The sequence below is a fragment of the Myxine glutinosa genome, chromosome 1 (genome assembly GCF_964187855.1).
Source record: "Myxine glutinosa chromosome 1, kmMyxGlut1.1, whole genome shotgun sequence".
NCBI lineage: Eukaryota > Metazoa > Chordata > Myxini > Myxiniformes > Myxinidae > Myxine > Myxine glutinosa.
The window spans coordinates 397,803,378-398,005,281 of NC_136261.1; the positions used below are offsets into that span (position 1 = coordinate 397,803,378).

General features: G+C 46.1%; 1 protein-coding gene across 1 annotated transcript; it reads left to right on the plus strand.

Moving 5' to 3' along the window:
* The first annotated feature begins 19,330 nt into the window (after positions 1-19,330).
* LOC137419668 (uncharacterized) lies at positions 19,331-180,119 on the plus strand. Its single transcript, XM_078785316.1, is given in 5 exon segments — positions 19,331-19,691; positions 37,555-38,733; positions 70,354-71,448; positions 100,792-101,391; positions 179,563-180,119. Coding segments are annotated over 5 exon segments (3,792 nt in total).
* Positions 180,120-201,904: the final 21,785 nt, after the last annotated feature.

A 201,904-nucleotide genomic window follows, 5' to 3' on the forward strand; every position in this document is an offset into this window, starting at 1 on the left:
GGGTGAATTAGTGGGGGTAGAAAAGATCAAGGTTTTGGATGGGGGAAGATAAGAGATGGTGGTGAACAGCTGTTTTAAAGACCTGGAGGGAGGAGAGGGATTGAAGGGAGTGTGGGAGTTTGTTCCAGAGGCGGGAGAAAAGAGGAATGAAAGAGTGAAGGTGAGCAGAGAGCCGAGATTTCGGCAGTTTAACCATCAGAGGGTTGCTGGCAGATCTTGTGCGACCTGTAGGAATATTTGGGGGACAGAGCACAGAGAGAGCTGGGGGAGCAAGGCCGGAGAGGAGTCGGTAGAAGACAGAAAGACCACCTACCTGCCTGCGGTGAGTGAGTGAAAGGCCCTCAGAGATAGCTTCATCGCGGGAGATTCCAATGATTTTGAAAGCTTTGGATTCAACAGCGTGAAGCCGAGCCAGGTGTGAGGCAGGAGCACCAGCCCATAGGGGAAAACAGTATTCCATTGAGCTGCGGATGAAAGCCTTGTATGTGGTGAGGAGCTCAGGTGTGCCGAGGAAGGACTTCGCACGACGGCGGATGCCCAGTCGGCGACTGGCTTTGGAGGCCAGCTTGGAAATGTGGTTTTCCCAAGAAAGATCATGGCAGATAGTGAGACCCAAAAGCTTGAGCGACAGAACTTCTTGGAGAGGATTGTTGAGAAAGTAGATGGGAGGGTTGTCCAGTCGATCTTTTCGGAGAGACATACTAGTAAGAGTGAGATTTGTCAGGATTGAAAGACATGTTCCACTTGTTTGACCAGTCTGTGATTTTGTCCAGGTCTTCAGAGAGTGAGGAGGCTGCAGACTGCCGATCTGAGGGAAGAGGAATGGAGCGGCAGAGAGTGGAGTCATCAGCAAAGAGCTAGAGAGGATTTTCCAGAGAGTCGGAGAGATCATTGATAAAGACCAGAAAAAGCACAGGGCCCAGCACACTTCCTTGGGGAACTCCAGCCTGAACAGGAAGGGGAGATGAGAGAAATCCATTCAGGGCCACACGTTGACTACGACCAGAGAGGAAGTCCGCAAACCATGCATGGAGATTTCCATGGATACCATAGGAGGAGAGTTTGGTGAGCAGAGCTGGGTGCCAGACCGTATCAAAGGCCCGTGATATGTCAAGGGAGACAGCTCTGATTTCCTGTTTGGCATTGAGGACCTCCATCCATTGTTGAGACAGCAGAAGCAGCATGTCCAGAGTAGAGTGACCTGGTCTGAAACCAAATTGATGATCAGAGATCAAGCCATTGGAGAAGAGGAAAGATTTCATATCCGAAGCAATGATGGATTCCATGACTTTGCTGATAATTGGGAGCAGGCTGATTGGTCTGGAGTTGCAAGGATCTGTTTTTGCATCTTTTTTGTGTAAAGCGGTAATGTTAGCTGATTTCCAGGATGCTGGCAGATGAACTTGAGCAAAAGATAGGGTGAAAAGAACAGAGAGAGGGTGAGATAGAGCGGCAGAGCAGGATTTTAGGACCCGTGGGCTGATGCCGTCTGGTCCAGTTGCAGAATCAGAGTCGAGGTTTGAGAAAAACTCCTCCACCTTGTCAGGAGAGAAGGACACAGAGTCCAGGAGCAGTTGGGTTCGACTGGGAAAGGTGGGAACAGAGAGAGATGGGTTTGGGACTAAGGATTTTGAGGCGAACACAGAGTTGAGGCATTCGGCTTTGTCACGTGCGATGTCAACTGTGTGGCCATTTGAGGTAAGGGAGGGGATGGAGGGGGAACAAACACCAGAAACGGATTTGACCAGACGCCACCAGGATTTGGAGGAAGGAGACAGGTTTGAGAGTTCATTCTTGAGTGAGGAGAGATAGTGCTTCCTGGCACTCCTGAGGGTAGACACACACTTGTTCCGAGCTTGGTGGAAGGAACTGAGATTGCCTTCAGTTGGATTAGCCTTCCAAGAGGCAAAGGCAAGTTGTTTCAGGGCACCTGCCTCACCACAAGATTCAGTGTACCATGGACGGGAGGAAGGGTAAGACAACTGAAGGCGAGATGGGATAAATCTGTGCATGAGAGAGATCAGTTTGCTTTGGAAGAATTCCCAGGAAGAATTGATGTCAGAGGCAGTGAAGATGGGAGACCAATCCAGACGATTGATGGCTGCTTGAAGACTGTCCCAGTCGGCCTGAGTGAAATGCCAGACTCGTCGACGCTGAGGAGGCTCTCTGAGAATGGCCAGAGAGATGTCCACTTTGACAAGCACATGATCAGAAGAACCGATTGGAGCAGAAGAAGAGCAGCAGACATTAGCAGGGATGTTTGTCATAATCAAGTCTAGAAGAGAAGATACTCCATTGGCTGAGATCCGGGTCGGGAAATTGACAGATTGTGTCAATCCTCCCATCCTGGACAACCCTCCCATCTACTTTCTCAACAATCCTCTCCAAGAAGTTCTGTCACTCAAGCTTTTGGGTCTCACTATCTGCCATGATCTTTCTTGGGAAAACCACATTTCCAAGCTGGCCTCCAAAGCCAGTCGCCGACTGGGCATCCTCCGTCGTGCGAAGTCCTTCCTCGGCACACCTGAGCTCCTCACCACATACAAGGCTTTCATCCGCAGCTCTATGGAATACTGTTCTCCCCTATGGGCTGGTGCTCCTGCCTCACACCTGGCTCGGCTTCACGCTGTTGAATCCAAAGCTTTCAAAATCATTGGAATCTCCCGCGATGAAGCTATCTCTGAGGGCCTTTCACTCACTCACCGCAGGCAGGTAGGTGGTCTTTCTGTCTTCTACCGACTCCTCTCCGGCCTTGCTCCCCCAGCTCTCTCTGTGCTCTGTCCCCCAAATATTCCTACAGGTCGCACAAGATCTGCCAGCAACCCTCTGATGGTTAAACTGCCGAAATCTCGGCTCTCTGCTCACCTTCACTCTTTCATTCCTCTTTTCTCCCGCCTGTGGAACAAACTCCCACACTCCCTTCAATCCCTCTCCTCCCTCCAGGTCTTTAAAACAGCTGTTCACCACCATCTCTTATCTTCCCCCATCCATAACCTTGATCTTTTCTACCCCCACTAATTCACCCCAGATCCACCTTGTTTGAAATTCCAACTTATTTCCTGGAAATCCTGGCAGTGTCCATATGTTTATACCTCTCCCACCCCCCCCCCCCCTTCACATGCCTCCCCCCCTTCACATGCCTCCCCCCCAAAGCCCTCTCCCTCCCACAGATCTCTCGATGTCTCCATGTCTCTCGGTCCCTGCTCTCAAATGTTGTGTTTGTGTCCTTCCCCCTCTCTCCCCATCTTGTCTACCGCTCCCGATGTTATTTGTTTTATGTGTCTGTTTGTCTTTCTGTGTGATTAATGTTCGCTCTTTCACGAGCCTCGATCTTGTATACAAAAAAAAAAAAAAAAAAAAAAAAAAAAAAAAAAATCCCAGTGAGTCACAGAAGTCCTTTGCTGAGGTGCCATGACTGGTGAGAGAGGAACCCACACCCAACCAGGTGGCATGATGACAGTTGAAGTCACCACATATGAGGAAGAGAGAGTTGGGATGAGTGGATAGAAGTTGGTCCATGTTGTCAGACAGTGAAATGTAGATGGAGTCATCACTGTTTGGGGGACGGTACAGAACACATATGAACAAAAGGTGGGAGCGGAGAGGAAGCCGTAACCAGAGGTACTCCTGCGGGTGAGGAGGAAAGAGGGCAGTGCAAGGAGAGTGAGGAAGAGAGTTTTTGACAAAGATAGCCACCCCACCACCAGGCCGAGGCTCAGGTCTATCATACCGGAGGAGGGAGTAACCAGGAAGAGATATTAAGGAATCAGAGACATCTTGAAGGAGGAAAGTCTCTGTTAAGCAGATCAAGTCTGGATTGTCAGAAGCAACCTGTATGGAGAGATCAGTCAGGTTTGAGTGAAGGCCCCGGATGTTTGAGGTCCATACCGTCAATGAAGAGAGAGGGGGAGCATCGGGTACAGGACAGGGGAGGGGAGGAGTAGGGTAAGATGAAGGATGAGAGGGGGAGGTAGGGAGAGCAGTTGATAGTGTGTCAGATGTTGCAGAAGAGTTCCAAGAAAGGGAAGGAAGAGGAGGATGAAAGGTTTGATGGTGAAGGGATGAGGCACAGTGAGGGGTTGTTTGAGGGGGGGCAGAGGAAAGTAGAAGGTTTGGGGGGGTGGAGGTATGAGATAGAAGGGAGACGAAGTGGGGAGGAGGCAGCTTGGAGGAGGAGGAGGGAGAATTGGAGAGGAATGGTATGGGGGGAGAATTGAATGGGAGGGATTGGGGGGGAGTTTTGAAGGGGAGGAGTGAGGGGGGAGTTTAGGAGGGGAGGGGCAAGGGGGGAGTTTTGGAGGGAAGGGGCAAGGGGGAAGTTTAGAAATGGAGGGGCAAGGGGGGAGTTTAGGAGTGTAGGGGCAAGGGGGGGGATATGGAGGGGAGGGGGAAGGAGGGAGTTTAGGAGGCGAAGGGCAAGGGGGGAGATCAGGAGTGGAGGGGCAAGGGGGGGGATTTGGAGGGGAGGGGCAAGGGGGGAGTTTACGAGGGGAAGGGCAAGGGGGGAGTGTAGGTGCAAGGGGGGGGATTTGGATGGGAGGGGCAAGAGGGGAGTTTAGAAAGTGGATGATTAATGAAAGACGAACATTGATAACAAATTGGGTTTGTTGTGATTTTCAAGTTAGCAATCCGATTCAGAACGATGGAGGAGGGATGGAATGAATGTGAATTTAGACCATGTAGTGAGGGAGACGTATAAGATATTGAATTTCTTTTTTTTGAAGTGGAATGAGTTGGAGAGGAAATTGAGAAAAACCTTTTAAATAGGAAGAAAAACAGCGTGTTGTAATATACCACTGAATAAAACGCAGAAGGGGAAAGGTTAAACATATTTAAATAATATTTAAACAAACGTGAACAATCTTATATGCACAAAAATACCAACGGGGGGAGAGCCGAGAGGGACCACCACGAGTCACGTGAACAGGGCAAACGGTGGATGGCAAGGAGATAATGGGGGCGGGGTGAACAGCACACCTGGACAGAAAATACAGGATGAGACAACAGTACACGTGGAGAAAAGAAAATAAATGTTTTTGTTTTTTTGGGGGGGTGTGGAGGGGGGTGGGGATTTAGAACGTTAGACAGAGTATTATGTTCGGGGTAGAAGGGAAAAAACCAATTGTGTTGACAATTAATTTTGTTGATAAATTTACTGATTTAAAAGAACAAGGTGAAGAGTGCCGACCAACTGAAGAAAATGCTGCTGTTCACACAAGTGGCCAAAAACTTATTTTAAATTATTCTGCAAAGTCTTTCCCAACTTTTTTGCTTTGGTTTTATACGTTTTCTTTTTTTTAAACATGAGTAGCATGTTGGTGTTGTCCCTGGTGTTGGGCTAGCGGCTAGGGTGCCAGCTTAGGATCCTAGGATCCTGGCTTCGAATCCCGGTCGATCGCTGAATTAACGCCAGGGGGGTTGACTCAGCCTGTCATCCTTCCGAGGTCGGCTAATTGAGTACCAGTTCACTGGTAATTCCCTGCTTGTCGTAAAAGGTGACAAACAGGGTTGGCGGCAGGAAGGGCATCCGGCCGTAAAACATTGCTTCAAAAAGGGGACCAAAAAAAAAAAAAAAACAACGACCACGGTCCCCGAAAAAGGCCAACCCCCGCTTTGCGGGGAAAAATGGCCTCCAAAGGTGGGGGGGGGGTAGCAGACTAACTGGAAAGAAATGCTGCTATAAACAAGTGCAATGTACTTTTCTGTTTTTGAGTGAATAAAATGTGTTAAATAAATTTGTTAATTTACGTTAAACAATTTTGTGCATTTCTAAAAAAAAAAATTTTAAATTCTTTAATCAGATGGACATATCAGCATTTTATCGGTCATCGACTCCCATGCTCTTTCAATATTGGCATCGGCCCTTGAAAAACCCATGTAGGTCAATTGCTAATTCAGATCTTCACCATAATCAAGTTAGTTCGTCCTTGTCAAACAGCCAACTTGTCCAACAAATTTCGTCTGAATCCGTCCACAAGTCTTTGCGATATCCTGTTCACAGACAAACACACGGGGGTGAAAACACAACCTCGCCCACCTTCGGTGCTTGAGGTAATGATGTAATCAAAACCCAAAAGCGATAATTGTAAACAAGGATGAAATACTCATGCACTCCCTTGGTCTATCCCATCAAGCATGAATATAGAAGACAAATCATTGTGACCAGATATAGTTCCCCAGATACAAGGACGAGAACGGCCAAACCTACCTCCACCAAGCTGAACAGTTTACCTTTTGTGTCCCACTGATAGGCCTGATCTGGATTCGGAGCTGAACCAAAATCTAATCAGTTTGTTGTCACTGAACCAACTCAATCACCAAATGTTATCATCATGTCGGGGTCTCTCCTCGAAGGAAGGATGACAAGACCTTTATAATCACTGGATTGTTTCTTTCAGTCGTACGTACGGAGAGAAAATGCAATTGGGAGAAAAATCACTCAATGCAGCACTGAATTTATCCACGAAATGTTCATCATGCAGGACAGTGGGGGAAAAGAGGCTGAAAAGAATGCAATATCCCTCCACACATTGCACCATGGCAGGCCACATCACTCGATGATAGTGTCTAGGCTGCAATTCAGGGAAAAACATGTTTACCATTAAAGTTCAGTCAAAGACATTACTCCTCTGGCCCAGCTAAACGACATCACAGGATACATTACCCAGCAAGCACTTGGCTTCACCTCAATGGTGAGGAATCCTTTAAAAAAAATTATCTGGTCCAGATCCAAATTAGAATCTCACAAAAATTGAGTCAATTCATCCTTGTCACGTAACAAACCTGTCCACCAAGTTTTTTTTTTTTTTTTGTTTTTTTTTGTCCGAATCCTTCAATAACCTTTTGAGATATTGTGCTGCATATCGTTTTTGGCTGTATTTCTCAATGGCAAATAATCACTTGAAAAATCAGTATCCGGATCCTGATCTTCATCAAAATCTGATCATTTGATGCTTGTCACGCACACAAGCTCTCCACCAAATGTTGTCTGAATCAGTCCACAACTTTGAGATGTCCTGTTCACAAACAGACAGACAGGGGTGAACATGCAACGTCCGCCTCCCTTCGGTGGTGGATGTAAAAATACGGCATAGATAATTGAGGTGTGAGTATGCGGCCACTTTGTAAATAACGCCGAAATAAGGAAAAAGACTAATAACAGGATCTGAAAATTGAAGTCAAGAGAACCTGGAAGCTGAAGATCACCGACATTGTGCTGGTGATAATTGGAGCAACAAGAGTGATGAAGAAGAACCTCACTGAGGTCTTTAAAATAATGTCTCGTGCAATATTACCACAAATGACCTAAAATTGGAGGGTGTCCGGGATTAATTATTCAGTGAAGATCCTGTAAATAACCCTCAGACCACCGTTACCAAAACGGAGATGTTCAATTGCTCATGCATCATCACACACACTTCATCACAGCCCCTCGTCACACACATACCTCATCATATTATCGTGTTCCTGGCGATTAAAATCTTTTCCAGGAAACAGATGAGCCGAGCAAGCTTTACCTCCAAAGGCGTTCAGTTCAAATATGGCAGACTTCATGCACACGGGGAGGGGGGAGGGGTAAGGAGGGGGAGGATGAGGATGCTGAAATTCACTTACCTCACGGATCCCGATGGCAGCCTTCAATCCTGCAGAAATTAACTGAAGCGGGAACGGATTTAGAATATACAGGGTAAATAATATAAGGATTTATTTACAATGGAATGCTGGGACAAAGGAAATGCTGTCAATAATAAGGTTCCTATATGGAGCACTCCCACACCAGACGTATCACACGGACGAAGGGAAAATAAATGGAAAGGAATGGGTGTGTGATTTATTGCACGAAGCTCAACTGGCTGCAGTATCTGTCAGGAATGGCATCGGCCCTGTTGTAGCTATTTTCGCTACTCAATAAGATGACTGACACAGAGAATACCACGTTCTCAAGGGCAATTTATTTAATACTTGATTAAAGAGATTGCAGTCACATACACTTCATTAACAACAATACACTGGACGCCCACAAAAGTTCTCTCTTCACTCCGAGAGTTCTGTCGACTATATAGTTGTGTGGGTTCTTTGAGCTCTTTGAGAAATATCAGACACGTCTTAAAAAGTCATCATGATTCATTGTATCCCAGACAAGTAGACGCCACCGTCCAGACATTTCACAAGTTGTAGACTGGAAGAATGTGCAGTCTAAGATAAGAGACTTTAGCCAGCAAACTGTTTGTAGCAGGTCAAAAGGTCACTGCAAGCTTCTCTCCCAAGCCAACCAGAGCAGTTAACACGAGCTCCACTTTCCATATTGCTCAAAGAATACCTATGTTCCATAATTTCAAATACAGTTTCTTTGGCATCCATATTTAAAGATTTTGTGATATTGTTATGTCCAATTAATCCTACAAACCAATATCCATATTTAAAGATTTGCTGCCATGTCTAAAGTTCAGAACAGAGCAATCCAGCTGAGTTATCAATATCCATTCTGAAATCCAAACGGAATTTTACACCCCCAAACTCTCCGCCCGGACGCAGCTCCGTCCTTAGTGGGAAAACCGCTTGACGTTGGCGCGTTAAAACAGGCCTCACTGCACGGTCCGTCTCACACCACAGCACTTGTACTCGTACTCACGTCAGCATGCACTCGCACGCAGGCACCAGAAGCAAGAGGTGGGCGAGAGGAGCAAGAGGTCGAGGGCAAAGGTATCCAAGAGGAGCAAGAGGTCGAAGGCAAAGGAATCCAAGAGGCAGCAGATAGAAGAGGTCCGGGTACGAAGGAATCCAAAACGAGAAGGAAAAATGCTGGCCAGCCAGTTCTTTTATTGGCCGTCTTGTGACGTCAGTTGTCCTCTCCACCAATCAGCGTGCCGCTTCTTACTTGCCCCTGACATCATCGGTGGTACCTGGCCAATCGGCGCTCTGCTTCTCCCTTGGCCTTCCTTCCACCAATCAGGGGCCAGCTTCTTGCCCCTGCCTTGACCAATCACAAGTCCCTCCTTACCCTGACCTTCTCGTTGGTTGACACCTGGCCCAATGGTGTGATCTCCCCATCAACCCCTCGACCAATCCATTGCGAGGTGGGCATGGCCTCAGAACCCTGAAAAATGTTTTATCACCATGTTGGCGCAATGCGTGGGCGCTTCCTGCCTGCACTTCCGGTGAGTTGTATTGTGGAGGGGAATTTAATTGGTATGCGTGTGGTGTTGGGCATCATTAGTGTCCATGGTGTTGTGCCATACGGGACAATGGATAAATCACCAGGTCTCACGAACAGGGGAATTAACATAATCCCTACTCTTGTTAGCACAAGGCCATCCTCATATGGCCACAAATATACAAACTTAATCCGACATCCGGGCTGAATAGGTCCTCCACTTATGTACATCGAAATAGTTCTTCTTCTTCACAACAGTCGGAGCATGACACCCACACAGATCTACCTGATCTCTATATCACTCAACCCCAAAATTCATAATAATATACACACACCTCGGAATATCCCAGAGGCCACATGGGAGGTCGCTTGGATCTAGATAATTACCACTTTCGAGGATGGGCACAGATAAGGAGAGGCATGGTCCATGAGTTGTGGTTCCTTGATGGGGTGAAGATGGATGCTTCAGGACCAGGGAAGATTCAGTTCAGTCTGAGACTCGCAAATCGTTATGACGACCGGTGGTGGCGGCATGAACACACACACACACACACACACACACACATGAAGGTGGTTACTTTGGGATTTGGGAGGGCTCTGTTCCACATTCTGAAACCTTCAGATGGAGGTAACAACCAATAACACACACACACACACATGCCAGACACAGACAAAGGGCTCTCTTCTGGTATAAAGGATGGCCATCCCTGAAACTGTGCATTCGTGGCAGCATTGGTAGTTTGGGCTTTTACTTTTTTTCATGGAATGTTGAAAAACGTTTCGCTGCCGAAATAAAATATTTTACACATGAAGTTGTGTATCCAATCTTGAAGCTGGGTTGAGATCTTAAGGTATTTATATTGAGCCCCTGTCGTGCCGTTAAAATAACACCAGGTGAGTTGACTGGCCTGTCACCCTTCTGAGGTCGGAAACATGAGTAAGACCTTACTTGTAATGGGGGCACTGCATCAGCCGAAGAGCTATGCTTCCAGAAATTATGCAACCAGCAGACATAGGCTGCATATAAAACAACACCCAATCTTAAACCAGTGGACTGTGCGACAACTTAAAACTAGAAGGACACTCTTCGACGTCACGACGTCCACCGATATCCCTCCGCCCACATTATTACATTATTATAATACTTGTACCAAGTTTGTTTTAAATCCATTCAGCTGTTCTCAAATTATCACCTATTAACCTGTCATTACCTCTCACCTTTGACCTCTTGACCCCAAAATATAATCGGTTCATCCTTACATCATTATACATACCTGTACCAAGTTTGAATTAGATCCCTTCAGCCGTTCTCAAGTTATCGCGGCAACGAAAACCGATCACGGACGGACGGACAGCCGGACGGACAACCTGAAAACATAATGGCACCGGCGACTTCAACAACGGAAGCATAAAAATACGATGAGATCATTATGAACTCTCTACGACTTTGAGTAATGCACACTTTGAAAAAGCTTCCCCAACCCCCACCCCCCCCCCCCGGCCCCTCAGCCCTCTCCTTCCACAGATCTCCCGATGTCCCTGTTCTCAAATGTTGTGCATGTGTGCTCCCCTCTCTCCCAATCTTGTCTCTCACCCTCTTTGTTGTGTGTTTTATGTGTCCGTTTGCAAATTTTGTGTTTAATGTGTGAGCTCTTGCACGAGCCTCGACTTTGTATGCAAAAAACAAACGAAAAAAACCAAGTACAGATTCATTAAAAGTTAGCCGCTGTGCAGCACATCGAGACTGTATTGGGAGGGAGAGGTGTACAATAATTGATTGATTAATTGCATAATTCAAATCAATAAAAAATAATCAGAAAACAATTTCTTCATCAATTGGCAAATACCATACCTCAACCACCAGTTTCATCCGAAGCTGTAACTTTTTGAAAATTAAATGTCATTAATCGAAAATATTAATAATTAATTGATTAATCAAAAAATAATAAATTAACAAGAACTGCCACTTTAAAACTGCCTGCAGTGATGACCGGTTTACTCGCACCCACTTTTAATACAACCCCACTTTCATTTGACATGCTTTGACACAACCCCCTTGGATACAATCAGGACACACACACACACACACACACACACCCACATCCCCCCTACCCCCACCCCCAACCCTCCCCCCAAATGCACACCCCTCCAAACACACACACACCAACCCCCCCCCCCACCTACACACACACATCCCTCCCCCCCACACACACACACACACATCCACCCCTACACACACACACACACACACACACACACACACACCCCACCCCCAACACACACATCTCGTTTTGTCATTTCTGTTCCTCACAATTCTATCCACTCTTTCATACGCACGCACGCATGCACACACACACACACACAAACACACATCCAACCGCCCCTCCTCCACACGCACACCCCCCCCCCCCCACATACACACATATCCACCCCCCACACACCTACATGCAAACAACCCCACACCCCTCCCCCCACATGCACACCGCTCCACACATACACACACACACACCCCCACCTCCACACATACACACACACACACCCGCCCCCCTCCATATGCACACCCCCCCCCCACACGCATCCCCTCTGCCCCCCCCCCCCACACACACACACAGACATCCACACACACGCACATCCACACATCCACACACACACACACACACACACACACATTCCCCCTCCCCCCACATGCACACCCCTCCACACACACACACACACACACACCCCTCCACACATACACACACACACACACACACATCCAACCCCCCCTCCTCCACACACAGACCCCAACCCCCCACCCCCACATACACACATAACCACCCCCCACCCCACACACACCCACACACACGCACATCCACACACACGCACATCCACACACACGAACACATCCCCACATGCATACACACACAAACACACACACACACACACACACACACTTACACACATCCCCAGACCCCCCCCCCCACACACACCCTCCCCCCAGCACACACACACACCCCACCTCCACACATGCACACACACACATCTGCCCCCCCCCTCCATATGCACCCCCCCCGCACACACACACACACACATATCCACCCCCCCCCCACACACACACACACACACACACACACACACATTCCCCCTCCCCCCACATGCACACCCCTCCACACACACACACACACACACCCCTCCACACATACACACACACACACACATCCAACCCCCCCCCTCCTCCACACACAGACCCCAACCCCCCACCCCCACATACACACATAACCACCCCCCACCCCACACACACGCACATCCACACACACGCACATCCACACACACGAACACATCCCCACATGCATACACACACAAACACACACACACACACTTACACACATTCCCAGACCCCCCCCCCCCACACACACACACACACACCCTCCCCCCAGCACACACACACACACACACCCCACCTCCACACATACACACACACACACATCTGCCCCCCCTCCATATGCACCCCCCCCGCACACACACACACACACACATATCCACCCCCCCCCCCACCCACACACACACACATATCCACCCCCCCACCCCTACACCCACACACACACACACACACAGACATCCACACACACGCACATCCGCACATCCATGCACACACACACCCCTCCATACATACACACACACGCACACACACCCCCCCCTCCACACATACACACACACACATCCAACCCCCCCTCATCCACACCCACACCCCAACCCCCCCCCAATATACACCCATATCCACCACCCCCCCACACACCCACACACACGCACATCCCCACATCCACACACACACACACAAACACATCCCCACATGCATACACACACGAACACACAGACACATACACACATTCCCAGACCCCCCCCCCCCCCCACACACACACACACACACACACACCCTCCCCCCCCACCACACACACACCCACCCACACACACACGCGCACACATACCCCCACCCCTAACACACACGCACACACCAAACCCCTCCCCCCCACACCCACACACACAACCACACATGTCAATCCATGCACTGATTGCAGAAAAATATTTTAAAAAGAAAATTAACCTGATATTGCAGAGACAGAATTATTTATTTTATCTGAGAAGCTAAACGATTCTTCTTCTTCTTTAGTTGCTCACAACTTTACGTCGAATGCGATCATGTTTTAAAAAAGTCAGAAATTGAACAAATCTGTTTCATTCGTTTGTTAATATGCCTCACCTATTGACAAATCCTCAATTGGAATTTTATTTGAGGTTCAAATGACCGCGGGAGATCGCGTTATCGTGACCATGTTCTGGCAGGACAAAAATGCTGCGTTTCTTCTTCTTTCAACAATAAAGACTTATAGCTTCGAGACCGTACATCCAATCATTTTGAAATTTTGCAGACTCTTCCGATTGATGGAAGCTACATTGCATTAAAAATTCAAGTCGATCCATGCAGTGGTTCAAGAGTTACAAGCTTTTTAAAATTTAACTTCCATTATTTATTGCAGCCAAACCATGTGACTTATCAAAACGTCTCAAGTAACATTGAAACATCCCCCCATGCGGAACATTTCTCTAAAGTTTCCACTCGATATCTTCACAAATTATGGAGGTGATACCATTTCTAGTCTGAGCTTTAAAACGTCATAACTCTGCAACCATGTGTCGGATGATGTCGTGCTCACTGACTTTTTTGTTCGTCATGTGTATGCGAATATGCATGCCAGGATTGGGCTCGATCCGTTCAGCCGTTGCGGAGAAAAATGGGTTTTTGTGTTTTTTCACGAAAAACAAGATGGCGGCCGAACCATGTGACGTATGACTTCGAAATTTCTTGCAATCTGAGTTTTTTTTAACTAAGCATCTGGAAAAAAAATCCCATTTTCAGGGGAGAAAATTTGTTTGACGAATTCTAACCCCTTAACGTTAACATTTCTAATAAACTCGATACACATGTCTTTTATTCCCATTGAAGAGTTCTTTAGAATGAGGCATTCCTCAAATTTTTCCATTGAGCGGTTTCGGAGATACAGAGGGGCAAAGTTGAATGTGTTTTACAAGATGGCGCCCATACCACGTGACCTATGACGTCATAATTAGCATTAAAAAATTATAGGAGCCGCGTCGATCATTTGATGAAAACGTCCTGTCAATCCGACATGCAGTTGCTGAGAACATTAATTATGAAGTTTTCGGTGGTGCAAAATAGGGCGGAAGAATAATAAGAAAAACTCTAGCAGTAATAATAGGTTAATATACCCTTTAAATTAAACCTAATAAATCAAAAATACCCTCCACAGCCAAATCACTTGGTCATTATCGTGTCCAAATATCAGCTTCCTAGCTCAAAAGGTGCCTGAAATATCGATCAGATGAGAAAGGAAATAAAAAAGTATTTAATAAATCGATAATAATTAAGTAATTGATCAATCAATTGATTAATCGAAACACAAAAAATAATTTGCAAAAAGAACGTGCTCACTATTGTGCCAAAATTTCAGCTTCAAGCTCAAAGGATGGTTGAGATATCACCCGGACAAACAAGAAAACAAATAAAAAACAAAACAAACAAGAAAGAAAGCAAGAAACCTTAGTGAAAACTGCGTACTCAGTATCAGCGCACGTCATCGCAGGGCCCCCTTTGGTGCCCGGAAATGACGTCATGCAGTACCTGGAGATGGAATAGGAAAGGAGCAGTGTACAACATCCCTCATGTGGTTAAGTCTAACAAAGTATGTAACAAGTACAAATACATTCAAAGTACACCGCCCCCATGCCAAATAATTAAATATGCTGCAGCGCGGCATTGCCGGGGCCGCATTTAAAAATATCCTTGATAGCCACATCACTTGGTCACTCATGTCCAAATATTAGCTTCCGAGCTCAAAAGGTGCCTGAGATATTGGCCAAATGAGAAAGAAAATAAATAAATGAGTAATAATGAAAATAAATAAATAATAATCATAAAAAAATTAAATTATTAACCAATTCGGTCAGAGAACACATAAATCACCACCATTTCATCAGAATCTGTAACTTTAAAAAAAAAAAATTCGTCATTAATCGAATAATTAAATAATTAATCGATTAATTGATTAATTGTTTAATTAATAAATCAAAAATAGCCTTTGCACCCAAATCACCTGGTCATTGACATGTCCTAATATCAGCTTTCTAAATCAAAAGGTGCCTGAGTTAATGGACAGAAGAGAAAGGAAATTTGATTAATTAAATACGTACTTAATTAATCGCTAATAATTAAATAACTCCTCCATTAATTGATTATTCAAAAAACAAAAAATAACGTTTTTGATAAAGGACTTGCTGACTACTGTGCCGAAATTTCAGCTTCCTAGCTCAAAGGATGGCTGAGATATCGCCCGGACAAACAAACAAACAAGAAAGAAAGCAAGAAAACAAACAAACAAACAACCAGAGTGAAAACTGAGTACTCTCTTTCAGCGTGCGTCACTGCCGAGCCCCCTTCGGTGCCCGGCAATGACGATTTGCAATGCCTGGAGATGGCATAGGAAAGGAGCGGTGTACAACATATTGTTACCGCAGGGTGACACAGATGACGAAACGAGCTTTAACTCCGAGGCGTTCAATTCAATGGCGGAACTTCGGTAAACGTGTGGGGATGGAGGCCGAAGAGCTTACCTTCACGAGTCCACCCGACATCCTCGACCCTGCAAAAAATCAACTCAAACCAACACCGAATTAAAATGTACAAAAATGCCGTGTTTATTTCAAGAAAATGCCGGTCACAAAATAATGCACGATAAACTATGATTCCTAAGTGGAGCGCTCCCATACAGACCCGAATACAGACAACGGGAAATATAACTGACAAATAAATGTGTAGTTTGTGGCACTTAGCTGAAATCGGCTCTTGAATCTCGTCAGGAATCGTCAAAACCCCCTCGTGTCCCAGGCAGTAAAATGCGCTCGTTGGTGTGAACTCGGTCTCGCTGCACGTCCGCTCACTCATGGCTTTGCCGAGAGTGCTCTATCTCATCCACTCTCTGTTCTTTTCACACTTTCTTTTGCTCCAGGTCATCTGCCATCATCTTGGAAATCAGCAAACATTACCGCTTTACACAAAAAAGGTGTAAAAACAGATCCTTGCAACTGCAGACCAATCAGCCTGCTCCCAAGTATCATCAAAGTCATGGAATTCATCATTGCTTCGGATAACAATCCTTCCTCTTCTCCAATGGATTGATCTCTGATCATCAATTTGGATTCAGAAAGGTCATTCTACTCTGGACATGTTGCTTCTGCTGCTCAACAATGGATGGATGTCCTCAATGCCAAACAGGACATCAGAGCTGTCTCCCTTGACATATCACGTGCCTTCGATATGGTCTGGCACCCAGCTCTGCTCACCAAACTCTCCTCCTATGGTATCCATGGAAATCTCCACGCTTGGCTTGCGAACTTCCTCTCTGGTCGGAGTCAACGTGTGGCCCTGAATGGATTTCTCTCATCACCCCTTCCTGATCTGGCTGGAGTTCCCCAAGGTAGTGTTCTGGGCCCTGTGCTTTTTCTGGTCTTCATCAATGATCTCTCCGACTCTCTGGAAAATCATCTCTATCTCTTTGCTGATGACTCCACTCTCTGCCGCTCCATTCCTCATCCCTCAGAACGGCAGTCTGCAGCCTCCACACTCTCTGCAGACCTGGACAAAATCACAGAATGGTCAAACAAGTGGAACATGTCTTTCAATCCTGACAAATCTCACACTCTTACAATGTCTCTCTGAAAAGACCGACTGGAAAACCCTCCCATCTACTTTCTCAACAATCCTCTCCAAGAAGTTATGTCACTCAATCTTTTGGGTCTCACTATCTGCCATGATCTTTATTGGGATAACCACATTTCCAAGCTGGCCTCCAAAGCCAGTCGCTGACTGGGCATCCTCCGTCATGCGAAGTCCTTCCTTGGCACACCTGAGCTCCTCACGACATACAAGGCTTTCATCTGCAGCTCAATGGAATAATGTTCCCCCCTCTGGGCTGGTGCTCCTGCCTCACACTTTGCTCGGCTTCACGCTGTTGAAGCCAAAGCTTTCAGAATCATTGCAATCTCCTGCGATGAAGCTAACTCCGAGGGCCTTTCACTCACTCACCGCAGGCAGGTTGGTGGTCTTTCTGTCTTCTACCGACTCCTCTCCGGCCTTGCTCCCCCAGCTCTCTCTGTGCTCTGTCCCCCAAAATTCCTGCAGGTCGCACAAGATCTGCCAGCAACCCTCTTATGGTTAAACTGCTAAAATCTAGACTCTCTGCTCACCTTCACTCTTTCATTCCCCTTTTCTCCTGCCTCTGGAACAAACTCCCTCACACTCTTCCATCCCACTCCTCCCTCCATGTCTTTAAAACAGCTGTTCACCACCCTCTTATCATCCCCCATCCAAAACCTTGATCTTTTCTACCCCGCTAATTCACACCAGATACACTTTTTCGAAATTCCAACTTCTCTCCTGGAAGTCCTTGCAGTGTCCATATGTTTTATGCCTCTCCCACCTCCCCCTAACCCCCCTCCCTCCAACAGTTCTCTCGATGTCCCTGCTCTCAAATGTGTTTGTGTCTTTCCCCCTCTCTCCGCCATCTTGTCTCCCGCTCCCCTTATTTTGTATTTTATGTGTCGGTTTGAATTTTTGTGTGATTAATGTTAGCTCTTTCATGAGCCTCGATCTTGTATACAAAAAAAAAAAAAAAAGTGCAGAGAGCAGGCCGCACCCGTCCACTCGTCGTTCTTGCTTGGGGAAACCGTAGTTCTCGGTCCACAGTTCCTCCTCCTCACGATCACAATGAACATGTCGGAAAATGACTATTCGTGATGTGTCTTCCTTGCGCAAGAGCAACAGCGACCGTTCGTTATGGGATTCAGAACGAGAAGGAAAAATGCCGCCGTTCTAATTAATTTTTACTTGAGGCTCTGATGTCATCCCACAACGTCTCCGTGTCCACTCCTATCAGCGAGTCCCATCTTACCAGTCTTTTTGCCAATCAATTCCCTGACCAATCACTGCTCTTGGAGGTGTGGCTCCATGGCCCTACCTGATTGAGGCGGTGATGTCGGGGCTGTGTGATTAATTACCGATCATCCCGAGATAATTAACAAACCCCACTGCTATCATGGGGACGAAAATACAAGTTCTTCCACAACATCCGGGCTGCACAAATTTCCTACTTAATTCATTGGGTTTCTTCTTCTTCACGATAGTCGGAACACACTCACCTGCACACTCCACCTGGCTCTAAGGTCATCATTGTCCACCCCTAACAAACATAACAATATGAAATGCATTTTGTGACATTCTAAGACAATAAATCTATTTCTTAACCTTGTACACAAACATATTTCCGGGGAGCTTCTGCAATGATGTGTCGTCAGTCCATAAACACTTGCAACTTCTTCTCCGGAACCGCTGATGGGATTGTGACCAAACTTGGCACAAATTATATTTGGTATGTTGCAACTCAAGTTTGTTCATGGCATTAAAAAAAAATGGGCCCGGAGGGGCCTACTAGGGGATTGGCCCCCCAAAATAGGTATTTGCTTTCTTTTCAGAAAGTACACATACAATTCCGAAGAAATTTGACCACAACATTTCATTCATCACCCGTGATGTACGAACGTTTGTTCCCGGCATTAAAAAAAATCGGAGGCAAAGTAGGTGTATGGAAGGGAGGGTGGAGGGGGGGGGGAGGAAGGTTACCCCCCAAATAGAGATTTTCCATTTTCTCAGAAACTACACACACAATTTCAATGAAACTTGACCTCAACCTTCATCACACGTGATATACCAAAGTTTGGTACATCACAGGCGATGATGCACCTTTGATCAACCAAAATACGGTCAATGGCGAAACTAAAATTTCAAATCTGCGAATGTCACAGATGGAAACCCTCTCGCCATTTCCTAATTTTCCTTTGAACTCAATCGGTCCATATTTCCATTCTAAACAGCATCATTCCAATCAGAAATTAATAAAACTTTTATCTTGAGGTAAATTTTGCGAACACTCGTGAGGCCCCCGGTTGAGAATATCCAGCTTTCGTGTGTATCATCCACCTCGAGCGAAGACTAAAAAAAAAAACAACAACAACAACAACACGTGATTTCTTTATTTTGAATTTCTCGGCGCGTGTTCTTGGACGATAATGGATTCTTCGAGCGCTCGGTGCGGCCTCGGTCTTGTCCCGACCTGGCTGAAGATCCAGGGTCTATCGGAGGAGTCTCTCAGACCCGCCATCACTGGTCTGGGGATCGAGATCTTCGGAGCTCTCTGTGCCCGAGCCGAGCTCGCTCCGGTGAGGGATCGACTCTGTTCTTTAGCCGCACGGAAGTTCACCTTCACCATGTACGTCGGGTTATGTCGGTACATGGAGACGTGCCGTGCGGGGCGAGGATCGGGACAAACCGTCGTGCTCGGATGTGGTGAGGAGACCGGAGGACCTGATGGAGTCCTGCAGATCAAGATGGAGGATTCGGCTGAAAACGAGGAAAACAACCTGGGGAATGGTGAGTCGTGGGAACTGCGGAACTTCATGATAAATATTAAATCTCTGCCGATGATGTCGCTGAAGCCATTTTGTATTCGGGTTGTCCGTCTGTCCGTCCGTCCGTGAAAGGTTTTCGTTGCCGCGATAACTTGAGAACGGCTGATGGGACACAAGTAAAACATGGTGCAGCTGCAGGTGTGCATAATAAGGTAAAGATTGACTGATTACATTTTGGGGTCAAAGTTCAGAGGTCATGTCAGGTAACAAGAGAAAAATGACCACAGTGTGGTCACCAGCTGCGACGTGTAGAATCATGAGGATATCCGTTGCAATATGTGCTACCAAATTCGACCAGTCATTAAATTATACGCATGCACAAGCGTCTTTTTGTCTTTCAGTTCTGGTCTTGTCCTTTGTTTTGCAACGCAACATGCTTCATCAACTGATTACATATAATATATGGACGTGAATGTTATTTCTGTTCTCTTTTGGTCTGAGGTAAATGTCCATGCAACCGTATTTCACCGGTTAAGTGTGACCATATTCCAAGTCTCACACTGGTCGCTTCTTTGGTATTTCTCAATCCGCTGTATGTCTATTTGTATTGTGTACCTGCATATGCTGGGATTCTGCTGGTGGACTAAGCATCCCCGAGGCTCGGCCCCTGTGCAAATTGTGTGTGTGTATGTATGTATGTATATATATATATATATTGTTACAGATCGTGGTTTAGATGTTACGATGGGCCGAGCGGATGGTCCAACCGCGACCTAACAGGATCCCCAATTGGCCCGACTCCCCCAACGTTGACCAGATCGCCCCACAGATATTCAATCGGGAAACCTCTAAAGCGACCGAAAGAGAAGGAAAAGAGAAGAAGACAGAGTACGGAGGAAGAACAGATTTATTATACACACACAAGCAAAAAGAAAGAGCGACCAAAATTATTTACAGCAATGGATGGAAGAAGCAGTCACACAGTGCATCGTTAGCTTAAACTATTCGATTTACTTAACCCCAGGACAACGATTAGGACAGACGACGTTCACACTTACACTCGTCCTTGAGCCAGACCAAAAGTAATGCTCCGGCGGGGGGAGTAATTCTCATTATGATTTTCCATTAGACCAATGTCTCAAGTGTCAGAAAAGGTGTGATGGACATCTGAGAACGGTAGCTTAGTGCCCGGATGGACGCCATCTTTGAAACCACCCAGCTCGAAAATGCCCATTTGGTGGGGTACATTGTTGCACGTGTATCTGGACTTCTATACTAGCTATCGATGTGCGGTTGACGACTAAATATACGTCCGATGTGTACCGTCTAAATAAAAAATAATATGAAGCATTTTGTTTTAGATTAATTATTATAAAAATCAATTATCGAAAAAAAATCATATATTTTTCAATATTTTATTATTAGACTTGTACTTTTTTTAGTGAAACAACACTGGTATGATTTTCCAAATTATGCATTGTGCTACACCGTTTATCTGTCTATAAAAATAACTCAAAAACTAAAACATATCATCCACCACGAGTTTACAACAAATAAATGTAAAGAGGCATAAAATGACTTCGGCAGCCGCTGGCATTATCTACTCTGAAGATAACGCAAGTTAGGAATGTCGTACGGAGAGGATTTTAACACCATACGATATCTAATAAGCAGGCGGAAATTGTTACATAGGAAATCTGCACTTTGGTGGCCATCTTGGATTTCAAAATGGCCGCCAATTATATTAATTATTCATTACTAGAGTTTGGAAAGACGTATGGAGCTGATTTTAACACCATACGATGTATATTCCTAATAAGCAAGCGGAGGTATCATTGAACATGTCATGTTTTAGTCAAATAACACCGGTATGATCTTCCAAATTATACATTTTGCTAAACCGTTTATCTGTCTATAAAGATTTTCAGGCAATTTGGCCTGCATTATAATAGAGAACAACATATGCTATACAATATACAGTGCACACAAAGTTAATCATCAGAGTCGCCATCAGAGTCATTGGCATCCTGAGCCACGATAGCATCATCCTGCACCATGTTGGAGCATCCCTGCAGCTTACACACAACAGTGCACTTCAACCCATTCAGTATGCAGGAGCAATCTGACGGTCGACACGTCTTTCTGCATGTGCATGAGATGAGATTCAAGACGACATCTGGAGCTGGTAGACCCGCCATCCATCGGATTGTGAGCGAACCGCCATCATCGAGTTCCCAACCATGTCCTGCTGATGGTGTTGGGACGTCTGGTAGGTTTTCAAGGCTGCGTCGCCAGATAGCCGCCTGATAGTTGGCCCTAAGCGTATGCTGCATCAAGGAGTCTTCACAAGGCGGCAATTGTCCAGATTCGATCTGGCCCTTCTTTGCACAGAACATGTGATAACGGAGCGAATTAACACCGACGATCTTCGTGTTCTTGGCGTACAGCTGACACGTGAAGGCCTGAATGCTATTGAAGACGTCTGTTGGTACATTCCACGAAGATCCCAGATCTGTGAATGCTTGAAGATACAGCTCATTCGCTTGCACAAGCTTCAAAGCCTTTATCTTTCCTTGGCTAGCCAGAGCACTCACAGTGTCACACCCGCTCCATGCATGAAGCCCTGGCAATGCACTGCAAACTCCAGACCCCAATACCGCAGCCAACTTTCCAACGTCGATCATTCTGACTCGAACCTTTGTTCCTCGTCTGATGAAGAGCTGACTATCGATGGTTCTGCTGAGATGAAGACTGATGATCAGAACGTCGGTGTCATCTGCCACTAAGATGATCGTCTTGTAGTGGGTAGCGGCGTGCTTTGCGTGGAGAAACATACGCGTGTCTGCTTCCTCGTGGCTACATTCGAGTGCTTGCACCAACTTCCACCTATCGCGGGTCAGTACCAGACATTTTTCGCCACAGGTGACATACAGTGTTCTGTTGCCTAGCTTTTCGCGATTTGTTTCATGTTTCCACGACTCCGCCAGAAACACAACCAGTTTCTCCTTTGTCTGGCTGCAAGCAAGGAGACGCCGCCAGTTCATGATTTTGTGTGCGGGTCTGATCTCGCTGAAACTGATGCTTTCATTTGAACCGCGGTTCACACGCTCAGCTGCTTTGATGGATTCTTCTGTGTATGTGTCAAAGACAACATCGATGCGCTCACTGCCTTGCCCAGCATGAAGCGCTGCAGCAAGGATGCGGTCAGATAGTTCTTCGAACGTGTCGTTCTCGCCATGCATCTTTTGTATGAGAGCCATCGCATCAATTATTGTTGCACTTCGCTTGTCAACGTTCTCGGCTGGTTCCACAAGACCTTCCATGTGTTTCGCAAGTGCAGCTTTGTTCGTTTTTTTCATTGACCCATCAACGTTTGCCAAAGACCATGGTAACGGCCCTAGTGGGTGACAAAGGACAAGTTGCATGTCGAGGTTCCTTGTCTTGGCGATGAGTATCATGGTGGCAAACAGTTGTCTGTCAGCTCTCAGGACGATCTCCTTGTTTGTGCCCTTCACAACTTTCTGCTTGATCTTACCAAAGGTCTTCAAGTTTAGCTTGTTCAATGTGTCATGAAAGCCTGTTCCCTCTTCAAGACGTTTCTGGAAGCTTTGATACGCCGCTTCCCCCTTTTGCAGGGTGTTGAGTAGGTCATTAGAAACGTCCTCCCTCGCAGCCGCTCCGGTAGATATACTGAGAAGACATGACGGATCATCGGCGAATGGATTGGTCCAGTCATTTTCCAGTAGATCACAGATAGCTGTGACGCCAGACTCATCACGTTTGATGCGAGAAGTAGACAAGTCAGGGTGCTTGGCGTGAGATGTGTCGCTGCCATTCACAAGGATAGTTTCTCGTAGTTGCCTCAGTGCAGTAGCCCGATTTTCTGCAGTTAGATAGTATCGTGACACAGCCCCTTGTCGAAGACTAAAACCTCGTGTTCCTCCAGCTGTTTGCGTATCTTTGTTTACTGTTTCTTCTGTTGTCTGATCAACAGCGATTCTGGCAAATGGATTTCCTGGTCTAAGCTGTACGGAGAAGTAGCCTTGATTGAAATGCCTGTACAACTCGGGGCATGTTTCGTGGAGTTGCGTCATCTGTGCATAGTACACTGGTAGATATCTAGCATAGTTCACCTTGTTCATTGCGAAACACCAAGGGATCACTCTTCTGACACAAGCCAAGTGAAGCATCCAGTCGCCTTCTCTATCCGCACGAATCAACCCCAGCAGGGTCTCTACCATATCAATATACATCATCCAGAAGCGAGCCAGGTCTCCATGTTTGGTTCGCAGAAAATGTAGGTATTTCGCGAACATGTCAAAGCTCTGTACACATGAATCATCATCGAGAGCAGCAGCGAGAGTCTCGTGGCAAACATCCTCCTTGATGCTGCGAATTTTGAGGTCAGTGCTTCGAATCTGGGGTTCCTTGTCAGGATGATTGCTTTCTATCCACACCTGGAAGCCCTTCCAAATGATGCACATTAGTGCCTCGTACATCAACTTGTGGAGTCGCACAGCACAGTTGTATTGCTTGCCTTCCAGAACCCTGTTGATGGAACCTTCAGCGATTACTCCTGACTCAACAGCTACATCCCGAAGGCCTGCATCTCCAAACATTTTCCCAATGCTCGACATGAAGTTACAGATGGTATGGAAGTTCCCCATCATGAGCACGATTCTTCCATATCGATCGACATCTTTCCATGCTATTTCGGTCGCCTTAGCAAATAGTGCCTGGTCTAGCACCACCGGTATACGCTCAAGCTGAAGTGATGACATGATGTTCAGAGCTTCTCTGAGGATTTCTTGCACTGTTGCCATATCTGTGGCAGGCGCGTTTATAGTCGGCAGGTAGCCAACTACATCTTCCGTCACCTGAACACGATCTCTAGTCATGATGTTGAAACCAGTCCACGAACTGATTGTCTGGTCGCATGGTTCCAGCATGCGAGTCATAATCCATACGTGATTTCGGCGCTGCGCAAGGGATGTTGCGCCTGCAAGAGTGTCAGAAAGATCTGCAGGCTTGATTGCAGGTGGGCCCTCTCGTTTCCCACCGCTGTATATTGGAACTAAATCGCTGGATGACGGGATAGATCGCTTCTTATCTGCGTTGGATACTGCCGATGGAGGTTGGGGCGGCAAACACGACTGCGACTTCGGTTGGACGATGATACCGTTGACGCGATGCGATGTTCCGCCACCACTCAGCGATTCCTATAGCCTGTCGATGTTATCGAATGCTAATACAGTCGGGACCGAAGGGTGCACATGTGACGGAAGTGGTACTGTATCTTTCTCCACACTTGCTAATTTGTCTATGCATAGCGCTGTCTCGATTTCTTCCAGAACTGTGTACGAACATCCGTGCCCGAGTCGATTCAATATTCTGATGACCTCTGTATTACCGGTGAGCGTTTTCATGACCCACGGAAGTAGGACATGCTTCGATGTTCTGATGGTACCCCCGGTGTACAGCATTGATGATATCTTGAGCCATCGACCATACCAGTGTGTCGGCACGCGCAGAGCTACCCCCACTCCCGCAAATCAAAGTATGCAGAAATACACGAAGAGAATCTGGTATCTTCACGTAATCTGAAGTGAGTTCTGCTGGCTGAGGCGGCCAACGTTCATTGTAATGAGCATCTTTGATCTGGTGTCGCAGTGAAGTAGCTGCACGCACAATGTTACTTTCAACGTCCGTTCGTTCAAATGCTTTCACTTCTGCTTTCAGGTTTACGCACTCTGCAGCAATCTCTCGCTTTGTCAGATTATCGGCATCAAGTATACACGGTGTTTCACATTGAAGAAGATGAGCGATTCTCCAAACTCTCTTTGTAATGTGCGCTGCAGATTCTTCTTGATGGAGTCACGAACATCAACTGAAATGTATCTGAAGACAGGATATCTGTTGCAACATCAACTATTGGAACAATCCTCGGGTTCAAGAACAAGTCAGTGCGAATGAATTGAATATACATCGTATCATTTCTTTTTTCTCGATATTATCTTCAATGTCAGTTTCTACTTGAGGGTTTTTGGGGCCGTGTGTAGTTTCTATAGCAGGAGAAGTGGTAGTGAGCCTCAGCTGCAACCATATCTCGTGTAGACAATGCCAAAACTCTCTCATCATTGCGAGCTGTCGCAGCATCTCTTATTGTCTTATCTGCTCGAAGTTCAACAGCCAAGACAACTGTTTCACGGGTACGACTGCCTTTTATGAATTTTGAAGCACGCTGGCAAAAAATGCATTTATCATCGTAGACCGTTGAAGTTGATCCTGTCTCTTCCGTGATGATCGCCGTCGCACCGCATCGCCAGTATCAACTGAAGAACTTCTAGCTGCATTGGTCAAAGTAGCTAGGTGGTTTTTGTGAGTGAAGTCTGATCTACAAGCCCTATGGTATAATATTGGAATATTAGGAAGTTCAACTGCGCCTTCTTGGACTAGCTTTAGAATTGGATAAAAGTTTCTAACTGCGGCTGCGTCACACAATGTCTTCCAAGAACTGTTGCCCGCTGCCTTGCTTAGTTCAGAGAGTGGCGACTTCTTGCTGCACAGGATGCACGTTCCGGACTCAGGTTCAATCTTCGCCCGTTTCGCCTCGACACCGGCCATCTCAGCTGAAATAACAAAAAGACTGACGTTAGATTACTCCGATATCCGAAAAGCTCGCCAGCTTACATAGACATACTCATCCATGTTAGATGGCGCCACAATACAACTCTATAATAGAGTTGTATGTGGCGCCATCTAACATGTTCACTTTTAGTTCTTAAGCCACCCACCCCCCCCCCCCCCCCCCTCAGAAATTAATCAGGTCACCGCAACAAATCTCAGACTGAGATATAGAATATAGAATATAGATATAGAATAGACTGACGTCACTTTCGGCACTGGGTTCTGTGGGTTGATTATCGGCGGGAAATTCCAACTGACATAGTTTCGGTTTGTGGAAAGTGCATGCCTTTTCATATATTTTTTGTGTACACTCGTGGTGGATGATATGTTTTAGTTTTTGAGTTATTTTTATAGACAGATAAACGGTGTAGCACAATGCATAATTTGGAAAATCATACCAGTGTTGTTTCACTAAAAAAAGTACAAGTCTAATAATAAAATATTGAAAAATATATGATTTTTTTTCGATAATTGATTTTTATAATAATTAATCTAAAACAAAATGCTTCATATTATTTTTTATTTAGACGGTACACATCGGACGTATATTTAGTCGTCAACCGCACATCGATAGCTAGTATAGAAGTCCAGATACACGTGCAACAATGTACCCCACCAAATGGGCATTTTCGAGCTGGGTGGTTTCAAAGATGGCGTCCATCCGGGCACTAAGCTACCATTCTCAGATGTCCATCACACCTTTTCTGACACTTGAGACATTGGTCTAATGGAAAATCATAATGAGAATTCCCCCCCCCCCCCCCCCCCCCCCCGGAGCATTCACTTCAAAAAATGGCCGGTTGGCTCAAGGACTACACGGGGGATATTGCAGGCAGGTATGGCTTGAGGTGGATTGCTGGAGAGGGAGGCAGGGTCGGAGGCAGCAGCTCTCAATTCCTCGCGTTTTTGGCGGGAAAACCCTCCGTCGCGTATCCGCTGCCGATGCTGTAGATGTCACGCGCTGGCTCGGTCACACCTGCTCCTCTCCTTCTGGTGGAGCCGTCTCCCTCCTCTCAGCGCGTCTCTCCAAAGCTGGTTTCCTCTCCGAGTACCTCTCCTCTTTGGCTTGGAGCGTCTCGCATCTCACCGCTCACAGCTCAGCTCACAGCTCCTCTCGTATGTCACCTCTTCGCTCATCTGCTGAAGCAGTCCCTTCCAGTCGCTTTTATCTCTCGGGGCGGAATCAAGCCGCCAGCTGCGAGGGCACGCCTACCGGGTCGCTAACCGCGGTGCTGGTTGGCTGTTAGGGCTGTCCGATTTCCTCCTTCGATCATGACGACGTGCCACGCCTGTGAGTTGGCGGCTCCTACCCCCCCTCTTCTCCGAGATGAGCACATGGGCAATGGCGGCTTGCGGGATTGAACACCACTCGCACCGCTTTTGAAAGGAACTTTGGAGAGCGGAGATGATTGGGGAAATTGAAAGGGCCTACGCTTATTTCGTTTGATACAATGCAGAGTCAATCTAGTGGGAAACACATATTTAGCCTACATGGAATAAGGAAATACACTATTTAAAAAGATATATCGTGGCCTGTGTGTAAGTTTCATGGAATTAACTAGGAGGACGGCTGCGACCATTATTTACATTACGAGGGTGTTACACGCAACAAAACCATACTTTTCACATTCGTTACACTTCCTCCAAAATTGTTACACTTCTCAAAAACCGTTACACTTCTCAAATTCGTTACACTTCTCAAAACCGTTACAATATATATATATATATATATATATATATATATATATATATATATATATATATATATATATATATATATATATATATATATATATATATATATATATATATATATATATATATATATATATATATATATATACAGTATATTAATTACACCTAATTTGTGTCAAGTTCTGTGAAACGAGATTGACATGAAAACTTTCATGTTGTCTTTGTTGCTAAATTTATTCTGGTTTCTTCAAACAAATCGCGATTTTAGTCCGCAAGGTTCTTCCCTCATACCAACGCACGTCTGAGTGTATGCGCATGCGTTGTTTAAAAAGGCACCCCAACAACAAGAACAACAATGCGGTCCTCTCATAGAGCTGCTCGTCGCAGCTATGCTAAAAATGTGGTTCTTGAGAACAGCTGAAGAGATTCAAATCAAACGGTATGTATAATGATGTAATAATGTATCGGTCGATGTCACAATATCGAAGTGTACTGTTCTCGTTTACTCTCTTGTGATGTAATCGAGTTGATGAGAAGGACACGTGGTGGATCACAAACCTCCACCAGGATGAACAGTTTAAGTTTTGTCTCCATTGATGGGCCGGATCTGGATTCGGACCTGAACCTAAATATACTGAAACGCAAAAGAAACTTACCACCTTTGAAACCTTTAAATATCAACAATAACACTGCGTGTAGTAAATGTGTGAACTTATTTGCGGACAATAGTGTCCTCACTGTCAGACAAAACGGTCACGGATGGTCACTTGAACCTTCAATGGTCATTTCATAGCACAGCTGTTGAACAGCCGTTTTGACTGTCAGTGATTAGCCAAGGGGTACGGGATGATTTTAATGAGCTGCACGTGATGTCTTGATATTGGCTTTAAAAAGGCCAGTGCAAAATGGGCATTTTGACCGAAAAATTTGACCATTTTGACCAACTTCAAAAAGACCGAAAACGCAAAAGAAACGAATAATTTATAGGTCGCCTGGTTTGGTAACAATGTTGGATTGAACGAAAATCTTTTCAAAATTCTATCTCTTGAATCGCTTCATTGATCAATGTGAAACTTCAAAGTAAAGTCGTAGTCGTCAAGCAGAAAAGAGTTGAAAATTTCAACATGATTGGTTGTACGGTTTGGCAGCCAAAGTTGTTTTTGTTTGAAGAAGAAGAAACTCCACATTATCTTCTCCAGCCATGTGACTTTTCAGTGGATCTTTAATCTTGTACTGTTTGAAGTCAGTGGCATCCTGTCTATTAATTTGAAGTCTATTCATTATATTAATAGACTTCAAATCAATCATTTGATGTCTATTATGTACTGTCAGACACTACCTTTGACACTTAACCTTTTGATACCTTTTGACACTTTGGACTGCAGAGATTCATTCGACCTTTAAAGAACCTTTAAGACCCAAAAGACCCTTAACACCACCAACATGCCAAAATACCCTGAAGACCCTTTAATACCATGAAGAACCAGAGGACCCCGATGACCCAAAAGACCCCGAGGACCCATAGACCCTGAGGACCCCTCATTAAAAAAAGAAAAAAGAAAAATAAAGTACTGAATTCTGTGTTAAAAAGAGGACGTTGAAGGAGCTGGGGCTCCCACGTCGATCGGAAGAATGGACGCGACAAAAAGCTGGAATTCATCCGAGTTGCTTTAATCAAACCAAACACTCAGGCACTCTGAAAAGCCCGTTTATCGGGCAGCAATATATATACATATTATCCCGGAGCGTTTGCCCAGGAAAGGCGAGAGGGGGCGTGGCCCAGCGTCCTGGCTGCGGCCTGGCAAGTTGAGCGCGGGCCTGCCCGGGCGTCCTGGACGAGCCCGGCATGGTGATCGCTCCACGTCCTTGATAGGTGCAAGGCGATTGTGAAAACCCAGCGGTAGCCGCTACACACGTCCCCCCAGAATCGACTTGCACCGGCAGGGTCAATTTGAGGGGGGTCCTGATGACCTGGCCGAAGCGACCCCTGGCGGGTCGTGGGAGGGGGTCCGGTGTGGTGGTGGGCGGTCGAGTGGGGGGCACCGTGGACGGGGGGGCGGCCTCGCCGTGGCGGAAGGGCCACCCGTGTTGGGTGGTCGACGTCCACGTGCACCGCCTTGAGGCGGTCCACCGCAATCCGGTCCGACCTGCCGCCGATGTCGATGACGAACGACTTGTCGTCCCGTCGCAGCACCCGGAAGGGCCCGTCGTACGGCGGCCAGAGTGGCCCCCGATGTGCGTCGTGACGCACAAAAACATACTCCGCTGTGCGAAGTGCTGGGGGGACGTAGGACTGGGGGTCACCGTGGTGGGATGTTGGCACGGGGGCAAACCGTCGGGCGGCCTCCTGGAGGTCCGAGCGCTGGTGAGCTGCGGACCAGGGACTGGTAGCGTCGGGCATGAATTCGCCCGGGACGCGTAGCACCTGGCCATAGACCAGCTCGGCGGTGGATGCCTGGAGGTCCTCCTTGTGGGCCGTGCGGAGGCCCAAAAGGACCCACGGCAGCCGGTCGGCCCAACCGCCGTCTTGAAGGCCGGCCATGAGCGCGGCCTTCATGGAGCGGTGGAATCGCTCACACAACCCGTTTGCTTGGGGGTGGTAGGCCGTAGTACGGTGGAGCTTGACCCCCAGGTTGCGGGCGACTGCGCCCCACAGCTCGGAGGTGAACTGTGGTCCGCGGTCTGATGAGATGTCCGCCGGTGCGCCGAAGCGGGCGACCCAGGTGGCGATGAAAGCCTGCGCCACGTCGGCGGTGGTGGTGGAGACGAGGGGAACGGCCTCCGGCCACCTGGTGGTCCTGTCCACCATGGTGAACAGGTGTGTGAACCCCCGTGACGGGGGGAGGGGGCCCACCAGATCCACGTTGACGTGCTCGAAACGTCGTTCGGGCACGGTGAAAGGTGCCAGCGGGGCCTGGGTGTGTCGGTGGACCTTGGCCCGTTGGCAGGCCGTGCAGGTGCTGGTCCAATTGCGGACGTCCCGACGAAGGCCGTGCCAGACGAATCGCGCCGACACCAGCTTCTGGGAAGCTTTCCGGCCCGGGTGGGAAAGGCCGTGGAGGGAGGCGAAGATGCGGCGTTGCCAGGTGACGGGCACGATGGGGCGAGGCTGGCCTTGGGAGACGTCGCAGAGCAGGACAGTGTCCGCGAAGGGGATGTCGGCCAGGCAGAGGCCCGTGTCCGCCGCCCGGAGGGCTTGCACCGCGGTGTCGGTGGTTTGGTCCGCCGCCATAAGCGCAAAGTCCACGCCCAGGTGGACCGCGTTCGCGCTGGCCCGGGAAAGACTATCGGCCACGGCGTTGTTTTTGCCGGCGACGTGCCGGATGTCCGTGGTAAACTCCGACACGGCGGAGAGGTGGCGCTGTTGGCGGGCCGACCACGGCTCCATGACCTTGGCCATGGCGTAAACCAACGGCTTGTGGTCGACGAACGCCGTGAAAGGTCGGCCCTCCAGGAGGTGGCGGAAATGGCGGACGGCCAGGTGTAGACCGAGGAGCTCCCGGTCAAACGTGCTGTATTTGAGCTCGTTCGGCCGGAGCTGCCGGCTGAAAAAAGCGAGTGGCTGCCAAACCCCGTTCACCCATTGCTCATGTACGGCGCCCACCGCGTAGTCGGAGGCATCCGTGGTGAGGGCGATGGGAGCGTTGAGCACCGGGTGAGCGAGCAGTGTTGCGTCGGCGAGGGCCCGCTTTGAGCTTTGGAAGGCCGCATCCATTGCTGCGGACCAGGCGATGTCGTGCTTGGCCGGCTTGCCCCGGAGGGCTTCGTAGAGGGGCCGCATGAGTTGAGCAGCGCGGGGCACGAAACGGTGATAAAAATTCACCATTCCCAGGAATTCCTGCAGGGCCTTTATGGTGCGGGGACGCGGGAATGTGGTGATGGCCTCGACCTTGGTTGGCAGTGGCACGGCCCCGTTCTTGGTGATGTGGTGGCCCAAAAAATCAACGGCCGTCGTGCCGAAGTGGCATTTGGCCGGGTTGACGATGAGGCCGTGCTCGCTGAGGTGCCCGAGCAGTGTTCGGAGGTGGAGGAGGTGCTCGGCCCGGGACGTGCTGGCGACGAGGATGTCGTCCAGGTAAACGAAAAGGAACGGCAGGTCACGCAGCACGCCGTCCATCAAGCGCTGGAATGCCTGAGCCGCGTTCTTGAGACCAAACGGCATCCGCAAGAATTCGAATAAGCCGAACGGCATGATGACTGCCGTTTTAGGGACATCGGCCGCCCTGACAGGTACCTGGTGATATCCACGTATGAGATCAATTTTCGAAAAAATGACCCGTGCCGCCAGACGGGCGGAGAAGTCTTGGATATGCGGGATCGGGTACCTGTCGGGGGTGGTAGCGTCATTGAGACGGCGGTAGTCGCCACGCGGGCGCCATCCACCCCCCGGCTTTGGCACGATGTGCAGTGGCGAGGCCCACGCGCTATCGGAGCGCCGCACAATGCCGAGGTGCTCCAACGCGTCAAATTCGGCCTTCGCCACGGCGAGCTTGGCTGGGTCGAGGCGGCGGGCCCAGGCGTAGACCGGCGGGCCCGTGGTTGGTATGAGGTGCTCGATCCCATGCCGTACTGCGACGGCCGAAAACGTCGGCCGCGTGAGGGCCGGGAACTCCGTGAGCAGGCGAGCAAACTCGTTCGCCGCCTGGACGGCGCATGCCAGCTCGGTCGGCGCGGAGCTGCTCAATGTGCATACCAGGGAGCTGAAGGTTTCGGCGTTGATTAAACGATGCCGTTGGACGTCCACCTGCAGTCCGTGTGCGCAGAGGAAGTCGGCGCCTAGCAGAGCCATGGGCACGTTTGCGGTTACAAACGTCCAAGCAAAGCGTTGGCCGCCGAAGCAGAGGGTGACGTTGCGCAGGCCGAAGGTGCGGATGGTCGATCCGTTGGCCGCAACCAAGGAGGGGCCGCAAACCGCGGACTGCCTGTCCTGGTCAGAGGCGGGTATGACGCTCAGTTGGGCACTGGTGTCGCACAGGAAGCACCGTCCGGACGCTTTATCCGTGATGAACAGTAAGTTGCCCGTGTGGCCGGCGCTCATGGCTGGTAATGAACGCCGGCCCGGCCGTTTCCCGGCCTGCCGAAGGTGCACGGGGGTCGGCATGTCCGGGCCTTCTGTCCGAACCTGGCATGATAGTAACACCACGCTTGGTCAGGTGGAGGCCCCGGTCGTCGTGCTGGAGGTGGTCGGCTCGGTGTAGCGGCCGCCAATTGCGTCGGCAGTTCGGTCGTCGACGGTGCCGGGTGCTCGGGCGCCATGGGTGTTGCGTCGGACGGCGGTGGGTCCCATGTCACCGCTGCGATGCGCTGACCTGCGGCGGAGATCTTGTCGGCTTCTCTGGCAAGGGCCCGGGGATCTGTGATCGTCGTGCTTTCCAGGGCGAGGCGTACCGGGTTAGGCAGCTGACGGAGGAACAGCTCCCGGAACAGGAATGCCGGAGAGTGCTCGCCGAGCAGTGAAAGCATGTAGTCCATTCGCTTGGAAGGGCGCGTGTCGCCGAGCTCGGGCAGGTCGAGCAGGCGCCGTGCGCGTTCCGCTGATGGGAGGGCGAAAGCGTCGAGGAGAAGCTTCTTAATCGCGCCGTATTTGTCAGCGGCTGGCGGGCTCTCGAGGAGGCTCAGGGCGCGGGCCGCGGTGGCCGAACCGAGCGCTGCGTGAGCCTCCCAGAAGGTAGGCAGTTTAAGGGCAACTGCCGTGTCCATGTCGGTAGGTCACCAATGAAGGAGCTGGGGCTCCCACGTCGATCAGAAGAATGGACGCGACAAAAAGCTGGAATTCATCCGAGTTGCTTTAATCAAACCAAACACTCAGGCACTCTGAAAAGCCCGTTTATCGGGCAGCAATATATATACATATTATCCCGGAGCGTTTGCCCAGGAAAGGCGAGAGGGGGCGTGGCCCAGCGTCCTGGCTGCGGCCTGGCAAGTTGAGGGCGAGCCTGCCCGGGCGTCCTGGACGAGCCCGGCATGGTGATCGCTCCGCATCCTTGATAGGTGCAAGGCGATTGTGAAAACCCAGCGGTAGCCGCTACAACGTCATATGCCACGCATGTCTGATGAAAGTGATGTTTTAACAAAGCGGGGTCATATCAAAGCGGGATGGCGTGTGGTACCCAATCACTGCCAGCAGTTATAAAGTGGCAGTTCCAGTTATTTTTTGTGGGGGGGGGGGGGGCAAAGCACTTTTCCACACGGACTGAGCAATGGGGTCGGGGGTCATTTAATATCACCTTTCGCATCTGCACAAAGGCTTCAGCACTATAGAACGTTTTTAAATAAATAAATGAATCCTTTTTAAAAATAAATAAATAATTAAAAAATTTCGATAGGTTTTTGCCTAAAACACCCCAGCACTCAATGATGAACCTTTGAAGGTGTGAAGAAGATCCGTTCAGCCATCTGAGAAAATGGCGACATGCACACACAACACACCAAAATGCGCACAAGATGGCGATGAGAGGGATATCGTGCTGCCTCCCTCTCGCCTGGGATGGAAAGTACTGAGGGCAGTGTAAAATTCATCTGTTTTGAAGGCAGTGAAGACAGAACTAAAATGGCAGTTTTGATTGGACGAGATGCGCATGAGGCTCTCGCTATCACGCCATTCGGCATGCATTTGTGACGTGGCCTGGCCCTGCAGTTTGGAGGGGATTGTGGCCCCCGTACTCCAAGGAGAGAAGGCGTGAGCATTTCCGAACTCCCTTTTGCAAAGTTATGCCTGTTGAGCTTGAGAGAGACTGAGTTTTGTAGTGATTGAGATCCTCACCTCGGCTGTTGATTCAACAACATGACTGAACGAATCGAGATCTAACCCGGTTATTGGATCTTGGACCGAATACAATGGCTTTGATGTGAGTGAGAACCAAACCGGGGAAGCAGCTTTGATGTGGAAAAGGGAACCAAACCGGGGAGGCAGCTTTGATATGGAAAAGAGAACCAAACCGGGGAGGCAGCTTTGATATGGAAAAGAGAACCAAACTGGGGAGGCAGCTTTGATATGGAAAAGAGAACCAAACTGGGGAGGCAGCTTTGATGTGGCAAAGGGAACCAAACCGGGGAGGCAGCTTTGATATGGAAAAGGGAAACAAACCGGGGAGGCAGCTTTGATATGGAAAAGGGAACCAAACCGGGGAGGCAGCTTTGATATGGAAAAGGGAACCAAACCGGGGAGGCAGCTTTGATATGGAAAAGGGAACCAAACCGGGGAGGCAGCTTTGATATGGAAAAGGGAACCAAACCGGGGAGGCAGCTTTGATGTGAGTGAGAACCAAACCGGGGAGGCAGCTTTGATATGGAAAAGAGAACCAAACTGGGGAGGCAGCTTTGATGTGGCAAAGGGAACCAAACCGGGGAGGCAGCTTTGATGTGGCAAAGGGAACCAAACCGGGGAGGCAGCTTTGATGTGGAAAAGGGAACCAAACCAGGGAGGCAGCTTTGATATGGAAAAGGGAACCAAACCGGGGAGGCAGCTTTGATATGGAAAAGGGAACCAAACCGGGGAGGCAGCTTTGATATGGAAAAGGGAACCAAACCGGGGAGGCAGCTTTGATATGGAAAAGGGAACCAAACCGGGGAGGCAGCTTTGATGTGGCAAAGGGAACCAAACCAGGGAGGCAGCTTTGATGTGGCAAAGGGAACCAAACCAGGGAGGCAGCTTTGATATGGAAAAGAGAACCAAACTGGGGAGGCAGCTTTGATGTGGCAAAGGGAACCAAACCGGGGAGGCAGCTTTGATGTGGCAAAGGGAACCAAACCGGGGAGGCAGCTTTGATATGGAAAAGAGAACCAAACCGGGGAGGCAGCTTTGATGTGAGTGAGAACCAAACCGGGGAGGCAGCTTTGATATGGAAAAGAGAACCAAACTGGGGAGGCAGCTTTGATATGGAAAAGAGAACCAAACTGGGGAGGCAGCTTTGATATGGAAAAGAGAACCAAACTGGGGAGGCAGCTTTGATATGGAAAAGAGAACCAAACCAGGGAGGCAGCTTTGATATGGAAAAGAGAACCAAACCGGGGAGGCAGCTTTGATATGGAAAAGAGAACCAAACTGGGGAGGCAGCTTTGATATGGAAAAGGGAAACAAACTGGGGAGGCAGCTTTGATGTTGCAAAGAGAACCAAACCGGGGAGGTAGCTTTGATGTGGCAAAGGGAACCAAACTGGGGAGGCAGCTTTGATATGGAAAAGGGAAACAAACCGGGGAGGCAGCTTTGATGTGGCAACGGGAACCAAACCGGGGAGGCAGCTTTGATGTCGCAAAGGGAACCAAACCGGGGAGGCAGCTTTGATGTGGCAAAGAGAACCAAATCGGGGAGGCAGCTTTGATGTGGCATCGGAAACCAAACCGGGGAGGCAGCTTTGATGTGGCAAAGGGATCCAAACCGGGGAGGCAGCTTTGATGTGGCAAAGGGAACCAAACCGGGGAGGCAGCTTTGATGTGGCAAAGGGAACCAAACCGGGGAGGCAGCTTTGATGTGGCAAAGGGAACCAAACTGGGGAGGCAGCTTTGATGTGGCAAAGGGAACCAAACCGGGGAGGCAGCTTTGATGTGGCAACGGGAACCAAACCGGGGAGGCAGCTTTGATGTGGCAAAGGGAACCAAACAGGGGAGGCAGCTTTGATGTGGCAAAGGGAACCAAACCGGGGAGGCAGCTTTGATGTGGCAAAGGGAACCAAACCGGGGAGGCAGCTTTGATGTGGCAAAGGGAACCAAACCAGGGAGGCAGCTTTGATGTCGCAAAGGGAACCAAACCGGGGAGGCAGCTTTGATGTGGCAAAGGAAACCAAACCAGGGAGGTAGCTTTTATGTGGAAAAGGGAACAAACCAGGGAGGCAGCTTTGATGTGGCAAAGGGCTGCGCTCATGGCGCCCAGAGTTGAGCCAATCGATATGCACATGGGACATACTTATTTATTTTCTTTCTCATCTTGGCAATATCTCGGGCACCTTTTGAGCTTGGAATCTGATATTTGGAAACAATAATGAACAAGTGATTTGGCAAGAAAAGCCTTTTTCGTTTATTGATTTATAAATTAATCAATTAATTATTTAATTTTTCTATTTATTACTTAATTTTGAAAAAGTTTACAGATTCGTATTATACGGTGGTGGTTTAGGTATATTTAATATCCGATTGATAAAGAAATTAATTATTTTATTATTATCCATTTTAATTTTACAATTGATCAATCCATTATTGTACACTGCTTCGTTCCAATTCCGTCTCCATTTGCCGGGCCCCAAAGGTGGTCCAGAAATGTCACGTGCTGAAGGATATGTTATTTATTTATTTTGCGTGAGAGTGATGTACTTTGAATATAGCTCCACTTGTGCTGTGTATTATATCCACACATATTATACGTGACACATGCGAAACATATTACACACACACACACACACACACACACACACACACATACATGCATCATGTTCTATTAACTCGTTTTTTATGTTTCTGTTTCATTGCGAAAGTAAATTATTGACTCTGTTGGTAAATTGTTTTTCCAGATAAACATTTGGGAAAGTTTCCCCCGTTGGTCGACACAGAAGTTTCTTTCAGTCATCACATGACATGGACGTTTTGGCAGGATGTTGATAAATTTAACAGTGAGTCTAAAAACAACAACAACAACAACAACAACAACGGTGACAGGTGCATAACGATTCTGCAACATCAGATCCAAAGAAGTGAGAAGCCACGCAGGTTTTCTCTTTCCAACAAAGACTTCACCTCTTCATCATGCTTGAAAGAATGTGTGGAAATACACACAGGTGAGAAGCCCTACAGGTGCACTGTGTGTCATAAGGGGTTTACTTACTCTTCATATTTATCTCAACATCAAATGATACACACGGGAGAGAAGCCCTACAAGTGTTCACAATGCACCATGGCATTTATTCGATCTTCAAATTTACTTCGACATCGAAGAATACACGACAAAGAATACACATCAAAGAATAGGGAGAAACCCTACAAGTGTTCCGTGTGCTCCAAGATGTTCAAGCAGTCGTCACATTTACATGAACATCAAAGATTGCATACGGGAGAGAAGCCCTACAATTGCTTGCTGTGTAACAAAGCGTTTAGACATTCATCACATTTGTCTCAACATCAAAGATTGCATACGGGAGAGAAGCCCCACAAGTGCTTGGTGTGTAACAAAGCATTTCGTCATTCATCAAATTTATCGCAACATCAAACAATTCACACCGGAGAGAAACCCTATAATTGCTTCGTGTGCAACAAGGCGTTTAGTCATTCATCAAATTTATCTCAACATCAAACAATTCACATGGGCGAGAAACCCTACAAGTGTTTTGTGTGCCCAAAGATGTTCAAGCAGTCATCACATTTACATGAACATAAAAGATTGCATACGGGAGAGAAGCCCCACAAGTGCTTGTTGTGTAACAAAGCATTTCGTCATTCATCCAATTTATCGCAACATCAAACAATTCACACGGGAGAGAAACCCTATAATTGCTTCGTGTGCAACATGGCATTTAGTCATTCATCAAATTTATCTCAACATCAAACAATTCACACGGGTGAGAAACTCCACAAGTGTTCTGTGTGCCCAAAGATGTTCAAGCAGTCATCGCATTTACATGAACATAAAAGAATGCACACCGGGGAGAAGCCCGATAAGTGTGCTGTGTGTAACAAGGCGTTTAATCATTCATCAGGTTATCTCAACATCAAAGAATACATAACTGAACTTGTAAAAAATATTTCCAAAAACATGTGTGAATCGAAGATGCTCCTCATGAAAAGGAAACATCAGTGAATACAGCCCTCATGATTCCAAACAAACAAAATAAATGTGAACAAATTCACACAGACAAATGGGAGAACAACAAAATAACAGGACAATGGAAAAGATGTGGACAGATTCCATATACACAAAGGAGGCTCATTGGATTGGCTAAGAGATCAACTTAACCGTGATGGAGAATGAGTCAACATATATGTCCATGACCATGAACATGACACCAATGGTTTTTCAGAAGATGGTGGGACTGAGTCAGTCAGTCAGTCAGTCAGTCAGACAGACAGATGTAGATTTTGCAAGGAAGAAACAGAAAGTGTGAACCAACTTCTATCCGCATGGAAAACACTCCTCTCAGAACACAAGTCCACATGAAGACACAACAATGCATATGCGCGCATATCTGCAAAAACTGAAATATCACATTCTCATTTTAAAAAACCTACAGTGGCACTTGGTAGAGCACATATCTCCACCAGTCTGAACAGTTTGTTTTGTATCCCATGGAGAGGACGGTTCTGGATCCAGACCTGAACCAAAATCGAATTGCTTGTTCTTGTCATCTTAACATCCCATCTTCCAAGTTTTGTCATTTAAGTCATCCACAATTTTTTGAAATATCATGATATCTGGATCCGTATTCAGATTCGTGATAGACGGATGTATCGGCCGGCCGATATCTGGCATTTTGAGGTTATCGGCATCGGCTGATGATGGCGTCGATATGGCTGATATTTTTAACACAGGAAAAAAAAAAAAAAGAAGCTTTCCTTCTCATGGTGCGAGGAAGCTCGAGCTTTCCCTTGTGTCAATGTGACTACTGGGGAACGTTCGTGAGAGCTTACTGGGAGCGCTGGAAATGCCAAGGAGGAATTTAGTATGGAAGAAAAGATGTCTGAGAAATTCATATTCAGAGCCAAATCTTCATTCAAACCGCAACCATCTGACCCACTCGTTCTTGTAGGAAGTATACACGCAGGGTAGAGGACGGGTGAAAATGAAATATAATTTACCTGAAGACCCGCCCAGTGCAGCTGGTGAGTGGGTCCAGACATCGAAGGGCATCACAGACATGTTATTGCTCCATCTCGCACGTCTGCAGTCACTCTTCCCTCTGAGAAGTGGCGCCAGTGCTTAATGGCAAGGACGCAAGGTTTACAGCAAGTAATTCCCGATTGAAGCATAAATCAACACCTGGAACATTACTACTGGGGTTGACACGGTTCAAACCCACCCTCCTCCATTACAAGCGAGAAAGTTTTCAGTGAGGTTTGAGCCCTTTGTGAGAAGAAGAGGAACAGGCTGACTGGAGAAAGTGCACAGAAACTTTGTTTTCTGCATTTCAACTTGCAGCTCTTAAACTGGGATTACTGAACAAAACTAAACAGAAATGATGCTGTTAACAAGTGCACTAAAACCTTTACCTTACTGAGGTTTTTAAGAGTTTTAATTATTTCTTTTTGTGGACAAAAGATTGTCATGGAGAAGATTGTCATGGGGACCGCAAGGCTAACCCCCACTCTAGCAGGGAAAATGGCCTTAAAATGCATGTTGTTGTTGTTGTTGTTGTAATTATTTCTTTTTGTGTGGACAATTTCTTTTGTTGATGCTAAATTTACTGATTTAAAAGAACAAGATGTGGAGTGCAGACCTGCAATTTACTTTTCTGTTTTTGAGTGAATAATATATTGTTAAATAAATGTTTCTTTAAGTTCAACAATTTTGTGTAATTATAATGTTTTATTATTAAATTATTTAATTGGATGCATATATCGGCATTTTATCGGTCATCGGTCCCCATGCTCTCTAAATTTTGGCATCAGCCCTTGAAAAACCCATATCACTAAAACCCAAAAACCCATAACCCTGCGCATCGGAAGAGCGTGACCAAGGGTTGGCGTCAGGAAGGGCATCCGGCCATAAAAACATTGCCTCAAACAGGGAACCATGATTGTCATGGGGCCCGCAAGGCTAACCCCCGCTCTAGCGGGGAAAATGGCCTTAAAACGATCATTCACTCAATCTCTAATTCAGATCTTCATAATCGAATTAGTTCGAACTTGTCAAACAGCCAACTTGTCCAACAAATTTCATCTGAATCCATCCACAAGATTTTGAGATATCCTGTTCACAGACAGACAAACATACAGGGGAGAAAACACAACCTCCCCCACGTCCGGTGCCTGAGGTAATTGTGCAATCAAAACCCCAAAACGATAATTGAAAACAAGGATTTAATTCTCATGTACTCGCTGTCTATCCCATCAAGCGTGAGGAGAGAAGTCAAATCATTGCGACCAGATATAGTTCCCCAGATACAAGGAAGAGAACGGCCAAACCTACCTCCACCAAGCTGAACAGTTTACCTTTTGTATCCCACTGATAGGCCGGATCTGGATTCGGACCTGAACCAAAATCTAATCAGTTTGGTATTGTCACTGAACCAACTCATTCACCAAATGTTGTCATCATGTCGGGGTCTCTCCTCTGAGGAAGGATGACAAGACCTTTATAATCACTGGATTGTCTTTTTCAGAGTCGAACGTTCGGAGGGAAAACGCAATTGCAAAGCTGCAAGCAAAATCTCTGAATCTCACTCAATACAGCACTGAATTTATACACGAAATGTTCATCATGCAGGGCAGTGGGGAAAAAAAGGCTGAAAAGAATGCAATATCCCCCCACAATTTGCACCATGTCAGGCCACCACTCAATGATAGTGTCCAGATTCAAATTATAATCTCACAAAAATTGAGTCAATTCTCCCATGTCACATAACCAACCTGTCCACCAAGTCTTTTTGTCCGAATCTTCAATAACCTTTTGAGATATTGTGCTACATATCGTTTTTGGCTGTATTTCTCAATGGCAAATTATCACTTGAAAAATCAGTATGCGGGTCCTGATCTTCATCAAAATCTGATCATTTGGTGCTTGTCAACACACACAAACTCTCCACCAAATGTTGTCCGAATCAGTCCACAACTTTGAGATTTCCTGTTCACAAACAAACAGACAGACAGGGGTGAACATGCAACGTCTGCCTGCCTTCAGTGGTGGATGTAAAAATATGGCATGGATAATAATTGAGGTGTGAGCACTCGGCCACTTATAAAAACGCCGAAATCAGGAAAAAGACCAAATAACAGGATCTGAAAATTGAAGTCAACAGAACCTGGAAGCTGAAGTTCACCGACATTGTGCTCGTGATAATTGGAGCAACAAGAGTGATGAAGAAGAACCTCACTGAGGTGTTGAAAATAATGTCTCGTGCAATATTACTACAAATGAACTAAAATTGGAGGGTGTCCGGGATTATTTATTCAGTGAAGATCCTGTAAATAACCCTCAGAACACCGTTCCCAAAACGGAGATGGATACTTGCTCATGCATCATGGTACACACCATCACAGCCCCTCGTCACACACATACCTCATCATATTGTCGTGTTCCTCGCGATTAAAATCTTTCCCAGGAAACAGATTGGCCGAGCAAGCTTTAACTCCGAAGGCGGTCAGTTCAAATATGGCAACGCACGCGGGGAGGGAGTGGGGCAATGAGGTGGAGGATGCTGAAATTCACTTACCTCATGGATCCCGATGACAGCCTTCAATCTTGTGGAAATTTACTCAAGCGGGAACAAATTTAGAAATACAGGGAAAATAATAAAAGGATTTATTTACAACGGAATGCTGGGACAAAGGAAACGCGGTCAATAATAAGGTTCCAAAATGGAGCACTCCCACACCATACGTATCACACGGACAAAGGGAAAATAAATGGAAAGGAATGGGTGTGTGATTTATCGCACTTAGCTCAACTGGCTGCAGTATCCTGTTAGGAATGGCGTCAGCCCCAATCTCGCCGTCTGGACACGGCTCCGTGCTTGGGGGGGAAAACCGCCTGACGTTGGTGCGAAAACAGGCCTCGCTGCACGGCCCGTCTCATGCCACATCATTCATTCTCTCGTCAGCACGCACTCGCATGCAGGCACCAGAAGCAAGAGTCGAGGGCAGAGGTGGGTGAGAGGAGCAAGAGGTCGAGGGCAAAGGTATCCAAGAGGAGCAACAATCAGCGTGAGAGAGGAACCCACACCCAGCCAGCTGGCATGATGACAGTTGAAATCGCCACATATGAGGAAGAGAGAGTTTGGATGAATTGATAGAAGTTGGTCCATGTTGTCAGAGAGCGAAATGTAAATGGAGTCATCACTGTTTGGAGGACAGTACAGAACACATACAGTCATGTGAAAAAGTAAGTACACCCCAAGTAAAGTTTTGACTTTTTCAACATATTTCAACATACAGCTATTTGATCTTCATTTCAACAATATTGATAGATAAAGGTGATATAATATAACAAATATCATGAAACATTTACATTTTATAGTCCATTGTATAATTTAAATAAACATAAATGCAAATTTCGCATGTGGAAAAAGTAAGTACACCCCTACCTTTATCACTACTTCAAATACCTAAAATTAGAATCAGGTGCACCAGCTCAGGTGCAAATGATTAGAACATCGTTAGAGAGGATCTTGGAGGAACCTGTCTTATTTAAACCTCAGACATTTAGTTTGGTTTGCACTTTGTTGTTGAAGTGTGTGGCGTCACCATGCCTAGATCAAAAGAGCTCTCTGAGGCCTTCGGAAAGAAGGTTATAGATGCCTACGAGTCTGGGAAGGGATTTAAAAAGATCTCCAAACAATTTGAAATCAAACATTCGACTGTCCGGAAGATCATCTACAAGTAGAGAAGACTCCAAACAACTGCCAACTTGTTCAGGCCAGGCCGCCCCAGCAAGTTCAGCCTGAGGCTCTTTCACGAGCCTCGATATTGTATACAAAAAAAAAAAAAAAAAAAAAAAAAAAAAAGATGCTGAAAGAAGTCTCTAAGAACCCCAGAATGTCATCACGGGACATACAGGTAGCTCTTGCCACTGTTGATGTCAAAGTGCACGAGTCTACCATTAGAAGGAGGCTGCACAAATTTGATCGACATGGGAGGTGTGCCAGGAGGAAACCATTGCTGTCCAGAAAGAACATTAGGGCAAGACTAAAGTTTGCCAATGAACACCGAGGCAAAGACCAGCACTTCTGGAACAATGTGCTCTGGACAGATGAGTCAAAGGTAGAGCTATTTGGCCACAATACCAGAAGACATGTTTGGCAAAAACCAAAGACAGCATTTGACCACAAGAACCTGATACCAACTGTAAAGCATGGTGGTGGAAACATTATGGTTTGGGGCAGCGTTGCTGCATCAGGGCCTGGGCAGCTCACCATCATAGAATCCACTATGAATTCTTCATTGTACCAGAGGGTGCTTGAGGATAATGTGAGGCAATCTGTCGGAAAGTTGAAGCTCAACCGAAGGTGGACCATGCAACATGACAATTACCCTGAACATACCAGTAAATCCACCAAGGAATGGCTGAAAAGAAAGAAATGGAGGGTTCTGGAATGGCCAAGTCAAAGCCCGGATCTAAATCCCATCGAGATGTTGTGGGGGGATTTGAAACGAGCTGTGCATGCAATCGAGCCTGCTGTGCAACAATTTTTTGTTGAATAAATTTTTGCAAAGTCAATTTCTCATTGTTTTTTGTTCAATTAGATCACCTTTATCTATAGATACTGTTTAAATGAAGATCAAATATTGATATGTCAACTTATGTTAAAAAGATAAAAATTCATTTCATGGGGTGTACTTACTTTTTCCACATGCGAAATTTGCATTTATGTTTATTTAAATTATACAATGGACTACAAAATGTAAATGTTTCATGACATTTGTTATATTATATCACCTTTATCTATAAATATTGTTGAAATGAAGATCAAATAGCTGTATGTTGAAATATGTTGAAAAAATCAAAACTTTACATGGGGTGTACTTACTTTTTCACATGACTGTATGAACAAAAGGTGGGAGCGGAGAGGAAGCTGTAACCGGAGGTACTCCTGGGGGTGGGGTGGAGAGAGAGCAGTGCAAGGAGAGTGAGGAAGAGAGTTTTTGATAAAGATAGCAACCCCACTACCAGGACGAGGCTCAGGTCTATCATACCAGAAGAGGGAGTAACCAGGAAGAGATAATAAGGAATCAGAGACATCTTGAAGGAGGAAAGTTTCTGTTAAGCAGATCAAGTCTGGATTGTCAGAAGCTACCTGAATGGAGCGATCAATCAGGTTTGAGCGAAGGCCCCGGATGTTTGAGGTCCATACCATTAATGAGGAGAGAGGGGGAGCATTGGGTGCAGGACAGGGGAGGGGAGGACTATGGTCAGATGAAGGATGAGAGGGGGAGGTAGCGAGCAGTTGATAGTGTGTCAGAGATTACAGAAGAGTTACAAGAAAGGTAAGGATGAGGAGGACGAAAGGTTTGATGGTGATGGAATGAGGCACAGTGAGGGGTGGTTTGAGGGGGGGGGGGCAGAGGGAAGTAGAAGGTTGGCGGAGGTGGAGGTATGAGATAGAAGGGAGACGAAATTGGGAGGAGGCAGCTTTGAGCAGGATGGGGGAGGGGAGAATTGGAGAGGTATGGTAGAGGAGGGGGGGGATGGGATTTGAATAGGAGGGGTTGGGGGGGAATTTTGAAAGAGAGGGGGGAGTTTAGGAGGGGAGGGGCATGGGGGAGTTTAGGAGGGGAGGGGCAAGGGGGGAGATTTGGAGGGGAGGGGCAAGGGGGGAGTTTAGAAAGTGGATGATTCATGAAAGACGAACATTTATAACAAATTGGGTTTATTGTGATTTTCAAGTTTGCAATCCGTTTAAGAACGATGGAGGAGGGGTGGAATGAATGTGAATTTAGAGCATGTCGTGAGAAAGAATTGTAAGAGATTGAATATTTTTTGAAGTGGAATGAATTGAAGAGGAAATTGAAAAAAGCCTTTTAAATAGGAAGAAAAACAGTGAGTTGTGATATACCACTGAATAAAACACTGCAGGGGAAAGTTAAAACATATTTAAACAGAACCGTGAAGAACAGTCTTATATTCAGAAAAATACCAATGGGGAGGGGGCCTAGAGGGACAACCACGAGTCATGTGAACAGGGCAAAAGGTGAAAGGCAAGGGGATAATGGGGGCAGGGCGATACAGCGCACGTGGACAGAGGCACACGATGGGACAACAGCACATGTGGAGAAAGGGAAGTAAATGTTGTTGTTTTTTTGTTTTGTTTTTATTGTTTTTTTTGGGGGGGGGGGAGCAAAAACAGCGAAGGAAGGAACAAACTTCGACAGGGGAAGCCTCGGGCTACAAGGCCGCACACGCGGGGCAAACAGAAACGATTAATTTATGAAAGATTAACACCGATAAACTTCCTCGGGACACACTACAGGTACACACACCGAAAGATAAAAACAGTTTCTACAAAAATACAATTGTGAACAATTATTACTTAACTTCGAAAACGTGGAGAATGTGTTCAGCTTCGAAAATCCGTGCCGTCACCGCCAAGATCTTGCGAGATGAAGGGGTTTCGACAGGGGTTTCGGTATTTGGTTAGGCCAATGTCATGTGTCTAGCCTCATGGAGCTTGATTTTTCATTTTCGCCCCAAAGTCAAGGTCACAAGGTCACACAATTTAGAAAAGTCGATTTTTGATGGTTTTGTTACATTGTTCGCATCCTGATAGGGTGAAATGTCGTACATGATCTTATATTATCAAATACATCATGAAATGTTTTCCAACAAATTTCAGAATCTTTGACCTTTGACCTTTGACCTTTGAAGGTCACAAAAGTCAAATTTTCAAAGTTGTCGGAATCGAACTGAATTTTCGGGAGTGTGTAGCGAACTAACCTCATAACATTGCTCATTGAGCATTGTCATTGAATACTGCTCGCTCGTGAACCATCGTCTCCTGACTTGTGTTCTTTCTTTATTTAATTAGTTTGTTCTCTTTGGGTTTTCGTTTATTTAATGTGGGCATTCCTTTGTTCACTACGGGCATCCGTTTTATCAATTGTCCCATCTATTACGTTTCCCAATCGTTCAAAATGGGCATCCATTTTGTTATTCATTCGTTCACTCTGAGCAATCATTTCATTCCTTTGGGCATCCATTTTGTTTCCCAGCCCCTTCATATCTCCCCTCCTTTTGTTACTCATTCGCTCCTCCATTCGTTCACTCTGAGCCTTTGATAAATTTACCATGGCCTGGAAAGTTATCGAACCCGTCTCTTGGCCCGATTGCTCCGCAGCCGGGAAGGTTCCACCACTATTCTCAACCCCCCCTCTATCTTCGGCCCACTTCCAAAGCCCCAACCTGTTTGGCCATCTCACTCGCTTCTGCCATCCGTGGTGAGAAAGTCGTTCCCTGCGCGTATATTTTTCCTCAGAAAAACTATCTATTTTAAATTTTTTGAAAATGCGATGTTGCACTTTGTACACTCCAATAAACTACAAAATTTGACACCCCGGCACTATGACTACCTCCCCCTCTTCGAGTTAAAGACAATCCTCAAAAATTTTGAATTTGCCCTCAGCGCAATTTGCCCTCAGCTGGTGTCGAACTCCCAACCTTCGGACACCGGGTGTCCGCTCGGCTCAAATCCCAACTGCCTGACGCCAAATGTCGTGTTCCTGGCGATTCAAATCTTTACCAGGAAACAGATGGGCCGAGCAAGCTTTGACTCCGAAGGCGGTCAGTTCAAATATGGCAGAGTTCATGCACCCGGGGAGGGAAGGGGGTAAGGAGGGGGAGGATGAGGATGCTGAGATTCCCTTACCTCATGGATCCCGACGGCAGCCTTCAATCCTGTGGAAATTAACTCAAGCGGGAACGGGTAGAGTGACTGGAAGCACTCGTACTCTCATCAGCACGCACTCGCACGGAGGCACCAGAAGCAAGATTTGAGGGCAGAGGTGGGCGAGAGGAGCAAGAGGTCGAGGGCAAAGGAATCCAAGAGGTAGCAGTGGGAAGATGTCTGGGCACAAAGGGATCCAAAACTAGAAGGGAAAATGCTGGCCAGTCAGTTCTTTTATTGGCCGTCTCGTGACATCAGCTGTCCTCTCCACCAATTAGCGTGCCGCTTCTTACTTGCCTCTGACGTCATCAGTGATAACTGGCCAAACGGCACTCTGCTTCCCCCTTGTCCTTCCTTCCACCGATCAGTGGCCAGCTTCTTGCCCCTGCCTTGACCCATCACGAATCCCTCCTTACCCTGGCCTTCCTGTTGGTCGACGCCTGGCCCAATGGTGTGACCTCCCCATAAACCCATTGACAAATCCATCGCGAGGTGGGCATAGCCTCAGCCGGCCTGAACAATGTTTTATCGCCATGTTGGCGCAATGCATGGGCGCTTTCTGCCTGCACTTCCTGTGAGTTTTATTGTTGGGGGGAATTTAATTAGCATGTGTGTGCTGATGGGCCTGACTCGTGTCTATGGTGTCATGCCATAAGGGACAATGGATAAATCACCAGGTCTCACGAACAGGGGAATTAACGTGATCCCTCCTCAAGTTAGCACGAGGCCAGCCTCGTATGACCACAAATATACAAACTTAATCTGACATCTGGGATGAACAGGTCCTCTTCTTATACACATCCAAATGGTTCATCTTCTTCATGACAGTTGGAGCATGATACCCACACAGATCTACCTGATCTATATTGATGCAGGAGCTAACAGAGATTTGTATTACATCTCGAGTACAAAAGGTTTGAGAGCTAAACTCATCAGATGTTGGGATGGGGACCTCCGAATGACCATTCTTAAGTTTCCCAATTGGTGCATTAAGCAGGGGGTGCTGCTTGAAGTACCCCCCCAAAGTCAGTTTAAATTATATTTTTGAGTACATCGATCAAACTGGTGCCAACAGTTTCATTTTGGCACTGTGATTACAAATGTGCCATTCTTAAGTGACGAATTTGGTGCAAAACGTATTTAATAACGGCCTAAATGGGGCGCTACTTTCACATTTAAATCACATTTTGAGTACATTAATGAAACTTTGTGGAAATTTTCTTTAGACCTTCCTGATGAAAGATCAGTAGTTCTTAAGTGTCGAATTTGGTGCAAACCCCATTTAAGAAGCAGTCAAATATCAACTATGACCAAATTCCTGTTAAGGAGGAAGTAGGATTGGCCTACCAAGGCACCAACATTAGCTACAGGTAACTATTAGATAACAGAAGATGATAAATCACTGGTTGACCTAGATGACTCATTATAATATAGATATACACTGCTGGCTTAGAATGCAAGGATGGGCTAATGCAGTGTGTTATGCACGTACACTAGCTGTGCAGTATAGTTGGTGCTGTGATTCCCATTTCATCATTCCGAATTTTCTTCAAAATACTACATGTAGTAGTAACAAATATCATGCAACTGAGAGGTGAGTTTTATCTAGAGTTACAGTAGCTATCATATTCAGATAACATATATTAGGGGCCCTAAGCCAATAACTTATTGTGGCCTGTGGTTAAATCAATGAATTGTCCATGATGAGTGGTTTTGTATATCCCATAGTTTGGGCCTACAATTCGTAAATCCCTGGCCCACTCTTGCCTGCATCGCCATGCACTGAAGTACCAGTTGTTTAAGATGACTGTGTTCACTTTCTTTATATTCACTCATGTAATGTAAATCTTTCGTACCGGTAATCCAAGAAGTGATGTCAGCGAACAGCACTAGTTATTGAGGATATATTTATGTCAATCATCATATGTGTGCGTTATCCTTGGGCGTCTCTCATCCCATTTTCTGTAATTTCACAATTAACACCAGTATCGATAAATACTGGTAATACTGGTATGTAATCCCAATTTTTATGGATCTTATAAGATGTTTTAGGAAGTGCATTTTTGCCCCTATAGAACTTTCCCATGCTTATCGAGTCTTGCGAGAATGATCCAAACAAGTTTGAAAGCCCAATAAAGAAGGAAAAGCTGAAAACCTTTGAAGATGGATGTGCAACCAATCGTCGGACCAAGAACACGAAAATTGCTGCCCTTAAAGGATCACATGATCTGATGGGCCGTCTCCTTGTGCTGACCACCAAGAAGAGACTTGACATGCAGCATATTCTCCAGTACCCATTGACCCCAGTACCTCTGTCCATGGCCAGCCCTGACGAAGTAATGGCAAAGACCGATAAGAGTGCTCTCTTTGATATATTGGAAAATAAAGTGAAAGATATTGTAGAGAGGCCAGAGAAAGTCAGTGCTTACATCATAGATGGACAGTTCCTTTTGCATAGCTTACCACCAAATTTGCCTCCCACATACGGAGGGTTAGCCAGAAGTATTCTTAACCAGAGTTTAACAGCGTCAGCCAAACGCATACACATCGTCTTTGATGATTATCCGCAGCCTTCAATTAAGGACACGGAGAGGGACAGGCGGGGATCCGACAACAGAACTTTCGTCATCACAGGGCCAGAGCAGAGACGAGTGCCAAGACATCTAAATGATGCCCTGAAGTCCAGGTCCTTCAAAAATCAGTTACCTCAGTTTCTTGCCAATGAATGGCAGAACTCTTCATATGCAAACATTTTTGGGGATCGTGAAGTCTTCCTAGATGTCCCGGGGGAGTGCTATCACTTCCAGGTGAAAGAGGGTGTCATACAGCGAGACACGGTGGATGGATTAAGGAACAACCATGAAGAGGCAGACACAAAGATTTGTCTGCATTCCTTATCAGCTGATTGTGAAAACGGAAACATAGTGGTCAGGGCTTCCGACACAGATATTTCAGTGATATTACTGTACCATTGCCATAGATTTCAGTCAACATTGTGGATGGATATTGCAACAGTTTTAAAGAACAACCGTCGTTACGTCAGTGTGACTGCAATATGCAAGGAGCTAGGACCAGATCTTTGTGCTGCGTTGCCAGCTTTCCATGCCTTCACGGGATCGGACTATACGTCAGCATTTGTCAGAAAAGGGAAGGTCAGGCCTTTCAAAACTCTGGAAAAACAACCTGACTTCCAGAATTATTTCAGATTAATGGCAACAAACACAATTTCTAACATGATGAAAGCAGCTCTTCAGAGGTTCACAGCCACAATGTATGGAGCTAAGGATAGTGCAAACACCAGCCTAAATGAGTGTAGGTACGAGAAGTTAATGAAGACATACGGACCAAAGGGAAATGGAAAAAAACCTACTAGCCAATTTGAGGGGCATGGATGCAAGTGGACTACCACCTTGCGAAGATGAGCTCAATACTCACATTAAGCGTGCTTCCTTTGTTGCCAACATGTGGGCAAGAGCAGATCAAAATCATATAGAGCAGCAGCCCACTCAAGGAAATGGCTGGCAGTTAGTTGATGACAATTACAAACCAGTTTGGTTCGAAGGGAAGCAACTCCCCGAAAGCCTTCTCCCAGAGATAGAGGAATTGGAAGCAATGGACAAGGAAGAGGAGGACGACATGGAAATTGCATCTTCAGATGAAGATGATAGTTCTGACAAGGATGACTAGAATCTTGTAACAGACAGGCAGGCTGAAACCATAATTATACCAATACTAATAAATACTAGTGAACTCATGATTATCACAGTATAGGAATAGAACTTTTGCCTAACAGTATGAGACTCATCAGCAGTTTTGATGTTTTGTCTTGTAAGTTTTAGCGATAGATTGATATCATTTTAAAATTTAGCATGATATGGATATGGATATCAAAAGGTAGTCATAGTTGACACATGACAAAAGTTTGGTTTCCAAAGAGCATAACCACTTCAACAAAGGCATGTTAGTGTCCTGTTGCAACATATAATTAAATACAAATGTTTTACCACAATAGCTACTCAGTAGATTCCCTCTTGCCAAAAGCGTGAAACGGTAGACTAGGAAACTGTTAATTTTTTCATGATTCATGATGCTTGTTCCATATGCACTGAATGTGTAGGAAAAATGCCAGGTCCAATTACTTTTACTGATCACTGATGCTCCTTTTATGTATCGATGCCAGATCTGCATGTCACACTTGATTTTATCATTGAAATATACGTAGTTGATAGAAAAGTTAAATTGATAGTTTCTTTGTTCTTCTATTCTATCAGAGTCAAATTGTAAGGCATTCTGCGCATTGAGAACTGGCAAAATGCATTACAGATTTGCATCCTTCATGGTCCATTGCGGGCCACGCCTGCGTTGATCTTTACCTATTGAAATAGGCCTAACGGATAAACACCTTCGGCCCCTAACTTGGGCGATACGAAAAACCAACCACCATCCCACCATGGAGAAAAAGAGTAAATATTCGATATCAAATGATCTTTGTTTCACCATGACCTGCTCTCTATTGATCTTAATTTCCCGGAAACAGGTATTTGCCTATGACCCCTTCTTAAATGGGTTTTGCACCAAAAGGGTCACTTAAGAACTACTGATCCTTCATTAGGAAGGTCAAAAGAATATTTCCACAAAGCTTCATTGATGTACTTGAGATGTGTTTTAAATGTACTAAAAATAGCGCCCTCTTTAGGCCGTTCTTAAATGCGTTTTGCACCAAAGTCGTCACTTAAGAATGGCACATCTGTAATCACAGTGCCAAAATGAAACTGTTGGCACCAGTTTCATCGATGTACTCAAAAATGTAATTTAAACTGACTTTGGGGGGTACTTCAAGCAGCACCCCCTGCTTAATGCACCAATTGGAAAATTTAAGAATGGTCATTCGGAGGTCCCCATCCCACCATATGATGAGTTTAGCTCTCAAACCTTTTGTACTCGAGATGTAATACAAATCTCTGTTAGTTCCCAGACTATATATCACTCTACCCCAAAATTCATAACAATATACACACTCGTCGGAATATCCAAGAGGCCACATGGGAGGTCGCTTGGATCTATATTGTCACCACTTTCTGGGACGGGGCACGGATAAGGAGTGGGCATGGTCCATGAGTCGTGGTTCCTTGATGGGGCGAAAATGGATGCTTCAGGACCTGGGAAGACTCCGTTCAGTCTTCGAGATGCGCGAATCATGATGACGACCGGTGGTGGCAGCGTGTACACACACACACACACACACACACACACACACACCGTGTGTTAAGTTCAGTCTTAAAACAGCTGTTCACCACCGTGTGTTATCTTCCCCCATCCAAAACATTGATCTCTTCTATCCCCGTTAATTCGCCCCAGATCCACTTTTTTTGAAATACTGACCTCTTTCTTTCCTGGAAGTTCTTGCAGTGTCCATGTGTTTTATACCTCTCCCATCCCCCCCATGCCCCACTCCCGCCTTCCCATGCCTCCTCCCCCCAAGCCCTCTCCCTCCCACAGATCTTCCGATGCCCCTGTTCTCTGCTGTTGTACTTCTGTGCTTCCCTCTCGCCCCCCATCTTGTCTCCCGCTCCCTTTATTGTATGTTTTATATGTCCGTTTTCTGATTAAATCCATTTTTTGCAATGTGTGTTGGGGTTGAGTGGAGGAAGGTTCCTTTCGAAAATGGGCACACTGCGATTTTCACTATGGCTGCCACGGCAGCCATCCGGGCATCCGTCAACTTTTGGTTTCCGTCAACTTTGAGCAGAACGGCTTGTCCGATTAAATCCATTTTTGCAGTTTGTGTTGGGGTTGAGTAGAGGAATGTTCCTTTCGAAAATGGGCACACTGCGATTTTCAATATGGCCGACACGGCAGCCATCTTGAAATTGGTTTCTGTCAATTTCAAGCAGAATGGCTTGTTCGATTAAATCCATTTTTGCAGTGTGTGTTGGGGTTGAGTGGAGGAAGGTTCCTTTCGAAAATGTGCATACTGCGATTTTCAATATGGCCGCCACGGCAGCCATCTTGAAATTGGTTTCCAGCATGCATGGGCTGAGGGGTTTCGCCCGCTTTGCGGTGCTATTTATTTTTATTGTGATTAATGTTAGCTCTTACATGAGCCTCGATCTTGTATACCAAAAAAAAAAATGCTGCTGTTTGTAATTGCAATGTACTTTTCTGTTTTTGAGTGAATAATATATTGTGTTAAATAAATTTGTCAATTTAAGTTCAACAATTTTGTGCAATTATCATTTTTTTTTGTAATTAAATTATTCAATCAGATGCTTATATCGGCATTATATCGGTCATCGGCCCCAATGCTCATCATATTGGATGGCATCGGTCAATATTTGCATTGGTCAATCTCCAATCCAGATCTACACCATAATCGAATTGATTCGTCCTTGTCAAACAGGCAACTTGTCCAACAAATTTCGTCCGTATCCGTCCACAAATGTTTGAGATATCCTGTTCACAGCCACAACACAACCTCGCCAGACAACACAACACAACAACACACAACACACAGAGGTGAAAACACAACCTCGCCCACCTTCGGTGCATGAGATAATCGCTTAATCACAACCGAAAAGCGATAATTGAAAACAAGGATGTGATTCTCATGTACTCCCTCCGTCTGTCCCATCAAGCGTGAATATAGAAGACAAATCATTGTGACCAGATATAGTTCCACAGATACAAGGACTAGAACGGCCAAACCTACCTCCACCAAGCTGAACGGTTTACGTTTTGTATCCCACTGATAGGCCTGATGTGGATTTGGGCATGAACCAAAAGCTAATGAGTTTGTTTTTGTCACTGATCAAACTCATTCACCAAGTTTTATCATCACTTGGCTCCAACTTTTTGAGATATCCCGTGCTTTGTATCGTTTTTTTTTTGCCCGATCTCTCAATGGTGAGGAATCATTTAAAATATATATCTGATCCAGATCCAGATTCGAATCTTACAAAAAAAATTCTTCCACCCACCCTGTCCACCAGGTTTTTTTTGTTTTTTTTGTCGGAATCCTTCAAGAACCTTTTGAGATATCGTGATACGTATAGTTTTTGGCCATATTTGTCAATGGTAAAGAATCACTTAAATTGAGGTGTTAGTACTCAGCGTCTTTGTAAATAATGCCGAAATCAGGAAAAAGACCAAATAACAGGATCTGAAAAATGAAGTCTAGAGAAACTGGAAGCTGAAGATCGCTGACATTGGGCAAGCGACAGTTGGCGCAATAAGTGATGAAGAAGAACCTCACTGAGGTCTTAAAAATCATGTCGTGTGCAATATTACTACAAATGACTAAAATTGGAGGGTCTCTTGGATTAATTTATTCAGGGAAGATCCTGTAAATAACTCTCGGAACACCGTTACTAAAACGGAGATGGATACTTACTCATACATCATCACATAGGCTACACACTCCTCGGAATACCCCAGGGGCCACATAGGGGGCCGCGCGGATCTATATCGTCACCACTTCGGGGATGGGGCATGGATAAAGAGAGGCATGGTCCATGAGTCGTGTTTCCTTGATAGGGTGAAGATGGATGCTTCAGGACCAGGGAAGTCTTCGTTCAGTCTTAGAGACTCGCGAATTGCGATGACGACCGGTGGTGGCGGCGTGTACACACACACACACACACACACACACACACACACACACACACACACACACACACACACACACACACACACACACACACACACACACACATGAAGGTGGCTACTTTTGGTCTTGGGAGGGCTCTGTTCCACATTCTGAAACCTTCAAATGGAGATAACAACGAATAACACACACACACTAGACACAGACAAATGGCTCTCTTCTCATATAAAGGATGGCCATCCCTGAAGCAGTGCATTCGTGGCAGCATTGGTCGTTTTGGCATTTACTTTTTTTCATGAAATGTTGAAAAATGTTTTTCTGCCAAAATAAAATATTTTACACACAAAGTTGTGCATCCAATCTTGAAGCTGGTTTGAGATCTTAAGGTATTTAGATTGAGCCCCTGTAGTGCCTTTAAAATAACACCAGGTGGGTTGACTGGCCTGTCACCCTTCTGAGGTCGGAAGCATGAGTACGAGCTTACTTGTAATGGGGCAATGCATCAGCTGAAGAGCTATGCTTCCACAAATGTGTACCAAGTTTGTTTTAAATCCATTAGGCTGTTCTCAAGTTATCACATTTTTACCTGACATTACCTCTGACCTTTGACCTCTTGACCCAAAAATAGAAACAGTTCATCTTTACATCATTATACATACGTGTACCAAGTTTGAATTAGAGCCTGTTAGCCGTTCTCAAGTTATCGCGGCAACGAAAACCTATCACAGACGGATGGACAGCCAGACGGACAACCTGAAAACATAATGCCTCCGGCGACTTCATCAACAGACGCATAAAAATACGATGAAATCATTTTTATCTCTCAACGACATTGAGTAATGCACACTTTGAAAAAGCTTCCCAACCTCATTCCCCTCCCCCACCCCCCTCAGCCCTCTTCCTTCCACAGATCTCCCGATATCCCTTTTCTCGACTGTTGTGTTTGTGTGCTCCCCTCTCTCCCCCTCTTGTCTCCCCAGCCCCCTTTGTTTTGTGTTTTATGTGTCCGTTTGCATTTTTGTGTTGAATGTGTTCACTCTTGCACGAGCCTCGACATTGTATGCAAAAAAAGAAAAAAATAAAAGTACAGATGCATTAAAAGTACACCGTTGTGCAGCACATCAAGAGGGTATGGGGAGGGAGAGGTGTACAATAATTGATTGATTAATTGCATAATTAAAATCAATAAATAATAATCCGTAAACAATTTCTTCATCAATTGGCAAATAACATACCTCAACCACCAGTTTCATCGGAAGCTGTAACCTTTTGAAAATTAGATGTCATTGTTTGAAAATATTAACAATTAATTGATTAATCAATAAATAATAAATTAATTAATCAATAAATCAAAAATACCCTTTACAGCCAAATCACTTGGTCATTATAGTGTCCAAATATCAGCTTCCAGACTCAAAAGGTGCCTGAGATATCAATCAGATGAGAAAGGAAAAAAAAAGTATTTAATAAATCGATAATAATTAAGTAATATTGATTAATTAATTGATTAATCGAAACACAAAAAATAATTTGCAAAAGAACGTGCTCATTATTGTGCCAAAATTTCAGCTTCCTCACTCAAAGGATGGTTGAGATATCGCCCGGACAAACAAGAAAACAAACTTTAAACAAAACAAACAAGAAAGAAACCGCAGTGAAAACTGCATAATCAGTTTCAGCGCATGTCATCGCCGGGCCCCCTTTGGTGCCCGGAAATGACATCATGCAGTACCTGGAGATGGAATAGGAAAGGAGCAGTGTACAACATCCCTTATGTGTTCAAGTCTACCAAAAGTATGTAAACATCGCAGGGTGACACAGATGACCAAACGAGCTTGAACGCCGAGGCGTTCAACTCAATGGCGGACCTTCGTCAAACACGCGGAAATGGAGGCAGAAGAGCTTACCTTCACGAGTCCACCAAACGTCCTCAACCCTGCAATAAATCAACCCAAACCAACACGGCTTTAAAATGTACAAAAATACCTGATTTATTAAAGAAAATGCCGGTCACAAAATAATGCACGATAAACTATGATTCCTAAGTGCAACGCTCCCATACAGACCCGAATACAGACAAAGGGAAATATAACTGAAAAATAAATGTGGAGTTGTGGCACTTAGCTCAAATCGGCTCTTGAATGTCATCAGGAATCGTCAAAACCCCCTCACGTCCCAGGTGGTAAAATGCGCTTGTTGGTGTGAACTAGGCCTCGCCGCACGTCCGCTCACTCCTGGCTTTGCCGAGAGTGCAGCGTGCCGGCCGCACTCGTCCACTCGTCGTTCTTTCTTGGGGAAACCGTAGTTCTCGTTCCACAGTTCCTCCTCCTCACGATCACGATGAACATGTCGGAACACGACTGTTCATGATGAATCTTCCTTGCGCAAGAGCAACAGCGACCGTTCGCAATGGGACACAGAACGAGAAGAAAATTCCGCTGTTCTAATTAATTTTTACTTGAGGTTCTGACGTCATCCCATAACGTCTCCATGTCCACTCCTATCAGCGAGTCCCATCTTACCAGTCGTTTTGCCAATCGATTCCGTGACAAATCACTGCTCTTGGAGGTGTGGTTCTGCAGCCCTGCCTGACTGAGGTGGTGATGTAGCGGCTGTGTGATTAATTACCCATCATCCCCAGAGAATTAACAAACCCCACCGCTCTCATGGGGACGAAGATACAAGCTCTTCCACAACATACGGTCCACACAAATTTTCGACTTAACTCATGTGGTTCTTCTTCTTCGCGACAGTCGTAGCACACTCACCGACACACTCCACCTGGCTCGAAGGTCATCATTGTCCACCCCTCACAACCATAACAATATGAAATGCATTTTGTGACATTTTGAGATAATAAATCTATTTCTTAACCTTGTACACAAACATATTTCCGGGGAGCTTCTACGATGATGTGTTGTCAGTCCATAAACACTTGCAACTTCTTCTCCGAAACCGCTGATGGGATTGTGACCAAACTTGGCACAAATTATATTTGGTATGTTGCAACTCAAGTTTGTTCATGGCATTAAAAAGCAAAATGGGCCCGGAGGGGTCCATTGGGGGGTTGGCCGAGTTGTTAGAAACTACACATACAATTCCGATGAAACTTGACCACAACATTCCATTCATCACCCGTGATGTACGAACGTTTGTTCCCAGCATTTAGAAAATCGGAGGCAAAGGAGGTGTATGGGAGGGGGGGGTGGGGGGGGGGGGGAGGAAGGTTAGCCCCCAAATAGAGATTTTCCTTTTTCTCAGAAACTACACACACAATTTCGATGAAACTTGACCTCAACCTTCATCACACGTGATATACTAAAGTTTTGGACATCACAGGATGCACCTTTGATCAATCAAAATACGGTCAATGGCGAAACTAAAATTCCAAATCCGCGAATGCCACAGGTGGAAACCCACTCTTCATTTCCTAATTTTCCTTTGAACACAATCGGTCCATATTTCCATTCTAAACAGCATCATTCCAATCAGAAATTAATACAACTTTTTTCTTCAGGTAAATTTTACGAACACTCGTGGAGGCCCCGGTTGAGAATAGCCAGCGTTCGCGTTTATCATCCACCTCGAGCGAAGCACCAAAAAACAACAACAACACGTTATTTATTTATTTTTAATCTCGGCGCGTGTTCTTGGACGATAATGGATTCTACGAGCGCTCGGAGCGGTCTCGGTCTTGTCCCGACCTGGCTAAAGATCCAGGGTCTATCGGAGGAGTCTCTCAGAGCTGCCATCACTGGTCTGGGGATCGAGATCTTCGGAGCTCTCTGTGCCCGAGCCGAGCCCGCTCCGGTGAGGCATCGACTGTGTTCTTTAGCCGCACGGAAGTTCACCTTCACCATGTACGTCGGGCTATGTCGGCACATGGAGTCATGCCGTGCAGGGCGACGATCGGAACGGACCTTCGTTCTCGGATGTGGTGACGAGACCGGAGGACTTGATGGAGTCCTGCAGATCAAGATGGAGGATTCGGCTGAAAACGAGGCAAACAACCCGGGGAATGGTGAGTCATGGGAACTGCGGAAGTTCATGATAAATATTATATCTCCACCGATGATGTCGCTGAAGCCATTTTGTATTCGTGTTGTCCGTCTGTCCGTCCGTGATCGGTTTTCGTTTCCGCGATAACCTGAGAACGACTGAAGGGATTCAAATCAAACTTGGTAATGGTATGTATAATGATGTAATAACGTATCGGTCGACGTCACGATATCGAAGTGCACTGTTCTAGTTTACTCTTTTGTGATGTAATTGAGTTGATGAGAAGGACACGTCGAAGAGCACAAACTTCCGCCAGGATGAACAGTTTAAGTTTTGTCTCCATTGATTGGCCGGATCTGGATTCGGACCTGAACCTAAATATAACCGGCTTGTTCTTGTCACCTACCCAACTGTAAGATCTACTGCTTTATTCGTTAGGCCACAGCTGTGAAATGCTCTCGCGACATCTTAATATTGTTGCTGATCTCGGGTTCATCGACATACTAAGGGGGGGGGTTAAGCCCTGCTCCCCCTCGAACTCCGAGTCCACGAGGCCGCCAACCACACTACACTCGTGGTGGACGGATTGCTAAGCAATTCCAGCCGCTGAGCCCACAGCTACGCGCGGAAGGGTTAACAGTCACGACCTGAGTACCTTCGACACACGCCTGAGTACCTGAGTACCTACCTGAGTACCTTTTTTAAAAAAGAATAAACGTTTAAAAAGCCACTTCCATGCAGTGGCTGAACAGAGTGAACGGAAACTTCACACATATGTTCCCCATGCCTTGGGGATACCATAGTGTTCTTGAATAATTTATAGGTTGCCTGGTTTGGTAGCCATATTGGATTGAACGAAAATCTTTTCAAAATTATATCTCTTGATTCTATCTCGCTTCATTGATCGCTTCATTGAAGCATCATTGAAATTCTATCTCGCTTCATTGATCAATGTGAAACTTCAAAGTAAAGGCGTAGTCGTCAAGCAGAATATGCGTTTAAAATTTCAACATGATTGGTTGTACGGTTTGGCAGCCAAAGTTGTTTTTTTTTTTTTTTTTTTTTTTTTTTTTTTTTTTTTTTTTTTTTTTTTTTTTTTTTTGGTATACTGAATCGAGGCTCGTGAAAGAGCTAACATTTACTTCACAAACAAATCAACCAGACAAATAAAATATATAAAAAGAGGGAGCGGAAGACAAGATGGGGAGAGAAGGGGAAGCACACAAACACAACATTTGAGAGCAGGGAGATGTGTGGAAGGGAGAGGGCTTGGGGGGAGGACGTGTGGGATTGGGGGTGGGGGGTGGGAGAAGTATAAAACACAAAGACGCCAAGGACTTCCAGGACAGAAGTTGGTATTTCAAAAAAGTGGAATTGGGGTGAAATTAGCAGGGGTAGAAAAGATCAAGGTTTTGGATGGGGGAAGATAAGAGATGGTGGTGAACAGCTGTTTTAAAGACCTGGAGGGTGGAGTGGGATTGAAGAGAGTGAGGGAGTTTGTTCCAGAGGCGGGAGAAAAGAAGAATGAAGGAGTGAAGGTGAGCAGAGAGTCTTGATTTTGGCAGTTTAACAATGAGAGGGATGCAGGCAGATCTTGTGCGACCTGTAGGAATATTTGCGGGACAGAGCACAGAGAGAGCTGGGGGGGGGGGGGGGCAGGGCAAGAGAGGAGTCGGTAGAAGACGGAAAGACCACCAACCTGCCTGCGGTGAGTGAGTGAGAGGCCCTTGGAGTTAGCTTCATCGCGGGAGATTCCAATGATTCTGAATGCTTTGGTTTCAACAGCGTGAAGACGAGCTAGGTGTGAGGCAGGAGCACCAGCCCAGAGGGGAGAGCAGTATTCCATTGAGCTGTGGATGAAAGCTTTGTATGTGGTGAGGAGCTCACGTGTGCCAAGGAAGGACTTCGCACGACGGAGGATGCCCAGTCGGCGACTGGCTTTGGAGGCCAGATTTGAAATGTGGTTTTCCCAGGAAAGATCATGGCAGATAGTGAGACCCAAAAGCTTGAGTGACAGAACTTCTTGGAGAGGATTATTCAGAAAGTGGATGGGAGGGTTGTCCAGTCGGTCTTTTCGGAGAGACATCGTAAGAGTGTGAGATTTGTCAGGATTGAAAGACATGTTCCACTTGTTTATCCAGTCTGTGATTTTGTCCAGGTCTGCAGAGAGTGAGGAGGCTGCAGACTGCCGATCTGAGGGATGAAGAATTGAGCGACAGAGAGTAGAGTCATCAGCAAAGAGATACAGAGGATTTTCAAGAGAGTCAGAGAGATCATTGATGAAGACCAGTAAAAGCACAGGGCCCAGAACACTGCCTTGTGGAACTCCAGCCTGAACAGGAAGAATAGATGAGAGAAACCAATTCAGGGCCACACGTTGACTATGACTAGAGAGGAAGTCCACCAGCCATGCGTGGAGATTTCCATGGATACCAAAAGAGGAGTGTTTGGTGAGCAGAGCGGGGTGCCAGACCGTATCGAAGGCACGTGATATGTCAAGGGAGACTGCTCTAATTTCCTGTTTGGCATTGAGGACCTCCATCCATTGTTGAGAAAGCAGAAGCAGCAAGTACAGAGTAGAGTGTCCAAGTCTGAAACCAAATTGATGATCAGAGATCAAGCCATTGGAGAAGAGGAAAGATTTCATATCTGAAGCAATGATGGATTCCATGACTTTGCTGATAATTGGGAGAAGGCTGATTGGTCTGTATTTGCTGGGATCTGTTTTTGCACCTTTTTGTGCAAAGTGGTGATGTTGGCAGATTTCCAAGCAGATGGAAGATGACCTTGAGCAGAAGAGAGGGTGAAGAGAACAGAGAGAGGGAGTGAAAGAGCGGAAGAACAGGATTTTAGGACCCGTGGGCTGATGCAGTCAGGTCCAGTTGCAGAATCCGAGTCGAGGGTTGACAGAAACTTTTCCACCTTGTCAGGAGGAAAGGACACAGAGTCCAGGAGCAGCTGGGTACGGTGGGTACAGAGAGGGATGGGTTTGGGACACAAGATTTAGAGGCAAACACAGAGTTGAGGCATTCAGCTTTTTCACGTGCGGAGTCAGCCGTGTGGCCATTTGAGGTGAGGGAGGGGATGGAGGGGGAACAAACACCAGAAACAGATTTGACCAGACGCCACCAGGATTTGGAAGAGGGAGACAGATAAGAGAGTTCGGTCCTGAGAACGGAGAGATATTGTTTCCTGGCTCTCCTAAGGGTGGACACACACTTGTTTCAGGCTTTGTGAAAGGAAAAGAGATTTCCTTCCGTTGGATTTGCTTTCCAGGAGACGAAAGCAAGTTGTTTCTGGGCAATAGCCTCACCACAAGATTCCGTGTACCATGGACGGGAGGAAGGGTATGACAACTGAAGACAAAATGGGATAAATCTGTGCATGAGAGAGAGCAATTTACTTTGGAAGAATTCCCAGGATGAGTTGATGTCAGAGGCGGTAGAGATGCGAGACCAGTCCAGATGATTGATGGCTGCTTGAAGACCGTGCCAGTTGGCCTGAGTGAAATGCCAGACCAGAAATGCCAGGTTGAAGAAGAAGAAACCACATTATCTTTCCAGCCATGTGACTTTTCAATGTATCTTTAATTTTGTACTGTTTGAAGTCAGTGGCATCCTGTCTATTAATTTGAAGTCTATTAATTATATTCATAGACTTCAAATTATTAATTTGAAGTCTATTAATTATGTACTATCAGACACTACCTTTGACACTTTGGACTGCAGAGTCCAAAGACCCTTAACACCACCAACATCCCAAAATACTCTGCTGAAGACACTTTAATACCGTGAAGAACCAGAGGACCCTGATGACCCAAAAGACCTCGAGGACTCAAAATACCCAGAGGACCCAAAGACCCTGAGGACCCCTCATAAAAAAAATAAAAAATATATGAAAATACAATACTGAATTAGGTGTTAAAAAGAGGACGTCATATGCTATGCATGTCCGATGAAAATGACGTTTTAACAAAGTTGGGTTACATCAAAGCGGGATGGCGTGTGGGACCCAATCACTGCCAGCAGTTATAAAGTGGCAGTTCCAGTTATTTTTTGTGGGAGGGGGGGGGGGGGGGGTATAAAACACTTCTCTACACAGACGAAGCAATGGGGTCGGCGGTCATTTAATATCAGCTTTCACATCTGTACAAAGGCTTCAGCACCATAGAATGTTTAAAAGTAAATAATTGAATCCTTTTTTTTTTTTAAAGGAAAAAATTCTGATAGGTTTTTGCCTAAAACACTCCCCAGCACTCAATGTTGAACCTTTGAAGGTTTGAAGAAGATCTGTTCAGCCATCTGAGAAAATGGCGACACGCACACACAACACACCAAAACGCACACAAGATCGCGGCGAGGGGGATATCGTGCTGCCTCCCTCTCACCTGGGATGGAAAGTACTGAGGGCAGTGTAAAATTCATCTGTTTTGAAGGCAGTGAAGACCGAACTAAAACGGCAGTTTCAATGGGACAAGATGCGCACGAGGCTCCCGCTATCACGCCATTCAGCATGCATTTGTGACGTGGCCTGGCCCTGCAGTTTGGAGGGGATTGTGGGCCCCGTGCTCCCAGGAGAGAAGGCGTGAGCATTTGCGAACTCACTTTTGCAATGTTATGCCTTTTGAGCTTGAGAGAGACTGAGTTTTGTCGTGATTGAGATCCCCAACTCAGCTGTTTATTCAACAACATGACTGAATGAATCGAGATCTAACCCGGTTATTGGATCTCGGACCGAATGCAATGGCTTTGATGTGAGTGAGAACCAAACCGGGGAGGCAGCTTTGATGTGAGTGAGAACCAAACCGTGGAGGCAGCTTTGATGTGGCAAAGGGAACCACACCAGGGAGGCAGCTTTGATGTGAGTGAGAACCAAACCGGGGAGGCAGCTTTGATGTGAGTGAGAACCAAACCGGGGAGGCAGCTTTGATGTGGAAAAGGGAACCAAACCGGGGAGGCAGCTTTGATGTGAGTGAGAACCAAACCGTGGAGGCAGCTTTGATGTGGCAAAGGGAACCAAACTGGGGAGGCAGCTTTGATGTGGCAAAGGGAACCAAACCGGGGAGGCAGCTTTGATGTGGAAAAGAGAACCAAACCGGGGAGGCAGCTTTGATGTGGAAAAGAGAACCAAACCGGGGAGGCAGCTTTGATGTGTGAGAAACAAACCGGGGAGGCAGCTTTGATGTGGAAAAGGGAACCAAACCGGGGAGGCAGCTTTGATGTGAGTGAGAACCAAACCGGGGAGGCAGCTTTGATTTGGAAAAGGGAACCAAATCGGGGAGGCAGCTTTGATGTGGAAAAGGGAACCAAACCGGGGAGGCAGCTTTGATGTGGAAAAGAGAACCAAACCGGGGAGGCAGCTTTGATGTGGCAAAGGGAACCAAACCGGGGAGGCAGCTTTGATGTGGAAAAGAGAACCAAACCGGGGAGGCAGCTTTGATGTGTGAGAAACAAACCGGGGAGGCAGCTTTGATGTGGAAAAGGGAACCAAACCGGGGAGGCAGCTTTGATGTGGCAAAGGGAACCAAACTGGGGAGGCAGCTTTGATGTGTGAGAACCAAACCGGGGAGGCAGCTTGGATATGGCAAAGGGAACAAAACCAGCGAGGCAGCTTTGATGTGGCAAAGGAAACAAGGAGGCAGCTTTGATGTGGCAAAGGGAACAAAACCGGGGAGGCAGCTTTGATGTGAGTGAGAACCAAACCAGGGAGGCAGCTTTGACGTGGCAAAGGAAACAAGGAGGCAGCTTTGATGTGGCAAAGGAAACAAGGAGGCAGCTTTGATGTGGCAAAGGGAACAAAACCGGGGAGGCAGCTTTGATGTGAGTGAGAACCAAACCAGGGAGGCAGCTTTGACGTGGCAAAGGGAACCAAACCGGGGAGGCAGCTTTGATGTGAGTGAGAACCAAACCAGGGAGGCAGCTTTGACGTGGCAAAGGGAACCAAACCGGGGAGGCAGCTTTGATGTGGCAAAGGGAACCAAACTGGGGAGGCAGCTTTGATGTGAGTGAGAACCAAACCAGGGAGGCGGCTTTGATGTGGCAAAGGGAACAAAACCGGGGAGGCAGCTTTGATGTGAGTGAGAACCAAACCAGGGAGGCAGCTTTCACGTGGCAAAGGGAACCAAACCGGGGAGGCAGCTTTGATGTGGAAAAGGGAACCAAACCGGGGAGGCAGCTTTGATGTGGCAAAGGGAACCAAACTGGGGAGGCAGCTTTGATGTGAGTGAGAACCAAACCAGGGAGGCAGCTTTGATGTGGCAAAGGGAACAAAACCGGGGAGGCAGCTTTGATGTGGCAAAGGGAACCAAACCGGGGAGGCAGCTTTGATGTGAGTGAGAACCAAACCAGGGAGGCAGCTTTGACGTGGCAAAGGGAACCAAACCGGGGAGGCAGCTTTGATGTGGAAAAGGGAACCAAACCGGGGAGGCAGCTTTGATGTGAGTGAGAACCAAACCAGGGAGGCAGCTTTGATGTGGCAAAGGGAACAAAACCAGGGAGGCAGCTTTGATGTGGCAAAGGGAACAAACCCAGGGAGGCAGCTTTGATGTGGCAAAGGGAACCAAACTGGGGAGGCAGCTTTAACGTGGCAAAGGGAACCAAACCAAGGAGGCAGCTTTGATGTGGCAAAGGGAACCAAACCAAGGAGGCAGCTTTGATGTGGCAAAGGGAACCAAACTGGGGAGGCAGCTTTAACGTGGCAAAGGGAACCAAACCAAGGATGCAGCTTTGACGTGGAAAAGGGAATCAAACCGGGGAGGCAGCTTTGATGTGAGTGAGAACCAAACCGGGGAGGCAGCTTTGATGTGGCAAAGGGAACAAAACCAGGGAGGCAGCTTTGATGTGGCAAAGGGAACAAACCCAGGGAGGCAGCTTTGATGTGGCAAAGGGAACAAAACCGGGGAGGCAGCTTTGATGTGAGTGAGAACCAAACCAGGGAGGCAGCTTTGACGTGGCAAAGGGAACCAAACCGGGGAGGCAGCTTTGATGTGGCAAAGGGAACCAAACCAGGGAGGCAGCTTTGATGTGGCAAAGGGAACAAAACCGGGGAGGCAGCTTTGATGTGGCAAAGGGAACCAAACCGGGGAGGCAGCTTTGATGTGAGTGAGAACCAAACCGGGGAGGCAGCTTTAACGTGGCAAAGGGAACCAAACCAAGGAGGCAGCTTTGATGTGGCAAAGGGAACCAAACCAAGGAGGCAGCTTTGATGTGGTAAAGGGAACCAAACCAAGGATGCAGCTTTGACGTGGAAAAGGGAACCAAACCGGGGAGGCAGCTTTGATGTGAGTGAGAACCAAACCGGGGAGGCAGCTTTGATGTGAGTGAGAACCAAACCGGGGAGGCAGCTTTGATGTGAGTGAGAACCAAACCGTGGAGGCAGCTTTGATGTGGCAAAGGGAACCAAACCAAGGAGGCAGCTTTGATGTGGCAAAGGGCTGCTCTCATTGCGCCTGGAGTTGAGCCAGTCGATATGCACATGGGACATACTTATTTATTTTCTTTCTCATCTTGGCAATATCTCAGGCACCTTTTGAGCTTGGAATCTGATATTTGGAAACAATAATGACCCAGTGATTTGGCTATGAAAGCCTTTTTGATTTATTGATTTATAAATTCATCGATGAATTATTTAATTTTTCTATTAATTACTTAACTTTGAAAAAGTTTACAGATTCGTATTAAACAGTGGTGGTTTAGGTATATTTATTAGCCAATTGATAAAGAAATTAATCATTTTATTATTATCCATTTTAATTATACAATTGATAAATCCATTATTGTACACCGCTCCGTCCCAATTCGGTCTCCATTTGCCGGGCGCCAAAGGTGCCCCAGAAATGTCGTGTGCTGGAGGATATGTTGTTGTTTTTATTTGACATGGGGGCGGTGTGCTTTGAATGTTGGTCTACTTGTTTGTGTTTTCTTTCTGTTTGTTTTGACTAATTGACGTATCATAAAAAACAAAGGATTCCGAAGAAGAAAAAAAAGTGAGGCTGTCAATGTTATTTGACTATGTTTGTCAATTAATCATGTTGGTCTGTCTCGTTTGTTGGTGGGTACGTTTGTTTGTATGTATGTATGCTTGTTTGTTTGTCTGTGAATGCGACAATTCATCAATGCTTTCAGCTATCTTCATAACACTTCACCAGAAGATGCCGAAGGAAAAAATTGAGGCTGTCATTATTTGACTATATATATTGTTACGGAACCCAATGTCGGCCTATGGTTCCCCTTTGAGGGGGGATTAGTCCCCTCGATTATTGCTGACCGACGTGGTCCCTGAAGCTGTGAAAAGGCCGGTGAGCAGCTTCGTTCATGACTACGGATTGGGATGTTGATTTGCCAAGCGGATGGCAGCCGCGGCCCGAACCGTTAACAAGACTAACCCGATCCTGAAACGTTGGCCAAATCATGCCACAGATATTCAATGAGGGAAAAGACAAAGACGACACGGATGTGAAGAAGAGGAAGACGAAGGCAAAAAGGTTTGAAATACGAATATGATTTATTACTATTTACAGGACCAAAAGAAACCAGGGAAGAAGGAAGGATAATAAAATAATGCAGAAAGAGGGACGGACCAGAAGGACACAGTGAAAATTCTAGCTTATCTATTAGTCTTAATTAATACCCAGGACAGAACAAACAAAAGGCAGACTCACACGAATGGGGAAATGAAGGCAGGAACGGATCGCTGGAGGTGGATGGCTTGGCGGGAGAGGAAGGTTCAGTGGGGATCGGTCGGGCTGGAAGCGGACAGCCGCCGTCAATATTCGAGCTGCGATCGCCAAACCGCCACGGTTCCAAACTGCGCGGCGAAGCTCCTCCTGTGCACTGTGTGCTCTCCAAAGCTGCTCCTTAGAACTCAGAACTTTGACACAACCACCTTTGACTCTGGTGGACTCTTCTGCTTAACTGGCGCAACTCTCCGTGGGGATCCCTTCCTCTCTCTCCGTCTCTGGCGCAACTCTTTCTTGGAACCTCTTAGTGCTCAGAACCCAGAACTCATAACTCATCATTATGGCTTCCACGCACGCTTATATAACGCGCTTTTAGATCTGCGCCACGCCCGTGATGGTATTTCCCCAGCCCTGGTTGGCTGGTCAGGGCTCGCTGGCTCCACCCTTTTGATGACGATGGGCGGGCCACACCCTGGATTCGGCGGCTCCTCCCCCTTCTTCTCCGAGCCCACCTCGTGGCTAATGGAGCGGTGAAAACCGCCCAGCAGCTGCGGCGAATGCAGTTGGCAATCGAGGCTTTGGGAATGGGGCTTTGGGAATAAAAGTGGATCTATCTATTTGAATTCGGTGCAATGGAGTGTCAATTAATGGAAGACAAAGCCTTAGCCTAATACACAGAATAAGGAAATAACTACCAACAAGCAGGGAATCTATGATTGGCTAAACGTGATTGTATATGACCTAACTACGGGACGCACTTTGACCTTTATACACAACTGGAGGACGGAGGGTGATATTTTACAATGTACTTATACCATAAAAAAAACACAATCCTCATATCCACAACAATATATATGTCAATAAATTGATTGATTACTTAATGGTTATCGATGTTTTAATTGATGTATGATTTAGCAACGGATCGTGCAGCCTGGAAAGCAGCCATGAGGTGAATCACGGATTACACATGAAAGCATGGAAACGGCCGTAAAATGATTATGATGATGATGATGATGATGATGATGATGATTATGATGATGTATTTAGTACTTATTTATTTTCTTTCTCATCTGGGCAATATCTCAGTTACATTTTGAGCTTGGAAGCTGATATTTGGACACGGCAGTGAATACGTAATTTGGCTGCAAAGGGTATTTTTAGCTGTGACGAGCAGCTCTATGAGAGGACCGCATTGTTGTTCTTGTTGTTGGGGTGCCTTTTTGAATAGCGCATGTGCATACACTCGTACTTCCCCTACCGACTACGCCCGTTTCAAAAAAAATCCCACGGCCACCCAGAATTAACATCAATAAATAACATTAATGAATTAACATTAACATTAACAGAAATAACATTCACGTCTATACATTATATGTAATCAGTTGATGAAGCATGTTGCGTCGCAAAACAAAGGACAAGACCAGAACTGAAAGACAAAAAGACGCTGGTGCAATGTGCAGGCATATAATTTATTGACTGGTCGAATTTGGTAGTGCATATTGCAATGGATATCCTCATGATTCTACAGGTCGCAGCTGGTGACCACACTGTGGTCATTTTTCTCTTGTTAATTTATTGATTCATCAATCAATCGATTGTTAAACTTTTCAATTAATTACTTTTCTAAATATTTCCAGATTCGGATGAAACAGTGGTGGTTTAGGTATGCTCTTAGCTGGTTGATTAAGAAATTAATTATTTTACGGTTGTTGTTTATTTATTTTAATGACGCAATTAATCAATCACTGTCCACTGCTCCCTCCATGTGCTGCACGGTGGCATCGCCAGGCGCCCAATGCACCCCCGCAATGTCGCACGCTGCAGGATATGTTATTTATTTGGAGTGGGAGTGATGTACTGTGAATATTGCTCTACTTGTGCTGTATATTATATCCACACATATTATACGTGACACATGCGAAACATTACACACACACACACACACACACACACACACACACACACACACACACACACACACACACACACACACACACACACAGTCACACACACACACACACACACACACACACAATGTTCCATGAACTCGTTTTTTGTGTTTGTTTCATTGCAAAAGTAAATTATTGACACTGTTGGTAAATTGTTTTTCCAGATAAACATTTGGGAAAATTTCCCCCGTTGGTCGACACAGAAGTTTCTCTCAGTCATCGCATGACATGGACTTTTTGGCAGGATGTTGATAAATTTAACAGGGAGTCTAAAAGCAGCAGCAACAACAACAATGGTGACAGGTGTATAACGGTCCTGCAACATCAGATCCAAAGAAGTGAGAAGCCACGCAGGTTTTCTCTTTCCAACAAAGACTTCACCTCTTCATCATGTTTGAAAGAATGTGTACAAATGCACACAGGTGAGAAGCCACACAGGTGCACTGTGTGTCAAAAGGGATTTACTTACTCTTCATATTTATCTCAACATAAAATGATACACACGAGAGAGAAGCCCGACAAGTGTTCACAACGCACCACGGCCTTTTCTCATTCATCAGGTTTACTTCGACATCCAACAATACACACGGGAGAGAAACCCCACAAGTGTTCACAATGCACCAAGGCATTTAGTCAATCATCAAATTTACTTCGACATCAAAGAATACACGACAAAGAATACACATCAAAGAATAGGGAGAAACCCTACAAGTGTTCTGTGTGCGGCAAGGTGTTTTATCGTACATCACATTTACATGAACATCAAAGATTGCATACGGGAGAGAAGCCCTACAAGTGCTCACAATGCACCATGGCCTTTTCTCATTCATCAGGTTTACTTCGACATCAAAGAATACACACGGGAGAGAAGCCCTACAAGTGTTCACAATGCACCATGGCATTTAGTCAATCATCAAATTTACTTCGACATCAAAGAATACACGACAAAGAATACACATCAAAGAATAGGGAGAAACCCTACAAGTGTTCTGTGTGCGGCAAGGTGTTTTATCGTACATCACATTTACATGAACATCAAAGATTGCATACGGGAGAGAAGCCCTTCAAGTGCTTGGTGTGCAACAAAGCATTTAGACATTCATCACATTTACATGAACATCAAAGATTGCATACGGGAGAGAAGCCCTACAAGTGCTCACAATGCACCATGGCCTTTTCTCATTCATCAGGTTTACTTGGACATCAAAGAATACACACGGGAGAGAAGCCCTACAAGTGTTCACAATGCACTATGGCATTTAGTCAATCATCAAATTTACTTCGACATCAAAGAATACACGACAAAGAATACACATCAAAGAATAGGGTGAAACCCTACAAGTGTTCTGTGTGCGGCAAGGTGTTTTATCGTACATCACATTTACATGAACATCAAAGATTGCATACGGGAGAGAAGCCCTACAAGTGCTTGGTGTGTAACAAAGCATTTAGACATTCATCACATTTGTCTCAACATCAAAGATTGCATACGGGAGAGAAGCCTTACAAGTGCTTGGTGTGTAACAAAGCATTTCGACATTCATCACATTTACATGAACATCAAAGATTGCATACAGGAGAGAAGCCCTACACATGTGCTGTGTGCAGCAAGGCGTTTAGTCGTTCCTCAAATTTATCTCAACATCAAAGAATACATAACTGAACTTGTAAAAATATTTCCAAGGGCATGTGCAAATAGAAGATGCTCCTCATGAAATGGTAACTTCAGTGAATACAGCCCTCATGATTTCAAACAAACAAAATAAATATGAACAAATTCACACAGACAAATGGGAGAACGACAAAATAACAGGAGAATGGAAAAGACATGGACAGATTCTATAAACACAAAGGAGGCTCATTGGATTGGCTGAGAGATCAGCTGAACCGTGATGGAGAATGAGTTAAAATAAACGTCCATTACCATGAGCATGATACCGATGACTTCAAGAAGAAGGTAGGACTGAGTCAGTCAGACAGATGTAGATTCTGCAAGGAAGAAACAAAGTGTGAACCACCTTCTATGGCTATGTAAAACACTCCTCTCAGAACACCTGTACACATGAAGACACAACAATGCATACACGGGCATATCGACAAAAACGTCAATATCCCATTCTCATCAAAAAAACCTACAATGGCACTCGGTAGAGCACTTACCTCTACCAGGCTGAACAGCTTGTTTTGTATCCCATTGAGAGGACGGATCTGGATCCAGACCTGAACCGAAATCTAATTGCTTGTTCTTGTTATCTTAACATCTCATCTTCCCAGTTTTGTCATTTCAGTCATCCACAATTTTTTGAAATATTATGCTATATATCGTTTTCGCCTCCATCTCTCATTGGTGAAGAATCACTTTAAAATTCTCATATCTGGATCCATATTCAGATTCGTGGAAGACGGATGTATCGGCCGGCCAATATTTGGCATTTTGAGGTTATCGGCATCGGCTGATGATGGCGTCGATATGGTTGATATTTTTAAAACACACAAAAAAAAAAAGCTTTCCTTCTCGTGGTGCGAGGAAGCTGGAGCTTCCCCTCGTGTCAATGTGGCTACTGGGGAATGTTCGTGAGAGCTTGCTGGGAGCGCTGGAAATGCCAAATAGGAATTTAGTATGGAAGAAAAGATGTCTGAGACATTCATATTCAGAGCCAAATCTTTCTTCAAACAGCAACCATCTGACCCACTAGTTGTTTTAGGAAGTTTACACGCAGGGTGGAGGACGGGTGAAAATAAAATGAAGTTGACACCAAGACCGGTCCAGTGTAGCTGGTGAGTGGGTCCAGACATCGAAGGGCATCACAAACGTGTTATTGCTCCATCTCGCACGTCTGCAGTCGCTTGTCCCTCTGAGAAATGGCGCCAGTGCTTAATGGCAAGGACGCAAGTTGTACAGCAAGTAATTCCCGATCAAAGCGTAAATCAACACCTGGAACATTACTACTGAGTTAACACGGTTCAAACTTACCCTCCTCCATTCGAAGCGAGAGAGTTTTTAGTGAGGTTTGAGCCATTTGTGAGAAGAGAGCTGACTGGAGAAAGTGCACAGAAACTTTGTTTTCTGCATTTCAACTTGCAGCTCTTAAACTGGGATTACTGAACAAAACTAAACAGAAATGCTGTTGTTAACAAGTGCACTAAAACTTTTACCTTATTGAGGTTTTTAAGAGTTTTAATTATTTGTTTTTGTGTGGACAATTTATATTGTTGATGATAAATTTACTGATTTAAAAGAACAAGATGCCGAGTGCAGACCTACTGAAGAAAATGCTGCTGTTCACACGAGTGCCCAAAAACTTTATTTTCAATTATTCTGCAAAGTCTTTCCCAACTCTTTTGCTTTGGTTTTATACGTTTCTTTTTTTTAAACATGAGTAGCAGACTAACTGGAAAGAAATGCTGCTGTTAACAAGTGCAATGTACTTTTCTGTTTTTGAGTGAATAATACATTGTTAAATACATTTATTTCTCTTAGTTCAACAATTTTGTGTAATTATTTTTTATTATTAAATTATTTAATTGGATGCACAAATCGGCATTTTATCGGTCATGCTCTCTAAAGTCTATCGGTCTATCGGTCATCCCCATGCTCTCTAAAGTTTGGCATCGGCCCTTGAAAAACCCATATAGGTCAATCGCTAATTCAGATCTTCACCATAATCAAGTTAATTCGTCCTTGTCAAACAGCCAAGTTGTCCAACAAATTTCGTCTGAATCCGTCCACAAGTTTTTGAGATATCCTGTTCACAGACGGACAAACACACAGGGGAGAAAACACAACCTCCCCCACGTCCGGTGCCTGAGGTAATTGTGCAATCAAAACCCAAAACGATAATTGAAAACAAGGATGTAATTATCATGTACTCCTTGTCTATCCCATCAAGCGTGAGTGTAGAAGACAAATCATTGCGACCAGATATAGTCAGGTTCACTATGTTTTTTCGTTCAAAATTTTGGTAGATTAGCAAAACTATACATTTTTGGAATATTCAGAGCATGAGGAATCCAAAAATTAATGTTTACATTTGCATAGACACCTTTGCGAAAATGACACTCAGGACAGTGATGAAGATCGGTAAAAGCATATTCCTGAACGGTATAGACCTCGTAGATCCTGTGTATAGGACTTGTAGTTCAATCTGATACTACCTATAACTTCCTATAACAACCTATAACTTCAAAGGACTTGCAATATCATGTATTATGTAATACAGTTATATCACAAACATAAAGACAATGGTTTTCAATTACCTTTGTTTGTTGCTTTTCTATAATCCTGAGCACCATTTTGAGGCCTTTAGTGGATTCCTTGACCCAGAAAATATAGGATTAGCATATTTAATTAAGTCTCTAGGTTGACTAGAAGCCGAGATCGCGCAAAATATGTATTTTATGGCGGCCATTTTCAAAATCCAAAATGGCGGCCATGCAGGTGTCTGTGCAAATGCCAACATTGATTTTCAGATTCTCCATGCTCTGAAGATTCCAAAAATGTACAGGTTTGCTAATCCCAAATTTTTGAAAGAAATTATATTTGTTAACATAGTGAACCTGACTATCTTCATCACTGTCCTGAGTGTCATTTTCGCAAAGGTGTCTACGCAAATGTAAACATTAATTTTTGGATTCCTCATGCTCTGAATATTCCAAAAATGTATAGTTTTGCTCATCTACCAAAATTTTGAACGAAATTATATTTGTTAACATAGTGAACCTGACTAATATAGTTATTCTGATACAAGAAGGACCAGAACGGCCAAACCTACCTTTGCCAAGCTGAACAGTTTACCTTTTGTGGATTAGGACCTGGACTAAAATCTAATCAGTTTGTTATTGTCGTTGAACCAACTCATTCACCAAATGTTATCATGTCGTGGTCTCTCCTCGAAGGAAGGATGACAAGACCTTCATAATTACTGGATTGTTTCTTTCAGAGTCGTACGTTCAGAGAGAAAATGCAATTGGGAGAGAAATCACTCAATGCAGCACTGAATTACCCACGAAATGTTCATCATGCATGGCAGTGGGGGGAAAAAGGCTGAAAAGAATGCAATATCGCCCCACACTTTGCACCATGTCAGGCCACATCACTCGATGATGGAGTCCAGGCTGCAATTCAGGGAAAAATATGTTTACCATTAAAATTCAGTCAAAGACATTACTCCGCTGGCCCAGCTAAACGACATCACAGGATACATTACCCAGCAAGCTTCATTGAGGCTTCACCTCAATGGTGAGGATTTGTTTTTTTTTAATTATCTGGTCCAGATCCAAATTAGAATCTCACAAAAATTGTCAATTTTTACTCGTCACATGAACCAACCTGTCCACCAAGTTTTTTTTTTTTTGTTTTTTTTTTTGTTTTTTTTTGTCCTAATCCTTCTATAACCTTTTGAGATATTGTGCTGCATATCGTTTTTGGCTATATTTCTCAATGGCAAATCATCACTTGAAAAATCAGTATCCGGATCCTGATCTTCATCAAAATCTGATCATTTGGTGCTTGTCACATACACAAGCTCTCCACCAAATGTTGTCCAAATCAGTCCACAACTTTGAGATATCCTGTTCACAAACAGACAGACAGGGGTGAACATACAATGTCCGCCTGCCTTCGGTGGTGGATGTAAAAATACGGCATAGATAATTGAGGTGTTAGTACTCGGCCACTTTGTAATAATGCCAAAATCAGGAAAAAGACCAAATAACAGGATCTGAAAATTGAAGTCAAGAGAACCTGGAAGCTGAAGATCACCGACACTGTGCTCGTGATAATTGGAGCAACACTTGTGATGAAGAACAACTTCACTGAGGTCTTAAAAATAAAAAATAATATTACGACAAATGAACTAAAATTGGAGGGTGTCCGGGATTAATTATTCAGTGAAGATCCTGTAAATAACCCTCAGAACACCGTTACCAAAACGGAGATGGATGCTTGCTCATGCATCATCACACACACTTCATCACAGCCCCTCGTCACACACATACCTCATCATATTGTCGTGTTCCTGGCGATTAAAATCTTTTCCAGGAAACAGATTAGCCGAGCAAGCTTTTCCTCCGAAGGCGTTCAGTTCAAATATGGCAGAGTTCATGCACGCGGGGAGGGGGGAGGGGTAAGGAGGTGGAGGATGAGGCTGCTGAAATTCACTTTCCTCACGGATCCCGACGGCAGCCTTCAATCCTGTAGAAATTAACTCGAGTGGGAACGGATTTGAAATATACAGGGAAAATAATATAAGGATTTATTTGCAATGGAATGCTGGGACAAAGGAAATGCAGTAAATAATGAGGTTCCTATATGGAGCACTCCCACACCAGACGTATCACACGGACAAAGGGAAAATAAATGGAAAGGAATGGGTGTGTGATTTATTGCACTTAGCTCAACTGGCTGCAGTATCTGTCAGGAATGGTGTCGGCCCTGTTGCTATTTTCTATCCTCAATAAGATGACTAAGACAGAGAATACCACGTTCTTAAGGGCAATTTATTTAATACTTGCTAAAACAGATTGCAGTCACATACAGTCACGTGAAAAAGTAAGTACACCCCATGTAAAGTTTAACTTTTTCAACATATTTCAACATACAGCTATTTGATCTTAATTTCAACAATATTGATAGATAAAGGTGATATAATATAGCAAATATCATGAAACATTTACATTTTGTAGTCCATTGTATAATTTAAATAAACATAAATGCAAATTTCACATGTGGAAAAAGTAAGTACACCCATGGCTCTTATAGGTGGTGTTGCCCCCTTTGGCAGAAACAACTGTTACGGGGTCCTCAACGATCTCCTGGTCTCGGTAAACCTCCGAACTCCGAGAGGAGCCCCGGCAGAAAAATACGTTATTCTGTGTTGGAAATCGAAAGTGAAACCACACCAATGATTATAAATGAACAGAGATTGTATTAAAAATCACACACAAGAATAACGGTACAATAAATGGCAATTAAGAGTGCACTCTATATACCTTATAGCTTAGGATGGTACCATCACTAAAGTCAAATAACTCACTGCGCTCCCAGCGAGTGAAAAGGACACTCCTCAATGTCTCTATAACCCTTTTCCAAGGTGAAGGTGACTCGCTCCAGCGGTCGCTAGAACGATATCCAGTCAAAGCCCGAATCTCGCTCTCCAGTCGAGACCCGAATCGCATACAGTTGGCAATGGCGGTCGCCCCGCCGAAACTGTACAAAGGCGCCCTCCAGAGGAGCACCTTCACCGCTCACTCAGCAAACCGCAACATAATTGGAGACGAAGCGGTCACACACACACATCCCGGACAAACGGTAGGATGTTGGGGTAAAGCTGACACGAAGCAAAGCCTTTGTAGGTGTCCGAAGCGCGAGGCTCGAAATGGCCAACCGCTCTTACTTGAGTCGATGCAACGAGGCGAGGATTCGTCGAAATCTCAGCGCCCAAACCTGGCTATGAAGATTTCTCAATTCCAGCGATAATTCCTTTTGCCGGATGTCCTTTCAAGGAACTCAAAATTCAAGGAACTCAAAATTCCCTCGCGACTGTCGGTAGACCACGCTCGCTATGGAGCCTCGACGTCACGCGTCTTCTCCGACTTTGCTCGACATGCCTCTTCCTCTTCTCTCCCCTCGTCTCCCGGTTCGGTTTCCGGTATCATTTAAAGTTAGCCTTTTTAACTTTAGATAACTGTTCATGAATAATAAACCATTTGAGAATAATAATATCACATAATATCAGAAATATGTCAAGTGGGCGAAAGCCACAACAACGGAAGTTACGAATCCGTAACACTTCCCCCCCTCAAGAAAGAAAGTTTGAACACAGCGAAAACTTTCTTTGCAGGCAAACTCTTCAAACAAACAAAAATAAACTCACAACCCAAATCATCAATTCCCGTGAACAATAATAATCAATATTCTCCAAAAATAAAGCAACAAACTTTCACACAACCCACAGAGCTTTCCAAAGTTAATTCACTCTGGACACAGCGTCAGCAACGACATTGTCCCTGCCCTTTACATGTTCAATTTCCCAGTTAGACTCGTGCAAAGCCAAACTCCATCTCATCACCCTCTGATTCGTCCTTTTAGTTTCTTTTGAATGAAGGTTAAGGGGTAGTAATCAAAATCCAAAGTCCAGCAAATCGACAGCACTTTTCCCTGGAGGCCAAGCTGAAAGCCAGGTTCCATGGTGGTTGGGGTGGTGAGGCCTGGAAGTATTCACTACATGGACGCCTTTGGGAACGTGGAGTTCACGGTTAGTCCGTGCAGGAATGTTCACGACGTGGACGCCTTTAGGAACGTGGAGTTCACAGTTAATCCATGTAGGAAAGTTCACTACATGGATGCCTTTAGGAACGTGGAGTTCACGGTTAATCTGTGTAGGAATTTTTGCTTGGCTGCTCCACAGCATTCAGTGCTTCTACTCTTTCTAACTTTTGTAATAATCACGGGTGGACCGCTTGTCACCGTAGCCACTTGAATAGCGGTCTCCTTCTCGGCCACTACCCTGATAATCCTCCCCTCGGGAGCTGCCGTAACTCTGGGAGCCTCCGCAGTAATATCGATTGCGGCCACCACCAAAACTACCACCACGTTTCCCTCTTCTGTAGCTCCCTCGACGCCTACGGCCTGCTTTCTCTACGCCTATGGTCCGACCCTCCAAATCCTTACCATTCAAATCCTTCTCTGCCTCTTTGGCATCCCTTGTGTTTTCAAACGTGACAAAGCCAAACCCTCTTGACTTTTGTGTTTCCCTGTATTTTACCAGCCGCACTTCCAAAAGCGGTCCATATTTGCTGAAGACAGAGGTCAGAACTTCTTCCTTTGTTTTGAAGTTCAGTCCACCTACAAATAACTTGCCAAATTGGCTGCCATCCCTAACTGGTGTGAGGTTATTTTCCTTACTGGGCTTTTTAACATCCATCGGGTTACCAAAAACTTGACCACCGGCCAAATCATTCCCGATAACAAAATATACTCCCTCTACAGGAAGAGTGGCTTGTAAACCTACGGAGACCGGTCCTGACACCAAATCAGACTCTTAATGGATGACATGAAGTGGAGCTCTAACACAGCCACCAATCCCCTGTAAACGAACACTATCACCAGTTGCCGTCTCCTCTGACAATGGCAAAATGTCTTCAAGCATTAAAGATTGATGTACTCCTGTGTCCCTCAATACCCTAACAGGTCTCTGGTTAGTCGAGTCTCCATCCAGTGACACAAACCCCTCTGAAATAAATGGTTGGTAACCCTTTTGAGGGCGATTTCTCACATTTGCCATTGCATTCGGAGTTGTACTAGTCGAACTCCGCTCCTGATATTCCTTTTCCAGAGCATAACAGTGGGACATCAAGTGTCCAGGTTTATGGCAAAAAGCGCAAGTAGGCCCGGAGGAGAACCTCGTGGTTTGTCTCGAGCCTCCCGGAGGATAAGTCTGCCTTGGAACTGTTGTCTTCTGATTTCTAGAAGTCGTGGTATCAGAGTGGTCCTCATAATCATCTCGAGGCTGCCCCCATGGATTTTTATTCTCCGCCCCTGATGTACCATAGCTCCCCTGGCTGGGTTTGGGCAAGAAGTTCAGTTTGTGGAACCCCATCCTGTGTGTTAAGGCATAGTCATCTGCCATGGTTGCTGCCTCATACAACTTTGGTACTTTCCTTTCCTCCAGATGTACTTTAATGTCCTCGTGGACACACTGTTGGAATTCCTCCACCAGGATCAATTGTCGCAATAGTTCGAAGTCTTTCCCGACCCCTTTTGAATCACACCACCGATCAAACATTGTTTCTTTCATTCTGGCAAACTCCACATGGGTCTCACTCTCCCTCTTCCTGGCATTCCGGAATTTTTGCCAGTAAGCTTCAGGGACCAATTCATAGGCTTTGAGAATGGTTTTCTTCACTATCTCATAATCTGCACATTGGTCAATCGGTAAAGCCGAATAAATATCTTGAGCTTTACCCACCAGAACACTTTGCACGAACATTGGTCCAGGACTCCTCCGGCCATTTTAGCATTCGAGCCACTTTCTCAAAGTGTAAAAAAAACTTGGCTACCTCCTTTTCATTGAAGAGTGGAACCAGCCTAACATGTCTGCCAACATCCCAGGTGTTCTGACAAGGTGTCGAACCAGTCGGCATGGATGGTACCTCTCCCCGTTCTTTCATTAAATCCAGCTCCTTTAGTTTAATTTCCTGCTGAAGCGCCATTTCACGTTCCCTTAACTCCCTTTCGGCTTTTCTCTCCTCTGCTTCGAGTTCCCTTGCAGCTCTCCTTTCCTCTGCTTGTTCCTTTTCTCTTCTCTCTTCGAGTTCCCTTGCAGCTCTCCTTTCCTCTGCTTGTTCCTTTTCTCTTCTCTCTTCGAGTTCTCATTCCTGTGCTGCTCTGCTTTCCTCGAGTTCTCTTTCCTGTGCTGCTCTTCTTTCCTGGCTCTGCAATTGCATCTCCAGTTTCCGGAGCTCAACATTTTCTTGTTCCTCGGGTAACCAATCCATGGCTCCCTCTTCCCATGTTCCTTGTCCCACCAGAGATTCTATCACCAATCTCTGCATCTCTGCTTTCCTCATATTCGCTCGGACCTCCAAGATAAAATGTCTGGCCAATACCAAGAGGACCGATTTCTTTAATGCCTGGAACTGTGCCTCACTAGGGGATGCTGCAAACTTTTTGGTGTCAAACACCATGGTGACTATCAGTGAACACCTGTTAACCTTCACACAAGAAATTTTAAAAAAAACAAATAATTTGGGTTTTTGGAAAAATTTGGGAATGTTGGAAAAAGTTCCAAATTTGGGAATTCTGAGAATGTTAGGGAATTCTTTCCCGGACGAAATTTAGGGATTTTTATTTATTTATTTTTTTATATCCCGGACAAAGACCCAATTTCGAGCCCACGAGTCAATTGGACGAGCCCCCAATTTCTGTTACGGGGTCCTCACCGATCTCCTGGTCTCGGTAAACCTCCGAACCCCGAGAGGAGCCCCGGCAGAAAAATATGTTATTCTGTGTTAGAAATCAATAGTGAAACCACACCAATGATTATAAATGAACAGAGATTGTATTAAAAATCACACACAAGAATAACGGTACAACAAATGGCAATTAAGAGTGCACTCTATATACCTTATAGCTTAGGATGGTACCATCACTAAAGTCAAATAACTCACTGCGCTCCCAGCGAGTGAAAAGGCCACTCCTCAATGTCTCTATAACCCTTTTCCAAGGCGAAGGTGACTCGCTCCAGCGGTCGCTAGAACGATATCCAGTCAAAGCCCGAATCTCGCTCTCCAGTCGAGACCCGAATCGCGTACAGTGGCAATGGCGGTCGCCCCGCCGAAACTGTACAAAGGCGCCCTCCAGAGGAGCACCTTCACCGCTCACTCAGCAAACCGCAACATAATTGGAGATGAAGCGGTCGCACACACACATCCCCGACAAACGGTAGGATGTTGGGGTAAAGCTGACACGAAGCAAAGCCTTTGTAGGTGTCTGAAGCGCGAGGCTCGAAATGGCCGACCGCTCTTACTTGAGTCGATGCAACTAGGCGAGGATTCATCGAAATCTCATCGCCCAAACCTGGCTATGAAGATTTCTCAATTCCAGCGATAATTCCTATTGCCGGATGTCCTTTCAAGGAACTCAAAATTCCCTCGTGACTGTCGGTAGACCACGCTCGCTACGGAGCCTCGACGTCACGCGTCTTCTCCGACTTTGCTCGCCACGCCTCTTCCTCTTCTCTCCCCTCGTCTCCCGGTTCGGTTTCCGGTATCATTTAAAGTTAGCCTTTTTAACTTTAGATAACTGTTCATGAATAATAAACCTTTTGAGATTAATAATAGTACATAATATCAGAAATATGTCAAGTGGGCGAAAACCACAACAACGGAAGTTACGAATCCGTAACACAACCTCAAGTAGGCGTTTCTTATAACTGTCTACCAGTCTCGCACATCGACTGGTAGAAATTTTATGCCCACTGCTCCATGCAGAATTATTTCAGCTGTGCGATGTTTGAGGGGTTTCTTGCATGCACAGCTCATTTCAAATCCCCCCACAACATCTCAATAGGATTTAGATCTGGGCTTTGACTTGGCCATTCCAGAACCCTCCATTTCTTTCTTTTCAGCCATTCCTTGGTGGATTTACTGGTATGTTTGGGGTCATGTTGCAAGGTTCACCTTCGGTTGAGCTTCAACTTTCCGACAGATGGCCTCACATTATCCTCAAGCAATCTCTGGTACAATGAAGAATTAATCGTGGATTATATAATGGTGAGCTGCCCAGGCCCTGATGCAGCAAAGCTGCCCCAAACCATAATATTTCCACCACCATGCTTTACAGTTGGTATCAGGTTCTTGTGGTCAAATGCTGTGTTTGGTTTTCGCCAAACATGTCTTCTGGTACTGTGGCCAAATAGCTCTACCTTTGACTCATCTGTCCAGAGCACATTGTTCCAGAAGTGCTGGTCTTTGCCTCGGTGTTCATTGGCAAACTTTCATCTTGCCCTGATGTTCTTTCTGGACAGCAAAGGTTTCCTCCTGGTACACCTCCCATGTCAATCAAATTTGTGCAGCCTCTTTCTGATGGGAGACGTGCACTTTGACATCAACAGTGGCAAGAGCTACCTGTAGGTCCTGTGATAACATTCTGGGGTTCGTAGAGACTTCTTTCAGCATCTTGCGTTCTGCTCTTGGGCTGAACTTACTGGGGTGGCCTGGCCTGAACAAGTGGGCAGTTGTTTGGAATCTTCTCCACTTGTAGATGATCTTCTGGACAGTCGAATGATTGATTTCAAATTGTTTGGAGATCTTTTTAAATACCTTCCCAGACTCGTAGGCATCTATAACCTTCTTTCTGAAGGCCTCAGAGAGCTCTTTTGATCTGGGCATGGTGACGCCGCACACTTCAACAACAAAGAGCAAACCAAACTAAATGTCTGAGGTTGAAATAAGACAGGTTCCTCCAAGATCCTCTCTGGCGATGTTCTAATCATTTGCACCTGAGCTGGTGCACCTGATTCTAATTTTAGGTATTTGAAGTAGTGATAAATATAGGGGTGTACTTACTTTTTCCACATGCGAAATTTGAATTTATGTTTATTTAAATTATACAATGGACTACAAAATGTAAATGTTTCATGATATTTGTTATATTATATCACCTTTATCTATCAATATTGTTGAAATGAAGATCAAATAGCTGTATGTTGAAATATGTTGAAAAAGACAAAACTTTACTTGGGGTGTACTTACTTTTTCACGTGACTGTACACTTCTTTAACAACAATACACTGTGGACGTCCACACAGGTTCTCTCTTCACTCCGAGAGTTCTGTCGACTATATAGTTGTGTGGGTTCTTTGAGCTCTTTGAGAAAGAGCAGATACGTCTCAAAGTCATCATAATTCATTGTATCCCAGACAAGTAGATGCCGCCGTCCAGGCATTTCACAAGTTGTCGACTGGAAGAATGTGCAGTCGAAGATAAGAGAACTTTAGCCAGCAAACTGTTTGTGGCAGGTCAAAAGGTCACTGCAAGCTTCTCTCCCAAGCCAACCAGAGCAGTTAACACGAGCTCTACTTTCCATATTGCTCAAAGAATATCCATGTTCCATAATTTCAAATACAGTTTCTTTGGCATCCATATTTAAAGATTTTGTAATATTGTTATGTCTAATTAATCCCACAAACCAATATCCATATTTAAAGATTTGCTGCCATGTCAAAAGTTCAGAACAGAGCAATCCAGCTGAGTTATCAATTTCCATTCTGAAATCCAAACTGATTTTTACAGCCCCAAACTGCCCGCCGGACGCGGCTCCGTGCTTGGCGGGAAAACTGCCCGATGGCGCGAAAACAGGCCTCACTGCACTGTCCGTCTCGCACCACAGCACTCATACTATCGTCAGCATGTACTCGCACGCAGGCACCAGAAGCAAGAGTCGAGGGAAGAGGTAGGCGACGGGAGCAAGAGGTCGAGGGCAAAGGTATCCAAGAGGCAGCAGAGGGAAGAGGTCTGGGTACGAAGGGATCCAAAACAAGAAGGGAAAATTCTGGCCAGCCAGTTCTTTTATTGGCCGTCTTGTGACGTCAGCTGTCCTCTCCACCAATCAGCGTGCCGCTTCTTACTTGCCCCTGACATCATCGGTGGTACCTGGACAATCGGCGCTCTGCTTCCCCCTTGGCCTTCCTTCCACCAATCAGGGGCCAGCTTTTCTTGCCCCTGCCTTGACCAATCACAAGTCGCTCCTTACCCTGGCCTTCCCGTTGGTTGACACCTGGCTCAATGGTGTGATCTCCCCGTCAACCCCTCGACCAATCCATCACGAGGTGGGCATGGCCTCAGCACCCTGAACAATGTTTTAACACCATGTTGGCGCAATGCGTGGGTGCTTCCTGCCTGCACTTCCGGTGAGTTTTATTGTGGGGGGGAATTTAATTGGTATGCATGTGGTGTTGGGCATCATTAGTGTCGATGGTGTCGTGCCATACGGGACAATGGATAAATCACAAGGTCTCACAAACAGGGGAATTAACATAATCCCTACTCTTGTTAGCACAAGGCCATCCTCGTATGGCCACAAATATACAAACTTAATCCAACATCCGGGCTGAACAGGTCCTCCACTTATGTACATCAAAATGGTTCTTCTTCTTCACGGCAGTCTGAGCATGATACCTACACAGATCTACCTGATCTATAAATCACTCAATCCCAAAATTCATAATACTATACACACTCGGAATATCCTCGAGGCCACATGGGAGGTCGCTTGGATCTATATCGTCACCACTTTCGGGGACGGGGCACAGATAAGGAGAGGCATGGTCCATGAGTTGTGGTTCCTTGATGGATGAAGATGGATGCTTCAGGACCAGGGAAGGCTCCGTCCAGTCTTCAACTCGTGAATCGTGATGACGACCGGTGGTGGCGGCGTGTACACACACACACACACACACACACACACACACACACACACACACACACACACGAAGCTGGCTACTTTGGGTCTTGGGAGGGCTCTGTTCCACGTTCTGAAACCTTCATATGGAGGGAACAACCAATAACACACACACACATACCAGACACAGACAAATGGCTCTCCTCTAGTATAAAGGATGGCCATCCATGAAGCAGTGCATTAGTGGCAGCATTGGTCGTTTGGGCTTTTACTTTTTTTCATGGAATGTTGAAAAATGTTTTTCTGCCGAAATAAAATATTTTACACACAAAGTTGTGCATCCAATCTTGAAGCTGGTTTGAGATCTTAAGGTATTTAGATTGAGCCCCTGTCGTGCCGTTAAAATAACACCAGGTGGGTTGACTGGCCTGTCACCCTTCTGAGGTCGGAAACATGAGTGCGAGCTTACTTGTAATGGGGGCACTGCATCAGCCAAAGAGCTGTGATTCCAGAAATGATGCAGCCAGCAGACATAGGCTGCATATAAAACAACACCCAATCTTAAACCAGTGGACTGTGCGACAACCTAAAACTAGAAGGACACTCTTCGATGTCACGACTTCGACCGATATCCCTCTGCCCACATTATTACGTCATTGTAACACTTCTCCCAAGTTTGTTTTAAATCCATTCAGCTGTTCTCAAATTATCACATATTAACCTGTCATTACCTTTCACCTTTCACCCCAAAATATAATCTGTTCATCTTTACATCATTATACATACCTGTACCAAGTTTGAATTAGATCCCTTTAGCCGTTCTCAAGTTATCGCGGCAACGAAAATCTATCACTGACGGACGGACAGCCGGACGGACAACCTGAAAACATAATGCCACCGGCGACTTCATCAACAGAAGCATAAAAATACGATGAGATCATTTTAAACTCTCTCCGACTTTGAGTAATGCACACTTTGAAAAAGCTTCCCCAAACCTCCCCCCCACCCCTCAACCCTCTCCTTCCACAGATCTCCCGATGTCCCTGTTCTCAACTGTTGTGCTTGGGTGCTCCCCTCTCTCCCCCTCTTGTCTCCCGCCCTCTTTGTCTGTGTTTCATGTGTCCGTTTGCATTTTTGTGTTTAATGTGTCATCTCTTGCACGAGCCTCGACTTTGTATGCAAAAAACAAACTAATAAAAAACCAAGTACAGATGCATTAAAAGTTCGCCGCTGTGCAGCACATCGAGACGGTATTGGGAGGGAGAATATAGAAATAGAGTGATCGTTTTAAGGCCATTTACCCCGCTATAGCGGGGGTTAGCCTTGCGGGCCCCATGAAAATCATGGTTCCCTGTTTGAGGCAATGTTTTTATGGCCGGATGCCTTCCTGACGCCGACCCTTCGTCGCCTCTTACGATGCACAGGGATACGGTGTACCTATTCTAAACCGGGTACATGCCGGGAGGGAGAAGTGTTCAATAATTGATTGATTAATTGCATAATTAAAATCAATAAAAAATAATCCGAAAACAATTTCTTCATCAATTGGCAAATAACATACCTCAACCACCAGTTTCATCCGAAGCTGTAACTTTTTGAAAATTAAATGTCATTAATCGAAACTATTAATAATTAATTGATTAATCAAAAAATAATAAATTAATTAATCAGTAAATCAAAAATACTGTTATGTCGATGTGGTAGAGTGATATGTAGAGCAGTTAGATCTGAGTAGGTAACATGCTTCGTTTGTCACGGTAAGGAAAACTACCCTGTAATTTCATGTGTAGGCGTTTTGTCGGTTAAGATATATAATTGTGAATCTACCAGGAGGTTCGAGTGATAAGTAGTGTTGGGATTAAGGAGTAGCGCCATTGTATGTCTCACCTGGTTAGCCAAACCTTTGTCCCGTATGGCAATGCACAACTGTAGACACTTAGGATATCCTTAGTGCAACATGAAATGACTCCCTTCCTTGACAGTGACTTGAAAGAGACCAGGCCAGGACACCGCCGATAATGGCCACCGCCACCTACACCTCTGGACAGGCCTATCCACCTTGAGTACCATGCCCAGGAGGGCTGTGCTCGTTTGGCGCGAATGGACGCGGGAGGTGTGAAGCGGGTCGACAGAGGGCGGGAAGTTACGAGGCTCTGATTGGTTGGCAGCGCGCCAAGGCCGACGTGACCGGCCGGAGATATAAACGAGCGCCGGACGCCATTTTGGATAGTTGAGTCGAGTTGGATCCCAAGTTGAGTTGCTTGGAGAGACAGAGACGTGAGACGCACTTTGGTTCGAGTGCAAGAGTCGTTCAGAGATCCCGAGTGAGTTACACACAAGTTGAGCAGTGGCGCACTAGTGAGATTCCTGGCCCTGGCAGTTCGTGAGATCCCTGGTTGCATTGGCTCGCAGAATCTGGCAGATTCCTGGAACATTCACGGCCTGAGTTGGCCGTCCCGGTGAGATTGGCTTGTCGACCATGTACAAGGGTCGACCTCGTGGTGATCGGTGCGTGGTGCTCGGTGCTCGGTGCTTTGGAACTTGGAGTGAGGCATGCCGCGGGACGAAAGGAGCCGCGTGTTGGACGGCGGCCAAAGCCAACGACAAAGACCAGGTAAGACCGAGTAGCGTGCTTACCAGTACATGGCGTGTTCTTTTCCTTAATTCAGATTCCCATGTTTGTATTTGATATCTGGTGTGCGGGATCCCGATTTAGGAATTAGATTTACCGGCGCATGCTTTTCCTGTCCTTGCTTTTCATTTAACTAGGGCATGCCCGTACTATATCTATATCTAAAATTATATCCCCCCCCTCTATTTACATGAAATGGTTTGGTCCAAAGCGAACGGCTTGCGAGTGGTGACAATCCCCCCCCTCTATTTACATGCAATGGTTTGGTCCAAAGCGAACGGCTTCCGGAGTTTGGTAAAGAAATCGCCATCGCGTGCACAAACGCGCAGGAAAGCGAATGAATCGCAAATTCGTTTTTATTAGTTGTAAAACATAGTTTAACGCCAACATAGTTTGCAAACGTGAAATAAATGAATACGCTCTCAAATGTGCCATCCGAGGCAGAGTGTGCCCGCCACGTTCGGCACACGCGATCGTTCGCTGCTCTCTGATTGGTTGAATCGTTTTTTGGACATAGCTCGGTAAGTAATTGTCCGATTAATATGAAACCTTGAAAAGGCACATCCTCGGGTCCCCAGCAATATACCTGGCAAGTTAAAAGTATATCGGACCCGTGGTTGTCGAGAAACAGCGGTCACAGACAAACGTACAGACAGACAGACAGAGATTACTGGAATTATAGATAGATAAACCCTTCTATTATTTGCTGTACATACTTGAACGCAGTTTTCCGGGTGATTGATTTAACAGGTAACCCTGAAGGGGCTCTCGCCGCTTCCCTCCATCCCGCGCTCTTGGGTAGCTTTGGTTCCGGAATCTGCCATTGAGTTTCCACCTCAGGGATTAAGGCCTTCGCGATCGACATTCGCGATCGCCTGATATTAATTTAGGTGGTTGCATGACAATACCCTTCACAGCCAAATCACTTGGTCATTATCGTGTCCAAATATCAGCTTCCTAGCTCAAAAGGTGCCTGAGATATCGATCAGATGAGAAAGGAAATAAAAAAGTATGAAAATAAATCGATAATAATTAAGGAATTGATTAATTAATTGATTAATCGAAACAAAAAAAGTAATTTGCAAAAGAACGTGCTCACTATTGTGCCAAAATTTCAGCTTCCTAGGTCAAAGGATGGTTGAGATATCGCCGGAACAAACAAAAAACAAAACAAACAAGAAAGAAAGCAAGAAACCGCAGTGAAAACTGCATACTCAGTTTCAGCGCACGTCATCGCCGGGCCCCCTTTGGTGCCCGGAAATGACGTCATGCAGTACCTGGAGATGGAATAGGAAAGGAGCAGTGTACACCATCCCTTATGTGTTCAAGTCTTCCAAAAGTATGTGAACATATTGCCGCGTGATTACCCTGTGGTGAATACCGCAGGGTGACACAGATGACCAAACGAGCTTTAACTCCGACGGATTCAATTCAATGGCGGACCTTCGTTAAGCGTGCAGGGATGCAGGCCGAAGAGCTTACCTTCACGAGTCCACCCTAAGTCCTCGACCCTGCAAAAAATCAACTCAAACCAACACGGATTTAAAATGTACAAAAATACCGGATTATTTCAAGAAAATGCCGGTCACAAAATAATGCATGATAAACTATGATTCCTAAGTGGAGCGCTCCCATACAGACCCAAATACAGACAAAGGGAAATATAACTGAAAAATAAATGTGTAGTTTGTGGCACTTAACTGAAATCGGCTCTTGAATCTTGTCAGGAATCGTCAAAACCCCCTCGCGTCCCAGGCAGTAAAATGCGCTCGTTGGTGTGAACTAGGCCTCGCCGCACGTCCGCTCACTCCTGGCTTTGCCGAGAGTGCTCTATCTCACCCTCTCTCTGTTCTTTTCACCCTTTCTTTTCCTCAAGGTCATCTGCCAGCATCTTGGAAATCGGCAAACATTACTGCATTACACAAAAAGGTGCAAAAACAGATCCTTGCAACTGCAGACCAATCAGCCTGCTCCCAATTATCAGCAAAGTCATGGAATCCATCACTGCTTCAGATAACAAATCCTTCCTCTTCTCCAATGGCTTGATCTCTGATCATCAATTTGGATTCAGACCAGGTCATTCTACTCTGGACATGTTGCTTCTGCTGTCTCAATAATGGATGGAGGTCCTCAATGCCAAACAGGAAATCAGAGCTGTCTCCCTTGACATATCACGTGCCTTTGATATGGTCTGGCACCCAGCTCTGCTCACCAAACTCTCCTCCTAGGGTATCCATGGAAAGCTCCACGCTTGGCTTGCGGACTTCCTCTGTGGTCGCACTCAACATGTGGCCCTGAATGGGTTTCTCTCATCTCCTCTTCCTGTTCAGGCTGGAGTTCCCCAAGGCAGTGTTCTGGGCCCTGTGCTTTTTCTGGTCTTCATCAATGATCTCTCTGACTCTCTTGGAAATCCTCTCTATCTCTTTGCTGATGACTCCACTCTCTGCCGCTCCATTCCTCATCCCTCAGATCGGCAGCCTGCAGCCTCCTCACTCTCTACCGACCTGGAAAAAATCAGACTTGTCAAACAAGTGGAACATGTCTTTCAATCCTGACAAATCTCACACTCTTACTATGTCTCTCTGAAAAGACTGACTGGAACACCCTCCCATCTATTTTCTCAACAATCCCCTCCAATAAGTTATGTCGCTCAATCTTTTGGGTGTCACTATCTGCCATGATCTTTATTGGGATAACCACATTTCCAAGCTGGCCTCCAAAGCGATTCGCCGACTGGGCATCCTCCATCATGCGAAGTCCTTCCTTGGCACACCTGAGCTCCTCACCACATACAAGGCTTTCATCCGCAGCTCAATGGAATAATGATCCCCCCTCTGGGCTGGTGCTCCTGCCTCACACCGAGCTCGGCTTCACGCTGTTGAAGCCAAAGCTTTCAGAATCATTGGAATCTCCTGCGATGAAGTTAACTCCGAGGGCCTTTCACTCACTCACTGCAGGCAGGTTGTTGGTCTTTCTGTCTTCTACCGACTCCTCTCCGGCCTTGCTCCCCCAGCTCTCTCTGTGCTCTGTCCCCCAAATATTCCTACTGGTCGCACAACATCTGCCAGCAACCCTCTTATGGTTAAACTGCCAAAATCTAGACTCTCTGCTCACCTTCACTCTTTCATTCCCCTTTTCTCCTGCCTCTGGAACAAACTCCCTCACTCTCTTCAATCCCACTCCTCCCTCCAGGTCTTTAAAAGAGCTGTTCACCACCATCTCTTGTCATCCCCCATCCAAAACCTTGATCTTTTCTACCCCCACTAATTCACCCCAGATACACTTTTTCGAAATTCCAACTTCTTTGCTGGAAGTCCTTGCAGTGTCCATATGTTTTATACCACTCCCCCCTCCCCCCAAGCCCTCTCCCTCCCACTTTTCTTTCGACGTCCCTGCTCTCAAATGTTGTGTTTGTGTCCTTACCCATCTCTCCCCATCTTGTCTACCGCTCCCCTTATTTTGTGTTTTCTGTGTCGGTTTGACTTTTTGTGTGATTAATGTTCGCTCTCTCACGAGCCTCCATCTTGTATACAAAATAAAATAAAATAAAGTGCAGCGAGCAGGCCGCACCCGTCCATTCGTTGTTCTTGCTTGGGGAAACCGTAGTTCTTGGTCCACAGTTCCTCCTCCTCACGATCACGATGAACATGTCGGAACACGACTGTTCGTGATGAGTCTTCCTTGCGCAAGAGCAACAGCGACCGTTCGTTATGGGATACAGAACGAGAAGAAAAATGCCGCCGTTCTAATTATTTTGTAACAATCACTTACAAAATCGCACAACATCTGCCAATCTGTAACAATCACTTTTGACCAATCACTGCTCATGGAGGTGTGGCTCCACGGCCCTGCCTGATTGAGGCGGTGATGTCGGGGCTGTGTGATTAATTACCGATCATCCCGAGATAATTAACAAACCCTACCGCTCTCATGGGGATGAAGATACAAGTTCTTCCACAACATACGGTCTACACAAATTTCCGAATTAATTCATGGGGTTTCTTCTTCACGACAGTCAGAGCACACTCACCTCCACACTCCACCTGGCTCTCAGGTCATCATTGTCCACCCCTTACAAACATAACAATATGAAATGCATTTTGTGACATTCTAAGATAATAAAACTATTTCTTAACCTTGTACACAAACATATTTCCGGGGAGCTTCTACGATGATGTGTTGTCAGTCCGTAAACACTTGCAACTTCTTCTCCAAAACCGCTGATGGGATTGTGACCAAACTTGGCCCAAATGATATTTGGTATGTTGCAACTCAAGTTTGTTCATGGAATTAAAAAACAAAATGGGCCCGGAGGAGTCCATTGGGGGGTTGGACCCCCAAAATAGGTATTTTCTTTCTTTTCAGAAACTACACATACAATCCCGATGAAACTTGACCACAACATTCCATTCATCACCCGTGATGAACGAACGTTTGTTTCCGGCATTAAAAAAATGGGGGGCAGAGGAGGTGTATGGGTGGAGGAGAGGGGGGAAGGTTACCCCCCAAATAGAGATTTCCCTTTTTCTCAGAAACTACACACACAATTTCGATGAAACTTGACCTCAACCTTCATCACACGTGATATACCAAAGTTTGGTACATCACAGGTGATGATGCACCTTTGATCAACCAAAATCCGGTCAATGGCGAAACTAAAATTCCAAATCCACGAATGCCACAGGTGGAAACCCTCTCGTCATTTCCTAATTTTGCTTTAGACTCAATCTGTCTATTTCCATTCCAAACAGCATCATTCCAATCAGAATTTAATACAACTTTTTTCTTAAGGTAAATTTTACGAACACTCGTGAGGTCACGACCCCCCTGGTTGAGAATCTCCAGCTTTCGTGTTTATCATCCACCTCGAGTGAAGGACCAAAAAACAACAACAACAACAACACGTGATTTAATTATTTTGAATTTCTCGGCGCGTGTGCTTGGACGATAATGGATTCTTCGAGCGCTCGGTGCGGCCTCGGTCTTGTCCCGACCTGGCTGAAGATCCAGGGTCTATCGGAGGAGTCTCTCAGAGCCGCAATTACTGGTCTGGGGATCGAGATCTTCGGGGCTCTCTGTGCCCGAGCCGAGCCCGCTCCGGTGAGGGATCGACTCTGTTCTTTCGCCGCACGGAAGTTCACCTTCACCATGTACGTCGAGCTATGTCGGTACATGGAGTCCTGCCGTGCGGGGCGAAGATCAGAACGGAGCTTCGTGCTCGGATGTGGTGAAGCGACCGGAGGACCTGGTGGAGTCCTGCAGATCAAGATGGAGGATTCAGCTGAAAACGAGGAAAACAACCCGGGGAATGGTGAGTCGTGGGAACTGCGGAGGTTTATGACAAATTTTATATCTCCACCGATGATGTCGCTGAAGCCATTTTGTATTCGGGTTGTCTGTCCGTCCATCCGTGAAAGGTTTTCGTTTCCGCGATAACTTCAGAACGTCTGAAGGGATACAAGTCAAACATGGTGCAGGTGTGTATAATGAGGTAAATATGGACTCATTACATTTTGGGGTCAAAGGTCAGAGGTCTTGTCAGGTAAAAATGTGTATCTTGAGAACAGCTGAAGAAATTCAAATCGAACTTGGTAACGGTATGTATAATGATGTAGTAACGAATCGGTCGACGTCACGATATCGAAGTGTACTTTCTGGTTTACTCTCTTGTGATGTAATCGAGTTGACGAGGAGGACACGTGGTAGAGCACAAACCTTCGCCAGCATGAACAGTTTACATTTTGTCTCCACTGATGGGCCGGATCTGGATTCGGACCTGAACCTAAATATAACCGGCTTGTTCTTGTCACCTACCCAACTGTAAGATCCGCTGCTTTATTCGTTAGGCCACAGCTGTGAAATGCTCTCGCGACATCTCACAGGGTCCCACTCAAAATCGTATTTTCCCAAAACATGGAACCAAACATGTGCAGCAGGAACACCATTACATGACACCAACTCATCCACCTACTTTTGTCATATGGTGTTCCCAACGTTTTGAGATGTGCTGTACTGTGTATCTCGTACTCTCACCTCGTCTCTCCGAAAAGACCATCTGGAAAACCACCTGTCACTCAATCTCTTTGGTCTCACATTCTGCCATGATCTTTCCTGGGAAAAACCACATTTCCAAGCTGGCCTCCAAAGCCAGTCGCCGTCTGGGCATCTTCCATCGTGCAAAGTCCTTTCTGGGCACTTCTGAGCTCCTCACCACATACAAAGCTTTCATTCGCAGTTCAATGGAATATAGCTCTCCCCTCTGGGCCGGTGCTCCTGCCTCACACCGAGCTCGGCTTCACGCGGTTGAAACCAAAGCATTCGGAATCATTGGAATCTCCCGCGATGAAGCTAACTCCGAGGGCATTTCACTCACTCACCGCAGGCAGGTTGGTGGTCTTTCCGTCTTCTACTGACTCCTCTCTGGCCTTGCACCCCCAGCTCTCTCTGGGCTCTGTCTCACAAATATTCCTACAGGTCGCACAAGATCTGCCTGCAACCCTCTTATGGTTAAACGGCCAAAATAAAGACTCTCTGCTCACCTTCGCTCCTTCATTCCTCTTTTCTCCCGCCTCTGGAACAAACTCCCTCACTCTCTTCAATCCCACTCCGCTCTCCAGGTCTTTAAAACAGCTGTTCACCACCATCTCTTATCGTCCCCCATCCAAAACCTTGATCTTTTCTACCCCCGCTAATTTCACCCCAATTCCACTTTTTTGAAATATCAACTTCTGTCCTGGAAGTCCTTGGTGTCCTTGTGTTTTATACTTCTCCCTCCCCCCCACCCCCTTCCCACACCTCTCCCCCCAAGCCATCTCCCTTCCACACACCTCCCTGCTCTCAAATGTTGTGTTTGTGTGCTTCTCTTCTCTCCTCATCTTGTCTTCCGCTCCCTCTTTTTGTACACCGCTCCTTTCCTATGCCATCTCCAGGCATTGCAAATCGTCATTGCCGGGCACCAAAGGGGGCTCGGCAGTGACGCACGCTGAAAGAGAGTACTCAGTTTTCACTCTGGTTTCTTTCTTGTTTTCTTTCTTTCTTGCTTTCTTGCTTTCTTGTTTGTTTGTCCGGACGATATCTCAGCCATCCTTTGAGCTAGGAAGCTGAAATTTCGGCACAATAGTGAGCAAGTCCTTTGTCAAAAACGCTATTTTTTGTTTTTTGATTAATCAATTAATTGATGAGTTATTTAATTATTAGCGATTAATTAAGCCCTTATTTAATTAATTAAATTTCATTTCTCTTCTGACCATTAACTCAGGCACCTTTTGAGTTAGGAAGCTGATATTTGGACATGCCAATGACCAGGTGATATGGCTGCAAAGGCTATTTTTGATTTATTAATTAATCAATTAATCAATTAATCGATTAATTATTTGATTAATGACAATTTTTTTATTTTTAAAGTTACAGATTCTGATGAAATGGTGGTGGTTTATGTGTTCTCTGACCGAATTGATTAATAATTTAATTTTTAAATGATTATTATTTATTTATTAATTTATTAATTATTTAATTATTTGATTAATGAGAAAAAAAAAATTTTTTTAAGTTACAGATTCTGATGAAATGGTGGTGGTTTATTTGTTCTCTGACCGAATTGATTAATAATTTAATTTTTTTATGATTATTATTTATTTATTTTCATTATTAATCATTTATTTATCTTCCTTCTCATTTGGCCAATATCTCAGGCACCTTTTGAGCTGGGAAGCTAATATTTGGACATGAGTGACCAAGTGATGTGGCTATAAAGGATATTTTTGATTAATTGATTAATCATTTCAGCGATTCATTATTTATTGATTAATCGATGAATTACTTATTGATTAATCAATTAATTATTTAGTTTTTTATTAATGACTTATTTGATTAAATTTCTAAAAGATACATCTTCGGATGAAGCACAAGTGGTTTTGTTATGGTATTAGCCAATTGATTAAGAAAATATTTTGTGATAATCTTTTATTGATTTTAATTATACAATTAATCAATCAATTAGATGTACATCTCTCCCTCCCAAAGCAGCCTCTATGAGCTCCACTGCGGTATTGCCGGGCGCCAGAGGCGCCCCGGCAATGCCGCGCTGTAGGATATTTAATTATTTGGCATGGGGGCGGTGTACTTTGAATGCATGTGTACTTGTTATATATATTGTTTGTCTGGTTGATTTGTTTGTGAAGTAAATGTTAGCTCTTTCACGAGCCTCGATTCAGTATACAAAAAAAACCAAAAAAAAAAAAAAGACCCCCAAGACCCTTTACACCACCAAGATCCCAAAATACCCTGAAGACCATTTAATACCATGAAGAACCAGAGGACTCAAAATACCCCGAGGACCCCTCATTTAAAAAATTTTTTTTTTTTTTTTTTAAATACAATTCTGAATTCTGTGTTAACAAGCGTTACGCCTAGGTCCCCCGTCGGGGAAGTGATGTGAGTTGACAAAGTGGAAGACGCAGAAAACATGCTATGATATGATATTTCGCTCACAAGGTTCAGACGTACATGGAGGCGGCCATCTTGGATTTTGACGTGGCGACCCAATTTTCAATAGCGTTCTTCCTTATGCCTAGATACACCCACATACCAGATTAGAAGTTGGTACTTCGCTTATATTTCAAGATATTCCTCTCACAAGGTTCAGATATATATATGGTGGCGGCCATCTTGGATTTTGACGTGGCGACCCAATTTTCAATAGCGTTCTTCCTTATGCCGAGATACCACCACACACCAAATTAGAAGTTGGTACTTCGCTTATTTTTCGAGAAATTTCGTTCACAATATTCAGATATATATATGGTGGCGGCCATCTTGGATTTTGACGTGGCGACCCAATGTTCAATAGCGTTCTTCCTTATGCCGAGGTACACCCACACACCAAATTAGACGTTGGTATTTCGCTTATTTTTCAAGATATTCATCTCACAAGGTTCAGACATACATGGCGGCGGCCATCTTGGATTTTGACGTGGCGACCCAATTTTCAATAGCAGTCGTCCTGATGCCGAGATACACCCACGCACCAAATTAGAAGTTGGTACTTCGCTTATTTTTCAAGATATTCATCTCACAAGGTTCAGACATACATGGCGGCGGCCATCTTTGATTTTGACGTGGCGACCCAATTTTAAAAGGCGTTCTTGCTTGTTCCGAGATACACCCACACACAAGATTAGAAGTTGGTACTTCGCTTCTTTTTCGAGATATTTCGCTCACAAGTTTCAGACATACATGGCGGCCACCATCTTGGATTTTGACGTGGCGACCCAATTTTAAACAGCGTTCTTCCTTGTGCCAAGATACACCCGCACAACAGATTAGAAGTTGGTACTTCGCTTCTTTTTCGAGATATTTCGCTCAAGTTTCAGACATATATATATATATATATGGTGGCGGCCATCTTGGATTTTGACGTGGCGACCCAATGTTCAATAGCGTTCTTCCTTATGCCGAGGTACACCCACACACCAAATTAGATGTTGGTACTTCGCTTATTTTTCAAGATATTCATCTCACAAGGTTCAGACATACATGGCGGCGGCCATCTTGGATTTTGACGTGGCGACCCAATTTTCAATAGCGGTCGTCCGGATGCCGAGATACACCCACACACCAAATTAGAAGTTGGTACTTCGCTTATTTTTCAAGATATTCATCTCACAATGTTCAGACATACATGGCGGCGGCCATCTTGGATTTTGATGTGGCGACCCAATTTTAAACAGCGTTCTTGCTTGTGCCGAGATACACGCACACACCAGATTAGAAGTTGGTACTTCGCTTCTTTTTCGCGATATTTCGCTCACAAGTTTCAGACATACATGGCGGCCGCCATCTTGGATTTTGACGTGGCGACCCAATTTTAAACAGCTTTCTTCCTTGTGCCAAGATACACCCACACAACAGATTAGAAGTTGGTACTTCGCTTCTTTTTCGAGATATTTCGCTCAAGTTTCAGACATATATATATATATGGTGGCGGCCATCTTGGATTTTGACGTGGCGACCCAATGTTCAATAGCGTTCTTCCTTATGCCGAGGTACACCCACACACCAGATTAGAAGTTGGTACTTCGCTTATGTTTCAAGATATTCATCTCACAAGGTTCAGACATACATGGCATCAGACATACATGGCGGCGGCCATCTTGGATTTTGACGAGGGTTGCACCCACACACCAAATTCGAATGCGGTCCTTCGCTTACGCACGCACGCAGGCCCGCACGCACACACGCCCGCACGCACACACGCACGCACGCACACACGGACGGAGGGGAAAGCCATAGTCCCCCTTTCGCTACGCTGTGCGACGGGGGACAAAAAGAGGACGTAATATGCCACGCATGTCCGATGAAAGTGATGTTTTAACAAAGCGGGGTCATATCAAAGCGGGGTGGCGTGTGGCACTCGATCACTGTCAGCAGTTATAATAAAGTGGCCGTTCCAGTTATTTTTTGTGAAGGGGTCCAAAACGCTTCTCGACACGGACTAATCAATGGGGTCAGCGGTCATTTAATATTACCTTTCACATCTGTACAAAGGCTTTAGCACTACAGAACGTTTTTAAATGAATAAATCAATCCTTTTTAAAAATAAATAAATTTTAAAATGCCGATAGGTTTTTGCCTAAAACACTCCCCGGCACTTAATGTTGAACCTTTGAAGGTTTGAAAAGATCCATTCAGCCATCTGAGAAAATGGCGACATGCACACACAACACACCAAAACGAACACAAGATGGCAGCGAGAGGGATATTGTGCCGCCTCCCTCTCACCTGGGATGGAACGTACTGAGGGTAGTGTAAAATTCATCAGTTTTGAAGGCAGTGAAGACTGAACTAAAACGGCAGTTTTGATGGGACAAGATGCGCACGAGGCTCCCACTAGCATGCCATTCGGCATGCATTTGTGATTCGGCCTTGCCCTGCAGTTTGGTGGGGCTCGTGGCCCCCATGCTCCCAAGAGAGAAGGCCCAAGCATTTGCGAACTCCCTTTTGCAAAGTTATGCCTGTTGAGCTTGAGAGAGACTGAGTTTTGTAGTGATTGAGATCCTCAACTCGGCTGTTGATCCATCAGCATGACTGAATGGAACACGAGCCCGGTTTTTGGATCTCGGACCGAATACAATGGCTTAGATGTGAGTGAGAACCAAACCAAGGAGGCAGCTTTGATGTGGAAAAGGGCTGCGCACATGGCGCCCAGAGTTGAGCCAATCGATATGCACATGGGACATACTGTTATGAATTCGGGGTAGAGGAATATCTAGGTCCATGTAGATCTGCATAGGTTGGTGCTCGACTGTCGTGATAGGGAATCTACCTGTAACAAGTTCTGTGTTTAGCCGTATGTCGGGATAAGTGCGTATCTGTGTGCCTGCCGCGTGGGGGCGGGGCATGCTATTTAGTACAGGGATTATGGGTAAAATTCCTTTATTTGTCATTCCCTCTGTGAGCAACCCAGTGTCCCTTATGGCAATGCATCCCATAGACATTAGATAGGCCCTTAGTGCACACACTAATTAATTTCCCCACCGCCACAATTACTTTGGAAGAACCAACAAGCGATAGCCACGCCCAGGAGAACGTGCGATTGGTTGGGGGTAAGAGGCTGGCCACTGATTGGTGGAATGAGCGGCACACTGGTTGGCCACCGACCGTTGACACCTCGGCCAATCAGTGCGGAAGGCGTGAACATTCGGCCAATCAGTGCGGAAGGCGCAAAACGACTACTTAGTAGCAGGTCGCTGATTGGAGGAAAAAGCACCGGTGACATGCGAAAGACCACAGAGAAATGAGGCACTGGTTGGGGGAGGGAAAGGGCTTACATCACACTGCGAGTGACAAAACGTCTCGCTCGTCAGCATTTTCTCTCTTCGCTCTCTCTCTCTCTCTGTTGGCTGTCTCTTCGCTGGCTGGCTCTTCGGTCTCTCTTCCTTGTGGTCTCTTCCCTCGCTTCTCTTCCCTTTGCCTCTTGCCTTCCCTTGACTGTCCCTTCGTGTTGGACTCATTCCGCTGTGTGGACGTTCGAAGGACTGTGGAGAGACCAGCGCTGACGATCATCCTCCCCTGTGTCGTGCTCCTGATGCCTGTGTGCTGTGCTGTGTAGCGTGGGACGGACCGTGCAGAGTGGGGGTGTTCGCACCAACGCCCGAGCAGTTCGCGCCAACGCCCGAGCAGTTCGCGCCAACGCCCGAGCGGTTCGCGCCAACGCCCAAACCATTTTCACGCCAACCGGAGCCGTGCCGAGATTCCACGCTTGGGTCCCGAACATCGGAGCCTGGACGATTCATGACGGATACATCCAGCCAGACTGAGATAAGCTCACATCCACAAACACAACATTTTATTTTATTTAATTCTTTCCCCTGTGCTGTTGTTGAAGTGAGGCGTGCGGGATCCCGATTTGAGACATTTAGTTTCTTCGTCCATTGTTCTTGGGTACCGCATAATTTCCTACAGGATCCGAGCTGCCGGTGATATCGCTACAGGTAAGAGCTTTCGCTTCTTCTTCTTCTTCCTTCTGCCCATGCTGCCGAGGCAAATCCGCAATTGATCGTCGCCTCAGAGTTAAAGCCTGTTTGGCCATCCGCGATCATCCGCGATTAACCGAGCGTATTTGTGCGACAATACTTATTTATTTTCTTTCTCATCTTGGCAATATCCCAGGCACCTTTTGAGCTTGGAATCTGATATTTGGAAACGATAGTGACCAAGTGATTTGGCTATAAAAGCCTTTTTGATTTATTGATTTATAAATTAATCGATTAATTATTTAATTTTTCTATTAATTACTTAATTTTGAAAATGTTTACAGATTCGTATTAAACAGTGGTGGTTTCAGTATATTTATGAGCCAATTGATTAAGAAATTAATTATTTTATCATAATCCATTTTAATTATACAATCAATCCATCCATTATTGTACACTGCTCCATCCCATTTCCATCTCCATTTGCCGGGCGCCAAAGGTGCCCCACAAATGTCGTGCGCTGGAGGATATGTTGTTTATTTATTTTGCGTGGGAGTGATGTACTTTGAATATAGCTCTACTTGTACTGTATATTATATCCACACATATCACACGTGACACATGCGAAGCATATTATACACACACACACATACACACGTCATGTTCTATGAACTAGGTTTTATGTTTTGTTTCATTGCAAAAGTTAATTATTGACACTGTTGGTGAATTGTTTTTCCAGATAAACATTTGGGAAAGTTTCCCCCGTTAGTCGACACAGAAGTTTCTCTCAGTCATCACATGAGATGGACTTTTTGGCAGGATGTTGATAAATTTAACGGCGAATCTAAAAGCAGCAGCAACAGCAACAATGGTGACAGGTGTATAACGGTCCTGCAACATCAGGTCCAAAGAAGTGAGAAGCCACGCACGTTTTCTCTTTCCAACAAAGACTTCACCTCTTCATCATGTTTGAAAGAATGTGTAAAAATACACACAGGTGAGAAGCCACACAGGTGCACTGTGTGTCATAAGGGATTTACTTATTCTGCATATTTATCTCAACATCAAAGGATACACACTGGTGAGAAACCCTACAAGTGTTCACAATGCACCAAGGCCTTTTCTCATTCATCAAGTTTACTTCGACATCAAAGAATACACACCGGTGAGAAACCCTTCAAGTGTTCTGTATGCCCAAAGATGTTTAAGCAGTCATCACATTTGCATCAACATCAAAGATTGCACACGGGAGAGAAGCCCTATAATTGCTTGGTGTGTTATAAGGCGTTTAATCATTCATCAACTTTTTCTCAACATCAAAAGATACACACGGGAGAGAAGCCCTACACGTGTTCTGTGTGCAGCAAGGTGTTTAATCGTGCATCAAATTTGTCTCAACATCAAAGAATTCACATGAGCGGGAAGTCCTACAAGTGCTTGTTGTGTAAAAAAGCCTTAGGTCATTCGTCACATTTGTCTCGACCTCAAAGATTGCATACGGGAGAGAAACTCTACACGTGTTCTGTGTGTAACAAAGTGTTTAGTCGTTCATCAAATTTATCTCGACATCAAAGAATACAAAACTGCACTTGTAAAAATATTTCCAAGAACATGTGCAAATAGAAGGTGATCCACATGAAATGGAAACATCAGCGAATACAGCCCTCAAGATTCCAAAAAAATAAACATGAACAAATTCACACAGCCAAACAGGAGAACAAAATAACGGGAGAATGGAAAATACATGGACAGATTCTATATACACAAAGGAGGCTCATTGGATTGGCTAAGAGATCAGCTTAACCGTGAGGTAGAATGAGTCAAAATATACGTCCATTACCAACCATGAACACGATACCGATGACCTTAAGAAGATGGTGGGACTGAGTCAGTCTGTCAGACAGATGTAGATTCAGCAAGGAAGAAACAGAAAGTATGAACCACCTCCTATCCATATGTAAAACACTCCTCTCAGAACACATGTACACATTAAGACACAACAATGCATGCAATGGCATATCTGCAAAAATTTAAATATCCCATTCTCATAAATAAATAAAAACCTACAATAGCACTCGGTGGAGCACTTACCTCTACCAGGCTGAACAGCTTGTTTTGTATCCTATTGAGAGGACGGATCTGGATCCAGACCTGAACCGAAATGGAATTACCTGTTCTTGTCATTTCAACAACTCCTCTTCCTAGTTTTGTCATTTATGTCATCCACATTTTTTGACATACGCTATATATCGTTTTTGCATTCATCTCTCAATGGTGAAGAATCGCTTTAAAATTCTCATATCTGGATCCATAGGCAGATTTGTGGTAGATGGATGTATCAGCCGGCTGATATCTGGCATTTTGAGTTTATCGGCATCAGCATCGGCTGATGATGGCATCGATATGGCTGATATTTTAAAAACGGGAAAAAAGCTTTCGTTCTCGTGTTGTGAGGAAGCTCGAGCTTCCCCTTGTGTCAATGTGGCTACTGGGGAACGTTCGTGAGAGCTTACTGGGAGCACTGGAAATGCCAAGGAGAAATTTAGTATGGAAGAAAAGATGTCCGATAAATTCAAATTCAGAGCCAAATCTTTCTTCAAACCGCAACCATCTGACCCACTCGTTGAACGAAGTTTACACGCAGGGTAGAGGACGGGTGAAAATGAAATGAAATTCACACGAAGACCCGTCCAGTGTTGCTGGTGTGTGGATCCAGACATCGAAGGGCATCCCAGACCTGTTATTGCTCCCTCTCGCACGTCTGCAGTTGCTCGTCCCTCTGAGAAGTGGCGCAAGTGCTTTCTGGCAAGGACTCGAGGTGTACACCAAGTAATTCCTGATCGAAGTGTACAGTCACGTGAATAAGTAAGTACACCCCATGTAAAGTTTAGACTTTTTCACCATATTTCAACATACAGCTATTTGATCTTCATTTCAACAATATTGATAGATAAAGGTGATATAATATAACAAATATCATGAAACATTTACATTTTGTAGTCCATTGTATAACTTAAATAAACATAAATCCAAATTTCGCATGTGGAAAAAGTAAGTACACCCTTGGCTCTAATAGGTGGTATTGCCCCCTTTGGCAGAAACAACCTCAAGTAGGCATTTCTTATAACTGTCTCCCAGTCTCTGACATCGACTGGGAGAAATTTTTTCCCACTCCTCCATGCAGAATTATTTCAGCTGTGCGATGTTTGAGGGGTTTCTTGCATGCAGTGTCGTGGAAATCAATCAGGTCCACAACTTTGTCCCATAGGTAGGTTTAATCACAATTAGATCTTTGGCATCATCCTGTAAAAATACAATCATGCAATAGACATCAGGATCTTGGTATCATATAGAAAGGACCGATAATAATAGTCAAAGCAAGCAAGTCTAGCATATATGTGCGGGTACGTACCATTCAAGACTACAGGACTACATGTCATAGTAAATGTCACAGGAGTGGCTCAGCGTCGCGGATGTCCCAGGTCTTATAGATGCCCCTCAGTGGTTTAAGCGAGCATCACTCCTGGGTTCAACTTTGGTATATTTTCACTACATTCTCCCCGCCGTTAGAACTATACTGCCACTAGGCAGGTCTCAAGCATGCGTCAGCATTAATTGATTGGGGTACGTCATTCCATGTCAGTCGGTCCACCTGTAGCGGTCAGGGTGGCGAATTACCCTGCCAGCTCGTGTCCGGAAACTACCGGGTACGGCGTCCCCAAGCCCAGAGTCCCCTGCTTCGGAGTAGCTGCTGGAGGCAGGTGTCGGAGGGGGCACCTCAGAGCCTTCAGGCAGGCGTGTAGGTGACGGCGGAAGTGACGGCAGAAGTTCCATAGAGGAAGCTTTGGTAGAGTCCATAGACTCGTAGATCGGTTCGTCGATATCCTTATAAGGGTCGATGACCCCACATGGGGCGAGATGGCATACGGAGACAGTGGACTCGCGTCCATCTGCCGTCATCACACGAGCATGCTCGGGATTAGCCTGGAGTACCTGCACCTTATCTACAAAGGGGTCGTACTTGCTTGTGCGAACCGCTCGTTTGAGATAGGCCGGCCCCAGCTCAGCGAGCCAGCTGGGTAAAGATCGGATACTACCCGAGCTTCTAGGGTGGTGGAACAGTCTTTCGTGAGGAGTCTGGTTGGGGGCCGTACATAGGAGAGCCCTGATCGAGTTCAGAGCCGCAGGTAGCGACCAAGCCCATTTATCGAGGCCCCGGCCGAAGATCCTGACGCTTAGCATGACGACCCTCCATATAATCCCATTGAAGCGTTCGATCTGCCCATTCGCCTGGGGGTCTGTACGGTGTGGTGTAACTCAAAGCGACATTATTTTGGAGCAAATAACCTCTCACCTCCTGAGACAGGAACACCGCACCCCGATCGGTATGCACGTAGGCCGGATACCCAAACATAGCAAACAAATTCTGCAGGCACCGTATGACCGTGGCAGCCGTCATATCCCCGCACGTGTAAGCAAAAGGGAATCGTGAGTACTCATCAATGATAGTGAGCAGATAACGAGAGTTACTCGACACCGGCAGCGGTCCTTTGAAATCCATCGCCAATCTCTCCCACAGTCTAGTAGCCCTAACCAGCGTCCCCATGGGAGGGTTGTAAAAACGCGGTTTGAGTTCCGCGCATATAGCGCAGTCACGGCAGATCCGGCGGATGTCCTCAATCGAGTATGGCAGATTACCACTATGCACAAAATGAGCGAAACTCGCCACCCCTGGATGACGCATAGTGTCGTGCAAAGCGTGCAGTCCCTCCAAAGTTACGATTCCCGCGCACGTCGCCGGCCTCGATAAGGCGTCGGCGACCAGGTTATCCTTCCCCGGGCGGTATTTGATGGTGTAGCAGAAGTCGGCGAGTTCGATATGCCAGCGAGTGATTTTCTCATTCTTAATACGTTGAGCATGTAAGGTGTCGTACATGAACGCAACGCTTTGTTGGTCCGTGATGATTTGGAAGCATCGCCCGAATAAGTACGGTCGCCATCGCCGAATCAACTCGACGATCGCGTACACTTCCTTTTCGACAGACGAATGCCTCTGCTCAGCAGAGGTGAGGGTCCGTGAAAAGAAAGCCACAGGGCGCCCCCCTTGGGAGAGAGTCGCCGCTATCGCATGATCCGAGGCATCACTTTCTTAGACGAAAGATTCGCTCTCGGCGATCGTCGCCACAGCGGCGCCAGCGATGTCGGCCTTAAGGCCCCCGAAGGCCGCCAAGGTGGCCGGGCTCATGGGGAACGTGTCGCAGGCCACGATGGGGGCGGAGCTTCATGGAGAAATTTTGCACCCACTTCGAATAGTGGGCGAACAGCCCGAGAGCGTGCTTCAGCGAAGCCCGATCGCTAGGCGGAGCCATATCGAGCAAAGGTCGCAGACGCTCCTTATCAGGAGAGACAGAGCCATGGGTCACGGTGTACCCCAGAAGATCTATTGTACGTAGAGAGTAACGACACAGCCTCATTCATGGTTAGGCGATACCTCTGCGTGACCTCGAGGAAGCGCTTCAGATTAGCATCGTGATGCCCCTGGTCATACCCACAAACCATAAGATTGTCCACATATACAAAGACATCTGTCAAGTTCTCCTTGGTAACGAGGTCGTCCATAGCCCTCTGAAAACAGGCGACCCCGTTCGTCACCCCAAAAGGTAGCCGGGTGAACTGGTATAACCTTTGACCCGATTCAAAGGTGGTATAGATGCGATCAGCCCTAGAGATGGGGATCTGATGATACGCACTATGCAGATCGAGGGTGCTGTAGACGGAGTACTGGGCCACCTGTCGTACTAGCGCATCCATCCCCGGTAAGGGGTAGGCGTCCAGCTGTGTAAAGCGATTAACCATCTGTGAGTAGTCGATTACCATGCGTCTGCGATGGGCCTCACTTCGCAGCACTAAGACCTGGGCCTGCCACGGCAACCGGCTAGGTTCGATAATACCGTCCTTTAAGAGCTGGGCCGTTTCCTCCGCAATGAATTGTGTGTCTGCTCGTGAGTAGCACCGTGATTTTACTGCTACAGGAGTGCAGTCAGTGGTCAGGTTGGTGAACAGCGAAAGAGGCTCAATTTCCATTTACGCGAGTGCACACACAGCAAGCGTGTCCGTCCCACCGAATTCCATTTCCAAACGTCCACGTCGCTTTAGAAAATCGTGTCCTAACAGGATGTCAGCACATAATGCAGGCAAGACCATGAGATGTACATCTGGAAACATGCGTCCCTTTATCACAAGTTTCAATCGACATTCCCCCTTTGTGCTGAGCCTAAGTCCTTGGGAGGCCATGAAGATCCGTCGTGTAGTCCCGAGGACCGGCCACCCATGTTGACGCAACAGCCGTTGATCGATAAAACTATCTGTAGACCCCGTGTCAACTAAGGCCCGCGCAAAAATGCCTTCAACCATGAGCGGAATAATGGCCTGAGCAAGGCCGGAAGATCCGGCAGGTATTGTGCCGTCCGAGTGAGAAGATCACGCCTCGCGTGTGGATCCCACACCGGCTGCAGTTTTCTGGTCGTTTGAGCAGCCTCCGGAGGGCCCCCGTGCCAATCGCATAGTTGGTCGTGCCAGAGCAAGAGCGTGTAGTTCGTACGAGCTGCCGTCAGATGGCGCTCGTGTCACGCGAGAAGGATCGCAGCCATCTGCAGTTTCATGTGCTGGAGCAAGAGCATGTAGTTCGTACGAGCTGCCATCGGATGGCGCTCGTGTCACGTGCAGCGTTTGCTGCAAAGCAAGAGGAGCTTTCAAAGCAGAAGCTTGTCATTTGTTTGAGGAGGGCGTTCGGATGCCAGTCAAGGATGGTCGCTCCGCGGCCGGTCGTGTTCGCGCCATTTGTTTTGGCGGCCCGATGTATCTCACCAAGGACGAGCGTGCAGCCAGGGGCCCACGAGGAGGAGGATCGCTCATCAAAGCCGGGTGAGGTGCCCCGCTCTGTGCTCGGTCCGTTGGCTCGGCGATAAGCCCATTCAAGGTCGCGCGAGCTCGTGTGCCCCGCGCGGTCTTCTTGCAGACTTTTGCAAAATGTCCTTTAGTAGAACACAAATGGCATATTGCTTCCCGAGCCGGACACGCCGACCTGGGATGCTGTCGATTGCCACAGAAGTAACACGTCGCATTTCGTTCAGGCCTTGGCCTGGCTGCTCTATCTGCCGCCAAGCCGGAATCCGAGTCCACCTCGGGAGCGGCCAGGGGCTCTGCCGTAGTCGAGTCCGCTCCCGTATCCTCGGCGGTAGCCCTCTCCGGTCACGCGAGTTGAGAAGTCCCGCAATGACTTGTGTGTGGTCATAGGCGATAGATTGTTCCCGGGCCTCAGTGAAGACGTGGGCCACCCGTAGTGCCTCCGTGAACGTCAGGTCAGCTGTCTCCAAAAGTCTGAGCCTCAGAATCGAAGAGCTGATCCCAGAGACGAAAGCATCTCGGACAAGATCGTCCTGGAATTGCTCGTGTGTCCGTACCTCTTGAGTACTGTCCGCAAGGAGCTGTCGCAGCTCCTGGGTGAAGCGATCGATCGACTGTGGGCTGTTGACGCCGCGTTGAGAGCAGATGCCTGTTGTACACCATGCTCCGTTTCTTAATGTAAATTCGCTTTAGCTCTGTCACGGCGGCGTCGTACATCGTGCAATGCTCCTTCAGACGCGGTGGTCTACTTTGGTCTGCAGCACAGACAGCTTCGTTTCAGCGGTGGGAACGGTATCCTGGGCTCCGAACTGGTTCTCCAGTGTTTTGAGCCAGTGAGTGAACTCCGAGCCCGAATCCTCAGCTTGTGGGTCGGCGCCGAGTGTCGGTACATTGATCATCTTGTGTCCCGCCATTTCCGTAGATCTTAATTGTGATTAAATGTCATGGAAATCAATCAGGTCCACAACTTTGTCCCATAGGTAGGTTTAATCACAATTAGATCTTTGGCATCATTCTGTAAAAATACAATCATGCAATAGACATCAGGATCTTGGTATCATATAGAAAGGACTGATAATAATAGTCAAAGCAAGCGAGTCTAGCATATATGTGCGGGTACGTACCATTCAAGACTACAGGACTACATGTCATAGTAAATGTCACAGGAGTGGCTCAGCGTCGCGGATGTCCCAGGTCTTATAGACGCCTCTCAGTGGTTTAAGCAAGCATCACTCCCGGGTTCAACTTTGGTATATTTTCACTACACACAGCTCGTTTCAAATCTCCCCACAACATCTCGATGGGATTTAGATCCGGGCTTTGACTTGGCCATTCCAGAACCCTCCATTTCTTTCTTTTCATCCATTCCTTGGTGGATTTACTGGTATGTTTAGGGTCATTGTCATGTTGCAAGGTCCACCTTCGGTTGAGCTTCAACTTTCCGACAGATGGCCTCACATTATCCTCAAGCACCCTCTGGTACAATGCAGAATTCAGAGTGGATTCTGTGATAGTGAGCTGCCCAGGCCCTGATGCAGCAAAGCTGCCCCAAACCATAATATTTCCACCACCATGCTTTACAGTTGTTATCAGGTTCTTGTTGTCAAATGCTGTCTTTCGTTTTCGCCAAACATTTCTTCTGGTACTGTGGCCAAATAGCTCTACCTTTGACTCATCTGTCCAGAGCACATTGTTCCAGAAGTGCTGGTCTTTGCCTAGGTGTTCATTGGCAAATGTTAGTCTTGCCCTGATGTTCTTTCTGGATAGCAAAGGTTTCCTCCTGGCAAACCTCCCATGTAGATCAAATTTGTGCAGCCTCTTTCTAATGGTAGACTCGTGCACTTTGACATCAACAGTGGCAAGAGCTCTCTGTAGGTCCCGTGATGACATTCTGGGGTTCTTAGAGACTTCTTTCAACATCTTGCGGTCTGTTCTCGGGCTGAACTTTCTGGGGCGGCCTGGCCTGAACAAGTTGGCAGTTGTTTGGAATCTTCTCCACTTGTAGATGATCTTCCGGACAGTTGAATGATTGATTTCAAATTGTTTGGAGATTTTTAAATCCCTTGCCAGTCTCGTAGGCATCTATTAACTTATTTCTGAAGGCCTCAGAGAGCTCTTTTGATCTAGGCATGGTGACGCCGCACACTTCAACAACAAAGAGCAAACCAAACTAAATGTCTGAGGTTTAAATAAGACAGGTTCCTCCAAGATCCTCTCTAACGATTTTCTAATCATTTGCACCTGAGCTGGTGCACCTGATTCTAATTTTAGATATTTGAAGTCGTGATAAATGTAGGGGTGTACTTACTTTTTCCACATGCCAAATTTGCATTTATGTTTATTTAAATTATACAATGGACTACAAAATGTAAATGTTTCATGATATTTGTTATATTATATCAGCTTTATCTATCAATATTGTTGAAATGAAGATCAAATAGCTGTATGTTGAAATATGTTGAAAAAGTCAAAACTTTACATGGGGTGTACTTACTTTTTCACGTGACTGTAATTCGACACCTGGAACATTACCACTGCGTTCACACGGATTAAACCCGCTCTCCTCCATTCCAAGCGAGATTGTTTTCAGTGAGGTTGGAGCCATTTGTGAGAAGAGTTACAGGCTGACTGGAGAAAGTGCACAGAAACTTTGTTTTCTGCATTACAACTTGCAGCTCTTAAACTGGGATTACTGAACTAAAACTAAACAGAAATGCTGCTGTTAACAAGTGCACTAAAACCTTTCATTTATTGAGGATTTTTGAGAGTTTTAATTGTTTGTTTTTGTGTGGGCAATTTATCTTGTTGATGATAAATTTGCTGTTTAAAAGAACAAGATGCCGAGTGCAGACCTCCTGAAGAAAATGCTGCTGTTCACACAAGTGGCCAAAAACCTATTTTGAATTATTCTGCAAAGTCTTTCCCAACTTTTTTGCTTTGGTTTTATACTTTTATTTTTTTAAAAACATGAGTAGCAGACTAACTGGAAAGAAATGCTGCTGTTAATAAGTGCAATGTACTTTTCTGTTTTTGATTGAATAATATATTGTGTTAAATAAATTTGTTAATTTACATTCAACAATTTTGTGTCATAAGAAAGAAAAAAAAATTTTTCTTCAATCAGATGCATATATCGGCATTATATCGGTCATCGGCCCCAATGCTCTCTAAATTTTGGCATCTGTCCTTGGAAAAACCCATATCGGTCAATCGCTAATTGAGATCTTCACCATAATCAAATTAGTTCGGCCTTGTCAAACAGCCAACTTGTCCAACAAATTTCGTCTTAACCCGTCCTTAAGACTTTGTGATATCCTGTTCACAGACAAACACACAGGGGTGAAAACACTACCTCCCCCACCTTTGGTGCCTGAGGTAATCGTGTAATCACAACCCAAAAGCGTTCATTGAAAACAAGGATGTAATACTCATGCACTCCCCATCTATCCCATTAAGCGTGAATATAGAAGACAAATCATTGTGACCAGATATAGTTCCTCAGATACAAGGACGAGAACGGCCAAACCTACCTCCGCCAAGCTGAACCGTTTACCTTTTGTATCCCACTGATAGGCCGGATCTGGATTCGGACCTGAACCAAAATCTAATCAGTTTGTAATTGTCACTGAACCAACTCATTCACCAAATGTTGTCATCATGTCGGGGTCTCTCCTCTAAGGAAGGATGACAAGACCTTTATAATCACTGGATTGTTTATTTCAGTCGTACGTACGGAGAGAAAATGCAATTGCAAAGCTGCAAGCAAAATCTCTGAATCTCACTCAATACAGCAATGCATTTCTACACGAAATGTTCATCAAGCAGGTCAGTGGGGAAAAAAAAAAGCCTGAAAAGAATGCAATATCCTCCCACACTTTGCACCATGTCAGGCCACATCACTCGATGATAGTGTCCAGGCTGCAATTCAGTGAAAAACATGTTTACCATTAAAGTTCAGTCAAAGACATTACTCCTCTGGCCGAGCTAATCTGTATCACATGATTCATTACCCAGCAAGCACTTGGCTTCACCTCAACGGTGAGGAATTATTTTAAAAAAATTATCTGGTCCAGATCCAAAATTAGAATCTCACAAAAATTGAGTCAATTCTTCCTCGTCACATAACCAACCTGTCCACCAAGTTTTTTTTATTACTTTATTTTTATTTTTTTTGTCCGAATCCTTCAATAACCTTTTGAGATATTGTGCTCCATATAGTTTTTGGCTATATTTCTCAATGGCAAATAATCACTTGAAAAATGAGTATCCGGATCCTGATCTTCATCAAAATCTGATCATTTGGTGCTTGTCACACACACAAACTCTCCACCAAATGTTGTCCAAATCAGTCCACAACTTTGAGATATCCTGTTCACAAACAGACAGACAGGGGTGAACATACAATGTCCGCCTGCCTTCAGTGGTGGACGTAAAAATACGGCATAGATAATTGAGGTGTGAGTACTCAGCCACTTTGTAATAAAGCCAAAATCAGGAAAAAGACCAAATAACAGGATCTGAACATTGAAGTCAAGAGAACCTGGAAGCTGAAGATCACTGACATTGTGCTCGTGATAATTGGAGCAACAAGAGTGATAAACAACCTCACTGAGGTCTTAAAAATAATGACTCGTGCAATATTACTACAAATGAACTAAAATTGGAGGGTGTCTGGGATTAATTATTCAGTGAAGATCCTGTAAATAACCCTCGGAGCACCGTTACCAAAACGGAGATGGATACTTGCTCATGCATCATCACACACATACCTCATCATATTGTCGTGTTCCTGGCGATTAAAATCTTTACCAGGAAACAGATTAGCCGAGCAAGCTTTAACTCCAAAGGCGTTCAGTTCAAACATGGCAGAGTTTAGGCACGTGGGGAGGGAGGAGGGTAAGGAGGGGGAGGATGCGTATGCTGAAATTCACTTACCTCACAAATCCCGACGGCAGCCTTCAATCCTGTGGATATTAACTCAAGCGGGAACGGATTTGGAATATACAGGGTAAATAACATAAGGATTTATTTGCAACGGAATGCTGGGTATTCTTCGATATCAATAATCAAACAATAACTTCAATAGAGCAAGATAGCATTGACAGCTTAGAAAAAACGTTACCTCGCCGGCAAGATCTCAGGAGTAATAAACATTTATACAACCCCTTCTGACAGACCACGTCCTCCGGTTGAATGCCACAAGACTCAACGTTACCTGCGGGGCCATCCCAATGCACCCCAACCTGCCGCGGGCCCTGTCCTGGTGTTACAGGGTGAGTGACATGGCTCGGATTTCGCACACATTCATGCAACAAAAACCCATAACCATTCATACACATTCCAATAATCATCACAACACAAAAATCACAAGAAAGCACTTATTTCACACCAACTCGTCATCTGGACGCGGCTCCGTGCTCGGCGGGAAAACTGCCCTATGTTGGCGTGAAAACAGGCCTTGCTGCACGGGTCTTACGCCACAGTACTCGTACTCTCGTCAGCATGCACTTGCATGCAGGCACGAGAAGCAAGAGTCGAGGGAGGAGGTGGGCGAGAGGAGTGTGGGAGAATTTGTAGCTGAGACTCAAGACTCCAATGACCGGACACAGGTTTTACAAAAGGTCTCGTTTATTAACTGGTTATTCACTTCATTCCATTTACCAAATAATACCGCTTAATTCAATGGACCAAGTTAACTCTTTTCGCATGTGGTTCTTCTCGTTCGGCCGATGTTCCTCCGCCACTCCCGTTGGTCAGAGCTCCTGGTAACAAGTCCTCTCGACTCCACGTTTGCTCTCGTTTATATGGACAAACTGGACTTAATCCCCTGTCCGCTGACCGTTAATCCTTTCTCCGCTAATGCCCCGAGGTCATGCATGTACCAAGTCCTGGCATCAGCTCGCTCCCCTCCTGTTGTGAGTTCCGTTTACCAAACGATAGGGGGGTGCTTCAGCCAGGGGCTGTGACCAGGTGGACAAGAGATTATCATGTTCGGGCGCATTCCTAACACTCATTTACAAACTCGTCTTTCACAGAGTTTGCATGTAAAATGTATCTGCTTCGTTACCAGTGTTAATTAATAAGTTACCAGTGCCAATTAATAAGTTACACTGAGTTACACTTCCACAATTCCCTCATCTTTTTGTTTTTGTTTATATTAACCATTAATCTAAACATCAATATAAGTAAACAATCAATCACTACAAGTAAACATCATTACAAGTATAAGTAAATAATCAATCACTTTGGTAATCAAATTCCCTTGGGCATACACCGTCATCCTGCAAGAATCACAAAACATTTCGTTGTTCATTTACTCCTTCCATATCGTTCAATCTATTGCATTTGCATCACAAATATATTTTCAAAACAACACTTCACCATCACCAAGATACAACAATTTCACTTCATTTTCAAGTTTTGTAAAGCATCTGCACCATCTGGCAAAAACGTTTGCCTCCACACAAATGTTGACTTTGTTTGAAAGGAAAGGCTGATCACTTGTGTTTGAATCCTGGTATGAAACATTTTCTCCTAATGTCTTCATAGCTCCTGCACTACTTCGTGTAGGATTTCGCTGTTGTGGTAACATTGCGGAGTCATAGACTGACCCTGCTCTCCTTGTAGCATTCTTGCCACTTTTTGAGTAATTCCTGAACAAGGCCTTCACCCAGTTGTAGTCGACTTGCCTCCTCCCTCATTGTGAGTGGGCAGCAAGTATTGGTGTGACGTTGATTGGCCAGCAAGATGTGGAACAGGGATGCCGGATGCATCCACAATGATGTTGGGACCATGGTGTTCAGGTCATTCATGGTCCTTACCAGGAGCAACCAGCAGAATCGTGCACAGCTGTTGTGACAAGGGCACAGCCGTTTTTTGCAGCTCCATGCTGGTTCCCCGGACGTTGGTGAAGTAATAACATATGTCCCCGCATTTCACAGAGGTTGCAGGTAAAATGTCGTTGTCCTGCAACTTCTGATGTGGTGAATGTTCGAAGCCTTCGAACAAGAGTAAGTGATCGCCTTTCTTTCATATGTTGCAGTGTGATCCAGGCAAATGGTCACATAAATTTCCTTGGTGAAGGTAAGCATTCATCTCCAAGTTACACGGGAGAATGTCTTCATCATTCTTTGAGAAAGAGGGTGTATGCCACGATTAACTTCATTTTTTAGCCACAAATTTTCTTTCTCGAACTTCTTCCCAATTCCGTTAGCAATCCCTCCAAAATGTGATCTCGTCTTATCCTTATGCTCAGTCACATCTGAATCTGCTTTCCGCACACACTGAATCAGATAGGGTACATCTTACCATGAAATCAGCATAATCATGTATATCTTCCGACAGTTTCACATTCAACAATTTGTTGTTTTTCCTTAACACAAAAGTTATATTCATTTATATGCGTTACACAAATAATATTCAATCAGGTATGTATTTCACTACTAAACTAAGAATAGCATTGTATATGATTACAATCACAAACGGGAATACCTAATTCCCAACAACAATTTTTTCAAACCAACAAATTAAACATAATGTATTATTACCATAATTCCTCTCCACTTTTTCTTTTCCCTCTTTTTCCTAACAGTGTGTCACTCGTGGTGATATGAGTTCACTGATATTGTAATTGACACAACTCATAACATTGTCGTTATGCCATTATCTTAATTCTACTGTTTCATTTGCAACATCACTTGATTTAATCTTTTAATCTCAGTATTTATTCATATCATCATAACAATCTTTCTATTTTAGGTCCATATTTGTTTCTATTCTTATCAACCTCCTACGGTTTATCAATTTGTTCCAAAACACTGCAACCAAAGGTTTTAACCAAAGCTCTACCAAACTATTTCCAATTTGAACTCAAAATGCTAATTAAACAACAATTCAAAGAATTAACTTCAATGGGTCAACAAACTCATTTTATAAACAGATCTAATTTTCCCATCCAATAATTTTCCTTGCCAAATGTCATATTGCAACACTTTAATAAACCTTCGAAAAATGTCTCCCAAATCAATAAATTCCCTTTTTACTTCCCAAATACTCATCTGTAAATTACATATTCAATTACAGTTTTTCCCTATTTGTTTGGCCTAAATGGCCACTGAAGTGGCTGCCAACATGCAGTACCGTTTTTATCTACCAAGCAAGTATTCGTCCACATAAGATCTCTACCAAAATGTTGTTTGTAAAAAACAAATCTGGGATTTCTGATTACATGGATGCACACTCTCAGGACATTTCAGGCTGCTTGTTAACAATCCACTACGATAAATTAATTCCTTTACCCACAATCAAATAATTAGTACAAATTGAGGATATTATCCCTATCACATTCATTTATAGATTCATTATGTTGGATCTAAATTTTCTCCCACTGCTGCAAGGAAGAACAATAGCTCTAATAAGTCTTTGTAATATCTCACTTCATTTACCCAGCATCGAAGAATTTATTTACTATCCATTCCCATCTGTTAACCAGTGACTTTGTTTGAACTCCAAAACTTAATTTGATGAATCCCATGTGTATGGTACCACTTATTGAAACCCCTACTTTTGTAGAAAATATCCAAGTAAGTGTTTTTTTTTTTACACCCCCTTAACTGTTGCTCATCCATTTCTATGCACCCAGTGAGTACTACTGACACCAGTATGCCAATATAGGTGTGCGAGATTAACAAATATGTTGCAGGTACACGTAACAGCGCGTTCTGAGTATAAATAATGTAACAGCGCGTTCATGTCTGCCCCTTGGTTTAAGATGCACAATGCATTCCGTTTTAAAACTCACAATAGTTCAAATCAGCAAGATTTTCTTTACTATTTTCCCATATCATCTATGCCTAATACACATCCATACATGCAGCACAATTTATATGCTGATAAAATTCAAGTTTATATATATATATATAAATCCATGAGCAGAGTATTCTGGGAAGTCAGTGTAAGACCTCTCCCAAATTTGGATAATTTTGTACTCCCTCATTTCTTTTTATGAAGCTCATATCCATAAATAGCTGTTATTCTCATATAAATTCTATCAAAAATGGAATCCCCAAATTACTCACAATTTTACTATTTCATTAATGGCTGCTCATAACCCAGCACATCAAATCTTTATATTCCATCTCCCTTGACAAAAGAGATAATGTTCATAATCAAATTTTATTTCTATTTTATTTTACGGATTCCCTGCATATTCAATCCCATCCACATAAAACTATCCATTTCCAGACAGGCACACTGTCGGTGTCAACAATCTTGTAAGATTGATACACAAAACAATAAAAAACACTAACATTGACACACAAAAAATACACACACACATGCATTATGCGTATTTGTTTGCGTTGGAACTATTATTTACAGATCAAGATGGGTGTCAATTTTATTTCAATTTCATAAAATTTGTCCTTCAATTTTAGAAATGCTAATACACAAATGGACCAAAAAGTTTATTCTTAGAAAACCCCTATGATGCCACATTGAAATTACCCTTTCAGTTCCCACAATAATTTATCCAAATTTGACTACACACCCATTTACATGTCAGTCGACCACTGACTTATCAATCGTGTGGAACAATAGTCCGAAATTCCCACCTGATCATCATGTGACCCTTGTCCCTTGGTTTAAAATTTGCAAAGCAATTGTTCCAACTTTGTAAATTTAAAATTGTGTGCCCAACATAAAAGATCCAATTTCGGCATGTGATCAATTAATTACTAATTTGCTTACAAGCAAAAGAAAAAATGAATAATTCTTGCTCCGAAAACTTTTCAGACCCAAGAATCATCGACAGTTATTCTTGTTTGTCCAGTAATCGAATCTGTTGAGGCCAATCATCATTTGGGATTTGCAGCAATGAAGGCCTAATCATTGTCTGAGGTACCGGTACGCACTGGTACCCTTGATCTTGGTTTGCCCCATGACCTTGTCCTCCTGTTGACATACGGACATCTTCTACTCCAATGTCCCATCTTTCCACACTCGAAACACCGGTTTCTGTCGTTTCCTGGTCTGTGCACCTGTGCATTTGTATTGCTGGGCTGCATCTCTACATCCCTGAGTTGCCACTGCAATCTCTCGTTGTCTCCTGAAACACGAAAAAATTCTCTGTACCGTCCTTTTTGGGGAGACAACTGGAAATCAGATGGGACAACCGTCACTTTCATTCCTAATTTCGAGGGCAGTTGTGCATTTGTCTCCTCCACTGCATCCTGTATCCTTTTTATTTTAAGTTCTAGATCCGTTATCCGTTCTTGCTGTTCCCGTTGTCTGGATTCACCATCCCAAAGATGGAATGCAAGCCAGTCTACCGTTAGATTCTGTCTCTTCCTGGCTTTCAATCTTTGTTCCAATCTTTCCAATCGACTTCGCTCAAATGTACCATCTCTTGGAAACTCCTCATCATGTCCCTTTGTCCACAAATACCAATTCTCGACCTGCCTTATAGCTTCTGCACCATAACGGTCGTACATATGATGTGTACAAGTACCTTTTTGTGGAATCTCTGGTTGTCCTTGTGTATTCTTGCAGGCTCCATTTCCCATTCTGCCTTTTATCAAAGTAGCGTTGGATGTGTTGTAGTTTGTTCCTCTAAAGCTTCACTCGTACCTCCAGGAAGGGTCTCTCCACCTGTTCACACGGTGATTTCCAGAGAATCTCCCTCAGCCGTGGCTTTTGCACAATCCAATCTCACAGATCAGTATTTGCAGATGAGCCGGAGGGTCAGTATGAAATGGGTGAATCCTCAGGTGTCCGCTCTGTTGACGGGGAAATCACACAATGGTAACCGCACATATATATCTGTATATAAACTCACCACCTTGCTCAATTTTCCCAGGTTGTCTCCACATTGTTAATATCTCGCAAAGATATCAAAGCTTCTTTCTTGAGACCGCATTTTCATCAATCAAACAATCAATATATTCAATTCAATTTATTCAGTTAAATTTATTCAATTAAATTCAATCAATTAGATTCAATCAATTAACAATTCAATCAATTATTCAATTTCAATTAATTCATCAATATTCATCAATAAATCAAATTAATCATTTTGGATGACTCCTTGCATAAGCCTTTTCCCCAATGATGTCAGGACAGGTCCATCCATTGACCGTCACCTCTGGTTCGTACCTCATGTTAATTGATGAATCACCGTCCTGTCCTAGGGTCATATCTGACATATTTCCCCATTTTGCCTGGTCTCCACAAATTTTCTTTGCAACCACTAAAGGCAACTCATCCTTCATTCGTGAGACAGCCAAAATGGATGGCAGATATTAAAGTTCTTTGGGAAAAATATCTCATCATTTTTCTTTTAATAGTACCCAAAATCTCTTGGCAATATAAATTTCGTAAAAGTCCTGAAATGGGACTGTCAAATTCCTTCAATCATGCTAAATTTTGAAACTCCATCGCTTGTAACACCCAATTTATCCCATAGGGCTTGAAAGTTCTTTCCCAAGTTCATGCAGCATTCTGCATTTGAACCCTATGATATCATTCATAATAATCATCATGATTTTATAGTCATGGTCCTATCATAATCATCTATTTAAAACGAACATTTCCTTTATCACCACAGCTATGTGGTATAATCAACAATAGAATAAAACTGTACATAGCAACAGGCTACCTCATGGCCACTTAGTATACCTATTGACAATAAGTCATAACAATATCGAATAATCATTGAACAATTCAAAAATCGCTTCCACTGCTCCAGCCGCAGCATTCGTTATTTTGTTTGCTCATTCACTATTCCTGATTCGTCATCAAGGATCTCCATCATCACACAGCGTACTTAATTCCGCATTTTAATGAGAATTCAACAGGAATTTACGACTCAAAGGAAAAAGAACGAGCAGACCTTTTGCAGGATGATCGTTACAAAAATCGTTACATATATTAAAGTATTTATAATGTCGACAAATCATATCTTAATTCTTACAAAAATTTGGTTCTTTGAATAAATCACAGCACCGGGAGAACCAGCTCCAAAAAATGGATCTTTGTGTTTATTCAGCACCCTAGTAATTGGCTCTTTGTGTACTAATTACACAGCACCCAGGCCCCGCTCATATGGATCTTTGTGCAGCGCTGCACAGCACCTGAGCAAAAGGGGTTTCATCTACATTTTCCCTATCCGGTGTACCATCCGTGATATTTGTTTGCTCATTCACTATTCCTGATTCGTCATCAAGGATCTCCATCATCACACAGCGTACTTAATTCCGCATTTTAATGAGAGTTCAACAGGAATTTACGACTCAAAGGAAAAAGAACGAGCAGACATTTTGCAGGACGATAACTGGAATTAGTCGTGAAAATATATCCAAATACACAAAAATACACACCCACACAAATAAACAACATTTATTCCGTTTAACAGAACAAACATTTCCTCTATCATGACATGCATGTCTTCAAAATTATATGACCAAGAGAAAAAGTAAAACTAATTAAAACTGCGAGCAGTGATAATCCGGGGACCATACCGCTCCATCCTGATTGGACGCGTGCGTGCTAGAGTCGTTAACAACGACAGTCCAGATCCGATTGTTCAAAATTTCAACTCAATCGATCGAAAAATGAACGCAGGGATGCATTTTAAAGGTGCAGTGGCACTAACTGAGTTGCCACGAATATGGCCACGAAATTGCCAATATGGCCAATATGACAAAATATTTTCCTTAATCAATTGGCTCATAGCATAACCAATCTGCAAGTATTTCATCCGAAGATGTATCTCTGAGGACTTTTAATTAAATAAGTCATTTATAAATCAACGAGTTAATTTATTAAATGATTAATCAATAAATCAAAATTTTCCTTGACAGCCACATCACTTGGTCAGTGTCATGTCCAAATATCAGCTTCCTTACTCAAAAGGTGCCTGAGTTAATGTAATGTAATTACTGTAATAAGATTACTGCAATTACTGTAATGATTACTGTAATTACTGTAATTACCGGAACTGTAATTACTGTAATTACCTCAGGTAATTACTGTAATGTAATTACTGTAATTTAATAAGAAATGTAATTAATTAAATAAGTACTTCATTAATCGCTCATAATGAAATAATTCCTTAATTTTCATTCGATTCACTTGACATTCGAATGGGATTTATATATCCGTCAACTAGTTCAATCAACACCTATTTTATTCAACATAGGCCAAAAGTCAACAACAATTTGAAAAATCCTTAATTTTCATTCGATTCACTTGACATTCGAATGGGATTTATATATCCGTCAACTAGTTCAATCAATCACTACATTTTATTCAACATAGGCCAAAGTCCACAACAATTTGAAAAATCCTTAATTTTCATTCGATTCACTTGACATTCGAATGGGATTTATATATCCGTCAACTAGTTCAATCAATCACTACATTTTATTCAACATAGGCCAAAGTCCACAACAATTTGAAAAATCCTTAATTTTCATTCGATTCACTTGACATTCGAATGGGATTTATATATCCGTCAACTAGTTCAATCAATCACTACATTTTATTCAACATAGGCCAAAGTCCACAACAATTTGAAAAATCCTTAATTTTCATTCGATTCACTTGACATTCGAATGGGATTTATATATCCGTCAACTAGTTCAATCAATCACTACATTTTATTCAACATAGGCCAAAGTCCACAACAATTTGAAAAATCCTTAATTTTCATTCGATTCACTTGACATTCGAATGGGATTTATATATCCGTCAACTAGTTCAATCAATCACTACATTTTATTCAACATAGGCCAAAGTCCACAACAATTTGAAAAATCCTTAATTTTCATTCGATTCACTTGACATTCGAATGGGATTTATATATCCGTCAACTAGTTCAATCAATCACTACATTTTATTCAACATAGGCCAAAGTCCACAACAATTTGAAAAATCCTTAATTTTCATTCGATTCACTTGACATTCGAATGGGATTTATATATCCGTCAACTAGTTCAATCAATCCCTATTTTATTCAAACCACGTGGCAGTAACGACCACAGAACCCCCCCCCCCCTCTATTTACATGAAATGGTTTGGTCCATTCGCAAAGCCATTTGGTCCATTCAAATTTTCCATTCCTTCCATCTCCTTGATCATCAGATGTAGGGATGGGTTCTTTTTAGGATCATGTTGCATCGAGCATTATTTTCCAAAACAGTGTGAACATTAAACCACACCAAAACCTCTGACATCCCACCATTAACACCTATTGTAAGCGTGCCGAATCAGTAAGCATCACCCCTCCTATGAGCCTCGACCAGAGGGTGGTTGTTACTCACAAACACTCGTCGCTAGCTGTTCCATTGTCTGCCGATTCCCACTCTGCTGCCGATTTCCACTAGCTGTTTTATTTCTCTGAGCTCATGAAAGTGGTGACAATGGGTGGTCTGCCATTGCTCTTCCACAAAAGCATCTTTCACCTTTCAATAAAATATTTGTACCAACCAAATCTGCGAGTATGGGGCGCAGAGAAAATACACAAAAAGCAACAGCCCTGGCTTTGCTTCCTGGAAGCTTCCTGCAAAACGCTTTGCTTCTCGCAAAACGTCCGCCTATGAGAACTAGAGGGAGGGGAGGGAGAAGGAGCGGGAGCAAGAGACAGGGTGCCGGAATGGACATGAGGGACAATGAGGGACAGTGAGGGAGTGTTGGTATGCAATTTTTATCCAATCGCCATCTTTCACAGTAATTCTGGACCGGCATGAGGTGGGATTGTCTGTCATGAATTTATTTGTTGATCGAACGAGTTTTAATTTGTCTAAATCCGACCAGTCGTTCCAAAGATATAAGCCGTTTTGTCGCAATACCATAAATTGGAATGAGGTAAATATATATATATATATAAATATAATTCCCTTTCCCGGTTCCCTGTCGCTCGCCGAGCAAGTCGAGTGCTTTGAACAAGTGCAAAAAAAAAAAACTACTTTACCGGCCTTACACGTCTTGGAAGCAAATGGTCGCAAGGTGCACGCATGCTCCGTTTGCTTCCAGGTCACAGTAAGGCCTTTAATGACCAGCGCCGACCTTGTGCATTTTATTTAGACAGCGCAAAAATACGTATTTACAGAAATCATTTAGGAAAACACGAATAAATAGAATCATTTAACACGTTTCATCCTTGTATTACCTATGGACAATCGCAAGTCCCACACACCAAATCCTCCATCTTCAGAATTCATATTTCATAATGGACAGATCCCCAAGAGGTCATGCTCACCTTGACGACGTCCACTCGAAATTCCAGCGGTGCCTCCAGATTGTGGGAGAATTTGTAGCTGAGACTCAAGACTCCAATGACCGGACACAGGTTTTACAAAAGGTCTCGTTTATTAACTGGTTATTCACTTCATTCCATTTACCAAATAATACCGCTTAATTCAATGGACCAAGTTAACTCTTTTCGCATGTGGTTCTTCTCGTTCGGCCGATGTTCCTCCGCCACTCCCGTTGGTCAGAGCTCCTGGTAACAAGTCCTCTCGACTCCACGTTTGCTCTCGTTTATATGGACAAACTGGACTTAATCCCCTGTCCGCTGACCGTTAATCCTTTCTCCGCTAATGCCCCGAGGTCATGCATGTACCAAGTCCTGGCATCAGCTCGCTCCCCTCCTGTTGTGAGTTCCGTTTACCAAACGATAGGGGGGTGCTTCAGCCAGGGGCTGTGACCAGGTGGACAAGAGATTATCATGTTCGGGCGCATTCCTAACACTCATTTACAAACTCGTCTTTCACAGAGTTTGCATGTAAAATGTATCTGCTTCGTTACCAGTGTTAATTAATAAGTTACCAGTGCCAATTAATAAGTTACACTGAGTTACACTTCCACAGGAGCAAGCAAGGGCAAAGGTATCCATGAGGAGCAAGCGGTTGAGGACAAAGGAATCAATGAGGCAGCAGAGGGAAGAGGTTCGGGCATGAAGGGATCCACAACGAGAAGGGAAAATGCTGGCCAGCCAGTTCTCTTTTATTGGTCGTCTCGTGACGTCAGCTGTCCTCTCCACCCATCAGCGTGCCGCTGCTTACTTGCCCCTGATGTCATCGGTGGTACCTGACCAATGGGCGCTATGCTTCCCCCTCGGCCTTCCTTCCACCAATCAGTGGCCAGCTTCTTGCCCTTACCCAATAGTGTGATCTCCCCATCAACCCCTCGACCAATCCATCGTGAGGTGGGCATGGCCTCAGCCGGCCTGAACAATGTTTTATCGCCATGTTGGCGCAAGGCGTGGGCACTTTCTGCCTGCACTTCCGGTGAGTTTTATTGTGGGGGGGGTATTTAATTTGCATGTGTGTGCTGTTGGGCCTGACTTGTGTGGATGGCGTCAGGCCATACAGGACAATGGATAAATCACCAGGTCTCACGTGCAGGGGAATTAACATAATCCCTCCTCTGGTTAGCACAAGGCCAGCCTCGTATGACCACAAATACACAAACTTCATCTGACATCCGGGCTGAACAGGTCCTCTTCTTATGTACATCGAAAAGGTTCTTCTTCTTCATGACATTCAGAGCATGACACCCACACATATCTACCTGATCTACATATTACTCTACCCCAAAATTCATAACAATATACACACTCCTCGGAATATCCCAGAGGCCACACGGGAGGTCGCTTGGATCTATATCGTCACCACTTTCTGGGACGGGGCATGGATAAGGAGAGACATGGTCCATGAGTCGTGGTTCGTTGATAGGGTGAAGATGGATGCTTCAGGACCAGGGAAGGCTCCGTTCAGTCTCAGAGACTCACGAATCGTGATGATGACCGGTGGTGGCAGCGTTTACATGCACACACACACACACACACACACACACACACACACACACACACACAAATGAACGTGGCTTCTTTGGGTCTTGAGAGGGCTCTGTTCCATGTTATGAAACCTTCATATGGAGATAACGACCAATAACACACACACACATACCAGACACAGACAAATAGCTCTCTTCTAGTATAAAAAAATGGCCATCCCTGAAGCAGTGCATCAGTGGCAGCATTGGTAGTTTGGGCCTTTACTTTTTTTCTGCCAAAATAAAATATTTTACACATAAAGTTGTGCATCCTGTTGTGGAAATCATTCAAGACCACAACTTTAGTCCATCTGTTGGTTTAATTCCATTAAGACCTTTGACATCATTCTGCAAATACAGGGATGCAATAGAAATAAGGTTTGGCATCACAAAGGTCAATCCATAATATAGTTCAATGAAAGCAAGCGTAATATTCTATGCGGTACGTACCGTTAGCGAGTCTACTAGTCAATGTAACATGTCACAGGAGAAGTCGCCAAAAGCAGCGGCTGCATCGGGTCTTATAGCCGCGCCCCCCTAGCGGTGTCAGCGAGCAGCGAGCATCACCTGGGTTCAGCATTAATACGATTTCACTACACATCCAATCTTGAAGCTGGTTTGAGGTGTTGAGATTGAGCCCTTGTTGTGCCGTTAAAATAACACCAGGTGGGTTGACTGGCCTGTCACCCTTCCGAGGTCGGAAACATGAGTACGAGCTTACTTGTAATGGAGGCACTGCATCAGCCGAAGACCTATGCTTCCAGAAATAATGCAACCAGCAGACACAGGCTGCATATAAAACAACACCCAATCTTAAACCAGTGGACTTTGCGACAACTTAAAACTAGGACACTCTTCGATGTCACGACGTCCACCGATATCCCTCCGCCCACATTATTACATCATTATAATACTTGTACCAAGTTTGTTTTAAATCCATTCAGCTGTTCTCAAGTTATCACATTTTTACCTGACATTACCTCTGACCTTTGACCTCTTGATCCCAAAATATAATCTGTTCATCTTTACATCATTATATATACCTGTACCAAGTTTGAATTAGATCCCTTTAGCCGTTCTCAAGTTATCGCGGCAACGAAAACCTATCACGGACGGACATCCTGAAAACATGATGCCTCCGGCGACTTCATCAACAGAGGCATAAAAAAACGATGAAATCATTTTTTTTCCTCTACGACTTTGAGTAATGCACACTTTGAAAAAGCTTCCCCAACCCCCTCCCCCCACACCCTCAGCCATCTCCCTTCCACAGATCTCCCGATGTCCCTGTTCTCTACTGTTGTGCTTGTGTGCTCCCCTCACTCCCCTCTTGTCTCCCGTCCCCTTTGTTGTGTTTTATGTGTCCATTTGCATTTTTGTGTTTGATGTGTCAGCTCTTGCACGAGCCTCGATTCATACTTGGCACACGTATTTATGCAAAAAAATAAAAAATAAAAAATAAAAACAAGTACAGATGCATTAAAAGTACACCGCTGTACAGCACATAGACACGGTATTGGGAGGGAGAGGTGTACAATAATTGATTGATTAATTGCATAATTAAAATCAATAAATAATAATCCCAAAGCGATTTCTTAATCAATTGGCAAATAACATACCTCAACCATCAGTGTTTCATACAAAGCTGTAACTTTTTGAAAATTAAATGTTATTAATCGAAAATATTAATAATTGATTGATTAATCAATAAATAATAAATTACTTAATCAATAAATCAAAAATACCCTTTTCAGCCAAATCACTTGGTCATTATCGTGTCCAAATATCAGCTTCCTCGCTCAAAAGGTGCTTGAGATGTCGATCAGATGTTAAAGGAAATAAAAAAAGTATTTAATAAATCCATACTAATTAAGTAATTGATTAATCGAAACAGAAAAAATAATTTGCAAAAGAATGTGCTTGCTATTGTGCCAAAATTTCAGCTTCCTAGCTCAAAGGATGGTTGAGATATCGCCCGGACAAACAAGCAAGAAAAAAAACAAATGCAAAACAAACAAGAAAGAAAGCAAGAAACCGCAGTGAAAACTGCGTGCTCACTTTCAGCACACGTCATCTCCGGGCCCCCTTTGGTGCCCGGAAATGACGTCATGCAGTACCTGGATATGGAATAGGAAAGGAGCGGTGTGCAACATCCCTTGTGCGGTCAAGTCTACCAAAAGTATGTCACATATTGTTGCGTGATTATCCTGTGGTGAGCACCGCAGGGTGACACAGATGACCAAATGAGCTTTAACTCCGAGGCGTTCAATTCAATGGCGGTACTTCGTTAAACGCGCGGGGAGGCAGGCCGAAGAGCTTTCTTTCACGAGTCCACCCGACGTCTTCGACCCTGCAAAAAATCAACTCAAACCAACACAGAATTAAAACGTACAAAAATACCGGATTTATGAAAGAAAATGCCATTCACAAAATAATGCACGATAAACTATGATTCCTAAGTGGAGGGCTCCCATGCAGACCCGAATACAGACAAAGGGAAATATAACTGAAAAATAAATGTGTAGTTTGTGGCACTTAGCTCAAATCGGCTCTTGAATCTCGTCAGGAATCGTCAAAACCCCCTCGCGTTCTTGGCGGGAAAATGCGCTCTTTGGTGCGAACTAGGCCTCACCGTTCGTCCGCTCACTCCTGGCTTCGTCGAGAGTGCAGCAAGCAGGCCACACCCGTCCATTCGTCGGTCTTGCTTGGGGAAACTGCAGTTCTTGGTCCACAGTTCCTCCTCCTAACGATCACAATGAATATGTCGAACACGACTGTTCGTGATGAATCTTCCTTGCGCAAGAGCAACAGCGACCGTTCGCTCTGGGATACAGAACGAGAAGAAAATTGTCCGCCATTCGACTTAATTTTTACTTGAGGCTCTGATGTCATCCCACAACGTCTCCGTGTCCACTCCTATCAACGAGTCCCATCTTACCAGTCTTTTTGCCAATCAATTCCCCGACTAATCACTGCTCTTGGAGATGTGGCTCCACGGCCCTGCCTGATTGAGGTGGTGATGTAGTGGCTGTGGCACCAGCGGTCGTGTTCGATGCCTGGTTTCTGGTTCGTTTTTATTTCCCGTTATTAATTATGGTGTCGATTGCTTCGCTTGGCTATGGTGTGTAGTGTGGTGTCATAACGAACACAGGAAAAGCTTACAGAGGCAACTACATACAGGGGATTAATTACCCATCATCCCGAGACAATTAACCAACCCTACCCCTCTCATGGGGATGAATATACAAGCTCTTCCACGACATACGGTGCACACAAATTTCCTACTTATTGCATTGGGGTTCTTCTTCTCACAACATTCGTCGGTCTCACAACGTCGTCTCACAACATTCAATCCTGACAAATCTCACTCTCTTACTATGTCTCTCCGAAAAGATCGACTGGACAACCCTCCCATCTACTTTCTCAACAATCCTCTCCAAGAAGTTCTGTCACTCAAGCTTTTGGGTCTCACTATCTGCCATGATCTTTCTTGGGAAAACCACATTTCCAAGCTGGCCTCCAAAGCCAGTCGCCGACTGGGCATCCTCCGTCGTGCGAAGTCCTTCCTCGGCACACCTGAGCTCCTCACCACATACAAGGCTTTCATCCGCAGCTCGATGGAATACTGTTCTCCCCTATGGGCTGGTGCTCCTGCCTCACACCTGGCTCGGCTTCACGCTGTTGAATCCAAAGCTTTCAAAATCATTGGAATCTCCCGCGATGAAGCTATCTCTGAGGGCCTTTCACTCACTCACCGCAGGCAGGTAGGTGGCCTTTCTGTCTTCTACCGACTCCTCTCCGGCCTTGCTCCCACAGCACCACCCCAGATCACCCCCTCTGTGCTCTGTCCCCCAAATATTCCTACAGGTCGCACAAGATCTGCCAGCAACCCTCTGATGGTTAAACTGCCGAAATCTCGGCTCTCTGCTCACCTTCACTCTTTCATTCCTCTTTTCTCCCGCCTGTGGAACAAACTCCCACACTCCCTTCAATCCCTCTCCTCCCTCCAGGTCTTTAAAACAGCTGTTCACCACCATCTCTTATCTTCCCCCATCCATAACCTTGATCTTTTCTACCCCCACTAATTCACCCCAGATCCACCTTGTTTGAAATTCCAACTTCTTTCCTGGAAATCCTGGCAGTGTCCATATGTTTATACCTCTCCCACCCCCCCCCCCTTCACATGCCTCCCCCCCTTCACATGCCTCCCCCCAAAGCCCTCTCCCTCCCACAGATCTCTCGATGTCTCCATGTCTCTCGGTCCCTGCTCTCAAATGTTGTTTGTGTCCTTCCCCCTCTCTCCCCATCTTGTCTACCGCTCCCGATGTTATTTGTTTTATGTGTCTGTTTGTCTTTCTGTGTGATTAATGTTCGCTCTTTCACGAGCCTCGATCTTGTATACAAACAAAAAAAAAACAAAAAAACAAACAACAACAAACAGATGGAGCACACTCATCTGCACACTCTACTTGGCTCGAAGTTAATCATTGTCCACCCCTCACAAACATAACAATATGAAATGCATTTTGTGACATTCTATGACGATAAAACTATTTCTTAACCTTGTACACAAACATATTTCCGGGGAGCTTCTGCAATGATGTGTCGTCAGTCCATAAACACTTGCAACATCTCCGAAACCGCGGATGGGATTGTGACCAAACTTGGCACAAATTATATTTGGTATGTTGAAACTCATGGTTTGTTCATGGCATTAAAAAAAAATGGGCCTGGAGGGGTCGACTTGGGGGTTGGCCCCCCAAAATAGGTATTTGCTTTCTTTTCAGAAACTACACATACAATTCCGATGAAACTTGACCACAACATTCCATTCATCACCCGTGATGTACGAACGTTTGTTCCCTGCATTTAAAAAATCGGAGGCAAAGGAGGTGTATGGAGGGGAGTTGCCCCCAAAATAGGTATTTGCTTTCTTTTGAGAAACTACACACACAATTTCGATGAAACTTGACCACAACCTTCATCACACGTGATATACCAAAGTTTGTTGCATCACAGGTGATGATGCACCTTTGATCAACCAAATTACGGTCAATGCCGAAACTAAAATTCCAAATCCGCCAATACCACAGGTGGAAACCCTCTCGCCATTCCCTAATTTTCCTTTGAACTCAATCTGTCGATATTTCCATTCTAAACAGTGAAGGAGCTGGGGCTCCCACGTCGATCGGAAGAATGGACGCGACAAAAAGCTAGAATTCATCCGAGTTGCTTTAATGAAATCAAACACTCAGGCACTCTGAAAACCCGTTTATCGGTCAGCAATATATATCTATTAACCCAGGGGGTTTGCCCAGCGTCCTGGCTGCGGCCTGGCAAGTTGAGGGCGAGCCTGCCCGGGCATGCCCGGGCATGCCCGGGCGTCCCGACCGAGGCCTGGCAAGTTGAGCGCGGGCCTGCCCGGGCGTCCTGGACGAGCCCGGCATGGTGATCGCTCCGCGTCCTTGATAGGTGCAAGGCGATTGTGAAACCCCAGCGGCAGCCGCTACACACGTCCCCCCAGAATCGACTTGCACCGGCAGGGTCAACTTGAGGGGGGTCCCGATGACCCGGCCGAAGCGACCCCTGGCGGGTCGTGTGTCCATGTCGATAGGTCACCAATGAAGGAGCTGGGGCTCCCACGTCGATCGGAAGAATGGACGCGACAAAAAGCTAGAATTCATCCGAGTTGCTTTAATGAAATCAAACACTCAGGCACTCTGAAAACCCGTTTATCGGTCAGCAATATATATCTATTAACCCAGGGGGTTTGCCCAGGCCCGGCGCCAGGGGGCGTGGCCCAGCGTCCTGGCTGCGGCCTGGCAAGTTGAGGGCGAGCCTGCCCGGGCGTCCTGGACGAGCCCGGCATGGTGATCGCTCCGCGTCCTTGATAGGTGCAAGGCGATTGTGAAACCCCAGCGGCAGCCGCTACAACAGCATCATTCCAATCAGAAATTAATGCAACATTTTTCTTCAGGTAAATTTAACGAACACTCGTGAGGTCACGACCCCCCTGGTTGAGAATCTCCAGCTTTCGTGTTAATCATCCACCTCGAGCGAAGGACAAAAAACAACAATAACAATAACAACAACAGCAACAGGTGATTTATTTATTTTTAATTTCTCGGCGCGTGTTCTTGGACGATAATGGATTCTCCGAGCGCTCGGTGCGGCCTCAGTCTTGTCCCGACCTGGCTGAAGATCCAGGATCTCTCGGAAGATTCTCTCAGAGCCGCCATTACCGGTCTGGGGATCGAGATCTTCGGAGCTCTCTGTGCCCGAGCCGAGCCCACTCCGGTGAGGGATCGACTGTGTTCTTCAGCCGCACGGAAGTTCACCTTCACCATGTACGTCGAGCTATGTCGGCATATGGAGTCTGTCCATGCGGGGTGAGGATCGGCACGAACCTCCATGCTCGGATCGGCACGAACCTCCATGCTCGGATCGGCACGAACCTCCATGCTCGGATGTGGTGAGGAGACCGGAGCACCTGATGGAGTCCTGCAGATCAAGATGGAGGATTCGGCTGAAAACGAGAAAAACAACCTGGGGAATGGTGAGTCGTGGGAACTGCGGAAGTTTATGATAAATTTTATATCTGTCGATGATGTCGCTGAAGGCATTTTGTATTCGTGTTGTCCGTCTATCAGTCCGTGATCGGTTTTCGTTTCCGCGATAACTTGAGAACGGCTGAAGGGATCAAACTCAAACATGTTGCAGGTGTGTATAATGAGGTAAAGATTAACTGAACATATTTTGGGTCAAAGGTCAAGGGTCATGTAAAGTAAAGATGTTGTGGCGGGCACAAGGGGTAATAATTCCGCGCACCAGTGGGTGGCGCGAGCATCCGGGTGGGGAACTGAAATGCATGCCCCGCCTTTCGGCTGATCGGCCATGCCCGGGGCAAGGCGTGGCCTCGGGACATATATGCGGGCTCTAAGCTTGAGCCCGCCCAGTGCTGATATGCGAGCTTGTAATAAAGACTCTTGTTTGTATCCACACGTTGTGGCCTACCTCTCTGGCAATCGAGTCATGTGTGCACAGCACCACACTGGTGACCCCGATTGGTTCAGCCGTTGCTGACCCCCGAACGCGCCATGGCCACCAACGCCGTCGCAATCAAACTCCCACAGTTTTGGGAAGCGCAAGCCGACGTTTCGTTTGTGAAGCTGAAGCTCAGTTCCAACTCCGGGGCATCACGGCGGACGAGACCCGGTACTACCACGTGGTCGCCTCCCTCGGGCCCGGCACTGCCGCCCGCGTCGTGTCCATCCTTCGGCGCCCGCCGGGCGGCCACAAGTACGAGGCGCTCAAACATCTCCTCCTCGCCATGTTCACCCTCTCTTTTGCTCAAGGTCATCTGCCATCTGCTTGGAAATCAGCCAACATCACCGCTTTGCACAAAAAAGGTGCAAAAACAGATCCCAGCAACTACAGACCAATCAGCCTTCTCCCAATTATCAGCAAAGTCATGGAATCCATCATTGCTTCAGATATGAAATATTTTCCTCTTCTCCAATGGCTTGATCTCTGATCATCAATTTGGTTTCAGACCTGGTCACTCTACTCTGGACATGCTGCTTCTGCTTTCTCAACAATGGATGGAGGTCCTCAACGCCAAACAGGAAATTAGAGCCGTCTCCCTTGACATTTCACGTGCCTTCGATACGGTCTGGCACCCTGCTCTGCTCACCAAACTCTCCTCCTTTGGTATCCATGGAAATCTCCATGCATGGCTGGCGGACTTCCTCTCTGGTCATAGTCAACGTGTGGCCCTGAATGGGTTTCTCTCATCTCCTCTTCCTGTTCAGGCTGGAGTTCCCCAAGGTAGTGTTCTGGGCCCTGTGCTTTTTCTGGTCTTCATCAATGATCTCTCTGACTCTCTTGAAAATCCTCTCTATCTCTTTGCTGACGAATCTACTCTCTGTCGCTCCATTCCTCATCCCTCAGATCGGCAGTCTGCAGCCTCCCCACTCTCTGCAGACCTGGACAAAATCACAGACTGGGCAAACAAATGGAACATGTCTTTCAATCCTGATAAATCTCACACTCTTACGATGTCTCTCCGAAAAGACCGACTGGAAAACCCTCCCATCCACTTTCTGAATAATCCTCTCCAAGAAGTTCTGTCACTCAAGCTTTTGGGTCTCACTATTTGCCATGATCTTTCCTGGGAAAACCACATTTCAAATCTGGCCTCCAAAGCCAGTCGCCGACTGGGCATCCTCTGTCGTGCGAAGTCCTTCCTTGGCACACCTGAGCTCCTCACCACATACAAGGCTTTCATCCGCAGCTCTATGGATTACTGCTCTCCCCTCTGGTCTGGTGCTCCTGCCTCACACCTAGCCCGTCTTCACGCTCTTGAAACCAAAGCGTTCAGAATCATTGGAATCTCCCGCGATGAAGCAAAGTCCAAGGGCCTTTCACTCACTCACTGCAGGCAGGTTGGTGGTCTTTCCGTCTTCTACCGACTCCTCTCTGGCCTTGCCCCCCCAGCCCTCTCTGGGCTCTGTCCCCCAAATATTCCTACAGGTCGCACAAGATCTGCCTGCAACCCTCTTATGGTTAAACTGCCAAAATCAAGACTTTCTGCTCACCTTCACTCCTTCATTCCTCTTTTCTCCCGCCTCTGGAACAAACTCCCTCACTCTCTTCAATCCCACTCCACCCTCCAGGTCTTTAAAACAGCTGTTCACCACCATCTCTTATCCTCCCCCATCCAAAACCTTGATCTTTTCTACCCCCGCTAATTTCGGTCCCCTTGTGTTTTATACTTCTCCCACCCCCCCCCCCCCCCTTCCCACGCCTCCTGCCCCCAAGCCCTCTCCCTCCCACACTTCTCCCTGCTCTCAAATGTTGTGGTTGTGTGCTTCACCTTCCCTCCCCATCTTGTCTTCTGCTCCCTCTTTTTGTATATTTTGTTTGTCTGGTTGATTTGTTTGTGAAATAAAGGTTAGCTCTTTCACGAGCCTCGATTCAGTATACAAAAAAAAAAAAAAAAAAAAAAAAAAAAACTCTCTCTTCCTCATATGTGGTGATTTCAACTGTCACCATGCCAGTTGGCTGGGTGTGGGTACCTCTCTCACCAGCCATGGCTCTTCAGCAAAGGACTTCTGTGACTCACTGGGAGTGACACAATCTGTCAATTTCCCGACCCGGATTTCAGTCAACGGAGCATCTTCTCTTCTGGACTTGGTTATGACTAACTTCCCTGAAAATGTCTGCTGCTCTTCTTCTGCTCCAATCGGCTCTTCTGATCATGTGCTTGTTAAAGTGGACATCTCTCTGACCATTCTCAGAGAGCCTCCTCACCGTCGACGAGTCTGGCATTTCACTCAGGCCAACTGGCATGGTCTTCAAGCAGCCATCAATCATCTGGACTGGTCTCCCATCTCTACTGCCTCTGACATAAATTCTTCCTGGGAATTCTTCCAAAGCAAACTGCTCTCTCTCATGCACAGATTTATCCCATCTCGTCTTCTGTTGTCATACCCTTCCTCCCATCCATGGTACACGGAATCTTGTGGTGAGGCTGTTGCCCAGAAACAACTTGCTTTCGTCTCCTGGAAAGCAAATCCAACGGAAGGAAATCTCATTTCCTTTCACAAAGCCCGAAACATGTGTGTGTCCACCCTCAGGAGAGCCAGGAAACAATATCTCTCCGTTCTCAGGACCGAACTCTCTTATCTGTCTCCCTCTTCCAAATCCTGGTGGCATCTGGTCAAATCTGTTTCTGGTGTTTGTTCCCCCTCCATCCCCTCCCTCACCTCAAATGGCCACACGGCTGACTCCGCACGTGAAAAAGCGGATTGCCTCAACTCTGTGTTTGCCTCTTAATCTTGTGTCCCAAACCCATCCCTCTCTGTACCCACCATACCCAGTCGTACCCAGCTGCTCCTGGACTCTGTCCTTCTCTCCTGACAAGGTGGAGAAGTTTCTGTCAATCCTCGACTGCGATTCTGCAAGTGGACCAGACGGCATCAGCCCACGGGTCCTAAAATCCTGTTCTTCCGCTCTATCACTCCCTCTCTCTGTTCTCTTCACCCTCTCTTTTGCTCAAGGTCATCTTCCATCTGCTTGGAAATCTGCCAACATCACCGCTTTGCACAAAAAAGGTGGAAAAACAGATCCCAGCATCTACAGACCAATCAGCCTTCTCCCAATTATCAGCAAAGTCATGGAATCCATCATTGCTTCAGATATGAAATCTTTCCTCTTCTCCAATGGCTTGATCTCTGATCATCAATTTGGTTTCAGACCTGGACACTCTACTCTGGACATGCTGCTTCTGCTTTCTCAACAATGGATGGAGGTCCTCAATGCCAAACAGGAAATTAGAGCAGTCTCCCTTGACATATCACGTGCCTTCGATATGGTCTGGCACCCCGCTCTGCTCACCAAACTCTCCTCTTTTGGTATCCATGGAAATGTCCACGCATGGCTGGCGGACTTCCTCTCTAGTCATAGTCAACGTGTGGCCCTGAATGGGTTTCTCTCATCTCCTCTTCCTGTTCAGGCTGGAGTTCCACAAGGCAGTGTTCTGGGCCCTGTGCTTTTTTTGGTCTTCATCAATGATCTCTCTGACTCTCTTGAAAATCCTCTATCTCTTTGCTGATGACTCTACTCTCTGTCGCTCCATTCTTCATCCCTCAGATCGGCAGTCTGCTGCCTCCTCACTCTCTGCAGACCTGGACAAAATCGCAGACCGGGCAAACAAATGGAACATGTCTTTCAATCCTGACAAATCTCACACTCTTACGATGTCTCTCCGAAAAGACCGACTGGACAACCCTCCCATCCACTTTATGAATAATCCTCTCCAAGAAGTTCTGTCACTCAAGCTTTTGGGTCTCTCTATCTGCCATGATCTTTCCTGGGAAAACCACATTTCAAATCTGGCCTCCAAAGCCAGTCGCCGACTCCGTCGTGTGAAGTCCTTCCTTGGCACACCTGAGCTCCTCACCACATACAAGGCTTTCATCCGCAGCTCAATGGAATACTGCTCTCCCCTCTGGGCTGGTGCTCCTGCCTCACACCTAGCTCGTCTTCACGCTGTTGAAACCAAAGCATTCAGAATCGTTGGAATCTCCCGCGATGAAGCTAACTCCAAGGGCCTCTCACTCACTCACCACAGGCAGGTTGGTGGTCTTTCCATCTTCTACCGACTCCTCTCTGGCCTTGCCCCCCCAGCTCTCTCTGGGCTCTGTCCCGCAAATATTCCTACAGGTCGCACAAGATCTGCCTGCAACCCTCTTATGGTCAAACTGCCAAAATCAAGACTCTCTGCTCACCTTCACTCCTTCATTCCTCTTTTATCCCGCCTCTGGAACAAACTCCCTCACTCTCTTCAATCCCACTCCACCCTCCAGGTCTTTAAAACAGCTGTTCACCACCATCTCTTATCTTCCCCCATCCAAAACCTTGATCTTTTCTACCCCCGCTAATTTCACCCCAATTCCACTTTTTTGAAATACCAACTTCTGTCCTGGAAGTCCTTGGTGTCCTTGTGTTTTATACTTCTCCCTCCACCCCCCCCCCCCCCGCCCCCCTTCCCATGCCTCCTCCCCCCAAGCCCTCTCCCTTCCACACATCTCCCGGCTCTCAAATGTTGTGTTTGTGTGCTTCCCCTTCTCTCCCCATCTTGTTTTCCACTCCCTCTCTTTATATATTTTGTTTGTCTGGTTGATTTGTTTGTGAAGTAAATGTTAGCTCTTTCACGAGCCTCGATTCAGTATACAATAAAAAAAATTCTGTCTCCATTTGCCGGGCGCCAAAGGTGCTCCAGAAATGTCGTGCGCTGGAGGGAATGTTGTTGTTTTTATTTGATATGGGGGCGGTGTGCTTTGAATATAGCTCTACTTTTTCTTTTCTTTCTTTCTGTTTGTTATGGTTAATTGACTTATCAAAAACAAAGGATTCTGAAGAAGAAAAAAAAGTAAGGCCGTTAATGTTGTTTGACTGTTTGTCAATTCATCATGTTGGTCTGTCTCGTTTGGTGGTATGTCTGTATGTATGTGTGCATGTTTGCTTGTTTGTTTGTCTGTGAGTGTGACAACTCGTGAATGGTTTCAGCTTTCTTCATAAAACTTTACCAGAAGATTCCGAAGGAAAAAAGTGAGGCTGTCAATATTGTTACGAATTTGGAAGAGCAATATGTAGAGCAGAGTAGATCTGAGTAGGTAACATGCTTCGAGATGTCGCGATAGGGAATCTACCTGTAATAAGTCATGTGTAGGCGTTTTGTCGGCTAAGATGGTGATTGGTGAATCTACCAGGAGATTCATGTGTTGAGTAGTGTAGGGAATAATAGTCCATGGGCCAGAGCAGATATCGGTACCACCTGTGGGGACCAAACCAAAGTAGTACTAAAATGTTTATAGGGTTGATATGAGTGTAATAAGATATGATAGCCTTTTGAGATCGGTAGCTTTGTCAATAATTTTTAAAACTCATTTTTTTGTCATTAGCGCCATTGTGTAATTTGCAAAAAATGAAAGATACGCCAGTGTCAAATTTCTATCTCCACCAATGTGGATTAAAACAATGCAAATAAGGTTATTTCCTTTTGATTAAAAAGCAAAATGCAAAATAAATGTGATTCACACTATTTTTTACATTGTATTGTGTTTACTGCCTGCAATAATTGGATTTATCTTCAGCTGGAAACTTAACATTTTGAATTACAGGTCGATTTATGCGTTTTTTTTTCACCAATTATACTTATATTATCTTTTCTTTCAAAACTAATATCTTAACCAATATTATCTTTTTGTATGTTGCAGATAGTGTTGTACAGTGATCAGAGTGATGTCGATGGATCAAGGTACCACCCTGCCGAAGAAGCGGCCATGCACAAACTGTCTTATTCATTGCTCAGACGATGACTCTGATTGCCTGGTGACATTGAGGGACCTGGATTCATGGAAGGCTTTGCTCCGGGCTGCAGAGATCAGACAGCATGCCCCAGTCCTTGACTTGGCAAAAGGACTAAAAGAAGGGGAAGTACCTCAGGTACAGTACCATCGCAAATGCCGCAGCATGTTTACCATGAAGAAGTCTTTGGACTCGATCCTCTCCAAAGGTGCCAGTGCTGAACCCACAGAAGCTGCTTCCAGAAGATCATCATCCAGGACCAGGGATGCACCCAGTAGGCCTACTTCAAGACTGTATGACAAGATCTGCATCTTCTGCCAGAAGCCGAAATACATCAAAGGACAAAAATCAAGGGAACCTCTTATGCAGTGTCTTGAGTTACGAGCAGATGACACCATCCGCAAGGCGGCAATAAAGAAATGTGATCTAAGAGTGCTTGCATTGCTGAGCAGAGACCTAGTTGCCGCAGAGGGGAATTACCACAAGACGTGCTACAAAGAGTACACAAGAAGAGTGTCTTCTACCAGCTCTTCAGAAGTACAACAGGAAGAGAGTGAGGCAGCAGATTATGAGGAGACAGAGAGACAAGCCTATGAGGAACTGTTCATGCATGTGAGGACTGAATTCCTCCCAAACCCTGAAATATTGCCTTTAACAGACCTCACAGCCAGGCTTGAGAGATCCATGAACTCCCATGGCATCACCAAGATCAAACCCTCGACAAAGAAGCATGTTCGTCGCAAGCTTGAAAGTGAGCTGGAAGGGTCACTTCACTTTGTCTCAAATGAGAAAGGAAGGGTGCTTCTCTATCCAGACAGCCTGTCAATGGATGACCTTGTCAAGGAAGCCCACAACATGAAGCAAGATCTACGTGAAGCACAGTCTATCAAATCCATGGATGTCCTCACCAAAGCAGCCATACAGCTGAGGAATCAGATCAAGAAACAAGATGTCCAACAGTCATGGCCACCTGATACACAGAAAAGTGTCATCCCTGTAGCTGTCACAAAGTTCCTGTATACCCTGCTGACTGGAGATACTGAGTGTGCAAATCCCTCTGAAAGAGTCCAGCGTCTTGCTGCTTCTTTTGGCAGTGATCTAGTCTTTGCTGTCACCTGTGGCAAGACTAAGCCACCCAAGCACATACTCCTCCCATTTGCTGTGAAGTCACTGACAGGAAACACAGAACTGATATGAAGTCTGAATCGTCTTGGCCATGCTATTTCCTACTCCCAAGTAGAGGAGATTGACACAGCTCTTTGTGTCCAGAAGCTGGAACGCTCAGCAGAGGACATACCACTGCCAGAAGACATGCATCCTGGTGTGTTTACCACCCTGGCCTGGGATAACATTGACCGTCTTGAAGAGACACTGAGTGGAGAAGGCACCTCTCACAGGGTCAATGGCATTGCTGTCCAACCCAAAGTTGCAGGGCCCATGCCACAGAAGGTCCTGCCTGCAGTCAGCAAATCCAAGAAGAGGAGAATCAGTCCTGCCCCATTGATGCTACCAACCTACAATGTTGGACAGCGACTGGGCAACCTAAGACTGAGACCCTTGATTCCGACACAAGGAAGTTCAAGATGCAAAGAAGAAGAACCATGTATGGCTCCTGACTCGAATGTCAGATCCTGAGAACCAGACCATAAGCAGCTGGACAGGGTTCAACATCCAGATCCACAATGATGTGACAGTGATCCAGGACACTGTGAGCTACCTTCCCACAATCAATGCTCCTGCAACTGAGATGTCAACTGTGAATGACGTACTGGAGCAAACGTTTCACATCATGCAGTCCCTGCAGCTGGACAAGATAGTCTGCGTGTTTGACCAAGCACTCTTTGCCAAGGCTGCTGAGATAGTGTGGAAACATGACAAATTCAAGAACATCATCATCAGGATGGGCGTCTTCCACACAATCTGCAACCTCCTGTCCATCCTAGGGAAGAGATTTGAAGATGCAGGACTCAGAGATGTGTTTGTTGAATCAGGTGTCATTGCAGAAGGGTCTGTGGCTGGGCTGATGGAAGGTCGCAGGTACAACCGGGCAGTTAGAGCACACAAGACTGCATATGAAGCACTGATGAGGCTTGCCTGGAAAGGCTTCCTTCTGTGGATAGAGAACACTCATACTGAAGACAGCCAACACCTAGAAGAAGCCCTGAAGAGCATTGGAGAGTTCCACAACAATGTTTGCCAAGCATCCTTCCAGGACCTGCTTCACGATGAATCATGCACACATATCTTGGAGCTGTTCGAAACTTACCTGAACTCCCTCAGAGATGAGAACAGCCTTGCAGCCTTCTGGATGTCTTACCTAGACATGGTTGAGATTATGCTGGGCCTCATCCGAGCATCTCGAGAAGGTAACTGGATGCTTCACCTGGCAGCTATTCGAGAGATGATTCCCTGGTGCTTTGCCTATGACAAGGTGAACTACGCCCGGTTCCTGACCTACTACTATGCCACAATGTCTCGGCTACCCATCGAACATCCTGACATCCATGCCCACTTTATGCAAGGTGGGTTTTCTGTGCAGATCGGCTGCAAGAATCCCTTTGGGTGGATACCTGTGGACCAGACGATCGAAGAGACTGTCAACAAGGACACCCAGACACCTGGAGGCACAAAAGGGTTCAGCCTGAAACCTGGAGCTGTGGCTAGATACTACCTGATATCTGAGTACCGAAGCACTTATAAGAGACAGCTAAGGGACATGGTTCATGTCGGCCAACATGACAACTTCAGTCATCCTGACCTACAGATGCCAAGAATCAGAAGAGATGAGGCTGAAATCCAGTCCATGGTTCCACTGATGGAAACCAGCTGGTTGAATCCATTCAACCTTGACCATGGAGAGCTTGTCAGTCTGTCAACTGGTGCGGTGGCCCCAGCAGAAGTTGCCAAGGACCTTCTCGACGCCCACAAAGTAGGAGAGGAGGCATATCAAACATTCAAACAAGAGCGCTTGGAAGCAGCTGCCCCAGCTACAACGTTTCATGACAAGATGTCAAAGAAGAAGCTGAAGACGTTTTCAGACATCAGAAAGAAGTCATGTAGTAAAAGCTCTGCCAAAGAAGTAGTCATCAAAGCTGACAGGAAACTGTTTGGCCAGATGATACTTGTTGCCGAAAGCAGGAAACTACACATGAGTGATGTGCTGGCTCATCCACTGGGGCCCCTGCCATGGGCTCTGGCCAATGGTGATGGGTCTCTCCGCAAGACCAACAAAGCTGCCCTTGCCAGGGAGTTGGAAAAGAATGTTTCTCCAGCAGAAGTCATCCCAGAGCCCTCGGCAACAGTCATTGATGGGATGAGCCTAGTCCATAAACTGAAAGGAAATGAAAAGACATTCTCACAGCTGGCAGAATCAGCACTGTCTCAAGTCCTCCACGAAGGTGGAAAGAGCCACCGCATTGATGTCGTCTTCGATGTCTACAGAAACACATCCATCAAAAATGCGGAAAGGGTCAACAGGGGAGGAGACACAGCATTGCAGTTCAAGACCATAGCACCTGGGCACAACATTCAACAGTGGAGAAAGTTCATCTCCAGTTCATCTAACAAGACCAGCTTGATCGAGTTCCTTGTGCAGACGTGGAAGGGGCCAGAACACAGGCAGAAGCTTGACAACAAGTTACTGTATGTGACCTGTGGACATCAATGTTACAAACTGTCGAAAGAGCACTGGGAGGAGGCCACAGAGCTAAAGTCCTCACAGGAAGAAGCTGACACCCGCATCTTACTACATGGTGTTCATGCAGCAGAATCTGGCATCAGGTCCGTTGTGATCAGTGCAGAAGACACAGATGTCCTCGTGCTGTGACTGGCTGTTGCCAAGTCCATCCCATGTCCCATGTACATGAAGTGCGGAACCAAGGCCAGGACAAGATACCTTGACATCCAGAAGCTGAGCCATGCTCTGGGAGGTGAGGTGTGTGAGGCACTGATTGGTATGCATGGCTACACAGGCTGTGATACAGTCAGCGCATTTGCTGGACGTGGCAAGTTGGCTGCCTTCAAGCGAATGAAGTCTGACAAGACCTATCTGGAGGCCTTTGCTGAACTTGGTCAGTCATGGGAGGTATCTGGGGAGCTGTTCAGTAAACTCCAAAAGGTCACCTGCCATCTCTACATGCCTTCTGCACAGACTGCCACAGTCAACAAGCTTCCCTACCAACTGTTCTGTGCGAGACGTGGTGAAGTGGAGTCTAGCCAGCTGCCTCCCTGTGAGGACTGTCTCTTCCTGCATGCCCTCCGTGCGAACTATCAAGCGGCCACCTGGAGGAGATGTTTGCAGAGTCACCCATTCATCCCTGACCCCAAGGACTGTGGTTGGACCACAGATGAAGAGGGCAAGCTTGCTGTGCAGTGGATGTGTGGATCACCTGCACCAGAAGCTGTGCTCCAGTTGCTGTCCTGCAAATGTGTGCGCTCATGCAAACTACCGGACTGTACCTGCCTGGCATATAGCTTGAAGTGCACAGACATGTGCAAACTACAAACCTGCACCAACCAAGCCAGAGAAAAAGAGCTGGAAGTAGAGTTGTCAGACTCGGACACTGATGATGACACTGATTAACTTGGCAGTGTACAGTCATGTATGAGAGTGTGTATCACGGTAACAGAAATTTCAATTTTGACTTGGGTTATTAAGTGATGACATGATAAGTGACATATTGGTTTTATTTTATTATTTAGGCTTTTTCTAAACAGAATAAGGGTGTGAATCCATGTAAATATAAAAAGTTCTTTGAAATGACATTGCCAGAAGTAACAACATTAAGTGTATGAACACATTTATTTCAATTTACTTTCAAGTGTGTGAAACATCCCAGTTCATAAAAAGACACATTTTAAGATTGTTTTCTACTGAAAAATAACTCAAAATGTACTTTTGACTCTTTCCTAACTATCTTAATAAAGTTGTTATTCTTAGAGTAAAGTACAAGGAAAAACGTGTGTTTCGTCTTTTTTGCGCAGGGTATGTTTACATATGAGGTGATAACCACCATTAAGCTACTCATCTACAAAGGCTATCATACCAAAATGTAAACTAGGGACATCTAGCAAGCTGAAAATAGCAATTTGGTTTGGTCCCTCTGGGTGGTACCAATATGTGAAAATTGGGGTCTGGGCTCAAGGATTATAATGAGTAGAGCCTATTAGTATGTCTCACCTGTTAGTCAAACCTTTGTCCCTTATGTCACTGCAGACCACTTAAACATTAGTTATGGCCTTTAGTACAACACTCAATGACACCTTCCCCCATGACATGACTTAGGAAGAAATCGGGCTAGAACACCACCACAATTGGCCGCCACCATTTACACCTCCGAGAGGCCTACTGCCTCGCATAGCACGTGCTGTGACCAAGGAATAGGGGACGGGAGTGGATTGACGCAGTGCGCGTGCCCCTGGATGAGCCGGCGAGTCGGGGGAGGCTCTGATTGGCAGAGCAGTGCACCAAAGCTGACGTCATCGGCCAGAGATATTAACGGGGGCCGGACGCCATTTCGGGCAGTGAGTTCAGTGCCTATTTGATTCCGTGTTGAGCAGGAGGATTGAGAGAGTCGAGTTCCATTCCTGAGTCGAGTTGAGTTGAGAGAACGCCAGGCAGTTCGTTTGAGGTGCGCACGGGCATAGTTGGCAGTTGATCCAGAGCAGTTGGATTCCTGTCAGTGCATTGCAGAGCCCGAGTCCGTTTTGAGCAGTTGGGTTTGAGACGCGGCAGGACTTTGGTCCGAGTCGACCTTGTGTGGAGCCGCTAGCCTGCGTGGCATTTGGAGCGAGTCCTTGTGGGACTTGGAGCGAAGGACCTCGTGGTGTGCGGTCAGGCCGGGCGGGGCTGTGTTTGACAGTAGCCAAGGAAGACGACGAGACAGATAAGCCCGAGCTCCGCATACACTTGACATAAAAAACGTGTTTCTTTGGTATTCATATCCCCTCGTCTCGTTTTTGATATCTGGTGTGCGGGATCCCGATTTAGAATAGTTCATTACTGTCGCGTATTTTCCTGTCCCTGCCTGTTATTCAATAAACCCATATATTACTTTTTGTACATAATACCTGAACGCAGTTTATCGGGTGATTGATTTGATAGATAAGGCTGCGGGGACTTGCGCCGCTTCCCTCCATTCTGCGCGTTTAGGGATTTTAGATTTTGGAATCTGCTATTGAGCTTCCGCCTCGGATTTAAAGCCTTCGTGATCGGCAACCGCTATCGCCTGATATAAATTTCGGCCGTTGCGTGACATTTGGTTTCAGGAGAGTGTGATTCGAACTGTCGGACAAATTTTATTGTCCGCGGCGAGACATCGACACGGTCGGGCGTACATCGCGCCCGACGTTCGAATGCTAAATTTTTTTATAGTCATGGCAGAGAAATTTCATAGTCGATTGGACATATGGAGCGTGATATCGCGTCTTCGACAAATTTAAGTTGTGTGTTTTTGGAATTAAAATAAATACACGCGAGGGGAATGACCTTCAGAAAAGCAGATGTCGGAGATCGACGAGATCGACGAGATGGAGGTACGTAGCGAGGCCTCATTCAGTGGAGGGAGTGAGCCGGAAATAGGGAAATTAGATTTGGAGGTGAGTCTTGGAACCTCCCCCGTCCTGAGTACAAACTTACCCCCCTCCCCTACCGGGGAGTCGGGAGCAGTAGGAGTGGCCCCGCCAACCAACCAGATGTTGGGTCAATTGCTTTGGAAAATGGAAGGAATGGAAAAGAACAATGAGCGAATGGGTGAGCGATTGGGAAATCAAATTCGGGGAATAAATGATAAGATGGGAGAAATGAGGGCCGATAGTGAGCGAATGGAAAGCAAAATGGAGTCCCAGGGGAATGAATGTAGGGAAGGAATGAAGGGAATGAGTGATCGATTGGAGGGAAAAATTGAAGGAGTGGGAAATATAATTGACAAATGGACAAATGAATTGAAGGAAGGACGAACGAATGGTGCCGACGGGGCTCAGGAGCCAGGAATGGCAAAATTGGGAATTGCACCGGGAATGGCAATTGAAGTAAATGGGGAGACTGCAGGTGCAGAGGTAAATGTGGAGTGCCCACAGGTGAATGGGGAATGCACACAGGTGAGTGTGGAATGCGCACAAGTACATGGGAAGACAGAATGTGAAAATTGTAATAGGGAGTGTTTCCCACCTGGTGGCCTGGTTGTTTGTCGGGACCGGGTGGATGTCACAACACACCAACAGGGAGATGAATTGGAATTGGTGCAACACAAGGGCGGTGGTGCAGAGCAAGTGGCGGTCCGTGTAATGGAGCCGGATTGGGTATTTATTTGGGATATTGATGAAAGCCTGGCGGGGCCAGAAATGATTTGTGATTATGAGGATAATTTGATCCAGCGGCTGGGGACCTGGGACAGTCCCATGGAGGTAGGGTTTGACCAGGCCCAAAGGAGCCTGGGTAATGAGGTGAGACGGTCCGAGGAGGTGGTTGGAATAACCAAGGGGACCCTCACCGTACACTACGATTTGGTAACGGCGGCTCCAAAATTGCACAACCAGCAGGGGGCGCATTTTGACTCCGGGCTGGATTTGGACTTTGGGGAGTCGGGAGATAGAGCCTCTGAAGATTTGGTCCCTGTAGGGAATTTGGACCAGCTGCAGGGAGGGGCAGAACAACCTGTGATAGAGGTTGTTACCTGCAGCTGCGGTGGTTGGACACCTGGAGCCAAAATTTCTAAAAGGAAATTTAAAATTAAATTTAAATGGGAGTTTGATTTGGCGCAGCCATGGGGAGAGTTGGTCCCCGGGCTGTGGGATTTGGACATGGAGAGGTCATGGGTGATGGCCTCGGGCAAAAGTTGCCCCTTTCAAAATTTTGGGATGCCAGCCAGCTTGGGGGCTGTGCTGGCGAGATTTGGGTGTGGGGTCCAGCCATGGGTGTCAGGGTACGATCTGGGCCCCACGGGGGTCTGGTGGAGTGTGGCATCCCTTGTCCGTCGGGGCGCCATCCGAGCTGGTGGCTCAGGCCGACAGGGTCACCGGATCCTGGTGGGGGTTAAGACCTTCAGAGGGGTCCGAGGTGGTCTCTCAAGCCTGGGATGGCATTTATTGAGGACCACTCGGGGGAGGTGTTGTGGGTCGCGCTTTGGTGGTGGCACTGTGGACGGCCAGCTTGGGCCTGATGTAGTGACCACCCGGGCATGCGGCCTGGCACCCTCCTGAGACTTTGGGACAACCAGCATGTGGTTACCTGGCATGGTCGTTGGTTTATGGACTCGGGTCGAACCGAATGGACAGGGATGGAAATAGCCTGCTGGACAACCATTGGGGCATCTGTGGAACGTGATGGTGTGAGATTGACCTTCCACAGATGTTCCGTTATGATTTATGGACTCTCAGTTTGGGAAGAGAGCCATGGGAATGTGAATCGGTAATGTGTAACGAGCTGAGCATATGGGCCATGCTCGGCTGGCATGTGTATGGCAAAGCATCTTTCTTTGGTGAGATTAGTGAATTGTGGAAAATGTTTGGCATGGGTAATCTGTGGGTTAGATGCAAATTTAAGGATGAATTTTGTGAAGAGAAATGGTGGACACTACAGTGACGCCATTATTGATCCAAGTGTGTTAGACTAAAGTGTTGGAGGCTGTGATAAAATTGATAGGGTAGCAGGACACAGCTTTTGACTGGTTGCGGGGGCAACTGTGCTGATATTTGGGACGCGGGATCATGGGGATCTAGTTGTGTAGTTGAGGGTCAACGTGGTGCTATGGGTGTCCGAGGTGTGTGGACCATGTCTTCTGGGTGGATCTCCTGGTGGAGCATGGCTGTTGACTGGACCTTGGTGTGGTCAAGTGTGGGTAAGCACTGGGGGGCTGCAGTTCTGTGGTCGGACTGGGGGATGATGTGGAGGTGCAGGGGACGTGGCTGTAGGGATGCCACGCATTGCGACCGTGCCACCCAGGGCCGAGGTTGTGTGTGCTGTAGTGTGTGTTGTGGCAGCAAGTGCTCACCACATTGACCAGCTGGGGCTGGTGCAGCTGTGTTCCTCGCGGGGGGGGGGGGGGGCAAAGGATGGATTGGTGGGTCGCACCCTTATGGACACATGGGCCATGTTGGCGTTTTGACTGCTCACCTTGTCCCGATGGCCCTTGCACGGTAGAGGTGCAGAGCTGTCATGGCCACTGGTTGTTGTGTAGTGATGATCACCGTTGGATGCGGATCCATATACCTGCCAGTATAGTGGGACAAAAGAGAAATTTGGAAGAATTTGGGAGGCCCAATGTGAAATTTTGGGATTGTGAAGGGTGGATTGCACTTTGGATCTGACCAACCGGTAGTTACCTGTACATCAAGGTGAGGTGAGTGTTTTGAGGAGTACTATCCCAGGCTTCAGGACTTGCTTGGTAAATTGGGGGACATGTAAGTTGGAGTTGGGAGGCGGGTGAGAGCGATGACATGGCCGGTGAGGGGGATGGAATGCGGGCCACAGTGTCTTTTGGGTGGCGTATGTTTTTGTGTCGTGGTTATGTGTTTTGATGTGGTCGTGAGAGTGGAAACTGAGGATGAGTGATTATTATTGACAATGAGTGGTGATTATTGTGTTGGAAATGGAATTGTAATGGTTTAAATGTGAATTGGGGATTTCACATGTGGCAGGCCATGGCAAAGCTTTGAAACATCTTTTGTACCATCCATGAAATTGTGCCGTGTGGTGTTGAGAATTGAATGGCAGTGAGGGAGGAAGTGTGTTTTGGGGTCTTGTGGGTGGGGAAGGTGTGTGTCCACAGGTACTGATCAAGCTCTGAGGAGCGATTCCTGCGGCCCCCCTTTGTGGCAATTACCCCTGGTAGCCGGTGGTAACTGGAAATTGGAGCTCGTCGGTGGAGGGTCTGGTTGGGTGCCGTGGGGTGAGGAAGTCCCCCAGTGATGCGTGTTGCTGCGCTGAAGCAGGAGGCCGCGGAGGAGCCTGGTGTGTGTGGAGACCCTCACCGGCGAGGTAACGGCGGAATGGGGCTGTCACGGGGCCAAGAGGTAAAGGGAGGGGGCGCAATGAACTTGTAGGTCGGTTGACTTGTTTTTGGGACTGCTGCCACCACAGCCTGAAGTGCCCCCACCATCTTTTTGTGCGGTTCCTCCCCGCTGCCTAGTTGAGGAATGCACACCCATGATTATGACATCAATGCCATGGTCCTGCAGGGGGGATAAAATAAGAGCTTTGTTGATTTTTTAAATGTAATGATGAGTTTCGGAATGAGTATGAGTGGATAAGGGGTTTGTGTTGCATGAATGTGGGCGAAATCCACCGAGCCATGTCACTCACCTGTAACACCTGGACAGGGCCCGTGGAAATTTAAGGGGGCATTGGGGATGGCCCCGCAGGTAAGGTTGTGTCTTGTGGCATCTACAGGGGGACGTGGGCTGTATACCGGGGTATGTAAAAATGTTTTGTGGAGTTTTTGAATTTTTGAGTAAGGTTAAGTTTTGTGGATAAGGTAGATTTTTGCATGTTGTTTGTTACCTCCCTCCGCAGGAACAATGAAGACCATTGTAAATACATGATTGCATGACGGTTAAGGGGTTTAGTTGTTAAGGAAGTGTAGGTCGGTAGTCCGTCCGACTCACTTCCCACAGCCCTTCCTGATTTATTTCATAGGTTAATGAAGTATGTGACTAAGTGTTGAGGCTGGAATGGTAGAACCTGCAGTGAACCTTGCAGGAGCTACGGTTCCGTGGGGGGGGGGGGGGGGGGGGGGGGAGGTGGTTGTTACAAATTTGGTAGAGCAATATGTAGATCTGAGTAGGTAACGTGCTTTGAGATGTCGCGATAGGGAATCTACCTGTAATAAGTCATGTGTAGGCGTTTTGTCGGCTAAGATGTATGATTGTGAATCTACCAGGAGATTCGTGTTAAGTAGTGTAGGGATTAATGAGTAGAGCCCTTGTATGTCTCACCTGGTAGTCAAACCTTTGTCCCTTATGGCACTGCAGACCACTTAAACATTAGTTAGGGCCTTTAGTACAACACGAAATGACGCCTTCCCCCCTGACATGACTTAGGAAGAAATCGGGCTAGAACACCACCACAATTGGCCGCCACCATTTACACCTCTGAGAGGCCTACCCGACTCGCATAGCACGTGCTGTGACCAAGGAATAGGGGGACGGGAGTGGAGTGACGCAGTGGGCATGGCCCTGGATGAGCCGGCGAGTCGGGTGAGGCTCTGATTGGCAGAGCAGTGCGCCAAAGCTGACATCGGCCAGAGATATTAACGGGGGCCGGACGCCATTTCGGGCAGTGAGTTCAGTGCAGATCTGATCCTGAGTTGAGCAGGAGGATTGAGAGAGTCGAGTTCCATTTCTGAGTCGAGTTGAGAGAACGCCAGACAGTTCGTTTGAGGTGCGCACGGGCAGAGTTGGTAGTTGATCCAGATCAGTTGGATTCCTGGCAGTTAGCAGTTCAGCGCAGTTGATCCCGAGCAGTTGGATTCCTGGCAGTGCATTGCAGAGCCCAAGTCCGTTTTGAGCAGTTGGGGTTGAGATGCGGCAGGACTTTGGTCCGAGTCGACCTCGTGTGGAGCCGCGAGCCGGCGTGGGATGCGTGGCGTTTGGAGTGAGGCCTTGTGGGACTTGGAACGAAGGACCTCGTGGTGTGCGGTCGGGCCAGGCGGGGTGGTGTTGGACAGCAGCCAACAAAGACGACGAGACAGATAAACCCGTGCTCCGCGTACACTTGACATAAAAGACGTGTTTCTTTGGTATTAATATCCCCTCGTCTCGTTTTTGATATCTGGTGTGCGGGATCCCGATTTAGAATAGTTCATCACCGGCACGTATTTTCCTGTCCCTGCCTGTTATTCAGTAAACCCTTATATTACTTTTTGTACATAATCCCTGAACGCAGTTTACCGGGTGAATGATTTGATAGATAAGGCTGCGGGGACTTGCGCCGCTTCCCTCCATTCCGCGCATTTCAGGATTTTAGATTTTGGAATCCGCCATTGAGCTTCCGCCTCGGAGTTAAAGCTTTCGTGATTGGCATCCGCGATCGCCTGATATAAATTTCGGCGGTTGCGCGACAATATTATTTGACTATATATATATATATATATAAATATATATATATATATATATATATATATATATATATATATATATATATATATATATATATATATTGTTGCGGTTTTTAGAACCCACACTTTCTTGTAAATATCCCATCATTAAAAGGTTAAAGGTTGCACCCCTAGTTAGGCCACAAGCAACACGTAGGCCACCATAGGACTTCAGTTATTTCATTAATATGTGTTTAGATAAGGCCGTGTTTCCAATAGTTGAATCTGCGTTGTGTCAATCAAATAAGAAATAGGCCCCATTCCGTTCGTGTTGCAACCTCGCTCTCCAAGCGACGCCATTACGCGTGCTCCAGTCTGCCCTATGGCTCTCCCAAATTGATACGCGCCTCTGCCAGCAGCAGCTGCCTTAGCGCTCGCTCAACGCCACCATAAGCCACGCTGTGAGGCCTGAAAAAGGGGGCGGAACGCCGAGAAGGTGTGGCCACATCAACTCACCATCAGGGCATAGCCGGTAAGCCCTCACCAGCCAACCAGGGCTGAAGGGACATCACTGGCAGGCGTGGCTTTTGGGCGCGCGGAGTGATCGCTGGTCGAGTTATGTAAGCGCGAACGCAAAGCCCTTTCACAGGACTTTCTGGACGAATGCGCTTGATTGCTTTGCGAAGGGACTTGCTGGGAAACACGCATTGTTAAACAGGACTTATGCGGAGAAGGATCTGTGCGCATTAAAGAGGGCTGCGCATAGAACTGTGGTGATTGTGTGAGAGAGCTCGCCTTCACTTACTGATCGGGAGAGCGCACCTTTGTTAAAGGAGGACTTTGGAGAGGGGGCGTTTGGCACGAGGGTGCACATATTACGTACGCAGGATATCAGCTTCCCCCCGTTATATAAACTGTCCGGTCGCGTTCCATTATACGTGGAGCTGCCTGCCGGGTTTCGCCCGCTGGACCGGAGCCTGGACTGGAGCCGACCGGAGCCTGGACCCCATCGCCGGACCTTCCGCCCTACCATCTACAATCTGCGTGTGAGTGTCTGAGACGGGCCCGTTTGTCCTGGGTATTAAGAGTAAGACTGTCTAAGACTGCCCTGTGTGCTGCTTCTTCCTCTTCCTATCCTGTACATTCTTTCGTTTCCTCTTCTTCTTGTAAATTGTTCATAAACCAATCTTTGTTCTTCCTATTTTCTGGGTTTCCGCTCCATTCGATCGCATCCATCCTTTCTCTCATTGGGTAAACATGGCACGATTGCAACCGCTATAATCGGGTTTAGTCCCTGTTAACGGCCCGAATCGTGGCTCGCTTCGCTCTGCATGTCCATTAACGCCATTGTTCAGGCAGGAGTTATTTCCCTGCTTCACGGTCGGTGTTAGTAATTAGGTATTCGGACTAAGTCGAAGGATAACCCTACCTAATACCGACCGGAAGGAGCGTATAACTTCCAGGACTCGGGTCGGCTAGATAAAAGGACAAGGGGATTAACCCCCCTTGATAAGGTGAGAGCCGACGTCCGAGATCCGCAACAATTGGTAGTCAGGAGTGGGGATTTGGAACCTGGGACTACATTTTTTAGACCAAATTTTGGACACCAATTGTGCATATATGCCGCAACAATTGGTGTCGGGGAGTGGGATTTGGGACCCCAACCAAATTTTTTTAATATCTGGACAAAATTTTGTCAAAAATTACGAGCGGCCGAAATTTTTCATAAACATCTAAATTAAATCGTGCCATGGATAACCAAGGCGGTCGGATGCCAGTGGGGGTAAATGAGGACGTAGAAGAGGAGTTAGAATTAACCCAGGACCCCAGGGAAGAACAATTGGGGGGAATGGAGGAGGAAAATGAAGAAGGTGCGGCAGTGGGGGTTGCAGGCACACAAAATGGCGGCGCCTCGCACGTGGTCGTGGCAGCTGAGGCCACTGTGCGACCCGGGTGCAACATTGAATTATACTTAATTCAGTTAATGGCAAAAATAGACTCCCAAAAAGATGAGATGAAAGCTCAGGGTGAGAAATTGGGAAGCCAAATTGGGGGATTGATTAAGGAGATGGGAGAAATGAGGGCCAATAGTGAGCAAGTGGGAAACCAAATTGTGGCATTGAGAAATGGGTTGAGTAATTTGGAAAATAGAATGGGGGAGCAATTGGGAAGCCAAATTGGAGGGTTAGAAAGTAAATTGGGGGGATTCGGAAGCAAATTAGGGAGCCAGTTGGAGGACGTAAATGGCCAAGCCCGAGAAATTAATGAGGGGTTGGTGAGGGAGAAAGCCAGGTATGAGATAAAACATATGGGGAAGGACAGAGCCCGCGGGTCAAACAGGAAAGGAGCATTTGTACACAACGAGGTCGCGTGGTGTGAGGAACGCGGGTTAAGCGAGGCTGAGCAAAGCGCAGATACGTGGACGGGGGTAGAAATCGTGACCGGGGTATAGAGAAGCCGACGGCCGCTGAATTGAAAAATCTTATTTTATGTGCACCAGCAGTCGTCGAGCTTAATAAAGAAAATAAAATAAAATAAATAACCGAAATTGGGGCGGAAGAGATGGCGGATTTAGAAGAGCAACAGCGGAGGGAAAAGATGGAATATGTACAAAGTCTGTATTCACATCGTGATGCCGTGCTTCGTAACCAAAATGAAAGTTTGCAGCTGGTGCGTGTGGAGAACAGGATCCCAAAGGTAAGCCGGGCTGTATATGGTGCGAAAAGGTTTGGCGCGAGAGGATTTTTCACGCGCTTGGGATCCCGGCGTAACCCGGGCGCTCGTAGAAGGTCCGTAGTGCACTGTATGGAAGTGAAAGGAGCGCGTGTAAGAAAAAAGTGTGCGTCGAGGCACGAGTGTATTACAGAGAGTGAGAATGAATGCACATCAGAGTGTATGTGTGATGAATGCAGGACAGAGTGTGGGTTGGAAGAGTGTGACATGGAGTGTGAGATGGATGAGGAGCGTGTGCGAGAATGCACACCTGGGATGGATGAGGAGCGTGTGCGAGGATGCACACCTGAGTTGGTTGTGGCGAGTGTGCGGGGATGCACACCAGAGCACGTGATTGGGTGTGCGACAGGAGATTGCACACCTGTCGGTAGGTGTGTGCTGAGTGGGTATGTGCAAGAGTGCACACCCATGAGTGTTACGGAGTACGTAACGGTGGAGAGTGCACGTGAGGAGTGCATGGAAGAAGGGTGTGTCACAGAGGAGTGTGTGATGATGGAGTGTGCAAGTAGAATGAGTGCACAAGAATGTGCGCGAGAGTGTGGAACGGAAGGGTGTGCATGAGAGCGTGAGGTAAAAGAATGCATGAAGTGTATGGAGACGCCTGGATGTGCGAGTGAGAAAAGGAACGCGTGGTGTGAGCATGCGAGTCGAGCATCGACACTGACCGGGGCAGCGGTTAGGCTGACGGATAGCCGATGCGAGCTCTTGGGGCGTGCTTTTCTTTGTGTGCTGCGGGGATCGTTGCCGCGGCACTTCGGCAAGGAGCGCCGTGCACGATTCGGGCCGGGCTCTGCCCTGTATGGTCGGTGTAGCGACGAGTGGCACGATTCCGGGGGAGATAGGCCAGGTCGGACCTTCACCCCCTGGCGGGTGCGGTGCTCCGACCGGGGGAGGTTGGGTCATCGGGCTGGAGACCGAAAGGCTCTGCGCCGGGATGGACCTTGGAGCCTCGGTCCGAGTATGCCTCCTCCCCAGAATCGAAAATGCCGGACGGACCCAACCTACAGGAGACTGACCATCCGCACGCATAGCCGGCTTTTCGAAGCCGAGCTGTGAAAATGCATTCCCGCATGAGAGGCTCAAGTATAGTGGACATTTGATAAACTAGGGCATGCCCGTACTATATATATATCTAAAATTATATCCCCCCCCCCTCTATTTACATGAAATGGTTTGGTCCAAAGCGAACGGCTTGCGAGTACGGTGACAATCCCCCCCCCCCCCTCTATTTACATGAAATGGTTTGGTCCAAAGCGAACGGCTTGCGGAGTTTGGTAAAGAAATCGCCATAGCGTGCACAAACGCGCAGGAAAGCGAAAGAATCGCAAATTAGTTTTAATTAGTTTTAAAACATAGTTTAACGCCAACATAGTTTGCCAACGTGAAATAAATGAATACGCTCTCAAATGTGCCGTCCGAGGCAGAGTCTGTTCGGCACGTTCAGCACACGTGATAGCTCGCTGCTCTCTGATTGGTTGAATCGTTTTTTGGACATAGCTCGGTAACTACTTGTCCGATTAATATGAAACCTTGAAAAGGCACATCCTCGGGTCCCCAGCAATATACCTGGCAAGTTTCAAGTATATCGGACCCGTGGTTGTCGAGAAACAGCGGTCACAGACAAACACACAGACATACACACATACACACACACACACACACACAGAGATTACTGGAATTATAGATAGATAGTAGTTGTTGTGAAAATCAACCAGATCCACAACTTGTCCCATAGGTAGGTTTAATCTCAATTAGATCTTTGACATCATCCTGTAAAATACAATCATGCAATAGATATCAGGATCTTGGTATCATACTGAGCAGACCGATAATAATAGACAAAGCAAGCGAGTCTAGCATATATGTGCGAGTCTAGCATATACGTACCATTCAAGACTACATGTAAAGTAAATGTCACAGGTGTGGCTCCGCGTCGCGGACATCCCAGGTTTTATAGACGCCCCTCAGTAGCTGAAGCGAGTAACTCTCCTGGGTTCAACTTTGGTATAATTTCACTACATTCTCCCCGCCGTTAGAACTATACTGCCGCTAGGCAGATCGCAAGCGTGCATCAGCATTAATTGATTAGGGTATGTCATTCCATGTCAGTCGGTCCACCCGTAGCGGTCGGGGTGGCGAACGACCCTGCCAGCCCGCGTCCGGAAACTACCGGGTGCGGCGTCCCCAAGCCCGGAGTCCCCGTCGGAGTAGCCGCTGGAGGCAGGTGTCGGAGGGGAACCCCAGAGCCTTCAGGCAGGGGTGTAGGTGCTGAGAGGGGTGATGGCAAAGGTTCCATAGAGGAAGCTTCGGTAGAGTCCATAGACTCGTAGATCAGTTTGTCGATATCCCGATAAGGGTCGATGACCCCACAAGGGGCGAGATGGCGTACGGAGACAGTGGACTTGCGTCCATCTGCCGTCAGCACACGAGCATGCTCGGGATTAGCCTGGAGTACCTGCACCTTATCCACAAAGGGGTCGTACTTGCTCGTGCGCACCGCTCATTTGAGATAAGCCGGCCCTGGCCCAGCGAGCCAGCTGGGTAAAGATCGGATACTACCCGAGCTTCTAGGGTGGTGGAACAGTCGCTCATGAGGAGTCTGGTTGGTGGCCGTACATAGGAGAGCCCGGATCGAGTTCAGAGCCGCAGGTAGCGACCAAGCCCATTTATCGAGGCCCCGGCCGAGGGTCCGGAGGCTTAGAGTGACGGCCCTCCATATAATCCCATTGAAGCGTTCGATCTGCCCATTCATCTGGGGTCTGTACGGTGTGGTGTAACTCGAAGCAACATTATTTTGGAGCAAATAACCCCTCACCTCCTGCGACAGGAACACCGCACCCCGATCGGTATGCACGTAGGCCGGATACCCAAACATAGAAAACAAATTCTGCAGGCACCGTATGACCGTGGCAGCCGTCATATCCCCGCACGTATAAGCAAAGGGGAATCGCGAGTACTTATCAACGATAGTGAGCAGATAACGAGAGTTGCTCGACACCAGCAGCGGTCCTTTGAAATCCATCGCCAATCTCTCCCACAGTCTAGTAGCCCTAACCAGCGACCCCATGGGAGGGTTGTAAAAATGCGGTTTGAGTTCCGCACATATAGCGCAGTCACGGCAGATCCGGCGGATGTCCTCAACCGAGTATGGCAGATTACTACTACGCACAAAATGAGCGAAACGCGTCACCCCCGGATGACACATAGTGTCGTGCAGAGTGCGCAGCCCCTCCAAAGTTACGATCCCCGCGCACGTAGCCGGCCTCGATAAGGCGTCAGCGACCAGGTTATCCTTCCCCGGGCGGTATTTGATGGTATAGCAGAAGTCGGCGAGTTTGATACGCCAGCGAGTGATTTTCTCATTCTTAATACGTTGAGCATGCAAGGTGTCATACATGAACGCAACGCTTTGTTGGTCCGTGATGATTTGGAAGCATCGCCCGAGTAAGTACGGTCGCCACCGCCGAATCGACTCGACGATCCCGTATGCTTCCTTTTCGACAGACGAATGCTTCCGCTCAGCGTAGGTGAGTCCGCGAAAAGAAAGCCACCGGGCGCCCCCATTGGGAGAGAGTCGCCGCTATCGCATGATCCGAGGCATCACTTTCTATGACGAAAGATGCGCTCTCGTCGATTGTCGCCACAGCGGCGCCAGCGATGTCGGCCTTAAGGCCCCCGAAGGCCGCCGGGCTCATGGGGAATATGTCGCAGGCCACGAGGGGGCGGAGCTTTGCGGAGAAATTTTGCACCCACTTCGAATAGTGGGTGAACAGCCCGAGAGCACGCTTCAGCGAAGCTCGATCGCCGGGCGGGGCCATATCGAGCAAAGGTCGCAGACGCTCCTTATCCGGAGAGACAGAGCCATGGGTCACGGTGTACCCCAGAAGATCTATCGTGCGTTGAGAGTAATGACACTTAGCCTCATTCATGGTCAGGCGATACCTATGCGCGACCTCGAGGAAGCGCCTCAGATTAGCATCGTGATGCTCCTGGTCATACCCACAAACCGTAAGATTGTCCAGATAGACGAAGACATCTGTCAAGTTCTCCTTAGTAACGAGGTCGTCCATAGCCCTCTGAAAACAGCCGACCCCGTTCGTTACCCCAAAAGGTAATCGGGTGAACTGGTATAACCTTTGACCCGATTCAAAGGCGGTGTAGATGCGATCAGCCCTAGAGATGGGGATCTGATGATACGCACTACGCAGATCGAGAGTGCTGTAGACGGAGTACTGGGCCACCAGTCGTACTAGCGCATCCATCCCCGGTAAGGGGTAGGCGTCCAGCTGTGTAAAGCGATTAACCGTCTGTGAGTAGTCGATTACCATGCGCCGGCGATGGGCCTCACTTCGCACCACTAAGCCCTGGGCCCGCCACGGCGACCGGCTAGGTTCGATGACACCGTCCTTTAAGAGTTGGGCCATTTCTTCCGCAATGAATTGCGCGTCCGCTCGTGAGTAGCGCCGCGATTTTACTGCTACAGGAGCGCAGTCAGTGGTCAGGTTGGGGAACAGCGAAAGAGGCTCAATTTCCATTTTCACTAGTGCACACAGCAAGCGTGTCCGTCCCACCGAATTCAATTTCCAAACGTCCATGTCGCTTAAGGAAATCTTGTCCTAACAGGATGTCGGCACATAAGGCAGGCAAGACCATGAGATGTACATCGGAGAACATGCGTCCCTTTATCACAAGTTTTAATCGACATTCCCCCTTCGTGCTTAGCCGAAGTCCCTGGGAGGCCATGAAGATCCGTCGTGTAGTCCCGATGACCGGCCAACCATGTTGACGCACCAGCCGCTGATCGATGAAACTATCTGTAGATCCTGTGTCGATTAGGGCCCGTGCAAAAATGCCTTCGACCAAGAGAGGGATAATGGCCTGGTCAAGGCCAGAAGATCCGGCAGGTATTGCGCCATCCGAGCGAGAAGATCGCGCCTCACGCGTGGATCCCACACCGGCTGCAGTTTTCCGGTCGTCGAAGGAGTCTCCGGAGGGCCCCCGTGCCAAACGCATAGTTGGATGTGCCGATCCAAGAGCATGTAATTCGTACGAGCCACCGTCAGATGGCGCTCGTGTCACGTGCGAAACATCGCAGTCAACATGTGCTCGATCAAGAGCGTGTAATTCGTACGAGCTGCCATCAGAGGGTGCTCGTGTCATGTGCGAAAGATCGCAGTCAATTGTACTTTCACTACCGTCGGACGGCGCATGCGCAGGAGCTTTCAAAGCTGGCACTTTCTGTTTGTTTGAGGAAGGCGTTCGAACGCCAGTCAAGGTCGATCGCGCCACGGCCGGTCGCATTCGCGACATTTGTTGTGGCGGCCCGATGTATTTCACCAAGGACATGCGTGCAGCCAGGGGCCCGGGAGGAGGAGGGCAGCTCATCAAGGCCGGGTGAGGCGCCCCGCTCCGTGCTCGGTCCGCTGGCTCGGCGATTAGCCCGTTCAAGGTCGTGCATGCTCGTGTGCCCCGCGCGGCCTTCTTGCAGACTTTAGCAAAGTGTCCTTTTGTAGAACACAAATGGCATATGGCTTCCCGAGCCAGACATGCTGACCTGGGATGCTGCCGGTTGCCACAAAAGTAACACGTCGCTTTCCGGTCAGGCCTGGGCCGGGCTGCTGTAGCTGCAGCTAGGCCGGAATCCGAGTCCACCTCGGGAGCGGCCAGGGGCTCGGCCGTAGTCGAGTCCGCACCCGTATCCTCGGCGGTAGCCCTCTCCAGTTGCGCGTGTTGAGTAGTCCCCGCATCGATCCGAGAGTGGTCATAAGCGGTGGATTGTTTCCGGGCCTCAGTGTAAACGTTGGCCACCTGTAGAGCCTCCGCGAACGTTAGGTCAGCTGTCTGCAGGAGCCTGAGTCTCAGATCTGTAGAGCTGATTCCGGAGACGAAAGCGTCTCGGACAAGATCGTCCTGGACTTGCTCGTGTGTCCGCACCTCTTGAGTACTGTCCGCGAGGAGGTGCCGCAGCTCCTGAGCGAAGCGGTCGATCGACTCGGTTGGCTGTTGATGTCGCATGGCGAGCAGATGCCGGTTGTACACCACGCTCCGCTTCTTAATGTAAAGGCGCTTTAACTCTTCCACGGCGGCATCGTACGTCATACATCGAACGATGCTCCTGTAAACGTTGTGGTCGACTTTGGTCTGTAGCACAGACAGCTTCGTTTCAGCGGTGGGTACAGCATCCTGGGCTCCAAACTGGTTCTCCAGCGTTTTGAGCCAGTGAGCGAACACCGAGCCCGACTCCTCAGCTTGTGGGTCGGAGCCGAGTATCGGCACGTTGATCATCTTGTGTCCCGCCATTTCCGTAGATCTTAATTCAGATTAAGTGTTGTGAAAATCAACCAGATCCACAACTTGTCCCATAGGTAGGTTTAATCTCAATTAGATCTTTGACATCATCCTGTAAAATGCAATCATGCAATAGATATCAGGATCTTGGTATCATACTGAGCAGACTGATAATAATAGACAAAGCAAGCGAGTCTCGCATATATGTGCGAGTCTAGCATATACGTACCATTCAAGACTACATGTAAAGTAAATGTCACAGGTGTGGCTCCGCGTCACGGACGTCCCAGGTTTTATAGATGCCCCTCAGTGGCTGAAGCGAGTAACTCTCCTGGGTTCAACTTTGGTATAATTTCACTACAGTAGTAATGGCGATGGTGATGTAGAGGGATGGTGGCTCTACCATCCCTCACATCCTTGGGGGCAGAGGAGCTATAGGTTTATGGGGTTTTGGCAGTGCAAGCTAGCCATTGAGGGTTAGGATAATGTTAGGAATTTAGAAAGATGACTTTAGGTGACCGAGAATTAAGTAGTGACATTGTACCTCTAGTGGGGATGTAGAGTAGAGTAGTTGGTTGAAAATGACGAGGGAGTGCATAGTTTAATAGGATGATGGGGAAGCACGAGTTTTAGGAGAAAACCAGTTAGCCAGATGAAGCTGTGTGTGTGAGAAATTGTGTTTGAGGTGTGTGAGCACAAAAGGTGTGCCAGGAAAAGAGGTGTGTGGAATGAATGGTGTGGAGTGAGTATTGTGGGATGAGTGGAGTGGAGTGCATGGCGCAAAGGAGTGGATGGGGGAAGGATGGACCCCTTCACGAATACCCGGGAAGGGTAGTTTAAAGTTAGGTAGAGGGAGTAGGTAAATTGGTTGGATATTGACATCTGGGGTGCGGAAAGTAGCAGAGTACTACTTGGATGGGTGCATTAGTGTGTGGAATGGCTGGGCGTGTGGCCTGTTAGTGCGTATGGTTGGTTGAGCACTCCACCACTGGTAGTCTGTCGGCCAGGTGAGGCCGCAGGTAGGCTCTGGGAGCCAGGTTAGAGTTCCGGTAGAGTTCAGTGGGGCGCGAGGATCCAGAGGAAAGACCCGGGTAGCCCAATGCCAGAGAGGGCATCGAGGGGGTAAGTGCCAGGGAGGGCCTTCCCCAGGTAGGTTAGGGTGAGGAGGTAGGCAAGCTCGGGTGGCGACGTTCAGTGGCGGAGGTGCGCAGGTAAGTAGGACCTGCTAGGGGAGCCACACGACCCAGCCCCGAAATTGTGCGAGGGCACAGTATAGAAAAATCGGGGGAGTGAGACCCCAAATTGGTGAGCACCACAGTTTGGTCAATGGGAATTGGTTTCTAGAACCACATAGAGTAAAGTGGCCAATAGATTGGCAGGGCAAGACCCCGGGTAGTTTAACAGTGTTAATGTCATTTAGAAGCATAGCTAGGAGAAAATCTCTTCGCACCATCCGCATCCACTCACCAAGGTGACAGGACTCCACACCTGGTTTTGTGAACGATTTGGAATGGAAGACGCATCTTGACATGGGTGAGACATTGTGGTTATTCCATCTCTTCCTCCTTAGGAGGGATTGATGATGAATTTGGCATTAGGGGGATATGGGGGACAAGACCCTAGCGACGGATTTGTAAATTGTGTAAATACGGGGAAGGGCAAGGGCAAGGGTAGTGTAGGCTGACATGGGGGGTGACGAACGAGTAGGGACGAGCTTTCTCGGCTCGCTCTCCCACACCCTTCATGTCTCATTGCCTTGTATGATGTGTACCCTTGCACCCTTGCCCCTCGCTAACTCTGCTTTGTCTTCCTTCCCCACTCATGGACCATCTTTTGTCCGAGGGGAGTGTGCAGGTTCCCTGTATTGTGCGCTCACACTCTTGCTGCCTCCTGCCTGCATTGATGCACCATATGGACCACATGTTCTGTGGCCTGGCACTTATGGACCACACGTTCTGTGGCCTGGCACCTCTGCTGGGACCGACCATTGCTGCCAGCGGTATCTGGCTTGCGGACCACTGTTTTAAGTGGCATCTATGCCCAGCAGTGGACCACCTGAGTTGGCACTGCTGGCCACAAATAAAAAAGCAGACGCGGTGTGTGCCCTTTTTATTAATTGAAACCACATCAAGCAAGAAGATCAAGCCAAGATACATCGGCCCAGCAGAGAAGCAAGAAGACATCATTCATCATTTTATTATTTTTGAAATGTTTGGTGCATTTTAATGATGGTGCTTTTTGGTGCATTTTTTTTATTATGGTGCATATTGGTGCATATGGGTATTGGTGTATTGGTGCAGTGCATGCCAATGGCATTTCCTCTTATCAAAACTTCTTCTCTTTTCCCCACAAAAGACAGGTCCTGGGTGCTAGTTTTGTAAATAATCAAATTATTAGTGTCTTGTAAATAATGCTCCCCACCGGCTCTATGTGTAGTTTGAGAATAATTCCGTAATTCTGTTAATTGTGGGCATGAGTCAGTTAGATAGGACGCAACGCAGCAGGGGAGACATATCTAGTGTTAAAACTGTCGCACTCAGGGTGAGGTCAAAAGTAGAGGGTAACCACACCTAAGTGTCACATTAATTTAAAAGATAGTCCTTTTGTTTCGGCTCGGGCTGAGCCTGGAAAAGGGGGGGGGGGTGCAGTGTTGCGGATTTTAGAACCCACACTTTCTTGTAAATATCCCATCATTAAAAGGTTAAAGGTTGCACCCCTAGTTAGGCCACAAGCAACATGTAGGCCACCATAGGACTTCAGTTATTTCATTCATATGTGTTTAGATAAGGCCGTGTTTCCAATAGTTGAATCTGCGTTGTGTCAATCAAATAAGAAGTAGGCCCCATTCCATTCATGTTGCAACCTCCCTCTCCAAGCGACGCCATTATGCGCGCTCCAGTCTGCCCTATGGCTCTCCCAAATTGATACGCGCCTCTGCCAGCAGCAGCTGCCTTAGCGCTCACTCAACGTCGCCATAAGCCATGCAGTGAGGCCCGAAAAAGGGGGTGGAACGCCAACAAGAAGGTGTGCCCACTTCAACTCACCATCAGGGCGTGGCCGGTAAGCCCTCACCAGCCAACCAGGGCTGAAGGGACATCACTGGCAGGCGTGGCTTTTGGGCTCGCGGAGTGATTGCTGGTCGAGTTATATAAGCGCGAACGCAAAGCCCTTTCACAGGACTTTCTGGATGAATGCGCTTGATTGCTTTGCGAAGGGACTTGCTGGGAAACGTGCATTGTTAAACAGGACTTGCGCGGAGAAGGATTGGTGCACATTACAGAGGGTTGCGCGTAGGACTGTGGTGATTGCGTGTGAGAGCTCGCCTTCACTTACTGATCGGGAGAGTGCACCTTTGTCAAAGGAGGACTTTGGAGAGGGGACGTTTGGCACGAGGGTGCACATATTATGTACGCAGGATACCAGCTTCTCCCCGTTATATAAACTGTCTGGTCACGTTCCATTACACGTGGAGCTGCCTGCCGGTTTCGCCCGCTGGACCGGAGCCTGGACCCCATCGCCGGACCTTCCGCCATATCATCTACAATCCCCGTGTGAGTGTCGGAGACGGGCCCGTTTGTCCTGGGTATTAAGAGTAAGACTGTCGAAGACTGCCCTGTGTGCTGCTTCTTCCTCTTCCTATCCTGTACATTCTTTCGCTTCCACTTCTCCTTCTGGTAAATTGTTAATAAACCCATCTTTGTTCTTCCTATTTTCTGGGTTTCCTCTCCATTCGATCGCATCCGTCCTTTCTCTCATTGGGTAAACGTGGCACGATTGCGCCCGCTATAATCGGGTTTAGTCAGTGTTAACGGCCCGAATCACGGCTCGCTTCGCTCAGTGTGTCCATTAATGCCGTGGTTCGGGCGGGAGTTATTTCCCTGCTTCACGGTCGGTGTTAGTAATTAGGTATTCGGACTAAGTCAACCGATAACCCTACCTAATACCAACTGGAAGGAGCGTATAACCTCCAGGACTCGGGTCGGCCAGATAAAAGGACAAGGGGATTAACCCCCCCCCCCCCTTGATAAGTGGAGAGCCGACGTCCGAGATTCGCAACTATATATATATATTGTTATGGATCTCTACGTCGGTCTTTCCCCCTTAAGAAGGGGGGATTAATCCCCTTGTCCGCGACTGACCGACGTGAGTCCTGGGGGTCCCAATGCTCCTTCCGGTCGGGAGCAGCCAGGATATTTGGTCTACAAAAAGTCCCAAGGACCTGAGTGCCACTCCTGACCGTGAAGCAAGGGAGGGACTCACGCTCGAACCCCGGTTTTAGATGGTCTAGTTGCCGGGCGGTTTTTAGCAACCCGAAGTTCGAGTCATTAGCATTCACTAACCCGATTCCGAAACGTTGGCCAAATCGTGCCACAGGTATTCAATTGGGAAAAGACAAGGATGACACGGATGTAAAGGAAAGAAGGCAGAGTAAGGAGGAACAAATACAATTTATTACTAACTAATTTTGTACAAGTCAAAAGTAACCAAGGAGAAGGAAGGATATTAAAATAAAGACAGAAAGAGGGACGGACCAGAAGGACACAGTGCAATTTCTAGCTGAAACAGACTTACTTATAACCCAGGACAGAACACACAAAACAAACTCACGTACACAAAAGGATGGAAGGACAGGAATCGTTTGGGACGGGAGAGGAGGGTCCAGGTAGATGGTGGCGTCGAGGTCCGGTTCCAAGCGCGCGCTCCGATCCACGCTTTGGGGTCGAGGCGAAAACCCGGCAAACACAGCTCTGCTTCACGTCTCACCGACCGGCAATAGGGCCTAGAGGGTCTCGGCCTATTGCCGCAATACAGGCACCCCCTCACGTCTCTCTACCACTGGCCTCAATCATCTCTTCGTGCCGCCGTGGGGATGTCGCATGCTTTCCCAGGACTCATCTGAGGTGGGGGGCGTCCCGCTGCGGGTTATATCGGCCACACCTTCTAACCTTTTTGAACCTCCCCGATCGCTCTTCCTCCGCCCTCTCAAGCCAAACCCCTCATGCTTGGTTGGTTGTAGGGGCTCTCCTGGCCCCACCCTCCGATGACGAGGTGGAGACATGCCTTTCTTTCCCAACTTGACCGCGTGCGTAATGGAGGTTTTGCGGCGAAAACCATAAAGCAGCAGCGGCGAATGCAGAAAACGGCACGTGGAAAACCACCCAATGCAGTTGGCCATTGATGACAAAAGGGGAATTGGAAGGGAATCTACCTTATTTGAATTCGGTGCAATGGAGTGTCAATTAATGGAAGACACAGCCTTAATCTAATACACATAATAAGGAGATAACTACTGAACAAGGAGGAAATCTATGATTGGCTACGTGTGGTATTTGGAATAACTACGGGCACGATCTTTGAGCTTTATACACAACAAATGGAGGAAGGAGGGTGATATTTTACAATTCATGACACTACAATTAAAAAAAAACACAGCAATTCTCAAATCCATAACAATATATATATATATATATATATATATATATATATATATATATATATATATATATATATATATATATATATATTGTTGCGGACACGGTTAAAGATGTTATTTTACCGAGCGGTTGGTATTACCGCGTCCGAACAGTTACTCCCCGATTAGAACCCGATTCCACCCGACGTTGACCAGATCGCACCACAGATATTCAATCGGGAAACCTCTAAAGCGACCGAAAGAGAATGAAAAGAGAAGAAGACAGAGTATGGAGGAAGAACAGATTTATTATACACACACAAGCAATGGATGGAAGAAGCAGTCACACAGCGAATCGTTAACTTACACTATTCATTTTACTTAACCCCAAGACAACGAGTAGGACAGACGACGTTCACACTTACACGGGGGATATTGCAGGCAGGTAGGGCTTGAGGTGGATTGCTGGAGAGGGAGGAGGGTCGGAGGCAGCAGCTCTCAATTCCTCGCGGTTTTGGCGGGAAAACCCTCCGTCGCGTATCCGCTGCTGTAGACGTCACGCGCTGGCTCGGCATACCTGCTCCTCTCCTTCTGGTGGAGCCGTCTCCCTCCTTTCAGCGCGTCTCTCCCAAGCTGGTTTCCTTTGCGAGTACCTCTCCTCTTTGGCTTGGAGCGTTTCGCATCCCACTGCTCCTCTTGGTGTCGCCTCTTCGCTCATCTCCCAGGTCATCTGGTGAAGCAGTCCCTTACAGTCGCTTTTATCACTCGGGGCGGAATCAAGCCGCCGGCTCCGAGGGCACGCCTACCGGGTCGCTCACCGCGGTGCTGATTGGCTGTTAGGGCTGGCTCACTCCTCCCCTCTATGACGAGGTGGAGACACGCCTTTCTTCTCCGAGGTTAGCACATGGGCAATGGCGGCTTGCGGGATTGAACACAACTCGCACCCTTTTGAAAGGAACTTTGGAGAGCGGAGATGATTTGGGGAAATTGGAAGGGCCTACGCTTATTTTGTTTGATACAATGCGAAGTCAATCTAGTGGGAAACACATATTTAACCTACATAGAATAAGGAAATACACTATTTAAAAAGATATATCGTGACCTGCGTGTAAGTTTCATGGAATTAACTAGGAGGACGGCTGCGACCATTATTTACATTAACAGGGTGTTACACATTACAAAACCATACTTTTTACATTCGTTACACTTCCTCCAAAATTGTTACACTTCTCAAAAACTGTTACACTTCTCAAATTCGTTACACACTTCTCAAAACCGTTACAATATATATATATATATATATATATATATATATATATATATATATATATATATATATATATATATATATATATATATATAATTTTATAAACAGGAATCAACTTCCTGCGAGGGGCTAAGTGTGAAAAAATTCTGACTCAATGCGGGGCTCGAACCACGGACCTCCATTGATAACGCGTCAACAGCCCACTGCGCTATTGAGCCAGCCGCAATCTCCTCAGAACTTTTCCACACTTAATACTGCGAGCTTTATCATGGCCGATGTCTTACGTGCCTGCTGGATAGACCCCGAATGTGAGCGTAAGTATATGCATGCGTATGTATGTGTGAATAAGTAGAAATGCATTGAAGATTAATTCAAATACAATTTTATAAACAGGAATCGATTTCCTGCGAGGAGCTAAGTGTGAAAAAATTCTGACTCAATGCGGGGCTCGAACCACGGACCTCCGTTGATAACGCGTCAACAGCCCACTGCGCTATTGAGCCACCCGCAATCTCCTCAGAACTTTTCCACCCTTAACACTGCGAGCTTTATCATGGCCGATGTCTTACGTGCCTGCTGGGCAGACCCCAAATGTGAGCGTACGTATATGCATGCGTATGTATGTGTGAATAAGTACAAATGCCTTCGTGATCGGCATCCGTGATCGCCTGATATAAATTTTGGCGGTTGCGCGCCAATATTATTTGACTATCCGTGGAATCCGTGGTTTAGCGTAGCGCGATCCGGCCAACGTTCGAGTGGAATCGGGTGAGTTGGGGGTAATCGGGTAAACTGTGCGAACACGGCGGCCATTCCGCTCGGTCAAGCAACATCTTAAGCCGTGTCCGTAACAATTGGTGTCAGGAGTGGGATTCCACAGGAGTTGCACACCGACCAGGGATGAAATTTTGAGAGCAAATTGCTAAAAGATGTGTGCAGTCTCCTGTCAATTCGGAAAACAAGAACAACGCCTTTAAGACCTCAATCTGACGGGATGGTGGAAAGATTCAACCGAACTTTAATCCAACAACTGGCACTGTTCACCGCCACCCATCAGGATGACTGGGACGAACATCTCCCTTATTTGCTCATGGCCTACTGAACCAGCCAGCACGGGGCCACCGCATGCAGTCCAGCGTTGCTTATGTATGGGCGGGAGTTACGGGCTCCCGCCGACTTGCTATGCGGTCCCGTGCCAGACACAGTGGTTAACCCGCCGAGGGAGGGGTACGCACGTCACCTAGAGGAAGGCATGGAGCTAGTCCATGCCTTCGCCCGCCGCCAACTCCATCTGGCGGGGGAAAAGATGAAGCGCAGGTACGACCACCGGAGCCAGGGGAGTCAGTACACTCCGGGGATGAAGATTTGGTTCTTCAATCCCCGGAGGAGGAAGGGTAGGTGCCCGAAACTCACCTCTCCCTGGCAAGGCCCGGGGGTCGTCCTGTCGCAAGTCTGTGACGTGGTAGTAAAAATCAAAATGGGGCCACGAGCCCTCCCTCGGATCGTCCACGCCGACCGGATAAGGCCTTACACCGGCGAGCAGGCGCCCCCGTGGATTGCCTCGGCTTTAGATGCCGAGGCGGGACCCAGTACCTCTGAAGAAGGGGGGCTTATTAGTGCCAGAGGACTGGGGGATTGATGAGCGATGGGCCCGGTGGGTAAGGGTGGCATCCCTGCCACCCTTCCCATGATGGGGGCGAAGGAGCACTAGGTTTATGGGGTGTATGGCAGTGAAAACTAGCCCGGGTGGGTTAGGATATTGTGTGTAGGGATCTAGCGAAGATGACATTAGGTAACGTTAAGGTTAGTTAGTGACAAGGATACCTGTAGAGGGGACGCAGGTAGATTAGAGGGGATGATAATGACGAGGGAGCGCAATAGTTTAAAGGGACGACTGGGAAGCGCAAGTTTCAGAGGGGAGTAGTTAGATGAGATGATGCTGTGTGAGAACTGGACAGGTGTGTGGAGCAGTGTATGAGTAGTGAGTGTTGTGGATCAGCGCGAATGCGCTTGGGGGAGAGAAGGGTGCAGGCGGCACCAAGTATGAGAACACAGGTGTGCAAGTACAGGTGTGTGGAATATATGGAGCAGAGAATGAGCGGTGTGGAGAGAGTTTGAGTAAGTGGTACGGAGTGGTGTGCATGGTGCGAAGGTGTGGATGGGGGAAGAGTGGACCCCTTTTCACGAGTACCCGGGGAGGGTAGTTTAAAGAATAGTTAGAAGGTATAGGTAAATTGTGGTTGGATATTGGCATTTGTGGTGCGGATGCAGAATGGTATTGTGGATGGGTGCATTGGTGTGGTGAAATTGGCTGGTCGTGTGGCCTGTTAGTATGAGTGTGAATGGTTGGGCACTCCGCCACTGTTAGATGTCGGCCAGGTGAGGCCGCAGGTGGGCTCTGGCAGCCGTTAGTGTCAGTGGGTGCCTGAGGATCCCGGGTGTGGATCGGGCAGCCCGTGCCAGAGAGGGCACTGAGGGGGTGAGAGGGCGAGAGGGCCTTCCCCAGTTAGTTAGGTTAGGGTGAGGAGCAGGTGAGCTTGGTAGGCAACAACAGTGGTGGAGGTGTGCAGGTGGGCAGACCAGCTAGGAGCGTCACATGACCCAGCCACCGAAATTGTGCGGGGGCACCGAGTGATGAATCGGGGGAGTGAGACCCCAACTTGAGAAGCACCACAGTTTGGTCAATGGGAATTGGTTTTTAGAACCCATAGTGTAAGTTGGCCAATGGATTGGCAGGGAAAGACCCCGGGTAATGTAAAGTTGTTAAAGTCATGTAGGAAATAGTTAGGATTGATAAACCTGTCGCACCATACGCAGCCACTTACCTGAGGTGGTGATGATGACTCCACACCTGTGTTCCTTTGTTCTGTGTTGCAGGAAGGGAGAATTGCTGTGTGGATTTGTGAGACGCATCACGACATGGATGAGACTTTGGGGTGATTCCATCTCTCCCTCATTAGGAGGGACTGATGATGAATTGGTGATGGCAAATTTTGATGTTGAGTTGGAAATGGCAAATTTGATTGGTTAGGAGGGAGAGAAGACGAATTTAGTTTATGGGAGGAACGGGGAAGACAGTAGGGACGTTTGATGATGTGTAACGTATATGTTTATGGGTAGTGTTGTGTTTTGTGGATACAGTAAGGGGTAAGGGAGGGGCAATGTAGGTTACCTGGTGGGGGGGGGGGGCGTACGGTAGGAACGTACCTGTCTCACCTGGTTCCCATGTGCCCCTAGTGTGCATTACCTAATATTGCGTGCACTTTTGCGCCCTTACCACCTTACTCACTTGTTTTATTTTGTCTCCCCCCTCTGAGGATCTGGCTTTGGGGCAGAGAGAGAGGAGAGAGAGGTGCTGGCTCCGCAGTTGTGGGCCTGTACTTTCGCTGCTTGCTGCCTGGATCGATACACCATATGGACCGCAATTTTTGTGGCCGCCCACCATGGACCGCAGTTCTTTTGCGGGCAAGCACCACCCGTTGATGGACCTCTGGGTCGACGTGGCACCTATGCCATACAGGTGAACCACTTTTAGTTGGCCCCCCTGACGGCCACAATTTAGAAATGGATGCGGTTGGCGCCTTTCTTTATTTCTAAAGAAGCCAGAAGGCCAAGTGCACTACATGAAGGCAAGACCAGCAGCAGAACATCGGCCGGCTGCGACACCACCGGTGACCATGGACACTTGATTGTGCATTCTTATGAACACTTTATTGGTGCACCGGATGGTGCTGACTGTGTGTATGGGGTGGTGCTTTTGGTGCTTGGACGGGGTGCTCTGCACATTATTAAAGGCCGTAGGGCCACAGGGCACTCGTGGGTTGGTGTATCGATGCTGGCATGCGTGCTCTCTCTCTATGCATAACATCTGCATGTGTTCCTCAAAGAACAGGTCCTGGATCGTAGTGTAAATATCAGTCTTGTGTAAATAATGCTCCCTATCGGCTGTATGTTTAGTTTGAAGACCTTTCCGCGATTCGGTTATCCTGTGGGTGTGTTTCTGTGAGGAGAAGGGTGCAACGTCGCAGGGGGACATATTTACTCATTTGTGAACATCTGTAAAACTGTCGCACTCAGGGTTGAGTTAATAGTAGAGGGAACTACATCTGAGTGCCACACTAAAGTAGGTAAAAATTTATCGGGTCGGGTCGCCCCGAGGTAGAGAAGGGTGCAATGTTGCGGATATGGGATTTACATCCATCCATATCCGCTTGTAAATATTCCCCTATTTCCTCAATACTTCCCAACTATCCCCAATCCCCCATTCACTAGTCCCATTTTCTGTAAACAACACTCTGTAGACCCGACCTTCCCCTATTTCCCCCATTAAATGTCGCATCCAGGTCTACCGCATCTCACGTAGACAACTATAGGACATCTTGCTAGTTATTCTTAGTCTATGTCAGTTAAGGACTCGTTTCCATTAATTCTGACTCTTCGTTGCACCAGAATGTGATTGTATGGCACCGTTAGGAAGTTTAGGATCTCCCAATACCTCCCCGTAGCTCTTCCTCACGGTTCAACAACAACAACAACAACAGCGGCGGCGGCGCGGGGAGTGTGCGTCCTCACTCCGGCTTGGTTGGTAGGGGGTGTTGGGAGCAACACCAGGCCTTTCCAACGAGCCGCCATTGAACATGTGCTCGACGGGGTTACCAAGTAGGGGCTCGCTGTCAGCTCCTCGTCAAGGGCGGAGCCCGGTAACCCCCGCACCCAATAGAAGCGGCGGACCGATCCCATCTGGGGCAGAGCCAACGAGCCGAGGGCGTGTGACTCCCCGCTGAGCATGCGCAGGAAGAGGGAGGTGACGTCAGATGCGCGCTGAGCTTGAAGCAAGAAGGACGCCACCTCCGAGCGCTGTGACACCTCCCTGCATCTTCTGAACCGTGCTTTATCCTGTCCCTGAGCCAAGGTGCACCTTGTGCTATCAACCGACCTGTCCTTCCCTGCCATCAATCCCTGTGTAAGTCAGTCTTGTTCCGTTTGTCTGTGGTCTGTCTGGGATAAAATAAGAGTGTATCTAAGTGCCTATCTCTTCTGTTTCTTTACCTCATTACCTTGTAATCTACCCCATTTCTCCACCACTAATTATATCCTCCTCCGGAGGTCTTGAGAAAGGTACCCCTTGCGTCGTTTCATTTATCCCAGCCGTTGTGTCCTTTCCATCATTGATTTAGCGTAGCGCGATCCGGCCAACGTTCGAGTGGAATCGGGTGAGTTGGGGGTAATCGGGTAAACTGTGCGAACACGGCGGCCATTCCGCTCGGTCAAGCAACATCTTAAGCCGTGTCCGTAACAATATATATATATATATATATATATATATATATATATATATATATATATATATATATATATATATATATATATATTGTAACGATTTTGAGAAGTGTGTAACGAATTTGAGAAGGGTAACGGTTTTTGAGAAGTGTAACAATTTTGGAGGAAGTGTAACGAATGTGAAAACGTTACAATGTGAACGTTACAAAAGTACGGTAACACCCTGTTAATGTAAATAATGGTCGCAGTCGGCCTCCTAGTTAATTCCATGAAACTTACACGCAGGTCATGATATATCTTTTAAATAGTGTATTTCCTTATTCCATGTAGGCTAAATATGTGTTTCCCACTAGATTGACTTTGCATTGTATCAAACAAAATAAGCGTAGGCCCTTCCAATTTCCCCAAAACCTCCCTTCCAATTGCCTTCCGCATTTTGGGCGGTTTTCTTCAACCGCCATTGCCCATGTGCTTTGAGTCGGAGAAGAAAGGCGTGTCTCCACCTCGTCATAAGAGGGAAGGAGTGAACCGGCCCTAACAGCCAATCAGCACCGCGGTGAGCGACCCGGTAGGCGTGCCCTCGGAGCCGGCGGCTTAATTCCGCCGGAGGTGATAAAAGCGACTGTAAGGGACTGCTTTATGAGATGACTTGGGAGATGACCCTGGGAGATGAGCAAAGAGGCTGCACCAAGAGGAGCGGTGAGATGCGAAACGCTCCAAGCCAAAGAGGAGAGGTACTCGGCAAGGAAACCAGCTTTGGAGAGACGCGCTGAAAGGAGGGAGACGGCTCCACCACAAAAAGAGGAGCAGGTGTGCCGAACCAGCGCGTGACGTCTACCGCAGCGGATACACGACGGAGGGTTTCCCGCCAAAACCGCGAGGAATTGCGAGCTGCTGCCTCCCGACTTTGCATCCCTCTCAAGCAATCCACCTCAAGCCCTACCTGCCTGCATTATCCCCTGTGTAAGTGTGAACGTCCTGTCCTGCTCGTTGTCTTGGGGCTAAGTAAAAATGAATAGTGTAAGTTAACGATTCGCTGTGTTACTGCTTCTTCCATCCATTGCTTGTGTGTGTATAATAAATCTGTTCTTCCTCCGTATTCTTCTTCTTCTTTTTCATTCTCTTTCGGTCGCTTTAGAGGTTTCCCGATTGAATATCTGTGGGGCGATCTGGTCAACGTCGGGTGGAATCGGGTTCTAATCGGGGAGTAACTGTTCGGACGCGGTTAAATACACCACCGCTCGGTCAATATAACATCTAAAGCCGCGTCTGTAACAATATATATATATATATATATATATATTGTAACGGTTTTGAGAAGTGTGTAACGAATTTGAGAAGTGTAACGGTTTTTGAGAAGTGTAACAATTTTGGAGGAAGTGTAACGAATGTGAAAACGTTACAATGTGAACGTTACAAAAGTATGGTAACACCCTGGTAATGTAAATAATGGTCGCAGCCGTCCTCCTCGTTAATTCCATGAAACTTACACGCAGGTCACGATATATCTTTTTAAATAGTGTATTTCCTTATTCCATGTAGGCTAAATCTGTGTTTCCCACTAGATTGACTTTGCATTGTATCAAACAAAATAAGAGTAGGCCCTTGCAATTTCCCCAAACATCTCCGCTCTCCAAAGTTCCTTTCAAAAGGGTGGGAGTTGTGTTCAATCCCGCAAGCCGCCATTGCCCATGTGCTAATCTCGGAGAAGAAAGGCGTGTCTCCACCTCGTCATCGAGGGGAGGAGTGAGCCAGAGGGTCGCATGGCCAATCAGCACCGCGGTGAGCGAACCGGTAGGCGTGCCCTCGCAGCCGGCGGCTTGATTCCGCCGCGAGTTATAAAAGCGACTGTAAGGGACTGCTTTACCAGATGACTTGGGAGATGACCTGGGAGAGGAGCGAAGAGGCGGCACCAAGAAGAGCAGTGAGATGCGAAACGCTCCAAGCCAAAGAGGAGAGGTACTCGGCAAGGAAACCAGCTTTGGAGAGACGCGCTGAAAGGAGGGAGACGGCTCCACCACAAGAAGAGGAGCAGGTGTGCCGAACCAGCGCGTGACGTCTACAGCAGCGGATACGCGACGAAGGGTTTTCCCGCCAAAAACCGCGAGGAATTGAGAGCTGCTGCCTCCGACCTTGCCTCCCTCTCAAGCAATCCACCTCAAGCCCTACCTGCCTGCAATATCCCCTGTGTAAGTGTGAACGTCCTGTCCTACTCGTTGTCTTGGGATTAAGTAAATTGAGTAGAATAAGCTACGATGCACTGTGTGACTGCTTTTTCCATCCATTGCTTGTAAATAATTTGGTCGCTCTTCCTTTTTGCTTGTGTGTGTATAATAAATCTGTTCTTCCTCCGTACTCTGTCTTTTTCTCTTTTCCTTCTCTTTCGGTCACTTTAGAGGTTTCCCGATTGAATATCTGTGGGGCGATCTGGTCAACGTCGGGTGGAATCGGGTTCTAATCGGGGAGTAGTTGTTCGGACGCGGTAATACACCACCGCTAGGTCAATATAACATCTAAAACCGTGTCTGTAACAATATATATATATATATATATATATATATATATATATATATATTGTTACAGTTTTTAGAACCTTCACTATTAAATTTTAGTAAATGTTCCCCTGTAAATATCCCCATCAATTGGCTTGTTAAAGATCGCACCCTAGTTAGTCCATGTACAACACGTAGTGAACCATAGGACCTCTCCGTAGTTATTTCATTATTATGTGTTTCAGTTAAGGATCTGTTCCCAATAGTTGAATCTGCGTTGCATTAATCAAATAAGATAGGCCCCTTTCAATTTCCCCAATCGCCTCACCCGCGTCTCCGCAAAGTAACAGTCGAGCAGCGTTCGCTGCTCCTTGCCTTGATGCGGTTGTTGGCCCCAAACCGCCATTAGCCATGCGGTCAAGCCGAGGAAGGAGGGGGCGGAGCCGCCAGAACAAGGTGTGGCACGTCGACTCGTCATCGGAGGTGGAGTCAGCAAGCCCTTACCGGCCAACCAGGGCCGAGGTGAGCCGACTGGTAGGTGTGTCATAGGAGCCGGCGGCTGGATACAGGAGCGGCCAATAAAAGCAGCTGGGAGGGACTGCTTCAGGAGAGAGAGACGTGATCCGGCAGATGAGGGAGGTACCAGGCGAGCATACTGCTGGATCGTGAGGCAGAAGAGTGGGTCCGTGACGGCGACAACAATACAGTAGTCAATTGACATTGTCCGACTGTGTGTGAAACCGAATACGTGAAGCTGCCGCTGGCTGTTCGCTTCCAGCCCGGAGCGTGGACCTGGAGCGGACCTCCTTGCTGTGCCTCTACTCGAACCTTCCAGCCCTGCTGTCCCACTTGGACCCTTCTGCTTCGTCCAGTCATTCCTGCCTGCTATTCCCCTTTCATGCAAGTCTGTTTGTCTGTCTGGGGCTTTGATAATATAAGACTGCTTAAGGCTGCCCTGTGTATATTCTTCTTCTTCTTCTTCTGTATATTACTTGCGTTTCCTCTTCTTCTTTGGTTTTGTAAATAATTAATAAATGCCTGTTATTTCTTACCTTTGGTTTCTTCTTTCCCCCGATCACTTTCGTCCTGTCTCCAATTGAGTACCTGTGGCACGATTTGGCCAACGCTCTGAATCGGGTTAGTCAATTGCTAACGGCTCCAGCCGCGAATTGCTAAACCGCTCGGCAAATACCATCTTGTCCGTGGTTCGAGCGGTACTTGTCTCCCTGTTTTGCGGAGGGATTGGTAAAGGTATTCGGGAGAACACCTTGACCAATAACCCTGACCAATTTCACCCCGCAAAAGAGCGTTATAAGTACCAGGACCAGAGACGGCCAGCTTAACAGGCCAAGAGGATTAACCCCCCCCTTGCTGGGAGTGCCATCTCTGAGATCCGTAACAATATATATATATATATATATATATATATATATATATATATATATATATATATATATATATATATATATATATATATATATATATATATATATAGTATATATATATATATATATAAGTATATGTATATATAAGTATATAAGTATATATATATATATATATATATATATATATATATATATATATATATATATAAGTATATATATATATATATATATATATATATATATATATATATATATATATATACAAGTATATATATATATTATATATATACAAGTATATATATATATTATATATATATAAGTATATAAGTATAATATATATATATATAAGTATATATATGTATATATATATATATATATAAGTATATATATATATATATATATATATATATATATATATATATATATATATATATATATATATATATCTAAGTATATATATATATATATATATATATATATATATATGTATATATATATATATAAGTATATATATATATAAGTATATATATATATAAGTGTATATATATATATTGTTACAGATCTCGGAGTATGGCACTCCCCTTACCGAGGGGGGGTTTAATCCCCTTGTCTATTAAGCTGGCTGTCTCCGGTCCTGGATGGAGCTATGACGCCACTTCCGGTCAGCGCTGAATAGGGTGGTAGGCCAATTGTTCCTATTACCTAATTACCAGCGCCTTCCGGTAAGCGAGGAAATGAGCTGCGGCTGTAATGGACACGCCCAGCGAAGCGAGCCACGACTCAGGCCGTTAACAAAAGGACTAAACCCGATTATAGCGGTTGGCCAAATCGTGCCACAGGTACTCAATGGGGAAAAGACTAAGACGATCGGACAGGAGGAAGCAAAGAATAAGAAGGGTATAGGAAGAACAAATATGATTTATTACTATCTAAAAGAGGAAACGAAAGATGGGAATACACAGGAAGAGGAAACAAAATGACATAGGGCAACCTTATACACTCTTATACAGACTTGGCATTTAATATGGAATTTTTTTTTTTTCTTGACGGGTTTACTTTCTTAACTCAGTATATCAATCTGGTGAGTTTCTTTTACAATTTGGTGATTTATTTGTTAAAAGAACCATGTCACTGATTGTCTGTCGCAGCAAGAAGTCAACAACAGGATTACATCACAGGTGGCGTGGCAAAATGTACGGACAGGTACATTTGACGATTGGCTTCACAGTCGGGTATACAAGGGTTGTTGCGTTCTGTATTAGTGGAAAACAACTGCTGCACGTCTCCAAAAGTTATTGCCGCTTCCTCTGGAGATGGTCCGTCAACTCGACAATGCTGTTTGTCATGGAGTGGTGGCTTTACGAAATTACGGCATGAAAGAGCGTGCTATTGCTCGGCAGTATGGCATCACTCAAGGTCAGGTGTCACAGATCCTGAAACGAAATGCTCAGAGGGGTGTCCCTACTCAAATACCGAAGCCAGGATGTCCACGCAGAACCACAAGGAGGGATGATCGCCAGCTGGACCGGTTAGTCCGCAATGGCCGTACCAAGTCAGCTGATCGGCTTCGGGCTGAGTGGCAGCAGCTGACAAATGTGCCTGTATCCAGAAGGCTAGTCAACCAATGACTGGTTCAAGCAGGCTATCGTGCCAGGCGTCCCCTGAGAAAGCCACGCCTGACAAGACAACACCGCCAGCGCCGATTGCAGTGGGCCAGAGAGCACCGTCAATGGCAGCCAGGACACTGGAATCACGTGATCTTCAGTGACGAGTCTAGATTTCTGGTCTATCATCAAGATGGCCGCGTCCGAGTGCGCAGACAAGTGCATGAAGCCTCCAACGAAGATTGTATAGTGCCAAGGGTCCAAGCTGGAGGTGGTGGGGTGACCGTTTTGGCTGCTTTTCATGCAGGGGGCAAAGTTGTTCTGAATGGAAACCTGAACCAGTTCAAGTACAGGGCCATTCTGGAAGAAACATTGCTTCCATTTGCTCGTGTAGCCTTTCGAGGAAACTTTGTCTTCCAAGATGACAATGCATGGCCTCATTGTGCTTGCATGATCCAACACTTTCTTGCTGACCGTGGTGGAGAGCATGTGGAGTGGCCTGCCATGTCCCCGGATATGAATCCGATAGAGAACTTGTGGGCAGAATTAACGCATCAAATAGACAACTTGGACCAGCAGCCGACCTCTGTGCGTGAATTGCAGCAGGCTATTGTCACTGCATGGCAAGTGATTCCTGTCCAAACCTTGGCAAATATCGTGAACAGCATGCCTTAACGTGTATGTACTCTCCTGAATGCTCGTGGGGGTTACACGAAGTACTGAACTGTAATTTTACTGTCCGTAATCCCAGTCATAATTTAACTTTTGTTCTTGTTTACAAAAAATTTGGCTAATGTGCAAAATAAAGAGATACTTCTGGAAAACGTACAGAAGTTTAACACAGTACTGTCCATGAATTGAGTTCGATATCAGTTTACATCACTTTCAAGGATCAATTTATTTGTTTCGAAATGTCAAATGTGGTTTTTTTTTCTTTTAAAGGTCACATTAACAAAATCTAGAATAATTTCAACATAATTCCAATGAACTTTTGGTTCTAAGACATCTTGAAAAGTAAGTTCACCCCAACAAAAAAAATATTCCATATTAAATGCCAAGTCTGTATATCACGCCCATGACGATACAAACAGACTCACACGGAATGGTAGCTCGTAGGGGAGGAAGGTCCAGGCGGATGGTTCCAGGCGAGGTAATGGTCGAGGCTCCGTGTCCGTGGGTGAAGGGCAGCTGGCAGCTTGACGTCGTTGGTGCGCAACCGGACCTTACAAACGCGAGGGGCTGGGATGAATGCACGTATAGCGTACCGAACGCTCTCAAAACCATGGCAGTTCGTATTGACAACGATCGTCCCAATCGATCCTCTGCGCAATGTTCTTAAGTTCGCCGCCTCTGCGCTGTTCTCTCGCCTCTGCCGATCTCGTTCATCTCCCTCGGTCTCTCTGGGTGAATAGGCTTTGTGCTCCCGCTTTTATTGGAAGCCTCGAGTATCAAGCCGCGTCCGCTTTGCTCCGCCTACCCGTGAACACGCTTCGGTCCGGATTGGTCACAAGGGTTCATTCGTACCTCCCCTCGTGACGCGTCGAAGGGGCCACGCCTATGTCCCGGGCCGCTCCTCCCTTCCTATCCCACTTGACCGCATGCGTAATGGCGGCTTGGGGCCAGCAAACAAACCAAAAAGGCAGCGAACGCTGCAATACGGCTACTGGCACTTTGGAGAGAGAGAGATGATTGGGGATAATTGAAGGGGCCTATCTTATGTGATTAATACAACGCGGAGTCAAACTATTGGAAACAGATCCTTACCTGAAACACATACTCATGAAATAACTAATGAAGAATCTATGGTGTGCTACGTGTTGCAATATGACCTAACTTGGGTGTGACCTTTGAACTTTACACCAAAAATGGGAGTATTTACAGGGGATTATTTATAAGGGAACATTAACAAAAATTTACCAAGTGGAGGGTTCTAAAAACCACAACAATATATATATATATGTCAATAAATTGATTGATTACTTAATGGTTATCGATGTATTAATTTATGTATGATTTAGAAACAGAGTGTGCTGCCTGGAAAGCAGCCATTCGGTGAATCTCGGCTTACACATGAAAGCATGGAAATGGCCGTAAGATGATGATGATGATGATGATGATGGTGATGGTGATGGTGATGGTGATGATGATGGTGATAATGTATTAAGTACTTTTTTCTTTTCTTTTTCTTTTTTTTCTTCTTTTTTTTTGTATACAAGATCGAGGCTCGTGAAAGAGCGAACATTAATCACACAGAAAGACACACCGACACATAAAACAAATAACATCGGGAGCGGTAGACAAGATGGGGAGAGAGGGGGAAGGACACAAACACAACAACAGTAGAGAACAGGGACCGAGAGACATGGAGACATCGAGAGATCTGTGGGGGGGGGAGAGGGCTTTGGGGGGGGAGGCATGGGAAGGGGGGGGTGGGAGAGGTATAAAACATATGGACACTGCCAGGACTTCCAGGAAAGAAGTTGGAAATTTCAAACAAGGTGGATCTGGGGTGAATTAGTGGGGGTAGAAAAGGTCAAGGTTTTGGATGGGGGAAGATAAGAGATGGTGGTGAACAGCTGTTTTAAAGACCTGGAGGGAGGAGTGGGATTGAAGGGAGTGTGGGAGTTTGTTCCAGAGGCGGGAGAAAAGAGGAATGAAAGAGTGAAGGTGAGCAGAGAGCCGAGATTTCGGCAGTTTAACCATCAGAGGGTTGCTGGCAGATCTTGTGTGACCTGTAGGAATATTTGCGGGACAGAGCACAGAGAGAGCTGGGGGAGCAAGGCCGGAGAGGAGTCGGTAGAAGACAGAAAGACCACCTACCTGCCTGCGGTGAGAGTGAAAGGCCCTCAGAGATAGCTTCATCGCGGGAGATTCCAATGATTCTGAAAGCTTTGGTTTCAACAGCGTGAAGCCGGGCTAGGTGTGAGGCAGGAGCACCAGCCCATAGGGGAGAACAGTATTCCATTGAGCTGCGGATGAAAGCCTTGTATGTGGTGAGGAGCTCAGGTGTGCCTACGAAGGACTTCGCACGACGGAGGATGCCCAGTCGGCGACTGGCTTTGGAGGCCAGCTTGGAAATGTGGTTTTCCCAAGAAATATCATGGCAGATAGTGAGACCCAAAAGCTTGAGCGACAGAACTTCTTGGAGAGGATTGTTGAGAAAGTAGATGGGAGGGTTGTCCAGTCGATCTTTTCGGAGAGACATAGTAAGAGTGTGAGATTTGTCAGGATTGAAAGACATGTTCCACTTGTTTGACCAGTCTGTGATTTTGTCCAGGTCTTCAGAGAGTGAGGAGGCTGCAGACTGCCGATCTGAGGGAAGAGGAATGGAGCAGCAGAGAGTGGAGTCATCAGAAAAGAGATAGAGAGGATTTTCCAGAGAGTCGGAGAGATCATTGATAAAGACCAGAAAAAGCACAGGGCCCAGCACACTGCCTTGGGGAACTCCAGCCTGAACAGGAAGGGGAGATGAGAGAAATCCATTCAGGGCCACACGTTGACTACGACCAGAGAGGAAGTCCGCAAGCCATGCATGGACATTTCCATGGATACCATAGGAGGAGAGTTTGGTGAGCAAAGCTGGGTGCCAGACCGTATCGAAGGCACGTGATATGTCAAGGGAGACAGCTCTGATTTCCTGTTTGGCATTGAGGACCTCCATCCATTGTTGAGACAGCAGAAGCAGCATGTCCAGAGTAGAGTGACCTGGTCTGAAACCAAATTGATGATCAGATCATCAGAGATACTTTTTTTTTCTTTCTCATCTGGGCGATATCTCAGGTACATTTTGAACGAGGAAGCTGATATTTGGACACGACAGTGAATAAGTAATTTGGCTGTAAAGGCTATTTTTGATTTCTTGATTAATCAATCGATTGATTAATTATTTAACTTTTAAATTTACTACTTTTCAAAATATTTACAGATTCGGATGAAACGGTGGTGGTTTAGGGATGCCATTAGCTAGTTGATTAAGGAATTAATTATTATACGATTATTAGTTATTTATTTTAATGATGCAATTAATCAATTACTGCACACTGCTCCCTCCACGTGCTGCACAGTGGCATCGCAGGGTGCCAAAGGCACCCCACAATGTCGCACACTGCAGGATATGTTATTTATTTTGCATGGGAGTGATGTACTTTGAATATAGCTCTACTTGTACTGTTTGTTATTACCACACATATTACACGTGACACATGCGAAACATATTACACACACACACACACACACACACACACACACACACACACACACACGCACACACACACACACACACACACACACACACACACATACACATACATACATACATACATACATACATACATACACATATTCTATGAACTCGTTTTTTATGTTTCTGTTTCATTGCAAAAGTAAATTATTGACAATGTTGGTAAATTGTTTTTCCAGATAAACATTTGGGAAAGTTTCCCCCGTTGGTCGACACAGAAGTTTCTCTCAGTCATCACATGACATGGACTTTTTGGCAGGATGTTGATAAATTTAACAGCAAGTCTAAAAGCAGCAGCAACAACAACAATGGTGACAGCTGAAAAACGATCCTGCAACATCAGAGTCAAAGAAGTGAGAAGCCACACAAGTTTTCTCTTTCCAACAAAGACTTCACCTCTTCATCATGTTTGAAAGAATGTGTACAAATACACACAGGTGAGAAGCCACACAGGGGCACTGTGTGTCATAAGGGATTTACTTGCTCTTCATATTTATCTCAACATCAAAGTATACACACGAGAGAGAAGGCCTACAAGTGTTCTCAATGCACCAAGGCTTTTTCTCATTCAACAAGTTTACTTCGACATAAAAGAATACACACCAGTGAAAAACCCTTCATGTGTTCTGTGTGCGGCAAGGTGTTTAATCGTACATCAAATTTGTCTCAACATCAAAGAATTCACACGGGCGAGAAGCCCTACAAGTGTTCTGTGTGCTCCCAGATGTTCAAACGTTCATCACATTTACATGAACATCAAAGATTGCATACAGGAGAGAAGCCCTACAATTGTTTGGTGTGTAACAAAGCGTTTAGACAACCATCACATTTGTCTCGACATCAAAGCTTGCACATGGGGGAAAAAACCCTACAAGTGTTCTGTGTGCCCAAGGATGTTCAAGCAGTCAGCACATTTACATCAACATCAAAGAATGCACATGGGAGAGAAGCTCGACAAGTGCTTGGTGTGTAACAGTGTTTCGACATTCATCAAATGTGTCTCAACATCCATCAAATTTGTCTCAACGTCAAAGAATGCACACGGGAGAGAAGCCCTTCAAGTGTTCTGTGTGCAACAAGGCATTTAGTTGTTCATCAAATTTATCTCAACATCAAAGAATACACAACTGAACTTGTAAAAAAAAATCCAAGAACATGTGCGAATAGAAGGTAATCCACATGAAATGGAAACACCAGCGAATACAGCACTCATGATTCCAAACAAACAAACAAAATAAATGAACAAATTCACACAGGCAAATGGGAGAACGACAAAATAACAGGAGAATGGAAAAGACATGGACAGATTCTATATCCACAAAGGAGGCTCATTGGATTGGCTAAGAGGTCAACTTAACCATGATGGAGAATGAGTTAAAATAAACCTCCATTACCATGAGCACGATACTGATGGTTTTAAGAAGATGGTGGGACTGAGTCAATTGGACAGATGGAGATTCTGCCAGGAAGAAACAGAAAGTATGAGCCACCTTCTATCGGTATGTAAAACACTCCTCTCAGAACACCTGTACACATTAAGACACAACAATGCATGCGCTGAAATATCTACAAAAACTTGAATATCCCCTTCTCATAAAAAACCTACAATGGCACTCGATGGAGTACTTGCCTCCACCAGTCTGAACAGTTTGTAGAGCACATACCTCCGCCAGTCTGAACAGTTTGTAGAGCACATGCCTCCGCCAGTCTGAACAGTTTGTAGAGCACATGCCTCTGCCAGTCTGAACAGTTTGGAGAGCACATACCTCCGCCAGTCTCAACAGTTTGTCGAGCACATACCTCCGCCAGTCTGAACAGTTTGTAGAGCACATACCTCTGCCAGTATGAACCGTTTGTAGAGCACATACCTCTGCCTATCTTAACCGTTTGTGGAGTACATACCTCCGCCAGTCTGAACAGCTTGTTTTGTATCCCATTGAGAGGACGGATCTCGATCCAGACCTGAACGGAAATCGAATTGCTTGTTCTTGTCATCTTAACATCTCATCTATCGAGTTTTGTCATTGGAGTCATCCACAATTTTTTGAAATATCATGCTATATAATATCGTTTTTGCCTCCGTCTCTCAATGGTGAAGAATCGCTTTAAAATTCAGGTATCTGGATCCGTATTCGGATTCTTGGTAGACGGATGTATCGGCCGGATGATGTCTGGCATTTTGAGGTTATTGGCATCAGCCGATGATGGCGTCGATATGGCTGGTATTTTAAAAAGGGGGGAAAAAAGCTTTCCTTCTCGTGGTGTGAGGAAGCTCGAGCTTCCCCTTGTGTCAATATGGCTACTGAGGAATGCTTGTGAGAGCTTGCTGGGAGCGCTGGAAATGCGAAGGAGGAATTTAGTGTGGAAGAAAAGATGTCTGAGAAATTCAGATTCAGAGCCAAAACTTCATTCAAGCCACAACCATCTGACCCACTCGTTGTTGAAGGAAGTTTACATGCATGGTAGAGGACGGGTGAAAATGAAATGAAGTTTACACGAAGACCCGTCCAGTGTAGCTGTTGAGTGGGTCCAGACATCGAAGGGCATCACAAACCTGTTGTTGCTCCATTTCGCACGTCTGCAGTCGCTCGTCCCTCTGAGAAGTGGCGCAAGTGCTTAATGGCAAGGACGCAAGGTGTACAGCAATTAATTCCCAATCGAAGCGTAATTCGACACCTGGAACATTACTACTGAGTTCACACGGTTCAAACCCACCCTCCCACATTCACAAGTGCCCAAAAACTTTTGATTTTGAATTATTCTGCAAAGTCTTTCCCAACTTTTTTGCTTTGGTTTCGTATGTTTTCTTTTTTAAAAACATGAATGGCAGACTAACTGGAAGAAAATGCTGCTGTTAACAAGTGCAATGTTCTTTTCTGTTTTTGAGTGAATAATATACTGTTGCAATTTTAGTGCAATAACTGAAATTGGAGGGTGTCCGGGATTAATTATTCAGTGAAGATCCTGTAAATAACCCTCGGAACATCGTTACCAAAATGGAGATGGATACTTGCTGGATCCGAACGACCAACTCCGGCGGCAGAGATTAAGACCAAGGTCCAGTCGTTTTCAGTTCAAAGAATAAGTGGTTTATTATAAGCCAACCGAACATGGCCGTGGAGAGCAGGTTTGACGAGGTGGACGAAAGCACCCGAGACCATCGCCAAAAGCCACTCTAAATCAGAATTGTGGTGTGCACGTATATGTATACACAAAGAATTAAGTTAAGCACCCCTACACAACGAATTAAGGTAAGCACCCCCTAATATATATTCTTTGTGTATATGTATACATTGGCATATATTCTAAGGTATGTGAGATCAAATAATGATTGGTATGACATTAGCAATTATCCATTGATGAAATTGAGTGATCAAAGTGAAAAAAAGTGATTGGTTGAGTCAGTGATCCGATCACGTGGGTCCTACACACGTTATTGACGCAAAGATCGCTAGAGGTCTTCTCAGAACAATGACTGTACGTTAGAAAACATAAACGTCATCCACACTGTCCGTGATGGACCTATAGCTCCATACTTAAATTGAGGTGAAAATATGCCTAAAATTCCCAAAAAATTGCACCTTAAATTATTCAGAATAAAATATTGAAAACGGCATGATTGTTATGTTTTTATGTGACCATAATATCACTTCTCCAGAAAATATAGCAATATCATGGGTATATTACACTGTTTTGACGACAACAAACTTGTAATGTGCGAGGTTGTAAAAAAACGGGGGGGGGTGCTTAACTTAATTCTTTGTGTATACATTTTCGACATCAGATACCAACGGTCATAAACGTTACATGTACGAGAGAGAGATAGAGAGAGAGAGAGAGAGAGAGACAGACAGACAGACAGACAGACAGACACAGACAGACAGACATGGAGAGACAGACAGACAGACACAGAGAGACAGACACGGAGAGATGCGGGAGACAGTCAGAGCTGTTTACGACCTTGAGAAGAGGTAAGATCCAGCCGTTTTCCCGGAGAAGGACTCCCACAGGCCCAATTTAACAAACGTTGAGCGAGTCCAGGTTGGAGAAAAGTCGTGCCGTGAGAGAACACGGAGCCAACGCATAATAGATTGCCTTTCCCAGCGCACGGTTTTACACTTCCCAGGCGCTGTGAGGTGAAAGAGAAATACCCTTTTATCACGAAGCAGAGAGGTCGCCCTGAGTTTAACTCGTGAATACCATATGTTGTATTATTTTAAAGTCCCTACAAGTCACAATTACAAAGGGATTATGGCAAGCTAACTAAATTATTAGTTTTAAGCAAAGGAAAGAATACGAGTAAATAGGTTCAATCCCCGATATACTTGCTCATACATCATCACACAGATTTCATCACTGCCGAAATAAAATATTTTACACATAAAGTTGTGTATCCAATCTTGAAGTTGGTTTGAGATGTTAACCCTTGGATGCAGTGATTGGGCCTCGGATGCCCACAAGGTTTTTTTTGTTGTTGCAAAAACTATGCTGTCCAATTTTTTATTTTTTTTATTTTTTTATTTTTTTTGGAATGAGCCTCATTTTCACCGACTTTCATGTTGTTGCACAAAATTCTGTGACATTTAAAAAAAAAACATTCAGGCTCGTGGGAAAATCTTCATTCTTCACTTATAACCTGAAATTCTGACACGAATGCAGGCCTGCAAATGTTGTTGTACTACTATGTCGTATCATTATTTTCTTGATATGAGCCTCATTATATGCTCCTATAACCTGGTTACAAATAATTTAGTGACAAAAATATGGAAATTAAAAAACTTTACACGAATACATTCGTGGGGCCTCCGAGGCCCAATGGCTGCATAGGTGTAGGATTGTTGACAGTTGTGGACATATACATTCTAAATAAAAGATTAGTGAATCATATTTTTTGAGGAAATACTCCTCCATGAGCCTCAACTTTTTAGAGAAAAAAAGGTTGAAAAAGCAAGCACAAAATTTTTTTTTTGCAAAAAAAGAATAATAGATTCATTACTTGAATCGGATTCTTCCAATTAACAGGATCAATGATTCACATTTTCGAAGCAAATACACATCCATGAGCATAGACTTAGATTGAAAAAGGATATGAAAGAAAAAAAAATCTATTAAAAAAAAACATGGCATGAATACATCCGTTGGCCCTCCGAGGCCCAATGGCTGCATTTATGTAGGATTTTTGATGCCTGCATCTAAGAGTTAAGGTGTTGAGTTTGAGCCCCTATCGTGCCGTTAAAATAACACCAGGTGGGTTGACTGGACCGTCACCCTTCCGAGGTCGGAAACATGAGTATGAGCTCACTTGTAATGGGGGCACTGCATCAGCAGAAGAGCTATGCTTCCAGAAATGATGCAACCAGCAGCCATAGGTTTCATATGAAACAACACCCAATCTTAAACCAGTGGACTGTGCGACAACTTAAAACTAGAAGGACACTCTTCGACGTCACGACGTCGACTGATATCCCTCCGCCCACATTATTACATCATTATAATACTTGTACCAACTTTGTTTTACATCCATTCAGCTGTTCTCAAGTTATCACATTTTTACCCGACATTAATTCTGACCTTTGACCTCTTGACCCCAAAATATAATCGGTTCATCTTTACATCATTATACATACCTGTACCAAGTTTTAATTTAAAGACCTTCAGCTGTTCACAAGTTATCATATTTTTACCTGATGTGACCTCTGACCTTTGACCTCAGGACACCAAAATATAATCGGCAGGAGCCGCATCCAGATTGCGTGCTCGGGGACAGGACGATTCCTGGCGAGACACACCAGCCAAGTTGAGCTAAGTGCCCACAAAAATGACACGTATTTATTTTAAGTTCTTTTATCGCTCGTCTGTATTCGGGTCTGTCTGGGAGAGCTCCATTTCGGAATTTAGTTTTATTTGGCCGTGTTTTCTTTGTTATCGGCATTTTCTTCAACTAGGACGTGCCCGTACGTGGGTGCCCGTTCCTTGGTGCAGCCCAGCATCTAGTCGAGACCCAGTCACCCAGGCCGATCACCCATTCCGACCCCAAATTCCTCATCGACGATAACTAAACAATATATTATATGAATCGCACCGTACATACCTCCTTCTAGATCTTGTTCTTGTCTTGATATACTCACTCAGGCTCACTCTATCACGACTGAGTCCTCCCAGCTCCTCCAAATGGCGCCCGCTACGCCTCGAATTACTATCCGTAATGGCGCACGCGCTCTCACATCGGCCACGCCTACGCAACAACGTGTTCTGTGATTGGCTGGCCTACCCCGCAACCTGTTCTGTGATTAGTTTGGTAAATAAATCGCCATAGCTCGGTAACTACTTCTCCGATTAATATGAAACCTTGAAAAGGCACATCCTCAGGTCCCCAGCAATATATCTGGCAAGTTTCAATTAGATCGGACCCGTGGTTGTCGAGAAACAGCGGTCACAGACAAACACACACACACACACACACACAGACACACACACACACAGACACACACACAGAGATTACTGGAATTATAGATAGATAAACCTGCTTATTTTTGTGCCTGTTAATTTATACAAGTGTGAAGACGTCGGGTGTCGGCCGTCCAGGTAAGTTCGTCATCCCCCTTTTCCCTCGCGTATTACTAATACTGTCATCATTGGATTTATGCCTTGGAGTAAAGCTCGTTTGGTCATCCGTGTCACCCTGTGGTGTTCACCACACAGGGTAGTCACATGACAACACAAAACTGTACCAAGTTTGAATTAGATCACTTCAGCCGTTCTCAAGTTATAGACATATTACAGACTTTGACCTTTGCGCCCGAAATCGAGTCAGTTCATCTTTACATCATTCTACATAAGTGTACCAAATTTGGGCAGAATCCCATCACTGCTTCACACGTTATCATGGTAACACGATTTTTACCTAACATGACCTTTGGCCTTTGACCTCGTAACCCCAAAATCTAATCGGTTCATATTCACGTCAGTGGTTCATATTCACGTATACAGAGTCGAGGCTCGTGAAAGAGCTAACATTTATCAAACAAACAAATCAAACAAACAAGCAAACAAAGTATATAAAAAGGGGAGCGGTCGACAAGATTGGGAGAGAAGGGGAGGAAGCACACAAACACAACATTTGAGAGCAGGGACATCGGGAGATGTGTGGGAGGGAGAGGGCCTGGGGGGGGGGGCAGGATAGGTATAAAACGCAAGGACACCAAGGACTTCCAGGAAAGAAGTCGGCACCTCAAAAAGTGGATTTGGGGTGAAATTAGCGGGGGAAGAAAAGATCAAGGTTTTGGATTAGGGAAGATAAGAGATGGTGGTGAACAGCCGTTTTAAAGACCTGGAGGGAGTAGTGGGATTGAAAAGAGTGAGGGAGTTTGTTCCAGAGGTGGGAGAAACGAGGAATGAAGGAGTGAAGGTGAGCAGAGAGTCTTTATTTTGGCCGTTTAACCATAAGAGGGTTGCAGGCAGATCTTGTGCGACCTGTAGGAATATTTGGGGGACAGAGCCCAGAGAGAGCTGGGGGAGCGAGGCCGGAGAGGAGTCGGTAGAAGACAGAAAGACCACCAACCTGCCCGCGGTGAGTAAGTGAAAGGCCCTCGGAGATGGCGTCATCGCGGGAGATTCCAATGATTCTGAATGCTTTGGTTTCAACAGCGTGAAGACGAGCTACGTGTGAGACGAGCGTGAAGCGTGAAGTTATGCGTGAAGCCAATCACGTGAAGACGAGCTCATTATACATACCTGCAGCAAGTTTGACTAAGATCCCTTCAGCCGTTCTCAAGTTAGCGCGGCAATGAAAACCTATCATGGAGGGGCAACCTGAAAACATAATGCCTCCGGCGACTTCATCAACGGCGGCATAAAAATACGATGTGATCATTTTTACCTCTCTCCCACTTTGAGTAATGCACACTTTGAAAAAGCTTCCCCCAGTCCCCCACCCAAACCCCTCCCCTTCAACTGATCTCCCATTGTCCCTGTTCCCTACCATTGTGCTTGTGTGCTCCTCTCTCTCCCCCTCTTGTCTCTCGCTCCCCTTATTGTGTGTTTTATGAGTCTGTTTGCATTTTTGTGTTTCGTGTGTTCGCTCTTACACGAGCCTCGACTTTGTATACAAAAAAAACAAAACAACAACAAGTACAGATACATTCAAAGTACACCGCCATGCAGCACATAGAGACGGTATTGGGAGGGAGAGGTGTACAATAATTGATTGATTAATTGCATAATTAAAATCGTTAAATAATAATCCGAAAACAATTTCTTAATCAATTGGCAAATAACATACCTCAACCACCAGTGACCTTTGACCTTTGGCCTTTGAATAACATACCTCAACCACTCGCGAATTAAATAAGTATTTATACAAAGCTGTAACTTTTTGAAAAATAAATGTCATTAATTGGAAAAAAAAAAAAATTAATTGATTAATCAATAAATTTAATTAATCATTAAATAAAAAAATATCCTTTATAGCCACATCACGTGGTCGCTGTCCTGTCTGAATATCAGCTTCCGAGCTCCAAAGGTGCCTGAGATATTTCCCAGATGAGAAAGAAAAATAAATAAGTGATTAATAATGAAAATAAATAAATAATAATGGTAAAAGAATCAAATTATTAATCAATTGGCTAATAGAATACCTAAACCACCACCGTTTCATCCAAATCTGTAACTTTTAAAAGATTAATTAATCAAGTCATTAATCGAATAATTCATCAATAAATCAAAAATACCCTTTGCAGCCAAATCACTTGGTCATTATCATGTCCAAATATCAGCTTCCTAGCTCAAAAGGTGCCTGAGATATCGATCAGATGAGAAAGGAAATAAAAAAGTATTTCATAAATCGATAATAATTAAGTAATTGATAAATCAATTGATTCATCAAAACACAAAAAATAATTTGCCAAAGAGCGTGCTCACTATTCTGCCAAAATTTCAGCTTCCTAGCTCAAAGGATGGTTGAGATATCGCCCAGACAAATAAGCAAGAAAGAAAGCAAGAAACCAGAGTGAAAACTGAGTACTCCCTTTCAGCGCGTGTCGTCATTTCATGGCCCCTTTCACTACCCGGCAAAGACGTCATGCAGCGACTGGAGATGGCAAAGGAAAGGAGTGGTGCACAACATCCCTTGTGTGTTCAAATCTACCAAAATTATGTAACATATTGTTATGAATTTTGGGGTTGAATGATATATAGATCTGTGTGGATATCATGCTCCGACTGTCGTGAAGAAGAAGAACCATCTCGATGTGCATAAGCAGGGACCTGTCTAGCCTGGATGTCGGATTAAGGGTATATTTGTGGTCATATAAGGATGGCCTTGTGTTAAATAGAGTAGGGATTATGCTAATTCCCCTGTGTGTGAAACCTGTGATCTATTCATTATCCCGTATGGCAACGTACACAGACACGTAGAGTAGTTAGGCCCATTAGCACACACACCAATTAAATCCCTCCAGCAATAAAACGAACCGGAACCCAGATGACGTACTTGGGCTGACAACCCTGACTTGGCAGACACACATTGCTCAGGCAGGCTGAGGCCATGCCCACCTCGCAAATGATTGGTCTAAGGGTTTGATGGGGAGATCACACCATTGGACAAGACACCACCAATAGGGAGACGAGGCAGGATGAAGTTCGCGATTGGTCAATGTAGGGGCAAGAAGCTGGCCACTGATTGGTGGAAGGAAGACACGAGGCAGGACGATGGCCGCCAATTGGCAGAGTAAGGAAGGACTGGTGTTTGGCCAGGGGAGGGGCAAGAAACTTCCCTCGGATTGGAGGATGGAGGGGCGAGCAAGAAGTGATGCGCTGATTGGAGGAGAAGGCCGGTGATGCCACGGGCTGACGTTAAAACGACGAGGAGCCCGACATTTTGTTCCTTCTGCCCTCTGGTTCTGGATCCCTTCATGCCCGGACGTCCTTCTCCTCACTTTGGACTCTCTTCTCTTTTCTCCTGCTGCCCCTTACGCCTTCCTAGACCATGGACTCTCTCCTTTGGTTCCCGACATCGCGAGCGATAGCGCGGGGATGCAAGGCTTGCCGCGGCAGCGTGCGCTGGCCCAGCAGCGTGTGAACAAGGGCGCGTTGAGGCCTTCGTCCCACCAATGCCCCTGACTCTCCCTAACACTTCAGCCATTGAGATATGCCCACACACACACACACACGCATGACGACCCTTTTATTTTTGATATATATTCCCTTGTTTGTTGTAGAAGTCTGGTGTGGGAGAGCTCCGATTTAGGACATTAATTTACCATTGCGTTCCTTGTTGTCGGGTTCCGTTAAATAAATCTATTATTTTTGTACATTCTAATTCCGTCTTCGCTTGAGTTTATTTCCTGCAGGTTTTGAAGACTGCCCCGCGAGATCGTGCCAGTTAAAACCTTCAGCTTCTTCTTCCTCTCCCTCCTCCCATGCATATATAGTGAAATCCGCTGTTGAATAATGCTTTCATTAACGCTCGATTCCATCCGTGAAATCCCGGTCTTCACCGAGGGGAATTACACAACAATATTCAATGCATTTTGTGACATTCTAAGACAATAAATCTATTTATTAACCTTGTACACAAACATATTTCCTGAGAGCTTCCACGATGGCACGTCGTCAGTTCGTAAACACTTGCAACTTCTTCTCCAAAACCGCTGATGGGATTGTGACCAAACTTGGCACAAATTATATTTGGTATGTTGCAACTCAAGTTTGTTCACGGCATTAAAAAAAATTGGGCCCTGAGGGGTCTACTGGCTGGTTGCCCCCCCAAAATAGGTATTTGCTTTCTTCTCAGAAAATATACATACAATTCCGATGAAACTTGACCACAATGCTCCGTTCATCACTGGTGATGTACCAATGTTTGTACCTGGCATTTCAAAAATTGGAGTCAAAAGAGGTCTATGTGGGGGTTGCCCCCCAAATAGGGATTTTGCTTTTTTTCTCAGAAACTATACACACAATGTCGATGAAACTTGACCACAACTTTCATCACACGTGATATACCAAAATTTGGTACATCACAGGTGATGATGCACCTTTGATCAACCAAAATACGGTCAATGGCGAAACTAAAATTCCAAATCAGCGAATGTCACAGATGGAAAACCTCTCGTTATTTCTTAATTCTCCTTGAGACTCAATCTTTGGGTTTTAGCTCTTTCACGAACCTCGAACTTGTATACAAAAAAAAAAAAATCTCTGTTTTCATTCTAAACAGCATCATTCCAATCACAAATTAATACAATGACATTAATATAACTTTTTTTCCGAGATGTAAATTTTACGAACACTCGTGAGGTCACGACCCACCGGTTGAGAATATCGAGCTTTCGTGTTTATCATCCACTTCGAGCGAACGACAAAAAAAAAACAACAACAACAACGATAGGTGATTTATTTATTTTGAAACTCTCGGCGCGTGACGCGTGTTCTTGGATGATAATGGATTCTCCGAGCGCTCGGTGCGGCCTCGGTCTTGGCTCGACCTGGCTGAAGATCCAGGGTCTATCGGAGGAGTCTTTCAGAGCCGCCATCACTGGTCTGGGGATCGAGATCTTCGGAGCTCTCTGTGCCCGAGCCGAGCCCGCTCCGGTGAGGGATCGACTGTGTTCTTTAGCCGCACGGAAGTTCACCTTCACCATGTACGTCGAGCTATGTCGGTACATGGAGTCATGCCGTGCGGGGCGAGGATCGGAACGGACCTTCGTGCTCGGATGTGGTGACGAGACCGGAGGACCTGGTGGAGTCCTGCAGATCAAGATGGAGGATTCGGCTGAAAACGAGGAAAACAACCCGGGGAATGGTGAGTCGTGGGAACTGCGGAAGTTCGTGATAAATTATATATCTCTACCGATGATGTCGCTGAAGCCATTTTGTATTCGTGTTGTCCGTCCGTCCGTGATAGGTTTTCGTTACCGCGATAACTTGAGAACGGCTGAAGAGATTCAAGTCAAACATGGTACAGGTGTGTATAATGATGTAAAGATGAACTGATTACATTTTGGGGTCAAATATCAGAGGTCATGTTGTGTAAAAATTATGTTGCTGCACCAACTTGTGAACAAGCGATGCGATTTTGTCTCCCACTCCCCAAGGGGGTCCGTTGTAACAAATTTTCATTGCTCTTCACGGCCTTGTAGCAAACTTGCCTGTCGGACTCAGGGGGGTCTTTTGGGTCATCAATGACTTTTTGGTTGTTGTGGGTCTCAAGTGTTAAAGGGTCTTCCAAGGTATAAGGGGTCTCAGCAGTCTAAAGGGTTAAAAGGTACATTTGAATAGTACGTAATTAATTAATAGACGTATGTAATAAATAGACAAAGTATGCCATACACACACACACACACCTCATCCATTTGTAGTAGATGCTCCAAGTGTTAGCTCTTACAAGAACCTTGACTTAGTACAACAAAAACAAAAATCGTTTTTGACCCTTGCTCTGAATGGTGAAGAATCACAGTTAAAAAGTTTATGATCTGAAACCAAAATCGAATCAATTCGTCTGTGTCATACCCAACCTGTCCACCAAGTTTCATCCGAATCCGTCCACAACTTTTTGAGACATCCTATTCACGGTCAAACAGACAGGGCTGAAAGCATAATCTCCATCCACCAGTAGTGGCAGAAGTGAATATTGCGACTTCTACAGACGACATATTTATTTAAATACCAGTAGGTGTCCTCGATGTTGCCCGGTCGATTTAGATGTATTATTATTATTATTAGGGTACCACTCGCCTTTCAAGCTGTGGTACCCTGTTGTTTTTGCTCAGATTATTATTTTTCATCCTCTTCTTCTTATCCTGCCGCTGCAATTTTTCAGGTTTATTTGCTTTAAAAATCACTTTCTGCAACCGTTGTCCAATTGACTCGAAATTTTCAGGAAAGGAGCCCCTCCACCTGTATAATTATTTAATGATAATTACGACGTCATATCGCATGGGCGCAATCTTGTAAAAACAAAAAAAACAAAAAAAAAAACGCCCATCCATATCTCCCAAACCACTCAATGGAAAAAGATTGAGACATGGCTCATTCATTGTAAAGTACTGTCTATGGGGAATAACATATGTTAATGATGATGTAATCGGTGCCTCCATCATGACGTCATAATTCGCCAAGTAGAACGCTTGTTCCCAGGAATATGACATTTTATGAGCATGATCTAAGGATAAATTCGTCAAGAATTTTTTTTAATGACCATCAGTCAGGTGGTTCGGCCGCCATATTTTGTTTCCTTAAAAACACTAAAAACCTTTCTCTGAAATGGCTGAACAAATTGAGGCAAAACTTTACATGCACGATCGCATGCTCGATCACGATCGATCATGATGAACAAAAAGTTATGGGACCATGACGTCATAGGTTACATGATTTGGCTTCTTTTTTATTTTTTTGAAGAATAAACCTTTAAAAAGCGGATAAGTCTTCGGGAATAAATAAGAATAAATATTTAAAAAGCCACTTCTCCAAATGGCTGGACAGATCGAGTGGAAACTTCACACATATGTTCCCCATGCTTTGTGGATACCATGGTGTTCTTGAATAAATAATAGGTCACAGGGTTTGGCAGCCATATTGGATTCAACAAAAATCTTAAAATAATCATATCTTTTCAACCGCTTCATTGATCATTGTGAAACTTCAAAGTAATGTCGTGGTGGTCAAGCAGAATACGTTTTTTAAAATTCAACCTGATTGGTCATATGGTCTGTCAGACAGAAGTTGTTTGAAGAAGAAACCTACATTTTGTTTTTCAGCCATGTGACTAATTCGTCCATTATGATTTTTCGGGTTTATTCCCTTTAAAAATCAATTTCTCTGCAATCTTTGGTCGGATTGATACGAAATTTTCACCATAGGAGCGCCTCCTGTGTAATTTAAATGATAATTATGATGTCATAGGTCACATGGATGGGCACCATCTTGGAAAAAGAAACTTTTTGCCTCGATAACTTTGAAAACTTTGCACCTCGATCTCCAAAAGCGCTGCATGGAGACAATTGAGACATGGCTCATAGTAAAGTACTCTCTTTGGGGAATAATGTATCTTCATTATGACGTCATAATTCGACAAGTACAACACTTCACCCGATAAGTATAAAATTTATTGAGCGTCATCAGGAGATAAATTGGTGGAACAAAAAAAAAAAAAGTCATCGGTCACATGGTTCAGCCACCATTTTCTTTTTAACAAAAAAGACAAAGTACTAAAAATCCTTCTCCGAAAATGCTGAACAGATCTAGGTGAAACTTTACAGGCACGAGGGTCTGTTGGCCCGTTGTACCAAATTTTCATTGGTCTTCATGGCCTTGTAGTATACCTGCCGGCCGGATTCAGGGGTGTCTTTTTGGTCATCTGGGTCTTTTGGGTCCTCAGTGACTTTTGGGGCATTAATTACTTTTGGGTCATCTGGTTATTTTGGGTCCTTGGGGACTCTTGGGTCTTTTGGGTCCTCTGAGAATTTTGGGTTACTATGGACTTTTGGGTCATCTGGGTGTTTTGGTTCCATGGGGACTTTTGGGTCCTCAAGGAATTTTGGGGTTCTTGGGGACTTTTGGGTATTTTGGGTCATTAAAGACTTTTTGGTCATCTGGTTATTTTGGGTCATCTGGTTATTTTGGGTCTTTTGGGTCCTCAGAGACTTTTGGGTCATGAAGGACTTTTTGGGGACTTTTGAGTCTTCTGTATCTTTTGGGTCATTAAGGACGTTTGGGTCATCTGGGTATTTTGGGTCCTCTGGGACTTTTGGGTCATCAAGGACTTTTGGGGTCTTTTGGGTCACTATGGACTTATGGGTCATCTGGGTATTTTGGGTCATCAAGGACTTTTGGGGTCCTTGGGAACTTTTGGATATTTTGGGTCCTTGGGGTATTTTGGGTCCTCAGAGAGTTTTGGGTCATTAAGGACTTTTTGGGGACCTTTGGGTTTTTTGGGTCATCTGTGTCTTTTGGGTTCTTGGGGACTTGTGGGTCCTCTGGGACTTTTAGGTCTCCTGGGACTTTTAGGTCTCCTGGGTCTTAAGGACTTTAGGGTCATCAAGGAATTTTTGGGGATTTTAGGGTCTTCTGGGTCATTAAGAACTTTTGGGCCATCAAGGACTATTTGGGTCCTTGGGGACTTTTAAGTCATCTGGGTCTTTTGGGTCCTTATGGACTTTTGGGTTATTGGTGACTTTTGGGTCATCAATGACTTTTGGGGTCCTTGGGGACTTTTGGGTTATAAGGACTTTTGGTCCTCGGGTCTTTTGGGTTCTTGGGGACTTTTGGGTCATCAAGGACTTTTTGGGTCCTTGGACTTTTGGATCATTAAGGACTTTTGGGTCATCGAGGTATTTTAGGTCCTCTGGTACTTTTAGGTATTTTGGGTCCTCTGGGACTTTTGGGTCATCAAGGACTTTTTGGGAACTTTAGGGTCTTCTGGGTCATTAAGGACTTTTGGGCCATCTGGGTCTTTTGGGTTATTAATAAATCTTTGGGTCCTTGGGGACTTTTGAGTCTTTTGGGTCACTATGGACATTTGGGTCATCTGGGTCCTTGGGTCATTAAAGGACTTTTGGGTCATCTGGGTATTTTAGGGCCTCAGGGACTTTTGGGTCATCAAGGACTGTTAGGGTCCTTGGGGACTTTTGTGTCATCTGAGTATTTTGGGTCCTTTGGGACTTTTGGTTTCTTGGGGATTTTTGGTCATCAAGGACATTTGGGTCCTTAACGACTTTTGGTCATCCACCTCGTTTGCCAGCAGCGTTAGCTGCCAGTTGCTCGCTCGAACGAGTCGGGTGGCCACGAGGTAGGCCTGGAAAAGGGGAGGAGTGCGAGGAAGAGGTGTGGCCGCATCAAGCAGCACATCAGAAGGCGGTGACGGTGAAAGCCAACAACCAACCAGGGCTCGGGTGAAATGGCGTGAGGGGCATGGTAATGGCGCAGCTGGCAAGTTCCAGAAAGGTTCGTTGGGCGGCGCTATATAAACGCGCGCACAAAGCCCTTGTAGAGGACTGTGCGAAAAGGAGGACACTCGCTGGGGAAGGTTGGCTTTGTAAAGGACTGACCTGGAGGTCTTGAAGGAATTGCGCTTTACCAGAAGGACTTGCTGGGGAAGGTTGGCTTTGTAAAGGACTGTCCAGGATTGACGCAACAGCGCGCATGATAAAGGCCTCGTGAGGAAAGCGCATTGGAAGAGGACTGCAGCGGATACGCGCTTTGTAAGAGCAGTATGCTATTGAACTTGCATTGGGGAGCGCCTATTGAGCGGTATTGGGAGCGCATATAGCGCCAGTGCATTTAATATGTACGCGACTGTAGCCGCGAAGTAACCGCCAGCCAGCCTTGCCTTTCGCCCAGTAATTGTCCGCTCCGCGTCATCGACCCATGGGGAGCTTCTGCTGTCCTGACCATCTGCTTTGCGGTACGAGTCGGGGACCAGAGCGACTGCCTGGACGCCATCATCCCTGGACCATCACCCTGACCTTCTACATCCCCGTGTGAGTGTGTCTGAGAGTGAAACGGGCCCATGTCCTGGGATAAGCTAAGACTGTATAAGCTTCACTGTGTGTTCTTCTTCTCCTTCCTGTACAAATTATAAATAAACCAATCTGTTCTTCCTGTCTTTCCTGATTCGACCGTATCAGTCTTGTCCTCCATTGGGTAAGCGTGGCACGATTCGGAACCGCTCAGATCGGGTATAGTCTTGTTAACGGCTCGGATCACGGCTCGCTATCACTCGGCATTTCCATTATAACCGTGATTCGGGCGGGGTAATTTCCTTGCTTCCTGGGAGGCGTTGGTAATTAGGTAGTAGGAATTCGGCCTATGACACTACTCAACGCTGACCAGAAGGAACGTCATAGCCCCGGATCAAGTCGGCTAGTAAAAGACGAGGACTAATCCCCCCTTGGTAAGGGGAAAGGCCGACGTTGAGATCCGCAACAATATATATCCATTGTGGCTAAAGGGGAACGCAAACCGCTCGGTGTATCACCATCACACGTGGTTTGTGCGAGGCTTATTTCCTCGCTTCCAGGGCAGCGCTAGTACTTAGGTACGAGCAAATTTTGTCCCGAAACGCTGTCCGGAAGGGACGTAATAGGTCTCGGGTCGCGCCAGGTCAGGAAAGACAAGGGGATTAATCCCCCCTTGATAAGGGGAGAAGGCCGGCGACAGATCCACAACAATATATTATATGAATATAAATGGTATATGAATATATGCTTGTGTGTTTATGTATCTATGTATCCCTATATTTGTATATGCACGTGCACCAACTGTAACGCGAATGGTAACTGTAAGCTGCGCTCCACTTCCGCTGAACTTGGGGACGGTGAGTGAGCTTTAGCGTGGCTCTTCCTTTTGTATGCTTTTTCTACACATATCATGTTGTGAAAATCAAGCAGTTCCACAACTTTGTCCCATAGGTAGGTTTAATTTCAATCAGATCTCTGACATGATCCTGTAAAATACAATCATGCAATACACATATCAGGATCTTGATATCATATAGAAAGTAACGGTGATATTAGTCAAAGCAAGCTTGCCTAGAATATCAGCGGGTACGTACCGTCCAAATCTACATGTCATATAATAATGTCGCAGGAGTGGCTCTTGGGTCGCGGTCGTCCGAGGTCTTATAGACACCGCACAGCGGTTTAAGTGAGCATCACACCTGGGTTCAACTTTGATCCATTTTCACTACATTCTCCCCGCCGTTAGAACTACACGACCGCTAGGCTGGAATCAAGCAAGCGTCAGCATTAATTGATTAGTGATGTCAGTTCCTTTCAGTCGGCCCATCCGTAATGGTCAGGGTTGCGAATTGCCCTGCCAGCACGGGTCCGGAAACTACCGGGTGCAACATCCCCTAGCCCGGAGTCCCCAGCATCGGAGTAGCCGCTGGAGGCAGGTGTCGTTGGGGGCACCACAGTGCCTTCAAGCAGGGGTGTATCAGGTGACGGGAGGGGCGGCAGATGCTCCATAGGCGGAGCATCGGGAGAGTCCATAGACTCGTTGATCGGTTCGTCGATATCCCCATAAGGCTCGATGTCTCCACAAGGGGCGAGATAGTGGACTCGCGTCCATCGGCCAACAACACGCGGGCATGCTCGGGATTAGCCTAGAGTACCTGCACCTTATCCACTAAGGGATCGTACTTGCTCGTGCGAACCGCACGTTTGAGATAGGCCGGCCCCGGCTCTGCGAGCCAACTGGGTAAAGATCGGATACTCCCCGAGCTCCTCGGGTGGTGGAACAGCCTTTCGTGAGGAGTCTGGTTGGTGGCCGTACATAATAGAGCCCTGATCGAGTTCAGCGCCATAGGGATCGACCAAGCCCATTTATCTAGGCCCCGGCCGAGGGTCCTGAGGCTTAGCATGACGGCCCTCCATATAATCCCATTAAATCGTTCGACCTGCCCATTCGCCTGCGGCCTATACGGAGTGGTGTAGCTAGAAGTGACATTATTTTGGAGCAAGAAGCTCCGCACTTCCTGGGACAGAAACACCGCACCCCGATCTGTATGCACGCAGGCCGGATACCCAAACATGGAGAACAAATTCTGCAGGCACCGTATGACTGTGGCGGCCGACATATCCGTGCACGTATAAGCAAAAGGGAATCGCGAGTACTCATCGACGATGGTGAGCAGATAACGAGAGTTACTCGACACCGGCAACGGCCCTTTGAAGTCCATCGCCAATCTCTCCCATGGTCTAGTAGCCCTAACCAGCATTCCCATGGGAGGGTTGTAAAAACGCGGTTTGAGTTCGGCACAAACAGAGCAGTCGCGACAGATCTGGCGGATGTCCTCAACCGAGTATGGCAGATTACCACGATGCACAAAATGAGCGAAACGCGTCACCCCAGGATGACACATAGTGTCGTGCAAAGTGCGCAGACCCTCCAAAGTTATTAGGCCCACACACGTAGCCGGCCGCGGGACTTTCAAGGTTTGCGGTGCGCTCCATAAAGCGTCGGCGACTAGGTTATCCTTCCCCGGGCGATATTTGATAGTGTAGCAGAAGTCGGCGAGTTCGATACGCCAGCGAGTGATTTTCTCGTTCTTAATGCGTTGAGCATGTAAAGTGTTGTACATAAACGCAACGCTCTGTTGGTCCGTGATGATTTGGAAGCATCGCCCGAGCAAGTACGGACGCCATCGCCGAATCGACTCGACGATCGCGTACGCTTCCTTTTTGACAGACGAATGCCTCCGCTCAGCGGAGGTGAGAGTCCGTGAAAAGAAAGCCACAGGGCGCCCTCCCTGGGAGAGAGTCGCTGCTATCGCATGATCCGAGGCATCACTCTCTAAGACTAAAGATTTGCTCTCATCGATCGTTGCCACAGTGGCATCAGCGATGTCGGCCTTTAGGCCCCGAAAGGCAGCCAAAGCGGCAGGGCCCATGGGGAACGCTTCGCAAGCCACAAGTGGGCGGAGTTTCACGGAAAAATTTTGCACCCACTTGGAATAATGGGCGAACAGCACAAGAGCACGCTTCAGCGAAGCTCGATCGCCGGGAGGGGCCATATCGAGCAAAGGTGGCAGACGCTCCTTATCCGGAGCAACAGAGCTGTGGGTCACTGTGTACTCCAGGAGATCTATCTTGCGCATAGAGTAGCGACACTTAGCCTCATTCATGGTTCGGCGATACCCCTGCGTGACCTCAAGGAAGCGCTTCAGATTCGCATCATGATGCCCCTGGTCATGCCCGCAAACCGTAAGATTGTCCAGATATACAAAGACATCGGTCAAGTTCTCCTTAGCGATGAGGTCATCCATAGCCCTCTGAAAACAGTCGACCCCGTTCGTCACCCCAAAAGGTAATCTGGTGAACTGGTATAACCTTTGTCCAGATTCAAAGGCGGTATAGATGCGGTCACCCCCAAAGATGGGGATCTGATGATACGCACTACGAAGATCGAGAGTGCTATAGACTGAGTACTGGGCAACCTGTCGAACCAGGGCGTCCATCCCCGGAAGGGGGTAGGCGTCCAGCTGTGTAAATCGATTAACCGTCTGAGAATAGTCGATTACCATGCGTTTGCGGTGCGCTTCATTTCGCACCACCAAGACCTGGGCTCGCCATGGCGACCGGCTGGGTTCTATGATACCTTCCCTGAAGAGCTGGGCCGTTTCTTGCGCAATAAATTGCGCGTCAGCTCGTGAGTAGCGTCGCGATTTTACCACCACCGGCGTGCAGTCCGTGGTCATATTGGGGAACAGCGTCAGAGGCTCGATGTCCATTCCTGCAAGAGCGCACACCACCAGCGTGTCAGTACCCCCAAATTCCATTTCCAGACGTCCATGTCGCTTTAGAAAATCATGTCCTAATAGGATATCAGCACACAAAGCAGGCAAGACCATAAGATGTACATCTGGGAATATACGTCCCTTTATCACAAGCTTCAATCGACATCCCCTTTTGTACTAAGCCTAAGCCCTTGGGAGGCCATAAAGACCCGACAGGTTGTCCCAAGAATCGGCCAGTCATGTTTTCGCACCAGTCGATGATCGATAAAACTATCCGTGGACCCCCCGTATCGATTAAAGCCTGAGCAAAAATCCCTTCGATCATTAGTGGAATAATGGCCTCAGCAAGGCCGGGTGGTATTGAGCCATCCGAGCGAGATGATCGCGCCTCGCGTGTCGATCCAATGCCGGCTACAGTTTTCCGGCCATTCGAGCAGCCTCTGGAGGGCACTCGTGCCAAGCGCGTAGTTTGCCGTGCCAAAGCAGGAGCCTGTAGTTCATACGAGCTGCCATCGGATGGCGCTCGTGTCACGCGAGAAGGTTCGAAGCCGACTGTAGTTTCACGTGCTGAAGCAAGCGTTTGTAGTTCGTACGAGCAGCCTTCGGATGGCGCTAGAGTCACGTGATGAGTCTCAAATCCATCATGAGACGCTCGGATTCCAGCCAAGGACGATCACCCCGCGTTCGGTCATGTTAGCGCCACTTGTTTTGGTGGCCCGATGTATCTCACCAAGGTCGAGCGTGCAGCCAGGGGCCCACGTTGAGGTGCGCCGCTCATCAAAGCCGGGTGAGGCACCCCGCTCCGTGCTCGGCCCGTTGGCTCGGCGATAAGCCCATTCAAGGTCGCGCGAGTTCGTTTGCCCCGAGCAGCTTTCCGACAAACTTTCGCAAAATGTCCTTTCGTAGAACACAAATGACATATCGCTTCACGAGCCGGACACGCTGACCTGGGATGTTGTCGATTCCCGCAGAAGTAACAGGTAGCGTTTCCTCCAGGTTTCGGTCCGGCCGCGGCAGCCGCCACCAAGCCAGAATCTGGGTCCTCCTCCTCGGGAGCGGCCGGGGATGCCGGCAGTGATGCCGCGTCGGCTCCCGCGTCTTCGGCGGTAGCACTCTCCGGTCTGGCCTGACGAGAAATCCCCGCAGCGACACGTGTGTGGTCATAGGGAGTTAGATTGTACCCGAGCCTCATCGTACACATGAGCCTGTCCTAAAGCCTCCGAGAATGTCAAGTCCGCATTCTCCAAAAGTCTTTGTCTAATAGTGGAAGATGCAATCCCAGAGACAAAAGAATCTCGGACAAGATCGTCCTGGACTTGCTCGTGAGTGCGCACTTCAGGAGTACTGTCTGCGAGGAGTCGACGCAGCTCTTGGGCGAAGTGGTCCAATGACTCGTTGGGCAGCTGACTCCGCATCGAGAGCAGATGCCGGGCATATACCACATTTCGTTTCTTAATATAAATGCGTTTCAGCTCTGTCACAGCTTCGTTGTATGTTGTACATTGCTCGATTCCCCTGTAGACATTGTGGTGAACTTTGGTCTGAAGTACGTCTAGTTTCGTCTCATCTGTGACAGGGGCATTCTGGGCTTTGAACTGATTTTCCAGTGTCTTGAGCCAATGCGTTAACTCCGTGCCCGCATCCGCAGCTTGTGTGTCGGCGGAGAATTGTGGCACATTGATCATCCGGTGCCCCGCCATGTCCGCCTCTTGTTCTCGAGTGGACGACAAGATCTTGATTGAAATTAAGTGTTGTGAAAATCAAGCAGTTCCACAACTTTGTCCCATAGGTAGGTTTAATTTCAATCAGATCTCTGACATCCTGTAAAATACAATCATGCAATACACATATCAGGATCTTGACATCATATAGAAAGTAACGGTGATATTAGTCAAAGCAAGCTAGCCTAGAATATCAGTGGGTACGTACCGTCCAAATCTACATGTCATAGAATAATGTCGCAGGAGTGGCTCTTGGGTCGCGGTCGTCCGAGGTCTTATAGACGCCGCACAGCGGTTTAAGTGAGCATCACACCTGGGTTCAACTTTGATCCATTTTCACTACATATCACACATCTTACACACATATCACTTTACATACTTGTCTGATATACATGCCTGGTGTTTCTGTAGACTAAGAAGAAGACCTTTGTTGGTCGAAAGCTTGTCGAAAATTAAAGATCGACGTCCTAAAGCTACGTCCGCGTCTGATTAAATCTCCCGATTATATCTATATATATATAAAACACAGTTTGTGTGTGTGTGTGTGTGTGTGTGTGTGTGTGTGTGTGTGTGTGTGTGTGTGTGTGTGTGTGTGTGTGTGTGTGTGTGTGTGTGTGTGTGTGTGTGTGTGTGTGTGTGTGTGTGTAATGTTACCGATAGACTCCTAAACGGAGAGGCTAACGTGCTTGATATTTGACATAGACATGGCCATTGAGCGTGGGACGAACATGGCCGAACTCAAAATATTTGACGATCCATATTTTTTATTCATATTTACCTCAGCGCATTTCAGCGAAGTAC